At 43.4% G+C, this 203,513-nt stretch overlaps 1 protein-coding gene across 1 annotated transcript; it reads left to right on the top strand.

Moving 5' to 3' along the window:
- Nucleotides 1-8,466: 8,466 nt before the first annotated feature.
- On the top strand, nucleotides 8,467-173,914 carry MTCL1 (microtubule crosslinking factor 1). The gene is made up of 15 exons (XM_054986068.1): nucleotides 8,467-8,583; nucleotides 28,289-28,513; nucleotides 31,509-31,667; nucleotides 101,393-101,452; nucleotides 108,899-110,224; nucleotides 111,182-111,337; nucleotides 130,892-130,984; nucleotides 132,482-132,712; nucleotides 134,832-135,023; nucleotides 141,635-141,802; nucleotides 143,969-144,217; nucleotides 151,437-151,739; nucleotides 153,622-153,653; nucleotides 161,850-163,380; nucleotides 172,749-173,914. Exons 2-15 carry the CDS (start codon nucleotides 28,316-28,318, stop codon nucleotides 172,926-172,928), a joined length of 4,878 nt encoding a protein of 1,625 aa, XP_054842043.1. The 5' UTR covers nucleotides 8,467-8,583; nucleotides 28,289-28,315; the 3' UTR covers nucleotides 172,929-173,914.
- Nucleotides 173,915-203,513: the final 29,599 nt, after the last annotated feature.

The following is a 203,513-nucleotide window of genomic DNA, read 5'->3' as shown; positions in this document are numbered from 1 at the left end:
GCAGGATGGATGGAGCTGTCCCAAGGCCGCTGCAGCAAGCCATCCGAGATAAAGTCTCCGCTGTACTGGAATCTGGAAAGCAACAAGGGAACAGGTGCATGGGGGTATTGCAACATACTATCTAAAACTGTGCAACAGTATGGAGGGGCTGTGGGCAACAGACCTGACAGAGACCTTGGGGAAGAGCTCTAAATGCTAAAATGTGGTAATGGACTATTTCTAAATATTGCAACTCCAAGAATCAATTGTGTGTCCTAATTTTTGATCATTTAAGGTATGTAAATAGTTAATCAGAAGATTGTAGGATTTATCACCTTTTCTTTTGTCCTCAATTCATTTTGTCTGCCTATGTTGTGTGTTCTTTTGATTTCCTTAATAAGTTTCTATTCATTATAAATGCCTTTGTAAACTCAGATTAAAGCCCCTGTTTGTTCCACGTGTACTGAGAAAGGTGGGGGCACAATTACCTTACTCATAATTACTTTACTCCCTTACTTTGTGAATTGTCAAGGAACACATTACATGGACAGTAGCCTTTCTGGATCAAACCAATGGTTCATCCAGAAAAACCAGAAAGCTCATTTCAGCCCCATGTCTAGTGCTACTAATCTGGGAGGTGGGAGAAAAATGTCCTGGGACAATGGAGGGGGGTAGAATATCAGTGTTACCTGAGGCAATTATGTCACTTCCAGTGTGACCATGTCACTGTCAACATCATCAACGAGCCCCCCCACCCCAAGGAAAGTCGATCACTGGTTGCAATAGTCATATATTTAAAGCAAGTTTGTTTATTCAATAATTTAAAGCAATATGAATTTTCAGGAGAAAGTCATATAAAACATTGGATTGAATCCTACCAAAAATTTCTGTTTCAGCAAGGAGGTGATTTTTGCCTATTCCCTTCTCCCATGAAAGACCTGTTATTTCTACTCTCTGATTCCCACTTCTGAGCTCTTCCTGGGACCCCCACCCCCTATAAGCAACATTTCAGAGGGCATTTTGTGCTGAAGTAGAAGGGGTGAAGTGGGGAAGTCACATTTCCACAGATGGAAATCCTTCTATTTGTGGAAATTATAGGGGGCATCCAAACCATTATAAATAATCAACAGGCATAAAACTTTGTGAACATTGTGAGTTTTCTTAATGGTTTAGTTTTGGTTGATTGTGGAAGTCATACAGTTGAGGTTTTATTATTGTCTTAATCATAATATTACGATTATCTACACTACTGCCATTCCTAGAGATCTGGGTCAAGGATCATTAAACCAAGCCATTCTTGTGTTAAAACATGTATGTTTGCATAACAACACAGCCTAAGAATTTAAGTGTGTTCCCTGCCAATGCTTTTAACTGGAAGAAAGTCTTGCCGATCACCCACATAAAGTGCATATCCTTAAACAGATATAACAAAAGTTGGTTTGGGCATATTTAGAGGATGATGTTAGTCTAAAGAACACTTTCCTGTAAGTAAGCCCCTTTGAATAAAATGGGACTTTAGTTCTGAGTAGGCATGTTTATGATTGTTCTGGTTCTAAGGTAGACATGTTGTTATTGGCTTTTTCCCATGTTCTGTTTTTTATAACCTGCTATGTTTCAATTTGATTTATCTATATGATGGCTCTTGAATAGAGTGTCTTGAGCAGCATCAGCATCACAAAGGTTTACATCAGTGGAAGTAGGGTTGCCAGGTCTCCTGCTGACAATTTGCCTCCTGCTGACAATTTGCGATGCCTCCCACTGCTCCAAGTGGTGGCAGCAGAAAAAAAATTGGTGGTGTGTGCCGTGACATCTGGGTTTTCCCAGGAAATGACATCAGGCAGCTCTATGAATTGCTAGAAATGCTACGATTTTGCAGCTACTTGGAACTACCTGGCATCACTTCTGGGTTTTTTCGGAAGTGACATCATAGTACATGCAACTTCCATGTCTCCACCTCACAAGCTCCCAATGACATCCAAATATAATCTAATGACACACAGATCACTAATAACATTTCAGTTAGAAATAGCTCTGTTCCCTTATGCCAGATTTTAATTCTCTAAATATACTTCAACCAACTTCAGGTGAGCTATTTCATAATCTATAAAGCCCTATGTGGACTGGGACCGGTGTATCTGTGGGACTGTCTCCTCCCATATGACCCCCAGAGGACTCTTCGTTCCAGTGATAAACATATGTTAAAGATCCCTGGCCCCAGGGAGGCCTGCCTGGCATTGACCAGGGCCAGGGCCTTTTTGGTACTGGCCCCAGCCTGGTGGAACACTGTCCAATGAGACCAGGGCCCAGTAGGATTTGTTATCTTTCCACCAGGCCTGTAAGACAGAGCTGTTCTGCCAGGCATATGGTTGATGCAAGGTGGTGCCCCTAGCCGGGGGAGTACAGCACATGTCCTCCCTACTAGTGACACCCCCCATCTCTGACATATTTTCCTACCAAAATGCTCTGGAGATGGCTAAATAGGTGGTTGGCTAGATCATTGTGCCTCTGTGTTTCTATATATGTATTTTAACTATGGTATTTAAATGTTTTATGGTCTTAAATTGTATAAATTGTGAAATGCAATTTTAAATTTTAGTTGTAATCCGCCCTGAGCCTGTTGCTGTGGGGAGGGCGGAATATAAATCGAATATAAATAAAATTAAAATATACTGACATTAAAAAAATATGATAGCAGAAGTGGCCAGGAGAAATACTTAGACTGAGAAGGAAGCCATTTTGGATGTAGTGACTTTCAGACACAGGGTTGGATCAAAATGCAGACAAGTGCTAACAGGTTTATGGAACATGTCTTTCCACCTTCCCATTTTTTCCTGCAGGCTGTTATATCATGCAAAAACTTCTCTGAATCTAACCCATATAGACTGAGAGACACGTTTGAATTCAATTTGCCTCATTCCACCCAGCAATTGCTTACTAAGATAGAATTGTGGTTGTGACTTCCGTGACAGTTCTGACCAGTAATTCATACTTCTGCTATTTGTTCCAGTAACCAGAGCTATTGCACTAGTTACTCATCCAAAGCTTCCATGATAAACTTTTGGGTCCCGTCCCGAATATGGGGAGATCCTACCAAATAAGATTATCTTCTCAAGCCATGCCTGCTCTGTACCTGCCTGCAATGGAGAGGCAAAGACAGACAGGAATTTTTCAGTGGTGATGCCTCGCCTTTAGAATGTCCTCTCTCTTGAGGCTTACCTAATGCCTAGCTTATGAATTCCTTTTCTTGAGCTCCATGCTTTACTCAGCTGTGACACTTTTGCAAAAATTCTTGATGACAAAAAAACCCAAATATACTCTGATCTGGATGCTGGCTGTAATATACAAGAGAAAGAAGAAATGCTTAATATACCATTTGGTCTGCTTATAGACTATTTTGACCCAGTTACAGTGATGACTATTGACAGGATCCTGGCATCTGTGAAGGCTACTTTTTGTGCACTGGATCCTTGCCCATCTCTGCTGATAAAATCACATAAGGACCACATAAATGAGCCCTTGCTGTTTATCATAAATCAATCGCTAACTCAAGGCATTTTCATTGGTCATTCAAAGAAGCAGTTATCTGCCCACTATTCTAAAAACCATCCCTAGACAAAAATGGTGTGGGCAATTATCACCCAGTCTGCACTTTCTAGGTAAAGTGATTGAGAAAGCAGTAGCAGACCAACTCCATGTCTTCTTGGATAACTCTAGTGCTCTGGACCCTTTTCAGTCTGGTTTCAGGCCAGGCTATGGGATGGAGACACCTCTGGTGGCTTTAGTGGATGACCTCCTTCTGAATGTAGACGAAGGCCATGCTTCTTTGTTGCTCTTCTTGGATCTATCTGCAGCCTTTGACACAGTAGATCGTGCCATCCTGTTGAGACATTTGGAGGCAGAAGTAGATATCAGGGGATGTGCCCTGGATGGCTTTCAGTTGTTCCTCATGGAACAGATTCAAAGAGTCTGTTGTTGTGTAGCTAGCAGAAATAATTTGTAGCTGCGGAGCTGGATGTCATCAATATGAAGATATCTCTCTATCTAAATCCCCTGGTGATGCAGTAGAGTCTTGGAGTCGCTGCCTGACACCCATGGTCAACTGGCTGAAAGTGGACAAATGTAAACTAAACCCAGACAAGATGGAAGTGATGCTGGTTGGGAAGATTGAGATATTGAAGGACCTTGTACTCCCTACTATCGACGAAGTTCAGTTGACTCTGGCAGACTTGGGGCTAAGCTACAAGAGACGAATTACACGAGGAGGAGCATGTGAAGGGAGTCATAATGTTAGCTGGGAAGCTGAGTTTTAAAAGATATTGGAAGGCTTTGTCAATTTCACCTCTCTACAGAGCCAGCAAAGATGGCTCCTCAGAGGGTTTGTTAATTTCCTCTTTGCCTCCCAAGGCACTGTCAGTTTCACCTCCCCTTCTACTAGGCAAAGAGCATAGGGGTTATGCTGGATCCTGTGCAGCTGCTAAAAAAGCAAGTTAATGTAGCTGCAAAAAAAAAGCCTTCTATGAACTCATTCTAGCCTAGAAGATGCCCTCTACCTTGACACGGCCATCCTGGTTACTTAGAGCCATGGCACAGTAACACTGAGACTACTGCATCTGATGAAGAGAACTTGGTCCTGACCGCAATAGCTCAGGCAAGCCTGATCTAGTTGGATCTCAGAAGCTAAGCAGGGTCAGCCTTGTTTAGTAATTAGATGAGAGACCTCCAAAGAAGACCAAGGTTGCTACGCAGAAGCAGGCAATGGCATCCACTTCTTAGTCTCTTGCCTTGAAAAACTCAGCAGGGGTCACCATAAGTCAGCTTCGACTTGATGGTACACGATATGCCTTGAGTCTCAGTGAGAAAGGTGGACACGAAATAACTTTAATAACAACAAAAACAACAATAACAATCGAACAAAAAAGCCTTCTGAATGATATTAAAATAGCTGAGACTGTTTCTAAGCAACTCTCCCCCATACACACAAACACACATAAGGTGTTATTCTAGAGATTTGTTTAAAAGGTTCCAGCAAAGTGCAATAGAGTCCCATTTCAGAACAAAACAATAGCACCAACCTTGTAAAGACCCATCTCAAAACATAAAAATAACACCAACCTTTATTTTATATAGAATGTTTTAGTGTTTGTGGATTTTGCAAAACACTATAAATAAATTTATGCATCAGTAGAACAATGCCTGAGCTAACAAGCTTAATAGTCATAACAGATTCACTAGCATCTCCTTCATGAGCTTTGTCTACTGAATCCCTGCACTTCAAACCCCTGTTCAGTTATTGTTTCTCAGCCTAAGCAAAGTTACCAAGCAAAGCAGTTATGAAACTTAAATATAAAGTGAAACATACTGTAAACTGCCCTGAGCCCTTGGTATAGGGCAGGAGAGTAAGAAAGCTACTAATAAGACTTGGTGCCTTGCCAAGAAAGAAATCAAGAACAGAGATCGTATCCAAAAGGAATCCACAACACTATAGAGACAGCTTGATGCCTGAGGCAGAGAGTATAAACAGCACCCTGTAGTGGTGAAAATATACGAACAATAACAACAATAATAATATGTCATTGAAAGGTTTCTGGTCTTGAATGGTACCCAGAAGTCTACTGAGACAGGCAACCTCAGATGGGAGGGACAGCCATGCAGCAATGGTATTACAAAATATGTAATACAAAAACAAATAGATAACTATTTCTTATTGCTTTACTGTATTTTTGTGTCAGTCTTGTAACATGTAACATGAAGCTATCTTATACTGAATCAGACCTCCGTTTCATTAAGGTCACTGTGGTCTACTTAGACTGGCAGCAGCTGTCCAGGGTCTCAGGCAGAGGCCTTTCACATCACCTACTTCCTGATCCTTTTAACTGGAGATGCCAGGGATTGAACCTAGGACCTTCTGCATACAAAGCAGAGGCTGTTCCACTGAGCAATAGTCCCTCCCTAATCCTATTAGAGAGATGTATTATGATTTGAAAATGCACAAAACCACATGGAAGCTAGGAACAAATGATTCATATGTCAATGAAAAAAAAAACAAGAACAAACCTGCTTTGCGTAATTTAAGTGGGCTATCAGCTAGTTATCCTTTGATTAGCCATCGATGACTCTTTTGTTCTGGGTGAGATTATCAGACTTCCGCACATTTCATTAATGGTGACAGACACCATCTCTTAAGACAATGCCTCAGATGTGTAATAAGAGTCATATCTCCAGACACCATCAAGTGCTATTGAGCCTCTAGCCCTTGGTTTTCAAGCTTTGCTTGAACCAATACTTTACCCCTGTGAACTTGTGATAAAATAGAATTTACAAAAGTGCTAAATTATACAATGACAAATGACAGACAAATCAGTTTTTGCAGTTCTGAGAGAATACTCCTAATATATTCATAATGGACAACTGATTTTCAATACATTTTATGTAAGATCATATTTATATTCCCTGTGGTCATCCTGATGTATACATGGAACTGCTATATAAGTGCGTTTGTATGAGAGGTGTCACCATTTTTGTTTGTAGAAGTGAATGCTAGAGTGTGCTAACCAGAATCAGAGTTTTTCAAAAGCCATCAGTGTAAGAGAAAACAGTATCTAATGTTTCACCAGTTCTGAAATACAGAACTAACAGGCCCAAACTTCATTTGATTTGCAAGTCCAAGTACCTGCTTCTAATAAACAACATCACGTTAAAGTGCAGGGATGCCTGTGTGAGGATCACATTCCTTGGCATCCAAGTGATTATCTTTTTAGCAAACTGTGATTTGCTTCCTAATATTAAATCAGTTTTTACATCGCCTGTGGCATAATCAAGCAGAGGAAACTGAATGGGTTTATTGTTACTACTGCAAATTATTTATTTTTGCCAGGCTACAAACAATATGGCAGAGTTTAGCCAGAAACAGTACAGCCCTAATGACTGCAGAATTAAATCTCCACACACCCCTCATCAAGGTTATTATCGGCTACAACTGACACAGGAGCCCGAGTAAAAACGCAGGCAGAGAGCTCGAAAAAGCGGCTTGCGCCGAGAACAGTTTGGCTGGATGACAGAAGGGGAGGATCATGCGCACAGAGGGGGCAGGCAGCGTCAGTACTGGAGACAGCAGCGCTTGCAGTTTTCTCTATTTCAGGAGCTAAAGCGACGAGGAAGGAGCTGGGGAAGATCGGAAGGGGCAGGGGGCGAGAACGACTCGCGAGATGAATGAATGAGGATGATCTGCGAGCTAGAGAAGCGAACGAATCCAGAAAACAGTCGCCGGCATCGGGGGCAAGGAAAAGGCAGGCGATGTTGGGGCTGCAACCTTCTCTTGAGCTGCATCGAGCTGGGAAAATAAGATTGCCACCGCTTTTTATTCTCTCTTTCGACCGGGAGGGGGGGGGCGTGTAATTGAATCGGCCTGACACCGAGGGGATAGTGTGAGATTGGTGGCGAGGCAGAAACTGGAGTGATGAGAGAGCAAACGAGAAAACTGGAGGAAGCCGCTCTCGCTGCAGGGCTTTACCGGGAGGCTCGCCGCCACTGTGACTCCTGCGCCTGGGAAGGACTCGGAGAGCTTCAAGTGTCTGCCTCTGCCCGGCTGCTTCTCCAACGGCCGGGACCATGGAGACTTTAAACGGCCCCGGCCCCGGAGAGGCTCTCCGGCAACCGCCGCCGTCGCCGCAGAGTCCCCACCACTCCTTCGCCGAGAAGAGGAGGCTCCACCGAGCACCTTCGCCCGCCAGACCGTTCCTCAAGGACCTCCACGGCCGGGCGTCCTCCGCCAAACCCCCGCCCGTGCCCCCCAAATCCCCCAGCCTGCCGGGCAAGCCGCAGCAGCAGCAGCAGGGGGGAGCCCGCCCGCAGTCGCCGGGGCTCTTGGCCACTCAGAGCCGCCTCTCGCGGCGCAGCTGCTCCCAGGGCGCCAAGGCGGCGGCGTCTGGTCTGGCTGCCGGCTCGCCTGGCAAAGCGGGCAGCGCCAAAAGCGCCCTCTCGAGCAAGAAGGCGGCCCGGGCCCAGGATCAGGCAGGAGGCAAGGCCAGCGGGAGGCAGCCCGGCGGCGAGCCGGGCCATCCTCCGGGCAAAGGCCGGAAGGCGAAGCGATGCGCCCCCTTGGCCCAGCCGGGCTCTCTGGCCCCGGCCGCCGCGCTGGGCGCTGGCCCCGCCGCCAGGATCAGCCACACCGACAGCAGCTCCGACCTCTCCGACTGCCCCTCCGAGGCGCTTTCCGATGAGCAGAGGCTGGCCCAAGCCGCCAGCAGCGACGCCGAATCTGGCACCGGCTCCAGCGACCGGGAACGGGAGCCGCCGCCTCTCCCGCCGGGGCCAGGCGGCGGCCCCCAGCACGCTCTGCCCTCCTCGGACGCAGCGAGCAAAGGGCCGGCAGCGCCACCTGTCTCGCCGACCCTCGTGGGAACTAGAGCGGAGCAGCCGCAAGGCGACGAGGCGGCCTCGGGGAGAGCCCTGGAGAAAGCGGCAGCCAAAAGCGCCCCGCCTGCAGGGAGCGCCAGGCCGGCAGGCAGAGCCCCGCCGGAGCCCCCCTGCGAGAGGCAGCTGGTGGATGAGGAAGAGCTGCTGAGGGAGATAGAAGAGCTGCGCTCCGAAAACGATTACCTCAAGGTAAAGGGCTGGGAGGCGGGAGAGGGAGGCGTCTGGGCCTGAGGGCAGCTGGCGCCTCCCCTGCAAGGCTGGAGAGAGTCGCTGGGAAAACTTCTCAGATCTCAGTGGCAGCTTCCCCCCCCGGCCCCCGCCGCCCGCCCCCTGCCGCTGTGCCAGCTGTTGGGAGGCTGTTGCAGACTCCCGAAAATGAACGTGCTGCTTTTGCCCATGGCCGCCTCTTGGGGCGAGGGCTGGAAAGTTTCTTCCCACTTTAAGACCTGCGAGGGATGGGCGATGCCTGGTGTGCTGGTATAGGGGTGGCAAGTTACTCGTGGGAGAGAAGGCACACACGTGCCCGCACGATCCTATCATCTCTTCAGAACAGAGAGTGGGAGCTGGTGGTCCCAAAAGGTCTTTTCCAAAAACACGTTCACAGTCCTGGAAAATTATTTCATTTTTCTGAACTGACAGGCTTTTTTTTACAGTGCAGCCCTAAGAACCCTGGGAATAGTGGAAATAAAAAAGATTCCAATTTCTTACATTCAGGTGGAAAAGTTTCTTTGGAATGCCTCCTTTGTGTTATGCAGATTCATAGAGGGGGAAGAAAGCACTTGAATTCCACAGGAGTGACAAATAGTGCCCTTTATGAAGATATTTGTGCGAGGAAATGGTTGATAGGGGAGATACCACTTATATAAGTGGCTTCACTTATATGTGTATGAAACTGATGGAAGCTGTTAGCAGTGGGTACTTGGATATTGTGGAAGAATGGGTTAGATATGGCAAATATCCTCTGCCTCTCCAAACACTCTTCTGATGGGTATTTTGAATGATTATATGATACTTTTGCGTAGTTTGATCTTTGGCCCACTTTGAAGCCTTGTCAAAACAGGGGTTAAATCTTTCACAAAATATTGAGAACACAGTTTTGAAGTTTAAAAATTGAGAAGAGTTTATTTTAGTAGAAAGCAGATGGGAATGACTTGGCTAGCCAAGTCCTATGCATGTTTATTCAGAGGAAAACTCTGCTCAGTGGGACTTGCTCTCAGGTGCACATAGGATGAAAGCCTGAGCCAATGTTTCAGTGCAGGCATAATTTATAATTATTTTTTGAATATTTTATTGAGGTTGGTGAGGGGCAATTTAATATACTGATGGATTATTGTTTTAATTATAAGCCACTTTGAAGTTTCTTATGTTGTGGACATAAAGAAATATTAAACAATTGCATCTTTTTAATGTCGAATTTGGCTGTTTACCAAAAGCTTCTTAGTCCTGTATTGGCACTTGGGTCCCATTCCTAACAATTTACTTAGAAGTAAGCCCTATCAGCTTAGGTGGAACTTAAATTTGACCTTCTCTATGCAGTTCAAAGAACTCCCACAAAGCAGCATTGTAAATATGGCAGATAAGGCACGAATGTGTATAATCTTATGCAGGCTGAACAGTTGCCACACCAGTATAGTAAAAAGTCTTTAAAGACAAAGGAAAGCTTGATTCCTGGAGAATATTTGAAGTGTCTGTTATGATTTTTGTGGCTGCTGCTGAATAAAATCCTCTGCTCATTTTTCACTATTAATTAATAAAGATAAAGTTTAAGTAATTAATAGTGAAAAGATTTAATTAATTAAAAGCATAAAATTGATATATGCAGAATAATAAAAGGTACTGTGAGTTATTGTGAACAGAAAAGAGATAAGTTGCAACAGCTGATATGGATACTCTAAAATACTATTTGTCCATGAGAAGCATGGCAAGTGAAAGATGACACATGAATAACTAAAGGCCTTTCTGAATATGATGAATGGCAGGCAGCAAGTAAATCATAAGAAAAACATCCATTACTAAATTTCTGCAATTGTTGAAAGCACAGAAGCCGTACTAGAATGGAGCTGACAATCCTCTGTGGGCATGATCAGTTAAAGTATAAGCCTCGACTGCATTTGAACCTTTGTACAATATTTCAAGTTCCTTTTTAATAGTAACAGTGCAATATATCTTATCCACACCTGATTGGGAAGTGAGGAATAGCTGTTCAGGAGTTTGCATGTATATACATACATCCCGTTTAAAAAGCATGCTAGATACCTGCAGATCAAATAGTTACATTTTAAAAGAATTCAAAGAATTTAAAAACTTGATGTATTTGTGTGTATACACAAGTGTAGCCTAACATTTATGTTTTTGCCACTTTTCTTTTGTAATTAAAAAAGTTAGGTGAGTGTTCTTAGAATGGAAATGGACTGTGAAGGAGTATCCTAATGATAATAATTTAAAATAGGAAATTTTAAAAGGTTCATAAATTACTGTGGAAATGTGGGAAGAGAGTTTGTGTTGCATCACAATGTGACCACCACATCACAAACAATTTCTAATAGTTAACAGGATCATGCAAGCAGCACATATATCTGAGAGAGATGTATAGCATTTTCCCAGACATAAATATTTTATCCTGAGTGCTGGCAAAGTGGGATAATACTCTGCAATAGCACTCAGCTTTCAATGAAGACACACAATGGCTATGAATAATAAATGGGAACCAAAAAGTTTTTATTGCACAAAACCTGATTGTGTGGGAAGGCCCTTGGAGACATGTGGGAAGAACTTCAGGGGTAAGAAACAGAATGGGAGAAGATTTACAGTACAATCTTTAGTAGAGTTACTCCAGTAACTCTACTAAACTCTGCAAATGCTAGACTAGGTTTAGTTACTATTGCAGCTATATACCTAATTGTATTCTGGATGCCGGCATGTTTAACTTTCTGCCTTATGAGCTATGTACCTGAAAGCTGTCCTGAGATACAAAGTGTGATGATTCTGCTCTCAGGCAAGACTAGGCAGACAACAGGTGTTTAAACTTCCCTTAAGCTGCATATACGGGCACTGCTTTCATCTTTGTGACAAATGAGCTGTCACCACATTCTGAGTGTGTGGCACAAGAAATTCCATACACTCTGCACCATCAGCAGCATTCAGTAGGAATTTGGCAATTTCAATGCAGTTCTTAGGATTTGTACAGTGTTTCCAAGTGTTCAAAGCACTTCACATCCTTTACCTTATAATCTGTACATAAAGCATATAAAGTAGGCCAGTATTATTCCCATGTTGCAGATGGAATGTGGAGTGACTTGCCTACTGGCACTTAATAAGTTCATGCCACAGATGAGTCTCAATCTGGGGACTTCTTTATTCATAGTTGTATCTAGCTACTACACCGTGCCAACTTTTGAGTAGGAAATGCATAGCGACGTATGCTGCAGATAAATGTTTGTGCTTCATGTAAAGAAACAAGCTGTTTCAGATGTATTTTTATACACATACAGACTCATGCACATCCTATCCCACTCCTTTATGGATATTTACTTGGAAATGAAACTCACTGAATTAAGACTTACTACCAGTAAGTGTGTATAGGGTTGCACAGAAAGTATTGCGCCTGCTCCTCAATGACCACTCACCCCTCTACTGATACAATAATCTTTTAAAGCTCTCTCTCCAGTCATCCCTTTCTCCACCCATGAAATTTTAGTTTCCAGTAGATAGGGTTGTCAGCTCCAGGTTGGGAAATTCCTGGAGGCTTTGGGGATGGAGCCTGGAGAAGGTGGAGTTGAGGTTGGGCGGCGGCTCAGTGGAGTATAATGCCATACAGTCCTCCTTCCAAAGCAGCCATTTTCTCCCGCGGGTCTGATCTCTGTCATCTGGAACTCAGTTGTAATTCCAGGAGATCTCTAGCTGCCACCTGGAAGCTGGCAAGCCTATTGGTAGAGGAGCCTATATTCAGTTCTGCCGATGAGCCAGAACCTCAAACCCAGATGAGGGAAACCTGGCTGTGATTACTCAGAATAAAACGCACTCTCCACAAACTTAGAGACATTGTTATACATGTTCCAGGACTGCTCTGGTTTCAAAAGAAATTCCAGGGCCAAGTGATCCCTGGCTCAAATTAAACCGGCCCCTTACCAGCGTTCCATGAATACTGTCTTCTTCCCAAACCAGTTGCAAAGTAGAAAAATACCTGTTGGGCAATAATATCTCACCATGCAAAACAGATTTAAACTACCCCCATTGCGGCTGTTGTGTGAAGGAGGTAGAGGGTTGTAGGAGGCAGAGGGCTGCCAACAAAGATGCTGAATAACACAAAGCAAATGCTACTGCTCAGCACTTATGGCTTGTTCTGAATTAAAACTAAACTGTAGCAGGACATATGGCTTAGTAAGACTCTGCTCCCTATAGTATTTACTTTTGTGGCGTTGATAGGAAGAAAATATGGCAGGAAAGAGCAACAAATAGGAATAAGGAGAAAACCACTCTATTTTGGCTTGCTTGGTTAAAGGGAGCTCCCTCTCCAAATCTGAAGTGGGAAAAAAGATGTCCTATACCAAAACCCATGTTTAGTTTAATATGTTAAGCAGGCCAGTAAAAGCAAGAACAACTATGACAAAAATTTTACTGGTACTACACTAGCTTCAAATCCATATATCAATTCACTGTTTGAATTGCTACTAGATTGATTTCATATGCTGGAAGTTTTACTAGATTTGCATTTACCAGATAATTGTTTGGCACAGCAGTGAGGCCACATTCAGAAAGATCTATAAATAAATGAAACCACAGACCCTGTACCATTTGACTCGCCTTATGGATATAATGCTTAGAATATAAGATTAAAAGAAGCTTCAAGTAAATATTTTTTACTTGCTTCCCCATTATTTTGCCAACAGAAGGTGGCTATTAGAATGAGGCGAAAAAATTGTTTGACTGTAGGTGTACCTTGAAGGGGGGAGGGAGATTCTTCTAATAGCAAGAATAGGAGCTGAGGTCATTATTTATTGAGGTGGCACAGCACAGTGTCCCTGGGAGTCAGTCTGATGGGCGCATTGCAAGATTGTAAGAGCTTAGTTCCAGTCTAGAGACTAGGGGTATGCAGCAAAAAATAAAACAAAAACAAAAAGATATGATTCAGATCTGGATATCAGTAATACCATAAATATTTAATATTCTTGATCTTCAGTTCAGATTCTTTATTGGGATTTGGTTTTATTAGAGAATCCTGAATATATTTGGCCATTATTCCCTATGGGGGAAACTATCCGGGGGGCTAGGGGTGCATTTTCCAAGCAAACCCCACCAAATTTGCAAGGAATCTAGCCGTTACTGTCCACCAACTCTCCCCACCCCAAGGGTCCAATTCTAGGGGGCTCCTGAACAAGCTGCCCCCAGTCATTCTCCATTGTTTCCTATGGGGAAAAATATTGCAAGGCTTTCCAGGGCAAATAAACCAAAAGCCAGTCTTAATGCAAGTCCAACTCCCAGTGCAAGCTGAACCAGCAAAGCCCAATAGAACCAAACTAAAGCAAGGGAACCAACCAAACAAACAAACCAGGGACAAAACAGAATAGAACCAACAGGTTTATGACATTCATTTCTCCCATTTAGATTAAGTCTTAGTGTATATAATACAGAATCAAACTGTAGCAAGGGAATCCCACCAGAACCAAACTGAAGCATGGGAACCAACATCAAACCAGAGAACCCTGATGTACAGTAAATATTGATGGGTGACAGGCATATAAATGCAAATGTGAATGCATTTTCTAACATTTTGTGATAGGAATGACAAATTGAGGAGCCTTAAGGAGTTTTCAGGAAGGTCATCAGAGCAGAATGGGTGTGTGCATGAGTGTATGTATAGGATTTTGATTTGCCTCCAACCTGGGCTGTTTCCAGATGGCTTACCTGCACCCGGAACGTCGTGCCACGTTGCGGGGAAAACGCGAAATATCGCGTTTTCTCGCGAGAGTTTTGCGCAACGTTCTCATCAGGGCTTTTTTTCTGGGAAAAGAGGTAGTGGAACTCAGTGGGTCGCCCTCGGAGAAAATGGTCACATGGCTGGTGGCCCCGCCCCCTGATCTCCAGACAGAGGGGAGCTTAGATTGCCCTCCGTGCCGCTGCGTTTTCCCTGCAACGTAGCGCGACGTTCCGGGTGCAGGTAAGCCATCTGGAAACGGCCCTACTCATGTTCATTTGAAGGTATGCATAGAAATTACACTTATACAGCAGTATGCACATAAGATTCTCTCTACATAATCAGAAACCCTGTAAAATCAGTGATCCAGGACACAGGGAAAGAGTTTTACTTGTGTACTACAGTTTTGTGTATGCAGTTTTATACATATCTTCAAATGAATTTGCACAGGTTTGGGAGTAGAGTCTGCTGAGTGGGATTCCATTCTTCCTGATGTGCATTCATTCTACCTTGTGATCTGGAAAGGGTATCTTGCAAAAAGGAAGCATTGGGCCATTGGCATCCTCAGACATCAATGTGATACCAGATCCTTTTGCAAAACAGAAAGTTGTAGTGGGAAGATTCATTCTCATCAGGGCTTTTTTTCTGGGAAAAGAAGTGGTGGAACTCAGTGGGTTGCCCTCGGAGAAAATGATCACATGGCTGGTGGCCCCGCCCCCTGATCTCCAGACAGAGGGGAGTTTAGATTGCTCTCCGCACCGCTGGAGCGGTGGGGAAGGCAATCTAAGCTCCCCTCTGTCTGGAGATCAGGGGGCGGGGCCACCAGCCATGTGACCATTTTCAAGAGGTTCCAGAACTCCATTCCACTGCGTTCCTGCTGGAAAAAAGCCCTGATTCTCATTCTCCAGTACCATGTCTGTACAGATTGTATAGCTTACATTAGTCTCAGATGCCTCAACTCAAAATCTATTCACAATGAAAATCAAGTTCAGGCAAGAACTTTCTACACAATAATATTGTGCCATGTTGAAAACTCCTCTGTTTATTGTAGTGTATATTTTAGGCTCCCCTCAGAACAAGAACAACCAGGTTGCTGGGATGAATTTTTTGTCTGCTTATTTTAAAGATATATCAGGGGGTTAGCAAAGCTTATTGTTTATCGGGGAGCCCTTGTTTTACACCTAATTGTATTTTTCACGGAGAAAAAAAAGATTTCATCTAACCTTAGTTATCAAAATAATGTGAATCATGTGCAAACACCAGAATAGTCAGCTGCTAGAATGAAAGATCAGTTTGGTAAACAATGGCTATGGGTCCATGTGTCTTGTTAGCCACAGCTGTGGCTCTGCTGGACCATGGCATTGTCCAGGGGAAGAGTTGATTGTTTGTATAATGCAACGAACAGCGTTTTCCATCTGTAGCTCTCAATGCATCATATTAATTATTGTTGGACAGATAATTACTCCAACTGTTTAAAACTGTGCACAATTTGGAAACATATTGACATTGTAAAAACCCTGTTTGTTTATATTAAAATACATAGTATTACAGAATGCTTCATTATGTATAAATAGTGTTAGAGAATAAAAAAATGTTTCTAGCCATAATATGTCTGTCTGTTGAGAATATCAGTCTGTATAGTTTAATTTAGGATTTTCCAAATGTAGTTAAATCATTAGAAAGATTTACACCAAAGATGTCAAATGTATGCCCATGGGCCATATCAGGCCTATGAGCAACTGGGGTAAAAAGCTGGAGCCTGCTCTGGCATGCCTCACCCAGCTAGGCTCCATCTAGGCTAGAAAAGCCTCGTGCCTGCTGGGAGCCCAGTCCGCAGGCCCCTCAGTGGCAGCCCTGTTACCAGAACTGCTCTTTATTATAATGGGGAATTAGCTGTAGCAGTCTGTAACTTAAAATTAGCGCGGATCTTAACCTATGTCTACGGAGGTCCCGATCCCAGACACTCAAGTGAAAAAGAGGCAGACTACAAATAAGGTTCCAAACACGTGTATTTAGTGTGGCGTAAGCCTAAACTTGCACAAGCATACAAAGAACATACAAGACCTAAGAAATACAGAGTAGGAAATGTAGAGACTTTCGCATTAGCAGGTTCCCAACGATGATAAGGGAAATACTCACAATCCTGGAGCGAAGCAGAGACACAGCAGCGAGGGTGGCCCAATGCCAGCACTGGGACCACAGACGGACAGCGAGGGGTTCTGGATAGGATGGCACGCGCACCATGCGGTCTGAGAGACCAGCTTAAATACCCCAAAACGTACCCTGGGGCTGGTGCTGTACTTGGTGGTTCTCACAGTTTAAAACAAAGGTTCTAATGGGCTACTGAATGGCTTGGATGGGCCACTTTAGTAATCAGATTGTGATAAGTGACACCTCAGGAAGAGGGGACAAAAGAGGGAGGGGGAAATCCAAGTGGGCTGAAAGGATGTTCCAGCGGACAGGGCTTGTCCTGATGTCATCAGCTCTGGAATGCGGAGGTTTCTTTGAGATGCATTCTCTAAGTGCTTGGGATGGTCGGCACTTAGTTCCTTCTCCGGGGCGGCTCCTAAGATATGCAGAGCGGGGCGAGGTACTCTCGCTGCGGACGTGGTGTGCCCGCTTCGCCGAAATGGCTTCCCAAAGCAGTCTTCTTCCCAGGGTCTTCTGGCTGCCTGAGAACATGGACGCCGGCTGGGCATAGCTGGGGCTGGATAGCAGGCTGCCCGGTAGCGAGGGCAAGCTCGGTGACCGGCCCGCGGGAGGCTCCAGGCGGGAACTGACCAGGGAGCGCCTAGCCAGGCTCGCTGGAGGTTTCCCCGGCAGGCGCCCGGCTGCTAGCAGCGGCTTGGGCCCATATGAGGCAGGCTTCCATGGAGGCAGGGGGAACAACACTTTAAAACACAGTCCAAAGCAGGGAACAGGCACGGTCCGTGGCAGATGGCAGTGCAGGCACGGGGCACACTTGTAACACAGTTCAAACATACACTAGGAAGTCCAGATACAAGTCAGGGCAGGGCTGCCCAGAAATAGAGTCCTTTGTGCAGTTATCCAAACATGGAGTCAGGGAACTGCACAGTCTATTGCAGCAGCAAGGTAATTGACGCGCAGGCAGGAAACTGACACGTGTATTAACACACACACACGTGCAAAGCAATCTTTGTGCAGCAGTGAAACAGTAATGCAGGAAACTTTAACACAGTTCATGGCAGGCCTTAAAGCAGGGGAGGGGGCCTACTTGGCAACAATTCCCCCCCTCGGGGACTCCGGGACGTCAGGCACGGCGGTCCCCGAACTTGACTTCAAAGGCGAGGTGGTCGGCAATGTCCGGTGGTCGAGCTTCGAGCGAAGGAGGAGTGGGAAGGGAAGGAGGGGGAGGCGTCACTCAAAAATTTAGTTTGGAGAACCACCTAACCGAATAAGTGCAATTTAGATCAGCCAATGGGCTGCAGGTCTCTGGGTTCACACCAGGGGGTGTGCTAGGTGCTACAGTCAACAAAGACAGCAATTCATAGGCAGCAATGAGCAATTCATGCATATAAATAGCAATAATTCATATTTGTGTACATTGATCAATTCATGGATGAAGGTAATTCATACGTAATTCATGGTGGATTAAAAGCACTAAAAACCAGGAGCAATTCATATACATGGATTAATTCATAAGCATAGGATTTAAAAGCAAAGACAATTCATGGTTCGATTCATGAATGTAGGAATTCATACAGGATAAAAGTGAAATGTGCAAGCAAGGCATAGACCACTTCATCGAGGGTAGAACAATTCATGGGTGATTAAAACCATAAATACATAAATATATAGGATTAAAAACAATAATTCGGGGAGTTAAAACCAATTCATAGATAAAAGCAGCAGTAGTAAAAGCAAGTGCGTGGAAACAATTCATGAGGGGTAAGCGGCGGAAGGGCTCATAGGGGGTCAGAAAAATAAACTTCGCAATTAAAAAGGCTAACTCATGCAGCCAGATTAAAACCAAATTCATAGAGTCTAAAATCAGGAATAAAATAACCTTTAAAAGAGACTGCTCAGGAGAAGTCCCGGATAAAACCCAATTCATAAAATAATAGATAGACTAGAATTACCTCGGCGGAGGGAGTCAGGTTAAAAAGGCAATTCATAAGGTTAAAATCAAATTCATAAGGATAAAGTTAATAGTTAATAGGGGGTGGGTCCTTCTCTCCGCCCCTTCTCTCTCTGCTCTTGGGAACACTCAGCCCCAGGCTGGGTCAGCTCTTCCCTTTGGAAGTTGCTTCCACGTGGGAGGGGAATGGGAGAGATCTTGGGCACCAGCAAAGGTGGCCTTGAATCAGTTCTTATAAGCTGTTCTCCCCCACTCCAAGCCGGCTGCCCCTTCCCTACTTACCTGTAGCTGCCTCCTCCCCCTTCTTCCCTCCTGGCTCTGGTAATGCAGGAAATGGCTTTGGAGAATTAGTCACACCCCATGGAGAGCTCAGCGAAGACTGGTGGCTGCTAAATATAGTGTGGGATGTGTGTATTGAAAATCCCACCTCCTTCCAGGGGAGGACCATCCCCTTTGAGGAGGGGAACCGGCAATAGGGGGGAAGTTTAGTTCTGGGAGTTGGAGGGAGAAAAGCTGCTGGATCTCTCTCCTGCCTCCAGCATGCAAATTTTGAAAGACTGTCAAAAACAGGCAAGCCAGTGAGCCAGACAAGGGTGGGGGCCTCTGAGCAGGGGCAGTGAACGGTCCCCCCAACCAGCACTATGCACTGCTTGGGACTGGAACAGCCTGGTCTAGACAGCTTTTTCCTAGGGGTACTACTTGCTTGGAAAAGCCAGAGATTCTGTCCTGTGAATCTCTCCAATTTGTTGGAGAGAGTGTGAGAGAAAATGTACTGTACTCTTCTTCTCTGGTTTGCTTTTTGAACACTGCAGGAGCCTGGAGGGTGCCTGCCCCAAGGACCCACAATCAGGGCCGGTGCCACTGGTGAGGCGGTGAGGCGGGTGCCCCGGGGCTGGAGGGGGTGCCGGGGGCGGAGGCGCATGTTCCGTGCTGCCGCCGGCCAGCCCCGCAACGCTGTTGCTGCCGCCGCACGCCCCCGGGCAGGCGCAGCAGCCACGGTCCTGAGATGACAGGTGGCCCGGGTGGCGTGCGACGCGCAGGTGGCCTCTGCGCGCCGCCCCAGCTACCCGCCACGGCACTGCGTGATGACATCATCATGTGATGATGTCATCATGCAGTCAGGGGCGCGCGCGCAGTGTGCGCGCACGCAAGGCTAGCCTCTGGCAACAGAAACCCTAGTGCCGGGGCTGCCCACAATGGATCTGTGGCAGAAGAGAGGCTTGAGGCCTGCTCCACGGAGAGTATTCAGGCCTGCTTTGGGCAGAGAGGTTGCTATGGACCACTTGTTACCCAATGGTTGTCAAGAGAGGAGCATTTGGCTGCATTGAGGGGAGTGGGTCATGAGGGCTGAGGGGATGGAAGTGCTGCGAAGAGCCACCTCCCTCTCTCCCAACAGCAGCTACTCATTTGGCAAATATCGGATGGTTGCTGATGTTCCTCATGGGTCCCCTTCCCATTAGTGGCTGCACTGGGCAGGATTCTAGGAGCTGGTGCCAGAAGTTGGGAGGGGAGGGGGCTTAATGGGGCATTCCTGGGCAGAAACAGTGGGGATGGCCCCAAGGGCAAGGATGATCTGCAGTGGCTGGATCATAAACTTTTCTTTGTCCAGGCTCCTCCTATGTACCTCCACAGGGTAATCTGTGGGGCAAAGCAGGGTTATCTGTGGGGCAAGGTCCTAAACACACACACACAAACACACACACACACCATGAAGTTGCAGTGCAGCTGAGCTTGCCTTCAGGTCCTGTATGCAGAAAAGATGTCTGCTTGTGTGCTCTCCCCTGTCAACATCATTTTGTTTGGAAAATGCCAGTAACCCCTCCCCCCTCTTGAAGCCAGAATCTTTGCACAGCAGCTTCTCCAGCCTTGCTATGAAGACCCCCACAAAGAAGAGGTGGTCTGTTCCATTGCTCAGGGAGTAAGGATGCCCCCCTCAACATCTATATCCTACCTGCAGAGGACAGCAGAAAAACAAATTGGGATCACAGTTGTGACAACTCACCTCACAGGGCTGGGGCATGTAGCACCATGGTCCTCAGCATGGCAGGAGGTGCCACAGACCCCCAGCAGGGGTGAACCCTGGGGGCAGCCTCAGGCCTCCCAGCTTGGGCAGAGGCTGAATGGCATCACCACGCCCATGCGGTCAAGTTGGAAGGAAACGGGAATGTGCCAGGAGAGGTGGCAGGATGTCAGCGGAGGAGCAGAGACCAGCTGGGGAGGTTTAAAAGGGAGAGGCCAAGAGGAGGTGGTGGTGAAGAGAAAGTCAGAACATGAGCAAGGTCTGAGACAAGAGCAGGATAGCAGAAGGATGGAAGAAGGGGAAGGCGAATGGGCTCTGTCAAAAGCTAAGGGCTGGCAACCACCCAGCAGGGGCTCAGCTCCCTGGGGGGACCAAAGCTTGCAAGAGAGCTCAGAGCTACTTGGCCAGCCAGTGTAGCCTCAGCCATGCCACCAAGGGTCAGAGGTGTAGGAGGAACAACCTAGGCCCCACCAATCCCTGTACTCACACAGAAGATGCTCAAGAGAATCCAACCACTGCAAAGCACATCCTGGTTGGTGGAGGGAACATACCCGAGTAAGGCTGGGGATGAGAAGTCAGAGACACTAGCAACCTATGATCAAACGTCCTGCCCCTGAAGCCTAGGAAAAACCATCACAACTGTGGGGGCTTGTCTAGAATCTCTGGGAAGCCCCACTTGGAAGAAATAAGAAAGAATGATGACCCCAGGACAGAAGGTGGCGGCGGCCGTATCGACTTTGGACAGGATGCACTTTGGGGAGTGTCTGGCCAATGCCCAGGGGGAACTAATTCAGTGGCTCATGGATCAGCAGTGGGCCATCCAAGACTGCTGGATGCAAGACTTGGCCTGGGCCATGACTGCAGGGCGACCCGCCGGTGGACCAACAGACAGACGGGCAGTGGAGGGATGTTCTACAGATGGAAGATGGTACCTTTGGATGATGTGGAGGCCTACTTAGGGGTGTTTGAGAGGATAGCTATGGTGGTGACCTGACTGAAGGTACAATGGGCCACCATGCTCGGCCCATTCTTGATGGGGCCAGTCCTACTTACCTACCAGGCCCTGAATGTCAGGGACACGGGGGACTGTGACAAGGTAAAGAAGGCTATCGTCCAAAACCTGCATGTTACTACCGAAATCATGGGGCAGCCAGCAGAACAAGGGGGATCAGCCAACTCTCAGTCTGGGGGCGCCAGGGGCTGTGACCTGGAACACACCAGTGATCCCTCTTAGGCAGTTGGTGGACCTGCATCCAGCGAGGGTGTTGGTGTTGGCGCAAGCCCATGACGGGGCTTGGAGTGGGTATTTAGGAAGGAAGAAAACCTTTGAGCGGGTCCTGCAGAAGTTCTTTTAGCCCACCGTAGCTGTTGATGTTGGACAGCACTGCCAAGCAAAGCCCATGCTGCCAACTGCTTCCACCAGGCAACCCACCCCCATGCTTCTGCAATACATAGAAGACGAGCATCTAGATGTAAGCCCATTTCATAGTGGATGTTATTCTGAAGTTATTCTCAATAGATCTTCCTCAGACGTTATCATCCTCTTGTTTGCAATTCAACATTTACATAGGAAGCAAGCCAGTCCAATAGCCTTTCCTTAATCAGGTACAAAGCCGACTGCTTTAATTAGCCAGCAAAATGCTCACAAGCAGGTAGAGCCACAATCCCCAGGCCTCCTTCACTGCCTCCAGAAGGGCATCTGTGTGTGTGGGGGGGGGTGGCGGGGGTGGCAGCGGCGGCAGCAGCAGCAAACTCGTCTTCCTGATTTACTGTGGCATGCAATCATCTCTTGCCCGTGAAGGCTCCTGCTTCAAGAGACCAGAGCCATCAAAAATGCACCCTTTTCACAGCGATGGGAACTGAATCACAAACGCACACATCCACTGTGGCCTAAGCAACCTGCTCCCTGCTGCTGCCCCAACTACCCCATACCTGCACTGATCCACACAATTCAGACACAGTCCAGCAGGTACTTGAGTTTCCTTGGTGACCCAAACCACAAGCCACCTCCCCCAGAAGTCATATGCCTTCTCTGGTTAAGTTATGGAGCTGTGTCCTGAAATGCTTCTATGAACTATGAAGTGTATATATGGATAAGAAAAGGAAGGCTGTCCCTGAATTATGAGATAACGAATGGCTTCAAGCTCTTGATTTTATCGTGGATATTACTGAACACCTGAATTGTCTCAACACAAAAATGCAGAAGCAAAATAAAGTTGTGATAGAGTTTATGATAGTACTTGTGCCTTTGAGATGAAGCTTCAGCTTTTGGAAAAGCAGTTTCAAGAAAATAATTTGGCGTACATTCCCACTATGAAATCTCTGTCTAGTGATCATATATCGACAGAAAAGTACAGAAGAAACACTTCTGAACTCAAAAAAGAATTCCAAGGAAGATTTTTTGCCTTCAGAAACCTACACGGAGATTTTGGAATTTTCCATAATCCATCTTCTGTGGATGTCCATGAGATTCCAGAGGAGCTCCAGATGGAGATAATTGATCAGCAGCGTGATGCTGTGCCCAAGGATAAACCTTCTGAAGTTGGCATTGACAAATTTTACCAATGTTTGGGTCTGAATTACCCCCAACTTAAGGCTTTTGCTTCTAAAATTCGATCTATGTTTGGGAAAATGTACATCTGTGAACAGCGGTTTTCTGTAATGAATGTCAATAAATCAAAAGTACGTTCTCAGTTTACAGAGACTTACCTGAATAGCTTACTCAAAATTGCTAAAGACTTTTACTCCACATATATTGATGCAATAGTTCAGAGCAAGAGATGTCAGTCATCAAAGACTGTTAAATAAAGGAAATACTATGTGTTAATGTTTTGAGTGAAAAATAATTTCATTAATTGGGTTTACTTGTGTGTCCTTTATAACGTTTATTTCTCTGGCTCCTGGCATTAAATGTTATGGTACACATGGCCTGGCCTGACAAAGTGACATTTATGTCAGATCCAGCCCTCATAACAAATTAGTTTGGCACCCCTAGTTTACTGTGCTGATTGTTGAGTAGTCAAATGGTTCAGAGTCAAATATGTGATACTGTTTTTTAAAAGTTCTTCTCTGGTTCATCAGCATTTAGACTATCCTCTTGACGTCATTTAAGTAGCAGGAATGAATAGCATCTGCAGTGAAATAGAATTTTACATTTTAATAAAGTTGCACTTGGGCATTTTAAAGTCTTTTGAAGTACAAACCAAGCTCATCTTGAGGAACAAAACTTTTCTGCTGCAGTGCCCCCTCACCACCCAACCCTGTCTCTGAGTTCAGGAAACTCCAAAGAACTGAGCTAGGCATGAAGAAGAGAAACATCTATAGAAAAGCAAAAGCGTTTTTCTATAGATTAAACTCAAGATGTGTATCAAAAATAGTTAGGACCAAGTATGAAAGAGAAGAGCAAATGGGTATGGTTTACTAGGCTCACAGGAACCTTATTCTGGGTTGTAAACACATTTCTATGCTATGCTCACTCTTCTCTCAGTTTGTATGAGCTAATCCTTGCAAGATTAAACTCATAATTTGGATTTACTTAGTTTCTTGGGGTAAGATGTTTTGGAGGGCTTGGTGTCATAGATACCACACTCCATAAAGCTTGTTTGTAAGTGGGAAAATGTTGCGAATGACAGCATTTCCAAACATAGATCTCCAAAGTTAGAACTCTGCTGTAAGAATGTAAATACAAGTGACCTGTTTTCACTTTCTGTTTGTTTGCAGTGATGCTGAGCAACCACATGTACCTATTGCCAAAGTGAATAATTCCTCCTGTATTTAAAGGTCTACTGTAGTAGTCCAAATTTATCACCACTGATTTAGCATTAAATCTGTGTTTTATTTGCTTGTAAGTGGGAGTCATCAGGCATTACTTTCTTGACTGTCAGTCAAGAACTATAGTAATGGAAAGGACAATCTTTCCCCTTCTGCCACAAGTCTTATGATTGGAGTACATATACAACCTATTCTTTCAGATTTCCAGAATGTGGAGTGTCAAGTGTAGATAAAGGGAATGTAAAGGGTTAGAGTTCCTGGCTCCAGCCTCTTTGGGGCTCAGCTTTTATGGGAATAAACATGCGGACAAACACAGATAAGAAGTTTGGAAGTGTCCATAAATAAAGACCAGAGGGTGTATTAGAGAATTGACACTCTCAGAAGATGAGACCCAGGGCTGTAAGTTATGACATTTTCAACAAATTGAGATAGAAGGATACCATTCCATATTCATATCTGGCTGATAGCTGTTACTCTATCCACCATATGCCCTTTCAAAGTATACGTTTCAGTGTTGTCTATTTCTGGTCAAACAGATAAATGTGCCTCCTGTTAGGAATAGGGTGTGTGTTACAAGGAACCTTCCTGTGCTGAGTTTTATAGAACTGTATGTGAAATTTAGGGTTAGATTAAGATTTCTGCAAGTTCTTTGTGAGACTTCTCTAAAAACAGAGAGGTCCCCCCCCCCCGGCAATCCAGCTAATCCATATTTTTCAGTTCTGCCATCCTTTTTCTGCCATGTCAAAGTTTATGAGAGCAAATAATATGATCAGGGCTTTTTTTCTGGGAAAAGTGGTGGTGGAATTCTCTATTACCACATGTGCGCGCGCGAAGCATATGCACGCTCCTGGATGATGGCGTCACTTCCGGATGTGACATCACTCCTGGAAGTGACACCGCTTCCTGGAACCCAGCACAATGCATTACGACAAGATAAATGTTAGTAAGCTTGGGAAATCACACTATTATGAGAAAGGGTTTTTTTTTTCTATATCCTCTACAAAAAGTGAAATCTCCCATTCCCTTTCTATTCCCAAACATTTCATTTCTTTGGAATCATATTTTAAAATATGCAAGAAGGAGGGAGCCTTTAGAAATCCAAAACCCATCTCACAAATCTAAATTCTAACAGATTCCCTCTGCCAGCGTAGAAAAAAAAATCCAAAATTCTTTCTCCAAATTCCACAGAGTCTGAAATTCCTAATCTAATGAATATTGAATTTTCAAATTTTCAGGGAGGGTTTTGCTTTACTGAAGCAATTCAAAATTAGATACTCAACTTTAGGTGCATTAAATTTATACTTAGTTTAAAATTGCTTTTTTTTGTTGCCTGCCAACTCTACCTTACCAATGGCTAAGCTGTTGTAACATTGTAAAATGCTCATAAATATTCCAATGTCTCAGACAACAATATTAATAAAAACTTCCTTAACACCAATATGTCCACTGCAATTTCAGTGATGTTAATCAGCTGAGGATGGGGAGAACCATTTGAGTAATAGATATTAAGACATAAGAGCACCTATATGCTGATTAATATTTTGATGAAAGCCTTCTGTGACTTGGACGCAGCTATTCATTCCTAGTATAAAACTGGAATAACCGTGACTGTTATTTTAACGAATACAAAAAACCATAACTGATATATTTAACTAACACAGAACAAATCTGCATTCAAAAGCTGTGGGAACCATAACAACAATGTTAACTTCAGTCAACGAAAGAATGAAAGCAACACACACACTTGCACAGCCCTACCCACCCCCCTGAAAAGAAAGCAGTATGAACTCAAAGCAGCACACATACACACACAGCCCCACCCCCCACCCACCCCGAATGAAAATAAAAGAGAATGAACTCAAAACAGGGCGCACATACACAGAAGCCCCTGAATGAAATGAAAGGAAAAGGAACTCAAAGCAGCTTAACCTCCTCTGGAAAGCCAGCCCCAACAGCTCTGCTTGCGTTCGTTCTCTCTCTCTCTCTCTCTCTCTCACACACACACACACACACACACACACACACACAAAGGATGAAAAGAAAGCAGAATGAACTCAAAGCAGCTTAGCCTCCTCTGGAGAGCCCGCGCTGGCCCCAGCTTGCTCTCTCTCTCTCTCTTTCACTTACAGAGGAATAAAAAGAAAACAGAATGAACTCAAAGCAGCCTAGCCTCCTCTGCAGAGCCCACGCCAGGGTCCTGCTCTCTCTCTCTCTCTTTCACTCACAGAGGAAAGCCCTGATTATGACTAATCTTTGTCTGTATATTAGATGAATGTGATGGTAAGGATATTTTCATTATATGTGCAAATTATATAATTGTATGTCATGTGACTGATTTGATGGAAAGTTTCCTTCTGATTTGGGGTGAGGTGGGGTGCCTCTCTTAGGTTCCAAAGTGCATCTTGCTGCAGAAACTGGCTACAAGTTTAACACTCCCTGCCACCACCCCCCACATGTATGTATGTGGTGGCACTGCATAGAAATCAATAGGAGCAATGTTATTTAGTCGAAATCAGCTTGAAATTTCAAATGCTGCGTTTATTATTAATTTTGAAGGTGCTTCTGTGTTTTCCTCCTTATTTGTGATTCAGTCTACAGACTGGAAAATGAATGTAATTTAGAAATATCCTTTCATTGGCAGAAGTCCAGTAATCTAACAGTGAAATCCTAAGTAGAGTTACTCCAGGATTTCACTGCAAACTGCTTGATTCTGCTGCATTAAAAATATGTTTTGCTTTAGCCAGAGGCTAATTAATTGCAAAACTGAAGACACAGCAGTCTTTGCTGGAAGTTTTTATGAGAGAGCAGCTCTTATTTCTGTTCTTCATTGCTCATTTTCTTTGTAAACATAATACTAAATTAATAATAGAAAAAATGCAATCCCATCCGGCAGGTTACTCACCTGTGCCTCAAGATCAAAGCCTTACATGTAAAAGTTTAGCTCAAGAGATTCAGTTATACACAGATTAGATTAATGGGAATGATAGGGTTTACAGAGTTTCTGCTCTAGAAGTAATGTTGTTTATTGTGTTTTAGTTTACTGTACAATAAAACTCAAGATCTGAATTCTTCAAAAGAATAATTAGCATAGTTTTGAGCTGGTGCAACTTGATTTATTTCCCTGCTTGTTTTGTTTTTGATACGTACAAGTAAATATGTTGCTGGAATAGAGAGCGGTTAAAACTGTGTATGAACTCCTCTCAGTCTTGACATGGATCGTTCTTTTTAGGAACAGTTATATTTACATTAAGAGGTTAATGTTGCAGAAATTCCCTAGAGTTAAAATATAATAATGACAGAATTGAATGCATAGACTTATTCTTCTGTTGACACAAAAAGTTTCTAAAACATCAGTTGATACAGAATGCTGCAGCCAGAATGTTGACTGGAGTGGATCATAGGGACCATATCACTCTTGTCTTGGCCCATCTACGCTGACTCCAGGCACAATTCAAGGTGCCAGTGTTGACTTTTAAAACAAATTATAGTTTAGAACCAACATACCTGAAGTACCAGCTACTTACTTATGAACCTACCTGACCAGTGCTGTTATCATCAGAGGCCCAGCTTTGAGTGCCCCCTCCCTTCTGAGATTAGGTGGCTTGTACCCCAGGAAAGGGCATTTTTGGCACCAGAACTCTGGACCTCGTTCCCCAAGGAGATTTGTCTGTCTCTTTCTGTTGCCATCTTCCACCAATGAGTAAAGACTTTTAAGTATTGTTTGGCAATATCACAGTGACCTCTCCTTCCTGTCCAATGTTTTAATTGTTTAAAGTGTTTTAATTGTTGTTTTTATGTCTTTGTACAGTTTTTTAGCTCTGGTTTTAATTGTTTTAATGATGTGTACCTGCTGCTGTTGTTTTGGTTAGTTTTAGTGGTTTAAAAATGTGACCTTATTGTGTATGCTTTAATTTGTTAGCTACCTTGGTGGCCCTTGTGAAGGCAGAAGGGTTGGATATAAATTTTGTTAAATAAAATATAAATAAATAAATGGAAATCACACAACAGCAGTGCATGGTGGATTACTTGCCTATGTATTGCAAGGGCAAGATCAACTGTTGGTGTCTAATACTGTTTTGGTTTTTTGCAGGATGAGCTGGATGAACTCCGGGCTGAAATGGAAGAGATGCGGGATAGCTACCTTGAAGAAGAGGTTTATCAGCTTCAGGAACTTCGACGAGAGCTGGATCGTGCAAACAAAAACTGTCGCATTTTGCAGTATCGTCTCAGGAAAGCAGAACAGAAAAGCTTGAAAGTGGCACAAACGGGTCAAGTGGATGGAGAGCTAATTAGAAGCTTAGAGCAAGATCTAAAGGTGGGTGAAGTATTGTGCTTAACAACCACCAATCTGCAGTGGAACCCTGTGCAGGCTCATAGGATTCCACAAGTGGGGACCCACAAAGAACGTGTGGGGAGGAAAATCCCATCCTATGCTGGTCCCTGCTTCCTCTTAGTTTTTCTGACCCCCACTGCCTCTTCCTGTTACCTTCCCTGCTTCCTCTACAGTGACTGTTTCATATGCTTGCCATGGTGGTGCTTCCTCCACCTCTCCCCTGCCTGGCTTGCCTGGTGGCATCATCTCTCTCACCTAGGGTTGCCAAAATCCAGCTGGGGACTGGAATTCTCCTGGAATTTCAGCTGTTCTCGAGACTACTAAGATAAATTGCATTGAAAACAATGGCAGCTTTGGAGGGTGGACTCTATGACATCACATCCCTGCTGAACTCCACCTGCTCCCCAGATCCCACCCTCCCCATTGCTCAGCCTGCAAATCTCCAGGAATTTTCCAGCCTGGGGTTATAACCCTAGTCTTTCCTGTGTTGCCTCCCTTCTTCCTTCCCAGCAGCCTCTACTCTCACTGCCTCACCCGGCTGCTTGCTTGCAGCACTGCTCATGCCTTCTCCTCTCCTTGGCTCACCTGTCACCCTTCCTGCCACCTCATCCTTTCCCCACCTCTTCTATCATTATTACTTGTGTTGGCAGCTCCTCCTAGTTACTGCAAGGCAGCAGTGCCTCCCTATTATTCTATCTGTTGTCGTCTGTTTATTTAAGGGTTGCTAAGAATTGCAAGATCTTGTATTTTACACCCTTGAAAGTTTGAATGATGTTTTAAAAAAGAAATCCTCTCAGCCTTTTTTTATTTCATATTATGGATCCTTCTTCCAACCTGGGGGTTCCCCTGACCTTTGTTCAGAATTACATATGAAGAGACGTTGTAGCCAACGGGAAGGATATAACAAGTGTTCTCTCAGTCTAGTTTATTTAAGTAACTAATATAACCCTGTGAGTTTTTCAAATGAGCATAAACATTTGGAGAGAAAACAGGTCCTGTGACTGAAGTCTGGCAAAGACAGCTTCTAAGGCTAGAAGAGGCTTTAGCTGGTTCACAGAAAACAGCACTGCTACTAGGTGAAGGTGGAACAGAGTTTGTTTTGAAGAACTGGTCTTCCTTACTCCTTAGTTTGCTCACAGCTGTAGGGCATTGCAGATGGCAGGAATCACATTTTATGTGGAGGCCTAAAAAGCTACCTGCCTGTAGAAAGTTAGCATGTGAGGAAGTTACTCAGACTTTCCCTTATATGCTAGCTTTTTACCAGCAGGGAGTTTTTGATGTGATGAAACATTTCCCATGTGCATTCTGACATGATACAATCCCTGAAGGATTCTGTCAGGAGCTTTTCTGTTCCTTTGAATTAGCTCTCTGTTTTCTTTAAGGAAGCAAGGATATGCTTTAAAGCACTGTTCTTATATACAAAATAAATTCATGTTCACTGTCTAAACAGGGTCACTGTGCAGTGTGTTGCCTGATGGCTGTGCTAGGGCCCACAAACACTCCCATGAGCAAAAGGATGCCACTGTGGGAAGCCTGTTTGACAGGCCCAGGTATCTCATTGGGCCCCCGCTAGTAATCGCCATCTCTGCCTTGAAATGACCCAGCAGGGGGATCTTAGTTTCAGGAAAAGGCTATCAGTGGTCTGTACCACAGGCAGGAAAACTACAGATCCCATTTAACTGGAACAAGGTTATACTTCCCTCGCCTTATGTAGGGGTTCCTTCCCAAGAGAAGGCTCAGATATTTGAAAGGCTTCTTTTTCTTTGATCTTCCAGCCTAGATTCCTTCCTTATGTCTTTGGGTAAGTTTCAGTTGGTTCTTGTGTTAGCAATCAGACCCCCTCCCCACACTACAAAGGCCTAAGGGGCCTAGACACTGCTTGGCCTTAGGCAGAGAGGATGTCAGCCAGTCTGGAGCCTGGAAAGTTTCCAAGCCATGAGTCATAGAGGGAATGACTGACTGACAGCCCTCCACACCCTGGACAGCAGCAGAGATAACAGGGCTTCTTGGGACAACTCCCTGCCTAATCTCATCAACACCTTCCTCCAGCTCCCCTCTCTCTCTTACCTATTCAGCACTATTCAGCACATCTGATAGCCTTCCCATCCAATACTTACCAGGTCATCAAGCAATGATAGTCATATGACACTTTCCCCAAGTTATTGTCCTACTTCCGGACAAACCGTTAAGCTATTTTATTTTTGGAGGTTAAGAGCGGCAAGACTCTAACCTGGAGAATCAGATTTGATTCTCCACTCCTCTGCTTGAAGTCAAATGGGTGACCTTGGGTCAGTCACAGCTTCTAAGAGCTCTCTCAGCCCCACTCACCTCACAGGGTGATTGTCGTGAGGATAATAATAATACACTTTGTAAAATGCTCTGAGTGGACGTTAAGTTATCCTGAAGAGCAGTATATAAATTGAATGTTGTTGTTATAATAGGTAGAGATTCCTAGTTACCCTCTCTCTGTGCATCTCCTTTAACACTAATTCCCCCAACAAATTAAGGAGACCTCCTATTTGGGAAACACTTGGAGTGCTCATTGCTGTTCTGTCTTCTCTCTCCTCTCCTGTATGGAGGCAGCTAGGCTCCATTTCTTTCCTGCCATTTGCTCTGTTTCCCAGTCATCCTAGTTGTCACCACTGGTTCCATTCCTGCATCTCCCCTGTTGTGAAGTGGACTGCCAGTGTCGATCACTAACCCACATTTTGGGGCTGTGGTCCCTTGGGGATTGCACCTCTCCCCTTAAGTTCTGTTCAGCATAGGTGGGCCTGTGTTAGGCAAGCCCTTTTGATGTCCCTCCTTCTCTTCCCCCTATGTCTGTGCCACCTCCTACTCTTTGGGTAGCAGCCCAGACCAAAAACTAGTGTGGCATCAAGGATGACTGCACCACAGTGCCTGACTAGACATTACATATTGAGAAGAAGAGCATTGTTAAAATTACTGTTTGTGTGTGTGTGTGTACTATATTAAATAGGTAGCCAAAGATGTATCTGTCAGGCTGCACCATGAATTGGAAAACATGGAAGAGAAGCGTGTTAAAGCAGAAGATGAGAATGAACTCCTTCGTCAACAAATCATTGAGGTGGAAATATCCAAGCAAGCGCTGCAGAATGAGCTGGATAGAATGAAAGAGGTAAGTGACAGCCTAAGATAACCAAATAACTAGCGAAAGCTGCTTAGAAAAAGAAGACCTGATAGCATTTTGAACAGAGCTCGTTAATATGCCTCTCCCTGATCCTCAGGCTAGAATAACCAGCACTGAAAAGCTCTGGTTTGAAATATGGGTTAGATCCAGGTGAGCCCTTCTGGATGTGGAAGACATCTTCCACTCACATAAGTACTAGCTTAGTCCTCATGCTAACTCGTTTTTTCAGGGAAAAATGAAACAAAATTCAAAAATGTATGTCTGCGTGCCCAAATGACTGAATAACAGAAACATATGATTGTTACAGAATCTGACAGTTACAGCACTTTGTGAATGTTTGCATAAGCGTTCCTGGAACTGTGCTTGCAGGTGTTTTCCTTTCTTTGGATCCAGTCCCTTTCCCTTCACTCTGTAGTGTCCACAATGTAGTATCTCCCTGTTTCTGATTCAGGCATTGTCTTGTTTAACAGTAGGCGACATGCCTGCTCCTGCATGTCAGATCTCTCCTCCTCTGACTGCTCAGCAGATGAATAGTGCTGCGGTGATGTGTACAACAGTTGTCTTTGCTAGATCAGAGCATATTTCCTTGCTGTACGTTTTTAGAAAGCTCTCTATTGTATCTAATTTTCCTACAGTGGGACTGAATACAGTGTGGGTGGTTTTAAACAGAGTTGTTAACTGAGACATGTTGGGCCAAGTCTCTGCTTAATTCTTCCTTGATATTGGAGGTGCTGATATTATGAACAAATAATACTTTGTGTTTAGGAAGAATATTAACATTGCACTTCAGGATAGAGAATATGTCTCTTTTATTTGCCTCATAAGTACTGTAGTTATCATTAAACGAGTAATGATGGGAAATATGATGATGGCTGCTTGACTTGATGAAAGAAGATGAAAACAGCACAGCTCCTCCCCTAACCCACCACATCTTTGGTCTTGTGCCAGCACAGAAAGTGTTGACAAACTATAGTCTTATAGTACTAAACTGGATTCACATGTAACATTTAAACATAATGATGTAAGGCATTTATCTTCTGAACTATGGTTGGATTTAGAGAGCTGGAGTAATTCTGTGTTTAATTTTTGAAACAATGCTTCTGAGGGAATAACAGGGTCAGTGTTTTTTGTTGGTCTATGTTGGTGCCTAAGAATAACATTTTAGTGACATTTTGATTTGACATACAGCAAGTGTTTTTCATCTGTGTTGCTGATCTATAGGAATACTTTTGTCACCTAGTTGCTTGGTGTTCTTCGCAAGAAAGACTGCCAAATTGTAGGTTATTTAGTGTTACAGAAAATCAAGCATTCCCTGAAGCATAATTTCTTTCCTATTCTCTTAATAACGAATCCTCAAAATTTGCTGTGAAAAAATGTGAGAGGAACATACATTAGTAAAGCCAAGCACCTATAAAAGCAATTACTAATAAGGCAATGTCTTTAAATGTTCTTATTACTGAAACATACAGATACTCTTAACATGATACTCAAAGGCATTTAACAAAGAGTGATTGTGGAGTAGCAGTCAGAGTGTTGGTCTAGGACTGATAATGTCCACTGGGTTACACTGAGTAAGTCACACTGTGTCTGTGAGTTTCTCTACATGAGACGCCTGAGTGTGTGTCTGTCAAGTGTCAGGAGACACAACGTTAGCCGGGAAATGTAGTTTTGAAAGAGAGAGCTGGCAGAGATCACTCCAGAGGGGACAGATTCTCTCACAGCCCTCCATTGCCTCTGGCATACCGGTCTATCTCCCTTTCTGGAGCTTTTGCCCTGCTGCCCTCGCTGCTTAAAACTTTGAATTAACTTAGCTTTGGCAGGGCAAAGTCTCCGGAAAGGGAGATGCCAGTGGCAGTGGAGGGCTGTGAGAGAATCCATCCCCTCCAGAGCGATCTCCTCTGGCTAACATTGCGTCTCCTGTTACATGAAGACCACATGTCAAAAGTATTGTGTAGAGAGACTCTGTGTAACCTACCTCATGGTGTTGTGAGAATAAAACGGAGGAGGAGAAAACTACACTATCATACTCCATGGAGAGGAGTCATGATGGAGGTATATCAGCGACAGATTTGGACCTAGAAAACTTGGTGAACTTTTTATTTATTGGATAAGTGTACACAACACAGTAATATCTTTCAATGTAGAGAGTGGTGTATCATAGTGTCACGATTCCTGATCCCCCTGCTAGTGTCGGCAGGTCTGCCCCCGGGCAGCGAAGAGGAGCTGGGCTTTGAGCAGCAGCCTGGCTCCCTTCTCTCTCCTCCCAGGCCCCAGTAAGGAACCCTCCTGATATACCCTCCCTCATTACCAGCCCCTTCCAGCTTCCCATACTCCCACCCCAAGCGTGCTCCCCATCACCTTGGCCAGGCATGGTCACACCCCTGTGCCCCACCCCAGCCACTCCTTCCCATGGGTCTGCCCATCTGTCTCTCTTCCCCTTTCCCCAACCTGGCTCTCCCCAGCCATGAGTGACATCTGCCTCCCCCCCCCACAGCTGTTCTGGCCTCACTTCACCCTGTCCCATCAGGGGGTCGGGGCTGCTGGGGAGTGTGCACCTTGCCGCTTCCCAGCTGGGGAAGGCAAAGCTGGCCAGGTTGAGCCTGTGCCGTTGTCTGCCGGGTGCCTGGCTGCTTTGGCCCAATAGCACTTCTTCCCGGCTGTGCTGGGGCCCAGCCTGTCAGCGGCCCGGTTTGAGTGTAGGCCCAGCTCCCTTTGGCCTGCCTGGGCTTGCGGCTGTTTCCCGGCGGCTCTTGGCCATGCTGGCTCCCAGGTTCTCATGGCTCTCACAGCGCTTGTTCCAGTGTCGCCGGGTAAGTGCTGCCTTTCCTGGCCCTGGGGCTGGCTGGGGAAGGGGTCCTGGAGTCCGGGGTGCGCAGGTCCACCCCTGGACACACCCCTTCCCTTAAGACACTGCTGGATCTGTCATCACTGGCGAGAATTCTTGACATATAATTGGCGTTCGTGTGCTGACGGCCAGGCCGATGGTGAATAGTAAAGCTGAAAGGTAAGAGGGACAGATACCATCCCAGCATCTGTGTGCTCCTCAAAGAAGCAGAGCATGGTCAGTTTCCAAGGTAAAGGGGTTACCCGCGAGGTAGTACTGGAGCACCCCCATGGCCCACTTCACCACCAAGGCTTCCTTTTTGATGGGTGCGTATTTCTGCTGCACGGGTTGCAACTTCCGACTCAGGAAGAGGATGGGGTGGTCATGGCCATCAGTCTCTGGCCATAACACTGTGCCCAGTCCAGCATCTGAGGCGTCGGTGTGGAAGATGGATGGTATGTCGAAATCCAGATAGCGGAGGACTGGGGCCCTCGGCTGGGGGTCACACTCCATGAGGGGGCAGTCTCACATGAAATGTTCCTGTGGCCCACACTTGAAACACAGGCCCCGGCCTTCCACCACACATTCGGGTTGAGGCATGAATCCTGCTGGGGTTCTGGCTGGGGTCTCATCCACGGGCCCTCGCCAGTGCCTGCGGCCCCTTGACCCCGTGGTTGTGGCAGGTGAATTTCCGAAGGCCCTCGAGGTAGGAGTCTTGCTCAACCCAGCCTGGGAGGTTCAGTCCCCTGGCTGGCGGTGTCCGCCCTTACTCGGTGGCTAGCCTCAGTTTCCCCTTCCTTTGCCTCAGTGGCTGCTAAGAAGTTCTCTAGCAAGACAGTGGCCTCAGAGAGGGTCGTAGGTCGACTGCAGGACACCCACTGGCGTGCTTGAGGTGGGAGGATTTTTAGCAATTGCTCTAGGACCACTTGGTCTACGATCCTCTTCTCACCCTCCATCCCCAGGTTAAGCCAACAGTAGGCGGCATCCAGGGTTCACCAGGGTTCGTGGCCAGTCTCCCCTCTGGTATGCCACAGTGCTGAACTTCTGCCGATAAAAGTCGGGGGTCATCTCATATTGGTCTAATATAGCCATCTTTAATTGCTGGTAGTCAGCACCCTCTTCCCAGGGCAATGCTTTCAAAGCTGCCTGGGCTTCTCCTGTCAGATAGGGCCTGAGAATGAAGGCCCACTGGTCTTGTGGCCACAGGGTGGCCTCTGTGGTCCGCTCAAATGCTTCCAAATAGGCATTGATGTTGTCCCTGGGGCCGAGCTTCATAAGCTGAAAGGGGTAGGTTCCGATTCGTCGGGCCACCAGGGCTCCCTGTCCCGGTGGGGGACCCGCTCAGTGCTTGGCATAAGTCCCGTATCAGGGACGCCTGGGACTCCTGTTGCTGGGCCGTTATGTCTCGCAGGAGATGTACCTGTTGCTCTGCCAACTACTTTCCAAATTGAGTGAGATCTGCTGCGGGGTTTGTCAGGGCGGTCCCTGCGGTGGGTGAGGCATTGGGATCCATTCTGCCTTGTGAGGGCTGGACCTCCAGCATCAGTACCAGCCGGGGAGGTCCTGGGAATGTCACAGGTCACAACAGGGAGCAGCTGGGGGACCACCCTGGTGGGGTGGGGAGGAGGGGAGGTGGTCTTCTTACAGCAGGATCAGTGCCCGCATTCTCTACCACTTTGTCACATTTCCTGTTGCCCCCTGCTGGTGTTGGCGGGTCTGCCCTGGGAAGCGATGCATTGAGTGGGTCCGTCTTCCCTCGTAGCTCGCTTTGGCAGCTGCCCGGCCCCGGACCATCCCCTGGTGCTGTGTGTCAGGGCACCACCCTGGGGTTCCTCGGGGCCTCAGATAGGGTTGCCGACCCTAGAGTTGCAGCACTCTGGCCCTTCGTCCCCTGAAGAGGAGCTGGGCTTTGAGCAGCAGCCTGGCTCCCTTCTCTCTCCTCCCTGGCCCTGGTAAGGAACCCTCCTGATATACCCTCCCTCGTTACCATCCCCTCCCAGCCTCCCATACTCCTTCCCCAAGCGTGCTTCCCATCACCTTAGTCAGGCGTGGCCATACCCCTGTGCCCCACCCCAGCCACTCCTTCCCATGGGTCTGCCCGTCTGTCTCTCTTCCCCTTTCCCCAACCTGGCTCTCCCCAGCCATGAGTGACATCTGTCTCCTCCCCCCACCCCACAGCTGTTCTGGCCTCACTCCATCTTGCCCCATCAGGGGGTTGGGACCGCTGGGGAGCGTGTGCCTCACCGCTTCCCTGCTTGGAAGGGCAAAGCTGGCCGGGTTGCGCCTGCGCTGTTGTCTGCCGGGTGCCCTGCTGCTTCGCCCCAATGGTGCTTCTTCCCGGTTGTGCTGGGGCCCAGCCTCTCGGCAGCCCGGTTTGGATGTAGGCCCACCCCCTTTGGCCTGCCTGGGCTTGCAGCTGTTTCCCGGCGGCTCTTGGCCGCCCTGGCTTCTGGGCTCTCGCAGTGCTCATCCCGGTGTCGTTTGGGCCTGCTGTGGGGTTTGTGATGGCTGCGGGGGCCTCCCTGTGGCCATCGCTTTCTGCCACCACTCGTTCGTCCGCCCTTGGCTCGCCACCTGGGCAAGTGCTGCCTTTCCTGGCCCTTTCCTGGCATGCTGTTTCTAAGGGTGCTTCTCTTTTTTCTGTGGGTTTTCTGGCCCTGGGGCTGGCTGGGGAGGGGATCCTGGAGTCCAGGGCACACGGGTCTGCTCCTGGACACATAGGTTGTAGAACCATGAGGCTTACAGTAATTAATTAATTTGTGTTTTGTGGGAAAAGACTAAAATTCTTGTCTTCCTTCAGATTAATGTATTCCTTGGGGATTTGTAAAATGGCTGTATATCTCCTCTTTCACTTATCAGGTTGTTGCAGGAATAGGCATGAGAGAGTTTTAAAGTATTTTGCATCCTAAATGTTTTATAGAAGAAATGATGGTAAATTACTTCAAAAGAATGAACATATTTAGTCAGTGAATGATTGCATGCAGGAATTCATTATTATAATTCAATACCAAACTAGCTTGTGCTTACCAAAGAGAACACACACATACAGCCCGGTCCTCAGCCGTCCAGTGTTAACCAGGAAACTCCTCTTAGGTTTTAGTTCAGTTCTCAGAACTTGCTGGGCTCTTCTCCTTCCTTTTACGGTCAGTTCCTGACCTTAGGGCATAGATAATCTGAAAATCAGATAAACTGATTCTGCATAATCAGAAACTCACTGTAATTGAAAGATGCTATTTCCCTTTAGGATTATTTCAGAGATGCAGAGCTGAGAAATAACCATGTTAGACATGGTGTGATGAAAGTTAATATTTTCCAGCCTTTCAAAGGATGTTTGGGGGAGGGGATCCCTCTCTCTTTCTCCAAATATTGTATACAGTGATGCTCTTGAAGCAAGGAAAAGATGCTTTTTAAAATTTCCAGATTGCTATAATTTATAATATTATAGTATGAATTTTGGAAACTGTAATGACACAAGATAAATATATTGGTCTCTGTTATGTGATTGCAACAGGTCTATGGTAATCAATGGTCTATAAGAAGGCTTGTTTTTCCTAAAAGGTCAGGATGAAATGTTTTTTAACATATCATGAAACTAACTAAATATATAGAGGACTAAGGATGGAGGAGTTTTCCTATGTTCACTTTTTATCAGCAAAATATAGCCTGAGGTCTATGGTGTTTCCACTGTTGCCAGTTTTCCTTGGCGTTTGTTGAGACCTTGTCTTGAATTTGCATTGGAAATTAATTTTTCTGAACACACACTCAGGACTTGCCCAAAATGTGTCTGCTTTTGGTTCTATGTAGCAGTACACACAGATGACTTTATTTCTAGTAGTATTGTGGCTGGGGTCTCTTACAGACCACCTGATCAAGAAGATAAGGTAGATTCTGCCATCCATGAGCAGCTTAATAGGGTATCCATTACCTTGTAGTTTGGGGAGATTTCAACTTCCCTAACGTGTACTGGGAGATTGACTCTGCTACATGCTCAGGGTCATGCAACTTCCTGACCTGCCTGTCCAACAACTTCCTTTCTCAAATGGCGGAGAAAGCGATGAAGGGTTCAGCCATAGCTGACTTGATATTAACCAACAAGAAAGAGTTGGTTGACAGGATAAAGGTAGAGGGAACCTTAGGGAGAAGTGATTGTGTTCTCTTAGAATTCCTTTTGCTGTGTGGTACCAAGTGAGTTTGTAGCCAAAGTCACCAGTAGGGCAAATTTTAATAAACTTAAAGATATGATGAGGGCTATTTCATTGACAAGAATGCTGGAAGGGAAAGGAGCAAGTGAAGAGCTCTTCCAGGCTTGCTAAAAGAAGAGCTCTTACAGGCTTAAGCTATTACCAGTCCAGCAATATGGAAATGTGTTAGAGGACATAAGAAGCCAATGTGGATGAACAGAGAGCTCTGTGATGAGCTAAGGAGGAAAAAGCAGATGGTTAAGAAATGGAGAGAAGAAAAAGTATCTAAAAAATAGTATCTAGGGGTAGCTAGGCATTGTTGGGCAGCTGTCAGAGAGGCCAAAGCTCAGAGTAAGCTGAGACTGGCCAGCGGGGGCTCACTATGACAAAAAGATGTTCTTCAGATACATGAAGAGCAAACAGAAGGTGAAGGGGGCAATACCCCATTGCTAGGTGAAAATGGAAAAAAACTGACAAAAGACAAAGAGAAGGCAGAAAGGCTCAAAGCCTATTTTGCCTTAGTTTTCTCTCTGAAGGAGAGAACAGGCCCACCTAGAGATGGCAGTAGGCAAAGCATGGCTTTGGGGCTCTTGATATGAGCAGAGAAGTTGTGGAGAAGCAGGTTGCTGCACTGGATGTGTACAAATCTCCTGGGCCAGATGGGATGCACCCGAGAGTGCTTAAAGAACTTTCAAAAGAGCTTGCAGAAACTGGTGATAATCTTCCAGGCCTGTTGGAGGACAGGGGAGGTGCCAGAACACTGGAGAAGGGAAATGCCATCCCAACCTTCAAGAAAGGGAAAAAGGACAATCCTGGGAACTACAGTCAGTCTGACCTCTGTCTCAGGGAAGATACTGAAGCAGATATTAAAGGCGTCAGTCTGCAAGCATCTGACAAACATTATTTATTTATTTGATTTCTAGCCTGCCTTCCCTGCAAGTGGGCTCAGGGTGGGTTACAGCAATATATATATAAATACAGAGAATAAAAAACATTTAAAACACAATAAAATCAGAATTAATAGCAAACCATTTCCAGATCCTAAGGTAGGAGCCCGTTTCATTCTTACCTACCAACAATACGTGGGAGAGAAAAGGGGGATGCAAGTTGGTATAATCATATTGTGATTTCACATGTGGGGGGTGGGCGGATGGCTATATACCCCCCTCCCCCCACACACACACAGGAGACTGGTAGGGAGGCTTCTTTGATGGATATAGAACAGGCCTCCACCATATGCGTAGTGGAATATCTCCGTCTTACAGGCCCACTGAAAAGATAAAAGATCTTGGAGGGCCGGGTATCCTCCAACAGACAGTTCTACCAGGTTGGGGCCAGGATTGAAAAAGCCCTGACCCTGGTTGAGGCCAGTCAAGCCTCCCTTGGGCCAGGGACCACCAGTAGGTGATATGAGGAAGTCAGCATTGATTTGTCCCCATCAGGTCCTGCCAGACCAAATTCATCCCCTTCTATGATCGAGTGACAGGATTACTAGATCAAGGGAATGCTGTTGATGTAATTTATCTGGATTTCTAGTAAAGCTTTTGACAAAGTTCCTCATGATGTTCTAATGAGTAAACTGGAGGACTGTGGCCTAGACTCTAGGAGGGTTAGATGGATAGAGAGCTGGCTGGATAACCGCAGTTTAGTTGTCAATGGCATCATGTCTGGTTGGAGGGAGGTGTCAAGTGGAGTGCCACAAGGCTCAGTTCTGAGCCCAGTACTTTTCACTATTTTTTTAAATGATCTGGATGAAGGTGTGAAGAGATTACTCATTAATTTTTTAGATGACACTAAACTGGGAGGAGTAGCAAACACCTTTGAAGTTAAGGATAGAATTCAGCAAGATCTGAACATATTGGGAAAGTGGGCAGATTTGAATAAGATGCGATTTAACATGGATAAGTGCCAGATGCTTCACCTGGGTAATAAAAATGCAAAGCATGTATACTGTATGAGTAAGCATTCTGGGTAGCAGTGTGTGTGAACAAGATCTTGGGATATAGGTTGATGGGAAGCTAAATATGAGCAGTCAGTATGATGCAGCAGCAAAAAAGGCAAACACAAGCCTGAAACAAGCCCCAAGTAACTGAGCATCCATTCCTCTCCCCCCCTTTTTTAAATTAAGAGAGAGTTGCAAGGCTTTGATTCCCTTAACCACAATGTCTGTCCCATTCCCTGATTTCAATCCACATTTCCCACTGATCACTTCTTGGGTTCACTTAGTGGAACAAGTACAAAAAGTATGTTTCCCCCCATAACTCCACCACCAATTGCCTCTCCAGAATACCAAAAAAATTGGTCAGCACGGGACAACGCAATAAGCAAATAGAAATGAGGGGTGGGGGGGGGATGGGCTCCAACATTACAACGTTACGACACATGCATAATTTTTAAAAAATGACATCAGTTCCAGCCCCCACAAAAGGCAGTTTCAAACAGACGCATCTCAACTTGTCAGCAGATACCAAACTGCCTTGAAGTTGTGCAGTGCAGAATGCCAGGAGCCCAAGCCGATTCAGCACTGACCGGCATGAATACACAGAGGTGCCAGCTTAAAGTGTGCCATGCAGAAGGGGCCATGATTGTTCTCTTTAAGTATTTTAAAAGCTATCACTTAGAGGAGAGAAGAGAGCTGTTCCTGTTGGCAACAGAGGATAGGCCTTGAAAGAATGGATTTAAACTACAGGAGGGAAGGTACCGGCTGGACACTAGGAAAAACTTCTTCATGTTAAGAGTAATTCAGCAGTGGAATCAGCTGCCTAGGGATATATTGGGTTCCTTCTCACTGGCAGTCTTCAAGGAGGGGCTGGATGAATACTTGTCGGCAGGTGCTTTAGGCTATTCCTGCATTGGGCAGGTGATTGGCCTGGAAGGTCTGTAAGGCCCCTTCCAACTCTATGGTTCTGGGATTCTAGAGAACTACTTCTGGCAATGTCTGGATTCCTGCTTAGATAACTCTTGCTTTTCTATCAGTCTCTTTATGAAGAATGTTGTGTTCGCATCCTTTGGATCACAAATGAGTTTTTTTTCATAGAGTTTGAAAGGAAAAAAACACCCGATTCTGTCATCAGGGCTCTGAGATTTTCACAGGGCCTTCACCAGAAAACTAATTAGGAAACACTCATGCATCTCCATTCCATATTCTTGAAAAATATGTCTGTACCTTAGGGAAGAAAACCCCCAACCCTTTACTCTGTAATTGGTGTTGTGCAGTGATTAGGTTGTTGGAGTAGGATCTGGGAGTCCCAGGTTCGAATCCCCACTCTGCCATGGAAGCTTGCTGGGTGATCATGGGCCAGTCACACACTCTCAGCCTAATATACCTCTCAGGGTTGTTGTGAGGATATAATGGAGGAAAGGAGAATGATGTACATTACTTTGGGCTCCCATTGGGGAGAAATGAAGGCTATAAATGAAGTAAATAAACCAAACAAGAAGTCTTTAGGAGAACAGAAACCAGCAAAGGAGATATGGGGAAGGTTTGCTGATTTGAATTTCTCTGTATTTTGCAGAGTAACCTTATTTGAATGTTCCATTTCTGGCATGCCCATACATTTAACACTGAGAGGGACAAAGGCACCATAGCTATCCCCTCCCAAACCCACCTGTAACATTTACTAGCCTCATTACCTAATAAACAAATGAAAATGAAGCTTCCCCATCCTTCTGAAAGAAATGTTTTGATGTAGAGAAAGGAATATTTTATGTTTGAAGTATTTTACATTGAAATACATCTAAATTAAAGTATTTATCATGACTGAACTGAAGATCAGTGAACAGTGAGGAATTTTTCTGGCATTTTAAAAATAATTGGCATATATTTTTATTAAGTATTTAGGTGACTAAAAGCATTTTAATTGTTTGCACAATTTTGGGAACATTTCTCATTTCTTCTGTTTGTTAGTGATTTTTTCTTTGAGCACATTCTGTGCTTGACTTCAGCATTTATCTGGCAGGATTGAAAAGAGACTGCTATTATCTGGTGTCAAGTATGGAGATGGCCTGTTCTCTGGTCTTTTGTTTAGCTAATAGCAAGGAAATGTTTATAAATGGCAGAGATGGTTGACAATTACTGCCTTCTAGGATATATCCCAAATGCTCAACTGGGGGTCGGGGTGGGGGAGTAGTTGGAAATCAGAATGTAGCTACAGAGAAAACAACTATTTCCTGCTAGTTTTTTTAAGTATAAAGGATCCACTGTTCTTCTCATAGGCAGCTTGGATCTGACCCTAATTGTTGCAAACTAATTTAGATAATGATGATAATGTTTTACAATAGGAATTTAGAGTATTCCAAAATCTCCTTGTATGCTTTAGTATTCTGGTTTCATTAATGCTGTCTATCTAGCTCTTCTTCCTGACTCAACATATATTTGGTAAATACCTCCACCAAACCCCAGATATTAAAAAGCACCATAAATTAACAATAATCTCTCTTCCCAAAAGAAATTAAATTGTATGTCACTGCCCCTGAATTTCGCAGTCGTTGGAGAGATACATAACACTAAGACTGTGAAGTTTAATACAAAAAATCTTATAGGTAGGTAAGTAGGTAAATTTATTGTATATGCCCGTTGGCCTTTACAAAACAAAATATATATAGCAAATTTACAACCATAATTTTTTTAAAAAATCTAAAATAACAGACAACATTAAAATTATTCAAATCACACACAAGACCTAGATTTACTGCTCAGAATAAGATGCTTTCTTAGATACTGCATTTGCTCTTATTTTCCTAGTGGTCAAGACAAAAAGTACCATTTTACAGGATTCAGAGGCATCTACGTCAGATAACATGTAAACTAATTTATCAGCATCAGAGAAGGAGTGTATATTATTTAGTGTCTTGGTCAGGAATTTTTTTCTGGGTTCTGCATGCAAAGGACAAGCCAGAACATAGAGAAGGTCCTCTGTTGATCTACCGCATAAACAAATGCATTGCTCCATTGGTTTTTTGGAGTACTGACCTAAAAGTAACTCAGTTGGCATTGTTTGGATTCTCAATGACGTAAATGCCATTCTAAGATTGTGTGCAGTAATATCAACCAGGTAAGAGGCTCTAAGATGGTCTTTTTAAATAAATTTATACATGGAGAGACCTTTGTCTGGGTAGTTGACACATTGTCAGTTAAGTTGTTACCTTTATAAACCCACCCCCGCAGGTCAAAATTGTTCCGTAAGAGCTGGAGCAGATCATCTGGGACAGTGTAGCAGGAGATAATGTTATTGAGAAATTCTGGCCTTTCTTTGACCTTGGTTTGCAGCAGCTGGTAGCAGAGTTTGCTAAATGAATCATCTATAATTTGTTTTTTTGCCCATGATTTTAATATAGGCAGGTGAACGCGGGACCTGATTGAGGGAAGGCCAAGTTCTGTCTGTAACAGGACTACTGGAGTTCCTTTTGGTAGTGCCAGAATTCATCTCAAAACGAGATTTTGAATTGATTCTAGACTGACTAGGGTCTGCTCTTTCCAACTCCAAATTTCTATCCCATACAATAATTGGAATATGACCTTGCTGACAAAAAGTTTCATGACCGGGTCTATAAGAAAACCATCTCTGGTTAATAAAACCTTATTATTGCTCCAATTGTCTTAAGGGCTGAAGATTTTATGGAAGCTAAATGGGCGTTCCAGTTCAAGGTTTCACTGTAAATTAGGCCCAGACAATTATAGGTCTTGTACTGCTCGATCTGAATTCCATAGACATTCCAAAGGACACATTAATTGATGGTAAGTTGCTCTTCTTTACAGTAGTCCCCCAGTTTGTGTAAAAGCCTCCTTAGACCGGTTCTAGTTAGAGAGATAAGGCCATGTCATCCTCATACAATAAAACTGAAATTTTCTGGTGTCTTATAGCCGGTGAAACAAACTCGGTTGGATATCCTTTGTATATAGGTTGTATCATTTATATATAGGTTAAAAAGTAAGGGCATTAAAATGCACCCCTGCTTTACTCCCTTTCTCATCCGGATTTCAGCAGTTAGAGAACCTGAAGAACCTACTTTGATTTTTGCATTTGTGTGTAAGTACAATTCCCTTATGAGGAACAGCAGTCTTTTATCCATATTGGTCTTCACAAGTTTATCCCAATCTCTGTTAATAGAGTCTAAAGCAGTGGCTAGATCAACAACGACCACATATAGGGCTTTGGTAGGGCCACTCATACCTGAGTAGATTAGCTGGTAAAGTGTTTGGCAGTGGTTTATGGTGTCCTGACTAGAGATGGGCACGATCGGCATTATGATAGAAAAATACTCACGATAATGGCATTTGCGCGATCGGGACCCGGCGGATTCGTGCCATCCACGGCGACCGATCCATAATTCGGGGGGGGGCTTCATCGGGGCTTGATTCAGGCCCTCGGGATCTGATCGGGGATGCAGACAGTCAGGCGCCAGTAATCTAGTCCCAGGGCAACGAAGCCAGGGGAATGCCTGAGCTGTGTTTGCCCTCCTTCTGTCGCCCTGGAAACCAGAATGGAAGCCCAGCTTTCCTTGATTAGCAGGGCTTCCTTCCAACCACGGAGCAGCAACTTACTCACCAGTTGGGAGGAGAGACCCAGGGGAGGGAGGGGGAAGGGAGTGTTCTGTAGCCATGGGCACTCCAAACGTTTTTTGCTTTTTAAAAAAACAGGGCTTTGTAGGAGGAATGGCTGTTTTTCTGTCTGTCACTCTGTTTTTAACCTGCCTTTAAAACACTGTATTTTGTGGGGGAACCTCATTCACGGCTCTGTGTGTGTGTTTAAAATATGCTTTTGGAAGACTGGCTGCTTGCTTTTAAAATCGGGTGGGGAGGAATGGAGGATTCTGTCCCTCCTTTTTTTAAAAAAGCTGGCTGAAACCTGTTGACGGGGTGTCTCTCTCTATTTGAAGAGGCAGGGACGGGTTAAAAACTCCCCCCCTCTGCTCTAAGTCGGTGTGTGTGTGTGTGTGTGTGTGTGTGTGTGTGTGTGTGTGTGTGTGTGTGTGAATGTCCCCTCCCTGAGGGGAGGCGGCTCGTCGCTGCCTCCCCGTGTCCACCGGGCTCGGCGGTCGCCACCACCACCCACCTTCCCACATAGCTGGGAACAGCGGGGCGCCCCTCCGCTTTGGCCTCCCCGATCCGATCCACGGATGGGAAACGGGAGATGATCGGTGTGAATCGGTGATTTGGGGTCGTTGCCAGCGCATATCCCCAATCAGCTTGATTGGTAATTTTTTTTTTATCATGCCCACCTCTAGTCCTGACCTCTCCTAAATCCTGCTTGATAGGGGTGAAAGATAGGATTACTGGCAATGCAATCCTCCAACATTTTTGAAGATATTTCCCATACAGTTTTGATGTTGTATCAAGGAGGCTAATGGGGCAATAGTTGTTTAGATTGGTTTTGTCCCCTTTTTATGAATTGGGACTAGACATGGACATGAATGGAAAAAAACCCCGAACACCGTTTGCTGTTTGTTGCCATCCACGAACAACAAACAACTAACATGGACGAACGTGAACTGTTCCCGGACATGTTCGTTTTTCATTGTTCATGAGGGCCAGAACCCCACCCCACCCCCAACCCCCCACTTAGCTTCCTTCCCTCAAACCCACTTACCTGGCCCTTTAAAGATCCATTTAAACTATCAGCTGGCAGGCGGTGTGGGGGGGTTCCCCCCTGCCGCCTGCCAGCTGATAGTTTAAAGGGCCCTGTCCTGGCAAAAACAGCAGTGTCTGCTGGCAGCTACTTTGAGGGGTTACCAACTGATTTTCCTGAAGTCCAATACCCACCAAATTTGCAGGGGACATAGTCCTCACTGTCCTCTAAAGACCCCCCAAGTTTCAGAGAGATTGCACCCTGGGAAAGGCATGATCCATGGGTCTCCCCGTTGGCTGTCATTTTCTCTTCATAGTGGCAAAAATGGGACTCTCTGCTGGAAGTACTTTGAAGGGTTAAAGCCAGAAGGAAAGGCAGAAGGAGTACAGAGTTCAGTCCCTGCCTCTGGTTGCCAAGGGGATTGATTGCAGGTGCCAGACTGTCTGGCTTGACGAACGGCAATGAACGAGGCTTGCAACGACCACCTGTTTGTTTAGGATGGGGCATCACGAACAGCTTGTTCGCGAACAGCAGATTGGGCTGTTCATGTTTTTTTTCTGTTTGTAATGCTGTTTGTGCCCATGTCTAATTGGGACTACTATGCTTGTCTTCCAATGGGCAGGAAACATGATTGAGTTGTTTATCTGAGTAAATAATTTAGCTAATATTGGGGCCCACCAATTGGGGAAGGTTTTTTACCAGATCTTCCGCAGGGGATTTCCCAAAGGCTATGGAGCTAATAAGATTTCCTACTTCAGATTCCATTACAGGGGGCCACTCTGGAAACATATGTATTTCAGTAATGGGGATCTGTTTCTTTGGTTCTAACTTCTTTAGTGTAGCTTGAAAAGACTGGTAGATTTTTGTAAAGTGCCTGAACCAGACATTTCCAGGTATTTGAGTATCTAGTTGTTGAAAGGATCTACGGGGCTTAGTGAAACCAGCTCCCAAAAGCGGGAATAAATCTTATAAAATGGGACTGCTCTGGCAATCAAAGAATTACTAGAGGTTTGGGGGAGAGTGTGAATGCTTTTGGAGGGATTCCATAAGGAGCAGGATAAACTCCCATCCCTGTAAACAATGGATTGGGTTTCATGGAGGATTTTCATCCCTTGAGCATGAATTTCTCATCTCCTAAATCCCACTACAGTCCAGAATCCTTTGTCTTTATGATGGATTGTTGTTTTGTTTACAATTTGTTGTTGCTTTAAATCTTTGAGTATGGGATAAGGGATGTATGTATTTTAAATACTTTTGCTACTATATGTTTTATTTTGCTGGTTAATGATCATGATTCAATTCAATACAGGTATAATATTGGTGGGGGGGGGGAGTCCAAATTAAAATTCCTGCCAGCTTGTCAAAAGTGTGTTTCTCCTACTCCACATTTCACAAAAGGCATTAAAAATTGATGGAACCTGCTTCTCTTTCCCCAGTAAAGCTGCAAGATTTTTGCAGCTGCCCAGTGTGTGTGTTTTGGTGTATTCTTTGTCCCAGGAACTTTGAGCCAGCAAAAAGAGTAAGAAGGAGCAATGGGGGGGGGGGCGGGGGTTCAAGGGGCTTTGGAAAGGGTTCCCTGTTGAAAGAGACAAAGCAGCAGCACAGGGAGGATTAGGAATGAGGGAGCAGCTGCAGAATGATTTGACATGAATGTTATAATGCACTTTAGCAAGAAAGACTGTGTAACCAGAAAGAAAGGAGAATTCATCTTCTGTGCAACAGCCGTATTGAGCAGCTGACGAATCTCTGTTTGAAGGGAAGGGCCACATGAAAGCATAAGTGTCGGCAGGAAAGCAGTGTTAAGGCATCACTTACCATGGTTAGGAATTATGCCCAAAGTGCTTTTATGCAGGCGTTATGTATAATAAATTTAGAAAGGAAGACTGAATGTGCAGAAAGCAAACTGAATTTAGCACTCTGCATTTCTGTGCTCTCTCCCATCAATAGAACATTCACATTGTAGCACTTTCCCATATGGAGCTTTGTTTAGTTTGCCCCAATGATGCCAGTCACCTGGAGATGATGTGAATGCCATTGAGGAAGCACAGAGCATGATGGAAATGCCTCTCTGCATTCCTCTCTGCCTACACCACAAAATACTTTCCTAAGCCCTATGGTTTTCTCCTTGGAGCATTTTATGATGTCAGACTCTGTGGTCAGAAGACACCTATGCCAGAGAACAAGCCAATTTACTAGTTGGTTGAATAAAGTTGGAAGTAACCTGCTTAACTCATGCTACCACCACTTGATGCTCTTGCGAGCTCTTATTCTAAATAAGTGCAGGAGCTCAGTATTCTGTGCTATGTGACTTTTATCTTTGGCTCACAATCAACAAACAAATGCTTAATGTTTTCAGATTGTATCTACAATCTGAATGTGATCTATGCATCTGAATTGCCATTGGGATGGGGAAGAAGTAGGAAGCAGAGTGTCTAAGTGACAACAGGCGTTTTACTGCAATTTTTAAAAAATCTTATGAAGGGTCCCAGATTGTGCATTGTTTGTAGCAGGCATACAAAGAAATTTTTCACTGCTAGTCAATTACAAGGCTGCCTGTAGCACTGGCATAAAAATATGATGAAAAGCAAGGACAGACAGTTTTTTGTGTTTTTATAATGCTTTGTTCATGAAAGAAAGAAGTTACTTTATAACTTTATAAGAAGTTTAAAAACATCCGAATAAGCACTGAAGAGCAGTGGTTCCAGTCCTACCTGAATACTAAGTTTCTAAGTGTAGTGCTGTGGGATTGCTGCTTTGGCCCTTGGCCTCTAGCCTACAGGGTGCCCCAAGATTCCATCTTGTCCCCCAAGCTTTTCAACATGTACATAAACATACTGGAGAGGTCATCTGGAGATTTGAGCTCAGTTGCCAACAATATGCAGATGATGCTCAGGTCTATCTTATGCTTACAGCAGATATCAGGAAGGATATCAGGTGCCTGGAGGCAGTATTGGAATGGATGAGGGCTATGAAGCTGAAACTTAATCCTGACAAAATGAAGATGCTACTGGTGGGGGCAAAATGGGTGATCTCCTATTCTAGATGGGGTTGCATTTCCCGTAAAGGAGCAGGCTCATAGTTTGGGGTGCTGTTGGACCTAGGTCTCTTGTTGTATAAGGATAAGCTGTGGTTAGGGATGCCTTTCATGAACCTTGGCAGGTGAACCAGCTGCAGCCCTTCCTGGGCAGGAAAGATTTTGCCATTGCAGTACATGGCCTGGTAACATCTAAATTAGATTATTGGCATGTGCTCTATGTGGGGATGCTTACTGTCTATAAACTACAGTTGGTGCAGAATGCTGTGTCCAGAATGCTGACCATATCACTCCAGTCTTGTTCCATCTACACTTGCTCCCAATTTGATTCAGTTACTTTCTGCCAGTGGTCGAATACTTTTGTTTCATTTGGCATACCCCAGTAACTGTTATTGGCCTTTGTCCCTATTCTTCGTGTTGTGTGTTTGTGCATGTGTCTTTTCATTTAATTATTTTTGTATTATTTAAGTGTTTTAAGTTTAAATTGTTTTTGAAAATTTTAGTGTATTGATGTTTGCATAAATTTTGTTGGAAAGGTGGTGTACCAATGCTTTAAATACATACATTTTATATATGTGCATGGTTCTTTACAGTGTACCAAAAGTGAAGTTTCTGCTCTGAGGAACTTGCTGCTTAACATTAATGCAGAGGAGGGAAGTAGAAGCACAGAAGAATTTGCATTAATTTCTGTTATACTTATTTAAGTTTAGCTGTTTCAGTAAGGCAGGAGTTTACCAAAGGCTTTATAGAAAAAGCAGCAATTAAAAAGGGACCTGAAAGAAATGAGTCATGTTGTGTCTTGAGGGGCCCAAAAAGAAAGACGGAAAGCAGAGGAAAAATTTACTTCTGTGGAAAAACTGGATGATTTATTTATTTATAAAATGCATATACTGCCTATCTAGGCCTGGTTGAGGTGGCTCTCAGCTAAACCAATAAAACAAACCAATGAAGACAATAAAAATATATTCATAAAAACAATAAAAAGTAACAATAAAAACAAGCAAGTAACACAAATCAAGTCAATTAAATAAATATATTAAAAACAATCCAGGCCAGTAAAAGAAGCCAAGACATAAAAACACATAAAACAGGCAGTCTAAAAAATTGATAAAACAGTTGTCAGATTAGGAGCAGACCATAAAACAGCTTTAAAAAGACAAGAAGAACTGCCTGAGAATAAAGTCACAGAAATCTAGCAAGTGAGGGAAGTAAAGTAGGAGGGAGGAATCAGCTATATCAAAGGTGGACTGTAAAGTCAGGAGTGTGTGGTGACTTGAGATGGGCCCGAACCAGAAAAAAAACAAACCATGTGGTTTGTGGTTGGTCACGTTTCACAAACCACAAACTTTTCACGAACCTGCCCCGGTTCATGAATCAGTTCATTTTGGTTCGTGAAAATGTCACTTCTGGGCCAGCAAATCACCACTTCCAGATCAGCAGAAGGTCACTTCCAGGTCAGCAAAAGGTCACTTCCGGGTTAGCAGAAGGTCTGCAGGAAGTCCATCCCCTGTTGCCTAGGAAACTGATTGATCGGCGCCAGGCTGTCTGCAGTGATGAACTGAAAAACGACCCAGCCTAAAGTTTGTGGTGGTTCATCAGAAATGGGGTCTGACGAACTGCTGATTCACCAACCATGAACCGGCCTGGTTCGTCATGAATTTTGGTTCATATTTTGGTTCGTGCCCATCTCTATTAGGGACAGAGTAGAAATCTTTGAATTTGGTAGGAAGGCGACTGTGAGTTTTGTGAGTTCTATTTCAGTGGAGTGAAGAAGGTAGAAGCCAAATTGAATGCCACATGTTCTTCTTATCAGGCTCTCCTTCCAAGGAGCTCTGTTTTTTCCTCACAGCAGTGCTATGATAATGGTAAAAGATTAGGCTGAGAGATTTAATATCCGCTGATCCTTTCTTATTATCAGGAAGATCTTCAAACTAGCAAACTTAGAGTTCAAAAATCCAACTGAAGTGTATGAATGACTACATGAAAGTCATAGGAGAAGAGCAGTAGAAGAGAAAGTTACCTATACAGAAACACGGTCTTAATTGCTTATTAATTAGGGGTGCAATTCACTAAATACTAGCATTGAATAATCTTCTTTGACTGTGCAAGTAAAGCTGAAATAAATGTTGCTCACTGGCCTCCTTTTAGTATCATAGTACCTAATAAACAAGGACTTCTTCATACGTTATAAATTTCCACGTAAGAAGAAATCAGTAACATGCATATACGCCATCATGCTTGCAGCTACTGTTCATCTAGGGAACCATATTTACCACAGGAATTATGTGCAGACGTTCCAGGATCTTTCCCTTGCATGTCCAATTAGGACTGAGAAAGACCTGTATCTGAGACATTATAGAGCTGCTGCCATTCAAAGTAGATAGTGCTGGACTGGATGGACTACTGTTCTAATGCAATATAAGGCATTTCCATATTTCTTAGGTAGTCCTTCTTCCTAAGCAGGATTTATCAAATGTGGCAATGCTAGAAACCTCATTGGAAGAAGGGATTTTAGGTTGTATCCAGTGCCTGTATCAACTTTTTTATTTCATGTGCTATAAGTTTTATATCCCCTGATGTGGATGGCCCAGGCTAGCCTGATCTCATCATCTCAGAAGCTAAGTAGGGTTGGTCCTGGTTAGTACTTGATGGGAGACCACCAAAAAAGAACAGGGTTGCTATGCAGAAGGAAGCAATGGCAAACCACTCTGTTAGGCTCTTGCCTTGAAAACCCCAGCAAGGGTTGTCATAATTCAGCTATGACTTGATGGCACTATGCTCACAAAATTTATATTTTGTTACATAGAAGTGCTTTCATAAAGCTTTGCAACAGCAGCTTTGCTACCCAAAAACATAACAAGAAGTCAATTCACCAAGCCTGTTCCAAAATCTCAGTGGAAGAGGTGAGTCTTGAACTACTTGGAAGGAACTTGGCCTGTGAGCATTATGGGAAAATAAATTCCGTAATTTGTGTACTGGTAGCGGAACTCATCTATATCTGGAAGCTATTAATTAGATTGGCTTCTATGGGTCAAAGTTATACTTTTTTCTTTGTTCCAAATTGGAAAGGATTCAAAAGGATTCTTCAGCTATATGTGAAACTGAGACATTACATAGATTGTTTATTCACAACTAGGAAATGACAGGGCTTTTTTGTACTGAGAATGTCATCAGAACACATCTATGATTATAGAAGAGGTCAGCTCAGTTGTGCTTGGTATACTTATTGCTTGAATCAAATGACTCCTCCTTTCAAGGATTTCCAAAATGAATTCCTATAGTTAAACTCCCACAAAACATTTTTTAAAAGACTGCATTCTGAACACTGAATCTTTTTTAAAAAGTGTTTGGGAACTGGTGAAGGCAATCTTTTCAGTATTGTTTTCTGATGCATGTAGGACAGAGAAAACAAAGGATTCGAAATAAGAATCATTCAAAAACCTGAATAGTGCTCAAAGATTTTAAACTGAAGACGAAAGAAGTGAAACAAACAAAGCCAACCACTCTGGCATCTGCTTTGGATATAGCTTTGAAATGTTTTTAGCTCAGTATTTGTGTTAAATGAGATATATTTTCACAGTGAGCGGCTATTAGTAAAAGAGGAATGATTTCCTTTCTTTCCAAATTCTATACTAATGTAGCCCTCAAGCATCTGGAAAAGTTTTTCATGTGGAAAGCATTTTAATTTTAAGGTCAAAGGACTGTGGGAACAGTTACACCCCCAGTTATTTTAAAAATACATTTATCCATTTCTGTTTTTTTCAGCCTCATTCTTCTACTTTTTTTACACCTGCCTTCAAAAGGCCACTAGGCAGCAGAATAATGTTTCTCTCTTCTGCTACTTCTTGAATGAGAAACAATAGCTCAGCACAGAGCCATGAAAGCATATACCAGCTATTATCCACAGATTTGTTACTGAATGAATAATGTGGCAGATTGACCCCTTTAGACATTCTTAAACACCTTTATATTTTAGACACCCACATTTTATATATTTTTAAGTGTCAGTTCTACACAGCACTGAATAAATATCAAACTTTCCAACGCTTGATTAAGCAGCAATCTTAGATTTTTCAGGACTTAGTTTAAGCAAACGTCTAAAGTTTTAACTCCTGTAGTTAAGATTCACAGTACTTGACTGGAAAACCAGTTTTGGATATTTAATTTTCAAAGTAGCTGACAGGAAGTATCTTGTAGGAATCCAGCCCAGGACCAAGTTAGAATCTCATGGATTCTAATACACAAATTAAAAAAAAACTAGACATTTGTAAAATACTGTGTTGGCCTTAGTGTGAGTGTTAATATTTGGTGTTAAGTATTATGAACCTTCTCCTCACAACTTCTGAGAGAATACCCTTTGAGTATATCTTCTAAATTTCTCTGCAACCCATATGTAGGAAGTATACTTAGATATGTACTTGCTGATGACAGACAAAACATCTGAGGGGTGGGTTGAAGAAGTATGTTGGGTAGGCCTATAAGAAGTTTCAGGAAGTATCACTATCTGAAGCTAAATATACTTTTCCTGTGCAAAAAAAAATCACCCAGGCCTGAAAGGGTCAACTTGGCTCCTCTTTTCCTTCCCACTTAAATTGTGCTGTAATTTCCATGTTGCAAATGTTTTGGATGGGAAAGAGATCCTCATGATCTGGGCTAAAAAGACACTGAGACAAACATTATCTCATTGATGCATACTGTTATGTACTGACATCCTCATCTGAGGAATGTGAGGTGTGGACGGATTGTCTAATATGATGATTTTTATATGCTTAGATTTTATTAAATACTGGCAGAACCTGACAGTGGAGGCTTTTGTTGCAGCAACTAATTTTTAGTGCTTGGAGTGGTATAAAGCACAGAAGAGAAAGAGATTCTGTACCAAATGGAAGATAGAGAGGACAAAGGTCAATAAGGGAAGAGTCAACTAAAGAATGCCTTAGAACAGCAAGGTTGCAAAAAGATGTTTAAATGCTTTTCAGAATAGCTGGAAAACATTTATTTATTTACTTTTTTATACCCTGCCTTTCTCGCTGATGGGGATCCAAAGTGGTTTGCATTGGTTTCCTCTCTTCTTTTTTATCATCACAACAACCTTGTAGAGTAGATTAGGCTAAGAGTGTGTGACTCATCCAAGGTCATCCTGCAAGCTTCTATGACAGAGTGGGAATTCAAACCAGGTCTCCCAATTCCTAGTCAGTCATTTTAACCACTACACCACATGTGCTAGTATTTAAGAACTTTAGAGTAGAGGTGGGCATGGAAAAACCTCATGGACAGTTGACCCGTGGTCCGTCGCATTTCACAGACCATGAACTTTTCATGGACCCACCCCATTCAAGGACCGGTTTGTCAGTCCATGGTCCGTCACTTCTGGGGGCCCTAGGACTGCCTCCTTTGCACTCAGATATGCCAAACTCACAGCAACTTGCTTTGACTCATAGCACCAAAAAGCTGCAATGAAACATAATCAAACAGGAAAGGGTGAGGGAAGAGCCCCCTGACTCACCATATAGACACCTTTCCAGCCGTTGTCTAGAGAATTCATTCTTGCTCCTTGTGCGCATAGAGAAGAATGGGAGTGCTCTGGTTGGCAGCCAGAGCTGCCTATCAAGTTTTTAACGGCTGGGATTGGTGTGTTCCAAGGGCTGCAGAACGTTCATCCCCTCCATTTCCTAGGGAATTAATTCTTGATCACATAGAGAAGAATGGGAGCTCTCTGGTTGGCAGCCAGAGCTGTTTATCAAGGTTTTGAGGGCTAGGATTGGTGTGTTTCAAGGGCTGCAGAAGGTGTGTGGATGTCCCCTCCATTGCGTAGGGAATTGATAGATTGGCACCAGAATGTCTGGACTCAAGGACCACGGATTGATGGACTGGCCCAAATGGACCAAACTTTGTGAAAAACGTGGTCCCACGATCTGCATGTTTGTGAACCACAAACCGTGCTGGACTGTGTCAAATTTAGGTCCGTTTTCCAGTCTGTGCCCACTTCTACTTTAGAGGCCATTTAGCATCTGTAGCACTTCGTGCATGCCAGTTGAAAACACAAGGCTATATCCGTGGACATTCAAAGATTTTAAAGAATTGAGAAATATTACTGTTCATCATGAACTTTGTGTTACTTTGGGCTTTAATGTAGGTCACTATGCTGTAATGGCTGTTTAGGATATCGTAAATTGCATACAACAGATTATCAGGGCCCTTTTAGTCAACATCACATTGTTTTCCTTGAAAGATGGGTGAAAGAATAAGTATATAATGAAATGGTAGAGACATTTAGCAAAGTACAGTTTTCAGCTACCACTCAAAACTATAAACATCCTATCAAAATCTGCCATTAATGTTATTATAACTATTTTGTAAGATATCATGCCATATTCTTTCAGTTCTCCACATCCTTAGTGTACTAGAGCCACCTTGTGCATGACCAACAATCAAGCACAAGATTATGTACCTTTAAACCCCATTTAAATCAATGTGTTTATTCACATCTGATTTTGTGTTAGATTGTGGCCATGATGTTTTTCACAGGTGTGATATAGATGCATTGCATGCACTTTTTCTTATATGGATATGCTATTCGTGTTTGCCAAACCTGGGAGAAAATAGTCCAAAATATAGCTGAAACAAGTGATATAAAACGATTATTTCTCTTAATTCTCTTATTGTTTCTCTTAATTAAGTGTATCTTTCAAAAATAAGTCTAAATAATAGTGGGCAAATGTCTTCAGATATTAAGAATGATAAAAAATAAAAGTTTGTGGGACATAATCAAAACCATAGTACCATATCCGTAGCCATATTTGACAATACCAACTGTCTTTTTCACTATTTTTGTAATGGCAGCTGTGTTGCTAGAAATTTATGGTTTGGAAGCAATGTATTTTCTTAATCTTGGCATTGTATAGAAAGAACCTGAGTTGTACTTACATATTAGTGCACATAGAGTTGTACTCTTACAGAGTGGTATATTTCCAGAATGCTGTGGGGCATTTTGGGAATCTCAACAACTCCTAGTCCTTAGTGATTCTGGGAGCTACAGACTGGATTCATCCCTGATTCCTTCTCTTCCATACATCAAAGAAAATCAGCTTTGTCGTATTCTTGGGAATTTGCAGATCAGAAACAGGTAGGAAGGCAGCTTGAACAATGGTAGCAAAATCCTCAGAGCAAATCTAATAAGCCACTGCATAAAGCCCCTTTGTGGACCTATAGGCTGGTGGTAATTGCAGTAAATCGTGGCATTTTGTTTTTGTCCGCAGCCATCGTTTCAGATTAATCTTGTCTAGCATAGCAGTTTAATATTATGCAAGGGCTATTAGCAGCTATGACTCTTCAGGAGGAGGATTCATCTATGGACCACTGGAAAAACGTATGTGAGTTTATTTGCTGCTAAAGTCTTTCCTATCCATTATGACATGGACACTAAATTAATTGTAGATCCTGAACTAGGGTTGCCAGCCTCCAGGTAGTGGTTGGAGATCTCCCGGAATTACAACTGGTCTCCAGGCCACGGAGATCAATTCACCTGGAGAAAATGGCTACTTTGGGGATTGGATTCTATGGAATTATGCCATGCCAAGGTCTTTTCTCTCCCCAAACCCCACTTTCTCCAGGTTTCACCCACTTGTAGCCAAGTTTGCTCTAGCCATCTGAGCAACCTCTTAATGTCTCTTAGACTCTCATTATACTAAGGAGACATGGGGCACAGAGGGCATGGGGGAGCAATCCGATTGATAGCTTCCTGAAGACCTGTGTTCCAGGTCTCAGTGAGCTCATCGAGGAAATTGTCAGCACTTCCAGATAAACCCCACAGAGCATTTTGGAAGCCATTGGGATCCATCAGAGAAAGAGAAATAGACATAAGAGAAATAAACCCTTATGTCTATTTCTGTTGGTTGGATCCTATGATGTGCTCCTGAAATAGAACTATCCTACCTCCCCTTTTCTATTGCAGCCTACAGTGTTCCTGTAAATCCAGCTCCACGGAAGGGATGTTACATTCACAGGAACAGCAGTAGGCACCTGCAGTGGGATGAGGGAAATCAGCAGAATTTTGAAATAGAACTGCTGCTTTAAATGTGCAACAAGACATAGGATCCAACTCTGTAAATTTATTTGCTAAGTATTAATTTTTCTCTGGAATTGATTGGTCAGGTTTCTGTTGTATTCCAGTATAGCATGACTAACTCTGGAGATCTTCAGGTGCATGGTTTTTGAAGGCTACCAATGGCATGTCCTTTATGCAGGCTGCCATGAAATAGTATCTGGTGCTTTTATCAGAAAGCATGTTGGATTCTGTTCATCTAAAGCATTAATACTTAGGGGAAATGGTCCCTCCTACATGGAGCAGCTGCATCCTTATTGCCAGCCCACAAATAGGCCCAGTTCTGGAATGGCAGTGGGAAAGAGAATGACAGCAAAAAGTAATAGCAGCCCTAGACATGTGGGTAGTATAACCATATTACTTTGTAATGCCGCTGCATGAAAGGCACCTACACTGTTAGTACCTTTTGAACATTGTTTCTTCCTCCGTATGTGGTGGGCTCGAGCAAACTTTTTCTTAAAGGTCTTCAAAGATGGCAAATGCTTGAGGAAGAGCGAAGGAAGAAAAGAAGGACAAATGCTGAAGACAATGACTGAAGAAAATGCAAGAATAGTGGCTAAAATTCTAGCTCTCAGAGGATTGTCTGAGGACAACTGCAGCTGTGACAGTAGAAAGGAGCAAGAAGCTGTGATTCTTCTACCATACACTCCTCCTACTAGCCTAGCTCTAAAATATACTGAATCAAGACCCTGTGCAGGTTATGTTGCCTATGGATGTGAGTGCACAAGGCATTTGAGTTTAGGGTTTCAATTGGTGGGAAGGGGAGAATGGCAGGGAAGAGCTCAGTGTGGTACTAGAGGTACTAGGCAGATACTTTTGATAATGAGATAACTATTCATAGTCTCTATTCAATCCAAGTCTGACTGAGTCAAATTTACATATGAATTCCAATTCAGCAGCTTCCTATTGAATTTTGTTTTTGAAATGTTTCTGTTGAACTATGGCGACCTTTAAGTCCTTGATGGAATGTTCTGGTAGATTGTTCTCCCGCTGGTTTCTGGATGTTGCCATTTTTATTGTCAGATTTGTGTCCATTTATTCTTTTGCATAGAAGTCAGTTGGTTTGTCCAATGTACAGAGCAGATGGACATTGTTGGCATATGAGGACATATATCACATTGGAGGATGAGCTGCTGTAAGAGCCAGTGTAGTTGACGCCATTGGGTCCTGTAATCATATTCTCTAGGTAGATATGAGAGCAGAGTTGACATGTGGGGCAGGGTCTGGTACCTGTGTTGGTGACTCTGTTAGCTGGTTCATGGTTGTCAGTGAGAAGTCATTTAACACTGGGGGGCTGTCTATAGGCAAGGAGAGGTCTTCCACCAGGGCTTGTGAGTAGAGATGGGCATGAATAGGGAAAAAAACCAAACATGATGTTCGTTGTTCGTTGCCATCCACAAACAGGGACTCATGAACAACCATGAACACGGCCCTTTTCACAAACATGTTCGTGGTTGGCTGTCCATGGGGGCCAGCAGGCTCTTCTCCAGCCATCATCCAAGTCAAGATCCCTACTGTACCACTCACAGAAACCTGACCTGAGCAGGCACCAGGAAAGGTACCAATAATAAATAATAGCTTGGCCCAGAGCCTGGCAGCAGCCCTGGAACTTGAAGGGGTAGATTCCTATCCCACCACACACAAAGAAAATTCAAGCTCCAATGCACTCTATCAAAATGCCAACAGCAACTGTCTCTCCACTGTCTGCAAAGCCAGGTGCCAGACTGTCTGGTTTGACGAACAGCAACAAACAGCAACAAACGAGGCTTGCAACAACCACCTGTTTGTTTAGAATGGGGCCTCACAAACAGCTTGTTCGCGAACAGCAGATTGGGCTGTTCGTGGCTTTTTTTTTGTTGGTATTGCGGTTCTTGCCCATCTCTACTTGTGAGAGAGGCATCATTTTCCAGGATGGGCTGTAGATCACTGATGATACGTTGGATGGGTTTGAGCTGGGAACTATAGGTGACAACCAGTGGTGTTCTGTTCTTAGTCCCTTTTGGTTTGTCCTGGAGCAGGCTGTTTCTGGGTACTAGTCTGGTAAATTTGACTCAGTCAGACTTGGATTGAATAGAGACTATGAATAGTTATCTCATTACCAAAAGGAACTGCCTTCAGGCATTCTATTCAGATTCTGCCATGGAGGAGAGGGGTCACACCCAGCCTGGATTGTGCATTCCATCTCTTTCATGACTTCTTGTAACTTATTTACATTTACATGACCCTTATTCCTTGCACCCTCTCCCCCTCCCCTCACCACCTATATATCTCTGACCAGTTTCTTCATACCCTCCGTGCATCTGACAAAGAGAGCGGTGGCTCTTGAAAGCTTATGCTACAATAAAGTTGGTTAATCTTAAAGGTGCTACTGAACTATTTACTATTTTACTGCTATAGACTAACACAGCTAACCCCTCTGGACTTTTAACTGTGTGACCCACTTTAGAAGGAACCTTTGAAAAATCTTTATCTTATGAAATCTAAAAAAATATGGAACCATTTATATTTTTTTTAAGGCTGGAAGCTACCTAGTAGATTGTTTATCTAAACTTCTATCCTCAGTAACACATCACTGCTGGTATTTTCCTCTATGTGGTTACATCCCGATTGTTTTACAACTGGCTGTATGATAATTACAGAAGTCAGGTTACTTAGGATTTATTATATATTGCAATACATAACAGGATTCATTCAGAATCTGTTTCTGTTGTATGCTGATGATCAATTTATGCAAGCTCTTCCTCGCCAATCCCAGTCTTTCATGATCTCATAGCTACAGTGATACACTGCTTATACAAACAGACATTAGGGGGATTAGTCTTGGAAATTGCATGGTTCTCTTGCTAATACATACAGTCTGTACAATTTTTTTTCTCTAATAGTTTTGTTGATAGATTTTCCTGTACTCCCTGTGGTAATTTAAAATCTGGAAAAGCTGCAAGGTAGCATTTTTAATGCATGTCCCCACATATACCCTTTTTGTACTTTATTTTTTATGTATGTTAGTGTCTGTTACTTAAAAGATTATACCCTTTCTAATGAAAATCTTTCAAGGCAGTTCACAAAAGCTGAAAATGACGAAAAACAAATAAAAAAGTTGAGATTGCTAAAACCAACACAATAAAATAATGGAGCACATTAAGCGGTAAACAGAAAGCAACAGGGTAATTAAGGACAGTTAAACAATAGATCAAGCATTTGAACTGTGCTAGTCTACGAGTAGTAAATTGTGCTGTTTTCAGGCTTTTTGTAGAATAATAAACAATAATATGGAGTACATAAATATTTCTCAGCTGAAGAAGAACAAAATTGGATATCATCTGTGATATTAGTTTCTCTACGCTAATATCACAGATTTTCTTTACCTTTACTGGGCCTGGGTGAATCGTGCAAGTTAGGTGGTAGCAAGTCCTCCCTCAAAGGTCAAAATAGCCCTGGAAAGGGCCTTTCCCCCTCCCCCTTCCTTTTTACTGACAAACAAAGACTTGAAGGCTGGTTATAACTAGAGATGGGCATGAACAGCAATATGAACTAAAAAAAACCACGAACAGCCCAATCAGCTGTTTGTGAACAAGCTGTTCATGAGGCCCCCTTCTAAACAAACAGGTGGTTGTTGCAAGCCTCATTCATTGCTGTTCATCAAGACAGACAATCTGGCACCTGCAATCAATTCCCTTGGCCCCGGATGCAGGGACTGCCTGAACTCTGTCTGAACTCCTGCTGTTGGCCTGGAAACCCCAATCTAAGCCCAATTTAGCTTGATAGGCAGGTCTTCCTTTCAAGTGTGGAGCTCCAAATTTGTTATAACAAGGGAGTAAAGACCAGGGGGGAGGGGGGCTCCCAGCTCTGGTTTTGTAGACAGTGAGGGAGAGACAGTTGCTGTTGGCATTTTGAGAGAGAGTGCATTGGAGCTTGAATTTTCTTTGTGTATGGTGGGATAGGGATCTACCTCTTCAAGTTCAAGGGCTGCTGCGAGGCTCTGGGCTAAGCTATTATTTATTGCTGCCTGCTCAGGTAAGGTTTCTGTGAGTGGTGCAGTAGGGATCTCTCCCTTCAAGTCCCAGGGCTGCTGCCAGGCTCTGGGACCAAGCTATTATTTATTATTGGTACATTTCCTGCTGCCTGCTCAGGTAGGGTTTCTGGGAGTGGTATGTTAGGGATCTTGATGGCTGGAGGAGGGCCTGCTGGCCCCCACGAACAACGAACAATGAACATGTTCGTGAACAGGTCATGTTCGTCAATGTTCATTGTTCGTTGTTCGTGGATGGCAATGAACAAGGAATACCATGTTTGTTTGTTTTTCTGTTCATGCCCATGTCTAGTTATAACTTTTGTGATTGCCTAGCAATAGTCAAAGAGAACATTTCTTTCTTAAAGCTATAGACACTACTTCTATTCTGGGGGGAGGGTTAACCCCTGGTGTATTTTTTATTTTGTATTTCAAATCATTCGGCAAACAGGTTTCTCAGGTTTATAGAAAGATCTGGCTGTAGTCTCCAGATTTAAGTATCCACAGATGGTGCCATATTAAGAAATAGATATATCTTAGACCTTAGTGTCTAAGTGAATGATTTTATTGTACCACTGAATGATTTTACCCAGGTATTGTGAATGGTTTTATTGATGTTTTATTTTCTTCTGTGGTACCTTTTATTGGTGTTTTTGTAAATTGCTGGTCATTGACCGTGGAAAATAAAACTACTACTACTAGATATACCTGGAATGTTATTTTTATTTCAGACTGTACCTGTTTTGACAACTGATGTACTATTTAAACAGAAGCAGAAAGAGATGTTCACATTTGTATGGCAAGGGAAAAAACCACAAGTTAAATATAAGGTATTACAAGATGCAAAGGAAAGAGGAGGACTGGAGTTATCTGATTTGAAACTATACTTTGCTGCTTGTTGTTTAGTTTGGTTGAAAGAATTGTTGCTGCTGAGAAATGGATGGTTATTGGAGTTACAGGGTCACAGATTTAGATTTGGACAGCATGGTTATTTGTGATATGACAAAGCTAAGCTTAATGTGGATTTCAAAAACCATCATAGTAGACATGCTATTTTGAGAATATGGAATAAATATAAACTTGTGTTGAATAAATATAAACTTGGGTCCAAAAACACCTTTGTGGCTCTCTGCACAAGAAGGATTCTATTGATGAGAAATGATAACTAATCCACACATGAGAGAATCACAGAGATAAACAGCAAAAAAGCAAGCAAACAAATGCACCGTGAAATGCACCTTACTAACAAAGTGAAATAAACTCTATTGGTATATGTACAGTGTATCAAGAAATAAATACAAAGAAACAGTCAATATTGCAAATTAATTCAAGTTTTGATGTACAGTCATTTCTGGCTGCACAACAACACTCTAAGGCATCTAATTATAATGCATCTGCAAGGTCACATGTCCTTTGAAAGACAAGCTAAACAGCAGACCATATGAATAAACGTAGACTTAAAGTGACCTATGCTTACAATGCTAAAGTGCTAGCGCCTTGAGTATATAAATTTATGTAAGACCAAAGTCTTAATGAGACAGAGTCCAATTCATTTCCAGGAGGAGATGTTCCAATGGTGGAGGTGTAGCAGAGGTGTAACTGTAACGGGGGTACCAGTATTTCATTCCTGTTTCTGTATTCCTTCCTCTGGCAGTTATCACAAAAGCCAGTACTCCATAAAAAAGAAGAACATGTCCATAATGATTCCTATGTCTACCGCAGCAGCCTGGGAGTGTAAAAGGGGAGTGTAAAATGAAATCAAGAGAAGATTTGATAACATAAGGATACACTTGCCAATTTTTTTTATGCACAACTATCAGAGGTTTAAAGCAGTTAAAAGATCTCATGGTTTTGAACAATCTAAAACTGAATTTGAAACAGAATTATGTACAAATGATGAGCATGTTATTGCTAAAATGTATAAACTCTTGTTGAAATTTGAGACAAAGGACGAACAAGTGAATGAATCTGCAATAAAATGGGCTAAAAATTTTGGATATAATATACAAATAGAGCAATGGGAAAATATGTGGATGAAGGGCCTTAAATTTAAGTTAATTCTCTTAAAGAGAATTTTTATAAAATGATGTATCAATGGTATGTTACCAGAGAAAGTAACTAAAATGTATAAAAATATCTGGAACATATGTTGGAAATGTAAACAAAATGAAGAGAGCTATGACTGACCCAAGGTCACCCAGCTGGAGGAGTAGGGAATCAAACGCTGTTCTCCAGATTAGAGTCCTGCTGCTCTTAGTCACTATACCAAACTGGAGAGCTTTATTTTTTGAAATTATAGAATAAGTGTTAAGCTTGTGATTTTCCTTGTATTTGTCATTTAAAAAATCAGAAGTTACATCTTTATATTTCGTTATATGCTTTTTTTTTAGCTTTGTATTTCTATCTTCTTTTTCAATTTTCCTTGTATTTGTCATTTAAAAAATCGGAAGTTACATCTTTATATTTCGTTATATGCTTTTTTTTTAGCTTTGTATTTCTATCTTCTTTTTCAATTTTTGCAGTTGAACAATAAGGTTGTATAGGTAATAGGGAGTATATACAATATTTCAGTGATGTAATAGAAGCAATAGATTTATAATATAGATAATAGGTATTTAAGGATTAGTGTATATATATATATATATATATATATTAGTATATGTACCTATTATATACTTATATATTTTATACTCTTAATTTAGATAAGTATATTAAGATAGTTAATACAACTAAATAGACTAGATTAGTATGTATTATATAGATATATATTATATATATTATTATAGATTTTAAGAATTTATAGTATATATTCTTTGGGTTAAGTTGGGTATGGAAAACTGTTGGGAGTCATTAGATAAGGGAGGGGGGAAAGGATGGGGAAAATGCAATGGGGTGGAAAATGATAATGATTATTATGTTTATGTTTGTAAACCCATCCAATAAAAATTCTTTTCTTTTCCAATTTTTGTTAGTTTTTATCTTTTGGCTTAAAAAATTCTTAATAAAATTTAATTTTAAAAAGGAGAATTATATATACCGATAGTTTTTTGATGCAAACAATCTAGTCAACATACTGAGTTCCCATTCTGTTTGCTAATGAAAATATTAGAAAATATTCTATCCAGATATCTGCATGCATCTGGCGAAGAGAACTGTAGTTCTCGAAAGCTTATGCTACAGTAAAGTTGGTTAGTCTCAAAGGTGCTACTGGATTCTTTTCTATCCAGACAGTAATCCTTGATTAACTCATCTAATTAATTCTGTCTGACATTCTGAGATTAAAAAAATTAATATGGCTCTTTATGCTATTTTGTAAAGACAAAAGAAAAATAACAGGTCTGCCATGTTATTCATTTGGTTTAGTTCAGTGTTAATAAACACATTAATTTTTTTCAAACATTTATTTATGTAGCTACATGTCAAGATAACAGTGATAATCTGAAAATAACAGTAATTATCTAGCAACTTTAATTATAACAGGTGGTTTAGTGACATATTATATTATATAAAGCTTTTAATTTTCAGAACTGTTTACCCCAATTGCTCTTCACGTATCTCGTGTGAAAAATAGATATAAAGGATGCTGTGATACCCATTTTACAATAAAGGAAAAGCTGACATGGTTTTCTGAATACCATATAGAAAGAATATAGAAATACAACTTCAGATGTTGCATTTGTATTAGAGTAATATAACTTTTAATTTTCCTGCAGGAATAATAAAGTGAAGTGGGATCAGGGATGTATCTCATGCTGCTAGTTAACACATGGAAGATGGAAATACACATGCCAATGAAGTGGGAAGATCTTGTCCCTTATGTATCACCGTCATTGCACTTGTATTGGCAGTTGCGGTGGCCATAGGTGCTCTGGTGTTTGGTAGCTCAAGCCTGAGTTGATATATTTTGTAGGGGCCGTATCACTCCAGCTACACTAGTTCCCAGTTTGTTTCCAGGCTCAATTCAAGGTGCTAATATTGACCTTTAAAGTTGTATATGGTATGGGGTCAACAACATACCTTAAGGACTGCCTTCTCCCATATGAACCTACCCTCAACTTCAGTCATCTTTGGAAGCCTTGCTTTGGGTGCCTCTCCCTTCTGGGCTAAATGGGTGGCGACGTGAGAAAGGGCCTTCTTGGATGTGGTGTTCTATCTTTGGAACTCTCTCCCCAGGGAGATTCATTTACTTTTCTCTATTGCTGTCTTCTGCCAGTAGATGATGTTTTTATTTCAATGAGCATACACTCAGTAACTGCTATTGGTCATCCTCTATGGTTTTTAGTGTTGTGTGTTTAGGTGTTTTTTATTGAATAAAATATTAAATGTTGTTTTAAAATGCAAATGTATTTGGGACTGTATTTGGGTGGGAAAGCAGCATAAAAATGCATTAAATAGATAAAATAAATATTTGAGCAGGTAGGGAAGATTGAGAGTAGGAGTGATGGCTGCCAGAAGTAACATCTGGACAGTTTTGGTTTTCCATTTTGAGTGCAGCCAGAGGTGCAAGCCCTTGTGCTCAGTTTGCCTATAGCTCATGACAACTTGCAGCCTTGGACAAGCTGGCCCACTGGAGCAAGGACTGGTCCAAGACAGAGCTGGGTTTTTTTCCTGCTGTTTGTTTTATTTACATTATATTTTTCTACTGTTCTAGGTTGCTTTGGTTCCCTTTGTTGAGAAAGATGGTGACTAAATATTGGAGTATGTTGTTTCAAAGAATGTGCTCATAAAGTAGGCGGGGCTTTTTCAGGGCAGCATCACTAGTTGCTCATACAGTAGGGAGATTTTCAATGTGAGTTTGGGAAGACTGAAAAGTCATTGTCTTATATCGAACAGAGCTAACCATGTTAGCAAAATTTGCTTAAATCTCTTGATATTATCACCAAGTTGAATGATGCTGCAAAAATGCTAGGCCTGGAGCAGATAAAAATACAGCAATAAAATTGAGTTCACTGCAATATGCATGGCAGGAAAAAATTGTTTCCAGGGGGGAAAGGTATGTGCACTCTCTTTCACTAGCCTCCCACCCCTTTTTGTAGACATGATCAACAATTCAAAACAATTGATTTTGAATGGAGAGAATTGACTAGCACAGCTCATACGAAATATAATGACAAATGAATTCCAGTATTGTTTCAGTAGAGTTTAAAGGAAAAGCTACACTTGGAATGGTTGCCTTTTGGACAGTATATTGTTTGCTGACGTGGAGTGTTGCTTTATATATTCAGCAGTAACACCTTCCCTTTGCATGCAAAAAAATTGCTGTAATTGTCACTTTTTCTTCTATTCCTTGTGTCTAGTGATTTGGCATGAGGACAGTAAAATGGAGATGTGTAGAAGGAGAGATCAGGATGCCTAGTCAAATCATAGGTTCATGTGCATAGGTTCTGCTCAGACCTTCAGCTGAATGTAGAGGTTAGGTGTAGTGATAGCAAGCAAGATCTCAAGAAGACTTCCTTACATATATATATATATATATATATATATATATATATATATATATATATATATAGGTCTGCTTACTGAATCTCTGTCCTATCTGTGGACTTAGAGAGCAGAACTGTTACATATTTTTAACGTTAAATTTCAAGTATTAAGGTTCTCTCTTTTTGGATTCTAGAGTTCCAGCTTTTTTAAACAGCTATATCCAAAGGTTTGTAAGGGTTTTTAATGCAATACAAGGGTTTTGAAGAGATTTCAGATCTTTCCTGGAATATCTTTCCTGTAGAAGCCACTTACCTAGAAGGTGGAAGACACTGATGTGAAAGAGGATAACTGGAAACATCACCTAGTCTGGCCTTGGCTGTAGGCACATCTCTTATAAAAATTAAAAAATACAAAAACTCAGCAATACATGAGAACAGAGCAATTATAGCATATCTCTTAGAAAATAAAAATAACTTATGCACTGCTCATTCTTAGTTATGTCCTAAATGTAAATTTGGCGGTAGAGACATAGAATAAGTTACATATCTGATCATTTCTGGGGCACACCTTTTGTAACTAGCATGTTTGGTTATTTGTGCTGACTGCTGGGACATTCTGAACAGACACTCTGAATGGCTCGCAGAGCTTTTTTGAACTTGTAGCTGAATAATCTTTGACACTCTCTTACTCCATTTACATTACTGTATGATTACAAACCATCATGATATACAATGTGCATCATGTTGATAAGTGAAGAGTCCTTGCCAGAATGCAAAGGAGGAGCATTTGTGTCATAAATGATCATTCTTGCCAGTGCCACTTTTCTACCGAGCATGATGCAGTAACTGCAGTGAAGGCCAAAGTGGGCAAAGCAGCAGCAAGACCTGAAGCTGCTTCCTCCTCCATCACTGAAGTTTAAACTAGGCATGCATGTCACCGCAAGCACTTTTCCTCTGATTTTTAAAAAAAGTCAAGTAGCCCTCAGAGGTTGAAGAGGTATAATGAGAGAACAATTTCTTAACCTTTTCTTCTCGGGCATGTTTCCTCCTCAAAACAGATACCCTGTAACACAGGGCTTGACAAGACCCAAGTGCTATCCTGCCTAGAAATTTCGTAGTGTTTTCTATTGTTTTATTCTAGCGTTTCTCAGCAATTCTCAGTGGAAGTACAAAGGGTTGGATCCAACCAGTTTTTCCACTGGTGAAAAAGGGAGGGTTCCTTTTGAACAACAACAACAAAGGCTATGTTTGGGATCATGACAGAGACCCCTATGGAATGGGTGCTAAAGGAGAGAAGCTGGCCAAGATAGAGCTAAAAAGATGGCTAGATCTAACCCAAAGCTTGTTTACCATATTGCATCAGAAATTTTTGATACATAACACAAAAATAAATGTACACGAAGTTCTCATCATTCTTTGTACATATGTAAATTTAATTTTACACCATTCAGTGGTCGTAGATACATTCATTTCTTATCCAGTTGCAGTCTATACTTGCACCAATATTCATTTAAATGGAGCTTTTTAAAGCAGTAATAGAATTATGCAAGATCAGGGAGACGGCAGGGTAAGGTTAGCGGTCATCTTTTTGTTCTGGTGATGACAACCAGTGTTGCTCCTACATTTATTCATATACTACAACACTTTTGCCATAGCTTTAATAACATAAAAAGAAATTTGGAAGATGTTTGTGTTAACAGTAATTCGAAACTATGGTTATTCATATGCAAAATTATAACCCTCAAATAATATGTGGCTTCTAAATTTGGGGGCTGATGTTACCACATTCCTGTATACATGTCAACAGGCACATTCAGACTGGCTGGGAATTCACTTGCTTGTTTGTGCAGGAAGTGGGAAGAGGGATCTTTTACTTAATGACGTGGCTGTGAGAAACTGTGATGAGCATGATTCAGTAGGAAACAGAAACAGATTTAAAGGTTTAAAGAGAAACATGGAGTTTATTAAGGGACTGGGTACAATATTAGGAAAGAGGTGAGGGAGAGGAACTTATCCTGCATAAATACTAATAGATATTAAAAGAAAGCAAAAACAAATAGCACATTTCTAACATCCAGAAAATATCAACCAGAAAGGAGTTACATCTATGCTTAAGGTTTAAATATGTGGGGAAATGGGGAGCAGGGCACAAGAGAAGTGAGTGTCTAGTCTTTCTAACTAGCAGAGAGAAGCAGAATGCCAGCTTTCTGTGTGGTACAGTGTGAATTGGAAAATAAGGGAAGATAGATGGGGAGCAAAGATACACTTTTCATATTCTGAATAGCAATCAGGAGGAACAAGGAAGGATCCAGTGTGTTGGAAGCCTGTTGCAATCAATGGAAAGCAGAGGAAACTAAACTGTGGGGGTTGGGCAGCTGTGGGTTGCAGCAACAGTTAAGATCTAGAAAGAGAGTTGCCAGCCCCCGCTTTCCTGGCCGGTGGGGGGGGGGAGGAACGCGCCTCCCAGGGCGTGCTCCCAGATGGCGTGGTGTGCTCTTGCGCTCTGCAGCGACCCAATTCAAGCCTAATTTGGCATGAATTGGACCTGATTCAGGCCGTTGCGGAGTGCAACAGCACCCATGTCATCCACAGCGGCCTGGTTCAGGACAATTTGGGCCTGATTCAGCCCCCTGCAGAGCGCGGGAGCACTCCCATGGCGGCACGTGGCCTGCACGATGACTTCACTTCCCAAAAGTGATGTCATCGCGCAGGCAGGGAGAGTGCACACACAAGCGCACGTGCACATGCATGACAGGGACATCAAAAGATAGGTTCCGAGCCTCCAATCTCCTGCTCGGGGTGTGGGGGGACCTAGCAACCCTATCCAGAAACTAGCTACAAAAGTTTGAGGGGTGAGAGGTGGCTTTTATGCACCTTTAGTGCACTGAGGAGGACAGAATCTCTGCTGTGATGGAATTGGGTCCAGGCTGGAGACTTTGAATCTCATTGGAAGATCTGAGTTTTAAGGGAGTAGAAGGCAGAGAGAATTCCAAATATGGACATGATTTAAAAGTACTGGGAAAGTATGGAAAAGTCACCCTGGTATGATGAGGTTACCTGAAAGGTGGACAGCCTGTTGGACAAAGGCTGTATAGTGGATTGATAGATTTACCTGAGTGGCAAGCCTGATTAACAAAGGCCAGAAGATGGCTGATGTCCTGGCCTCACTTATGATTAATTTTTCAGGGAACTCAGCATTATAAGGCAGTTTTCTTGATGGTGCTAGGAGGTCAGATCTTTAAAAATGGCCTGAATTTTGATTCGGTTTCGTTTTCTCCGCCATGTCGGACGCTCCTCTTCGCTGGCTCGAGAGGAAGCGGCCGAGCACCCTGTCCGGGCGGCTGATCTGCGAAGATTAGCCCCCAAAACTCCCAGTGAGGGAGGCTGGGTCCGGGACGCTGCGGGAAGAGCCCCCTGGAATCAATGCGGGGGGTTAATTGCCCGTTTGTCCCTACGGAGGCCGGCGGACGTGCGCGGCGCCTCGAGTGCTGCCGGGCCATGAGAAACGGCAAAGAGCAGAATTAGGCGAGAGCCTACAAGTAAGCGAATTCCTTCTGTTATTACAAGCGTACGTGAAGGAGAGGTGAGATCTGAAGCCAAGAAGGCTCACTCTTCCCCTTTGCTGAGTCTCAAAATTTGGTTGGCGCCCCCCCCCCCAAAATGGCAACAAAGAAACAAAGTCCTGCCCTTGGCAAGTCAGTTTCGGCTGCCTTAAAGGGAGAATCGTTGGAGGAAATTGTACGGAGGGCGGTTGGTGAAGCTATAAAACCCTTTGTTGACAAGCTGAATGAAACAGATCAAAGGGTGGGCTTAATTGAGAGCGAAGTGAAAACCATCAAGGAAGCAGCGGGGGGGGCAGAGAAGTCTGCTCGGGAAAGTGCGTCACTTGTGAAGGCTACGAATAAAGAGCTTAAACTGGTGGAGAATCAGTTGATCGGGCTACAAGTGGAACGAACACAGACAATTTTGCGCCTCCAGAATGTGAAAGAGGAGGAAAACGAGGACTTACGGGGTCTTGTCTCGGAACTATTGGCGACACCCGCGAGGGCAACTAAAGAAGAAGTTAAAAGCGCCATTTTGGAAGCCCGTCGGGCTACTTCAAAGTATGCAATGAAGCGTCAGTTGCCGCGCGAGATCATCATCGATTTTTCATCTAAGAGGATCCGGGACACTATCCTATACAATTCATACAATGCGGATTTGGACTTCTTGGGCAACAAAATTAAGATATTGAAAGACGTCCCATTTCTAGTCCGGAAAAGACGTTTTAAGTATAAAAAGTTCGCAGCTCTTCTGAGAGAACGTGGAATAAAGTACAAATGGTTATTTCCGGAAGGAATCTGGTTCACCCATAAAGATCAAGCCTTTAAGATATTATCAGAAGATCAACTAAGGGATTTTGAGGACAGGAACCCAGAATTCCAGTGCACCAAGCAAGACGAAAAGGAGAAGTCTGAGGGGGAGGGGGAGGAAACGAGCAATGCGGCTGCAGTTGCGCAGAGAGAACTCCGTCTGGGACCCAGGAGGGGAAGAAAAATTTAACTTGAAATTAAATTGTAATTTGCATTTAGTAAGGTCAACCACTCCATCAATATAATATAAAGCTTTAACTTTTGAATAATGGCAGTATGAAGGGAAAACAGAAATGTAGTGTTTAGTGTTTAGTGTTTGTAGGGTACCTTCCCCTTTTTTCCACCCCTCCCTTATCTTGTTGAAAATTGATGTAGCAACGAAGGAACTGTTCTAATATTTGGTTTGTTTTTTCGGATTGCCCGTCGGTTTGTGGGTGGTGGCTTGAACTGATACCTTGTTCAATATTCAACATTTTCAAAAGCTCCCGCCAGAAGTTGGCAACGAACTGTCCGCCGCGATCCGAAATCACCTTGGACGGAAAAGAATGTAATTTTACGATGTGTTTTAGAAACAGATCCGCTAGTTTTCGAGCTGAGGGTATAGTAGTACAGGGGATAAAATGGGCTTGTTTGGAGAACAGATCTACTACAACTAAAATACAATTATGTCCTTTTGAAAGAGGCAGATCAGTGATAAAGTCCATGGAGATTACTTCCCAGGGCCTGTTCGGTGTTTCCAATGGTTGCAGGAGACCCGGAGGTTTCCCTTTTCTGGTTTTAGCGCTGAGGCAAATAGGGCAGGAACTAACGTATTGGGAAATGTCTTTGCGCATGCCCGGCCACCAGAATTGTCTTTGAACTAGGTGTAAAGTTTTCAGATACCCATAATGTCCAGCAGTGGGAGCATCATGACAGCGCTGCAAGATTTCCAACTTAAGGCTGTCCGGGACATAAAACTTGCTCCCAGCTAGCCAATCCCCCTGTGGGGATTGGGTTAGTTTGTTTCGCGGAGCTTTATTCCCCTCCTTCTCCACTTCAGTTTTAAGTTTCGATTTCCATTCTTGGTCGGCCGGGAGGGGCTGCTTAGCGCGGCTGCGAGTAGTCACCACGCCCCCAAGTTGCTTAGGCGAGAAGACCGTGTCGACAGTCTCCGCCCGCTTGCTCTTATGTTGGGGCATGCGCGACAGGGCGTCCGCCAAAAAGTTAGTTTTGCCCGGGAGATAATTGAGGGTGAAGTTGAATTTGGAAAAGAATTCCGCCCACCGCAATTGCTTGGCATTCAGTCTGCGGGGGCTTCGGAGGGCCTCCAAATTTTTATGATCTGTCCAGACCTCGAAAGGGTATCTCGCCCCCTCCAGCCAATGCCTCCAGTTAGTGAGAGCTGCTTTCACTGCAAAGGCCTCCTTCTCCCACACATTCCAATTCCTTTCTGCCTCTGAGAACTTTCTAGACAAGAATGCACAAGGCCGCAATTTCCCATCCTCCCCCTTCTGCAGCAAAACCCCCCCTATTGCCGTATCGCTGGCGTCGACCTGTACTATGAAGGGGGACTGTTCGTTGGGGTGGGAGAGGATGGGTTCCGTTACAAATTGCTTTTTAAGGCATTCGAAGGCCGTTTGGCAATCGGGGGTCCATTGTAGTTTAGCAGAGGGTTTTTTGGCTTGGTCCCCTTTCTCTTTGGTTTTCAGCAATTCTGTTAAGGGGAGTGTGATTTGGGCGAAATTTGCTATGAAGTCTCTATAGAAGTTGGCAAAACCCAGGAAGGATTGCAGTTCTTTGCGGGTGGTGGGTGTGTGCCAATCCTGGATCGCCTGTATTTTGGCTGGATCCATTTTCAACCCCTCTTGTGAGATACAATACCCAAGGTAAGTGAGTTCGGTTTTATGGAATTCACATTTGGACAATTTGATGGGCAGTTTATTCTTCATCAAGGTAGCCAGGACCTTTTGTACCATTTGAACATGTTCTTCCTCGGTGTCAGAATAAATTAAAACATCATCAAGGTACACCACCACCCCTTTGTACAGAAATTCATGTAGAACTTCGTTTATCATGGACATGAATACAGACGGGGCTCCCGCCAATCCAAAAGGCATAACTAAGTATTCATATTGTCCGAGGGGCGTATTAAACGCGGTTTTCCACTCATCCCCTGCCTTGATACGAACGTGGAAGTAAGCATCTTTTAGATCTAATTTCGTAAAGATCTTACCTTGGGCCACGACGTTGAGAAGGTCTCGGATGAGCGGTATAGGATAGGCGTTGTTGGTGGACACTGCATTTAGTCCTCGGAAATCCGTGCACAGTCTAAGTCCCCCATCCTTCTTTTTCACGAAGAGAACTGGAGCGGCGTGGGAACTAGAGGCTGGGCGGATGAACCCTCGTTGGAGGTTGGTGTCGATGAATTTCCGGAGCTCTTCACGTTCATGGAGACTCATGGGGTAGAGCCTCCCTTTGGGTAGTGAGGCTCCTGGTAAAATTTCCACCGCACAGTCCGTTCGTCGATGCGGGGGCAGCGTGTCCGCTTCCTCCTCCGAGAAAGCGTTTAGAAAAGGCCAGTAAGGTTCGGGTATTTGGTTGACTTCTTCTTGGGTAAGGAGGGCCTTTTCTTTCTGAGTAGGGTCTTCGCCCCAGTTTTGATTCCAACGGTGAAGTTTACAGTTGGCATGGTTGAAGGTAATACATCCTTGAGCCCAGTCTATGTAAGGATTGTGATCACATAGCCATTTGCTGCCCAGAATTAATGGGTACTTGGCAGTAGAGCTGATGACAAAGGACCTCTTTTCCCAATGCTGTCCCATGCCTGTGATCACCGGGATGGTTTCAGTTGTGACCGGATTCATGTTGGTACCATCCATTTGTTCAAAAATTACTGGATTTTGTAATTCCCGAGTTGGTAAGACTAGTCCATTGACTAGAGCTGGGGCTATGATATCTCTTGAGCAACCCGAATCAATAAGAGCTTGCACCCGAATGTGCATTTTTCTCTCTGGGTTGATTAAAGTCACTGGCATGAATAAAATGGACCCAGGTGGCCGGTTCCGTGCAGGGACGGGCTTGGGGCGGATCTGTCGTTTGGGCCCTTTTACGACAGATCCATCTCGTTTCCCGACTGGGGACTTTCTGGATTGACTTCTGCAGATGGGGAAGCGGGATCGTATTCCATAACTTCTTCCGCTTCCAGCCCTCTTTCTGAGGCTGGCCTTTGGGAAGCGCCGCGGCCTCTGTTTGCTCGTGGAGCTGGAGTCGGGCGTTGGAGCGTAGGGAACGGAGCAAGGGTTGGACGCCGTAATTGGAGCGGAGGTCTTTGCACAGGCCGGTAGGGGCATTGTGCTGCAAAGTGACCAGCCTGTCCGCATTGCAAACACAGCCCTTGTTGCCATCTAGCATCTCTCGCTCCACGGGTGGCGTAGCCAGCTCCCCGAGCTCCCTTCTGTAAGGTCAATGGTCTTCTTTGTCCCGTTTGTTGTTGTTGCTCAACCAAACGGACTTCTAAAATGCGATTTTCCACTTCGCAAACAAGTTGGATCCAACCTAACAGCGTAGGGGGATTGTCTTGCATGAGGGCTCTGTCCAAAAGTCTCGGATTAAGTCCTTGTTTGAACAGAATAATTTTTGTGGACTCCTCACACCTGGGGCACTTGGCAGCCAATTGTCGGAATTTCGTGATATAGTCTCTCGCTGCCATGCTGCCCTGCTTAATGGCCTGCAATTCTGTTCGGGCCCTGGTTTCCTCTAAGGGATCTTCATATTGTGCTCTAATAGCATCCACCAACCCCTGGAGAGTATCGAGTTCTGGGGCCCCGATATTATATAGTCCTACGTACCAGTCCGCTGCTTTCCCTTGTAAGCGGGAGCCGAGGTGTTCAATTTGGCTGGCCTCGCTGCCGAAGAGGTGTCCCCACCGGTTGAAGAATTGCACGACTTGCACTAGAAAAAAGCCCAGTTTGGAGGGATCCCCGTCAAAAGTGGCGTCCAGTTTCACCCAACCCATTGGGAGGTCTTGCCTCGGAGCCGGGGCTGGGTAGAAGTCCGCCGGAAGCCTCAATGGCACTTGAGGTATGAGGGGACCCGGTTGTGCTGGCGGTGGCCTCACCGGTTGAGCCGGGGGTGCCGGCCTCGGCTGGGCTGGCGGTGGTGCTCTCGGCAGGGTTGGTGGCGGTGCTCTCGGCAGGGCTGGTGGCAATGCCGGAGGTGCTGGCCGTAGCGGTTGAGGTGCTGGCGGAGTAATAATCGGCCGCTGAGGGGTGGGTTGGTGGGGTCGCAGTGGTGTAGGTCCCATCGGTTGGGTCGGAGGCGGTCTTACGGGTTGTTCCAGTGGCAAACGTATCGGCTGCAGCGGCGGGGTTAGTTGTGGTCGAAGCGGAAGGGGCCGCAGCGGCGAAGGCCGAATGGGTGGAAGGCCGCGCGGGCTTGCCCCTCCGGGCGTTGTTGTTCTGGGAAGCGTCGGCTGGCCTTTTGGCGCTGGTAGACCATCTCCCGGAGGTTGCCCGACGGGAACAGTTTCGCGCGGTTGACCAGGGGCTCCCTCCCCTGATGGAGCCACGGGTGCTCCCGCTTGGTCCGGCCGGACCGTTTTCGGGGAAGTATGGGGGGGTATCACCGGTGTATCACTTGGCTTTTTCTCCCCTTCCGTAGGCCTCTCAACGGGGGTCTCGTCTGGCGGCACATCCCCTCCCGTGATGGGAGGTTCGATGGGAGTCTCACCGGATGGCACAACCGGGTGGTCCCTTCTCGGTGGAGTTTCCCGCTGAGGGGGAAGTTCCTTGGGTTGTTCTCCCGATTCGCCAGGATAGGTGCCCCCCCCGCCGGTAGGCGACGACCGCTGCTGAACTTCCTCCATCGGATAGGAGATGACACTTTGAAGGGTAGCTATCTGTATCGCCATCTCTTCAGGAGACAGTCTTTCCCCTGCCCCCATTGAGGAAATTAAATGAATGGCGTGAGCCAAGCTTTCTTCCATATCCATCAGCTTAGCTTCTAATTGTTGTATACGACTTGGCCCTGGTTGTTCGCTCAGGGAACCTTCGTTCGCTGTACTCACCGGGGAGAAAGGGCCCCACGGAGGAGGGTCCCCTTGAACTATTCGCGACCTCGCGGCTAGAATTCCCTTGGCCATACCCGTCACGGCCGAGATGCTGGTATCTACCGCATAGGTGCGACCTCGTATCTGCTCCCAACTTGGTTCAGGGACTTCCGTTGGCTCCTTCCACGGGGCAAGTTCGGAATAATCCCAACTCAGGGCGCCTCGGCGAGACGTGTCCCCCTCCATCTGCTCAAACGTCCTGTTCCAATATCGCCATGGTTGGCTGCTATCTAGTTCCGGGACGGTTTCTAGGCTTCGGCGCCCGTCCATCGAGACTCGTGGATGGAGTCCACCTGCCCGGCGCTCTCTGGTTTCTCGGGGTCTGGCTCCCCACTCCGACGGGGTGGGCACCGAGATCAAGGGGAGAGCGGTTGCTTTCGGCCTTGCCCCGAGATTGCTTTCGGTCTCGTTTCGAGTACTGAAGTCGATGAGAGGCAGGGTAGAAGTGGAGGCTCCGGTTCCGTTCCCGGTTGCTCCCAGCTCCTGGGAGTCTTGGGTTTGCACCGGTTGATTGTCGGGAGACGCATACGGATCAAACAAAGGATCCCTGTCCGGGACAACCTTGGATTCCGCTGGGCCCGACGCAGACATGATTGGTAACAAAATGTCAGACTGTGGCTAGATAAGGTACTCTCTGCAAGATTCCCTTTAGAAGCAAGAATAAGTCCAATGTCTAGCAAAGGAAGCTTTATTGCAGAAAAGGTCCATTATAGTCCACTGTCCTGAATAGGAGACTCAGGATGGTACATGATCATTGTTACCAATGAAGAGCAAGCATAGGATACAGAGTAACAATACCCATCTGGAACAGCCTCCCCCCACAGTTCTCAAAACAACATCTTTCAGTCCTGGGAAGCTGCTCTCCTTCAAGGCCAATGCCTGGTGGAACGGTGTTAGACAAAACAGTCCTCTGGTGGGAATGCTGCCTGGGAACTGGTGCACCTGAGGAGAAAACACTTAAACACTAAAAGCATTAGAAAATGGAGTCAGTATGGTTAAGATATATACTGGACCTGACACCCTCTTCCTTTTTTCTTTCCTCTTTCCTATCCCTTGTGTTATTGTAGTCTTTTGTAGTTACTGTTTTGTAGGGTATGTATGTATGTAGTAGTTGTATGTTAGATATTGAAAATAAAAAATTATATAAAAAAAAAATGGCCTGAATTTTGATGACCCTCAAGAAGCCAAAGAATAGAACTTTCATCAAGGGAATGTTCAGGCCTTGAGGGGAGCCTGGCTACATTCTTGTCTGAGTCCACTTTTCAGTTCCTGCAGCCTAATCTTAATGTCTCAGTTTGACATGGCTTCTTTCTCTCTCTCTCCTGCAATCCCAGAAAGTGTAGGGTCTGAGAAGTCATGGAGATGACTAGAAAACATAGCTCCCACCTCAGTGTTGTGTTCAGGGTTACAACTAAGCACACATGCACTCGCTGGGGTCAGGAGCTATGGCATTCAGGCTAATCAGGATTGCTTAGTTCTGTGGCCTCCGATAGTCAGCCAAAAGACTAATTTCTGAGTACAATTTGAGATAACCTGATTTGCAGGGAAATAATCAGAGGGATGGGATGCTTACTGGGATAAGGGAAAGGTGGCCTTTAGTCTTGTTAGAGAGACAGAGAAAGAAAAAAGATACACAAGAAGGGTAGAGGATTCCTCACCAAAGCTGGTTAGGCCTCCACTGAAAACATACTAAAACATTTGCACTTCTAAAACTATCAAATTCTTATTAAATTTATCAAAGAATCATCAGAAGTGCTTGTATGACCAATCATCAATGTACAAGTAATTCTGATTGAGAAAATCACACAAAGAAAATCATTAATTAAAAAAAAGTCTGGTTGAGGAAGCAAGTCAAACCAGCCAGAGTTCAGAATAGAGTCTTTTCAGAACACTAGGCATTGGTATAGAAACAGATTTCTGTTATAGAAGGTATTAGGATCCTCATCTGTCACATAGCACTTAACGTCCAGATTACATTATTGTTCAGTGATTGCATACCATGTACCAGATAATATTAGAAGAGGAGCATGATGTCCTCTCTTCTTCTTTCCTTCTTCTTTGTCCTTAAACAGCAGAAATGGCACCAGAGGTGTTTTTTAAAATTCAAAAGTAAATAACTATTTTATTTATTTTAGTGGGAAATAGGGGTGTGCACTTTGGGTTCCCAGTTCAGAAAAAAGCCCCGAACCAGGCCCGATTCGTAAAGATTCGGTATTTCTGAATCGGGATGAGTATGATGGCCTCAATTCAGAAATACCGAATCAAAGCTTCCTGAAGTGATTCGGGAAGCTTTGGGGGGGCCTTTTTAAAGGGTTCCCTCCCGCCAACACCCCACTTACCTGACATCCTGGTGGCGGCTCCGGCCTTCCCCACTGCCTTGCCGGCCACCGCAACAGCCAAAGTGGAGATGCGGGCGGCGGAGGCACCGGCCTTCAGGAAAGGTAAGTGGGGTTGGGGTTGGGGGAAGGTGGCTCAGGGGGAAAGTGGGGGTCTCACTTTGATATGCTCCAAATCATTATGAAGCATACCAAAGCGATTCCGATAATCCGAACCACTTTGGGTTTTGGGTTATTCCGACTCATTCCGACTGAATATTTCCCTGGTGCACACCCGTAGTGGGGAAAGGTCAAGTGAAATCAGGAGTAATTCAACATAGGAACCTCTGAGGTAAAATCACTACATCCACAAACTTTAGTTCTTATACTCTTCAGAGATATTTAAATTCCTAAGTTTAGAGGCTTTTGTTCGTGTATTTCCCCCCAAACACTACAGTGCACTTTCTTTTAGGATTCTCTTTTTGGGTTTAAGAATGCTGGTACCCACTTTCTAGTACCCCAAAGCCCTTCTCTTCAAACACCAGTGCTTTCCTTCAGGGGTTTTGTTGTTGTTGTTAACTGAATCTTAAGGTCTCCAAAGGCAGTTTCCAACCACACCCGACCAGGGATCTCTCCACTCTCCAGAGCTACCTCCTTGTTTAACTGGGTAGGGAAAGTCGCCTTTCCTTAGAAGATGTATCCCCTTTCTTTGACCCAAATGGGAGTCTGCACCTACTTTCCAAATTTCCTTGCCAACCTTTCCCCAGTTTTTTGGTGTTAAACTGCTTTCAGTTAGGACTCCATCTCCCCACTGTTCACACTCAATTCCTCTCTCCACACTCCAGACCTACCTCCTTGTTTAACTGGGTAGGGAAAGTCACCTCTCCTTAGAAGATGTATCCCCTTTCTTTGGCCCAAATGGGAGTCTGCACCTACTTCCCAAATTTCCTTGCCAACCTTTCCCCAGTTTTTTGGTGTTAAACTGCTTTCAGTTAGGACTCCATCTCCCCACTGTTCACACTCAATTCCTCTCAGTTAGGGCTGCAATCAGACTCTCCTCACCCCAGCATCCAGAAATCTTTCTCTGTTCAGCTTGTGCTACCCATTCAGATTCCCTGGAGTAGCCTGTCACTCAAGAGTTTCTGTGTTTGGGACGGATTAACCATTAACAGTCCTTTAGCTGTTTGTACAGCACTTCCAGGTTTTTAAAAGCTTGGTCTGTCACAAGGAGCTTTTGTCTTCTGACTTGGTGGAGTTTGTTTTTATTAATCCTTTTTTTGCACCTTGGATTTCAGAGTTTCTCTTGTAAAGAGGCCTTTTCTTCAAACTGTGTAACTGCTGCAAGATTATTACTTTTGCTACTAGCATTGTTGCAAGATCCATCTTAAGAAACAAAACATGGAGATTGCTCCCCATGTTCTGTACCTGCCTGTAAGGGGCTGAAGCTTGCTCTGAGTGTTTCACATGCAGTATATACATTCAGGCTAGGAGTGGGAGTGTGCAGGTAAACAAGGGGTAGCTGGCAACTAGACATGGGCACGAACAGCAATACGAACTTAAAAAAACCACGAACAGCCCAATCTACTGTTCGCGAACAAGCTGTTCGTGAGGCCCCATTCTAAACAAACAGGTGGTCGTTGCAAGCCTCGTTCATTACTGTTCGTTGCTATTTGTCAAGTCAGACAGTCTGGCACCTGCAATCAATTCCCTTGGCAACTTAGGCAGGGATTATCTGAACTCTGTCTGAACTCCTGCTGTTGCCCTGGAAACCCCAATCTAAGCCCAATTTATCTTGATAGGCAGGTCTTCCTTCCAAGTATGGACTGGAGCTCCAAATTTGTTACAGGAGGAAAAGACCAGGGGGGAGGGGGACCCAGCTCAGGCTTTCAGGGAGAGACAGTTGCTGTTAGAGAGACAGGGTGAGTGCATTGGAGCTTGAATTTTCTTTGTGTGTGGTGGGATAGGGATCTACCCCCTTCAGGTTTCAGGGCTACTGCCAGGCTCTGGGCCAAGCTATTATTTATTATTGGTACCTTTCCTGCTGCCTGCTCAGGTAGGGTTTCTGGGAGTGGTGCGGTAGGGATCTACCCCTTCAAGTTCCAGGGCTGCTGCCAGGCCCTGGGGCCAAGCTATTAATTATTATTGGTACATTTTCTGCTGCCTGCTCAGGTAGGGTTTCTAGGAGTGGTGCAGTAGGGATCTTGATGGCTGGAGGAGAGCCTGCTGGCTCCCACGAACAATGAACATGTTCATGATCATGTTCGTCAATGTTCGTTGTTTGTGGATGGCAATGAACAACAAACACCATGTTCGGGGTTTTTTCCTATTCATGCCCATGTCTTGTCAGTGAGTCAGCTTTTCTGTTCCTGCAGCCTTACCTTAATGTCTGTTTGATATCAAGCATTTTCTGTTCGTGCCCATGTCAACTGGCAACCCTTTGGCTAGAGCCAAAGAATTTTTTTTCCCTTGAATGTTTTATTGTATGCAGCAGGAAGAAAAACAGCTTGAAGGGACTTTCCCTAGCCCTTTAAATCCTCCATTTATGTTTGGTTTTTAGAAAAGTCAGGGGAAAGATATGTGCAGCTGTGTTAGTTAGGAAGCTCTGGCCTATTCATCAGTAAGGGGTTATTGTGATAGAAGAGAAAGATTAGGAAGGTGATAAGAGACTAGGGAAATGAGAAGGAAGCACTGTCTTTAGGTATTTATCAGTGCAAAAACTGGGAAAGTGAAGAATGTTGATGAATGTTGATAGTGCTCTTCTTTGCCTCAGTGGGCCATGCTGAACCACTAAAGAATGCATAGGCTCAAGGGCTTCAGTTCAATAGTTTGTTCAAACACAATAATAAAGGAAAGAATAGAAGCTAAAGGAATTAAAATTAAAAAGAAAATGGATCTCCAAGACTTGCATATTTAAGGCAATCCAGGGGGCATGTTGTAGGGATGAAGTGGATACATTACAAACAAAATAATAAACTGTTTAAAAATAAAAGCCTGTAAAAAATTAGTAGCAAAATAATAGTAGCAAATGGATACATGGCAAGGAAATTAAGTCTACAACACTGTAGCCCTCCTAAAACACTCACTGGTGCACTCTGATTGAGAATTGCTCTTCCTAATTATTTTAGGTGCATGAATCAGTTTTCATTATTACCTCTCAGATAATCCTTGTACTCTCCATTCCTCCATTATACCATCCCTCCTACCTACTTATTAGGTGAGGTCAGAAGCATGGATTTAATTTTCCCACATTTTATTAATATATAGTATTGTTTTCAAGGGGGCAAAGTTCATGTTCTCATAACATCTTCTCTACTGTTGCAAACAAGTGCCCCCTGACTCTACTTCTACCATTTAGGTTGGTTCCCTGGGACTGTTATAGCTGTGCAATATCTGACTTCCTTGCTTCTCAAGATTGCTTGTGTTAGTCTACCTCTCATGACACAGCAGTGGATTCAATGTTCAGGTTGTTGCCTCCATGCAGGAATCTCAGAAACAGAACCCTTTTGCATCATAGGTATGCATGCACACAGTTCTAGGAGCCCATCATGAGTCTGAGACTTTATTCTGTTGCAGGTTTTTACAAGCCCCTCTTTGTGGGGATTTGGTACCTCTGTGTAGCTGCTTGTAGTCTTATAAACTTTCACTTAGCTGGCATTAGCTATTCTCTCTTGCCAACTTCTTGGCTTCTCTGGCTGAAACTACAACTCCCCCTTATAGTACTGTAAAATAATTTAAATTAAATTCACAAGTCCAGTAATTTATGTTTCTTTATCACAACACAATGTCTTGAGGCAGCGGGGTTGTCTGGAATGGATATTTTGATGTAAACATCCATTTTTTAAATGGCCTATCTCTGAGCAAAAACCTTCTTGCAATATTAAGAGACACTTTATGTTGCTGGAACTTCCCTTATCAGGACAGTTAGATGCTCCCTAAAGAATGTCAACAGCAACTTGTTCACAACTGTCTTGCATGTTTCAGCCGCTTATCATAGAAAAGTATTGACTGAAATCAAGTTTGTTCAAGTGTGGCTGACCAAAATCATGCAAAAATTGGAGTACTTTAAGCTTCTCAGCACGGCCACATATGAAAAAGAGGATTCCAAACTCTTTTGTGTGAGGTAAAAGACAAGGAGGAAAAAAACACATTTTTTAGCATCCTGGAAAGTTCTGTCAACCATACTATAAATATTGATCTGATCTCAATGATGTCAACTTGAAAAATGATTGTCATATTCCCAGCTCTCATTAAATTGGCTTTTAAAGCATTAAATGGCTTTATAGCACTAAAACAGGGAAGATTTTTTTACAGTGTGCTTTTAGAGCACACTGCAGTCATATTTTCCAAATGAAAGTATCAGTGGAAAGATATAGCTTTTGAAAATGAGTGCTGTTATTCTCACATATATCTGGCAATGATAGATGTTCTAATTGTAAATGATATTACATCATCCTGACTATTGTGTTCCTTGCTGACATTTATCAGGATGATGAGATAAACAGTGGAAGCCTGGTTTAGATATTATTTTAGAACTTTGAAGGCATATTCTTGATCTTTTAGAGTTCAGTATAGAGTGCGCATTTTCAGTATTGACTTATTGGAGCTGTTCTTCAAAGCATATGCCAAATCCACTTATAAATTATCTGACTTTTAACCATCTGTGTTGATTTGGTACCAGTGATCATTTTAACATATAGATTAATAAATCTGGCTGCAATACTGAGTTGACAATGCTGGGAAAAGGGGAGAGGGAATCTTGAATTACTAGAACTGGAATGATCTCTATGCAATTTCATGTATATGTAATACTATGGGAAAGCTTTTAAAAGGACATTTGGAAGGAAGTGATGGAAGTTGAATTTCTTGAATGAGCTGAAAACGGACTGAAAAACATTCAAGTATGTAATGAACTATAATGAAATTATGCCAAGGAAAAGAAACTGATGGTCCTTATTAGAGGTGGGCACGGTCCAGAAAATGGACCAAAATTTTGCACGGTCCGGCCCAGTTCGTGGTTCACGAACACACAGTTCATGGGACTCACCTTTTTCACAAATTTTGGTCTATTTGGGCCGGTCCGTTGGTTCATGTTCTGTGAGTCCAGACTCCAGACATCCTAGCACTGAACTATCAATTTCCTATGCAATGGAGGGGATGACCGCAGACCTTTTGCAGCCCTTAAAAACTTGATAGGCAACTCTGACTGCCAAGCAGAGAGCTCCCATTCTACTACATGGAGCAAGAAACAAGAATGAATTCCCTAAGCAACAGAGGGGTGGATGTTCTGCAGCCAATCTTAACCCTCAAAACCTTGATAGGCAGCTCTGCCTTCCACCCAGAGAGCTCCCATTATGCAATGGAGGGGTGGATGTTCTGCAGCCAATCTTAGCCCTCAAAACCTTGAATGAGAGAGTTCTCATTCTGCTCTATTGAGCAAGGAACAAGAATGAATTCCCTAGGCAATGGAGGGGTGGACGTTCTGCAGCCAATCTTAGCCCTCGAAACCTTGACAGGCAGCTCTGCCTGCCAACCAGAGTGCTCCCATTCTTCTCTATGTGAGCAAGGAGCAAGAATTAATTCCCTAAGGAACAGCTGGGAAGGTGTCTGTGTGGTGAGTGAGCAGCTCTTTCCCTACCCTTTTCTGTTTGTTTTTGCCTCCTTGCAACTTTTTGGTGCTGCTAGCCAATGCAAGTCAATTGGCATTTGCGACTCTAGTATCTACTGGAAATTTCCTGGGGTAACCGCTTTGGGGGTCTCTAACTTGGACGTCCGAAATGCAATCTTGACCAAACTTGGAGGGTGGCTGGAGAAGAGGCTGCTGAAGATTCTCTGTGAGTTTGGGCTCTCTGGGTGTGAAGTGGGCAAAGCCAGGGCTGTCAGAAGAGATGGACCATGGACTGATGAACTGGTCCATGAATGGGGCCGGTCCATGAAAACTTCATGGTCGTGGTCTGTGGGATTTTCCCATTCCATGCCCATCTCTGGTCCTTATCCCAAACAGAGTTACACTCTATTAAATCAGTTGAAGTCAAAGGGCTTAGAAAGAGGGAATTCTGCTAGCAACATGAGCAGGGGTCATTTTGTAGAAAAAGAGCTGGAGGAACTTATTAGCACAGCTCATTAGCATAACTTATTAGCATATGCCACACCCCTTGCCATCACCAGAAGGGTGTCATTAGCATAACTGATTTGCATATGCCACACACCCCTGACATCACCTATCTTGGCTGTTTTGGACACAATCCTGACCATTCAGGGCCGAAATTAGGCCCAAAATGGCAAAAAGGGGCTGAAAATGGCCAAGAAAGGGCCCAAAATGGTCAGGATCTGGCTGCTGCTGAGTGCTGCTGTCAGAGGCCCGATTCGGGCCGTTTCAGCCCCAATCCAAGCTGAAACGGGCCCAAAATGGCCGAGAGTCAGGTGGGTGGGGCCACCTGACATGTGACCTCTTTGGGGAACTGCCGGAACTGCATTCCTGCACGTTCCCACTCGAAATGAGCCCTGACCATGAGTATCTTTTGTACTCCCTAATTCATACATTGGCTTACTTTGCTCTGCTCTGCTCTGCTCTGCTCTAATTTAAGACCATCTACTGTTAAGAAAATAATTCCAGCATATGTTTTGTTGTGGCTTTACTAATGAACAGTTCATTTTTCCTATAACAAGTATGCTTGGTTAATGGATATTGGTCAGGATTTCTATCAGCTCATTTCATGATCACATATAACATTTTTAAAATTCATTCTGTGCTTGGTCAGTCTTTTTGTAATAAATAGGTAAACTCTAAACAGTGTGCAGTAATTCATTAGTAACCACTGAAGAAGGTTTTAATGGTCTTTCCTGGAAAAAATAGCTGCTATACAGGGTAGATGCTATGGAGTAATATCCCGTGGAGGTCCCTCCTCTTCCCAAACTCCACCCTCTCCATACTGCACCCTCTCAAATTCCCAGGAATTTCCCAACATGGAGCTGGCAACTAGAGGTGGGCACGATAAAAAAAAACAACACAATCCAGCTGATTGTGGATCGGCACTGGCAACGATCCCGAGTTAATGATCCACACCGATCATCTCCTGTTCCCGATCCGTGGATCGTGGAGACTGTGCTGTAATGCAGGCGGGGAATCTGCCACAAGCTTCACTAAGAGTCCAGAGTTCAACCAAGCCAAGCGGGGAACAAGCAGGGAGCGTAGTCCAGGGAGCCGAATTCAAAGGTCAGAGCCAAGAAAGCAGTCAGAGCAGAGCTGGGTCGCAGTAGAGCCGGGCGGGTCTGTGCGCAGGTGCTTCTGCAACGAGGGAAAGGGCGTCCTGGCTTAAGAGCAATCACCTCCAGGGCAGTGCTGCATCCTGCTAAGACTCAAGGTCACTATGCCGCTGTTTGAGTGCCTGGAGCCTTGCACTTCATCTCCTTTCCTGTGCAGCAAGACGCTGCCGCACTCTACGCTGCCTTTCAGGTTCAGGGGAGCTTGGTGGGGATGTTGCCCTGGTCTCAACTGCTGGTGCAGGTAAGGGAACAGCCTCTGTCTCGGATTCTGCCCTGGATTCCTCAGCCTGCTCTGGCAAGGGTTCCTGCTGTTCCACTCCCTGCTGGTCTTCCAAGCGGCTGACTCTGGAGGGGCTTGGAATACTCTCACCCCTGTCATCCTCCCTGAGGTCTTCATCCTCTGAGGACTCAGAGCCCACGACAGAGACCAAAGCGGGGGGCGCTGCTATTCCCAGCTATGTGGGAAGGTGGGTGGTGGCGGCAGCTGCCGGGCCTGGTAGGCACGGGGAGACGGCGATGAGCCACCTCCCCTCAGGGGGCAGGGGGTCTGGCCGCTCGCAAGCAGCACCCCCCATATGCCCGCTCACGAGGCCAAAGAGGAACGCGCTGGTATTCCAGGCGAGAAAAGAATGGTGGGTGATGATGGCAGCATCTGTGTTTGTGTTTGGCCATCTGTGTTTGGCCGTCAGAGCTGCCTATCAGGGTTTTCAGGGATGAGATTGGAGTATCCATGGCTACAGAACACCCCCTTCCCCCTCCCTCCCCTGGGTGTCTTCTCCCAACTGGTGACTGCTTTGCTGCTCCATGGTTGGAAGGAAGCCCTGCTGATCAAGGCAAGCTGGGCTTCCATTTGGGTTTCCAGGGCGACAGAAGGAGGGCAAACACAGCTCAGGCATTCCCCTGGCTCCGTTGCCAGGGGAATAGATTGCTGGCGCCTGAGTGTCTGGATCCATGATCTGAGACCAATCGCCCCGATCCAGGCCCCTCCTGATCGCTGGATCGTGGGCCATGGACGATCACAATCCACTGGGTCACGATCGTGCGATCGCCATTATCGTGGTTTTTTTTCAATCGTAATGCAGATCGTGCCCATCTCTACTGGCAACCCTAACTTTTACAACTGTAAGTGAACAGATAGGGAACATTAGATTGTGAAGTTATCTGTGCCTTGGCCACGGTAGAGGGGTTTGTGCTGCTGCACGCTGAATCTCTCCATCAAAGTTTTACTAATACTCCATTGAAAGCATGGGTTATTTTGGTCCTGGAATGCTGGGATGTGATTTTCTTTACATATTCCAAATTCATGTTAATGACATCAGATGATCAAATACTGTTTTTTAAATAAAAATTTCAAAAAATTGCTTTCTTAACAGTTCTTTTTCTAAAACTTGTTTTAAAAGATGACTTTTGAAAGAAAAGCCAAAGTATGTAGTTATCTAAACTCTTTCTGGTCTGTAGCCTTTATCTAAAAAACATATACAATATATCTACTTAAAAAATGTACCGGTACAAAAGAGAAAAGTCACATAAAGATCAATTAATAGCTGCAGTAGCATAGTTACCTATTAAAATAGAATCACATAATAAAATACATTTAAAAAGCAAAACAGAATTAAAACACAATAGTTGTACTAAGGAATAAATAATAAAATACCATATTAAAGTAGTAGATCAAGTAGAGAGAGCACAAGTAAAAAGATTAAAATATTGGATTGGAGCCTATCCAAGTGGTGGGCACTGCTACAGCAGATCTTCCCCATCCACCAGCAGCTGCCTATGAGCCTCATAATGTGATGCTGAGTACTGGGAGACCCATGTGGGTGCAAAGTGTCTTTTCTTCCAGGCTTCCCTCACTGTGGTCTCCACATGTGATTCCAGGTATGCTTGACATTAGGACAGAAAGATGTAGCCCCTGACATATGAGATATAGGTGTTCTGGCTGGGGTTTATATAGAGCTTGGGAGAGCTATGATTGGCTGCATGGTGCCAGTAGATGTTTGTACTAGTATATCTTAAGACAGTGATGCTTTTTTGAGTTATGCCAGTATATCTCAGCAAAAGGCTTAAATAGTAAAGTATTTATTGTGCAATCCTAAGCAAAGTTACACAGTTCTAAGCCATTGATGAAACTGTTAGGATTGTTGCCGTTAAAGACTTCACACTTATTAAGAACTATGTGAATTGCAGTGCTAGACCATCATCCTTTTGCTATAAAATGTTTTTAAATTGCATTAAACTGGTTGCTCATCACTGCTGTTAAGCATGAGCACACTGAAGCTGGATTTGAGACTGCTGCATAATATCTCTGCATTGCATTGAGTTCTGAAGGGTCTGTTGGAGGTCACAGACTTTAATGATTGTTCTGTATGTAATAGTAGCTCTGCTGTGGGACAGACCAGAGAGGTGGGGGTAGGTAAGTAAGAGGGGAATAGCAATGGTGTTTGCATTAACTTGCTAGTACAATAGATACTTGGATTTGAAATCAGATGGTACTTTGAAAACCACTTAAAATTCCTTGATGGAATGTGGATTTTGATTTTCTCCTTTGGTGTGTGAACTTGAACCAAAGCCATGGAAATGGATCAACTGCAGCAAGTATGCCTGTAAAGCTGTAACTGGAAAAAAATACAGTGAGAATTCTCACTTTAATAGCTGCTTCATCCGAGAGATCATCCACAGTCTGACTTATGTCCTCCTTGACCATGTCCTCCTTGAATTCCAGTTGCCGTGGGGAGCCAAGGAAGTTTGTAGCCAGACTCATAGGTTAGATTTTCGTAGGGCTGACTTCAATGAACTCAAAGGCTTGATGAGAGTCATTCCGTGGGGGAGTGTGCTGGAAGGGAAAGGAGCGAATGAAGGGCAGGCTCTTCTCAAACATGATCTTTTGCAAGCTCAAGCCCTCACTATTCCAGCAAGATGGAAACATGGTAAGGGCTCCAAGAAACCGATGTGGATGAACAGAGAGCTCCAGAATAAGCTAAGGGAGAAAAAGGAAATGTTCAGGAAATAGAGAGAAGGACAGACCTCTAAAGAGGAATATATGAGGGTTACTAGGTACTGCAGATCAGCCATCAGAGAAGCCAAAGCTCAGTATGAGCTGGGTCTGGCCGGGGGGGGGGGTCACTACAATAACAAAAACTTCTACAGATATGTGAGAAGGTTACACAAGGTAAAAGAGGCAATTGGACCGCTGTTGAGAGCGGAAGGAGAAACTCTGATGGAGGACAGAGAAAAAGCAGACAGGCTTGATGACTTCTTTGCCTGTGTTTTCTCCCTGAAGAACTTGAGCCCATCTAGAGATGGTAGTAGACACAACAGGACACCTGGGGGGGGGGGTCTAGTTGACATTGACAGAGAGGTTGTGGAGAGGCACCTGGCTGCACTGGATGAATACAAATCCCCTGGGCCGGATGGTGTGCACCCAAGAGCGCTCAAAGAACTTTCTAGAGATCTTGCAGAGCCTTTGTCCATCATCTTCAAGGCCTCCTGGAGGGCTGGGGATGTGCCACAAGACTGGAGAAGAGCGAATATTATCCCAATCTGTAAGAAAGGGAAGAAGGATGACCCGGGAAACTACAGGCCAGTCAGTCTGACTTCTGTTGCTGGGAAGATATTAGAGCAGATTTTAAAGGGATCGATCTGTAAGTATCTGAAGGACCACTTAGTGTTCCAGGGAAGTCAACATGGTTTTGCCCCCAAAAGATCTTGTCAGACCAACCTGGTTTCCTTCTTTGATTGAGTGACGAGCTTACTGGATTGTGGAAACTCTGTCGATGTGATTTACCTGGATTTCAGTAAAGCTTTTGATAAGGTGTTCCCCATGACGTTCTAATGGATAAACTGGAAGACTGTGGACTGGACTATAGGACAGTTCGGTAGATAGGGAACTGGTTAGAGGACTGCACCCGAAGAGTGGTGGTCAGTGGCGTTTCATCAGATTGGAAGGAGGTGTCCAGTGGGGTGTCACAGGGCTCAGTTTTGGGCCCGGTACTTTTCAATATTTTTTATCAATGATCTGGATGAAGGGGTAAATATGCTACTCATTAAATTTGCTGATGACACCAAGTTGGGAGGAATGACAAACACTCAAGAAGATAGAGTTAAAATTCAACAACAAAATTCAACAAAAATGTGAAGCGCAAATACAGGATGGGGAATACACTTCTGGGTAGCAGTGTATGCGAAAGAGATCTTGGAGTAAGAGTGGACTGTAAACTAAATATGAGCAGTCAGTGTGATGCAGCAGCAAAAAAGGCAAACTCAGTCTTGGGTTGTATCAAAAGGGCCATTACACTGAAATTGCAGGAGGTCATAGTCCCTCTCTATACTGCCTTAGTCAGGCCACACCTGGAGTACTGTGTGCAGTTCTGGAGGCCTCACTACAAAAAGGATGTGGACAAAATTGAGAGGGTACAGAAGAGAGCGACGAGAACAATCAGGAGTCTGGAGACTGAGCCCTACGAGGAAAGGCTGAGGGCCTTGGGAATGTTTAGTTTGGAGAAGAGGAGATTGAGGGGGGAAATGATTACTCTCTTTAAATATTTAAAAGGCTGTCATTTGGAGGAGGACAAGGAGCTGTTCCAGTTGGCAGCAGAAGATAGGACTCGAAGCAATGGGCTTAAATTACATGCAGAAAGGTACCGGCTGGATATTAGGAAAAACTTTTTCACAGTCAGGGTACTTCAAAGGTGGAATCAGCTGCCTAGGGAGGTGGTGAACTCCCTTTCACTGACAGATTTCAAGAAGAGGCTGGATGAATATTTGTCAGGGATGCTTTAGGCTCATCCTGCACTGAGCAGGGGTTGGACTAGAAGGTCTGTATGGCCCCTTCCAATTCTGTGATTCTGTTATCTTGCCTCAATATGAGATCATAGTTTGAACAGGACTGGATGGAGAAAGGAGAAATATTCAGACTCATTAAGTACTTTTTATTTTCTTCATATATCAAAATTATAAAAATGAAAATAATCTGCTATGTAGCATAGGTTATGGAAATATGATATAGGTAATGTGTGTCATAATAGTCTCAGGTGTGTAGTCATGTTGGTCTGCAGTAGAAGATCAAGATTCGAGTCCAGTACCACCTTAAAAACCAATGAGATTTCAGGGGTATAAAAGTCAAGTATTCTTTGTCAGATACCTGATAAAAGGATATTGACTCTTGAAAGCTTATATTCCATAAATCTTGTTTGCTATAATAAATACCATTATATTATTTTCTATATTCCTTGGAAGAAATTCATATACTGTGAATGGTTGCCTACATTAATGGCCACAAAATGAGCATAGAACTTCCATAACCTGTACTTTGAAGATCAGATCATGCAACGACTAATGTTATCAACATTTGAATGTATTGCGTATAGATGGCAATTGTGTGTAGACTTATATTTAGACATCTGGAAACTTTTTATAAAAGTATAAGTATAGATTTGCCACCAGTGTTTTTTGTTTTAGTGACCTTTTTAGTTCCATAGAGCACAGATCAGCGCTGGAAAGATCAGCGCAAGTCATGTCCCACCTTGAAGCCAGATAAAAATTCAAGATGATTTCTTTGTGGTCCCTATGCTATTGCTGATCTGACTGCATATACGAAATCTGTATGAAAAGGTCACAATCTAACATTAGAAGAGACAGCAAGATTTTAAGGCTAGATTTTCCAGTAGGCTACTTAGATGTTAGCTCTTTCTCACTTGTGGAAACAAACAGAATAGATTCATGGGGGAGGGAGAATAGCATCTACTGTCCCTGTTTCTGATATCCTTGCACAAAGCGCTCATGTGCAAACATTGTTATTATATTTTAAAATTCATTACATTGCTGTAAGGACTGGAGCATAGGACAGCACTTACTGCTCTCTCTCCCCCATTTTATAGTCACAATTAGACATGGGCATGAACCAAAAAAAATTAACAAACCTGTGGTTTGTAGTTCGGTGCCGCCAATGAACCCAAACCAACGAACTAAAATGAACATTTCCTGTTACCAAACCAGTTTGTGGTTCGTGGGGCTCAGAACAACCCCTGTTGCACTTAGAGAGCCCATATTCACAGGGAGTGTTTAGCAAGCTCTCCTTCAGCCAACACCCAAATTTGGTCAAGATTGCAATAGGGATCTTGGAGTTATACCCTCTCTAATCTAAGGCCCCCAGGAAACTCCCACTCGATACAATTAGAGCCACCAGTTGACGTTGGCCCAGTGTACAAGGGGATCGCCGTCAGAACTGCCTATCAGGGTTTGCAGGGATGAGATTGGAGTGCCCATGGCTACAGAACACCCCCCTTCCCCCTCCCTCCCCCCCGGGTGTGTTCTCCCATGTAACCAATTGTAACCAATTTACAGCTCCATGGATGGAAGGAAGACCTGCCGATCAAGGTAAGCTGGGCTTCGATTCGGGTTTCCAGGGCGACAGAAGGAGTGCAGACAGAGTCCAGGCATTCCCCCAGCTCTGTTTCCAAGGGAATTGATTGATGGTGCCTGACTGTCTGGCGTCATGAACTGTGGGCGAACACAACGATCTGGGCTTCCAACGAACACTGGTTCGTTGTCCATGGACCCTCATGAACCACCAGTTCGCGAACAGATAATCAGACGGTTTGTGGGTTTTTTTGGTTCGTAATGCAGTTCATGCCCAAGTCTACTCACAATAATCCTGTGAGGCAGGTTAGGCTGAGAGAGTTCAAGATGACCCTCTGAGCTTCATTGCTGAGTGAGAATATACTCTCCACTCCTAAGTCAGAACCCTACACACTACAACACATATCATATTCTTCAGGGACAATCCCTGTTTTCTGTCAGTTGTCCTAAATAAAAGCAGCATATGTATTTTGTCTCTAGTTTTGCATTTGAAGATGCAGTTTTCAAATTTTGGTAATGTAAGTTGCTAGATTTGCTGTTCTTCAGATTTCACTGCCCCCCCCCTCACATATGTAGAAATTAAATCTGAGTTGGGAGTAGTGGTAGATTCACACTGCAGTGTGCACACAAGTGACATGAATATTAACATGTTGGGATCATGGTGGGTAGCTGAATGAAAATGCAAATGCAACATGTGGCAGTGGTGCAAAAGGAAGATCTGTTCTAGGAATTGTTAGAAAATGTATTAAAAATAAAAATACAAGTATTGTAAATCCTTGTATGAATCTGTGGTACAGCCACATTCAGAATACTCATGGGCCATTGTGGGCAGATGCCGGATTAGATGAACCTAATGTGGGAGACCTGACTGGGAGGTCCCTTGCTGATTATATCATGCCAGAAGTGACATCATGGCATCAGGGTGGAGGGCTGAAATGGTTTCCCTAGATAAAACATTGGTCTCATCCAGAAGGGCACTTCTGAAGGTTCCATGAAATGTGTTGCTTGACAACACACATACTGTTGAAACTTGTTTTGATAATAGTTTATTGGACAATTTTTTGAATAGCTTTAACCAAAAGAACACACACACCCTTGTTTTTTTTAAAATAGTGCAGTACAAGCTGTTGCATATTAAATGTAATGGATTTAGTGATTCATTGTTGACATAGTTTTTTCTCAGGTTTTTACAAAAAGTTACTTATAATTCTTTATGGTGGTGTTAAATGCATTTTATTTCTAGCTGCATTATGATTAATAAAATTATGGTTTTGGAGAGATTCACCCCACTTCCTGAGAGTGTAGCTTGATAATTTCACAATATGGGACTGCACAGAAGAACGAAGGTGAAAATAGGATTGTACTTACCTGTAACCATTGTTCATTGAGTTCTTCAGTGCAAGCACACATTCACTTCCTCCTGCCTTGCTCTCAACATTCTGGTGTGAAGACCCCGTATGAGCTCACAGCATCTCAGGAGAACTGAGAGAAGGGGTTGCATCTCTTATATATTATGTGGCCATTTAGGCAGAAAAATGGTCTACTGCAGGACCAGGAGAAGCACCCCATATTGGAGCTTTAAGGAAGCGAGAAAAACTTCTCCTATTGGCTGGCCAGCACATGTGCAGTCCTAATGTTTGCCTACACAGAAGAACTTAATGAACAATGGTTATGAGTAAGTACGGCTCGGTTTTATTATTGTTGTTGTTTATTTATAGTCCACCTTTCTCACTGAGATCCAAGGCTGATTATATACTGCAAGTGAATACAATATAATCAATAACTACGACATTCACAGAGCAAAAATGCAATGCAATGAACACTTCTCTGAAATGAAGCACAGATGTTAAATCAAAACTGCAGTGGACAGTGTGAAATGAACAGATGCAATGCCGAAGCTGTTGGTATCTAGGCGAATGCTCAAATGGCAGTTTAAACCATAAGTGCGAAAAGGGCCCTATGTAGAGTGAATGATAGTAGTCTAGTCTTGATGTTACTGTAGCATAAATCCAAGGGGCCAGATCAAGTGTATCAAGGTAGGGGGCCATCTTCCAGTCTGAGAAGGCCTCTTTTTTTTACTGTTGCATTTACTTGCATCTGTAGCAGCGCTGGATCCAATGTAGCCCTCATAGTTTTCACTGAGTCAGCCAGGGTCAACTGGACTCCATCAAAGGTCAGAAGCACGATGTTCTTCAAGATCTCTGCTTTTCCAACCAACATCACTTCTGTCTTGTCTGGGTTCAATTTCGCTTAATTTGCTTTCAGCTATTTGCAACAGCTGTCAAGCAGCAACTCAGAACCTCTACAGCATCGTTGGGGGATTTGGATAGTGAGATACAGAGCTGGGTATGTAGAGCTGCATATTGATGCCATTCAGTTCCATAGTTATGAATGATTTCTCCTAAAGGCTTTATTTATATAGAGGTTGAATAACATCAGGGATAAGAATAGTACCTCATGGAATCCCACATGCTAGCTGATTTTTTCTTAGTTTGATTTGGCTGTTTTGGCCTTTTGGTATCAATCCAAAATTTAAATTAAAAAATAAATGTTTCTGAAATGAATGGGTTCTTTTAAAACTGAAAATACTATCATTCAAGCTAACATAGAAAAGACAGAGCAGCATATAACCCTCATTCAAAAATACTGATTTATCAGTGTAATTGTTTTATTCCCCAGCAATTCATAACACTTAGGTAGCTATGTGTATGCATTTACAGATATGACTCAGTCCTGAAAATAGTCTCAGGGGATTTTTTTCTGAGTTCTCTGATGATTCTTCCTGTAAAACCAGGAAAGTAAAATTGGACAGAGAATGGTGATTTATTCAGGTGGAAGCTTTAAGAATTGCAAGCTTGGATTCCTTTTGCTTCAAACATCATAGTTTTTAATCTGGCTAACCCTGGCTGAGTAATAGTGCACTAAAGCAGTTGCAGTTGGCATGGGAATGCAACATGCTGCACTTCTTGGCCAAGGGAAGCAGTTGCCTGGTTTACATTGGATTAGGTGCTGAGATGTTGTGGCTGTACAGGGCTATAGAGCTCTGTGTAGGTACAGCATCTCAGCATGAATCTATGATGCTGAAGTGCTAATAACAGTTGTACTTCCATACACACAATTTTGCAATGCCTATAGTATGTATACTGACCCTCTGTCAGTGTTTTACAGTGGAAGGCTAGCACACTTCCACAAGGGCTGCAAGTAACTACATGGGGTTGGAGCCTATCTTTTCATTCTACTATAGGTGGAGCCTTCCACTGAAGCAAGTAGTATTCTGCTTTCCCACTGGCATATGGTTGCTTGCACTGTCTGAATGTTAAAAGCCAGTCCCCCCCACCCCACCCCACAATCAAAGACTAGTCCAAATAAAAAGTTGCCACCATGGTTATGAAAAATTATCAGACTTGGGCTTTGCAAGGTTGACAGTGACATGACTTTTACAATGCACTCTTAACTATAGGGTATTGTTTATCATACTCTACACGATTGTGTAAAACTCAAAATATATGATACAGCTTAGTTTTTTCTAAATGTTTCAGTTTTTAATCCCTGTGTTTGTAGAACAAGGACTATTGTTCTTTCTGTTATTAAAAAAAGACTAATCCTTTTCAGATGTTCATCTAAGAATCCTCTGATCACACAGTGGAGGGCAGCAGAATTGCTCCTGATTGCTTCAGAATTGCTCCTGGTGGCTCTGTGCCCAACACCTGCCCATTCGGCTGATATGCAGCAAGCCCCTCTGCACGTGCTTCGTTGCATGATTGGGAGTACTATAAAAAGCAAAGTCTGGGTTGTGTGGAAGTACTTATGTGCCATACAAGTCTACATGTATAGGAATTGGTTGGAGACATTCAACTGAACATGCAGACAGTGAAGGTGGGGCGGTAGACACAATCTGGATTCCGTTTGTCTGTGCTAATTGAAAACATGGGTAAATGCCGGAAGAGGCTACTCGCTGCACCACATAGTCAAAGAATAAAAACAGAAGTAAAATAGAATTAAAAGGAATCTTGTGGCACCTTGAAGGCTTAGTGGACTTATTAAAGCATATTTTTTGTGGGCTAGAGTCAATTTGTTGGATTGTGCTTGGAATTAATTAGATTGAACTATAAAATTCATAAATATGAACACTCTGCTTTGGAGTTCAGCAGATAGGCAACATTTATTGTTATTTGTAACCTCATTTATACCTTGTCTTTCTCCCCAGTGAGAACTCAAAGCCACTAATGTTATTCTCCTCTCCTCTTTTTTATCCACACAACAACCCTGTAAAGTAGATTAGGCTGACTGAGTATGACGGGCCTAAGGTCCCCCAGCAAGCTACCATGGCAGAGTGGGGATTCAGACCTGGGTTTCCCAGATCCTAATCCAGTCCTCTAACCACTACACCAATCTGGCTCTTAATATTAGTAAGAAAGCTCCTGCTAGCCCATCAAGAGCTATAAATTTGGATTGTTTATTGTTATCTTGGGCAGACAGATGGAGCAAGAGGATGTCCGTGGACCAGTGTTTGTGATCCCATTCTGACTAATATGGAATCAGGCAGACAAAATGGGAAGAGCATTGTGGTACCATTCGTGTACCTCCTGGGGTTTCCCAGGCTTTTCTCCAATCTTTTGCAAACATACTTTGCTCCAAAGTTTGGGTAAAGATCAAAGTAAAACCTGGATGGCTGTTGTGGGTAGGTGGGAAAATTTGAATTTTCTGGCCTACATAGCAGCCATTTTCCCTGATACTGTCCCTGCAGCAGTGATTTCCTCCCCTTCCCCACCGCCACCAAGCGAGGAAATAGCCCCTTCCCTTGCAGAGATATAAAAAGAAAGGCATATCTCCACAATGGCTAGAGACTTGCTTTTTTATAATGAAAGCTGGGAATTTAGAGAAACTTACACATATTGTTAACAGGGTCGGCGCCAGGATTTCTGGTGCCTGAGGCATGGGGGGGGCAGCTTCAGGACTGCGGGTGGCTGGGTGGGAGGGCTGCAAGGCTGCTGGCCCAGCTAGGCACGGTGGGTGGCTGGGGAGGCGCATCCTCCCAGCCCTCCTGCTTCGTTGCTCTGCGCACTGCACTAGACACCTGTCACACCTGGCCCGTGACTGCTGCTCCCGGCCGGGGGCACGTGTTGGTGGCAGCGGCAGCAGCGCAGGAGAGCTGGGAGGCTGCAGGTGGCCGGGGCAGCATGCAGGCAGCTTCTCACCCGTCCTGGTCAGCTGCCCACACGCTGCTGCCGCCAACTGGCAGCACCCGTAACAAAAGGCAAGACCCAGCTAAATTGCACAGAAACAAGAGAGGGGGAAAAACCCTGCCAAGTCAAAAGCGTATCCAAAATTTACTAGAACAATTTAAAGAGGCAAGTGCTCAATTTCTCATGTGCAAACAACAATTCATAGTCAATACATATTGTATAATTAACTCCACAAGTAATGACTCCAAGGTACAAAATAAGTCAGTTCAGCAAATAGCCTTGAAATATAAACTTTTCTTTCTTTCTTCTTTCAGTTTGCAATGTGACCAGTAGATTGGTGATGATTGAATCCAGGTGCCCAAAACCGGGGCCAGCTCTTTCTCACGCAGATTTTCGTCCCCACAGACTTCCTCAGGGGCGTGTCAGTATATGAAAGAATTGTAAAAGACACTGTGCAATACTGACACGCCCCTGAGGAAGTCCGTGGGGATGAAAATCTGCGTGAGAAACAGCCGGCCTAGTTTTGGGCATCTGGATTCGAGCTCTGCAGCACCGGCATCGGTGTCCCCTCCGGTGCCTCAGCTCTGGAGGCGATCGCCGGGGTTGCCTCAATGGAGGTGCCGGCCCTGATTGTTAACATTATATCAATATAACAATATTAGAATATAACAATATTCTAATGTTTTTTGTTTTAAAAAATGGAAAAAGCCACTGTGGCCCAGAAAAGGGGAGGTGATCTGAGCAGGTAAACTTTCCACTGCAACTGCACGTTATCAGAAACTACACCAGCAACAAGGAAACCACACAAGTCCGTCATCATGTGGGACCCACAGCTGTCTGCCAGTTAAGATCATGGACAGAAGCCCTGTTCTTTGTTCTCTGCTGTCTGAATTACTGTGGGTAGGAAGCGGACCTTTTCTGTAGATGCTAGGGTTATCAACCTCTAGATGGCGGCTGGAGATCTCCCACAATTACAACTGATCTCTAGGTGATAGAGATCAGTTCCTCTGGAGAAAATGGCTGCTTTTGAGGATGGACTATGTGGTATTATACCATTCTGAGGCCTGTCCCCTCCCCAAAATCTCCAGGAATTTCCCAACCTGGACCTGGCAACCCTAGTAGAAGCACTTCACTTGTGGAATGTCCTCCCCCTAGTGGTTTGTCTGGTTTGAGATGTTAAGTTTAAACATTTTAAACTGCCAGGGCAGTTGGTTAATAGTTAGCTCTTTTAGTAATTTTAGTGTTGTTTTCTTTTAGAATTCTTTTAACTTATGGTTCTTATTTCTATTGCGTCTCTCTTTGTTGCTTTGCTCCTGCTGCTTTCTGGTTTTATTGTGCTGATTTAAATAGCTTTGATGTAATATTTTGAGTATAAAGAAGTTTGTGTGTTTTGTTTCTTCTTGCTAATATGGGATTTTTAAAATTGTTGCTGTAAGTTTAAATGTAGGCCTCTGAGGAAAGGAGGAGGGAGGCTGGATGGGTAAATACAGTCTCCTCTGATAGGCCAGTAGGTGTACCCTGGGAGGTGGAGTGAACTGCAGTTTTTAGTTTGTGTGCTGAGAGAAAGAGTTCATTCTGGTTCAGTTAGGCAATCTGTGTGAAGCCTGAACTGTCTGTGTGAAGTTGTGAAAATATTAAGTCAGGCAACCTGTGTGAAGCCTGAGCTGTGCGTTTCTGAGAGAAAGTATTTATTCTGCCAAATTCAATGAAACTGTGTTTTCCTGAGAGAGGCTCTGTGTTTCTCAAAGAAAGAATTCTGGCTAAATCAGGCAAGCTGTGTGGAAGCCTGAGAGTGTAATTGTGTCTAAGTCAAGCTAACTGTGTGTACACTGGGACAGTATGTGTATATCTGAGAGAGACCTCCACGTATAGGGATCCCAGCCCCCTGGTGGGGGTGGGGGATCCCCCACCTCCGCTCCCCACACTACTTACCTGAGTAACGGGGGGCACGCACCTTCCTTGTGCACTCCCCTGCAGCGAGGCGTGCTCCCGTGTGCCGCAGCTGCCGGGATTGTGCTCGTTTTGGCCCAGATAAGGGCCACTGTGGAGCACAGGAGTGCTTCTGTGCTCTGCAGTGCGCAAAACAGGCCCGATCCACAGCAAACGGGGCCCATTTTCAGCAGCTGCAGAGCACAGGAGTGCACCTGCACTCCACAGAGCCCCCAAATGGGCCCATTCTGCCACATATCGGGCCCATTTTGAGGTGCTGTGGAGTGCAGGAACACTCCTGTGCTCCACAGCACTCAAAATGGGCCTGTTTCGGCATGGATTGGGCCCATTTTTGAGCCGCTGCGCAGGAATGCTCCTGTGTGCCCCAGTGCCGGAAACAGGCCGTTCTGCCATGGATCGGGCCCATTTTGAGGTGCTATGGAGCGCAAGAATGCTTTTGCGCTCCGCAGTGCCTCAAAAATGGGCCTGATCCATGGCAGAATGGCCCGCAGGAGCGCTCTACAGCACCCAAAAATGGGCCTGCCTAGAGGCCGTGCGATGATGTCACTCCTGAAGTGACATCATCACACCTGTGGGGGGGTGCACGCATGCGCTCCATGCGTGCTCACCCCCCTCTCCCCAAAGGTAAGTGCCAGGCCCCTGTCCCCTGCTGGGACATTGAGGGGGGCTGGCAACCCTATCCATGTAGGTCAGGCAAGCTGTGTGGAAAGGCCTGAGTGTATCTATGTCTGTGCAGAGTTTGTTCTGTTAGTGAAGATCTATGTGGAAAATTAGACTATGTGACTGAATCTCTTAATATACCTTTAAGAAGATATAATTACTTTTGAAACCACCAAACTTAAGAACTATTCTGAAACCAATACATTTATCAAAATGGTGCTGACCTTTCTGTCAGATTATTGGATTGTCAGGTCCCCTTACCCTCCTGGCAGGAGTGGGGTGGGGGACCTGGCACTTACTGGGAAGGTGCTCTTGTGCACACGCAAAGTGCACGCATGCTCCTGGAGGGCACAATACCATCACTTCTGGAAGTGATGCCATCGCTTGTCCTGACAATGGGCATGCTGCCACACTTCACAGAGGCTAATTAGGGAAGCACAGGAGCATAACTTCCAGCGAGCATGATGATGTCACTTAAGGAAGTAATGTTGTCATGGCTAGCAGAAGCATGCCCGTTGTGTGCTGGTCAAGAAGGTTTTTTTGCCTTCTTGGCCCATTCCCCAGGCCTTTCCCCACCACCAGCCAGGTGCGTGGCAGTGGGGGACAGAGGCTGGGAGCAGGGAATCCTCCTCCCCCACTGGAGGACCTGGCACCCCATCAGACTACAATCCATAACAAAGCCTTCTTGTAGTACCAGTTAAGCAGTAGAGATCTAAAGTGAAAGCCTTTGGTGGCAGTGAAAACCTTTGGGGAGGCAGCAATATAAAGATCATACAAACACAAAAGGGAAGGTGTTCTCAAGGTAAAATATTGGGTAAAGAAGAGAACACCTGTATGATTGTAAATAAAAAGAGCGTAGATTGTAACCAGAGCCTTCCTGAGGTATCAGTTTAAGATAAAGTAAGAAGGAGCTGCATTAAATGTCCGAAGGCAAAGGTTTAATAAGGTTCAAATGGCTATATCAAACTAAGCAAATAATTATAACTGATTTTATAAAGCTTGTTAGTAAGCTGATTTCTTTAAGCTGCTTTGCACATTTTGGGGAGAATACATCCAACAAGCATAGATTCTGTTCAGACAGCTTAAAAGGTGGTATTCCTGTCTCCCCTCCTTTGTTGCAGTCTTCCATCCCCCTAAAGTTGTGCTCCTGCGGGTCAGGGTACCCCCCAGGAACATCACGGGTGCAGCGAGGGGAGGAAGTGGTGACTATCACCCTTCCTTGCTTCCATAAGCAAACGTGCCTGCTGCAAGGGGGAAGGACACTTAGGATCCAAGCTGTAATGTTTTGAAAGTGCCATGATTTTCATGACATCCATTGGATTATTTGGGTGATCTCTCCCTAACTCTTTGCTTTTTCCTGCAACTTCATCATTAATTGGCTATCCATGGTATTTATTTCAGAGCTCTTTGAAGAGAAGAGGCAGCAGGGACATTCACAAAGAAAAGAAGGCTTTTGCTCAGGTATTTTTTCCAAGCACATGCTTGTTTTTCATTATCATTTAAAAGTTTAGTCTGTAAATAAATGTTCTAATTTGCTGGGGGATGGAAATTTTGTTAGAAATACAAGAGTGGTCTAAATGTCTTCATAATTTACATTCAATTTTGAAGTAATATATGGTTTTAATCGTCTAAATGCCCTTTATGGGGTTTCATACCTGTAGACAAAATTAGGCATTTCTTGATGTAGGAAATGAAATTATCTTGTCTCAGAATATATTTGGAGCATACAGAGCTCAGGGACATTGACTAAATTTATCCTGGGTGCCAAGGTTTTTTGTGCTAATGAGCATCTTGGCACAAAATGCATTTCACACACTAAATCAACACATAGCATATTATTCTCTCGGATACTAAGGCTTTGTTTTTCATGAGAGGTGAACAGCATGTGATCTCTAGATATCAGTTTCTTTTAACCTGATTAAAATAGAAAAGTGAAGCAATCTGCTTGCCCCACTTGGATGTAGATTTTATTGAATTCTTGAAGCATGATTTTCCCTAGGAAAGATACTGGTTTGGATTTCTCTCCTTTTTAGTGCTAACTATAGTAGCTGACTGTTTTTCCAGATTTCATTCCATTAGATGTTAAATAAATTGGGCTTGTTAGTTGGATTTCTGTTCAGTGAGGAGTCACTGCAACTTTGTTGGAAAGTCATTAACTTAAGTGCAGTAGTAAAATAATTCTTATCTTCCACAGTCAAAGCTGAATGCACACTCAGTCCCTATATGTTAAAGCATACCATGCACATGGAGTCTGTACATATACTCCTGATCACATAAGCAGAACCTGTGCATGTACACTCTGTGCAAACCCTGAATGTGCAGAGATCAGGTGCCGTGATCAGCCATTTCCACATATTAGGCATTTTTTCTGGTATTAATTAATCAGGGTTTTCATTAAACATATTCATTTAATGGAAAGTACTCTAAGTAACAGTCACAACCTGGGTTTCCTCGAGATCTCAAGCCTTGACAACTGAGGGGACTGGATTCTGTTCTGTCTTACAGTTGCCTGTATTACAAAGCCTGCTAGTAATCATAATAATATAAGTTGCCTAGATTCATTTGAAGTCATCTTGCCTGTACCCACTTCTCACGTTTAGCTAGCCGTTAACCCACAAATAAAGGGAAATAAAGGGTTAAAACCAAGTCTTCTCATATGTCTTTTGAATTAGGAGAAGAGATAAGATGCAGTCCTCATTAAATAAATTGTGCTGCTCCAGGATTATTCCAGGACACTCAATTCATAGGCCACAATATTAGTCACCTACCTGACCACCTATGCAGCTCACCTTTGCCTTGGTCCCAACAGCACAGCTTTGTAAGGAGATGATGAGTGCAAGCTACTTCTGTCACAACAGGAACAAAGAAATGCCACAGAGAAAGCAAAAAGGAACATCCTCAAGGAATGCAAAACCAAAAGTACACCAGTATAAGAAAGTATATCAAAAATAGGGACACTGTAAACTGCAAACTGAACACCACCTGAACCCACAATATGAACAAATGAGACAAGCATACAATTGTAACCAATATTCAGTGTACCAATAAAAAGTGTGTGAATACACAGAAAAATAGTAGATACATAGAAATACATGAAACATTAAGGAGTTAAGTGACGTAAACTACGGATATCCTGCCAAACTCCATTTTTAGTAGATCAGTAGTACTCACTCTGTGTGTGGCTCTGTCTTTGAAAACTACACTTCCCAGGTAAAATTGCATCCCGACACATTAAAAAACATGTGTCTGGCGTCACTTAGCTTAGCTCTGAGTGGCTCCTGTAGCAATGATGAAATCACTTCGTCCCCCCACCCCTCACCCCCACATAAATGCACCCAGCGCAGTGCTTCAGGCCTTTGGAAAAAATGAGTGGTTTTTAAAATAAAAGTACAGAATAGCCATGCATGGTACTTTTTTTTTTATAAGGAAGGGCTGAAAAATCTAAAAGTCTGCATGGGATGGGGAAAGGTAAAAATCCTTGCTTGTATTATCAACAAGGCATGCTGGCATGGAGAAGCTGTTCTCTTCCTGCAACAGAAAAGCACACACCTATTCCTGGAGAGATGTACATCTGTTTTCACTCCATGTCATTGGCAAGGTTAAAATCTGTATTACCTTTCCAGACCATGAGGCTATACTTATAATTTTCTTTTGGCCCAGTGGATGAAAAAGTCAGTGAAGCAGAATGAATACCTATGGGAATTACTTGAACTGGAACTGTTCACAAATGTTTAAAAAATCCTTACTCCTGTTCTTCCCAAGCTTTAACATAGGCAAAAACATAGCATTTCTGTGGCTTGATGCTTTCTTTAAACAGCAATTACCAAGTTTTTGAATAAGAAGGCACAGTTTTAGAATTTCATCTCTGTCGGGAATATGCTGTTAGTCTCATTCTCCAACCTTGAATCACTTGGTTCTTATCTGTTATACTAGGTGCAACAGCCTGGTGAACAATATTTAAGGATGCTGTGATTATGTGTGCCACTGGGTCACACACATGGATGCTGTTTTCCATCTACTTTTGCTTGGTACCTTAGAAAATAAACAGTACAAATCCTAAGTATGAACTTCAAAAACACCTTATCAACCTAGTTCCAACCAGAAGATTTCACAAGTCAAAATTCTAAAGCTACTAGTTCCACTCGTATGTGCCTGTAGCGGTATAAATATCAAAAGTGCTGGTTCAAATTCATGGTTTCAGTTACATGAAATGAAAGCGAGTATTCGAGGTACCATCTCTCCATTTAGTTTTATTGAAAAAAATAGTTTCTGTTCAGCAGAGCTGCAGAATGGAGCTTCTTGGAAAATGCCAGGCAGCAGTCAGGACACAAAGAAAACTGTTCCTTCAACGCAAGGTAGGAATGTGGGCACCAGCCCAATTTCCTGCATACCAGCTATGCTGCCATCTCATAAAGCTTGCCATGCAGTAAGTGCATAGTCATATTCTGCCCATTCAAGACCTTTGCATAAGTGATAGTGGATGATTTACAGTGCCAACCTAAAGTTGAGTTATACCTTCAATGGACAGAATCTGTTGCACTCAGTGGGGCTTACAAGGGCCATTTCCACATGTCTTACTGGCCCCTGGAACGTTGTGCAAAACACCCGGAAGATAGCGTCTTCTCGCGCGAAATCGCAATGTCGCACAAAACTCCCAGATGATAGCGTCTTTCTGGTGCGATTTTGCGCGAGAAGACGCTATCTTCTGGGTGTTTTGCGCAACCTTCCGGAGGCCAGTAAGATGTGTGGAAACGGTCAAGGTTGTAAATCTACTTAGGATGGCACCATTAGTCCTCATCGTTTTCTCTTTGTGTCTTCCTGCTGGTCAAAGATATAAAGTTTGGAATGTATGATCACGTCTCATCATAGCTTCTGCACAGCAGCCCTAGTTTGTTCATATTCTTTTTTATTATTATTTATGTTTTTCCTCATTTCTGTGTTTAATATAAACTGCAAGCACCTTATCACCTGGTATACATATTTTTTCTTTAGCAGTCACTTCCAGCATTCTTATATTTCCTGTTCTCTTTAAACCAACTTGGAGCTAGTAGAAGAACCATGGATAAAAAATAAATTAGTAATTCTGTTATCTTCTACTAATCATTTTTTTCTTTAAGATGTTTGAGTAAGACTGACAAAATTGGTTTCTGTTACGGATTCTTGAAGTCTGAAATTCAGAGTTAGAATAGAATGAATATTGTTTGTGTGTGTGTGCATGTGTGCTTAACTTCCTGTTGAATGAAGTGTTCTGGAGAACGTGAAAATTTGAATTCTGAATTGTGATATTGGGTTGGTCTTGTTAAAAAGTATTATACAGCTTTTGTTTCTGGATTTTTCTTCAGATCAACACAGTTACCTGCCATCTCTGTCTACAATGAGTATGTGTCTTCCCCAGGAAAAATAGCTTCAAAATTTTAGTAGGATCAGGTTCATTTTATTTTACATGAAGAGTTGTCAGCTCTGGATTTCCCAGAATATTTCTGTAAAACAGGTTGTAACTGCAGAATAGGCAGGGCTAAAATAAATAAGACAACATTTTAGAGAAGACAGACTGGATTCCACGTCATTAGGAGTTCCACATCTGATGTCATGTGTAAAAGGGTCAGAAGAGCTAATCTGTCATTTTAGCGTCTATATTTCACGTTATGGAATTAACTGGACACAAATAAACTGACTTTGAACTCCAGGATATCTAATACATGGAGCCTGTTTGCATAAATAGTTTCATTCATTCATTCATTCATTCATTCATTTATATCCCGCCCTTCCCACATGCATGCTCAGGGCAGGTCACAACAATAAAACTGTACAAATTAAAACATCCTAAAACACAGAAAATCGCAGTACATATAAAATCAGCATACATGGCATCTGTGATCTGGAACTAAAAGACTGCAAAAAAAACTTATCTGTTGCAAACCACAATGTAAACATCCAGTCAGGAAGGATGGTTGCAAACACATTGATCAAAGGCCTGGCGGAACACCTCTGTCTTACAGGCCCTGTGGAACTGCAGCTGATCCTGTAGGGCCCAGATCTTCATCAGGAGTGTGTTCCACCAGGCTGAAGCCGTGTTCCTATAGCTTAGCATTAGAAGTCCTATCCTGCTACTATAACTAGTCTATATATTTAATAGGTGTGCAGTTTGGTAATGAATGTATGTTTCTTTAATATTTATATTAAAATAATATACCTTCTAAACTTGAAAGCAAAAGTCAAGGGCAAAATGAAAACAAAAGCATAAAAATATATGAAAACACAGTAAAACTTACCAGTTTTAAGACAAGCTGTCAAATGCCAGCCCTGACTGCTCTAATTCAGCTAAGATGTATGTTACCAAACATGTTTGTTTCTGTTACTAGATATCACCATATGTTTCTAACAAATACACCCGCAATTACATCTGTCATGATCTACTCTATTAGCACTAATCAGGATACCAAATTGTTTGAGAAGTTTTTAATTCAGGATGTTAAAGACCAGTCTTTATTTACAGTTAGGGACTATGAGGCTGCTTCCAAACAGACACAGTTCTCTGTTATGCACTCTCTGCTATTGTGAAACAGAGGCATTCACAGTGCCAACAGAGCATCCACACAGGAGGATTAGGCATCTTTTTCTCTATTCCACTTGCACCTGCTATTCACACAGACGCCCCAGCTGCTGGAGGGATTTTTGCATTTAAAAAAAAGTGGGATTGATATCATTATAGTGTAATATAACACTATAACTATTACTACTGACTTTTTCAAAAGCCAGCAAAAATCCAACCAGTGGCACAGACTGGGGAGGAAATGGCACCAATGTGTACAGGGAAGTATAGAAATTTGCACATTCCCATCCATATGGTAAGTAAACCTGCTTTGAGTACATCCTTTCTGGAATGATCATACCAAAGCTAGTTTCATAAAAAAAAAAAGAAACCAAAGCAGAGTGAACCATGGAACTGAAGATCCAGTTTGGTGTAGTGGTTAAGAGCGCGGGACTCTAATCTGAAGAGCCAGGTTTGGTTCCCCACTCCTTCACTTGAAGCCAGCTGGGTGGCCTTGGGTCAGTCACAGTTCTCTCAGAGCTCTCTCAGCCCCGCCCACCTCACAGGATGTTTTGTTGTTGGGATAATAATGGCATACTTTATAAACCGCTCTGAGTGGGTATTAAGTCATCCTGAAGGGTGGTATATAAATCGAATGTTGTTGTTGTCGTTAAAACCAGGAGGAAAACCAGGATACAAAGTTGTATGGAAGTTCAAGGGCAGGGATGGGGAGAGACAGTCTAGTTTTAAACCCAAGTTGAAACCAAAAACTTGTGTGGAAGTGACCAGAGTGTCTCTTAGCCACAAGCATTTTCTGTATATCTTTTTTATTATTATTATGTATTTACAGAAAATTTCGACATTCTTATTCCTGCATGCTTGAGTTAATGCAGTGGCTTCTGGCTAGTTGATAAGTTTTCTGTTGCCTAGTTGATAAGATGCATACTTACCACTGTCCTAAAGTTGTTCCCATGCTGCACCTGGTATCCTCTGCACAGTCTCCCTCTGCAGCATTTTGTGCCCCTCCAAGTTGTGCTTGTGTGGTTCAATGGCCTCCCAGGCTCAGAGTGTCAGGGGCAAAGTGGGAGTCTGTAGTGAGAGAGGCCAATTAGCAAGAGTCTTCTTTCTCTCCTCCACAAACAGAAATACTGTTCTGTCAGAGGAACTTCTGTTATGTAGTTGGATCAGCACCTTAGGATTCAAGCTTTAGGGCGGAAGCCCATGAGTGCTTTGCCTCCCAAGACTGCTTTTACTCGCATATACATGGCATCTCTCTACCTGTGGCTAATGGAGCATTTTGCTAGTTTGGGGGGGGGGGTGGAATCACCATAATTGTTTAAAGCTTTAAAGGGAGATTATCTCCAAATATCACATTAATTTTTTATATTAATATTTTCCTAGGTTTTAAATTTAGTATCTCTATGTGAACAATCCATTAAAGTAGTATTCTAATTAATAGACAAATATTACATTTCATCTTTGATTTTTTTTAACCTTTCCCTCCCCATGTAGTGATAACAAAACTATTAAAAAATAACAAAATGCATGTACCCTAAATACGTTAAAGACAGAAAGGTGAAAAATCACACTGCTACATAATTTAGACATGTGGTGATAAGAAATGTTAATAGATATATTAAACAATACTATACAAAATCCATTACTTAGTAAGAAATATACAGTACAAACAGCTGGATTGTTACAGTAAAGTAAATAGATCAAGTAAACAGACTCTTCAGTCCAACATAAAAGCCAGTTCCAAGATAATAAGCAGTATCAAAAAAGGTATTTTGTTTATATAAGGGAGGAAGAAAGCCTTCAGACATTTCCAAATCATAGCACTGATTTCACTGCTGCACAGTTTCATAAGGTATCCAGTAATGGTGCAGAGATTTGTTTGTCAAATTTTTGTACCATTTTCCAATTTCAAAATAGCCACATGGTTTGACACACTGTTAGTGTTGATGGCAGACATTAAATCCTTACATAGTGAGGGATCTGCAAATCATGGGGGAAATGGGCAAAACTGCACTGTTCCTGACAACTTTTTATCCTATCTGACTGACATTGAATAGATTTTGTGGAAGGGTTTATATACTCTGAAGGAGCTGAATGTACATAGAGTTCGCTTTCCAAATTAATTTGTTTTCTTAGCGCAAAAATTGTGCAGTCTTTGAAACATAAATGTTATACATTGTTTTTCTAAGAGTCTGTGAACTATGATCATTTTATTAGCACCAAACTAGCCATACATTTATACATTTCCATTAAAAATATACGTTTTTCATATTCTACAAAGTTCTGGCTAGTGTATTGGTCTTTCTCTTTTACACAATCTCCTTTTTTGTCTTTGTTTTGGTCTTTTCTATTGGCAGGAAGACAGTGCTGATTTGAAGTGCCAGCTTCAGTTTGCCAAAGAAGAAGGAGCACTGATGCGTAAGAAGATGGCCAAGCTAGGCAGGGAGAAAGATGAATTGGAACAAGAACTCCAGAAGTACAAGTCCATCTATGGAGATGTAGAAAGTCCTCTCCCTACTGGGGAGGCTGGAGGTCCACCCAGCACAAGAGAGGCTGAACTGAAGCTTCGCCTAAAACTGGTGGAAGAAGAAGCTAACATATTGGGAAGGAAGTTAGTGGAACTGGAGGTAGAAAACAGAGGTATTAAGGCTGAGATGGAGGACATGAGGTGTCAGTATGAGAGAGTGTGTCTTAGCCAGGACCATATTTCAAGCATTCCTACCTCACCATACAGTGACTCCGTGGAGTCAGCTGCAGAACTACGTCGTCATTTGCAGTTTGTAGAAGAAGAGGCAGAACTGCTGAGGAGATCCATCTCTGAAATTGAAGATCACAATAAGCAGTTAACAAGTGAACTAAATAAATTCAAGTTTGAGCCTGGACAGGAGTCTGGCTGGCTTGATGATAATGCTTCCAAGTGCAGTGGGTCCTTACAAGAAGAGCTGAAATCAGCCCGACTGCAAATCAATGAACTGAGTGGCAAAGTGATGAAACTCCAGTATGAGAATCGTGTTTTGATGTCCAATGTGCAGCGCTATGATCTTGCCTCACATTTAGGACTGCGGACTTCAAGCCCGAGGGACAGTGATGCTGAGAGTGATACAGGGAAAAAAGAGAGTGACAATGAAGAAGGCCGTCTACCTCAACCAAAGAGAGAGGGACCTATTGGAGGTGAGAGTGAGTCAGAAGATTTGTATGAAAAGACATCAGGTTTCGGCAGTGGGAAACCATCAGAAGTTAGTGATCTGTGCTCTACTGAATTAACAAGGGCCAAAGAGGATGCAGAATCTTTGATCAACATCAAACGTGATGCTGAACGTCTGGAAAGAGCTGTGGATCGTCTCATCACTGACACCGATAGTTTAATTTATGATGCAAAAGTGCATATAACCAGCAGTAAACCATCTGAACAAGGTTTTGAAAAAGGTGATGAAACGGGAGGAAGGGAAAGTGAACCAGAACTTTTGGATACGATTAATTCAAGGATGAAAACGTTCCGGAAAGAACTGCAAACCTTCCTGGAGAAGGTTGACAATGTTGGGGATGGCCTCAAAGAACAAATGGAAGATCTTTCCCCTCTTCCTCATCTTACCGAGTCTTCCAGTTTTCTGTCCACAATGACATCCATATCCCGAGAGTCACCCATTGGTAACCAGGGAAAGGAGTTAATCACAGACTTCCAGGTAGGTGGTCCTCTCTCTTTTTGGGGGGGTGGGGGGTACTCTTCTTTGCTTCAATGGTGCCGATTTTACTCATGGCTGTTTTGTTATGACTTTAAAGTATAAATTATAAGACATTTCGTAAGCTTTGCTTTCCCCCCCAACTCTGCTACTTTGGTTCCGAGGCTGTTCCTCATGGCAAAAGGCTAATGTAACAGAAGCAAAAGGCATCTGGGTTCTTTTTTTTATGGACTATTACAGCTGATGCTACATATTATTTGTGGCTGTTCTGTTATTATTTCAACTTAAAATGACAACCAACAGGCAAGTGCCAAAATGAATTTTGTTTTCAAAGACCATTATAACTGTATTTCCTGAACATTGTGTAAAGAGATTTTTTTCCTTCTTATTGCTCACTTATTGAGTGTTTCTCAAAAGATCTTGCCAAAAATAAAAAAATCTAAAATAAAATAAGTTATATTCTTGAAAAGCCTGCTTACAGCTCTCTCACATAATCGAGGGGTGAGCAAGAAGCACTGTAGCCAGCGAAGGACTGCCTTTCGTAACGCATTTTACCTGGGCTCAATGTCCGTACTGCCACAGCTGCCACACTGGATTTGGCTTTCCTGCGCAGCACAAGTAAGGATGACAAAGCCTTATATCCCATATCCCCCATAACTTGTATGCTTGCTGTTGGTTTGACTCATGCATCCTCATTGCATGCGCCTCATAACCAGTGTTTGCATTCTTTTCCCTCTCTTTCTCTTTTTTGCTTTTCAGATATTTCAGCCCATTATTTTGCTCATTCTCATTTTAGTTCTGTTCTCTTCACTTTCTTATGCCACTGCATTTAAGTTGTTTTTTCTGTTCATGCTTTTCTTTGTCTTGTAGATTTCAGTCGTCTACTTTTACCCATTTTTGTTTTTTATTCCCTCCTGTCCTTTTTTTTTATGTTATAAACCCCACCCATGCACCTAACAGTCCAAACTGAGGGATCAGATGGAGTGGCAGCGCAATCAAGATCATGGAGATGAGCGAGAGATTCACCACCAACGAGGCACCGCCGAACCACACATCAGAGCTGATGGAGACTTTAAACTCTACAGGCCAGGAAAGAAGGGTTGTTTCAGTCTAGAGGTCAGCACAGACTATTAAAAGTTTCCTGCTACCTTGAACGAGAGTAATCAGTCCACTCAACTTATTCCTGATATTCTTAATAGTTGATCCACAAGCATTGGAATTGGTTTGGGTATGGTTCTTCTCCATATTTGCCCTCCCTCTGCATTTTTACAGTTGTGGAGTTTATTTTCCTCTTTACATGCCAGAAATAATCAGGATTTTCAAGTGAGGACGCTGACATAATTGGTAGCATTTTTTTAATTTTTTTGCCTATGCTTATATCAATATATTGAATTAAGGGCTAAATTTTTTTAAGATCAAAAATAAACATATTACCTATCTTTTCATGAGTAGCAGCTCCACCACCTATCTCTAAGTCTGTCCCACCCACAGTCAAAACCAGAGCAACCCAACTGGGCCAATCTAGATCAGGAGGCAGAGGCCACCACCAGCATGGCAAACTGACCTTTGTGGGGATGGAGCCCAGAGCAGCAGCATCTATGTCCCTTTCAAACTGTTTATCCAATGATCTATCCCACTATACCTCACCTGCTTTTTACGTCTGTGAAATGCATTAGAAAGGTGAAGTGGAGGGGAGCTAAACTCAAACTGTGGGTCAAAAAATGCAGCATCCTGAATAGCTATTGTCCTGGGTTAGCTTTTGTTGCCACTCAGCCAGGCACAAGTTTAAAAAGCCTGAAATCACTAAAGAAAGAATAGTAAGCCATATTGATGTTAGCATGAACAAAGAGAGTTGGGAAGTACACAGAGGTTATGCTAAATAGTGACTCAGCACTAAAGGTTTGCCAGAGACCATTCCAGGAGCAACATTTATTTGAAATATTATTATCATTCTATATCTATATTGAGGAAATATAACTTGTTTTGCATATAATGTGTCTTAATTAAAACTAAAAAAAAATTTTTTAGATTTTGTTGAAACATCGGTTTTCAATCGTTATGGTCCAGGAACTAGGAGAGCATTAAAAACTAAAATAGTTACCCCCAAACAACATTTAATGCCCCCCCCCTTATTAAACTGTCAGAAAGACAAATCCCTAGATTTTCACTGCTCTTCTAGTCTGGGTGAAAAAGGCTCTACATTGATATGTCTGGAATGAAAGACATAGATCAATATAAAATTGTGAAATGCTGCCATAAACCACCCTGATTATATAAATAAAAGTGGCTATAAGATGAAGAAGTTTAATATGCACTTAAGTATTCCTTCAGAATGTTCCCTGACCGATGGATCAGTAATTCTAATTTGCATTTGTGATTGTGAGAAGAGACGTACATGCTTTATTTATTCCATATTCATTAATCCTGCTTCCTTCCATTAGTTAAATTGGAATATAGGAGGCAGGTCAGTTCCCAGTTCATTCAGTGAAGATAGAAGTGAGCAAATGTGTGCATACTAGAAGTTGCAAGCAGAAAGAGTTGACTAGAGACCAACTGTTGAAATACAATGTTGCATATAATAATGTCTTAGAATAATGTTGAAGAACTATTCGTATTTTAGTCTAGTTAACAATATCTGAATAACTGCCTCTTGGTCAACTTGTGGATTTGGCTGTAAACCGATGGATTATTTTTAAGCCAAACTGCTTTTTTTTTAATGCATAAAATAAAAATGTGGGAGATTCTTTATAGCTTCTTCAGTGCATTGGAGTCAGACAATGATGCACATTTATGTGTATATATGTGATCTTGTTTATGTCTGCTTAGTTTTAAATTTCTCCTTTTATATTTATGTCGTGGCTTGAAACATGTTGCAATTTTTGTGGAATTTTCTGTGTACCATAGTATAATTGGTTAAATAATTTAAAGCATCTAATATGCCCAGTTCAGGAGTGTTGGGGTATGATGTTCACATCTTAGCAGGAGATAAGTAAGCCTTTTAAAACAGATGTGGTACAGATGAGGCATTTGATTACAAAAGTTCTTTATTTAAAATTATATAAGCATTACAGTCCTATTTTCTAAGTTTAAAATGACTCTTTCAGAGCTCCTCTTTACCTCACAAAGGGCAGTTGGGGTGCGGTGAAGGGGGTTAAATTTGGATAAAACTAGGATTGGTATGATCAGGAGGGATGGTTTCTTGCACCTTCCAAGTCCTAGGCTTGTCAAATAGAGCTGCCACCACCCAAATTTAAATGGGCTTGTCCCTTCACTGGCTGTTTGGGGGAGCTGGTGAGCTTCTGAGTGTGTGCAGAGTTATAAAATAACAGAACACAAGAATATATATGTAAGGAGCAAAGCTACAGCTAATAGAAAAAGAAAAACAAGAAATCCAGAAGTCTTAATACCTAACTATCTCTTTGGAGTTCTCACAGTACCTGGGGCACCCTCTGCTGGGATGAATGTCCAATGCTTGGGAAGGTAATGACAGGCCCACCCTTTGGGACCCTCCTTTCTCCATTCCCTGCTGAACCACACACCATAGGCTGCAGCGCCTTTTGTACCATATTTTTGCAAGTGAGAGGGGGAGGAGTTCCCTCCCCTAACACCAATCTCTCCCAGTCATCATGGCCAGCTGATCTCTTGTTCCATTCTCCTCATCTCTCAGGCCTCTGATTTTATGATGGTATCAAAATGCTAGAACAACATCCCTCCCAGTATGGCAAAGCAAATGGTGTTTATTGCTTTTTCCTTCCTGGTTTTCCCAGGGCTGGATCTGAAAAGGTGAATCACAGGCTAGCTTAATATAAAAAGGCCTATGTCTCCATCATGACAAGGATGGTAAGGATGAACTGTCATCATCCCCCCCAGTTCCAATCTGGCCTCTCCCCTGTAGGTGCTTTTATTTAAACAAACAAACAAATAGGGCTTCATTATCGTGGATCTTGTCTCAGGAGATCCATGATAATGAAGGCCTGTTTGTTTTTATTAAATAAAAGCATCTTTGAGGAAGGAGGCCAAATTGGATTAGGGCCATTTAACCCTTAACATCCTAGTTAAGTGTAACTTGCCTTTATGAAAACTAATATAATTCTGGGAAAGAAGGGAATGGAGTATTTGTAAATTTCATTCTTTTCTTTTTTTGTTTAAAATATTAATAGAATCTTTACTACCTGCCTTCTCCCTCCTGCTGTAGCATATATGATTTGTCAGGCTACTAGTTGGGTGAAATGCTGAATGGGCAAACCAAATGAGATGCGGATAGTTCTGTAATCAGAGTTCCAGCTTTTAATAATAATAATTGTTGTTATTGTTGTTATTAATAATATTATTAATAATAATAATAATAAAGTATGCTTATATACCACTCTTCTAGACAAATTAGTGCCCTGCTCAGAGTGGTGAACTAAGTCAGTGTTGTTATTATCCCCGCAACACAGCTGGGGAACTGGGGCTGCATGGAATGGCTTACCCAAGGCTAGGGTTATGCACCCAAAAAAAAGAGAGAGAAATCCAAAAAAATTAGATCTGGGTTTCAAGAATCCCTCCAAAACTCTGATATTCCTGAAATATAGGAAAGATTGTCTGATCCACTTAAGACAGATCAGAGAATACTTGATTTATTCAGCCATTAGTCCCTATGGGAAAACTATCAGGGGGCTATTATGGGGGGAAGGTGCTGGGGAGGTATTTTTCAATAAAACTCCACTAAATTTGCTGGAAACCTACTCCTATAAAGACCCACCAAGTTTGAGGAAGATTGGTCTTCAGGTTCTAATTCTATGGGCCCCTGAAGAAAGTGCCCTCAGCCACTCTCCATTATTTCCTATGGGGGAAACATGTCCAAGCAGGTTCTCAAGCAGAAACACCCAGAGGCAAGGCTGTCAGTGGCCAAAGGGACACCTCCAAATGCAAAAGAAAGTCTAACAGCACCAGACTGAAGCAAGGGGTTGGATGGAATCTCCCAAGAACCAAAGTGAATCAAGGGGACTGACATCAAACCAGAGAATCACATCAAAATAGAGAATTCCACCCAAACCAAACTGAAGCATGGGAAACTGTTGCAACTTAATGCAGCTGAGCCAGTGTCACTCACAGAAGCCAGGAGGACAAGAAGAGCTCATGTACAAATTGTCCACTCATTCCCCTTCCCTTCCTCTCTCACTCCCTCCTCCCCCTCCCCTCTTGGAAAAAAAGCAGAAGGAGCCGGCCAGAGGCTGAAGTCACATTTCCTAGATTTACCAGATTTATCTTGGGGTCTGGATCCAGGTTCCAGGGTCAGATCCAGGATTCTCTGATCTGATTTGAGAAAACCAGATTTAGCCAGATTGGGGAAAATCCAGCTTTTCCCCCAGGTCCAGATTGCCCATGCCTACCCAAGGCCACTTGCTCAGCTCATAGCAGTAATGGGATCTGAACCACCAGAGTGCTGGTTCACAACCCAACCACTTAACCATTTTGCTATAGCAGCTCTCAGTCAGACCACATGAGGGGCTGATTCCGATTAGATCTGTGGTTTAACAGGATGGGTTAAGTCTTCCCACCCCAAGCATTTTTCCTAATTGAAACAACCCCAGGGAGCCCCAGCAAATACCAATTTCCCTGGGCTTTTTCAAGTTGAGAAAATGGTACGGAAGAGGAATGTTTATACCCCCTTTTATTAGAGGCCTGAATAGAGGCTATTAAGGTTCCATTTTAATTGTATTTTATTTTTATTATTTTAATAACTGTATTTTATGCTTGTAAGATAGATTTCTTTTTTACTGTTCTTAACTTTGCATTGTTACAGCCTTTGGCCATATACCATTAAACCTACTACTACTACTACTACTACTACTACTACTACTACTAGAGGCTATCAGAATCAGGCCCTCACATGCCTAATAACTGCATTTTTTAAAGATTTGGGCATTTCTTTCATGGAATTCCTAGCATTTTATTTGCTTTGGCCCAAGGATAGCCACCAAAAGCTTGAAAGTTTTAAGAACGGCAGTACTTTTGCTTAGATCCCTGCTTGGAATCTACTGATTCTAAGAGCAGAAATCACAACAAGCTGCAGAAAGGTGCTTTAAATAAGTGCTTACCTGCCCACTCCTCATGTCATGCACCAGCAAATCCCATGCCTCCCACTCATCCCTGTTGAGAATGATGGTTGAGCAGGCAAGAGAGTAGGGAGGGGGAGAATGGGCTCCACCTGTGAGTCTTGTGGTTCCCCTGCCTGTTAGTAACGAAAGCTGTTCATTTTAGTTATTAAATTAGGTTTATATTTCCATTGGTTTAAATAGAATACCCATTTTCCAACTATAATTTCCCCTCTCCATTTAGTTGGGGTAAAATTTTCAGACAGGAGTCGACATTCTCATTTTGTAGGTATTTAAAATTCTCACTCATAGAGTAGGTAAAGAACAATGTTTGGTTACTCAAGAAAAAGTGGTGGACATAAATACATACAATCATGAATTGGCGGCCTAGGGATGTGATGGGCTCCCCCTTATTGGCAGTCTTCAAGGAGCAGCTGGACAACTACTTATTGGGGATGCTTTAGGCTGTTCCTGCATTGGGCAGGGGGGTTGGACTAGATGGTCTGTAAGGACTCTTCCAACTCTATGATTTTTATTTGTTCATTTATCAGCCACTCTTTAAAATGCTGCCTAGCCATCTCTCTTTTGTGCTGATTGTACATGCTTTACTGACAGAGGATGTATGGTAGTTCCTTTCTGGTGTCTGGGTGTAGCATTTTCCTCCATTCACCTCCATTTGAAGCACTGCCTGCCTGTAAGTCTCAGCTTGTGCAAGAAAAATGTTTTCATTTGTTTACCTGCCCTAGTGGCAGTGCTGCCTATTGCTGACGGGGTAGGGAAGGTCTGTCTGTCTTTCAACCAGTATGTGCTAACAAAATGCTTAAGAGTGTCAGACTAGGATCTTGGAGACTCAGGTTTGAATTCCTTCTCTGCCAGTCACACACTCACAGCCTAACCTACCTCACAGGGTTGTTGTGAAGATAAAATGGAGGAAAAGAGAATGATCTAAGTTGCTTTGGGTCCCCATTGAGGAGAATGGAATGGAATGAATAAATAACTAGCAGGTGTAGCAGTAACCTAGCACTGCATACCAAGGAAACAGGAGTCATAGTTTATACAAGATCATATCAGAGCCCTCCACAAGCTAGTGAGCCAGGGATGTAACTTATGTAAACAGGAAGAATAGACTTCTATGTATAGCTGTTCTGATTAGAAAACACCTTGTCACTTGCATATCAGCTGAGTTACTACTTCCATATCTGACTGTATATCTCTTCAGTACATTATTTTTATACTATTTATTTTTATTTATACTAAGTATTATTTTATACTAAGTATTGTGATGGAATAATTGTTAGATTAAAGACAACAGAAGTTTGCTATCTTCTGTTTAAAACCACCCTCTAGTCTTGCTGCCATTTTTGAGCTGCATTAACAGCTACTTGCTTAAGGTGTTATTAGAATGTATTTAAATAATACACATCTTGGGTTAAATACACATCACAAGATAATTTTGTCTTTGACAAAATACCTTAAGCAGAAAGCTTTGGGTTTTTTCCCCAGCAATTCCAGACTTTTTAACTGTTTTGATAGAAGGGAGTGATAGATGCCTACCAGATGCATGTTCAACTTGTTACTCGTGGCTGGTGCAATGCTCTGCCTTTGTGTGTGAGAGAACTGTCTCTCTAAATATATAATAGGAACAGATGCCACAAAGTGCAATGTTAAAAGAGAATCTGTAGTAAGTTTACTATGTCAAGCACAATAAGCTTAAAACTTGTCCCATATTAATTCTGAACTGATTAGTTTCAGGTATTCAACATTTTCTCCACATAAAGCTGCCTAATTATCTTTGGAAAGTAAATATGAGCACAGGAATAGCTTTTGACTACTATGGCTGAATCTGTGATAGACGATATCTATATTGTAAAATATTGTTTTGTTCTTCCTTTTGCTTCATGTCCATTTGATTATAAGACTGTAAGTAGGATCCAGCTCTCTGTTTATGGGAACAGCATTTAATACTTTATCTGTTGTTACTATTATCTGGACTCAAAGAATTATGTGCTAGTTTCATATGCCATTTACTGAACAGAGACACACACACACACCCTCGCCCAATATAACATGGAAAACCTCTTTCTCCGGTGGTCCTAGGTGTGGGGCAGGCCTTACTTTTGGGATATAGGTCCTCCTCTCCGAAGGCAGGGTCAGTTCGCTGATTTTGATCCCAGAGGGGAGGGGCTTGTCTCTGGAATCACCAGTCTTTCTGGCCCTGCCATCCGAGCAGGATGTCTTCAGCAATGCTCTGCAGAGTGCAGTGATCCCGGTGAAGAAGAAACTGCCAGAGATGAGTCAGGCGTGGCAGCGTGCACCTGTAATTCCAGTACTCAGGGAGGCTGAGGACACAGGCAGTACGGAGCTCACAGAGGAAAGGAAAGGCCCTACTGCCTACCCCACCCCCATTTTGCTCGAAGCAATGGCGAGCATTAGAGCCAACGGTCCTAGGTTACTCCTAGGTTCCACGGCCACAACCGCAAAACTCCACCGAGGTTCCCCACCTTCGGGTTGGGAGGAACCTCCCCTCAGATGGCCAGACGGTACGGTGTTTGAGTCCAACGTAGCCTGTTGTAGAGACCGATATTATCGGGAACTCCCTCAGGCTTGGAAGGAGCAGCCTCCAGCAGCAGCAGCAGAGGACTTGCTCCAACCCCGGCAACCCCGACTGAACCACGGTAAGACTGATCCTGCGGGAAACAGGGGCCACAAAAGGAAGGAGGGAGGAGAAAAGAGTAGCAGAAGCCTCAGAGCCAGCTCACCATAAATAAAAGGGAGCCCTCCTTTGTTTCTCTTTCCTTTCAGCCAGGACTTGTGAGGTGCGCTTTCACTTTCATTTCTCCTTTTGGCGGGAAAATTTCTGTTGGTGACAATGTTAGTAATGGCAAACCCCAGCCACATCCCAGGCCTCAGAGGGCTCAAAGCTGCAGCCTAGTGGTGTCAGACTCACAGGCCCTGGCCTCTTTTGGGCCTCTCAACAGGCCAGTGAAAGAGAAAAGGCCCAAGGTTCTGGCTGGCAAAATGTCAGCAAAGACAGCCACCTCCTAGGCCTCTAAAAGTGCAGGCCTGTGGCCTAGACTTTCCAAACTCCCAGGCCTCAGCCCCTTCTAGGCCTCTCAACAGGCCAGTGAAGGAGAAAAAGTCCAAGGGCTTGGGCCCGTCAGGCAAGAATGCCTGGAAATTTTTCTGCTGGTGGTATGTCAGCAAAGGGCAGGCCTGGCCTCCTTCCAGGCCTCAGAGAGCACAAGCCTGTGGCTTAAACTTGCCCAACTCCCAGGCCTTGGCCTACTCCCGGGCCTCTCAAGAGACTAGTGAAAGGGAAAATGTCTGAGGTTTGCATCCACCAGGCAAGGAAGCCTGAAGTGAGTTGCTGTAACATTGTGGTTAAGTGCTGGGCCATGAATCATTACCCTGCTGGTTCGAGTCCCATAATTGCTTGAACTCGGTGGTTGACCTTGTCTCAATCACCTAGCGGTTCTGAGGGAATAATGATAATTCTGACTTTATCACAGCCCCTGACTTGGTTAGTCCAGGCAAGCCAGATCTCATCAGATCTCAGTACCTCAGCAGGGTTGGCCGTGGTTAGCAATTGGATGGGAGACCTCCAAAAAAGACCAGTGTTGCAGAGGCGACTGTAACTGGATGACATTTTCCACCACTAAGGGGAAAGAAATTACATCAAGCTCAAGCAAGCCTTTATTGGCATATATAAAAATATAAGATTTTAAATACAGAAATGAGTCCATACAGAATGAGATTAAAATTACAGATAGAAACAGGGCAGTAGTACAGCAAAATCAGTATTACTTGACAGGGTGTATAGCCATGGCACTGTAGAGAAACTTTGCTACTATTTCAGTTATTTCCCCATCTGGGTTGTCATGCAGAAACTGAACCTTAAAATCATCAGAAAACTCTGAAAGTCGGGCTAATATAGGATGTAGAAGATCCCAGGGTGGCGCCAGATAAAAAGAGCACTGGAGAAGAACATGGGAGACAGTTTCAACACAGTCCATCAAACAAGGACAACACCTGCTATAATAAGGAATCCCATGTAATCTACCAGATAAAATGGCTGAAGGAAGAACAGTAAATCTGTCCAGAGAAAATGCTCTGTGTATGTTGGGAGCCAGGAGTTGGTAAAGGTATACTGCCGGGAGACTTACATTAGGGACAATCCCCAAGTTTAGGGGAGAACAAGTTCTATTAGCAGAACTATAGATAGTTTGTAACTCTAATCCCAGAAGACTGGATTTTATTTTTGAGAAGGCCTCAGACTCAGATAGCAGGGATAAAGATTCTATAAACAAGTTCAAGGAGCTTCAATACAGGCTGACCAACTAGAGTTGGCAAATTCAGATAATAAGTGATACGTATAACTAGTGTCAGGATCTCATTGGCAGAGTTCTTTACCTGAACAATGTGGTGTCTTTCTTATACATCATGTCTAGAATTTGCTATGTTAAACTGTATAGCCGTCTAGTTTATTCCTTTCCATGTTTTGAGTACTGAACGACAGTTATGCCATGTTAATGTATTAGTTGTTAGCCTCTCCTTCCTTCTCCGGGCATTGCCGGACAGCTCCTTCCGTGGGAGAGAATGCAAGTTTATCTTATGTCTGCAGCTCTAACCTTGAGGTTCCCGCTTCCTCGTCTCCACACTCTCAGCGCTGGGAACTCTGAGGGGGGAGGATGGGAACCCAAGGGTTGAAATGTAATTGCTTTCATCAGGTACCTCATTCCTAGCAAAGTCCATGGTCGGCCAGAATGGTCTAAGTTCTGGAATGTGGACCCAGGGCCTGTATGCTGTTTTCTAATAAACCTTTTTGAAATCAAGAGACTCTGTCGTCTTGCAGAAGGGAAGAAGGCAGGAGCTAGCCGACTGGAATGCCACAGTCTGACAACTAGGGGGATCAGAATTAAAATGGAGTCTCAACCACTATTTGATAGTGTGAAGCCATGCGTTGGTGGCCAACAGATTCTGACCGCACTCTAAGCATAAGGCAGCATGTGGAACACACATAGGAACCCCCATAATATTATGCAGAAAATTAGAGAGAACACGTTCAACTGAATTGTCAATAGCATCAATCCAGAGCGGGGGCCCGTACAATAACTGAGCTCCAGTTTTAGCATTGAAGGCTTTAAGAGCAGCAGGCACATATTGGTTACCTCGATCAGAAAAATAAAAGCGAGATATTGCTGCAACATTAACTTTGGCTGCATTAATAGCCATCCTATGGTGGAAGGTCCAAGTAGCATTAGATTGGAAATAAACACCCAGGTATTTAACCAATACCTTCGATTTTTCATAGTTCAGCTCCAGTCTGTTGGTCACACAGTATTCAAGGCAATGGTTCAATAAATGATTCAATCCAACACGGGAAGAAGACAGAAGAACCGCATCATCCGCATATAACAACAAAGGGATAGAAATGGAGCCAAGTCTAGGACTGTGACCATCAACCAGTGACAAAAAGGGGCAAGATCATTTTTAAAAAGATTAAACAAATGGGGGGCTAAAATGCACCCCTGTTTAATCCCCTTCTTAATAAAGATCCTGGGTGAGAATCTCCCAAGGGAAGAACACCTGACCTGGCAAGACGCTGATGAATAAAGATTTTTGATGAGAGATAATAACCTCTTATCTAGTGACATCCCCTCAAGCTTTGCCCCGAGAAGTTCCTTGAGACAGAGTCAAAGGCTCCCTTAAGGTCCAGAAAGGCAATGTATAGTTTAGATCTTTTCCTACTCCTGTATTTATTAATCAAATGAGCGAGGACTAAACAATTATCCAAAGCTGACTTCCCCTGACAAAACCCCACCTGCTCTGGACCTAATATTTTGCTAGATGACATCCAAGTGCTGAGCTTAAATTTGCAAGAATTTAGTGTATAGTTTCCCAATAACAGATAGAAGGCTAATTGGTCTGAAGTTAGAGGGGTTAAGATGACAACCCTTTTTATAAATGGGAACAATTATCACATTGGTCCAGGCATCTGGCATCTGGCCAGTCTTATTTAACATAGTGAAGAGAGAAGCAAGCAGAGGGGCCCACCACTCTGGATCAGCTTTCAGCACCTCTGGGATTATCGCATCTGGACCAGGAGCTTTACCTGATTTTAGTTGATCTATAAGAGTTATTATTTCTTCCGGAGTGACAGGAGAGACCATCCAGGGGAGAATAAACCAGTTGCATTCCATTAGGGAGATCCTCACAAAATAGGTCCGAAAAATACTGAAACCATGTATCGGGGGAAATGGCTGATATATAAGGGATCTCAGAGCGAATAGCACCATTAATTAGGGTCCCGAATTGCCTGGAATCATTCAGGGTAATGGCGCATAAAAGTTTTCCCCATTATTTATTAATAAAGGTCAGCCTCTGAATCCTTATAAGATGATGTAAATGATTTTTAATTATCTGATACTCCACTGGCAAGCAGGTTGCTGCAGAATCACAAAAATTACAATAAATAGTACGTACATGCCCCCTATTTACATAGTCGCAGCCATAGTTACTATTTAACAAACGAACTGGCATGGCCCAGGATGGAAATAAGGAATTCAAAGAGGTCCTGAAGGCACACCAATAAATAGTCTAGCAGCTAGACTCTTGGATGGGCAGGAGAGGCATTCCAATGTGGGGGGTCTGACTCCAGATAGGTAAAGGGGTATCCCCCCAGATTAAAGAGGAGGCAAGGGCATTTAAGAGCACATATCTCAGTTAAACCTTCAACCTGGACCCTGAGCTATCAGTTTTCTCCCTCAGCCAAGAAGAAAGGGGAACTGGTAAAATAAAGGAAAATTCTCTAGCAGGAATTCCTCCTCTTCCTCAGGAGCTGTATCCTAAATGGCTCCCTAAGGTGATGAGGATCCTCTCTCTTAAGGACTAAGGGGTTAGAGAGAATCCTCCCTAGAATCAGGAATAACCCCATCAGGGATTCCCTTCCAGTAGTCTCTCATACTTGCAGGTCTAAGAGAGAAACTCTGGCAAAACTAACTAATCTTATTTCCTCCCCCACCCTCCAAGTCTTATACATTAGTTCCAGGGGTTACTGAGAGGATCAAGCTGCCATTGGTGGATGATCTGATAACCAGACTGCCATCTAATACTTTGCTGCCCATTGACAAGGACGGACTACCTAGGATTCCAGCATCAAGTGGTTTCAACTGGCTATGCACAGAAAATTGGAAGTTTCCACTACATCCTTCAGAGCATTGGTGACAGCTCCACTCCTTCCTAGAGTCACATTCTCTCGGGTCTCAGACCTGGCTGCAGTGAGCAGTAAACGCCTTTAAAGAGCCAAAGAGAAAAACTAAGAAAATAGCCCCGGCAATATGCTATGCTGTGGTCAACAAGAATCATGGTTTTCAAGCAACCAGACACAACACTTAGCTTAGAAATTGGAATGTGGACCATTTGCCCCAAAGCCAAAGTAACCATGGTTCATTTCAAAGATATCAACCTGTCTGAAGAAGCTCTGAATAAAGGAAAGCAGACCAAACATCAAAAGGAGGGTAGTACCTTCTCCCTCAACAAATCCAGTCAGACTACTAAAGAGACAAGAAGGGAACTCAATGTGTCTACACCAAGGCAGCAGGCGCAATGGTGTTTTGAGGATGCGTACAATGCTTGGCAAACCTTTGGCAGCCAATAATTAGAAACAGGTGAGTGTTGGATACTGTGATCAGTGGAATTCAATTCTATGCCATCTGATCCCTTTTCCTCTAGATCCAAAGGAATTTGGTCAAATAAAATAGATGCCTAGGAGCAAGAAAGTCGGAATGGAAAGGCTAAAATTTGTCATGACTGCCATTCAGAAGGGAGATTGTCTGGCTTCCATCAATCTCTCAGAGGCACTTCCAACATTGGACCCTTTCCTTTAAGCTGAAAACGCCACCTATGGTGTTCATTAGAATCCTAGCAGCACTGATAGCATGGCTAGGCCATGGAGAGTGGCTACTTTCCCATATCCAAACGACATATTTACCTGTGCACTTCAGAGATGCCTGTTACCATACCATGGGGCGTTAGATCACAAGAGGTCCAAGATAGTTGAATTGCCAGAGATCTTCAAACAGGAAAACAACCAGTCGCTGTGCCTCATTCAGTCCCATGAGGGTTTAACTGAGTCCCACTCAGGGAACCAGAAAGAACAGTGATGACCATGGATACATCTTTGGTGATGGGGGTCCCACACCCAAGGAAGAATGGCATAGAGCATCTGGCTGAAGGACAAATGATCAACAGGGTAAACCTTTTGGAACTCGGAGCCATCAGACACAGTATGGTAGAATCTCAGAATCTTCCTACAGGTCACTGTATGTTTATACAGAGGACAACTCTGATGCAGACTGGCTAAGCCAGAGAGTGATGAACCAAGCAGAATGGATGCTATCCAGAGGGATTCCCCAACTCCTCTTCCACAGTTTTTGACAAGGTGCAAGAAGGAGAAACCCTCAAACCATAGGGATAGATGATGTGAGCAGCAAGCTGCCTTCACACATCCTGTATGTCTTCCACAGTACAGCTATTTCACAGATCTGTTCAGAAGATTACACAGTAAAGTGCAGAAGTGATACTAAAAGCAACCCTCAGGTCCAGAAAGACATGGTCTTAAAACCTGAAGAATCTTTCAAGCATGGATCCCTGGCACCTCCACTGAAGGAGGGCCCATTGATGCAGAGATCAATACGACACGCCTGACCAGCTATGACAAGCCTCACAGTGTGGAGGTCGAACACAAACAAATAATAGGGTTGGACTAAGCAAAAGGCATGATGGGTACTATGGTAACCTCCAGAAAGAGTTCCACAGAGTATATAAAAAATTCCTGCAGGGTAGTGCATGGATAGAATCATGTTACCTTTTGGGGCTAATTAGGGAGTTACTATCTTTCAAGAGGGGTTGAAGAAAAGTCTTAATACCAGCACCCTTAGACAAAAGGTAGTGACCATCCCAACAATTAGGGATTCTAGGAAGGGACGTTCCCTTATATATCACCTTCATGGCAATGGATTCTAAAAGGGGACCTCATTGTTGAATCTTCCAAGGATTCCCTGGGGGTATTTTTCCCCATGTGAAATATTAATCTGGTATTGAGAGCATTATACAAAAGATGCCTTGAGCATATGACCTCATGTCCCCAAAGAAACAGACATTTAAAGCCATCTTTCAGATGAGAATAAAATCAGCTAGACAAGTGTCAGAATGGCAGGCACTAGCAGTAGCTAGAGATCCGTGCCGTTTCCTGCAAGATGGTAGAGCAAGTTATGAACAGACCCACCTTTCTTCCAAAGATGAACTCCATGTTTTCATAGGACAGGAGACATAGTACTTCCCTCCTTCTAACCTAATCCAAAGCACGGGAAGAAAAAAACCCTCACTACCTTGATATATGTAGAGATGTGAGATTCCACTTGGGCAGGACTAAACAGTTTTTCACAAGTCTGGGACATTAATTGTGTGTTTGTAGGAGTTCCTCCTTGGGACAGAGAGCGTCCTTTTCTTGGCTAAGTAGGTAAAGCAAAAGGTACATAATTCTGGCATGTCAAGCCAGAGGTCTGGAGATGCCCATAGATGTCAGGGTGCACTCACTAAGGGAAGCAGCAACACAGGCAGCCTATAAATCCTTTTGTTGTTAGAAACGATCAGTAAGGTGGTCACATGGAAATCAATATATTCTTTCATCAAGAAATATAGGATAGATAAGAGGCAACCTTCAGCAGGAGGGTACCACAGCACACCCTCTAGGCCTGGAAGCCAGACTGCTCACCCTGGGGCACACTGCTCTTGTATGTCCCAAAAGTATGGACTGTCCCACTCCTAGGACCACTGGAGAATGGAAGATTTGTATTCACTTACCGTGATGCTTCCTTTCTTAGTGGTCCTGAAGTGGGGCAGTCCTACCCACCCAAGTTTCTTGGGGGGCAGCTTCTAGGATTGGATGAAGAGTTAGGATAATAGCTTTCCTCCCAACGGATTCAAGGGAGGGACCTTTCTATTTATTCTTTAAAAAATTGAGGGGGGTTATTATTTTCCCTCTTGGTATTGTGATGGGGAGTCAGGGTTTGGGAACAGACTGGTGATTCCAGGGACAAGCCCCTCTCCTCAGGGATCAAAATCAGCTGACTGACCCTGCCAGAGAGGAGGAGCTATATCCCAAAAGTATGGACTGCCCCACTCCTGGACCACTGAAAAAGGAAGCTTCTTGGTAAGTGAATACAAATCTTCCTTTTGAAACTATTGGGAGATTCATAAGCAATATATGATTGTGAAGAATCCATGAGAGTAACGGGGGGAGGCCTTGTCAATGGACAAAATGGAGTTGGAGGAACTTGACACTCTTAAAATGGCAGACAGATAAAGGCAGTATTGTTAACAAGTTGTAAAGATGATTCTGTTCCACCTTCCTCCCATAGGTTCTGCTTAACTGCAGAAGCCTCTTCATTCCTACTACAGTTTTTCAATTCAATTCATCACCTCTGCTGCTTACATTCAAACTACATATTAAGTATATCCATAATTCTTTCCTCTGTGACTTTTAAAACCAAAGACAAAACGTGAACTGAACAAGAATATTAATTTTAAAGATAAAAAATTGAGTATATTTTTCTGTTCTGTACTTTAAGCATAAATTCTTCTGTGTGGAAACTTAATATACAAAATTTATCACTTTATTTCTTTTAATTATCATACCAATAAATCTTTACCAGAATCTTGACCAAAGTGGGAAATGCTACTATTAACAGGAAAGCTTCCTTGGTATATACGTTTTTCTATTTCTCCAGTGCAACACGGACAGGTCAGGTGGAATTTTGTTATATTTTCATACATCGCCAAATGGCTGCTTTCTAACAACTAACAAGAATCAGCTAAAAAGTTGTTAAAAAAACACTTATTATTATCCCATAAGAAAACTAACATAATAGCCAATGAAATCAGTGTGCAAACAGTGCAACATAGGCGGGTCAAATACAATTATCATGCAAAAGTATGACTGTAAACAACAACAACAACAAAGATTCCTACCTTTTCCCATTCTATCTATCTGATAAATGGAGAATTGACTCTCATAAGCTCATATCCTGGAAATGTAGTTGGTCTTTAAGGTGCTCTTGGTCTTCTACCACAGACCAACATGATTACCCACCTAAAACTGTAACCCTATGATAAATTTCTTTCAAATGAGTTGCCTGTTACATGTTGCTGATCTAGCCTGAGAAAGAGGCAATATAATGATAAATACCTTTCACTTTTTCTATCTAGCATCTTTATCTCAGCAACACCTATAGAACTGAAGATGGTGTCATACTAGGGAAGCTATAAGGTCTGGCTATCTGGTACTATTAATTTTGGCTTTCATGCACAAGATACATACTTCCACTGAATTATAAATAGTAAAAGCTGTTAATAAGAATAGCTGGATGTGTTGCTTTGATCTCTAATATGCTTATTTGAAATGTGATATTATTGATTCTATAAAGAACTTAAAACGTTTTTTAGCACCTGTAACTGAATGTGTCTTATTCTCTTACTTTGTAGCTACAGGTATCTTATATATAATCTCAGATCAGGTTGGATTGAGCTTGAAAACTATACCTCTGCATTTAATTTTAATAAAATACATTATATGAATGTTTTATTATTCTCAGTAAAAGTTTTCATTCCTTCATATATCACTTTCCCATGGGCTGCAATCATCAATATCTGTGCAGTATTATATGCACGAATCCATATGTTCTTCTTGTATTAAATGGTAGGGGTTTCCTATTATGATTTTTTTCCCTGATGTATTAGCAAAATGTTCTTGCAAATCCAGTTTCACATCTGTGGAATGATCAATTCAAGCAATTACTGTTAAACCCCTAATGATAGGAAAAAATGTTTTCCTTATACTGGTTATGCTTTGTGTCAGATCACACACACAGCCTACATTGTATTAATTCTGGAACACCTATTATAAAGTAATTATTAATAACCAACTCTTAATTCAGAAAATTGTGTATAATGTATAAACAATTCTACTTGCCAGTAGTTTTAGCCAAAATATCAAGTAAAATCAGGGCTCAACAAATCCCAGGCAGCAGGTAGGCATAGGGTTTAGAAATTTCACTGTGTCACGTAGTATTTTCAGCAATTGTCAGACAGTGCTATAGAAAGGAAGAAAGGAACGTTTTGTTTAGCAAGTGGAGCAAAGCTCTTGGAACATTGGATGCAAACTTGAAATTGTGTCAAATACAACAAGAACATATGTGCATATTGGGTTTACCGAACAACTCTAATTGTTAACGTATGCTGACCCAATCCAGGGAAGTGTAAGTGTAGTTAAACATATGTTGTACAGCAAGGATAAATCTTGCCCCCAATACTGATATGGTATTAGGCAGAGTGGAAGCAGAAGATACAGTGTAGCTAGACTGTGTGAAGATCCTTTTGTCTCTGCCTTTCTCTCAAATAATATATTGGTGCTTAATAAGAAGCCTTCATCTATCATATGCAGAAGCAGTTGTAATGATTCCAGTAAGACTAATAGCATTGTTATTGGACTGGAGTATCTGTGTAGCATGCTGTGACATGTTGGTGCTGTGTTTAGTAGTGTTATGGTGGATTAAATTAGACTCTTTTATGTTATGTGCATTTTAATCCTTTATGTTTGTGGGTTATGTGATTTTTCATTTCTCCCTCTCCTCCATGTAATTGGTGTAAGGATGCCAGGCAACTCTCAAGAACTTCACTTCATGAGTAAAAGTTCTTTATTGATAACATGCCAGTATCATACACTTACGCCATCTTTGCTAGGACTGGCGACTACTGACAAGTATCATGCAGATATAGGTCCCTGAAGGCTACTCCTAATTCCTCCCCCTTTCTCCTAACTGTTCTCTAACTTTGCATTCAGGAAAACAGGCTGTGTGATTCATGGACTGCTCAAGGTGAAGCAGGCTCCCAGGCTCAGGAGAGATTACAGTTTCTCACCCTAGGTTCAAAGAACAGAAACACCCCAACAGCATCAGCTTCAGCTGCAGAGGGGAATTGTATATTACAGGTGGTCCTGACTGAGCACCTGACATTTTACCCCCCGAAGATCAATCCCCCCCCCCGGGATTCCACGGGTATTTCGTATGGAAAGCTCGAATCAGTCTCTTGGCTCTCACATCAGTAGATGTAACTCATTTAGCCTGGCTTTTTGGAAAATGTTTCCATTGAATCACATAATACAGCACCCACTTCTTCCATTTGGAGTCTAGAATGAGCTTGACCTCCTGACCAGGCTGTCTCTCTATAAAGATTGGAGGCGGGGCCATGGGGTCAGGAAGCCACTTGTCTGGTCCAGGGTCCTTTTTGAGGAGGCTGAAATGGAAAACGGGGTGCACGTGTCTCAAGGTTTTTGGTAATTCTAGTTCCACAGTAACATTGTTGACCATACAGATTACTTTGAAAGGACCCAAATACTTCCATCCTAGTTTCTTGCTGGGTTGTGCTCCTTTCAAATTCTTTGTGGATATATAAACACTGTCTCCCGCTTTTAGGTCCCAAGGGGGTGAACGCTTCTTAACAGCCTGGAATTTATAGGCATGTTTAGCCCTCTCTAACGTCTGTTTCACTACATCCCACTGCAACACAATTTAGGCAACCAGTCACTCAAATCACCCCCCTTTACATCTGCATCTGTGCCTAGCAATAGCAGAGGCTTTCCTTCAAAATCTTGAGTCACTTGGAAGGGCGTTTTCCCCGTGGAGCTGTGTAGGCTATTATTGTAGCAGTATTCTGCATAAGACAAGAATTCCACCCAGTCATCTTGTTGATAGTTGATATAACATCTCAGAAATTGTTCTAGTATCTGATTAGTACGTTCTGATTGTCCATCCGTCTCTGGGTGATAACTGGAGCTTAACCCCTGCTCGATTCCTAATACCTTCACAACCTCCCGCCAAAAGTTGGCAACAAATTGCCCCCCCCCCCCGCATCAGAAATTATCTTGTTTGGGAAAGAGTGTAAACAGACAACATTCTGCATGAATAGGGTTGCTAATTTTTTTGCTGTGGAGAGTTTGGAGCAGGGAATGAAATGGGCTTGATTGGAGAATAGATCAACTACTACCAGGATTACAGTTTTTCCTGTAGAGAGGGGGAGGTCAGTGATGGTCCATGGAGATGGTATACCAAGGTTGTATAGACCTAGGTTCAGGTTCAGAACTAGTTACAATACATATGTGGCTTGAGACAGTGCTTGAGAATGTGTGTTCTTATCCACACTGCAGTAAGGCTGAAGATACAGGCATGCATCCATGCCTTTACCACGTTGTCACAAATGCCCCATAACTTAATCCATGTCTCAGTACAGGTGATCATTCATATTTAACCTTTACATGCAGTTCCTGATCTTGCAAGGGAATCCATGACAATGGATTTTTATCAGAAAGTACATTTCACTGATTATGAGTACCGCAGAGTGAATGCAGTTTCTTTTTCCTGTGTTGTTGTGGATCTCGATGATGTCTGTCCTGTAGTTTTGTCAAACCTGTAAGAAACTTTTACTCATTTGTCCTGATGATCAGCTGAGGGACTGCCATGTTTTACCTGTACAGAATGTATCGATACAAGAGCTTCAGGCTCACCTTGAGCAGGAGGTGAAACTTCGCCAAGAAGAGCAAGAAAAACTTACAGAGAGGATCATTCAGGTAAATACATAACCTGACCACTGGAAGAGACCTTTGTCTTAAGAAAGGTGTTCTGCTTTTCTGACCGTCAGTGGCTCACAATATTAAAATGAAGAAATTTAAAACTTTTTAAATTGCATATCAGTATTATTTTCTAGGTGATACTGTTGTTGAATAGCAGACTATTCTAAGGCTTATTGAAATATAATTCAGAGTAAATTAAATATATGATCTTATTGGTACCACCAGAAATCATATTTTTTTATATTGTCGAAGGCTATTTTTTTACTTTGAATCATGGTAATCCCCACATTACAAGTATGTTTCCCACTATAGATATATAATATGATTCAAGGTTTTGAAATTCTTTCTACTTATTTCAGTTACGGTCTTAAAATTATATATATAAATGAAACAGGAAGGTAATTAAATAAGACATCTCTAGAAAGAGTATTTTCCTAGTAACACTTTGTACTAATGATCTGTTTATTGACTATCTTCTGGAATTATGTAAGATTATAAAATTTCTGTAGATTCTTATGGGATAGAGCACTGTTGACAGGTTGCTTATAGATGTAGATTTCTGCTTATTTTCTCATGACCTACTCATGAATGCATTCTGTAAGTTTTACCTATTAATAATAGCAATTTACTGTCTATGTGCAAGATTAATGTAAATTGCATCTTCCTTTTTATTCTTTCATTGGTAAGGTTTAGTATAAATAAAACAGATGTGAAAGCAATAGATATGACTTTAGGGCAGTTTGTCAAGGGTTTTTTTTCCCATTGAAGAATGGCTTTTCTGGGGAACCCTTGTGAAGCTGCAGTAATGCAACTGTGCACTTCTTTGTTATTTGACTGGTTGATAGCTTACCACATACCCAATTCCATAAAGAACATTTAGCAAATGATACTGCTATCCTGAATATTTCGATACTTTGCTAGAGAACAGCAATGCTCATAGTGTCAATCTGCATGGTTTCTTCTGCTGTCTGGTTATGAGTCCAAGATGAGGCTTATTTTTTTTCAACAATACCGACTTTCAAGCAGAGAAAGCAGAAAGGATATCTTTCCCAAAGGGAAGAGGGAAAACAAGGATTACTAAGACTGAGGAGTCTTCTATGGATTGTAGAAAATGAAGTCAGCAAATGGAATTAGCATACTGCAGTAACAGAATTAGGGTCATTTGGGGAACATATTGAAATAGACAGTGGAAAGAGCAACATACATAAAGGGAATAAAATGTCTATGCAGCAGAAGTCTGATCTGTCTTGTAAAGTAAATGAGCTGTGTATTTCCTCAGCAGGTTATTCACATATGGTTAATTAAATTAAGCCTGGAAGCTGTGGTCTTCAGGTTTCTCGAAAGTCAGTTCCCTTGCCAAATTCAGTTAGCCTATGATAATTAGAAATAGCATTCTTTATTTAGCTTGCCCAGATAGGAATAAAAAACAAATATTGGAACAAATCCTTGAGGGCAATAACCTATTGATGTCATACATGGTTGTTCTGTTTAAAGCTAGAAGAGGACCATCTACAAAACCTACGGAGGAAAGACTTGGAAGTGCAAAGCTTGACTTTGCAGAACAAATTAGAAGAGAGGACATGGAGTCAGGAGAAAAACCTGATGCATCAAGAACTCAGGCATTTCAAACAGAACACCTTTCTCATGTACATTAAACTGAAATGGCTGCTGAAACACTGGCGGCAAGGGAAGCAAGTAGAGGAGCAAGGAGAAGACATACTTGAGGTAACTCTCCCGTGTCATTTAATGGACTGAAACTGCAAGGGAAAAACAAGGTAGCTTATTCCATTATGCACAAAATACATTTTTAGAAATAACCTTACTTTCCGGTTCAAGTGACAGAGCAGCTTTAACTGCAGAACAATCGTCAGTGTTTCATTTTTTTGTTCGATGGGAAAGATGCTGAAGCTGCCAGACACTGGCTTTTTCAAAAACTATTTGCTGTGAGGGATCGCTTGCACAACAGCTCTATTATTATTATCTTGTTATTTCTAAAACAATATAATGTCTCCTACAAACATGTGGAGTAAATAATACGGTCCCTTCATAGACCTCAGAAGTGCCCACATTATTAGAAGAGGCTAAATGCACCAGTATATAAACATTTTCAAGTCAGTTGGGTGTGTTGTCAATATTTATGACAATGTGATGGGCCCTGAAGAAGGCTGTTAATACAGAAAAGGTACTTTGTTTGCATGACAGCAGTTGATTCTTAATATACAAGTAACGTACATCAGGGCCATCATGAGTAAAATGTTTTTTTCACACATCTCCTACATCTCTCATTATAATAAATGGGTAGGAAGAGATCATTATTCTTTTAGAATGCTCAGCCAAAATACTTTGGGAATACACCCATCAAATTCAAATAATTCCATTTAACATGTAACCATTTTTTCTGCAACACTAATATATTTGTCATATGTATTATACTTGTAATATGTGCCATGTGTGTACTTGTCATTTAACATCTATTTGCTGGGTATCTATATTATTAAAAGTAGGAAGTATGAATTATCTTTCTGAAATTAGGGAGTATGTTGCTCTGTGGAATTTTATATTATATATACTATAATGTTCCATGTAGAGGGCATTGAAATTATTATAATTAATGGTAGTAGCTACCATGTAATTTTTTTTCTTCATTTATATCCTGTGTTTTTTCCCAAAGGAGACCCAAAGCAGTTTACATCATTCTCCTTTCCTCCATTTTTCCCTCTCACAACAACCCTGTGAGTTAGGTGAGTCTGAGAGTGTATATGTGACAGACAGGACTGGCTCCAGCTCTGCCTCCTCAGAAACAACCAGTGAGAGGGGGCAGAATGCTGGGCCAGTGACAATTGCAGTCTGTTGGAGAGAGTGAGTGAATGCTTTTGGAGCTGCTGAGAGACGATATATGCTGGCTGGTTACAAACCTTTCTGTTACACTGAAACATTCCCTGTTTAACCACAGTATATTACGAGTTTAAAACCATTCACTCCTATGTTCTATCTTGTAAATAAAGTTTATTTTTGTTTTCTTTAACCCTGGCTGGCTTGTTGTTGGCCAATGGGAATTAAAGCACATACTCAAATCTCAGACACTCTGGTAATGACAAATGGGCCAATATAGTTAATCTAAATGGTGGCAGCATATACAAGGGAAATTAAACTCTTAAGTTCTTTTCCCTCAATAGCTCTGTGCAATAGCTGAGAGAGAGGAAGTAAATAGAAGGAACGGGCTGCCTGGTAAAGCCTCGGAAAAAGGGGACCCTATGGATATTTGGAGCATGGCTGTCTGCCTGATAATAGAGGTTAGACTGGTGGTATGTGATGCCTGCCCTTTACTGCCTGGTGAAGCTCTCATACTTATACAGGAAGGTTTATGGTGGGTGGTGGTGTGAAAGACAGTCATCATAGGGTGACTGGCCTAAGGTCACCCAGCAAACTTCCATTGCAGACCGGGGAATTGAACCTGGGTCTTTCACATCCTAGTCTGTCACTCTAGCCCCTACACTGTCCAACATCCTCTCAATATCAAATTGTCTTGTAGAATTTTTTTAAAAAATTGCATTAAAAAAAGTAATTTAATGTAATTCATGAACAAATTGCAAGTTGAAACAACCTTGTTTCTTGAATTTTCAGTATACTTCTGACACAGACGGTGTAGAACTTCATTGACAGCTGTATATGCACAGAGGCTTCCCTTTTTCTTTTCACCTTTCTTTCGTATGGAATGGAGCATTCCCATCCTTAGAGAATGAAATAAGGAAGCCCCTGCTCAGTGTCACATACTTATTAGTACTGCTGCATCCAAGCTTTCATATAGAAATGCATCATTATCTTTCTTCCCTTTCTTTTTTAGTTGGAACACCTTGATTCCATGCCAGAATTCAGTTTTCAGTTTGAAAATAAGGGTGATGAACAGGAGGAGGAGGAGGAGGAGGAGGAAGATGTAGTGTTTGCTCTGACAGATTACTCTCAACATTCCACTGTAGAAGCAAGTGGCCATGGACCACAGCTACAGACTGTAGAATTGTTACAGCATCAAAAGCAGGTAGGCAGACATGGCATGTGCTTATTACTCAGTCCTAGTAATCAAACTGTTTGTGTTCTGCTGCCTTCCTTTTCAGTAGACCCATAATTATAGTGATTTTAGAGGTACAGCAGTTTTAAATGTGTTTCATCTATTGTATTTATATTTAATAAGAGGGAAAGGGAGTAACACAGTTACAACAGTCTTTTTGGCTGCAAAAAATAAAAATTAAAACCTCCCAAATATTTCACTACATGCACTTTTAAAAGCCCATTAATGCTGATCTCTTGTCTTTCCTCTCAAGTGGATTGAGAGCTTTTCCTATTTTGGGCCTGACCTAGATTCATATGCAATATTTAGGTCTTGGGGAGAAAAAACCAATAAATATATGAAAGTACATGTTTCAGAAGTAACGTTAAATATTTGAGGTGAAATCCAGCTTCATTAAAATTATTATTGAGTTCAATAGGAGATGGGTTGTACTTTTAAGAATATAAAGTTCAGCATGTATATTGTCGAGCCACCCAGAGCTGCCCTGGACTTTGCCCCAAACCCCACCCCCCAGCCAAGGCCAAGCCGGGCTACTCCACTCCCCCTGGCCCTGGCCCCCTTACCTGAAAAAGGGGTGGTGAGGGGAACACAACAGGAGGCAGCCAGGAGAGCACCCCGCGGAACAGCTGACCTGAGCGGCTGTGCAGCAGCAACCCACAGCCCAACTGAGCTCCCTGCAGAGCGGCAGCACATGGAAGATGCTGCGGATCAGCTGAGCTTAGCTCAGCAAGCTGCCCCCCCCCCAGGGCCTCAGGGAGATCCGCGGCAATGCATCCACCACTGTAGCAGGTGCCACCGGGGAGAGCGGAGATGAGAAAGCCCTGGGCAGCAACCATTAGCCCCAACCCTGCAGCAAGGCCAAAGGAGATGCCCAAGGCTGGCCAGGCACAAGTGGGGAGAAGGGTGGGGCTACCTGCTGGGGAGGAGAGACTCGGGTACAAGGAGTGGGCTGCCCATTGGGCAACAGCCCAGAAGGAGGGAGAGGAACAAGACAGCGGGAGCAGGGCCAGTCCCGAAGAAGGATGACATGTGGAGGTGATGGGTGGCACAAGAGTTGGGATAGCAAGGAGGCAGGTTGGCTGCCCAGGGAGGGGAGGGCTGCAAGGGTGCTATAAAGGGAATGGCTCCCTGGATGCCAAGGAGGAGAGTGCTGGCATGACGTGAGAGAGAGAAGGGGAAGGAGCACAACCCAGCCGGCAGGAGGAGGACCAGGTGGCGCAACCCTCTCCCCTGTCTATTTCTGAGGCTGAGGGAGACCCCCACACACACACTTGGGAAGATGACTGAGGGTGGGGTCAGTGGGTATGGGGGAGTGCCACTGTGTCAGCTGGAAAAGATGGCTGTGATCCTTTGTCACAAACAGAAAGCAAAACTTTTACAGTAGACTTGGTGGGGTTTAGAAACTCTTAAGCTCTTGGTTAAATCCAGCTCCAATAGGAAAACTGCTTAGCCACTCAGTTTCCAGCACAGAACTAAAAAAATGGTGTGATAGGAATGAAGGGTCTTGACAGTAGTCAAAGGTAGTAGCATAGAGTGTTTTGGTTTAAATGTATATGCAACAAGGAGATTGAGTTTGAAACCATACTTCTGGGTTTGTATAGTGCATCTGACCATTGGTCCTTCAGCATCATCTCTTTTCACTGGCTGCAGCTCTCCAGGGTCTCAAACAGCTATTAATCCTCCTGGCTTCTGACTTTAGGGGCTTTTTCAAGCAAAATTGCTGGCAATCCTTGAACACTAGTGCAAGACTTGCTTGGAGCCTCAAGGAACAAACTCGCCAGTCCCTCCTGCCAGCACCACAAGCTCCTACCTGGCAGCAGCAAGGGGCATAGGGAGGCTCAGGTGGAGACAGCCAAGCTGAGCCATGGCCCCAGGAACCTCAAGGACAATGGGCTCACAGTGGAAGCACCCAGGCCAGTCCCCTGACACCGGCACGGGCCAGACAAGTGGCCACCCAGCTCAGGAACTGGCAGTTCCAGCACACAGGTGGAGCTAGCCACCAGCAAGGACAGGGGAATCAGTGGAGGTCAAGGGCCATCCTGACAAGCCCCAGCTGGGGCTGGGGTGGGCTCCCAGCCAGGTATGGCTGCCTAGGGCAATCCATGCCATGGCACAGTTACTAGCGGGCAGAGGTGGGAATTGGTGAGGGAATAAGCCAGAGGAGAGGATAGTGGTTGACAAGAGTGCACAGAACCAGAGTCTATCCAAGAAAGGACAGGGGAGCCCCAGGTAATATTATTACCCACCCCACTCTCTTTCTGAGGCTTGGGACATCCCTTACAGGCCTGCGATGGAAGACGACCACAATGGCACAGGAGAGTCAGTGGTGGTGGCTGGACCTCACACATCTATGGAGGTTTGAAGGGAAGAATCAGCTGGTCTGCAAATCTACACACTCATTATCTCATGGCCTCTTTACACATTGCAGAGCATACAGATTGAATCTAAGTCCTCACCCTGTGTCAGATATGACATAATCATACATGACTTGTAGATCATCAATTCCTGCATGCGCAGTTCCTGACTGTGGTGTATATAGAAAAGGGGATTCAACCTTCCCCTTGCATCGTTTTCCCAACTGGGGATGCTATTGGGCCTGTGGGCCACATCTCTCAGAGAACACCTGTGACAATTCCCTAAATTGCACTGAGACTGTTTTAGGTTGGAAAAGGATGTGGGAAGGGAGGCTGAAGCTCCTTCTTCACATATACCATGGTGCTGATCCTAACCAGGTACTGCATGTGCAGGAACTGAGGACAGCCCACAAGTTATGTGTGATTGCATAACATCTGTCACAGCATGGGAACCAAGAAGACCCAGCCCTGTTTACTGAATAAAGAGGCCTCAAACATGGGATTGGGAGTACACATTTGCCAGGATAACCTGGACTCCTGCTCTGAGAAATATCCACAAATTATCCAAATCTTATAATATTTTGTAGTGTGAGGAGAAAATGCAGGCACTATCTGAAGTAAAGGTAGAAAGCAGCAGTGGAACATGACTAGCATCTTCAAGCAGATTTTTTTTAATTATGGAAAGAAAAGGTAAAGATGTCTCTGCCTCCCTGGATAAAAGATCCTAATAATAGTAATTTGACTACTCACTATGATTTCAGCACCCATTTAAAGCACTGAACAGTGTTTCTTCTCTGTTGATACAGACCTGGATTGTGCAGCAGTAGCTAGACAAAAGAGGGGTTTCTAAAATAATTTGTGATTGTGAGTAGACTGCAAGAAGTAGGTCACAAAAGGGAAAGGAGTTACTATAATTCATGAGAAGCCTATGTTCATATTTAATGTTTTATGTGCTGTCTGATACTTTCAACATCATCTATAAACATAGATGCTCTTCTTCTGTCCACAAAGAGAAATAAAATCTGAGAGAACAAGGCAAAAACAGGAAGAAAAACCTAGTGCTTGGCAAGAGCATGCCCATGTCATATTAGATTTCCCTGTCAAATTTGAACCAGGCTGCATCATTTGTAGGAGTGTGCAATCTGGTTCCTGAATTCAAGAAAAAAGCCAGATTTTGGCTGATCTGGCTAAATCCAGCTTTCCTGAATCAAATCAGAGAACCTGGGATCCATTCCGGGCTCCAGATTGCCAGGTCAGTCCCAGAAACGTGCCTTCAGCCTTCCTGGGCTTCTTCTGCTTTTTTCTAAGAGGGGAGGGGGAGGGGGAGGGGAAGTGAGGCCAGGAAGAGGAGATTGATTGGCCAAACCATGCAGAGGCTCTCCTTGTCTGCCTGCCTTCTGTGAATGACACTGGTTCAGTTGGGCTGAGTTACAAGAGTGTCCCTTGCTTCTGTTCTGTTTGGGTAGTTTTCTCTGTTTTGACCCTATTCTTTGATTTGAAGTTGATCCCCTTGATTCATTTTGATTCTGGAGGGATTCAATCCATTCCCTTGCATCACTTTGGTTCTCTTAGATTTCCTCTTGCATTTGGAATGGGAGTGTGCTTTGGTCACTGGCAGTCTTGCTCCTGCGTACTTCTGTTTGAGAGCCTGCTTGGAAATGTTTCCTCCATAGGAAACAATGGAGAGTGGCTGGGGGCACCTTCTTCAGGTGCCCATAAAATTGGACCCCGGGGGGGACCACTAAGGACTTTAGAGGACAGTCAAGAGTAGGTTCCTGGCAATTTTGGTGGAGTTTGCCTGAAAATTGCCACCCCTAGCCCCTTGGATAGCCCCCAGATAGTTTTCCAATAAGGAATAGTGGCCTAAGAAATCTGGGATTCTCTGATCTATCTAAAACAGATCAGAGAATTTTTCCAGATTTCAGGATCTCAGGGGTTTTGTTGTTGTTGTTGTTGTTGTTGTTGTTGTTTTGAGATCCCTGAAACCCAGATCCCTATTTCTTGGATTTTTTTTTGTGCGCATACCCCTAATCATTTGTCCTCAAAAAGAGCTACTCCCACTTTTATGACACGTGCATGTAATAAGAATTGGAGAGAGCCAGTTTGGTGTAGTGGTTAAAAGCACGGGACTCTAATCTGGAGAGCCAGGTTTGATTCCCCACTCCTTCGCTTGAAGCCAGCTGGGTGACCTTGGGTAGGTCACAGCTTCTAGGAGCTCTCTCGGCCCCACCCACCTCGCAAGGTGTTTTGTTGTGGGGATAATAATAACATACTTTGTAAACCACTCTGAGCGGGCATTAAGTTTTCCTGAAGGGTGGGATATAAATCGAACGTTGTTGTTGTTATGCTAAAACATGTGGTCTCCTCAACACACTATGATCCACTGATGCTTTCATACACTTGGCCTACTGGAATGCTGGAAAGGATGGACTAATACACCAAAGGATAGTGTCAAAACAGAGAAATCTACCCAGAACAGGAGCAAGGGATGCTCTTGTAACTCAGCCCAACTGAACCAGCGTGCTTTACTGAAGACTTTCAATCATACCTTTACTAAAGCCTTTCACCTTTTCTACTTCTCTGAAGAATCCAGCGCTGCAGAACGCATGAGCTTATGGTACTTTAGCATTCAGTCTTTCTTTCCCTTAAAGTGATACGTTTGTTGCAAGAAGTAGCAGCAGGTCTTGCACTAGTGTTCAAGGAAAACATGAGAGAAGGGGAGCAAGCATCCTTCTAGAGGAGGATGGTAGTGGCTAGATGCAGCTCAAGTAATGTCTTAGATTTCCTCTGAAATTATAAAGATGGGAGTAAAAACAGTTTTGGGCTACAGATGATGCCGCAATTCTATTTTATTACTGCGTTTAATAATATTTTCTTGAGTTATTCATCTCTTTCATGGATTTTAGTGGGGATATATTTTTTCCTGGTATGATGATTAGGCAATATATCCTCCCATGGTGGGAGAAAGAACAATATTCCCTTTTTGGTACCTTTCTTTTTAGTTTCCCTTCTGAATTGTGGCTCTGGTGTGCTTTATCTCTGGCTAAGCTCTCAAAAACTGCAACAGACCAGGTCTCTGTGGATCCAGGGCTGTGCACTTCATGCAACCGGAATCCCAGGCATTGGAGATGGGGGAGGCACACACTGGCCTGTTAAATAGTCTTCTTCTGCCACACCCTCCAATGCTGTGTGAGAAGGCAAGCCACGTCAGGCTGGTCAGCTGCCTCTTTCCACTGGTTGTGGTAAACCCCACTCTTTACCTTAGCCAAAGGAGGGGCATCAGAAAGTCTGCTGCAGTTGATTTGTAGTACCTGATCTTCTCAGGTTTATAGGATCTGGTATATAATTCATTTAATTTTTTCATTTGTGAGACTGACTATACTCGATTCATTGTTTTCTGGGGATTTCAATAAAGATCACTTATTTAATAACTTTATCAAATACTGACATGTTTTGTATACTTTGGGTGCCTTCTGATAAAATGGTATTATAAATCTAAATCAGGGTTCCCAACTATACCTTATTGGTGGATGTTTTGAGAAAGAGGATCTCAGAACCTGCACCTAAAAAGATTGGCTTTAGCACATTAGGGAAGATTTCAGGTTTTTCTGATTGTAATTGTATTACTCATGTGTAATATGCTGACTAATATGCTAACAACTTTTCAAAGACTTCAGCTATATTATACCATTTCAATTGCTTGTTAAAGCCTTTTTCACAAGTGTCCCTGTAATGTGATCATGATTTATGAATAAGAAGAGATAAAATAGAAAATGTAGCTATATGGCATAATGAAAATGTGGCGTCAGTATTCCAGAGAAGCTCCCAGGGAGAATGTTCTGGTTCCTGACTATGAGGAAACAGAAGGACTGGGGATCTGGGATAATTCTGAAATGGGAGGAACAAGTGGACTAGGAGATTAATTTGGATGTTGAGTGCCAATATATTTTGAATTCAGCCGCCTTGATCTTTTGGGTCCATACCTAAATTCTGAGGCTTGAATTAATTTTGAATGAATTAGGGAAATCTGGGGACAAGCCAATCTTCTTATTTGTTTGTTTAAGGGTTTGGTTTTGGAAGAAGGCTAAGTTTTTTTATCCACATCACTGATCGTCCTTCATGTTACAGTTGACAAGTGTGTAGAAATTTTTTTATCCCGAGGTGTTTGTAATTTTAAAACATTATTAAACCTGCCACTGCCATTACAAATAGCTTTTGCTTCTGCAGGCCAGAGAAAATCACCAACTCCTAAATGCCTTGAAAATACTGCTGGACGACTTTCGATCTGAGCTCCAGGATGATGAGCAAGAACGTCACAGCCTCCAGAAGCAGTATGCCACTGACAAAGCTGCTTGGGAGGTGGAATGGACTAAATTGAAGTGTCAGCTGGAGCAGGTATAGTTCCCAGTCTGAATCAAAAGGCAGGTGGCATGAACAGAGCCATGTTTCACAGACTGAACTGAAGATAAGCGAAAGACAATTGGTGAGGAATTATTTTTCCTCCTTACTGGATTAAGTAGCCAAGTCGGCAAAAGAAAGAAAGAAAGCTCAATCATACTTTAGGCTTTTTGAACAGTTATCTTGAGATGAATTTATATTGACTCCTGATTTGTTTACACATTTAGATTGTTTTAGCTCATTGCATGAGTTAAAAGACTCAGCAGCCCTCAATACAGTCTTGAATCACGTATACTTCATCCAAGGATAAGTAATTGTAAAGGACAATAAGCCTTTGTTCTGGGTGACTCTGGTCAGTCCTGATGCAGAAATAGGTGTGCACTTAAGAAACTCTAGGTGTCTACTCAGCTTTCTATATCAGATCATTTAATTCTTAGCAAGAAGTACAGCTCAACATTTTAGGTTCACTGTGGGTGTAGTACACAAGTGAAACTATTAGAGAATCACTGCTTCCATTTTATTCTTTATTACAACATAACTATTTTACATTTTTAGCATTGATTAATTCATATGGTTGCCAGCCCCTTTACCTTGTAAGTGGGGAATGAGGGGTGACAAGCAGGCAGGCTGCAGGCCACAATCTGAGGTTCTTGTGCACGTGTACCCCAGAGAGCCTCTAGATTCCAGTAATGTCACTTCTGGTGTAAAACCAAAAGAAATGGCATCTCCTTGGGGCTCAATCGGCCTGAAACATAGCATTAAACTATGTTTGGAACTGATTTGGTCCATTGAGAACCTATAGCTTCTAGTTTTACACCAGAAGTGACATTTTTGGAGCCTCTGGAGGCACATATTTTCAATCGTGACATTCTACCTGGCAAAAAAATGACACTATGTCCAGCTGCAAGGTAAGATATATAAATCATTAAAAATGATAGGAAAAGTTAAGTGAACAGATCATCATTTGTCCACTCTAACAATTAGAGAACATTTGTGTGATACTGTCCACTATTTTTAATTGGCTGTCAAAAATGAAGGAGCACCTGTATAGTTATACAACATGCTAGGAAAAAACTACAGTAAAGTTCATACAAAGTTCACTATAATAAATTTGTATCACTAAGTATAATGTGCTCTAATCCATATTTCCCTGACAAAACAGTAGGTCCCCCAGGATTGAATTGGGAGGTAGGCATTTTTTCACATTACAGATGCTAATTATCTGCACTTTGCACACAGGTGCTGTCAAGCTAATTACAACATGTATTATAGCTAACTTCCTGATACTCTAATTTACAATACTCCTTCCACCCTCTGCTTGGATTATAAGGACTCTTTCCTTTTTCCATTCCTTGTATCTGACAAAAGGAGCTTTGACTCTCAAAATCTCACATCTTGGAAATCTGGTTGGTCTTTAAAGTGCTACTGGATCCCAATCTTGCTCAGCAACCACAGATTTTCAAGGCGGTTGGGTTGCAAATCAGCACTCTGCTGGTTCAAATCCTGCTATGAACTGCTATGAACTCAATAGGTGGTCTTGGGTATACCACTTTTCTCAGCCCAAGCTCCCCAGCTGTACTGTGGGGATAATAACACTGACTTCATTCACCGCTCTGACTGGGGCACTAATCTGTCTGGAAGAGCGGTGTATACGTGCAGTTATTTTACTATTTGTTATTCCTCATAATATATCAAGGATAAGGATGGCGTATTAGATTTTTCATAGGCAGTTCAAGAAGTATTTAGTATCTAGAACCATGGAGATACATCTGCTTCATAATTTCTTTGCAGTCTTTGCTGTCCACATCAATGTAAGTGCCCCAGAGTCCTTAATTACAAGACACTTTCACAAAAAATAACAGTACAATGCTAAGCAGAGTTACACCATTCTAAGCAAATTGACTTTATGTGGACTCTGCTTAGAATTGCATGTTAGATAGTAATAGTAGTAGTAGTAGCACTAGTAGTAGTAGAAGACTGAACCACTTAGAGGAGGTAGGATCATTTGTATGACTAGTCCTTTACAGTTGCTTTTTCAGAAAAAAGTATATTTTAAAGTTTTAAAGCTCACGTGTGAAAAAGAAAATTGAACTTGTTAGCTAAGCCTGAGATGAGTTTTGCCATGAAAAAAGATGGTAGCACTATCTTTTGTTTCATTTACAGCTAGAAGGTAATAGTGAAAAAGCACAGAGCGACCTTGGTCTTGATGTCAAGGCAGCTTTTAAGAGAGAGAGAGAGGAGCACAAGAAACTCCTGGCTGACAGTCACAAATTTGTGATGAACTTGCAGTGGCAAATCCAGCACAATGAGAAAAACTGGAACAGAGAAAAAAGAGAGCTTCTGGAACGGCTGGATAAAGACCGACGAGAATGGGAGCGGCAAAAGAAGGAACTGTTGAAGAGGCTGGACCAGGTAAGTCAATGCCTTCAACACAATAAACTCTCAATTGCATTGCATCAAAGGAAATTTGGGGAGAGGTTAAGTCATAGGGTGAAACCAGGATTTCTGCATATTTCCCCCCTTAACCTATAATTAGAAAAACCCAGTGGAACTAAGCATTCAAAAAGTAATTTTAGCAGCATTGTTTGTGTATGAGAAATGAGTTAAAGGTCAGAAGTCATTCTTTGTCTCATTCTACTTTTCCTAGAAACGCACAGTCTCTTTCTTGTTATTGAAAAGCTATTTCTGTTCTTGCACCTCAAAGGTTATGCAATTTTTCAAATTCCAAGGCTCTTCAAGAATTAGCAAGCAAAAATAAATTAACAAAATATGATCTGATCCCCAACCTCGCAACTCACAAGGTTGTCATTGTGACTATCACACTCCAAATGGTTAGTTCAAAGCACACATTATATCCTGCTGCTTTTGTTCCCCACTCCTCAGAATGGACTCCTATTATAAGCAGACCAGTGAGAGCCAAGATTTCAGCTGCAGCATCCAGACCTTTCAGCTAGTTAAATATTCTGAAATTTCCTTGATCCTTAGTGTTCATATCAGGAGGAGTGTGCATGTTGCCATTCCCCTGTTAAACATGGCACACATGCCCTTGTGATCACTTTTGCTATCACTGCCAACAGGTGAAAGTGCAAGTCTTCAGCCTTAAAGGACCTTCAGGGAATATGCAGGATCCTGCTCTGTGGAAGGAGGGGAGGTATACCTCACCCTCACACCCTTTCAGTCCACCCGCAGGTCCCTTTAACCTGACATAGTCCTGACTGTCTTCCACTACAGCTGTCTCCATCCAGTTGTCAGTCTTACTCCTTCCCTTCCTCTTCATCTTCTTTCCTTCACCCCCTCCCTCCCCCCCTCCCTCCCTCCCTCCCTCCCCTCTCTCTCTCTCTCTCTCTCTCTCTCTCTCCCCCCCTCCGCTCCACCACACTCCTACACAACCCACCACGCCCTGTGGGTGGACATCTCTTATATCCTTTTTCCTCATTCCTGGCTTCACCTGCTAGCCACACCCCTTGTTTGCCCTCTAGCCTTGGCCTTGGCTGCCTCAAGCAGCTACACCTGGGGTAGCTAGTCTGGCTGTTTTGGGCAGCTACAGCTGTGTTCTCTTGGCTGGCTGCCAAGCCTCCTCTGCTCCGAGCTTCAGGTTCCTGGGCAGCTACAGCTGGGCTCTCTTGGCTGGCTGCCAAGCCTCCTCTGCTCCAAGCTTCAGGCCCCTGGGCAGCTACAGCTGTGCTCTCTTGGCTGGCTGCCAAGTCTCCCCTGCTTAGAGCTTCCAGCAGCCTCAGCTGATCCCTATTATTCCTTTCATCCCTGTTTGCAGGTTGGGGTGTGGCCCTGTTTTGCTTCTGCTGCCTTTCCTCCCCAGCCAGTAAGGTTGCTGTCTGGCTGTCCCTATCTCTTGTGCCTTCTCCCTCTGCCCTGGTTCCCTCTTGGCTGTCCTTACTCCCCCAGTCTGGACTCTTAACCTCCCACTGGAGGGTGGGGGTAGCTGGCTTCCACCTGCCCCACCTGACCCTCTGGGCTTGGGAGCTGCTCAGCCCTCCTATAGCTGGGGTGCCTCTTTTCCCCCTTCTGTTATTGGTCTGCACTGGCTCTGGGTGTCCATTGGGGTGTCTGGGTAGTTGTCCCCCAGCTGTCTCCCATCCCATCTTCCTGGTAAGTGTGGGGGCTGTGCCTCAGACTCCATACATGTTAGCCCTCATCTATTCAAAAACTGCTTTCAAGCGCTTGTTCACAGTTTCCATAGCCTCCCTGGGATCTGTTGCAAGTGCAAGATAGAGCTGAGTATGATCTGCATACTAGTGGCAACTCAGTCTAAATCTCTATATAACCTTTCCCAGCAGCTTTACATAACTGTTGAAAAACATAGGGGACAAAATGGAACCTTGTGGCACCCAGTAGGCCAGAGGCCAAGGGACAGAGCAACAATACTCTAGAACCACACCCTATATACAAGGTACAACCCAAACCATTGCAGAATAGTGCTTGCAGGAGCAGGACTGAGACAGCTGGCAGGTGCATGATACAGCACAAGTGGCTGAGCAGTATGAGGCTTAAAAGCAGCAGAGGAGTGGCTGTGTGGAAGCATTGTGTCCAGTTACTACTTGTTTGGAACTGATTCTCTTGTCTCTGACCTTGGCCTGTTACTGTGGACTTATTTCTGGAATACTTCTTTAGACTAGAAGCTATGAGTGTTGTCTCATCGGTGTCTGAACCTTGGAACTGTGATTTATCCTGCTCTGACAACTTGGGAGTTTTCCCTTGCCTGCTGCCTGTGCGAGTCTGCAATGGGACACTGCTGCTCTGATATGCCCTCCCTCCCCCACCTCCAAGTTCTCAAAGGAAAAGCTGAGTAGAGTGGATCTGCTCAGGATCTGCTTCAGGGAGCTTGGGGGTGGGGGGGGTGGGAAGGCATGTCAGAGCAGCAGGAGGATGGGAGGTAGAGAGTCAGGGAAGGGTTTCTGAAGCTGGCAAGCAGCGGCAGAAGGAACTGCTGAGGCTGTTGCCACTGCCGCTACTCCACCATCCCGTTCTTAAAAATGAAGAAGGGAAACAGAGAGGGGAAGGAGTCTCCAACTACAGTTCCCAGGTAAACTTGCGCAGACCTGCATTGCTCAACTTTCAGGTTGGCAGAGAAAGCTGCCTATCAAGGTTATGTGGACTAAGATTGGGGCTTCCACAGCAACAAAAAGTCCGCAGACATTCCAGGCCTATGTTGCCTAGGGAATCAAGGAATTGGCGCCAGCCTGTCTGGCATCACGAAGCATTCACGAATCAGACGAATCAGCCCCCAAAGTTGTGGATTTTGTGAAAAACGCCGCCCAATGAAACACGTTTTCATGATACACAAATTGGACCGATTCGTCACAAAATTTGATTCGTATTTCAATTCATGCCCATTTCTACCCAGAAGAGTTCCGCTCCACACTGTTCAAATGCAATGGTAGCGGACAAATATTGTTTTCTTGCTACCATCACCACCATGGAGTAGACTTTAAAATGAGCTCTAGATCCTTTCTTGTTGGATTTGTTCTGATTCTTTCTCCACCATTACTCTAGCAGTCTCTCTTATCTTGAACCCCTCAGTAAACAACGGACTGCTCAGGTTCTTAGACCTGAGAGATGGTGCCTAGGTGCAATGTCCAGGTCAACAACAGCATCAAAAGGAAGTCTAACTATATCTGCAGGAGAATCTCCTCATGTCATCTGAAAACTAATCAGATCTATCAGGCTACAGAGGTGGATCATCTTAATTGATCCCCTACCTCTGCAGAGTCTTGGTATCCCTGTAAGTCTAACCTCAGCAATTAGTGATCTATCCATGACAAGAGGACCATCTTCAGTCCCGTCCCCCTGTGTAGATCACCTTCTTCCTGCCCAGTGCAAAACACCAGATCAAGAGTGTGACCCACTCAGTGTGTGAGGTCTGTGTGTGAGGCTTGAGACAGGGCCCATGGTTGTCACAGAGACCATGAAATCCTGAGCTGCTCCCAACAAGGTAGTCTCAGCATGGATGTTGAAGTCCCTAAAAACAACCAGCGCAGGAGTCTTTGTCACCACCTCTGAGACCACCTCCACCAACTCAGGCACGGACATGGTTGAGTAGCAGAGTGGCAATACACCCAACAGAATCCCAATCCTATCTTGCACTTCCAGTACTAGATACATACCTTCAAAACCAGTAGGGTCCTGGACAGGATTCTGAACCAGCGTGATAGAAGCAAGATATTACAACCCAGCAGGATGTTGACATGGTCACCAGCATCACCTTGGCAGGAAGAAGAAACAGAACAGCACATAAATGTCTGCTGTCCCTTACCTGTCCTGTTCTTCTCCCACCACCGTATCTTCCTGACTTCATACCCTATTAATCATGACACCATCCCCTGCCCCATCCAGCTCCCCCAAACACATGCCCATCCATAAGGATGCAAGGACAAACAGCCACACTTAAACACTACAGTCCAGGTACCAGCTCTCCACCCTCCATTCTGTACAAAATTTGGTAGACCAGGCTTAGTTGTCCTCAGCCAGATAAGCTCTGCAGGCAGACAGTAGAATTGTTTACCAGTCTGCTGCAGCTCAGGACAATTCCAGGGTTTAGAAGCTCATCAAGTCCCTGTGGCTCTTCAGATCTCTGGGCTGTGAGCCACAGGGCAACAGCCCTTTGGCACAAGCCTCAACCTGAGCATCTATTTAAATAGGTCAGATACCTGTGGAACATCCAAGGTGTCCCAATGAGTAAGTACTTAGTTGTGGAAACACTGGCATACCAACAGTATGATAGCAGGATAATATCTGGACAAATGTAGAAGTATATATGAGTCCCATTGGGCAGTCAGTTAGTAGTTTGGATCCTACGATCAGCAAGTTTCAGGAGTTTGTACAGATTAATCTTGCCCACCTTCCCCTTCCCCTAGTAGTTCCCTATGTCTTCCCAAAAAATTGGTGCAGTGACTGGGGAACCTTGTGGACGAAATTCCATTCAACACAGGAACTAAAGTAAGGAAGGGTTATCAAGAAAAAAATTACTCCCTCTTATGATAGAAGAGCAACTTCATCTGTTACTCTTCTTCATCGCAGCCAACCCCATGTCATGTGACATTTTGTCCACAGGGGTCCCCCCATCTACAGCATCAACTTTGGGGGAATCTTAGGGTGCTGGAGAGAGGTGGGAAAATTCTGCCTTTGCAAACTACTACTTATGCATACAGTAACAGTCTTGTTACAGATGTGGTAGAGTACAATTGACTATTTATAGTTCATACTTGTGACAAGAATTAATGAATTTTCAGTACAGGCTTAGTTTTTTTCTGTTTCAAGTGGTGTTCTTTTCTGACACAACAGCAAACCTAATTATTGACTTGATCATGGCCATCCTTAGAATTGGTTACAGGGTTACAGAACTTGTGTATAAGTTGTTCAGCACAATACATCAGTGACTTTTGCAGCTTTCACACACAGTTGTAGGGAAAGTACATTTTCAACAGCTATTCTAATTGTCTCTCCATAAATTATTTAATCATTAATGCTAAGAAGAGTTGTATGTTCCTTACTTTCATAAATGAATGATTAAGAAAACTAACATACAACCGCCAGCGATGCATGTACATAAGCGCTGTTCTTTCATTTTTAACCAGGGTATTTACCAGCATTTCTGTTGCTTCTGAAAACTTGCTTACACCATGTTTTGCTGCAGTATAAATTTAAATGCAGCTGAATAAGAATGGCCTTGGTCTTCTCGGCCAGTAAAATCATTGCAACAGCTTTGTAGCACTTGTGTACATCTTAATGTTGCTTGAGTACCATAGATTTGCTTGGAGAATCAGATTTAAATGGCTTGCTTATCTGTTTGGGTGTGGCTGCCTTAGCATTCCTAAACCCCCCAAAGGACTGCATAACTCTTTCTTTCGCCCTCAAATGGTCATATGTAGATTATCACTGAATGCCTTGGAAAGTCTGCATGTATTTATGACATGCAACCGAGAAATCTAAAAAAGAAGACTGTACAGAGGACTCAGCAGTCAGGAATAGCAATTGAAATGGTTCATTATACATGCAAACTATTTGTGCTGATAAACACTCCCTTTTATAGCAGGAAATTTAGAGATTAGTGGGTCTTTTGATCAATAGCTTCTTAGCAATTAGTTAGACTTCCTTCCTGATGAAGTTTCTGTATAGTATTTTGCAGTGTCCTCTGTCTCTTCGGAAATATACAGAAGAATTCTGAAAACAGATTTTAGAATAACATAGCACAGTAGATATCAGTTTGCTATAATCATTGCCCATGGTTCTTTTGTGTTGGCTTTCACTATAATACATGGAAGAGAAATGCCCACAGATTTGTGAAGCATAAAATAGATCACTTGGGATAATTATGGAAATAGAGCATACACATAGCAGCATGCTGACCTACATTTTCTGTGCTTCCAAATATTCTGTTTCAAGTTCATTAATACAGTGTTATTCCATAGAGATATAACAGGAGACCTAATTTTGCAATTTTGATTGGGACTGTGTTAGATTTTTGAATCAGTTAATCTGTAGCTCATATTTTCTGTTTAAACATGACGAGGAGCCATTTGTCTTTCTGGAAAATTTACATGCACACACACATATACCTAACATATTACAGCATGTCCACATAATATAGGAGGAATTGGATTTGTGAGATGAATTAAGCAGAACTAATCCCAACATCACACTGAGCTCTTACGTTGTCCTCAGAATAACCCCACATTAGGACTCTAGAGATCAGGAACATCACAGGCTAAATGCTAGTGACAGAGACAACCTAATGGAAAGATATATAAACACTGCTCAACGTGGTCATCTCTTTTCTAGGAAGGCTTCTTAAACTTCCTGTTGTGGAAGTTTAACAGCACAACTGACACCTGCTGCTGTCTCACCATGGATAACTCCTAGTCTAAATAAAATATTAGAACCAGGATAACAATATAAGGCAACAATATAAGTTGCCTTATATTGAATTGCACCACTGGTCCATCAAGATCCATCTTGTTTATGATTGGCAGCAACACCCCAGGGCCTCAGGCAGAGGTCTTTCACACCAGCTCCTTTTAACTGGATTTGCTGGGGATTGAACCTGGGACATTCTGCATGCCAAGCAGATGCTCTGAGTCATGCCCCTCCCATGATACGATCCAAATCTATTACTTCAGTGCATACATATGCAAGCATGTGCACCAGATAGTTGGACCCTCTTCAGAGTTGCCTTTCATTCCTTCCAGTTTAGTGCTGTAGTACCTATAGAAAACTAGCATGGGGGTGTACTCCTATGGCATATAATTAAGAATGAAAAGGCCTGTGTGAGTATGCTGTTACAGAAGAAACTGGAAACTTAGACAAAGAGCTTCTATTTTTGGTACATCTAAGATGAAATAGTTTTATTTCTTGACTAAAAACCCATTTTTCTGTCTTTCTTAGGGAAACCAATAGAATTGTTTAGTCAGTTTCCTACAAGTATTATCTTGATGAGATGAGTTGAAACAACAGAAAGCTACAATTTAAGACAAAATATTGTGGAAGATTCCAGAAGCTACTATACCAAATTGGGTAGAAAGACAGCATACAAATGTTATAAATAAATAAATAATAATGTTTGAATTAATTACCAATTTGATATATCAATTTTCATTTATGGGTAATTTTTTCACAGCTTCAAAAGGTAAATTCCAAAAGAGGAGATAACATCCTTTGTGACTCAAAAGAAACTAGCCTTCATTCATTTTCAAATAAAGGGAACCATCATGTGCCTCATCCAATGGGATCCAGATCCTATTCTGATTCAGACACCATGCAATTTGAAGATCGATCACTGTCAAAACTGAAGGAAAGCGACCGGTGCACTGCCACGGAAAACCTCTTCCTAGATACGTTGTCCCTCGATTCTCCTGATGATGCTGATGAGCCACAATCTCAAAAATTGGAACAGGAAAAAATTTTAAGCTGTGTAAGTGAGGTATGTTCCTCATCTTTTATATTGTCAATTATATCATAATTAGTTCTGGTTCTGTGAAGAAATGCTTCATTAAAGCTCATTTTAGTAATACATTGCCAAATTCAGTCCATTTTTTGTTTGTCGTCTGTTATGAGCTGAAATCCACTGTAATAGTGCACTTTAAAATTCTTGAAAATCTTTTGAAGAACATAGGAAGAAACATAACTTCCTGTATATTTTGGTAATTAGATGGATTTTCCCAAATAGATAATTTTTCCACATACTTCTCCCTAAAAGTAGTGGAGCAGTGGGATCTCACTTTCCCATTCCACTCATGAAGGATATGTGGCTTACTGGAATTCAACACATGGGTGTCACATTTTAGTAAAATTTGTGCATACAAAAATGTATTGTGCATAGGCCTGAACAGTTCCCTCATACAGGCCCCTTCCGCATGGCACACTTTAAGCCAGCGCCTTTGTGTATTCATGCTGATCAATGCTAAATTCCCTTGGGCACCTGGCATTCTTCAGTGCACAAATTTCAGGTGATTTGGAGTCTGCTGATGAGTTGAGATGTGTCTGTTTGAAGTTGCCTTTTGTGGAAGCTGGAGCTGACGTTACTTTTTTTAAAAAAAAATTCCACACACGTCATAATGTTGCAATATTGGAGGCCCCCTCCCCAATCCCTGTATTTGCTTATTGGGTCGTCATGAAACAGCAGCCTTCTGACCCTTCCCTCACTTTTTTAAAAACTGGCAGAAAAGGAGTTCAGAGGGCTGAGGAGGGTGGGAGTGGTTACCAGTGGGTGGCCAATCAGTCAGCACCTGGGAAAAGGAAAAGTGGGGAGGAGAGATGCAACTAGGTACTAAGAATTTTGCACATACATAGGATGCATCAGTGGTGACTCAGCAGCAGATTCAAGAAAAAGTCACGGTATGTCTGCAGGAAAACTCAGGGGAAAGACGGACAAAATTCGATTCTGCATCCCATGACTCCCTTGCATGTGCAGAACTCTGGAGATCATGGGAAGCAGCATGGAATCTGAACCACTACAAAATGACCATATGGAAAGGCTCACGGTCTAGGAACTGACTACACAATCAAGGCATATATGTGTTGGATTTTTTGAACATACAGCACATTCAGATGTTTTATCTCACATGGATGTCTGAATTGTGCAGCCCCACCATTTCTAGGGAAAAGATACAGAAGAAAAGATTGTCCAATATGTGCTATTAATAGTAGTTTTTTACATTTTTGTTACAGTTTATAATTTGCATATTTTATCATGACTTCTTTTCTTTACAGTCTGAAGCAAATTCTTCTAGAAAAACATGCAGCTGATTGTGGGAATAATGATTGGGTAATATAGTTGCTATGACAACATTTAGATGCTTTGAAGAATCTCTGTGGTGTTCCCCATATAAAGAATAGGCTGCCCACACATTTAATATCAATAGTTTAATGAGTGTAGTTGATGCCAATTGTGGGTGTTGGCAAATTTATGATATAAAATGTCAAAAGAGTAGATTTTAGTTTAATTTCAGCACTCTGAGTCACCAGTATCAAACACGGTAGGTCAGGCAAATACAGTTTGTGTTTTGTACTTGTTATCTATGAGATCATGTCTTTAAAAATTATGTAGTGTTTGGGGCTCTAAGGGAGTTTATTGATTTAATTAATTTATATTCACAAATTCAATTGGGAATGATTTTTACAGAGGCATATAAGGAAAAATTCCTTCTAATGATCAAAATATGTGGAAAAGAAATCAGACATGTTTTTCAAAGGATTTTCAGAAATGTTGAGGAATTACTCAACGTTAATGAAAATACAGCCCCTTGTGCAAAAGATACAGTAATACATACAAGTACAAAATTAACTTTTAATTTTATTTTCAGGAGGAAGATATGCACAAGGGAAATCTTCAAAGGTAAGTAAAGAGGATATACAAAGCACAAGAATCACTAATTAGCAAACTGCTTTTCTCCTCCCAGCTCTCATTAGAATTGGATTCAGGTACCTTGGGCTATAATAAATCTACAAAATAATTTTGTTCACTACTTGTGGTTGGCTGGCAGTCAGCCATTGGGTGGAAAGAGAATGTTTCTCATGGCCTCTCCCATAGTACCTCAGATACTGTTTTGAGGACCCTGGGAAATATAGTCCACAGAGTACTGACACATTGCATGTCAGGTCCACCATGGGTGCATGGATCATTTCAACCCAGATATTTGTCTTTGTTTTTTATGGTTTATCCTTAAAAATTCCCAAAGATTGTTTGATTAAGTTACTTTACCCATGGCTTATTCCTCTTAGTGTATCTGTTCTTCTCCCACTTGCCCTCACTTCTAAGTATTCAATCGTCTTTGATTGTATTGTACTGTATTGTGTGTATTTGTATTTTAGTGTCCTAAGCATACATTTTGAGCTTCTAATATCATATAATTGCTTCATTTAATAGAAATAACTAATCATTCTCCGGTGGTCCTAAGAGTAGGGCAGTCCATACTTTTGGGATATAGCTCCTCCTCTCCAAAGGCAGGGTCAGTCAGCTGATTTTGATCCCGGAGGGGAGGGGCTTGTCCCTGGAATCACCAGTCTTTCTGGCCCTGCCACCCAAGCAGGATGTCTTCAGCAATGCTCTGCAGAGCGCAGCGATCCCAGTGAAGAAGAAACTGCCAGAGATGAGCCAGGCGTAGTGGCACATGGAGGCTGAAGCCACAGGCAGTGCAGAGCTTGCACAGGAAGGGAAAGGCCCTACCACCCTACCCCACCCCCGTTTCGCTCAGAGCGATGGTGAGCGTTAGAGCCGGAGGTCCCTACGTTCTCCTAGGTTCCACAGCCACAACCACAAAACTCCACCGAGGTTCCCCACCTTCGGGCTGGGAGGAACCCCCCTCAGATGGCCAGAGGGTGCAGTGTTTGAGTCTGCGTTAGCCCGTCATGGAGACCAATATTATTGGGAACTCCCTCAGGCTTGGAAGGAGCAGACTCCAGCAGCAGCAGAGGAACTGCTCCATTCCCGGCAGCCCTAACTGAACCACAGTAAGAATGATCCAAGAGGGAAATGGGGGCCATGAAAGGAAGGAGGGAGGAGAAAAGAGTAGCAGAAGCCTCAGAGCCAACTCGCCCCAAATAAAAAAGCCCTCCTTTATTTCTCTTTCCTTTCAGCTGGGACTTATGAGGTGCGCTTTCATTTTCATTTCTCCTTTTGGAGTGAAAATTTCTGCTGGCAGGAATGTCAGTAATAGCAGGCCCCAGCTGCCTCCCAGGCCTCAGTGGGTGCAAAGCTGCAGCCTAGTGGTGTCAGACTCACATGCCTTGGCCCCTCCTGGACCTCTCAACAGGCCAGTGAAACAGAAAAGGCCCAACGGCGTGAATGGCAGAATGTCAGCAAAGGCAGGCCTAGCTACCTCCCAGGCCTCAAATAGCGTAAGCCTGTGGCCTAGACTTTCCAAACTCCCAGGCCTCAGCCCCTTCTAGGCCTCTCAACAGGCCAGTGAAAGAGAAAAAGTCCAAGGGCTTGGACCTGTCAGGAAAGAATGTCTAGAAAATTTCTTCTGGTGGTATATCAGCAAAGGCAGGCCTAACCTCCTCCCAGGCCACAGAGAGCACAAGCCTGTGGCCTAGACTTGCCCAACTCCTAGGTCTCGGCCTACTCCCAGGCCTCTCAAATAGACTAGTGAAAGAGAGAAAGTCTGGGGTTTGGATCCATCAGGCAAGGATGCCTGAAGTGAGTTGCTGTAATGTTGTAGTTAAGTGACTGGGCCACAAATAGGGTTGCCATTCTCCAGGTGGTACAAACCAAAATGAGGCTATCCCCGGTGTACATAACTACAAAGCAAGGAGCAGAAAACCGCCTGGGAATTACTCAAATACACACAGTCAAAAATTTAAGAGCAACACTCTCTTATAATAGCGTCCTGGGAATGACGTAGACAGCTTGTCTATGTCATTCCCAGGACGCTGAAAATGGTGTGAGAAAAATGAGGAACTTCTATGGAGTGGACGTTTGTATGCCCCTGAGGAAGTCTACCCGATGAAAATCTGCGTGAGAATTTGCCGGCCCCAGCTTTTGGGCACAGCATTCGGATCTCCACTTCTTTGTTCTAGTACCTGGAAAAGGAAAAAACTGTTACTGGAATAATAAGGAAGAATAAAACTGTATTGTTATATAGCCATTGACCTACTTACCCTGAGTGGGTCCAGGAGTCTCTCTGTGTGAGGCTCATGCCAGAGGACGTTTTGCTTTTGATGTATCACAGTCATTAGAAGCTATTGCTGTACAAATCTGAGCACATTTATATATGAATTTGTTTTGTGATTGGATTAATGTAACTGTGCTTCATTATAAGAGAGTGTTGCTCTTTAATTTTTGACTGTGTGTATTTGAGTAATTCCCGGGCGATTCTCCAGGTGGTGGCTGGAGATCCCCTGGAATTACAACTGATCTCCAGGCCATAGAGATCAGTTCCACTGGAGAAAATGGCTGCTTTGGAGGAAGGACTTTATGGAATTATCTTACACTGAGGTCCTTTCCTTCCCAAAGCCTGCCTTCTCCAGGCTTCATCCCTCAAATCTCCAGGAATTTTCCTACCTGGAGCTGGCAACCCTAGCTATGAATCAGCACCCGGCTGGTTCAAGTCCCATAATTGCTTGTACTCAGCAGCTGACCTTGGATAAATCAGTCTAAATTACCCAGCAGTTCTGGGGGAATAATGATAATTCTGACCTTATCACAGCCCCTGACTTGGTTAGTCCAGGCAAGCCAGATCTTATCAGATCTCAGTACTTCAGCAGGGTTGGCCTTGTTTAGCAATTGGATGGGAGACCTTAAAAAAAGACCAGTGTTGCAGAGGCAACTATGAATGGATGGAATTTTCCACCACTAAGGAGAAAGGAGTTACATGTGCCCTATTTACACAGTTTCAGCTGTAGTTACTATTTAACAAATGCACTGGCATGGCCCAGGATGGAAATAAGGAATTTAAAGAGGTCCTGAAGGCACACCAATAAATAGTCTAGCGGCTAGACCCTCAGATGGGCAAGAAAGGCATTCCAGCATGGGGGTCTGACTCCAGATAGGTAAAGGAGTGCCCCCCCCAGATTAAAGAGGAGGTAAGGGCCATTAAGAGCACAGATCTTGGCTAAGTCTCCAACTTGAGGACCCTGAGCTATCAGTTTTCTCCCTCGGCCAAGAAGAAAGGGGAACTGTTAAAAGAAGGGAAAATTCCCTAGCAGGTCTTCCTCAGGAGCTGTATCCTAGAAGGTTCCCTAAGGTGATGAGAATCCTGGAATCTTCTCCCTTAAGGACTAAGGAGAGAATCTTCCCTATAATCAGGAATAACCCCATCAGGGATTCCCTTTCAGTAGTCCATCATACTTGTAGAAGCGTAAGAGGGAAACTCTGGCAAAACTAATTGCTCTTATTTCCATTTTTCCAAGTCTTATACATTAGTTCCAGGGGCTACTAAGAGGATCAAGCTGCCATTGGTGGATGATCTGGTAGCCAGCCTGCCATCTAATCCTGTGCTGCCCATTGACAGGGACAGACTACCTAGGATTCCAGCCTCAGGTGGTTTGAACTGGCTATGTGCAGAAAATTGGAAGCTTCCACTACATCCTTCAGAGCACTGGCAACACTCCTTCCTAGAATCACATTCTCTCGGGTCTCAGTGAGGGCCAAGCTACACATGACGAATGACACTTGAACGGCAAGTGGATTGAGTGGAGGGCAAGTGAACAGGGAGAAATACACTTGCCATTCAAGTGTCATTCGTCATGTGTAGCTTGGCCCTGAGTCTCGGGTCTGCAGTGAGCAGCAAACTCCTTTAAAGAGCCTAAGGGCAAACTGAAAAAATAGCCCCGGCAATATGCTATGCTGTGGTCAACAAGAACCATGGTTTTAAGGCAACAAGGCACGACACTTAGCATAGAAATTGGAACATGGACCATTTGCCCCAAAGCCAAAGTAACCATGGTTCCTTTCAAAGATATCAACCTGTCTGGAGAAACTCTGGATAAAGGAAAGCAGACCAAAGATCAAGAGGAGGGTAGTACCTTCTCCCTCAACAAATCCCGTTGGAATACTAAAGGGCCAAAGAAGGGAACTCAGTGTGTCTACACCAAGGCAGCAGGCACAATGGTGATTGGGAGATACTTACAATGCTTGGCAAACTCTTGGCAGCCAATACTAAGAAACAGGCGGGTGTTGGATACTGTGATCAGTGGAATTCAATTCTGTGCCACCTGGACCCCTTTTCCTTCAGATTCAAAAGAATTTGGTCAAATAAAATAGACACCTAGGAACAAGAAAGGTGTTGTTCTGACCTTATCAGAACAGCTAAAGCTAAGCTATCAGAACAGCTGGAAAAGCTAAAATTTGTAATGACTGCCATTCAGAAGAGAGCTTGTCTGGCTTCAATCGATCTCTCAGAGGCACTTCCAACATCGGGCCCTTCCTTTTGACCTGAAAACGCCATCCAGGGTGTTCATCAGAATCCTAGTAGCACTGATAGCATGGCTAGGCTGTGGAGAGTGGCTCCTTTCCCATATCCAAACGACATCTTGACCATGGTTCCCTCCCTCTTACAACAGGTGGAAATGATAAAATCGATGGCAGCCTGTCTGTGGGACCAAGGATTCATGGTCAACAAAGAATAGTTTTACTCCCCACCCAGTAAATATTGCACCTGGGACTGGAAGTAGTGATAGACACAGCTCAAGACAGAGTTTTTCTGTCACAGGAAAGACAACAAAGAGTTGGTAATGACATCAGAGGTCTTAGGGAGACAGAAGGCAGAAGTGATGCTCCTGGCTCAGCAGCTGGGGATGAGGGTAACCTATCAGGATGTCCTTCGGGAGGCAAGGTTCCAGACCTGTGCACTCCAGAGATGCCTGTTGCCATACCATGAGGTGTTAGAACACAAGAAGTCCAAGATAGTTGAATTGCCAGAGATCCTCAAACAGGAAAACAGCCAGTAGCTGGACCTCATTCAGTCCCACAATGATATCCCACTCAGGGAACCAAAGAGAACAGTGATGACGATGGACACATCTTTGGGGATGGGGATCCCACACCCAAAGAAGAATGGCATAGGGCATCTGGCTGAAGGAGAAATGATCAACATTGTAAACCCTTTGGAACTTGGAACCATCAGACGAGGTCTGGTGGAATCTCAAGATCTTCCCACAAGTCACCGTATGTTTATACAGAGGACAATTTCCAGGTGGACTAGCTAAGCCAGAGAGTGATGGACCAAGCAGAATGGATGCTATCCAGAGAGATTCTCCCAACTGGTCTACCAAGGTTTTGGCAAGGCACAAGAAGAAGAAACCCTCAAACCATAGGGAAAGATGCTGTGAGCAGCAAGCTGTCTTCACACATCCTGTGTGCCTTCCACAGTACAGCTATTGCACAGAGCTGTTCTGAAGATCACACAGTAAAGTGCAGAACTGATACTAATAGCAACCTTCAGGTCCAGAAAGACATGATCTCAAAACCTGAAGAATCTTTCAAGCATGGATCCCTGGCACCCTTATATATCACCCTCATGGCAATGGATTCTAAAAGGGGACCTCATTGTTGAATCTTCCAAGGATTCCCTGGAGGGTTTTTTCCCCATGTGAAATATTAATCTGGTATTGAGAGCATTATATAAAAGATGCCTTAAGCCTATGACCTCATGTCCCGAAAGAAACAGACATTTAAAGCCATCTTTCAGATGAGAATAAAATCAGCTAGACAAGTGTCAGAATGGCAGGCACTAGCAGTACGTAGAGATTCATGCCCTTTCCTTCAAGATGGTAGAGCAAGTTATGAACAGACTCAACTTTCTTCCAAAGGTGAACTCCATGTTGTCATAGGACAGAAGGGAGAGTACTTCCCTCCTTCTAACCTAATCCAAAGCATGGGAAGGGGAAAAAAATCTCACTACCTTGATATATGTAGAGATGTGAGATTCCACTTGGGCAGGACTAAACAGTTTTTCACAAGTCTGGGACATTAGTTGTGTGTTTGTAGGAGTTCCTCCTTGGGACAGAGAGCATCCTTTTCTTGGCTAAGTAGGTAAAACAAAAGGTACATAATTCTGGCATGTCAAGCCAGAGGTCTGGAGATGCCTATAGATGTCAGGGTGCACTCACTAAGGGAAGCAGCAACACAGGAAGCCTATAAATTCTTTTGTCGTTAGAAACTATCAATAAGGTGGTCACATGGAAATCAATATATTCTCGCATCAAGAAATAGAGGATAAATAAATTGTCCTCCCCAGAGGCAACCTTCAGCAGGAGGGTACCACAACACACCCTCTAGGCCTGGAAGCCGGACTACTCACCCTGGGCACACTGCTCTTGTATGTCCCCAAAGTATGGACTGCCCCACTCCTAGGACCACTGGAGAATGAAAGATTTGTATTCACTTACCATGAAGCTTTCTTTCTTGGTGGTCCAGAAGTGGGGCAGTCCTACCCACCCAAGTTTCTTGGGGGGCAGCTTCTAGGATTGGATGAAGAGTTAGGATGATAACTTTCCTCCCAGTGGATTCAAGGGAGGGACCTTTCTATTTATTCTTTTAAAAAATTGAGGGGAGTTATTATTTTCCCTTTTGGTATCATGATGGGGAGTCAGGGCTTGGAAATGAACTGGTGATTCCAGGGACAAGCTCTTCCCCTCTGGGATCAAAATCAGATGACTGACCCTGCCTTCAGAGAGGAGGAGCTATATCCCAAAAGTATGGACTGCCCCACTCCTGGACCACCGAAAAAGGAAGCTTCGCTGTAAGTGAACACAAATCTTCCATTTTCATTTAAAATGCTTACACATTCTCAAAATTGTTCTGATTTTCATAGTTCCCTGTGCTTTCTGTGGAATTCCATTAATTGTTAGTTTAGTCCATGTGATTGTAGTGCTAGTGTTTATGGTTTTATTTCTTGATATTTTAGTATGGATTATATTCTGATGTTCATAGACACTTGATGATATTCTGAAATTTGAATGAAGTAACTGTAAAAACTATTATATGACTCAGTTCAGGCATTAAGCAAACTGTGGTTTAGTTAAATTGCATTTAATTTATGAAACCAGGATTCAGCTTGCAGAGGATCACTCAAATGTGGTTTACCTTGACAAGTGCTGGTTTCATTGTCTTAAATCTGTAGCCAAGGAGGGAGATATTGGGAAACAAGCCAGGATTAAACCAAGATGTTTGCATTCACACACCGAAAACAACAGTTATGACTATGGTTAATACACCAATCTCAAATGATTGGTTGCAGATGCTGGTTTGATTGATCCTGACTAACCATAGTAAGCGGAGTGGCCTTCATTCAGATAATTACATTTATTCTAGTTAGATTAATTAAACCATAGTTTCATGTGATGCCTGAACAGAGTCTGGGAATGCTTAGTGATCTATATAGGACACAATTCATTAACTATTCTTTGAAGCCTTTTTAAAAATCCTTACTTCTTCCTGGCACAGTTTGCTCTTTTTAAAACCAGTACTCAATCCTTCTTTTGACACAACTTTGCTAACTGAAATATCAATTTAAATCCTTTTCTTTGTGCACCTGCTTGAGGAGAGAAGTTAAAACAGTTGGTTAATTATTCAGAAGGGCTTTTAGAGATGCATCAGTAAAGGGATAGGGACTACAGACTAGTATGTACTGTCTGTTGTAAGTATGATCCACTGGGTAGTTTTTATGCTGCTTAGTATATCAGCCATAGCATTGCTTATGCTCTGTTTCAGCATTTTTTTCAACTCTGTATTGGATTTCTGCTGGTTTTAAATTTTTGCAAATTTGTATTTATATACCCCATTATATAATTAATGAAATGTTTTTGAAACTGACTGTACTGATTCTATGTAATCTGTCTTGAGTCTGATTGAGAAAGGCTGACTATAAGTATCGTAAATAAATAATTTTATTATTTGAAGTCCAAAAACAAAGAGATCTTAAAATGGCTTTTAAATTTCTAATTTAGCAATATTAAAATCGGGACAGTAATTAGTAGTTTCCTGGTCTTAAACATCAATGTAATTTGGCATGATTTGCAATTGTGTTAATGATACCTAAATCTATTTCATTCGCTTAATTTAATATTGGGTATGCTTGTGTTTCTTCAGGGCAATGTCAGTTTCCTCTATGTCAGAGTTCAAACGCTTGATGGATATTTCTCCTTTTCTTCCTGAGAAGACTCTGCCATCCTCTAGCAGCAAGGAGGATATAACTCCTCCTTTATCCCCTGATGACCTGAAGTACATAGAGGAATTCAATAAAAATTGGGATTACAGCACATCTAGAAACCATAGTGGAGCTGCAGAAAGGCCTGAAGATACATGGGCAGAAAGGACAGAGAGTGGGAAGGCAGGAAATAATTCAGTTCCAGATCCATTCCAACCTTCTTCATGGTACCTCACCACCAGTGTTACTATGACAACCAATACCATGACCAGCCCTGAGCACTGCCAGAAACAACCACTGTGGAATCAGGTTGTCACAGAGAAAGTGGGGGTTAGAGTCTTCCATAGTCCACCAGTTGTCCGCAGATTTGATAACTCATTGATAGCTGGTAGTGAAGGAAAAGGCCAGCCTGAACCAGACTTTTTGTTTCCTGTGGCCAAAGCTAAAGGGAACATGAACGAAACAAAAGGTGCTTCTTCAGAAGTGTTTGGGAGATGGTCCTGTGATTTCCTAGAAAGTAGTCTTCATCCCATTGAGCATCCTATTTGCACTACTATGGGTTTTGCCTCATCCTTGCACAGTTTGGAAATGTCCAAAAACATGAGTGATGATATGAAGGAGGTAGCTTATTCTGTCAGAAATGCAATACGTTCAAATTCAACAGAACTTCAGTTCAAAGACACAGCTTGTCAGACAAATGGAGTGAGAACTATGGGAACACAGACGACGCAAACAATCAGTGTGGGCTTGCAGACAGAAACTTTGCGTAGTATCACCAGCAGTCCACACAAGTGTCTGACACCAAAGGGAGTCTCCACACCTGTGTCATCACCATCAAGAAGCTTAAGAAGCAGGCAAGTGGCCCCTGCTATTGAAAAGGTACAGGCCAAATTTGAACGCACATGCTGTTCTCCCAAATATGGTTCCCCAAAATTACAAAAGAAAGCTTTTTCCAAAACTGATCAACCAAATAATCGGACCTTACTGAGTACACCTCAGAAAGGGTTCAGTGAATCTGCTTGGGCCAGATCAACTACTACAAGGGAGAGTCCAGTTCATACCACTATCAATGATGGCCTGTCCAGTTTATTCAATATCATTGACCATACACCTGTGGTTCATGATGCTCTACAAAAATGCTCCAGGTCCTGCAGCCGATCTAGATCAGCAGAACCCAGGTCAGAACTTGTGCCCATGCAAGATATGTGCACAAGTCTCCGTGGAAGATCACCCAGTCCCCTCCGTTTGGGCAAAGAGCAACAAAAGGATGAAGGTGCTGAGACAACAAGTATCAGGCAGGACTTATCAGCTCCTCCAGGATACACTCTTACAGAAAATGCTGCCAGGATCCTGAACAAGAAGCTTATGGAGCATGCCTTAAAGGAGGAAAAAAGGCTAGCTTCACACAGTCCTCCCAGTCTTAATGAGAACAGCACAGGGGAAATGGTCAAAGCTGAATCAGGATTCATTGAGGTAATAAATTTTATACTCATTTACAAAACATTTTTAGATGTTACATTAAACAGATTTGTGAGCATTAATTGCAATGGATATAAAGCAAAGGGAAATATGGTATCTGTTATGGACACTACATTCTGGGAGAACTTTAACACAATAGATTCTTTTTCTCCCTCACATGATAATGTGGGAAACATTTGCATACCAGGGTGGGGGGAGACAAGAAGAGTTCAGTGCAGATGGATCAAGGCACGAGATGCCCCTATCCAGTGAAGTGGCATTGTATTATGTTTGAAAGATATTTTATGTGGAAATCTAAACTTTCAGTTAACTTTTGTATCTGACCAGAATGCCGTGATTGAAGGATAACTATACTGGGAACACTGCATATACGTAAATTAAATTGCTTGTCATAAAGCTTTGGTTTTCATTATAATTTTTAAGAAACTAATTAGCTTTCAGACCCCAAATGTTCTGTCTCATCTTATTATATCTTCCTTGAGTGTTTGCAAGAAGAAACTGGCTAAGGCCCTATTCAGATTGAATTGAATGTGATTATAAGATCTTACCTTTCACAAAACAATTCCAACTTAGATTTGCTAAAAGTCCAGTACTGTACTGCCGAGTGAAGTGTTGCTGGGTGGTTTCTCGCAGTAAGAGATAAGATTTACTTCAGGCGATATAAGGAAGCACAAGAAAAGGATGCATGACTCATTTTGTCTCTGTACTTCTGAGTCTCATCTAACAGTGGGTTCATGATGCAGCAGCAGAATATTCATCTTACTGCCGCAGAGATGTATATTTCCCTGAGTTAAGATGAGACTTGGAAGCAGGGTAAAGAAGTAGGTCACTCGTGCAGCTTTCATAAAACATCCACAGAGTAAGTTGAGATGATGTATTCTGCTGAATAAATTTAAATGGATTTTTAAAAATAAACAAACTTTAAGAAACATATAACCCATTTTTGTGACTGATTAACAAGAAACAACGGTTTAAATATCACCGCCAAATACATAGAGATCATGTTTGTCACATCATTTCCCAGAACCAATTATTAATACCAAGTTTAGTTTTTTATAGAGGGATGTTTTAGAACTGCTTTAGAAGGTGAGAAAGCTTCAGTAAGGACGCATTGTACTTAATGCAGTCCAGCACTTGGTTTTTTCTAGCATATGTTGGAAACTTCTGCTACTTTCAAAGGTAGTTTAATCTGTTGCTGTTCTTTGATATTTACATTATATTTTTTCCTGAAAAGAACATGTGCACTATCATGTGTGAAAAATGTATGGATTCTGCCCTGATTACATGTAGTTGAAAGCACAGCAGCAAAAGACACAAGGCAGTGCTCATGTATGTATATTTTTTCTCCTGTGTGAGAGTTAATAGCACAGTGTAATGTATAAAAGTGGGCCTTAGTTAAAAGGTTGTTCCTAACCTAGCATGGTCCTGCTAACGGGAGCAGGCTTGCATCTAGAGTCACGTTCCAGTTCAAGCATTAACTTGCTGGGGGCATTTCGTGGTAACTTGCTACATTTAAAGGAGTAGTATATTTGCATTCTGCATTGCTTATACTCTTGTATTTTAACCAAGTAGTATTACACTATTTTAAATTGGCTTCATTGTAATAACTACTTAAAATGAGTAGTGCAGTCTTTAAAAACTTCACATTTTAACATCTCACACACAAAATGAGAATTAGATACATTAATAACGTTACACTTAATTCAAAAGTGGCACATAACAGTAAAATTATTCAGTGAACATTTAGTCAAAATTTTCACAAATGTGGGGGTTATTACTAATTTGGTAGTTCTTGGGATACTAGCTTATGAGTTGATAATTTTAAGATGGCAGCAGTCTCACATTGCCCTGCTCTTGGCTGCGGTCAACAGAGCAAACTGGCAATCTGAAAATGAATACAGGACAGCCACAGAAGGTAAGGTAGCTGTCCCAGCCAGATTCACAGTGCTCTGGGGTTCTTTTTGGACATAGAAGAGACTTCTGGAGGTGTCTTGGATGCTGCTTCTTGGCATAGTTACAGGACTTCAGTCTCCTCATCAGAATCTTTGAATCCCCACCCCAGAAGGTGGAACTGGTGATCCATGACACACATCCACCAACTAAGATGTATTTGGATATTGTTTCAGTTCATGTGGCTACACAAAATGGCCATGTGTGGCTTTGGGTAAGCCACTCTCAGACTTACTTCATCACTTGTTTGGCTTGCAGAGGCAGTTGTCCAGACATAAAGGTGACATCCATTGACCCCTTAGTCTTCTACTCACGTGTACAGGGATGATGAACTTTGAAAAGCTTGACATCAAAGATGAGACTTTCACAATGTAGTAGTTATGAGAAGGGGTATGGATCACTTACAGCAAATAAGTTTAGGAAATAAGTATGCTGTGGCTTCCATTCAGATTTCCTTTGCTTAACTTGGGAGGCTGAGCTTCACCTAAAATGGCATGCTGTGGAAAGTAAGCATTATGTCAGTACTGCTACTTTCACAATTCTCAAAGTGGGCCTTACTTATCTGTCCCTAATCATGCAATCTCATCATACTGATGAAGGATTTGTTTTTGTACTCCTGACATGATGCATTACTGATTTGGAATACCTGCATGGAATGCCAATTATTAGCTTATTGCTCTTTCATTTGTGCTGCTTCATATTGTTTTCTTCAACTTTCCTGTTAAGGTACCTTTTATGATTCTTGCTGAAATGTAGAATACTGATGTGAATAGACATCTATTTGTGCATTATGTGTACAAATACATACCCAGTGGCAACTGTTTTATAATTAGTTTAAACCTGACATAGGGCTGCAACTAAACTCATATATATGCAATTTTTAAAATGATTTATCTGACATTTCCCTAAACTTCTGTTTGACTAGTATGTCATGAAATTTATAAACACTAACTCTGAAAAATCATTCTGTCTGGCTCTATTTGGCTGGTCCCACAAAAGCTTTATGAAACGTCTTTCCTCTGGGGTGACAAGTACTTTGCATATATTAGCAATCACTCTGGGAAAGAAGAGTGCTGCTGAAGAAAATCCAGGAGTTCACATTATCTGCCAAGAATGCTAACTACTGTGTTACTCTCCACACCCCTCATATTATGTTCCACATGGAACATTGTGCACACTGCTGATGAACAGGTAGAAGGGGAATAAAAGACGGCATTAGAATACTTTCTTTGCCTTGCCTTGCTTTTGCTATCCTTTCTAAATAGAGTTTTTAAAAGGTGGAAGAGCAGACTCATGTCCACAAGATGCAATTGGCCTGCCTGCATTTTCATGTACATTTCTAGCAACATGAACCATCCCTGACCTTTAAAAAACAGATAGAAGAAAGTGGTTCTGATATGAATTGGAATGGGGTTTTAAACATAGTAATCCATGGCCACATGGCAAACAACTCTACATTTGAAGGAGAAGAAGTTTTCCCTTTTGTTTTCTAAGTGTGATGTTAACAGTTTGCTGCCATTTTTTTCTTAGCCTATCCAATAATGGCTGTAACAATTAATGGTAGTAGTAAAATCTGGAGAATTCCTCAGTGCTGACTACAAATCTCTGGTTTAAATATTCTTTCCAATCTACTTCCTCTCTTTTTTTTCCCTCTGTCTGTCTATGTCCAGAACCAAACTGTCTTACTAACTGCCCCCTGGGGACCCTAACCCTGCCTGCCTCACTGCTGTAAGTCCTTTCTACCTTTGTTTCCAGAAATGTTTTCTTTTACTTGGTGGAGAAAGTGTAAACTTAAAGAAGCAACAGCATTCCTTGTGATTGGCATGAAAGTGGATGCCAAATAGATCAGGACCGTGTCTATATAGCTCTATCATTAAAACATTCCCACTGAACTTGATTCTAATAGTGAGTCACAGGTTATTTAAGCTGAGATATTTAATCTTAAACTAAATATATTCCATAGAATTTAGATTAATCAATTTAGTTTAGTGTATATTTTCCAGGTTCCAACCATTATGGCCATTGTCCGCCTTTAAAGGAATTCTTTTTTATCATCTTGCATTTTATTATAATTTAATGCATTGACTAACATAATTGTCAGTTTCACAAACAATGGAGCAATTCTATATCCATCCATCAGGGTAGGCTCATATACTAGCACAATTCACTGATTGTGTTCAGCAATTTAAATCCAGTTCGTAAAATTTCCAGAAGTCAAGAAGCTGAAAGAAAACTTTCAAAAATCAGCATTTCGGCTTGCATAGTTTCTACAGACTAGATTCAGATTGTCATGTTATTTATGAAATTATTGCAATTTTTGCATGGTAGCCTAGTCATTGCAATAGTTTTCATTGCATGGTGACTAATTATTATCATCTCAATGGAAAGGTAAAGTAGGAACACTCCACATGATGAGAATATCACTTTTCCAGCAAACAGGCTCCCCATTCACACTCTGAGAGCCAAGCTACAAGTGACGCCTTACACAGGTTGGACACTTGTCAGCTTCCCTCAAGTTTTGATGGGAAATGTAGGCTTCCTGGTTTTCAGCTTGGGTCTCCATTACAGCTGCAAGACCAGGATGCCTACATTTCCCATCAAAACTTGAGGGAAGCTGACAAGTGTCCAACCCGTGTAAGGCGTCACTTGTAGCTTGGCTCTGAGCCAAGCTACAAGTGACGAATGACACTTGCCTGGCAAGTGAACAGACTCACGTGTATTCCTCCCTGTTCACTTGCGCTCCACTTGATCAAGTGGAGAGCAAGTGAATGGCAAGTGAACAGGGAGGAATACACGTGAGTCTGTTCACTTGCCAGGCAAGTGTCATTCGTCACTTGTAGCTTGGCTGTCAGTGGGGTTCACCAACTGACATACAGCAAACCTCTGCTTGGGTGTGTACAAACATAAAATGTGAGCTGTGGAGCACCACAGAAGAACATTCACTCCATTTGATTTAAGTATATAAATTTCTCTGCAGCATCAGGGGAAAACAGTTTTTTGTGTGTGCACCAGAAACCAGATAAATGTGCACTGAACTGATTGGCTATAATTGACTAGATACTGGTGATACCACCTTGCCTCTGAGGACATAAGGTAGGGTATACATATTTCAAGTAAATAAATCTGTCATAAACATTAAGAACATGAAAGAAGACAGGCTAACCCCACCCCCCAAGAACAAAAGCTTTGGTAAACCATGTTTGTGTTCACTCTGCAAATATAGTTTAGACTGCTTGGTACTTTATAGAACTAAGCCCCTTGTTATAAAAGAAGTGGGTGTCAATGGTGGAATGGGGCAGCTTTACATTGTTTGGTCTGAGCAAAAAACGAGATTTTAAACATAGCATAGTCTATGATGGTTCCATAAAATAAGAATAAAGATTTTGATGGGGTTCCCCCCTTCCTCCAAAAAAATTCTCTTTGGGTTCTTCCTCTTTTCAACAATGTTCCCTGTGCACCCATTTATTCTGTAAATAAATAGTCATTCCGGCACCCAGCACTGACTATACAGTGCAGGCCATACTGCACATAGCAGATACGTTTTACATATGCACGCTCTATGAGCCAAAACACACCTTAAGAAATACCTAGGTTCAGCACGTGTTCTCTTACCTCAAGGTTTGCCGGGATCTGTAGGCGTCCTGGAAGCTTAAAGTTTAGCATTTACAGAGCAGCAGGGAGGGAAATACAGGCGTCTGTATTTCCCTTCCCCTTTCTGCTGCTCTGTAAATGCTAAACTTGTTCTCTTACCTCAAGGTTTGCTTGGATCTGTAGGCATCCTGGAAGCTTAAAGTTTAGCATTTACAGAGCAGCAGGAAGGGGAAGGGAAATACAGGCGCCTGTATTTCCCTCCCTGCTGCTCTGTAAATGCTAAACTTTAAGCTTCTAGGACGCCTACAGATCCCGGCAAACCTTGAGGTAAGAGAACACGTGCTGAACCTAGGTATTTCTTAACGTGTGTTTTGGCTCTATGACTCTCAGTAAACACTGTAAAAGTATGGTGTGTGTCCTTAAATATGCTGTATCTAACAGCCACAACCGTTTATATGTCCTTTTGCATATCACTGTGTGTACACAAACATGCACTTCTCCTTCATGCTAAGTGATGTTCACCAAGGGACATACAACAAAATTCTTCTATAAAATGTAAATACATCCTTGGTGAGAAATCTACTTATTTGTGGACTCAATGGCATTCTATACTCGGTTGCTAGGAATTGCTTGCTTGCTACTTTGTGCAATGCTGTACAGTCCTTTTAAACTGGATGCAATGGAGCAAATTAATCTTGTTTGCTGTAAGAGTTACACTGTGTAAGCATCAGACTTAAACTTAACCATGTATGGCAAAAAATTACCAAACTTATGCACTGAAGGAAGGTATGGCCATATACAGTATAATGGTCTGTCTTTCTGTTGGAACTGGCTAACGATATGATTTAAAAGGCTGAAGGAAATGGGAGAAATGTGATTGAAAAGATAAATTTGTCTGTAAGATTTATTTCTATCCTGTTAAACATCAGAATTACCAAACAGAAACTGCATATTCAGGTGTCTGGAAAATCATAATTGTGCCCCACCAATATTGATTAATAAACTGCAAAATTATTGTATCCTTTATAGGAGTAGTGATGTATTCTTATTATTCAGTATTGATCATAGAGTATAGTAACTCTATGATCTTCTAATCATGGATGCTCCCATGGGTTACTGGTACCCTTGGTTTATATTGTTGGGTAACATTGTATCTGGATTCCTTCATTATTAAAGGGATTACCTCTTGTTAGAATCTGCCCTCTGCTGCATAATATAGTATTTCTGCTCCATTTCAGGCACCCTGAATGTGTTTTGCTGGCCCTTTCCTCTCTGTTGTTAACATGTTTGTGGTCTCTGAGAAAATGCTTTTAATGTATCCCTTTTCTGTTAATTCCAGTCCATTCATCTTTTGTGTATGTGTACTGTATGCTCTGTCTCACCTCAGCATGAAACTTTGGGGTATTGTGGTTAGACTAAGATCTTGAAGACCTAGGTTCAAATCCTTACTCTGTAGTGGAAGCTCGCTGGGTGACTTTCAGTGCAAACACAAGCAGGGTTACACCAGTCTAAATCCATTGAGTTCGATGGGCTTAGACTGGAGTAACTCTGCTTAAGATAGCAGGATTTGGGTCAGTCACTCTCTCTCAGCCTGACTGACTTCACAGGATTGTTATTGAGGGTATAAAATGGAGGAGTGAAGAGCGATGTTATAAGCTGCTTGGTCTCCCACTGTAGAGAAAAGCAGGGTATAACTATCTAAATCAAAAAGATAAATGTCTTGGTTGCCTAAGGCCCAGTCTAGACATATAATGAGATGTTTTGAAGTAGACTGCACCACTTCAAACAGCAGGTTTTGGGATTACACAGTACACAGCTCCTTTACATTAATAATTCCATGTAAATAGAAAACTAGCATAAGCATGTGGAAGACTGGGCTAGAACTGTTTTCCCTGATGTGCTAATTTTAACCTGTAGGAAATGTTTACCTAAGGTAAACATTAATAATGAGGCTCTCCCCACCTACAGTCTGAAGTAGTACGGTATATTTTACCACTGCAACATTCCTATGCTTCATTCTGCTTCATGTTTAGACCAGGCCTAAGATCCTAATGCCAGTTGGTCTGCTTCATATTACATTTGTCAGGCTCAGTAACTTCTCTACTCTTTGACTTTTTGGTTCAATACACATGGCATGATATAAAATCCTTCACTCCAGTGTATTTCTTTGTTCTTCTCATTCCATAACTCTTCCTCTGTGGTATGTAAACTCCTTGCTTGTTTACTGACACTGTGCATTTTGATTCAATTTTAGTATAGCTTGCATATCACTCTCTCACCTATATTGTGATTGTACATCGCTTTTCTGTATGTTGACAACTTCAGCACTTTTGCATTCAGATTTTCTAAATACATGCAGCTTAGAGGTATATAATCTTTGCTGTGGCAGTTTAACACCTCTGTACTTAATCACCTCAATACAAACTATGTGCAAAATTGTCAGTTCTGTAGAAGTCTACCATATCTTGCAGTTGTTATCAGACCTGAAATATAAATAAAGGTGCCAGTGTGAAATATCACAGTTAACGACTGCCTGCTCCAAGTGCAAGCAGGCTTACTTGTTATTCTGGTGCAAAAAGTAATTGCAATGCAATTCTATTAAGTTTTGTTTTTCCAGCTTTCAGTTTTTCCTCTTCAGTTCAGTGAGAGGTATTTCTCTTTCAACCTGCAGCACGCTTCAATTAGGATAATTCAGGTTATTTTGAGCATGCTTACTATAGCAGTAGCCAAGAGAGTATGACCAGCCTTACAGCTCGATGTGATAACTGAGCTGTAGTCCAGGGCAATGCTATCATGGAACGAACTGAAGCAGCCTGCATCAGGTTGTAGATTCAAATGTGGGGCCACTTTCCTACTTTTTTGGGGTGCTTTGATAAAACATGAATTCCTGTCAAGAGATCACTAATGTGCAGGATATTGACTTATTTGGATTTGTCACATTTCAAAAATGTCTTAAGGTTAGACATGATATGAACTACTTGTAAAGTGTCTTCTAAACAATGGAAACAATCTGCCTAACAGTTTTATCCTGTGCAGAGTTACTCCAGTCTAAGCCTATTGAATTAAATTAATTTAGACTGGAGTATGTTGCATATGAGCTTGTTAATAATTTATTATTGATATTCAGATGAAATGTCATGTCATAGAGACACCCTGGATAATGTATTTTAGTCTTGCCTCCAACAAAATTGCTAAACAATAATAAATATGAACATATTCTATTAAGACAATAGGTTTCTGCTGGATTAAGCTGCAGATACATAACCAAAATTAAACATGATAGTGGCAAAATCCCTATAAAATGGCAGAGTGCTGGCAATTTACATGCAGCATGGGATGTAGTGGGGAATTAAATACTCTATTAGACTGTGTTCCACTCCACCTGAAAAAGCTTTTAAAGGCCACCGTTCACCTGGTGGAGTTCCAAGACTGGAGGTAACCTCTACCTAAAGAAAAAATGCTTTAAAAAGTGGTTTTGATTGTAAAGCATGGACAGATCCCCTAAATTGTACTTTCTAGGGAACTGGCCACCGCCCCATCTAGGTGTGGTCAATCAGTTAGCATAATCTTCTATTAGCTGAATTTTTTCTGCATATCATTACCAAATTTTAGTAAGAGCATATTTATCATGTACTTCTGTTCATTTAAACTCTCTCTCTTCATTCTGGCATGTTTTTCTCCATTAATTACAAGCAAAATAAATCAAGAATTCCAGAACTGTCTCCATAAAGAAGTTAGCTTCAGTTTTAGTTATGTTTCATGTCTAACTGAGCAATATATGAATTAATAATTTCATTCCTCTTCATTTTTTCACCACAAAGGAACTACCGTGTTCCGCACTAGCTCCACCCTTAGAATCCTGCTTCTCCCGACCAGAGAGACCAGCGAACCGGCGCCCACCTTCCCGATGGGCCTCACATTCCCCTACTGCCTCTCAATCTCAGTTAACTGGGGAGGAATATGGAAGCAAGGAACTGCCATTGGAGGACTCAAACCAGTGATGCAAGCCTGCATGAATTATCACAGAATAATTCACTGTTTTTTGCATAATAGCACCATTATCATTGCCAGTCTCTGAGAGCGAGGAGAGTTCAATTAGTAGAGGTCAAAGAATGTTCTATATGCACCTGCTTAAAATACAACCTGTGAAACAGAGATGGTTCTAGAAGGAAAACGTGCCTGTAATAACTTATTTTTATCATAGCTCAGAAAACTATTTTTGCCTCCATTTTTTCTACACACAATATATTAACAAAAAGGTCTAAAAATATACAGATAAAGGTAAGATTTTAAATAAAGTATACATTATATTTAAAAGGAAATTGAATGTGTTCTCTCTCTTGCTCCCTGACTTCTGACTGCCTTCTGTTATATTTGCACTGTTACGGTTTGGGTTTAGTTGTCTGGCTCTTACGTTAATTTCTGATATAAAACTAGAATCTTAAAATTAATTTTATTCTGTCAATTACCATTTTGTAAAAAAAGAAAGAAAATTCATAAAGGTGCTTTAGCATGTCTGAAGCAGTAAATTTTAATTCATGAAGAAAGCCATTGAACTAGTTGACTAGAGTTGTCTTAAATAAACCAGAGGGGAATACAGGGAATAAGAAATGTTTAGAAAGAAGAGGGAAGCCTCGGGAAGTCTTAGAAATGAACTTGTATAATAAACAAAGAGTTGCATGTCTTTAGGATCCTAGCACTTTAGTGCATGTACATATGGCTACTGTACTCTCACTGTCATATCAATGTGTGTCGATCACTTTCACTGTAATGTTGTGAATTTATCTGTACTGTACTTTTAATGTTGGTATTCTTGCATTGATTGTACAAAAAAACCCTGATTTTTAAATAATTATTAATTCAACTGGCTATGTACAGTGTTTACTGAGAATTTCCCTTGTTTGTGGGAAAGCACTGAGAATTCTGGGCATACTCGAGTATAACTGGTCTTGTTTTAAGAGTCTGTTTGAGACCATGTGGCGTGGAAATAAAATTCCTCAGTGTTTGCAATTTTTTCTAGCACTTTGAAGTTGTTATTCCTGAACTTGCATGACCACTTCCTCCCAGTTCCTTCCCACGTTCAGGCAAAATAACAGCAACGGTTAAAACAAGTAAAACAGTTCCATATGAAACAGAACTATGTGCAAAAAAAAGTGCAGTTTACAGGGATGGCAGATTGTTTCTTGATACTTTCTTTTATATTTATTCTTTGTCTTTAGATTATTGGTATATGTTGATACTATCAGTCAAATCAAAATAGAAAAGGACTTGAAATTCAGTTTTAAAGCAACCTTGTATCTTTTACCTTACATTTCATTCCCAGTGTAAGAAGTAAAATGAGCAGAGTAATGTGGTTAGTCCTTCGGGTTTTGATAATCTCAATACATATAAGGTAAGATCATGCAGCAGAGACATTATCTGTTTTTTTCTTTTTACAAGTACTTTTGCTCTGATATCTTTTTATAGTAGCTGAGATTAAAAAGTTATGCTGGGAAACTAGTGCTGTGTGATCTTCAACCATTTTTCAACTTTCCCTTGTGCCGCATCCCCACTAGCCACATCAGCGCCTCCAGAACCTCTTTCCTACCTTTCACTTAATGCTGCTTCAGTGACTGACATTACCTTAATCCAATCTACCATGTTTCCTTATTGTTCATGCCTTGAACCAGGAACCTTGTGGCTTATGGTTAGCAAATAGCCCACTTAACATCCATAGACTTATTATGTTTAGGGTGTCTGTCCTCAAATGCTGTAAAGAATTTAACATATGCCCCTGCAGTGATGAGTAATATGAGGCTCAGAGTCTCTCTACACGAGACATCTTACACAAGGACACTCAAGTGAAGGGAGACGCAATGTTAGCTGGGACAATGTTCTGTCAATTTCACCTCTCTACTGGAAGGTAGTTTAAAAAGACAGAGTCAACAGAGATCCCTTCTTGGAGGGTTTGGTAATTTCATCTTTGCCTCCCTGAAGGCTCTGTCAATTTCACCTCCCCTTCAGGGAGGCAAAGATGAAATTAACAAACTCTCTGAGGAGCAATGACTGCTGTCTCTGTTGTTTAAACTGTTTCCCTGCTAACATTGTGTCTCTCTTCACTTGAATGTCCTTGTGTAAGATGACTCATGTAGAGAGACTCTTAGTGATTGGCATGGGTTGGTATGAAGCTTTGGAGCATAGTCTTCTTGTGTGATTATTTTTTCCTGCTGAGCTTCAGACTCCAAGCTTCTAGGATGAGCTTCAGCCTTAAAGATTAGGAAAAAACCACAGCTTTTCATATAAATGAAACTGAGAATGTCAAGATGATAAATTCAGCAATCGAGACCTGTTTGTGTGGTGCAGGCATAGAAACTGCCTTACATAAAGTTTTCCATATGAATGCCATTCTCTTGGGCCTCACTTGTAACAGTGTACATAAATACAAAATGGCTAGATTTCCTCAACTTTCTGACAAATTGCCCCTAAGTGTGAATATATTTACAAACACATTTCACAAGTCTTATCATTGGGGATCCATGATTGGTTGCACCCCCTGTTTAATAAATATTCCTGTAAAATGTATTAGGTTAATATAATATGCTTAATGGAAGTCTTTCCTATTAGAATCTCAATGGACTTTATTTCCAAAATGAACATTAATGCAATTCCTTCATATTGGAACCAATCAAAACATCACAAAGGCAATGAGCAAACGTTTGAGTTTCCCAGTCCTCCTTAGGCAAGAAACTCAGAACAACAAACAAAACAATGGGGGCAGGAGTAGACTGGGAAGTGAAAATATCCCTGGAGCAAACCAAACTGAGTGGCCTCTGCTAGTCCACAAACCAGTGCTGCAGGGGTCACTTGGGTAAGTAGTGCAAACAATGGATATATCTTGCTTCCTCCTGAAAACTGGCACTAGTGTGGAAAAAGACAATTGGTGAGCTGACACCAATTACCGTTAATGATGAAGAAGCTGAGATGGCCCCTGGGGCTCAGGATTTTATTTATTAGTGATGAGCCTGGTCAAAACCGCTAAATTGAGTGATGAGACAGCTCTTATACTTGCTGTGAAATGAACATGTGGGATGGACAGGACTGGCTCCAGCTCTGCCTCTCCTGAGAGACAGCCAATAGGAGTGGGCAAAATGCTGAGCCAATCAGAGTCCGTTGGAGAAAAAAGGCTTTTGAGAAACAGAGAAAACAACATTTTTACAAGGCAGGGCGGCACAAGTTTACCTGGGAAATGTAGGAGACTCCTTCCTCTCTCTGCTGCTGCTCACCACCTGCATCCCTCTCTGAACGTGTGTGTTTTTGTGTGGAGGTGGAGCCCTGAGGCATCTCCCCCGCCCTTTCTCCTGCCTGTTGCCTCACAAACTGAAAAGGAACTGAGGAAAAATGATGTTTCTTTTTGGGGACTGGGGTGGGGGTGGGACGGGACAATGTCAGAAGAGAGCAAAGGGGAAGGGAAAGGAGAAAGCAGGAAGGACCTGGAGAAACAGCTGCACCTCAGAGTGTGCACTTTGAATGAGCTGCTGAAGACAAAAATCTTTCTTCCAGGCTCAAGCCTGCTGGACATGAGGGCCCCCCAAGACTGTTCCAGGGCAAGCTACTGCTGCTCTCTCCCAGAGTGCCCTCGCCCTGGGCTGTAGCTGGGTGAGGAGAGGTACATACAGGGAACTGGCTGCCTGACTGGTGGAGCGTGTGGAAGAGGAAAGGGGGGACCCTTTGAGGATTTGGATTAGGCATCTGTCTGCTGTAGTGGAGACTAGGCAGGTGGCATGTAGTGGTAGACTTCTGGCCTTTACTTACCTGGGAAGCCCCAAACCTGTGAAGGGAGATTTGGGCTGGGTGGCAAGGAGCTTGAGAAGCTGGTGTGTTTGTGAGGCAGGGTCTACCTATCCACTACCCCGCCATAACATGTAACCCTTTTATGTATTATTTGCTTGCTTTTTTGACATATGCTTGCTAAAGAAAGATGCTGTATGATAGGATGCCACTCAACAAATGAGATTTTTTTCCAGGTTTAAATTTATTTTATTGTGGAAATGTTTTAAAAAGAAAAACAGCAAAGAAAAAAAATTAATAAAGGCCTAGAATGGTTTATACAAAGTGAACTAAAAAGGAAAGCTAACTCATATTGTTAATCATTACAGGTTTTCGCCTACAACACTTCACTTTTCACATCAATCAGCTTGTGGTCTATTTAATTTCCCTTTTCCCCCTTTTTATATATGTGTGTGTATATGTATGTATGTGTATGTATACGTATATGTGTGTGTGTGTATGTATATATCTCATCTCTTTAACATCCCAGCTCCACATTCTAACATATTGTAGTCATTAATTCATTTTTCTTCTCCAGTCACAGAGTCATCCAGGGCTTCCAATTTGCTATGTATACAAACAATATTTTTATATCTCTTTATAACTATAAGTTTGTCAATCTCAATAAGAGTCCACATCATTCCAATCCAGTCCCTACACTAACCGCAGACAAGCCACTTTAACATTTCCCCATATAACATTACAAATAAAATTTTGAAGTGTTAAATTATTGTCATGGATAGGGTTCCCAGGTGCTCACCGGTAGTGGGCAAAATTCCGGGGATTTTCCCCCTCGCCTGCCAACCGCCCAGTGATCAGCAGAAAGTAGCAAGTCCCCCGGAGGTTGCTCACCACTGACAGGCACCTATGGAACACAGGCCATGCGCACCCTCCCTGGGGGCATAGCAACATCACTTCCAGAAGTGATGTTGTTGCGATCTCACACTTCATTTGGGGCTGATTTGGGCCCCAAACAGGCTGATCAGCCTCATGTGGAGTGTGGGAGCACTAGCGCGGCCAGCATAGTGGTGTCACTTCCAGAAGTGATGTCACCACATCAGCCTCAGGGTGCATGCATGCTATGTGCATGCACAAAGAATAACGTCATGCCCAACACAAGGTAAGTACCAGGTACCCTACCCTCCCAGCGGGAGGGGAGAGGGACCTGGCAACCCTAGTCATCCAGTATTCTTTCATTAGCTGAATTTTAAGTTTGGTGAATTACCTAGCCCAGATCCATCTTCTTGAAGGCCCAAAGCGCTTTCTAATCTCAAACTGTTTTCTCCCAGTATATAAGTATGGAATTTCTTTTGTCTCATAGTTGAAACTAAATCACTTGTATGCTACGATAACTATAGTTGCCTGGTCCCTATAACCTTCCAGTGAGAGGAGACTTGCCACTACGTCGTGCCAGTGGTGTGTTCTCTACTTGCAATGTGTGATGATGTCACTTCCAGAAGTGACAACATTGCACCGGCCACGGGAGCACTCCTGCACTCTGTGCAGAGCTGATTTTGCCTTTTGGGGGCCAAAATCAGGCCCAAACGAAGCATGGGAACACTCCTGAGGCTGGCGCAACAATGTCACTTCCAGGAGTGACGTCATTACACCCCCTGGGAGCGTGCATGCCATGCATGTTCCTGGGGTTCTTGCCAGTGGAGGGCAACCTCTGGGGGGGGGGCTTGACACCTCCTGCTGATCGCTGGTGTATTGGTGGGCAAGGGGACTAACCCCTGGGAGTTTGCCCACCACCAGCAGGCACCTGAGAACCCTAACAATAACAAGACAGCATTTCCAGGGGTTCCAGGCCACTCCACAGGAAGTCTAAAGTGGCCTTTCTCATTCCCAGGTATTTTCCTGAAAGCTACTCTTCAAATGTATTGTTTCAGAACCTTATTTGCATACTCTCATCTAACTGATTAATGGCCAGCCTTCCATTTTTTCCTGTCATTAGGAAAGTAACATTTTTACCCCAGTTCCAGGAGTTTCAAATTATGTTTTCTTTATGGGATGATTTCTTCAAAGAAAAACTGGGTATTTGCATCAAAATGAGGCAAACTTGAGGTGAATTCCTGTTGCTTGGTGGCTACAAGAGCATGCAGCCAACTCCATTTTGAAAATGATTGGGATAGGACTTTGGTATTGCAAGAAAGCTTTGTGCCCTATAAGGCTTTCAGCATTCAAGTAAGCAACCTGTGTTTCATTACTTTGAAATAGTGGGATGGATCCAACTTTTCTATTCACTCTCACCCAACAGCTCTCCTTTTACAGCCCTTGTCTCACATGGATTTTGTACATGCAGGTCCCATGACCCCCAGCGTAACCTTTTTGGGTGGTCAAAGGGGATACTTCTGACCTTCTTTAGCAGCAGAAAAGCTAGTTGGATCCACTCCTGTTTTTGCTGTTTTAAAACATTTTCTAGGAATACGATTTATCCGTACATGCCAAGTAAAACCTGATTCCTTTGTTATAATTTTATTTTTATTTTTAATGTTTAGACTATGTCTAATGGAAATGTACAAATTGTATTAATGCTAGAACTCTTCACTAGCTCATTTTAAGCTCACATCTACTTAATGGGGCAGAAGTAGTATTCTCTGAAATCAGTGACCGCAGCCAAACTACAGGATTAGTCTTTTATCCATTCTGAAATAGTAAGGTGTGTCAGGATAAGCAGCTTGCCTTGCTTGCATAACTGCAGGAAGGACTGAAACAACAGGCGGTTTGAGCATGAGAAACCAGAAAACAAAAGGGGGGAGGGTCAAATATACGCAGAAGATCTTCAAAACATCGAAAGCCCTCATTAATTCAATATTATGTTCCCCACAGCCAAATTAATGAGCATGACAACATCAAATGTAGCCCAGATTCTTTAAAACCAGGTTGGTTTTCATATTAAACTACTGTGACAGCTTGTTTTTCTGTTTTAGCAAAAAAAAAAACTCTACTAAAGAAGATGCATCTGAATGTGAAATCTGCAAGAGATTTACAGTAGTTTCTAAGGAAAAAATCTTGGCTTTCTAAAAACTCGTGGACATATGATATTAAATTATATTGACGAAGTAACAGTGTAGTCGTCTTTCCTAGGAATAAGCCCCATTGAACAGACCTGCTTAGGTTTGCTCTCTCAAGCATGCATGATATGCAGAGGGTTAGAAGCCCATGGAAGTCTGCTACTTCCATGAAATTATTGCTTTCTTCTGAGAAGCCCTTTTCAAACTCTGCTTTAGATGGTGGCAATTTATTTTTTGTTTGTCTTAAAAATATCAAGTTATGCAATTACTCTGTTAACTGTTACCAGTCTTAGACATAAAGCTGTTTTAAGATAAATATATGATATGGATCTTATTAAATGTTAACATATATGATTCTCATTAAAATTTTGTATTTACAGTGACAGAATTATTAAATGAGTCTGTATGATAGAAGAGGGGTTGGTGGTGCACCTCACTTTTAAATGGTGTATAAGGCAACTTAAGACAAGGGGGTCACCCAGACATCACATGTTTAACCAGAAGTATGGTAAAGCCTGTTTGCAACTTCCGATAGGTGCACTGTATGAAATAAGATACATCTCAGGATCCTGTTTGTGCAATGTGACACAAGCAGGGCTTTTTTTCTGGGAAAAGAGGTGGTGGAACTCAGTGGGTTGCCCTCGGAGAAAATGGTCACATGGCTGGTAGCCACGCCCCCTGATCTCCAGACAGAGGGGAGCTTAGATGGCCCTCCGCGCCGCTCAGCAGCGCAGAAGGCAATCTAATCTCCCCTCTGTCTGGAGATCAGGGGGCGGGGCCACCAGCCATGTGACCATTCTCAAGAGGTTCCGGAACTCCATTCCACCGTGTTCCTGCTGAAAAAAAGCCCTGGACACAAGGATTGTATGTGTAGCAGAGGAGAATGAAAAACTATAGAAATTGGAAAGCACCAGAAATACGAATGAGGAGACAATATTTAAGGCTGATACCATCATAATTTAGGGTTGCCAACTTCCAGGTGGTGGCTGAAGGTGTCTCAGAATTCAAACTGATCTCCTGGCCAAAGAGATCAGTTTCCCTGAAGAAAATGGTTGCTTTGGAAGGTGGACTTTACGGCATTATACCCTGCTGAGGTCTCTCCCCCTCCTCAAACCCCAGCCTCTCTAGGCTCCACCCCCAAAATCTCCAGGAATTTCCCATTCTGGAGTTGGCAACCCTACTATTCTGTGACAAAATATCTAACTGAGGGGTGCTTTTTAAAATGAGATAACATCCATTGCAACAGAAATCATAGACTGGATGGGAAGATCCACAGAGCTCATTTCCCAGTGGCAACAATGTTTAATTCAACAAAAATGGTGTGTGGCTTTTATGTGCAGTGGCATTTCTATAAAGTCTATTTTAAAGTGGGTTTTTTTCTGTAAAGAAGATATAATGCTAGCCTTTGCAGAAGATAGTGAGTATGAATTATATGAAGGATTATAAAGCATTTTGCTGTAGTGATCATTAAATGTGCTGTACAGAAAAAGAAATTTGGATTCTGTCTCATTCAGTAGAATTATAACTTCCCTCTAACCTTGCCTGCATTGTTTTTTAATAGGAAGCAACAATTAGTCTGGGGGAAAAACACACCTGTCTTAGAACCAATCCATACTGCCAAATTCTTCCTTAAAATTGTGTATAAGACTGCAAAGGGGGAAAAGGCTAGTGAAAAGTAAAGCTGTACGCAGAGGGAATCAGCAGCTCTCTCTGATCACAGCTGTTGGGGAGATGGCAGCCGGGACCACAGAAATAGCTGCAAGCTCACTGCACGCATAACCCTCGTTTTCAAATTCTTCGTGAGAGGAGCTAGCCTACCAGCAGTTGTCATCTTAAAGGTCAAAGGTATTAGCCTGCAATAGAAAAATGATGTGGCATTATTCCTGAATTATTAAACATGAGGCCAAGGAAGCGAAAACGTATTATTTATTTACACAGATAACAGCTTTCCAGTATGATGTGTCAGCATTTATCATCAATCCACTTACATCCCTTTTCTTTTAAACAGCAAATAATTAGAGCTCATTTTTAAATTTGAACTAAACAATTCAACAGAATCCTTTCTTCTCATCAGAAGAATCTGGTGAAAAGGACAGCAGATAAAGTGACAAGCAGTTTCCTAGCAGCTTGCCCCAGCACCTCGAATGTAAAACGCCATAATGAATACACAGACACGATTATGGGGAGTCAACTAGTTGTTTATTCATGTTCATATATTTAATTATTTAAATGGTGATCTACACCATTGCTTATTTGAATCTAAGCTGAATATTTTAAGGGCGGGCTGAGCTAGGCAACCTCCTTGGGTGCCCACTGGGCAAGTCTACCCTGGCTCCAAACTCAGGTGGTATTTTCACCAGCCTTGTTTATCCCAAGCCTGCATGATTAATCTCTGCCAAGAGATGCCCAGTGTCATCTGCCTCCACTGATGGACCACAAGGCATCGACAAGGTTCAAGAGATGATGCTCAGCTACAAGAGCACTCCTTCACAGCACCACCCAGCTGCTCAGCCTGTGATGGCCTGTTCCAGACATACACCCCATCACCATGATGCCTCCAGGTTTTTGCCAATTAACCCTATCTATTCTGAGCAGCCCACCTTATTCTTACCACACAAGAGGGTTAGCCTAGCTTAACACCCCTTGCCCTACCTGCTGACCACTAAGTTGTGCAGGCCCTCACAAAGATAAACCAGATAGAGATTAAACCTTCCTTGAAAAGGTGTACCCTCTCCTATCACGTTGAATCCCCCCATAGCCAAGACCTCCTTGCTGATTGCCCAATTGGCATTCCACCTGGCCTTCCCAATGCTTGCATGTTTGGCTGCTCCCTTCCAGACCCTGCTCTGCAGGATTTCCATCCAACCAGCAAAGGCTCAGGGCTTAACTCTCTAATCCTCTTCAAATATTTTAAGCTCCTAATTACAAGTGCAACACCTTTTATTTGCACCAAGTCATTTTCGCCTCAATGAATGACCAGAACTCCAGGACGACTGCCCTCCCTCAGAACCTGGTAAAGAGAGGGCAGGAGCTGGCCCCACAACATCCCACACTTGCCACTCCAACTGATACTTGCAAGGGAGGGAAGGCCCAGCTAAGTGCATCCAGTACTGGCTTTGGCCCTTCTTTTTGCCTAAAAGACAATCGAGTGGCCCAAAACAAGGACCCTGGCAGGGCTCTGAGATATGCACTCACCTGCAAGACACTAAATCAAATGATTACCCAAGCTCAGGATGCTTTGCTAGGCCCAGTGGCCCCAGTTATTGAATGTAACTTTTAAAGATTCCAATCTGCTGAATAACCTGGCTAGGCAGGCCGAAGCTCACTACCATCCAAGCAGCCCCAATCTGAAAGGAATGTGTCCTAAAAGTGCTGAAAGAAGTAGCCTGGGGCACCACCCCTGACACCCGTGTGGTCGCCCAGTGCCCTTACAGGGCAAAGCCAAATACCTCCTGCAGCCTTAAGGACCCCCGGATGCCTCTTGCCCATCTGGTCTGTCTTGGACTGCTGAATGTACAGCCTTGCCTCCCCTGGTGCAAGCATTACATCGGAGAACTGTAGTGCCCTCTGGGATGCATCCCACCATGACTTTGCCAACACTTCACTTATCCTCAAGGCTCCGCAGAAAGGCATTGCCCTGAATAGCAGCTCCTCATGGCTACTGACACATTGTGTCCCATATCCCAGAGCAGAGGCCAGAGCAGCCTCAGGAGATAGCGTGTAAATGGCCTTCTGCTGTCTGGTGTCCTCAGTGCCTCTCTGGACCATCCTTCCAACGTCTTACGCATCCTAAAATATGCAGATGAATCCTCCACTCCCTCAGCAGCCTCAGTAAAGATTCTGCTCTCTAAAACCTGCTGTCTCAAGGACACTAAGAAGTGCTGAATGTGTGAGATCGGTGTCCCAAATCTGCCACCCTCCTAATGGACCCAAACTCCCATACTTGCCTGCGATAAGCTGTCCTAGTGTTTGGGGCTAGAGATGCCAGCACTGCCTGCTGCGGTAGAAGCACATCACCACCCCCATATAAATCATGTCATCTGACAGCCAGTTATTCCAGATTGTGGCAAACTGCACTTTTAAAGCAAACCTGGAAGGGCTGTACACTCAGCGGCAGGACTATCAAGAGTTAATCCCTCACAGAATCAGAGAGCGATGACTGATAAGCATCTGATTAGGCAGCAAGATTTGAATGAGAAGGGTCTTTTTCAGTCCTAGCAGAGAATGAAGCCCAATATGAAGGAGTTGGGAGATGGTGTCATATATGTCTGTCTACATATCTGCCATGAGTACTTTTCTGTATTCTGTGCTCTGTACTGATCCTCTGAGAGTATATGAAGTTGCATATCAGTAGCCTGTTTGGCTGGGAGTTGCTTATCTACAAGTTCCTACTGTGGTGTCTACTTTCATTTTCACAGCCGCTTGAGAATGTGTCCTCGAGTGCCGGCTGAGCCTGGGAACTAAAAATGACTTCATTTTTTGCTTCGCTTCTCCAGTTCTTCTTTCCTCCTATTGCAAACCCCCCCCCCCCAGCTCTTTCACGCCAGAATCCCAACCGCCCATATCCTACAGGCGGGAACTCACCCTATAATCAACCCCTCCAAACCTTTACACGTCACTTCTGCCAATGCCCTTGTCTGTGATTGCTAATACCGATGGCTCTCTAATAAAGTAACTTTAACTCATACACTAGAGTGTGTGCAGTGGAGTACTATGGGGATCTAACTGCCAGAACCTGACAGATGGAATCCTAAGGAAGAACAGTTTGAACACCGACATAAGAACTGGGAAAAGTTGGCAAGGGGGGTTGGGGACTGAGTACAGACTCCCAAATGGGCCAAAGAAAGAGGATAGATCTTCTAAGGAGAGCAGATTTTCCCTACCCAGTCAAACAGGGAGGTAACTCTGGAGAGTGAAGAGATCCTTGATCAGGTGTGCTTGTTGGAAAGGGCCTGTGGAGACCTTCAGATTCAGTTAGCAACTGAAGGAAAACACTGGTGTTTGGAGAGAAGGGGATTGGGGTACTAGAAAGTGGATACCAGCATTCCTAATCCTAATGCCAAAAGTGACAGAGAATACTAAATGAAAGTATCATAGAGTGCTTGGAAAAAAAACAAGGGAACAAAAGCCTCAAAACCTAAGCCTTTAAGAATCTGTGAAGGGCTTAAGAACTGAAGTCGGTGAATTTTCTCATTTACCTCACAGTTATATGTGCTGAATTACATACATTTTCAGCTCCTGATTTCACCTGACCTTTTGGAATTTTAAAAATACCTCTGGTGCTATTTCTGTGATTTAAGGACGAGGGAACATCATACACATCCTCTCTGCTGACCATTTTTGATGTGTTCTCACATCCTTACTGTCTTTCCCTACCTCAGGGTCCCCAAAGAGAAGAGAAAATACATCCAGATACTCTCCCTGCCATATCTTCAACTTTGTGGCAGGCAGGAGGTGATCCCCCAGTAGCAAAGCCCGCTCTGCATAAGGCAGATGCTTCGAAGGCACTTGCTGCTGCTCCAGTTTAGTCAATAGTCCTGCCAGTAACCTAGGCAGCACTGAATGTGAGGTACCAGGAAGTAAGAAATTTAGTACCTTCTCCAAGGCCTCGGATCCCAGTACTTCTTCCCCAGATGCCCTGCGTGGGGGTGAGGGTGGCCATATCCATAAAGACTCCTTTATATCAGTCCCCATGGACCACTCCCTTGTGTCAACATCATCCCATGTGTAGGTGTGTTGAGTCTGCGTATTATGTGCGAGGCATTCATCTACAACCTGGCTGTCGGCTGTCTATGTGTCTGCAGGACTTGATTTCTGTCCTTGGCCCACTGCTGGCACTAAAACACCACCCCTGGTCTGTGGCTGATCTGGCTGATCCACTCCACCCAGCTCCTGCAAGTCCATATCTGTGACCCAACCAATGCTGGTGGAGTTGCCCAGGAGACCAACTTCCAAGGCAATCACCCTGTCTATAAGTGAAGAAGAGGAGAGATGAGCAGCTCATTGTGTGATCTTCCTAAGCCTGGAGGCTTCTCCTGGCCACCAGCCAGCAGAAACCCAAGACTGCTGGGTCATCCTCACCAAGAGTTCAATCCTTGCCACCAGCTCTGCATTATTCCACTCCTCTTCTTCATCAGATGACAGCTACACTGGTGACTTCTTCTGGAGCTGCTGTGGCTTTATGCCTCATTCTTTCTGTGTTGACTTCCATGTCTGGAAAACAATTGCTCATTTATTATTAGTAGTAGTAGTACCAAGCGATGTTATCACAGTTCACCCAAGGCTAGGGTTGGAAGCATTCAGCCCTTGAAACAAGCCTTATCAGGAATCCACCCACCTACCCTGAGTAGGCAGCTCCCCCTCACTAGGCACTAGGCAAGGAAACAGAGCCAGCAATAGACTTCTCATCAACAGCCTATGCAGGGTGTTTCTCTCCTCTCACTCTCTCTCTGTCTTTTTAATTAATGAAAAGTGGAGGCTACCTCCCACCCACCCCCAGATTGGAAAATGGCCAGCATCTAAGAAAGCAAATAAATGGCAGACACAACCACATACCCGCTCTGGGAGCCTCCACAGCAGGTGAGCCTGCTAAGGGGGCATAACATTGGGCAAAGCCTTGTGCCACTACATGAAGCCCTTGTGCTCACTCTGGCATTAAGAGACCTTGGAACTTTGGGGGGGGGGATACATGCACAGTGTATTTTTCCCTAGGCTGCAGTGGAAATGCAGGGCAGGAAGGATAGCTGCACTATCGTATGTCCAATGGGAGCCCACCAAGCATAGTCAAAATGGTGGGCTCAACCATACACCAGCACTGAGAACCTGCATGCTTGCTCTGGTAAGCCTGCTAGCAAAGTGGAACGGCAGGCAAAACTTCATGCTGTCAGGGGTAAGCTTTGTACAAAGCTGTTGTCAAGAAATTTTGAATGCCACCCAACTAAGTTCCAGGAAATAACTGATACCTCCAGAGCCTTTTAATAGTCAATTTGTAGAATTTAGGGTGGCTGATAAAGATGGTTCACCCTTTATATTGTTGGAACTACAATGTCTTGTATACAGAGAAGGCAGAAGACACAGAATACCTGCAAGGGGCAGCCAATCAGACCATTAGATAGATAGCAAAATAAGATCCTTCTTTCAGCCTCTCTTCCATCCTTCTTGCATGTCTCCAGATTGGTATTCTTAAGTTACTTCCTGCTTCTTCCCGGAAGTCCCTATCTCCCAGTTTAGTAAGGCAATTAGTATCTATTCTATTTCTCTGCTTTCTATCAAAGTTGTAGTTCCTGAATAAACTCTCTTCATTCCTTAATCAGACTCAAGATCATTCCTAAGATATACCGGAGCCTACATAGTAGCAGAGGATGGTTTGTGAATTGATCTCTGATTAAAGGAATAAGACTCACCAGAGGCTCCCGGCATGAGCTGTGTGAGAGAGAACAAAGGGACAAAATGGCTGCTTAAAGAATTCAGCAAGTTGCAGTGATAGAAAGGCTGAATGAAAGACACTATGTAATCTGGAAAGCCCCCATGAAGACCCATCCCATAGAACAAGGAGTTTGGGATGCAAGTAAGCATCCAAGACTGACAAATGAGGAACCTGAAAGGCAAAGAAAACGGGTCAAACGCAGTGACAAAGCCAAAGGGGTCCTGTTTAAAGGTTTGGGGGACCAGGATATTTTGCGAGTGATTCATAGTGAGAAAGCTTAAAAATATCTGGGAAGATGTTCAAAGACTTTATGTAGATACTTCACTTAAGAGCAGAATGTTTTTATAAAGGAAAGTTGTTCAATATTCGAATGGAAGAGGATCAGAGCTTGCATGAGCACCTGGATGATTTTCTGGCTTTTGCCCAGCAGCTTTGCTCAGCTGGAAAAGATCTCCTTGATGAAGATCTGATACTACTGTTGCTGATCAGCCTGCGACCAGAATATGAAAGTTTCGTAAATCAAATAGAAGCTAAGAAAGATTTGACTCTGAGCCAAGCCATAAGCATGCTGGAGGAGTATAATAGACATAAGGAATTCCAGAACTCAGACAGAAGGTCTGGATTAAGGAACTGTGAAAGTGCTATGGGTGCTGTAAATTTAAGCAAGAAAGCTGCTGCATTTTGCCATGAATGTGGGGAAAGCAGACACTTCAAAAGGAAGTTCCCTCTCTCTAAACAAAAGGATTCTTCCTGTAGAAGAAAGGGAGGAGCAGGGAAGAATTTCCAGTGTGATAAACCAAAACCTGCAAGGAAATGCTTTATGCTAACAGAAAGAGAACCTAGAGACCAATTTTGGTATGTTAACCCTCATGTAGAGCTCACATGACAGGGAATAAAGCTTTCTTTGAAACGCTAAAGGAAGAAAAAAAGAAGGTGTTGTGTGTAGCAGATGGCAGATCTGTAGAAATAGCAGGCATAGGGTCTGGAACATTAAGATGCAAACTTCCATACGAACAAACCTGGGAAAGCTTGCTAACAAAGTGCTTCTATGTGCCAACTTCGGAAACTTGCCTGCTTTCTGTAAGCATGCTTGCAGAGAAAAACATGCAAGTATCTTTTGGGAAACAATGTCTCATTAAGGAGGACAGAGAAATAATAGCTGTGGATAAGAAGTGGAATGGTCTGTGTGCCCAGGAAATGCGCCAGCAAGTAGCTGACTTTGCAAATGCAAAGGAGACCTGAAAACATAAGAATGGCTCATTAATCTGGCACAGACGTTTTTGGGCATCGAGCTGTAAATGCAATCAGCCAACTTCAAAGCAATAATCTGATGAAAGGCAAGCAATTTACAAAGTATGTTTTTGAAGAAAAATGTATATGCTGCAGTAAAAGAAAAACAGTCAGAACCAGCTTGAGAGGGCTGAGGAAAATGAGGCAAGGCAGCCATTATATTTTTATACACAGTGACCTATGCTGTCCAATGAGAATAGCAACATCAAGTAGCAACAAATATATTCTCACCTTCATTGATGCAATCTCCCAGTAAACTGTAACATACATGATCAAAGAGAAAAATCAAGTGCTGGAAAAATTTAAAGCTTATATAGCAATGGTTAGTAACAGATTCCAGATAGGGCCATTGGCACACCGCACTGACAATGGAGATGAATCTGTAGGACGTGAAATGAAAAATTACATGACCGAGCAGCGGATTCAGCATCAAGTCACAGTGTCATACACGCCAGAGCACAACGGAGTGGCAGAGAGAAAGAATCGCTTTCTCACTGAAATGAGTAAGTGCATACTCCCTGAAGTAGGGCTACCTGAGAAATTCTGTAGAGAAGCAATTAACACTGCTACCTGCCTGCAAAATAGACTGCCCATCAAAGGTGCAAGCAGTACCCCATATGAACTATGGTATGGGCACAAACCTAGTGTGAATCACCTGAAGGTCTTTGGATAGAAGCCAACAATTACGTTCCTAAAGAAAAAAGGTCTAAGATGGATCTCTGAGCAGCAGAAGGCATTGTCGTGGAATATGCACAAGGATGTAGAGGATACTGACTCCTGGAAACCCAAATGGAAGCCCAGCTTTCCTTGATCAGCAGGGCTTCCTTCCAACCACAGAGCTGTAAAGCAGTTACAAATTGGGAGAAGACACGTAGGGGAAGGAGGGGGAAGGGGGTGTTCTGTAGTCATGGGCACTCCAATCTCATCCCTGCAAACCCTGATAGGCAGCTCTAATGGCCAAACACAGACCCCCTGTGTTGCTGAATGGGACCCATGCTTATAAATAGCCATGGTCTCCTAGGCTGGGTTTCACTTTCTGCAAGCAGTGGAGTGGGACAGAGCTCTTGCATCAGCCACCATTCCTGTATCGCTGGGAACAGTGGCAGGCCCCGCTGCGTTTTCCATGATCCACAATCCACGATCCACGATCCAGGTCCGTTTCGGGGACGGGAGATGGTTGTTGCTGTTCGGGAATTCGGGATCGTGGTCCGCACCGAACCACGATCCGCTAGTTCGATAATTTTTTTGGGTTTGTGCCCATGTCTAGTCTCAAACTTTTATCTGTGTACACAGATAACTCCCACCTAGCTTACAAAGCAGAGAGTAGATCCAGAGGAGTTAGCCGTGTTAGTCTGTAGTAGCAAAATCAAAAAGAGTCCAGTAGCACCTTTAAGACTAACCAATTTTATTGTAGCGTAAGCTTTCGAGAATCAAGTTCTCTTCGTCAGATGCAGTGTTTCTGTACCATGCATCTGACGAAGAGAACTTGATTCTCGAAAGCTTATGCTACAATAAAATTGGTTAGTCTTAAAAGCAGAGAGTGATTGATTTGACAGTTTTTAACCTTGAAAGTTAGTCTGACCTCCAATGAGGGGTGACATAGAATGCTGACAGAGAAGCTTATTAGTCTTGGTGCATAAAGAAATGCTGACAGTGTAATTGTCACCTAGAAACAGGTATTCAAATGCAGAGTAATGCACTGTACACAGCAATTTCATTGGCAACTGTTGGATGAACTCTTCAGAAGATAAATCTAGTGACACTTTCTCCAGGATTACAAGGCATTTTAAATACAATCACCAACATGTTATACATTCATGCTATATATTCTAAAAAAAAAAACCCTTTGAAAGGCATCTAGGATAGGACCCCCCCCTTCACTCTCCCCACTGAGAGGCAGATTTTCCTGTCAAAATTCAATCTCCCTACTTTGACTGAGCTGCCCCAAGTAGTGTGTTAATATCTGTGGTTTAGAAAGTCTGTTGTTCCACCCTGACACACAGATGTAATTTTGGCTTTTAGCCCAGCCCAGGAACTTGATGAAGAAAAGCAGGAGCCCTCTTCCTTTTTTGCTTCAAAATGGCACTATATAACAATAAAAAAGAAATAACTTTTTAACAGGCAGGGATTGAGTAAGTGTAGTCAGGGGATAGAAGAGTGGAGGTAAAATTCTGTAACAGGCAAAATAATATCCTTGAAGCTTATTTTCATATATTCGTGGTTCTTAAAAGTGAGTGGTGTTTTACTTAGTAATTTAGTTACAGCAACAACATTTCTTCCGGAAGCTTCCTATGACAATTTAGGTTTTCTGGACTGGTCACTTTCTTTATGTGCCTAACTCGCTCTTTTCTTGAAACTAGAGGGTATTTCTATCTCCTGAGTAGTCTAAAACTGTTTCCCCTTCAGAACAGACTGGGGATCCTCCTCAGAGCCAAACCCCCTTTGAAACTGGGCCAGATTTAATCTTCTTCTCCTCAGTAATATAACTGTAATTGAGTAGTGAGTTGAGGCTCCTTTTCATGCCAAAAAGAAGAGGGGTTATATTTCTTAGGAGAAGAAGATTAATTCTGGCCCAGTCACTACATCATTTTCTTCAAGTAACAGCCCTTCTTAATGGGGGGGGGGCTGAACTTCTTTGGAAGCACAACTGTTGCAAGGCCCCCCCTCCTCCTGTTATGGGGCCTGCCATGGACTATGTCAGTTTCCTGTGTTGCTGTTTTAAAGATCCACCAAAGACTCTGTTTTTGGGGCAGCATTGCCCATGCTTGTATCCTGTTCTCCCTGCTGCAATGGACTGTGCCATCTATGGCTGTTTCCTGCCTCCTTGGTCACCTATCTCACCTGGGCCCAGGACCATGCTGCCAGCAACACAGTGCCAGCCGGAGGGAATCTCCACGAGCCTGGCCAGGCACCCCCTGGTCAGTTCCCACAGAGAGGCCCTTGCAGGATGGTCACTGGGTCTGCCCTCACCACTGAGCAGCCTGCTAGCAAGCCCAAGCTGTGCCAAGGGAGAAACCATGTTCCCAGGCAGCAAAGGACCAGCTTGGACAGTTTACTCTGCGGCTGCCATTTTGTGAAAGCAAGCCGGTCACATCCGCAGCAGCCAGCCTCGCCCTGTTATGCATATCTTGGAAGCCGCCCCGGAATGGAAGCTACGTGCCAGCTGTCCAGGACACTTAATGGACGCATCTCAATACAACCGCCGCATTCCAGAGCGGATGCCATCAAGACAACTCCAGCTTCCTGGCAGATCCAATCAACCCGCCTGGCACTCCCCTCCCCTCCTTTGTACCCTCTTCCCGAGGTGTCACAATCATAAGTGGCCCATCAAGGATAGTTGTAGACCCATTAAGCCTTTGTTCCCCTTTTGAGAACCACATGGAAGGCACTTGCCCCAGGGTACATTTTGGGGTACTTAAGCAGGCTTAGCCCTGCCATGAGATGCACATACCATTCCTCTCCAGACCCCCGTCTGTCGCCCTGAGCATGTCATTCCTATCCTGAACCTCTGCCGTCTCTCTGCGTGTCTAGTGCAGGCATTAGATACCACCACGCTTCGCTGCTACATCTTTCTTTCATGCCGTGATCAGGTGAGTATACCCAGTTCCGTCCATCTCAAGTGGATCCTCCTGCTAACGCTAACAGCTCTATTTTTCCTGCTCTTTATTTCTTAGTTTCTTGTATGTACCTTGCTTGTGTGTGTTATTATAGGCATATACAACACTATTAGTAAAAACACGTTTTATCTTTATTAGTCTCACCTCTTTATTGCACGAGTAATCTGGAAGAGGGACTCTGGTATAGCTGGTTAAGATCCGCAATAATTAAACCCAGACTGCAGCTAATTTCCCTATAATAGCAGTTCTGGTAACACAACCAAAGGTAAGTGCTTGTGGATACTGCATGTGGAGGATGAGTTGTCAAGGCGACAACTCATCAGGTGGATTTTTTCATTGAACAGGGCTTAAATAATGAGTTATCATTAAACTGCTTTTTAGGTTGAATTAGTTGTGTTTGGTTACTGTAACTTTAATAGAAACAGGATGGGCATCATTATATAAGTTAATAAAAAATCTAAGGAGGTACACGGTACCTTTGTGTTAGCGTCACTCTCCGGGCTCCATGGGAAAGTGAACATGTGAAATAATCAATCCTTAGACGGGTAAGGTTCAGCAACTTAAATTTATTTTATATATTTAATATTTATTTTATTGATGCGAGCCTTATATTGCATATGAATGTTATAATGATCCTTTGCCTGCCCCTGAGGAAGTCGGAAGACGAAATCTGGCATTGCAGCCAGCCCCCAGTTTGGGTGACCATCTTTCAGGATCCCTTTTATGGAACATTGAAGAAAACCTATAAGAAAGAAAAAAGAACCAGATGAGACTTGCACTTGTGTAATAAGTATAGCACTTACCTGCTTATTGGACTTGGAGTTGGCATCCTGCTTCCTTGGAATAAACGGGAGTGGAATGTGTAGTCCTATTTCTTACAATTTTGTATTTTGTATTTGATGTATGATCATTGTATTTGATGTATGAATTGCACTTTGAAAATGTACATGATTTTGGGAGTATCAGCACTTTAAATAGATTATATTTCTGTTTCTTTAATCCCGGGTGGTTCTTTCCACTCCGCTTTTAGGAAAGGATTAAGTGGCTGCTTTCCCTTCCCACTCGGCATCTTCTCCTAATGCCAAAGAGGAAAAAACCCAAGCCATTTTACACCACTGTTTGCAAAACAAAGTAGCAGGGAAGCTGCTAGGAGGGAATGAAGAAGCAGCATTTAACCCTTTCCTGGCTTGGCTTAAAAAAAAGAAGAGAGGAACAAGAACGAAAATGAAAGTGGAACAAGCTCAGGAGGTGGTGGGCTCTCCTTCTTTGGAGGTGTTTAAGCAGAGGCTAAATGGCCATCTGACAGCAATACTTATTCTGTGAACCTAGACTGATCATGAGAGGGAGGGCAAGAAGGGTTACATCAGTGCTTAGTTCCGACAGCCCCTTCTTACATGCCAAGGGTAAGGCCAATCACAACCTTGGGGTCAGGCAGCAATTTTCCCCAGGCCACTTGGCTAGGGATCCTGAGGGTGTTTTGCCATCTTCTGGGCATGCAGTAAGGATCACTGGATGTGTGTTGGGGGGGGAGGTAACTGTGAAATCCCTGCATTGTGCAGGGGGTTGGACTAGATGACCCTAGTGGTCCCTTCCAACCCTATGATTCTATTATTCTATGAAAGGTACCTGTTTTCCCCCAGAACTTTGCCACTAATTGCCTCTCCAGTGGACACAGGACAGCCCAATCAGCAAATACATGAGGGGGGATGAATTCCAACATTGCAATGTTACAACACATGCGAAATATTTTTTTGTGGGGGTTCCAGCCCCCACAAAATGTGGTTCCAAACAGACACCTCTCAACTCATCAACAGACACCAAATCGTCTTGAGGTCATGCAGTATAAAATGATGGGACCCCAACTGTTTCAGCACTGATCAGCATGAATGCTCAGTATCACCAGCGTAAAGTGTGCTGTGTGGAATGGGCCCATGTCTAGCATATAAATTAGTTATCTTCACTTAGGGAATAGTATTATGAATTCTCACCACAGGGAAGAATAGTTTCACAGCACCACACTGAAAATGTCTGTTGATCATAAGCAATAAATGTTGTTTGATGTAATGGAACTAAGGTTTCTTTTTTTCCCTACTCAAACCTACAATAAGCAGTTAGTCTATATGATGTATGTATTAATAATCCCTTTTAAACTATGCTCCAAAGACATTGCTGTAAGTGCTTCTCTGGCACATTCAGAAACACTAGAGCAAATTATTTATTGGTAATAAATAATGCAGAATGTATTTCACTGGAAGCACATCCATTAGGTCCAAGTTCCCATATGCATACTTCTGTTACAGAAAGCTTTGTATTGATCTTTTTTTCCTGTTCAGGGGACAACATGGATGCTATGAGACAACATGGCTCACTCAGTGAAAAAGAGAACTTGGTAATGTGATTATGGCAGCTTTATATCTGATGGAATATTACAAGGTAAGTTACATAGTGTCAAATGTCAGTAAGTTTGCTAAAGAATATTGTTTTCTTATTTGCATTATGGATCAAAGATAGCAGTTTCCTTGCTTAAGATTCCAATTCATTCATATACCATGCATCAAAATCCTCCTTTACTGTCTCTTTGTCTTCCTTCACAGTCAAACTGGGGCTTAATTTGATTCATAAAATCAGGGGTATTAAGTGTCTCTCTGTTGTTGTGAGTAGGGGTGAGCAAGGCCAGAGAGATTCAGTATTCCTGTTTCGGTTATTACCGAAACAGCAAACTGTTTCAGTAATCGCTAATACCGAAACGGCAAGCCGTTTCGGTATTCGCAATTCGGTAATCGTTTCGATATTTCGGCTTGTTCCGGCTATTGATTTCAATGGGAAAACCCTCTCTTGGCTTTCCGGAAGCCTTGGGGAGGCATTTTCCCACCGAATCACGGCAAACTTGGTGGGGACCTTCACCTAACTCGTCTCTAACTACCCCCCAAGTTTCAGAACGATTGGACTTTGGGGGACCATGTTATGCCCCCCCAAACAAGGTACCCCCATCCTCCTACACTTTCCATTGTTCTCTATGGGGAAAAACAAGTCCTTATCTTGCTAGGTGGCCTGGGGTGTCATTTTGCATGCAAAATGCCCCCAACCCTCAGGGGCCCTTCTCCCACCTGTCCTCCCACCCTCCACCAAGGCTCAGCCTGCTCCCACTTTGGGGGGCCATTTTATGGCCTCCCCAAGTAGTTGCCCTTCAACACCCCTCCTTTTCTTCCTTTTTTCCTATGGGGAAAGAAAGGAGAGGCTTGTCTTGCTAGGGGTGGCATTTTGCATGCAAAATGCTCCCAACCCTCAGGGGCCCTTCTCCCACCTGTCCTCCCACTTTCCACCAAGGCTCAGCCTGCTCCCACTTTGGGGGGCCATTTTATGGCCTCCCAAAGAAGCTGCCCTTAGCCCCCTCCTTTTCTCCATTATATCCTATGAGGGGGGAAAAAGAAGAGGCTTTTCTGGGTAGGGGTGGCATTTTGCATGCAAAATGCCCCCAACCCTCAGGGGCCCTTCTTCCACCTTTCCTCCCACCCTCCACCAAGGCTCAGCCTGCTCCCACTTTGGGGGGCCATTTTATGGCCACCCCAAGTAGGTGCTCTCAGCCCCCAAAATCCACCCCCTACAGCCCCACACAGACCCAAATCCCCCCCAGCAGCCACACACAGGACCAAATCCCCCCAGAAGCCCCTCATGGACCCAAATCCACCCTCAGCAGCCCCGCACCCACCAGAACCCCAGGAGCAGGCTGGCCAGCTGTCCCCCATTGTTCCCTATGCTGAGAACTTTTAAACTCTCTTTCCCAGGGCAATTCTGCACAGCCCAGGGGTGCCACAATGGTGGGCACACTCCTGAGTGCCAGCTTGTCCCTGTGAAAGGGCACCTGAACCACAGACACCCTCCCCCAAATTCCCCCACCACCTACAGAGATGGCTGGCCTACCAGCCCCATTGTTCCCTATGCTGGGAACCAACCTTACAACAAAGAATGAACCACGAACACACACTGAATCAAGTTTTAAAAAATTTATTTTCTCACTTTCAAAGTACAATTGGGCAAAGCATCATGGCACATCACACTAGCAGTCCCCCACACACAAGAATAACACAATTCACTTCACATCAAAGAGTCCCCCCCCCAAAAAACAACTTTTGTAAATGCTTAATTTTTTGAACAGCTTTAGGTTACACAGTGGGAGGGAACAACAGAGCATGAAAAAAGCAGTCTACTAGACAAAATTAACACAACTAACCTCAAATCAGAGAATCACCAAAAACACAATTCCTGTCAAAAACACTTTATTTCTTGAACAGATTTAGGTTACACAGTAGTAGGGCACACCAAAGGGCATGCCAGCATTATCCTAGCCAAAAAATAACACAACTCACTTCAAATCAAGTAAGCACAACACAATTCCTGAAAAATACAACTTATTAGCTTAACCACTCTAGATAACACATCCTCCTTTTCAGAAAACAAGGACAGAATAACAAAAACCACACAGACACATTTCTTTTTCAAAATCTCTTTATTTCTTGGCGTGTGAGGCCGTCTCCCATCCCTCCCAAACCAAACTCAATAGGGGGAAACCATTGCAACAAGGTCCAGCAGAACCATTGTCATTTCCTGCAGCTATGCTTTCAGTTCAGCGACACAAAGCTGGACCGGGCACTGCCACGGGCACTACACAGTGGCATTTCTGGAGCAGTGTTGCAGAGGTTCCCTCCCCCTCCACCAGCCTCAGCATCTACCTGGAAACATCTGTGAGACATCATCATCAGCTGGTGCCCATCCCCAACTCTCCCCCAACTGTCCCCCAACCCCACCAAGCACACCCAACATTAACATTTCAACTTTTTTTTGTTTTTTTTAACATTTCAACTTTGAAAAAACATTTAAAACATTCAAAAACCATTTAACATTTTAACACTGCACATCAGCATCCCTACCTAAGCAGTCCCTATCTTAAACTATTTCTCCCTCCAGCAGCAATCAACATTACTGGGGCATGTCATTATTTTTCAGAATAAATTTGGTCCCACAGGGTCTATCACAGTACTGGGAGATGTTTTAAATTCCCTTTGGGGGGGGCTGTTCAAATTGCAGGGTGGATTCCCTTTGCCACTGGTACCTAACCACCCTCCTTCTGCTGGCCGGTTTTAACTGCGTCTACAGAGTTTTGTGCAGAGGAGAGAGTGATTCCAAAGGACTGGACTCGCAGAGGATGCAGGCCACAAGTCGGGCTCACCTCAGTCACTCTGGAAGTCCAGTCCTGAGAAATCGAAGAGGCGAGAGTTGACCTTCAGTTGACCTTCAGGAAGGTCAACTGCTCGACTCTCCACAGGAGGCGAGAGCGATGTGGGCTGACAATGATGCCCGCATGAGAGAAGACGCGCTCGCTCTCCACGCTCTTTGGAGGGCATGAGAGCAGCCACTGCACCTCGAGGGAGAGGTCCAGCCAGACCGATTCCTTCTTGGCCCAGTAGCTGAGCAGATCGGTGGAGAGCAACTCGCAGGGCTCCGCAAGGTAGTCCCTGACCACTGCCTCCGCCGAATCCTTTCTCACATTCCTCACAATCCCAGAGGGGCCGAGGGCCCACTGGAGCATCTCCATCTCCATTGGCACTCCGGTGGTGGCCGCGGGGTGAGCTCGGTCAGAGGGGGTGTGAGAGGGACCCGCATGGCAGGGCCCCTCTCTCGTCCCCTCTGGTGACAGGCGTCCCCTCTTGGCCTGCCTGCGCCTCACCCAAGTACAGAGGGCATCTCTGGCTTGGGTGAGGTTCCCGTTCCGCTCAGCAAAAGTGCCCTTAATGTGCAGGTCACACATGGTCGCCAACATGTATGACTCATTCTGAGTGAGAGGAGTTAGCCTGGCAACTATGCCACGCTGCAGCCTCCTCACCAGTGCACGCACTGCTGGAACGAGGTCAGCATGAGGTGCGTCTGGGTCTACAAGGGTGGCCAGATTCCTCTGGAGCGTGTGCACCAGGGGAATGACCAGACCCAGGGTTGCCGTGTCTGACGAGACCACCACAGTGAAGTCCTTGAAAGGCTTCAGGACCTCCACTGTCTGGGTGATGGTGAGCCAATCCTCCCGGCTGAACTCACCCACCTGACTCGCACCGTGGCTCTCGGAGAGCCATGCGTGGAGTGCGGCCTGCTGCTCCACCAAGCACTCAAGCATGGCACAGGTAGAGTTCCAGCGAGTGCTGATGTCAGCGATCAGTGCGTGCTCCGGCACACCTGTCCTGACCTGCTTCTGGTGCAGTTCGTGAGTGGCTGTCACGCTGCACGAGAAGTGACTCGTGAACCTCTGACATTTCTGGAGCAGTAACTGGAAGTCATGAGTCCAGGGATCACGGGGTTCCTTCGAGGAGCCCGCCCCAAGCGCATCTCTCACCACTAGGTGAAGCTTATGGGCCACACTGTAAATGTGCTCTTGGCTCACTAGATCCGCTGCTGCCCTCATGTTGCTACCACTGTCCATCACCATGCATCCCACGGTGGCGGGTCCCTGGCCTATCCACTCCTCCAACTGTCTCCTCAGGGTGGCAGCGATGTTCTCCGCCATGTGCAACACATCGAGAACCTCGGCGTAAAGCAAGGCCTTTCAGTAGCCGGCCCGGCAGTCTCCCATCCTTCCCTGGCTAGCTGTAGGCACCTCCCCCCCCAGAACCGCCTCGGGTTCCCACCAGTGAGCAGTAAGCGACAGGTACGCTTGCTGCACACTTGGGCAGGTCCAGATGTTGGATGTGAAGTGCACAGTTCTCCCGGCAACCCGAGGCAGCTGTGCCTTCACATGGTCCCTGGCAGCCCTGTAAAATGAAGGCAACACCAATCTGCTCAACATCGTGTGAGCAGGGATGGGGTACCAAGGAAAGAAATCGTGGAGCAGCCCTGAGAAGACAAAGTCTTCAACTATGGAGAACGGTCTTCCATCCACAGCTACCATATTGACGATGTGGCGTGTGAGGTGCTGGCTCGCCCTCTGGATCCCCTCTCTGGGCACACTAGGGCCCTGCTTACCAAGCTTCTCCGGGAGAGAGGCTTGGCATCCCTGCCCTACAGGAACCCTTGGGGGGAGAGCACCAGAGGAGCCTGCCTCCCTCTGGCTAGCTGGCAGCCGTGTGGTGCCACTCGAACTCTCCCCCTGAAGAAGCACCGCCTGGTGGTGCCTCTTCATGTGGGTCCTCATCCCAGACGTGGAGAGATGGTTCACATCTCTGCCACAGCTGACGCGCTGCCTACAATGCAGACACTGGGCAACTCGGGGGTCCTCCATCCTCTGGAAGTGATTCCAGAGTTCGGAGCTGAAGGGTTGACCATGCTTCACAGGAGAAGCACTCATGGGCCCACCCTGAGACACCTCCTGTGAGGTGCTCTGGCTGGACACACCATGTCCTACTCTCGGCCGGGCAGTTGGGGATGGATGAGGCTGAAGGGGCAGAGATGTGGGCTCTTCCACCACAGTCTCTTCCTCTTCCTCCTGCACCCTCTCCTCCTGCACAGCCACGAGAGGCCTGCTGCTGGCCTCAGAGGAAACTGGGGTGGACCGCCCCACAGGGGGTTTCACGGGCAGTTCCTCCAACATCCTCCAGGTTCCTGGGGTGATCGTGAGGGATGGAAAAGTCACATGCCCCACGTCCATCCCAGGAGACACCACATGCTGCCCCTCCTCCAGCAGCTGGTTCACAACCACTGGAGGAGGAGGAGCCTCAGCAGCAGGCCCCTGCCCAGTGCCAGCCCCTGCCTGAGACACCTGGGTTGGGGGTGGCCCTCCAGCAGCTGCCTCAGGAAAGACAGCCTTGCGAACCCTCTTCCTGTCACCAGAAGCCAGTCTGGTGAATGGCAGCAGCACAGGGGAGGGCCTCCTCAGCTCAGATGGGGGGGCTGCCACAGCAGTCCCCCTCTCCCTCCCCTCCTCCCATCTAGATTTATCTCTGGCCTTTCCCCCGGGGCCCCTCTCTGCTTTCCTTTCTGCCATGCTTTCCCCTTGCGGAAGCTACTCTGACTATTCCGTAATCAAGGGAAAACAAAGGTGAACTTTGTTTTCAGGACCTATCTACCTACTTCTAAATCTGTTCTACTTGTGGCTCTGTAACTTGTCTTGGAGACGGTCAATCTAATGTCTTTTTAAACAACCCTATTTATGTTGGGGGACCTGAGCCTTCCAAACAGCTGAATACCTCCGGAATTGAGCTGGCCCTAAACCCCAATAACAAGTAAAAGCCTTAGACACTTACAAGACTAGTATGCCCGGGCTGGCCTGGCTCCACCACGGGTGCCAGAGATGGGCAGTGGAACCCTAGTTATGGGGGCACTAACGGGAACCCTATTAACAGCTATATCAATATGTATATATATATGAATAGAAATCAAATATAATCTAACTCTAACTACGGCTTGTCCTACTGATCCCTATTTACTGTTTTAAACAAGCTACGCTTGGTTCCCTATCAATTAAGTTGAGGGCAATTAGCCACTGAACGCCTACAACCTGGCCTACCTTCCTAAGACACTATTTAACAGGGAAAACTTTTCTGTGGTGTGTCTGTGTGGGGTGTGGATGAGGTGTTCTGAAAATGTACCTCCCCCCTCCCAGGCAAGCAAAAACCCACCCCTATGCCCACCCAAATGTAAACCCACAGACTCACTTACCAGTCCTGCAGTCCAGCGATGTTCAGGCAGACAGGCGTGCAGCAAGTCCTCTCCTCCTCGAGGCTGGGAACAGAAAGGTGGGATGTTAACAGAGATTCATAAACTGTACAACCCCCAAAAGTCAAGGCCCAGGTCTGTTTTGGGCCTGGCCAGGCCCACAACTACAGTGGAGAGCCAGGCCAGAGATTTAAAAGGCAGGAAACATGCAAGCAGTTGTGCAACCCCCCCCCCCCCAGTAAACATGCTCCCAGTTCGGTTCCACTGTGCTGGCCCAGAAAGATGAAACAGGGAACAGTGATCCAAGCCATGAGAAAGGCAAGGCCTACCCTGCAGTGCAGAGCCAGGACTGGTTCCAGCCTAGCCAGGCCCACAGGCCACAGCCACGGTGCAGAGCCAGGCCAGAGAGTTAAAAGACAGGAAACATGCAAGCAAGCAGTGGTGAAACTCACCCACCCCCAGTAAAAATAATCCCCTTTCTCAACCTGAAACAGTAATCCAAGCCATAAGAAAACCAAGACCCACCCTGCAGTGCAGGCCCACAGGCCACAGCCACAGTGCAGAGCCACTCCAGAGAGTTAAAAGGCAGGAAACATGCAAGCAAGCAGTGGTGAAACCCACCCACCCCCAGTAAAAATAATCCTCTGTGTCAACCTGAAACAGTAATCCAAGCCATAAGAAAACCAAGGGCCACCCTGCAGTGCAGGCCCACAGGCCATAGCCACAGTGCAGAGCCAGGCCAGAGAGTTAAAAGGCAGTAAATATGCAAGCAAGCAGTGGTGAAACCCACCCATCCCCAGTAAAAATAATCCTCTGTCTCAACCTGAAACAGTAATCCAAGCCATAAGAAAACCAAGGGCCACCCTGCAGTGCAGGCCCACAGGCCACAGCCACAGTGCAGAGCCAGGCCAGAGAGTTAAAAGGCAGGAAATATGCAAGCAAGCAGTGGTGAAACCCAACCCCCTCCAGTAAAAATAATCCTCTGTCTCAACCTGAAACAGTAATCCAAGCCATAAGAAAACCAAGGCCCACCCTGCAGTGCAGGCCCACAGGCCACAGTCACAGTGCAGAGCCAGGCCAGAGAGTTAAAAGGCAGGAAACATGCAAGCAAGCAGTGGTGAAACCCAACCCCCCCTCCCAGTAAAAATAATCCTCTGTCGCAACCTGAAACAGTAATCCAAGCCATAAGAAAACCAAGGCCCACACTGCAATGCAAAGCCAGTGTCACAGTGAAACATTTTTTAGCAGAGGCCAGCAAATTGGCCCAGCATCAATTTAAACAAACTCTGTGCCTTCACTTACTCCCATCTCTCCCCTTAAAAAAAAAAAAGAATATATCCTACGAGTCCTCTCCTGATGAATGTCCAGCCCTGAGTTGATCCTCCACAGGCAGAAGTCCACTCCACAGGCAGAAGTCCACCTGGTGCAGTCCAGAAGTCCAAGGCAGCAAAGAAGCAGTCTCTCTCACTCTCCTCAGCAGCAGCAACAGAGGCTGTCCCAGTCCAGCCTCTAATTTAAATCCCCTGCTGCAGCTTCTGCCAAAAATTTGAATCTATTGGCTGGAAGAAGGATGCAGCAGTGAGATTGGACACTCCTAAGTGCCCCCTCCCTTGCCTTACCCCCCCACATGCCCCCTTGGAGTCCTACTCTATCACTCCTTCCTGCTCCCCCCTCCCCTACCTGGGAATTTTGGCAGGAATCTTTTGCTGCTTGCTTTGCATTGCATTGCAAAGTGCATTGCTAGTAGCAAGCAAGCACCTTGCAAAGCAAGGATTCCCTCCTTTCCTAGCAAGAGGGGTGAGGGGTGAAGAGGAGGTAGTGAGTCACTCACTCCTTCTCCCCCCCCCCTCCGCTCTTCAAAGAGCCTGCAGGAAGCTGTAGCTTCCTGCAGGATTTTGCTAGCCGCTTGCAAATGCAAACGGCTAGCAAAATGGCGATTCTCTGATTGCCGAAACGATTACCGAAACATACAGAAACGTTTCGGTGATAGCTGTTTCGGCATTACCGAAACATTTCGGTAATCAGAAAAAGTTTTGATAATACCAAAACAAGCCGAAACAGGTATGTTTCGGTAATTTTTCGGTAATCAGATTACCGAAATGCACACCCCTAGTTGTGAGTCCACCCCTTCAATGTTAGATTTTTAAAAAAAACACTTTAAAGGTTTTTCTCTCTTTGAATCATTCCTGCAGTTATTTTTCCTATTTATTTCTTTAATTTGTTACACTGCCAATATTCCTTGTGAGGGGCTGTTGAAGGTTACTATGATTTGGGCTATATAATCTGATCTTACACATACATTATATTCTGAATTGATGGCTATTCAGGGTTTGAAACTCCACGAGATAATAACTCCACTATCTTATATTTATTTACATCTAAAAAAGATACAGCCAATCAGTAAAACAATAAAATAAGATGGTTAAAACAATAGCAATGTGGTTCCACATATTAGTACCATACCCTTGTATATTAAAATAAAATATTTTCTAATACACAGGCCGTGATGGGGGGAGATGAGTGCACTGGTAGCCATGCAAAACAAACCAAGATGCATACCAGCAGGTCTACTCAGATGTCAGTCCCATGTTATTCAATAGTGCTTAACCACAGGGAAGTGTCTTTTGAATTGCAATGCAGTCTGTTCCTTCCAAATATTTCTAAAACTGATAGGAGGGGAGGGGTCTCCCTGGCTTGGCAGAGGGGGAGACTCATTTCCCAGGTAGCTATGGAGTGGGGATGGGGAGATGCACTCAAGCCATGCACATTGGTTTCATTCCCCCCTCCAACCAGCAGAGT

Source organism: Eublepharis macularius, chromosome 7 (assembly GCF_028583425.1).
Source record: "Eublepharis macularius isolate TG4126 chromosome 7, MPM_Emac_v1.0, whole genome shotgun sequence".
Classification (NCBI taxonomy): Eukaryota; Metazoa; Chordata; class Lepidosauria; order Squamata; family Eublepharidae; genus Eublepharis; species Eublepharis macularius.
Note: the sequence above shows the minus strand (reverse complement) of the source record. Positions and strands in the feature narration are given on the sequence as shown.

Coding starts and splice junctions, on each gene's coding strand:
- MTCL1 (XM_054986068.1), top strand. CDS start 28,316: ATGGAAGAGATGCGGGATAGCTACCTTGAAGAAGAGGTTTATCAGCTT. Junction 111,338..130,891: donor AGGGTTGTTTCAGTCTAGAG/GTCAGCACAGAC, acceptor TTACCTGTACAG/AATGTATCGATACAAGAGCT. Junction 135,024..141,634: donor TGTTACAGCATCAAAAGCAG/GTAGGCAGACAT, acceptor TTGCTTCTGCAG/GCCAGAGAAAATCACCAACT.